This window comes from Pristiophorus japonicus, chromosome 15 (assembly GCF_044704955.1).
Source record: "Pristiophorus japonicus isolate sPriJap1 chromosome 15, sPriJap1.hap1, whole genome shotgun sequence".
NCBI lineage: Eukaryota > Metazoa > Chordata > Chondrichthyes > Pristiophoridae > Pristiophorus > Pristiophorus japonicus.
In genome coordinates this window covers 2,488,274-2,776,631 of record NC_091991.1, presented here as the reverse complement: position 1 = coordinate 2,776,631, position 288,358 = coordinate 2,488,274, and the positions used below count along the sequence as shown (strand labels likewise).

At 45.1% G+C, this 288,358-nt stretch overlaps 1 protein-coding gene across 4 annotated transcripts; it reads left to right on the top strand.

Annotated features, from left to right (window-relative positions):
- Positions 1–104,132: 104,132 nt before the first annotated feature.
- Positions 104,133–249,790, top strand: LOC139280566 (plasma membrane calcium-transporting ATPase 1-like). Of its 4 annotated transcripts, none has more exons than XM_070900071.1 (22): positions 104,133–104,690; positions 131,240–131,647; positions 165,862–166,059; positions 185,065–185,322; positions 187,156–187,281; positions 204,408–204,518; positions 210,585–210,623; positions 211,466–211,624; positions 214,625–214,839; positions 215,906–216,148; positions 216,778–217,019; positions 218,615–218,849; positions 231,104–231,283; positions 231,372–231,459; positions 233,908–234,014; positions 234,243–234,434; positions 237,041–237,254; positions 243,367–243,578; positions 243,684–243,791; positions 244,756–244,938; positions 245,284–245,440; positions 247,727–247,836. In XM_070900071.1, exons 2-22 carry the CDS (start codon positions 131,452–131,454, stop codon positions 247,750–247,752), a joined length of 3,489 nt encoding a protein of 1,162 aa, XP_070756172.1. In that variant the 5' UTR covers positions 104,133–104,690; positions 131,240–131,451; the 3' UTR covers positions 247,753–247,836. The 4 variants fall into 4 exon arrangements, with proteins under 4 accessions (XP_070756172.1, XP_070756169.1, XP_070756171.1 ...); XM_070900068.1 differs by having other exon boundaries at positions 104,134–104,690; positions 245,284–245,370; positions 247,727–249,790; XM_070900069.1 differs by lacking the exon at positions 104,133–104,690 and adding an exon at positions 105,625–105,729 and having other exon boundaries at positions 245,284–245,370; positions 247,727–249,790.
- Positions 249,791–288,358: the final 38,568 nt, after the last annotated feature.

Here is a 288,358-nt window from a genome sequence, read left to right as displayed (position 1 = left end):
ACTAAATACATTCAAAAAGGAGTTAGATGTAGTCCTTACTACTAGAGGGATCAAGGGGTATGGTGAGAAAGCAGGAATGGGGTACTGAAGTTGCATGTTCAGCCATGAACTCATTGAATGGCGGTGCAGGCTCGAAGGGCCGAATGGCCTACTCCTGCACCTATTTTCTATGTTTCTATGTTTAGACCCTAGGATGTAGACCCTCGGAGGGAGAGAAAAGACAGCAAGAAGCTAAAGAAAAAATCAGGTCAACAGGAAGAGAGCATTGCCCACTCAGGCTACTGCAGGTCTTCAGACAGGATCCAATCAGTCAATGCTTTATTACCAACCTTCCCCAGCAATCAGAACAGTCCTTCCCACATCTGTCAATTCCCATGTCAAATAAAGCTTTCGCTCCACTGCTCTCGGTTGTGGAGAAGCACACACACAATGTAACCTCCATAACCTGAATCAGCCTCACGCCAAAACTGTTGGGACACCTCCCGCTGTTGGATAATGTAACTTTTATTAACCCTTGCTGTGCTCAGTATGTTTAGGCCCAAAGTTTGGCATATCTCATCTAAAAAGAAAAGAAAGACTTGCATTTATATAGCGCCTTTCATGACCGCCGGACATCTCAAAGTGCTTTACAGCCAATGAAGTACTTTTTGGAGTGCAGTCACTGTTGTAATGTGGGAAACGCGGCAGCCAATCTGCGCACAGCAAGCTCCCACACACAGCAATGTGATAATGAGAAGATAATCTGTTTTTGTTACGTTGATTGAGAGACAACTATTGGCCCCAGGACACCGAGGATAACTTCCCTGCTCTTCTTTGAAATAGTGCCGTGGGATCTTTTACGTCCACCTGAGAGAGCAGACGGTGCCTCGGTTTAACATCTTAGCCGAAAGACGGCACCTCTGACAGTGCAGCACTCCCTCAGTACTGCCCCTCCGACAGTGCAGCACTCCCTCAGTACTGCCCCTCCGACAGTGCAGCGCTCTCTCAGCACTGAACTGGAGTGGCAGCCTAGATTTCTGTGCTCAAGTCCCCACAACCTTCTGACTCTGAGGCGAGGGTGTTACCCAATGACATTGCACAATCTACTATCTACAACTACTTATATTTATATAGCACCTTTAATGTAGTGACACCTATGGGATCCTGGGCATCATAAATAGAGACATAGATTACAAAAGCAAGGAGGTTATTATGAACCTTTATGAAACACTGGTTAGGCCCCAGCTGGAGTATTGTGTCCAATTCTGGGCACCACACTTTAGGAAGGATGTGAAGACCTTAGAGAGGGAACAGAAAAGATTGATGAGAATGGTTCCAGGGATGAGGGACTTCAGTGATGTGGATAGACTGGAGAAGCTGGGGTTGTTCTCCTTGGAGCAGAGAAGGTTGAGAGGAGATTTGATCGAGGTTCAAAATCATGAGGAGTCTGGACAGAGTAGATCGAGAGAAACTGTTCCCATTGGCGGAAGGGTCAGGAACCAGAGGACACAGATTTAAGGCGATTGGCAGAAGAACCAAAGGCGACATGAGGGAAAACATTTTTACGCAGCGAGTGGTTAGGATCTGGAATGCGCTGCCTGAGAGGGTGATGGAGGCAGACTCAATCGTGGCTTTCAAAAGGGAATTGGATAAGTACCTGGAGAAAAAACATTGCAGGGTTACAGGGAAAGGCGGGGGAGGGGGACTGGCTGAGGGGCTCCTGCAGAGAGCCGGCACGGGTTCGACGGGCCGAATGGCCTCCTTCAGTGCTGTAGCGCAAGAGCGTGCAAGAAGAACAAAGAATTTCCTCCATGAGGAAGTGGAGAAACTAGTGACTGTCACTGAGGAGAAATGGCTGGAGCTGGATATCAGTAAGAGTAGTCCATCAAAAGTTTCACCCAAGGAAATGAGAAAAAGATGGAACCTAGTTGCAGAAGAATACTCCGCTTAGGTCAACACCGCAAGATCTGGAAGCCAGTGCAAGAAGAAATGGCAGGACGTTGGTCAAGTAGTGGGTGTAAGTAATATCTTCATCTTTAAATTGAATTGCAATAGAAAATGTGACCATCTGTATGTGTCCCACCGAACTGAAGCGCACCATGTCTAAAAATTAATATTTTCATCTTTGCAGAAGAAATTGGCCCATAACAAGAGGGAGAGAACTAGAACAGGAGGAGGTCCGTCAAATCTGCACCAACTGTCACTCCTGGAACAGAGGGTTGCTGCCTTGCTGAGTCGCACCGGCAGAAAAAGAATTAGCTCTGCACAAGCTGGACCCATACGCAAGGGTGAGGGCGAGTCATTAAAATGCATAGTCGCCCTTCAATACAACCTGCTGACTGGCCTGCTACATGTCAGACTACTCATACCACCCATCCTGCCCCCTCCTGTGCTGTTAACCATTTGACTGTTCTGTTATATTTTGTAGAAGATTGCAGAACCTTCCGAATGTACTAGGGGACAGTTGGTCTAGTGAGAAGGAGAAACTGAAGGATATCCTTATTAGGCGGGAAATTGTGTTAGGGAAACTGATGGGATTGAAGGCCGATAAATCCCCAGGGCCTGATAGTCTACATCCCAGAGTACTCAAGGAAGTGGCCCTAGAAATAGTGGATGCATTGGTGATCATTTTCCAACAATCTATCGACTCTGGATCAGTTCCTATGGACTGGAGGGTAGCTAATGTAAAACCACTTTTTAAAAAAGGAGGGAGAGAGAAAACGGGTAATTATAGACCGGTTAGCCTGACATCAGTAGTGGGGAAAACGATGGAATCAATCATTAAGGATGAAATAGCAGCAGCAGTGACAGGATCGGTCCAAGTCAGCATGGAATTATGAAAGGGAAATCATGCTTGATGAATCTTCTGGAATTTTTTGAGGATGTAACTAGCAGAGTGGACAAGGGAGAACCAGTGGATGTGGTATATTTGGACTTTCAAAAGGCTTTTGACAATGTCCCGCACAAGAGGTTGGTGTGCAAAATTAAAGCACATGGTATTGGGGGTAATATACTGATGTGGATAGAGAACTGGTTGGCAGACAGGAAGCAGAGAGTCGGGATAAATGGGTCCTTTTCAGAATGGCAGGCAGTGACTAGTGGAGTGCCGCAGGGCTCAGTGCTGTGACCCCAGCTATTTACAATATACATTAATGATTTAGATGAAGGAATAGAGTGGAATATCTCCAAGTTTGCAGATGACACTAAGCTGGGTGGCGGTGTGAGCTGTTAGGAGGACGCTAAGAGGCTGCAGGGTGACTTGGACAGGTTAGGTGAGTGGGCAAATACATGGCAGATGCAGTATAATGTGGATAAATGTGAGGTTATCCATTTTGGGGGCAAAAACACGAAGGCAGAATATTATCTGAATGGCGGCAGACTAGGAAAAGGGGAAGTGCAACGAGACCTGGGTGTCATGTTTCATCAGTCACTGACAGTGGGCACTCAGGTACAGCAGGCGGTGAAGAAGGCAAATGGTATGTTGGCCTTCATGGCTAGGGGATTTGAATATAGAAGCAGGGAGGTCTTAATGCAGCTGTACAGGGCCTTAGTGAGGCCTCACCTGGAATATTGTGTTAAGTTTTGGTCTCCTAGTCTGAGGAAGGACATTCTTGCTATTGAGGGAGTGCAGCGAAGGTTCACCAGACTGATTCCAGGGATGGCTGGGCTGACATATGAGGAGAGACTAGATCAACTGGGCCTTTATACACTGCAGTTTAGAAGAATGAGAGGGGATCTCATAGAAACGGGACTGGACAGGATAGATGCGGGAAGAATGTTCCCGATATTGGGGAAATCCAGAACCAGGGGACATAGTCTTAGGATAAGGGGTAGGCCATTTAGGACTGAGATGAGGAGAAACTTCTTCACTCAGAGAGTTGTTGACCTGTGGAATTCCCTGCCGCAGAGAGTTGTTGAGGCCAGTTCATTGGATATATTCAAGAGGGAGTTAGATATGGCCCCTACGGTTAAGGGGATCAAGGGGTATGGAGAGAAAGCAGGAAAGGGGTACTGAAGGAATGATCAGCCATGATCTTATTGAATGGCAGTGCAGGCTCGAAGGGCCGAATGGCCTACTCCTGCACCTATTTTCTATATTTCTGTGTTTCTAGGTTTCTAAGGCACTCCTCAAACACCCTGCACATTCACCAGAAGATCCAGATGCGTGCGCTCCAGACCAAGGCGGGTGGGGGGGGGAGGAGGGGTCCATAGAAATGTGTGCTAGGGAGAATACTGCCCGCGATATGGATCAGTCCGTAGTACAGGGCATCACACTGCCAGAAACCTCCATGAGATCCTCGGCAACATTCCATAGGTTCACACCTTCCGAGGTCGCGGGTCCCAGTGGAGGTCGTGAAATGCATCTTGGGACACCCAGTCCCCCACTGTCCCAGCCTGCGCCTCGCACTGGAGGGGAGCCATTAGGCAGACCCACGGCAAGGGGAAGGAGAAGCCGACCAGTCTCTCCTGAGAGGCAGCCCTCAGCAGAGGTAAATCGGGTTGTGTCACAAGATCACTCGTGGCGGCCGTCAGTGGGGTGCGTGATGAGGTAGCGACACTGTCGGGTGAAATCTCAGCACTGAGACAGGAAGTGGGCATTTCAGAGGGTGTCCAAATGATGGTAGATGCCATGAGGGAGCTAGCTTCTGCAATAAGGGCACAAAAGCCGGATACTCAAGTGCCACCCACACTTCAATCCACGTACCAGCCACTGTTCAAACCCAAGCCGGGCCCCCAACCCCCCCACCATCACCGACCCTATGAGGAAGTGCACTTTCCTCGAGACGTGGGTGAGGGATGGGTGCAGCCTTTCTTTGCTGTTGTCGTTGAAGTGCATTGTAAAATATCCAATAAAAGATATTTTGCATTAAAACTAAATCATCCTCCATTAGGACCACGCAACATTTAGGGACAACTGTAAAAAGTAAAAATCCCTCACCCCTACAGTCATGCGAGCTTGCCGCCCCTAGCCCTGGCGGGAGGTCTAGCCGGTGCATTCTGCAGTCGGCAAGGTCGAGAAGGACTGCTTTATTTTCAGTAGCTGATTTATCTTTCATTTATTTTGATGATGTTGTGCTGAAGATGTTGTAATGTTGTAACGGTCTTTAGTGTTTTAGAATCCTCTAACTCACCACCCGCTCCCCCCCCGACCCCCCCGCCCCCACCCCATCTCTGGCTACCTGCGCTGATTTCTTAAGGTTTTTCTGTGCCTACAAAAGTGGCCACATACACTAGCCTAAGTTAGTTTGGAGTACCTTTTAGCTTGCCAAATTTGCTTCTATGGCCAGTGGCTGGTCACACCCCCTTTTGGAGAGAACAAACTAAACTAGAAAAAAACCTAACTAACTGACTTACACTGGAGCAAGTTAAATGGGGAAATTTGCGATTTTTAAGTTACTCCAAAAAAAGCTACTTACTCCAAAAAAAACGGGGCAACTCCTGGGGAAATTTGAGCCCTATAATTCCAAGATATTTCAAGGGACTTCACAGGAATGTTATTAGACACAATGTGACACCTAGCCAATTAAGAAAATATTAGGACAGGTGACCAAAGCCTTGACCAATGAGGTAGGTTTTAAGGAGCGCCTGAAAGGAGGACAGAGTGGTAGAGAGGCGGAGCGTTTTAGGGAGGAAATTCCGGAACTTCGGGCCCAGGCAGCTGAAGGCACGGCTGCCAATGGTGGGGTGCATAGAAATCGTTGCTGCAAAACCGGCCAGAACTGGGGAAGCGCAGAGATCTCATGGAGTGGAGGGAGTTACAGAGATAGGGAGGGGGCGAGGCCACGGAGGGATTTGAAAACAAGGGTGAGAATTTTAAAATCGAGGTTTTGTCGGCCGGGAACCAGTGTAGGTCAGCGAGCACAGGGGGCGATGGGTGAACGAGACTTGGTGCAAGTTCGGACACGGGTGGCCGAGTTTTGGATGATCTCGAGTTTATAGAGGATGGAAGATGGGAGGCTGGCCAGGAGAACTTTGGGAACAGTATAGAGGTGACGAAAGCACAGATGTGGGTTCCTCATCAGATGGGCTGACCTACCTCGAATCTCGTGCTCCTTGTTCCCCAGTGGAAGGACACAATGAGGTGGATGGTTGCCTGTTAGGATGCAGGGCACCCTTCTGCTGGTTCCAAACATGAACCTACATAGTTTGTGCTGATGTGGTTCGCTGGGTGTTTCAGATTGATGATGCTACTGTACTCATTAAGTGGGCTGGGATGTGGCATTACGATGCAGTTGCGATGTAGGCTAATGCACCCACAACAAAAGCAAACCAAGCACAAGGGTTTATTTCTAGAGGGACAGAATTGAAAAGTAGAGAAGTTATGGTAAACCTGTATCGAACCTTGGTTAGACCACACTTGGGGAACTGTGCACAGTTCTGGTCACCATATTATAAAAAGCAGATCGAGGCACTGGAGAGGGTGCAAAAAGAATTTACAATGATGATGCCAGAACTGCGAAGGTATGCACATCAGGAAAGGATGAACAGGCTGGGTTTCGTTTCTCTTGAAAAGAGTGGCTGAGGGGTGACCTAATAGAGGTCTTTAAAATGATGAAAGGTTTTGATGGAGTGGATACAGAGAGAATGTTTCCACTTGTGGGGTAGAGCATAACTAGAGGCCATTAATATAAGATAGTCACAAAATCGGGAATTCAGGAGAAACTTCTTTACCCAGAGAGTGGTGAGAATGTGGAACTCGCTGCCACAAGGAGGGGTTGAGGTGAATAGTATCGATGCATTTAAGGGGAGGCTGGACAAACATATGGGGGAGAAGGGAAAAGAGGGTTATGCTGATAGATTTAGATGGGGAAAGACGGGAGGAGGCTCGAGTGGAGCATAAACGCCGGCATGGACTGGTTGGGCAGAATGGACGGTTTCTGTGCCGTATATCCCGTGTAATCCGATGTAATCACCCTGAGAGACATCTCCATTATCTGTGCCGCCAACACTTGACATTCTTCTGGCCTAGCATCAGTGCGGACTGCAGTGAGAGACGGAGCTGAAGCATTGCACTGTGGTTGTCTCAACCTGCTTCCCGAAGAAGTGAATCCACAGGAAGCAGACTGCTGTGAAGTGGGGCTCAAGGTCTCCAGCGCGCCAGTCAAAACATTCGTGAGAGAAGCTCAGGCAATTTCTCCAAGGTCGTCCCCAGCTCGATCTGACAGTCATGCAACTGTCGTGGAGGGTCGTAAATCTGTGGAATTCTCTGCCCCAGAGAGCTGTGGAAGCTGGGTCATTGAATATATTTAAGGCTGAGATAGACAGATTTTTGAACGATAAGGGAGTAAAGGATTATGGGGAGCGGGCAGGGAAGTGGAGCTGAGTCCATGATCAGACCTGCCATGATCGTATTGAAAGGCGGAGCAGGCTCGAGGGGCCATATGGTCTTATGTTCTTATATTCTTATGCAACACTAGACAGCTGTGGGTTGTCACACCATGGACTTCTCCTGACCACAGAGCCTGCATGTCACCAATTACATCACCAGCCCCTGTGTCACTTTAAACTATTGCCAGAACGCACTGAATGACAGTAAAGGGCATACACATGTAGAATGTCCTAAAGGGGCAGAGCCATTGAGTGCAGCCGAGGTGTGGTTCTGTCCCATCACAGAAGATTCAGCAAATGCTGAAGGCGATCAGCTGTTTCACCCAGATCACCGTTCAGCTCAGAGAAATAGCAAGTTACAAGTTTTTTGCAGAGTAATGTGTGCCTATCACAGTCACATGACCGACAAAGACAGTCCTTCCACTCCCCTCAGGATTTCCTGAGCATGACTTCCAACAACTGATCAAGAAAAATAAAATTACTGTTGTCTTTCCGCCAAATTGAACTTTTTAATATATATATTTGTGCGTTTTCTGTTGACCTCCTTTATTGAAAATGCAGCCGTGGCTTGGGATGCTCACAGTGCATGGGACATGTGACAGCTGAGGCTCTTTCGCTTGCAGTAATATCATCCGTGTTATTTGAGCCAGAGATGAGCTTACAACCACATATCCATGCCATTACTAAGACCGCCTATTTCCACCTCCGTAACATCGTTCAATTGGGCCGCTGCCTCAGCTCCCCTGCCCAGAAACCCTCATCCGTGCCTTTGTTACCTCCAGACTTGACTATTCCAACGCACTCCTGGCTGGCCTCCCACATACTACCCGACATAAACTAGAGGTGATCCAAAACTTGGCTGCCCGTGTCCTAACTCACACCGAGTCCCGTTCACCCATCACTCCCTGTGCTCACTGCCCCGTGTCCTAACTCACACCGAGTCCCATTCACCCATCACTCCCTGTGCTCACTGCCCCGTGTCCTAACTCACACCAAGTCCCACTCACCCATCACCCACTGCGATCACTGCCCCATGACCTAACTCGCACTGAGTCCCGCTCACCCATCACTCCCTGTGCTCACTGCCCTGTGTCCTAAGTTGCACCAAGTCCCGCTCATCCATCACCCCCTGTGCTCGTTGACCTACATTGGCTCCCGGTTAAGCAACGCCTCGATTTCAAAATTCTCATCCTTGTTTTCAAATCCCTCTATGACTTTGCCCCTCCCTATCTCTGTAACGACCTCCAGCCCACGACCCTCCGATATATCTGCGCTCCTCTAATTCTGCCCTCATAATCGTTCAACCATCGGTGGCCGTGCCTTCTGGTGCCTGGGCCCCAAGCTCTGGAACTCCCTCCCTAAACCTCTCCCCCTCTCTACCTCTCTTTCCTCCTTTAAGATGTTCCTTAAAACTGACCTCTTTGACCAAGCTTTTGACCATCTGCCCTAATTTCTCCTGATGAGACTCAGTGTCAAAGTTCATTTTGTAACGCTCCTGTGAAGCGCCTTGGGATGTTTTACTGTGTTAAAGTCGCTATATAAATACAAGTTATTGTTGTTGTGTCTTCTTCTTCCATAAGGTCGTAACAAATCAAATCAAAGGTCAGTATCCCAGTTTGATATCCAGGCCCAATCTCCCGGGGTAACAGCGTGGGTATCCCGCAGGCTGCCTGTGAATTCCCTCTGAGGGCAGTGCTCGATGATGTGCTCCAGGGTCTGATTAGCAGCTCCACAGGCACATGATGGGGCTGCTTCAATCTTCCACAATTGTTGTTGTGTTATAGAAACATTCAGAGCAGCATGGTTTGTTTCTGTCCTGTAAGTACACTGTAATACTAATTTGTAAAACTCTCGCCTCTGATTCAGAAGGTTATGGGTCCAAGTCCCACTCCAGCGACTCGAATGCAAAAAACCTAGGCTGACACTCTGAATAGAACATAGGCACATACAAGGGGTCCTTCTGTCCAGTCCCAGTGCCTGGGGAATATCTGGGTAGACTTTCCTGGTCCTGTGACTGGGCATAATGAGCACAGAAATCTAGGCTGACACTCCCAGTGCAGAGCTGAGGGAGTGCTGCACTGTCGGGGGTGCCGGCTTTCAGATGAGACGTTAAACTGAGGCCCTGTCTGCTCTCTCAGGTGGATGGAAAAGATGCCGTGGTACTATTTTGAAGAAGAGCAGGGGGAGTTATCCCTCAATCAACATCACTAAAACAGATTATCTGGCTTATTATGTTGCTGTTTGTGGGAGCTTGCTGTGCGCAAATTGGCTGCCGTGTTTCCTACATTACAACAGTGACTACACTCCAAAAAGTACTTCAAAGTGCTTTGGGAAGTCATGAAAGACGCTATATAAATGCAAGTCTTTCTTTTTCACCAGGTCAGGGTGTCCTAAAGCGCTTTACAGCCACTGAAGCACTTTTGTAGTGTAGTCACTGTTATAATGCAGGAAATTGCACCAAGGCTAAGCCTAAATTCTAGACTGGAATTTCACAGACATCAGTAAGTTGGTGTAAAAAAATAGCTGATAATTGAAATATTGCCCGTGGGATCCTTATCTGTAAAAGACTGATTAAATCTCATTCTGATGTTGCACATTTATTTTCCATCTGCTTTTGCTGACAGTTAACTGATACAAGAAGAATATTTCTTGCCAGCTTCTTGTATCAGATAACTGTCGACCAGCAGACTGTCCCATGCCAGCGATGTGCGAAAGTGAGTAGTGACTCCATCACGCTTCAGCAGTGTAGAAACATAGAAACATAGAAAATAGGTGCAGGAGTAGGCCATTTGGCCCTTCTAGCCTGCACCGCCATTTAATAAGATCATGGCTGATCATTCACCTCAGTACCCCTTTCCTGCTTTCTCTCCATACCCCTTGATCCCTTTAGCCGTAAGGGCCATATCTAACTCCCTCTTGAATATATCCAATGGACAGGCATCAACAACTCTCTGCGGTAGGGAATTCCACAAGTTAACAACTCTTGAGTGAAGAAATTTCTCCTCATCTCAGTCCTAAATGGCTTACCCCTTATCCTTAGACTATGTCCCCTGGTTCTGAACTTCCCCAACATCGGGAACATTATTGCTGCATCTAACCTGTCCAGTCCCGTCAGAATTTTATATGTTTCTATGAGATCCCCTCTCATCCTTCTAAACTCCAGTGAATAGAGGCACAGTCGATCCAGTCTCTCCTCATATGTCAGTCCTGCCATACCGGGAATCAGTCTGGTGAATGTTCGCTGCACTCCCTCCATAGCAAGAACGTCCTTCCTCAAATTAGGAGACCAAAACTGAACACAATATTCCAGGTGAGGCCTCACTAAGGCCCCGCACAACTGTAGTAAGACCTCCCTGCTCCTATATTTAAATCCCCTAGCTATGAAGGCCAACATACCATTTGCCTTCTTCACCGCCTGCTTTACCTGCATGCCAACTTTCAATGACACCCAGGTCTCGTTGCACCTCCCCTTTTCCTAATCTGCTGCCATTCAGGTAATATTCTGCCCTCGTGTTTTTGCCACCAAAGTGGATAACCTCACTTTTATCCACATTATACTGCATCTGCCACTCATTTGCCCACTCACCTAACCTGTCCAAGTCACCCTGCAGCCTTTTAGCGTCCTCCTCACAGCTCACACCGCCACCCAGCTTAGTGTCATCTGCAAACATGGAGATATTACACTCAATTCCCTCATCCAAATCATTGATATATATTGTAAATAGCTGGGGTCCCAGCACTGAGCCCTGCGGCACCCCACTAGTCACTTCCTGCCATTCTGAAAAGGACCTGTTTATCCCGACTCTCTGCTTCCTGTCTGCCAACCGGTTCTCTATCCATGTCAGTACATTACCCCCAATACCATGTGCTTTAATTTTGCACACCAATCTCTTGTGTGGGACCCTGTCAAAAGCCTTTTGAAAGTCCAAATACACCACATCCACTGGTTCTCCCTTGTCCACTCTACCAGTTACATCCTCAAAAAATTCGAGGAGATTTGTCAAGCAGGATTTCCCTTTCATAAATCCATGCTGACTTGGACCGATCCCGTCACTGCTTTCCAAATGTGTTGCTATTTCATCTTTAATAATTGATTCCAACATTTTCCCCACTACTGATGTCAGGCTAACCGGTCTATAATTACCCACCTTCTCGCTCCCTCCCTTCTTAAAAAGTGGAGTTACATTAGCTACCCTCCTGTCCATAGGAACTGATCCAGAGTCGATAGACTGTTGGAAAATGATCACCAATGTATCCACTATTTCTAGGGCTACTTCCTGAAGTACTCTGGGATGCAGACTATCAGGCCCCGGGGATTTATCGGCCTTCAATCCCATCAATTTCCCAAACACAATTTACCGCCTAATAAGGATATCCTTCAGTTCCTCCTTCTCACTAGACCCTCGGTCCATTAGTATTTCCGGAAGGTTATTTGTGTCTACGTTCGTGAAGATAGAACCAAAGTATTTGTTTAACTGGTCCGCCATTTCTTTGTTCCCCATTATAAATTCACCTGAATCTGACTGCAAGGGACCTACATTTGTCTTCACTAATCTTTTTCTCTTCACATATCTATAAAAGCTTTTGCAGTCAATTTTTATGCTCCCAGCAAGCTTCCTCTCATACTCTATTTCCCCCCTCCTAATTAAACCCTTTGTCCTCCTCTGCTGTATTATAAAATTCTCCCAGTCCTCAGGTTTCCTGCTTTTTCTGGCCAATTTATATGCCTCTTCCTTGGATTTAACACTATCCTTAATTTCCCTTGTTAGCCACGGTTGAGCCACCTTCCCCGTTTTATTTTTACTCCAGACAGGGATGTACAATTGTTGAAGTTCATCCATGTGATCTTTAAATGTTTGCCATTGCCTATCCACCGTCAACCCTTTAAGTATCACTCGCTAGTCTATTCTAGCCAATTCACATCTCATAGCATCGAAGTTACCTTTCCTTAAGTTCAGGACCCTAGTCTCTGAATTAACTGTGTCACTCTCCATCTTATTAAAGAATTCTACCATATTATGGTCACTCTTCCCCAAGGGGCCTCGCACAACAAGATTGCTAATTAGTCCCTTCTCATTACACATCACCCAGTCTAGGATGGCTAGCTCTCTAGTTGGTTCCTCGACACCCAGAAAACCAACCCTAATACACTCCAGGAAATCCTCCTCCACTGCATTGCTACCAGTTTGGTTAGCCCAATCAATATGTAGATTAAAGTCACCCATAATAACTGCTGTACCTTTATTGCACGCATCCCTAATTTCTTGTTTGATGTTGTCCTCAACCACACTACTACTGTTTGGTGGTCTGTACACAACTCCCACTAGTGTTTTCTGCCCTTTGGTATTCCGCAGCTCCACCCATACCGATTCCACATCATCCAGGCTAATGTCCCTCCTTACTATTGCATTAATTTCCTCTTTAACCAGCAATGCTCCCCCGCCTCCTTTGTAGGCAGGGCCCGCACTGGAAAGAATGCAAGGAATGTGTTGCAACTCACGATGGGGCTGCTTAACAGACATGTTCCCTCGACTGTAGCTCCGGAATTGATAGGATCGATGTTACAGGGACATTAGGAAACAGGAGTAGGCCATTCAGCCCCTCGGGACTTCAGCCCAAAGAAATCTAGGCTGACACTCCCAGTGCAGTGCTGAGGGAGTGCTGCACTGTCGGATTAGACATTAAAACTGAGTTCTGGCCTTTCAGGTGGATGTAAAAGATCCCATGGCACTATTTTGAAGAAGAGCAGGGGAGTTATCCCCAGTGTTCTGGCCAATATTTATCCCTCAATCAACATCACCAAAACAGATTATCAGGTCATTATCACATCGCTGTTTGTGGGAGCTTGCTGTGCGCAAATTGGTTGCTGCATTTCCCACGTTACAACAGTGACTACACTCCAAAATAATTTCATTGGCTGTATAGCTCTTTGAGACAACCGGTGGTCATGAAAGGTCGCAGCCAGGGGCCATGGGGCAGCACGAGCCAGCCCACACTGTGATACGTGCGCGTACAGGGTTCGTGCAGCAGAGCTGGTCTCCAGTCATCTTGGGTAATCCTTGCGATGGGAACAAGACCTAGCTCTGTCAAGCCCGTGTGGTGACTGGTGTGCAACGGTCACCATAGGTTAAAAAAATCCACGCACAGGCAACTTCCATCCTTCAACATGTAGTTCGAGTCCTTCATTGAAACACGTGTGAACTCATCCTTTTTTGGCGTGGAAGCAAGTTATCCTCATTTCGAGGGACCGCCGATGATAATGGTCATGAAAGGCGTTATATAAATGCAAGTCTTTCTTTCTTTTTCTTTTTTCGGGCCTGCTTCGCCATCCAATGAGATCACAGCTGATCTGTACCTCAACTCCATTTACCCGCCTTTGAAACATAGAAACATAGAAAATAGGTGCAGGAGTAGACCATTCGGCCCTTCGAGCCTGCACCGCCATTCAATATGATCATGGCTGATCATTCCCTCAGTACCCCATTCCTGCTTTCTCTCCATACCCCCTGATCCTGTTAGCCATAAGGGCCACATTTAACTCCCGTTTGAATATATCTAATGAACTGGCCTCAACAACTTCCTGTGGTAGATAATTCCACAGGTTCACCACTCTCTGGGTGAAGAAGTTTCTCCTCATCTCGGTCCTAAATGGCTTACCCCTTATCCTTAGACTGTGACCCCTGGTTCTGGACTTCCCCAACATCAGGAACATTCTTCCTGCATCGCACCTGTCCAATCCGATCAGAATTTTAAATGTTTCTTTGAGATTCCCTTTCATTCTTCTAAATTCCACTGAATATAAGCTTAGTCGATCCAGTCTTTCTTCATGTGTCAGTCCTGCCGTCACGGGAATCACTCTGGTGAACCTTCGCTGCACTCTCTCAATAGCAAGAATGTCCTTCCTCAGATTAGGAGACCAAAACTATACACAATATTCAAGGTGTGGCCTCAACAAGGCCCTGCAGTAAGACTTCCCTGCTCCTATACTCAAATCCTTTCGCTGTGAAGGCCAACATGCCATTTGCCTTCTTCACTGCCTGCTGTACCTGCATACCAACTTTCATAGAAACATAGAAAATAGGTGCAGGAGTAGGCCATTCGGCCCTTCGAGCCTGCACCACCATTCAATAAGATCATGGCTGATCATTCCCTCAGTACCCCTTTCCTGCTTTCTCTCCATATCCCTTAATCCCCTTAGCCGTAAGGGCCATATCTAACCCCCTCTTGAATATATCCAATGAACTGGCATCAACAACTCTCTGCGGTAGGTAATTTCACAGGTTAACAACTCTCTGAGTGAAGAAGTTTCTCCTCATCTCAGTCTTAAATGGCCTATCGCTTATTCTAAGACTGTGTCGCCTGGTTCTGGACTTCCCCAACATCGGGAACATTCCTCCCGCATCTAACCTGTCCTGTCCTGTCAGAATCTTGTATGTTTCTATGAGATCCCCTCTCATCCTTCTAAACTCCAATGTATAAAGGCCCAGTTGATCCAGTCTCGCCTCATATGTCAGTCCAGCCATCCTGGGAATCAGTCTGGTGAACCTTTGCTGCACTCCCTCAATAGCAAGAACATCCTTCCTCAGATTAGGAGACCAAAACTGAACACAATATTCCAAGTGAGGCCTCAACAAGGCCCTGTACAACTGCAGTTAAGACCTCCCTGCTCCTATATCAAATCCCCTAGCTATGAAGGCCAACATACCATTTGCCTTCTTCACCGCCTGCTGTACCTGCATGCCAACTTTCAATGACTGATGAACCATGACACCCAGGTCTTGTTGCACTTCCTCTTTTCCTAATCTGCCGCCATTCAGATAATATTCTGTCTTCGCGTTTTTGCCCCCAAAGTGGATAACCCCACATTTATCCACATTATACTGCATCTGCCATGCATGTGCCCACTCACCTAACCTGTACAAGTCACCCTGCAGCCTCTCAGCATCCCCCTCACAGCTCACACCGCCACCCAGTTTAGTGTCATCTGCAAACTTGCAGATATTACACTCAATTCCTTCATCTAAATCATTGATGTATATTGTAAATAGCTGGGGTCCCAGCACTGAGCCCTGCAGCACTCCACTAGTCACTGCCTGCCATTCTGAAAAGGACCCGTTTATCCCAACTCTCTGATTCCTGTCTGCCAACCAGTTCTCTATCCACGTCAGTACATTACTCCCAATACCATGTGTTTTAATTTTGCACACCATCTCTTGTGCAGGACCTTGTCAAAAGCTTTTTGAAAGTCCAAATACACCACATCCACCGGTTCTCCCATGTCCATTCTACAAGTTCCATCCTCACAAAATTCCAGATTTATCAAGCATGATTTCCCTTTCATAAATCCATGCTGACCTGGAACGATCCTGTCACTGCTTTCCAAATGCACTGCTATTTCATCCCTAATAATTGATTACAACATTTTCCCACTACTGATGTCAGGCTAACCGGTCTATAATTACCCACTTTCTCTCTCCCTCCCTTTTTTAAAAGTGGTGTTACATTAGCTACCCTCCAGTCCATAGGAACTGATCCAGATTCGATAGACTGTTGGAAAATGATCACCAATGTATCCACTATTTCTCGGGCCACTTCCTTAAGTACTCTGGGATGCAGACTATCAGGCCCCGGGGATTTATCGGCCTTCAATCCCCTAACACAATTTCCCTAACACAATTTCCCACCTAATAAGGATATCCTTCAGTTCCTCCTTCTCACTAGACGCTCGGTCCCCTAGTACTTCCGGAAGGTTATTTGTGTCTTCCTTCATGAAGACAGAACCAAAGTATTTGTGCAATTAGTCTGCCATTTCTTTGTTTCCCATTATAATTTCAATGACTGATGTACCATGACACCCAGGTCTCGTTGCACCTCCCCTTTTCCTAATCTGTCACCATTCAGGTAATATTCTGCCTTCCTGTTTTTGTCACCAAAGTGAATAACCTCACATTTAGCTACATTATACTGTATCTGCCATGCATTTGCCCACTCACCTAACCTGTCCAAGTCACTCTGCAGCCTCTTAGCATCCTCCTCACAGCTCACACTGCCACCCAGCTTAGTGTCATCTGCAAACTTGTAGATATTACATTCAATTCCTTTGTCCAAATCATTAATCTATACAGTACATAGCTGGGGTTCCAGCACTGAGCCCTGCGGTACCCCACTAGTCACTGCCTGCCATTCTGAAAAGGACCCGTTTATTCCCACTCTTTGCTCCCTGTCTGCCAACCAGTTCTCTATCCACGTCAATACATTACCCCCAATACCATGTGCTTTCATTTTGCACAATAATCTCTTGTGTGGAACCTTTTCAAAAGCCTTTTGAAAGTCCAAATATACCACATCCACTGGTACTCCCTTGCCCACTCTACTGGTTCCTCAAAAAATTCTAGAAATTTGTCAAGCATGATTTCCCTTTCATAAAACCATGCTGACTTGGACCGATCCTGTCACTGCTTTCCAAATGTGCTGTGATTAAATCTTTAATAATTGATTCCAACATTTTCCTCACTACCGATGTCAGGCTAACCAGTCTATAATTCTCTGTTTTCTCTCTCCCTCCTTTTTTAAAAAATGGGGTTACATTAGCTACCCTCCAATCCATAGGAACTGATCCAGAGTCGATAGAATGTTGGAAAATGACCACCAATGCATCCACTATTTCTAGGGCCACTTCCTTAAGTATTCTGGGATGCAGACAATCAGGCCCTGGGGATTTATCGGCCTTCAGTCCCATCAATTTCCCTAACACAATTTCCCGCCTAATAAGGATTTCCTTCAGTTCCTCCTTCTCACTAGACCCTCGGTTCCCTAGTATTTCCAGAAGGTTATTTGTGTCTTCCTTAGTAAACCAAAGTTCAATTGGTCTGCCATTTCTTTGTTCCCCATTATAAATTTACCTGATTCTGACTGCAAGGGACCTACATTTGTCTTCACTAATCTTTTTCTCTTCACATATCTATAGAAGCTTTTGCAATCAGTTTTTATGTTTCCAGCAAGCATACTCTCATCCTTTATTTTCCCCCTCCAAATTAAACCCTTAGTTCTCCTCTGCTGAATTCTAAATTTCTCCCAGTTCTCAGGTTTGCTGCTTTTTCTGGCCAATTTATATGCCTCTTCCTTGGATTTAACACTATCCCTAATTTCCCTTGTTAGCCACGGTTGAGCCACCTTCCCTGTTTTATTTTTACACCAGACAGGGATGTACAATTGTTGAAGTTCATCCATGAGATCTTTAAATGTCTGCATTGCCTAACCACCATCAACCCTTAAAGTATCATTCTCCAGTCTATCCTAGCCAATTCACATCTCATACCATTGAAGTTACTTTTCTTTAAGTTCAGGACCCTAGTCTCTGAATTAACTTTGTCACTCTCCATCTTATTAAAGAATTCTATCATATTATGGTCACTCATCCCCAAGGGGCCTCGCACAACAAGATTGCTAATTAGTCCTTTCTCATTACACAACACCCAGTCGAGGATGGCCAGCCCTCTAGTTGGTTCATAGAAACATAGAAAATAGGTGCAGGAGTAGGCCATTCGGCCCTTTGAGCCGTCACCGTCATTCAATGAGTTCATGGCTGAACATGCAACTTCAGTACCCCATTCCTGCTTTCTCACCATACCCCTTGATCCCCCTAGTAGTAAGGACTACATCTAACTCCTTTTTGAATATATTTAGTGAATTGGCCTCAACAACTTTCTGTGGTAGAGAATTCCACAGGTTCACCACTCTCTGGGTGAAGAAGTTTCTCCTCATCTCGGTCCTAAATGGCTTACCCCTTATCCTTAGACTGTGACCCCTGGTTCTGGACTTCCCCAACATTGGGAACATTCTTCCTGCATCTACCTGTCTAAACCCGTCAGAATTTTAAAAGTTTCTATGAGATCCCCTCTTATTCTTCTGAACTCCAGTGAATACAAGCCCAGTTGATCCAGTCTTTCTTCATATGTCAGTCCCGCCATCCCGGGAATCAGTCTGGTGAACCTTTGCTGCACTCCCTCAATAGCAAGAATGTCCTTCCTCAAGTTAGGAGACCAAAACTGTACACAATACTCCAGGTGTGGCCTCACCAAGGCCCTGTACAACTGTAGTAACACCTCCCTGCCCCTGTACTCAAATCCTCTCGCTATGAAGGCCAACATGCCATTTGCCTTCTTAACCGCCTGCTGTACCTGCATGCCAACCTTCAATAACTGATGTACCATGACACCCAGATCTCGTTGCACCTCCCCTTTTCCTAATCTGTCACCATTCAGATAATAGTCTGTCTCTCTGTTTAACCTCTCATTTATCCACATTATACTTCATCTGCCATGCATTTGCCCACTCACCTAACCTATCCAAGTCACTCTGCAGCCTCATAGCATCCTCCTCGCAGCTCACACTGCCACCCAACTTAGTGTCATCCGCAAATTTGGAGATACTACATTTAATCCCCTCATCTAAATCATTAATGTACAATGTAAACAGCTGGGGCCCCAGCACAGAACCTTGCGGTACCCCACTAGTCACTGCCTGCCATTCTGAAAAGTCCCCATTTACTCCTACTCTTTGCTTCCTGTCTGACAACCAGTTCTCAATCCACATCAGCACACTACCCCCAATTCTATGTGCTTTAACTTTGCACATTAATCTCTTGTGTGGGACCTTGTCGAAAGCCTTCTGAAAGTCCAAATATACCACATCAACTGGTTCTCCCTTGTCCACTCTACTGGAAACATCCTCAAAAAATTCCAGAAGATTTGTCAAGTATGATTTCCCTTTCACAAATCCATGCCCGACTTGGACCTATCATGTCACCTCTTTCCATATTGATCTAGAAAACCTCCCTTATACACTCCAGGAAATCCTCCTCCACCGTATTGCTACCAGTTTGGTTATCCCAATCTAAATGTCGATTAAAGTCGCCCATGATAACTGCTGTACCTTTATTGCACGCATTCCTAATTTCCTGTTTGATGCTGCCCCCAACCTCACTAGTAGTGTTTGGTGGTCTGTACACAACTCCCACTAGCATTTTCTGCCCTTTGGTGTTCCGCCACTCTATCCATATAGATTCCACATCATCCAAGCTAATGTCCTTTCTTACTATTGCATTAATCTCCTCTTTAACCAGCAACGCTACCCCACCTCCTTTTCCTTTCTGTCTATCCTTTCTAAATATTGAATACCCCTGGATGTTGAGTTCTCAGCTTTGGTCTCCCTGGAGCATGTCTCCGTAATCTCAATTACATCATATCCGTTAACAGCTTTCAGGCTTGTTTTTTAACATTCTTTTTCCTTTTAGAATTATGTTGTAATGTGGCCCTTTTTGCTTTTTGCCTTTGGTTTCTCTGCCCTCCACTTTTCCTTATCTCCTTTCTACCTTTTGCTTCTTCCCCCATTTTACTTCCCTCTGTCTCCCTGCATAGATTCCCATCCCCCTGCCATATTAGTTTAAACCCTCCCCAACAGCACTAGCAAAGACTCCCCCTGGGACATCAGGTCTGGTCCTTTCCAGGTGCAGACCGTCCGGTTTGTACTGGTCCCACTTCCCCCAGAACTGGTTCCAATGTCCCAGAAATTTGAATCCCTCCCTCTTGCACCATTCCTCAAGCCACGTATTCATCTTAACTATCCTGCTGTTTCTACTCTGACTAGCACGTGGCACTGGTAGCAATCCTGAGATTACTACCTTTGAGGTCCTACTTTTTAATTTAACACCTAGCTCCCTAAATTCAGCTTGTAGGACCTCATCCCATTTTTTACCTATATCGTTGGTACCTATATGCACCACGACAACTGGCAGTTCACCCTCCCCTTCCAGAATGTCCTGCAGCTGCTCCGAGACATCCTTGACCCTTGCACCAGGGAGACAACATATCATCCTGCTGTCTCGATTGCGGCCGCAGAAACACCTATCTACTCCCCTTACAATAGAATCCCCTACCACTATAGCTCTCCCACTCTTTTTCCTGCCCTCCTGTGCAGCAGAGCCACCCACAGTGCCATTAACTTGGCTGCTGCTGCCCTCCCCTGATGAGCCATCTCCCCCAACAGCGTCCAAAGCGGTATATCTGTTTTGGAGGGAGATGACCACAGGGGACTCCTGCACTACCTTCCTACTCCTGCTCTGCCTGATGGTCACCCATCTCCTATCTGCCTTTGTAACCTTTACCTACGGTGTGACCAACTCACAAAATGTGCTATTCATGACATCCTCAGCATCGCGGATGCTCCAGAGTAAATCCATGTGCAACTCCAGTGCCACAATTCAATTTTCTTTTCAAAAGGGGGCGTTACCAGCCACTTGTGCTTGCTTTGCAATTTTAGGCAGCGTTACTCCAAACTAACTTAGAACGGAGTAAGTGTCGACTTTTGTACGCTCAGAAAAACCTTGCGTACACATTAGAAATTAGGCGCAGGTAGCCAGAGACTGGGGTGGCAGGGGGGGAGGGGGAAGGGAAGTTAGAGGGAAGTTAGGGGATTTTCCAAAACATTAAACACTTCACTTTTAGCAATAAAGAGCCATCATCAATAATAAATTGTAAATAAATCAATAAATTAACCAATAAATCAATCAATAAATAAAAAATAAAATTGAAAAAAACTAAAAAATCAATCAATAAATCAATAACTGAAAAATTTAAAGTTTCTAATCACCTACTGCAGCACCTATCCATTCGGGAGCACTGGGAGCCCTCTAACAGCATACGCAGCCCTGCCGCCATGAGGTGTTTGGGCGGGTCGGCGAGGAGGCCTCGAGGTAAGGGCAGTGGCAACGAGGCGAGGCGAGGGACGGTGAGGCAGGCAGGCCACTCGGCCCAGGATAGGTGCAGCGAACATCACGACGTCCCTTCGGCCAGAGATACAGTCGCCCGGAGTCAGGATCCGCTGGGAGGGCCAGGAGCTACTGCGCACACACGCAGACTCCACTGCGCACACACGCAGACTCCACTGCGCACACACGCAGACTCCACTGCGCACACACGCAGACTCCACTGCGCACACACACAGCTGCCGACACTGTTTTCGGCGCAGGGCTGTAGCTCCGCCCCCGGTTGCTTGTGTTGCGCCGCGCTGACTGCTGAACACGGAGAATTGCGAGGTAAGTTTTAGGCACGCTTTTAATTCTACAAAATAGGCGGGCCTCTCGGAGGTGCACCATTCTGCGGGACAGACAAAACTTGGGCCCGATAAGTTAGACGTATAGAAGATGTTTCCACTTGTGGGCAAGAACAGAACTAGGGGCTGTAAATATAAATCCAATGGGGAATTCAGGAGAAGATCAGAGAGTGGTTAGAATGTGGAACTCGTTGCCACAAGGAGTAGTTGAGGCGACTATCATAGATGCATTTAAGGGGAAGCTCAATAAACACAAGAGAAAAAAGATTAAGGGTGATATGGTGATGGGGAGCGATGAAGAGGGGTGGGAGGGGGCTGGTGTGGAGCATAACCCCCGGCACGGACCCACTGGGCGGAAGGGCCTGTTTCTGTGCTGTCAGTTCAATGTTATGAATGGCCGGAAGAAGGAGACGTTTACTCTCGTCCTGTCGACCGTGTGATGTTGAAGACCCGCCATTTCCCTGTGAGGTTGACGTGTCCCGAGGTCTTCTCTTGTTCTCCCACTTGTCAGGCTCTGTGGAAAATGTGATGACAGGTTCAGGGCCCTGCGTAAAGTCTGCTCCGCTCTGTTAATGTTATGGTAATTCAACTTGTTCTGGAACATCTGCAATGTTATGGGAATGATAGAAGTGTTTAAAATTCTGAGAGGATGGGACAGGGCAGATGGAAACAGAGTGTTTCCAGTAGCGAGGGGAATTGGATCGAGAGGCCATTTCACAAGATTAAACGGAAGAGATTTAGGAGAGAGAGCAAGAGAAATAAATAAAGACTTGCATTTCTATAGCGCCTTTCACAACCACCAGATGTCCCAAAGCGCTTTACAGCCAAGGCAGTACGTTTCACACATTACAACAGTAGTCACAGCAAGCTCCCACACACAGCGATGTGATAATGACCAGATAATCTGTTTTAGTGATGTTGATTGAGGGATAAATATTGGCCCCAGGACACCGGGGATAACTTTCCTGCTCGTCTTCAAAATAGTGCCGTGGGATCTTTTACATCCACCTGAGGGGGCAGACGGGGCCTCGGTTTAACGTCTCATCTGAAAGACGGCACCTCCGACAGTGCAGCTCTCCACTGAAGTGCCAGCCTAGAATTTTATGCTTAATCTCTTGACGATGGCTTGACCCACAACCTTCTGACCCAGACCAGGTTCAGCGGCCCGAGATAAAACCATGGACTTTAGATCTTCAGTCTAAGGGTGTCCCAACCAGGCTACCATTGCAGATCCTGGGGAGCTTTGGATCTGGTGAATTATTTCACCAAAACAAACGGTTGAGCCACTACCTAAAGATTCTCACCTTTGCATTGTGCTCTAGGTCGGCCTGTCGTGTCTCTTGCTCCCAGCCGGTGGACGCTGCTTCTGCATTGGTTGTGAGCTGCGCCTGTGGCCTCTCGTGGCCACCTACAGCCCGAGAGTAAACGGGACCAGGATTCACCCAGGCTGGCTGCTGGTAAGGCCCAGTGCAAACCATTCCCGTTGCACAAGTCCCTCGCATCAGTTCCTGGTGCCTGTTGGCACTGCTCTTGCTGCAATATGAAAACAGCTTTGCACATCACAGTCATTGGAGTTCGTTCTTAGCCACAGAGTCATTGCAGCCAACCTCTGATTAGGCATTTTAGCTTCCCACCAGCGACATCTTAAGAGGGTGCTGATCAGAATTTGAAGCATTTGTTTCAATCACCCCCACCGGCTCATGGCTCAGTGGGAAGGCTGTAGGTTCAAGCCCCACTTTAGCACAAATTCTAGGCCGCACTGTCGGAGGTGCCATCTTTCAGATAAGCTGTTAAATCAAGGTCCTGTCTTCTTTCTCAGGTGGACATAAAAGATCCCATGGCACTATTTAGAAGAAAAGCAGGGGGATTGTCCCCGGTGTCCTGGCCAATATTTATTCCTCCATCACCAAAAACAGATGATCTGGTCATTATCACATTGCTGTTTGTGGGAGCTTGCTGTGCGCAAATTGGTTGCCGCGTTTCCCACATTACAATAATGAATACATTTAAATATTACTTAATTGGTTGTAAAGCACTTTGGGACGCCCTGAGGTCATGAAAGGCGCTATATAAATGCAAGTTCTTTCGTTCTTTCACGGTACCTTAATGCCGGCAAGTCAAAACATTACCCCTTCCCCTTTTATGCCTCAGTTATCACAAATTACATCTTCTGTAATCTTTTACAATCAGTATCCTTTGGTATCTATGGATTCAAGGTTGTCCAAAGTCTCGCTTTTATCTCCACGGAACAATAAGGAAATACTTTCTGCTGATTGATCCTGCTGTGAAAAATCTTCAAACGGGATATTTTTATTTCCCTTAATGCCGGAAAACAATGGCAGGGCTGGAGTTTTGGGAGTCTGAATATGGAAGGAAAAGCAAGGCCAGACACACAATTCAGAGGAGCTGTGAAAATTGGAGGAAGTGAGGCGTTGGCTTTGGCAGGAGAACATCGCCCCTCTCATCACTTGGCCTCTCTGCTGCCAGAGAATGATTGTAGCCAATACTTGGGTCACGAAATTTCATTTCGTCTGGTTCCTTAAGTCTATTAACTAAGAGTATAAATCTGCTATCAACTCAAAGAAAATTGCATTCATGCCAAAACATGTTCGAGGCTGTTTTATTGCACTTACTTCCATGTTACAGGCCGCGTTAGTGAATTGAGGAGGATTTACTATGATTGAAAGGCTGCACTGGAGGGAGCAGCATGCAGCAGTGTGGTCCCGGCCTGCAAGACCATCAGCAGGCCGGGGCCATCAGAGGGAGCAGCGTGTGGTGGCATACCACTGCAGGAGGGCGATGGCTGTGAAGCCAGGTCGCTGATTACAGTGTGGGCAGGTACAGCAGGAGGGGCGAAGGAGCAGCAAGAGTTTGTCGAAGGAAGTGATCGGGGCCCAGGAGAGGCGTCAGTTCGGGGCCCAGGAGAGGCGAGGGCCCAGGGGCAGCACGGGCCCAGCCCACACTGTGCGATATGTGTGCGCACTAGGTCCATGCAGCAGAGCAGGTCTCCAATCGTCCTGGTTAACCCTTGCCACTGGACCAAGACCTCGCTCTGTCAAGCCCGTGTGGTGGCTGGTGTGCAACGGTCACCAATTGTTAAAAAAAAATCCACGCACAGGCATCTTCCACCCTTGGGATGTAGTTCAGGATCCGGAATATTAGGTCCTTCATTGAAACACCTGGGAACTCATCCCTTTTTGGCATGGAAGCAAGTCATCCTCACTTACCTTGACTCATTTCTGTATCACTGCAGTGAGCTCAGCCAGCGTTTTCCCAGTCACCTTTCATGGAGAACTTTAAAAAAATATATATTTCTAACATTCAAGATTTTCTTTTGACACGACTGTTAAATTCCTCAAGTTCACTTTTAAGGACACAAGTCACGATTGGCACTGCAGCCAATCCAAACGAATACGTATCGCCCTCGTACCAAATTCCTATCTGAGCTATTCGAATACTGACAATGAAATATTCCAGCGAGGAATTGGGTACGAGCGAATTAAGTCAAGAGCAGCATAACTTCTGCCGTTTAGTTCCAACTTTATAAATCTTTTTGCATTGTGACCCACAGTTGGGCATAAATATCTGGCTGAACACATTGAGCTCCTTGTTCGCACGTAACAGAGGACACAGATTTGGAGGCGATGGGGAGAATTTTTTTTTACGCAGCGAGTTGTTGTGATCGGGAATGCGGTGGGAGCAACTTTCAAAAAGGAATTGGGTAAAGACTTGAAAAGGAAAGATTTGCAAGGCTATGGGGATAAGGGCAGGGAACTAGGTCTAACTGGATCGCTCTTTCAGAGAGCCGGCACAGGCACGATGGGCCGAATGGTCTCTTTCTGTGCTGTGTGATTCCCCGGGGTTGCTCATGGGACGCAAACGGTTTTACACCGGGGTGCAGCGCCGCTGACCGCTCCCGCTAAATTCCGCAGACGTTTAGCGCCAGCAGTAACTGGTAGCGCCCTGCTCCGCTGGCGATGACAACGTAATCACCGTGCGCAGTGACCCGTTTTCGACAGGGAGCAAAAATACGAGAGCGTCCCCTGAAACTGTGCCGGGCGATGGGAGCAGCAGGTTCAGGAGGCGAGTTCACTACACAGCCGGCTGCTCGCCGGGCTCGAGTTAAAGGGGACATGGCGTGCGTGGGGAAATAAATCGGTGTAGCACTGCACCCCACTCTCTGTGTTCCGCCCCACTCGTGCCCCAGCAAGGAGGTGGAGCACGTTTTTTTGCGCCCCACTTCCTCGTGGGGGCAATAACCCCAATACCGCGAGCGGGGCAGGGCCACCGCGCCTGGCGCAGAAACTCCCGCCTCACGGCTATTACCGTCCCCAAACGGGACGCGATGCAATTTCCCCCCTCCCCCCCGAAATGTATACTGTAATACACGGAATAACTCACTTTGACAAATTTGTTCTACATTTGCAATAGAAAGGTTAAGAAATCTCGACATGGAGTAAAAAGAAAGACTTGCATTTATATAGCGCCTTTCACATCCACCGAACGTCTCAAATCGCTTTACAACCAATGAAGTACTTTTTGGAGTGAAGTCACTGTTGTAATGTGGGAAACGCGGAGCCAATTTCCGCACAGCAAGCTCCCACACACAGCAATGTGATAATGACCAGATAATCTGTTTTAGTGATGTTGATTGAGGGATAAATATTGGCCCCAGGACACCGGGGTAACTCCCCTGCTCTTCTTCAAAATAGTGCTATTGGATCTTTTACATCCACCTGAGAGAGCAGACAGGACCTCAGTTTAACATCTCATCTGAAAGACAGCCCCTCTGACAGTGCTGCACTCCCTCAGCACTGCACTAGGAGTGTCAAGCCTGGATATTTGTGCTCAAGCCCTTGGAGCGGGACTTGAACCCACAACCTTCTGACTCAGAGGCAAGGGTGCTGCCCACTGAGCCACAGCTGACAAGTCAGCTTGCTGTTATTTTGCGATGAGGTGACAAGAAATGTCATCGACCTGAGACTTGCCTTAGTGTTTTGTACAGAGAGGCGAACTCGAGTATTCCACCAAATCTCGCAACTCGATCAGATCTACCAGAAACATTGTCAGTTGGCCTGAAACAAGATTTTCTTCCTCAGATTTAAAATGACAAGAGTCGCAAGATTATGAGAAATATTTTGCAGACCAGAACTTGGAGGCACTCTCGTTTTAACTGCAGTGGAATGTTCTTAAAAAGCTTTGCAATCTCCCGTGTGCTAATAATGATATAGGAATTCCAGTTGTTGTTACAATTTCAGCTTTTTAATATACTGTGTTTCTCTCTCTCAACGGGTTCACAGCAGTTCCTGCAAAGGGGCCCTGCTCCTTACAATCCAGTACATGTCCTTTCAATTGATAATCTGCCCACTTGACCCTGAGAAAGAAGAAAAGAAAGATTTGCCTTTATATAGCGCCTTTCACAATCTTAGTACGTCCCAAAGCGCTTTACAGTACTTTCTTGGAGTGTAATGTAGGAAATGTGGCAGTGAAGTTGTGCACAGCAAGCTCCCACAAACAGCAATGTGATAATGACCAGATAATCTGTTTTTTTATGTTGATTGAGGGATAAATATTGGCCCCAGGACACCGGGGATAACTCCCTGCTCTTCTTCAAAATAGTGCCATGGGATCTTTTACATCCACCTGAGAGAGCAAACGGGGCCTCGGTTTAACATCTCATCCGAAAGACGGCACCTCCGACAGTGCAGCACTCCCTCAGTACTGCACTGGGAGTGTCAGCCTAGATTTATGTGACTACCAATCATTTGTATTTACAGCTATTACTAGCTTAATGGTAATACCCTTACCTTGGGGTTTATGAATTGTGGGTTCAAACCTCACCTAAGGATGTAAATACATAATCTAAGCTACCAGTATAGATTTCAGAGAGAGTGCTGCATTACCAGATGTGTCCTCTTTCCAGTGAAATTTTAAATCTATTTGATAACGCTCCTGTGAAGCGTCTTGGGACATTTTACTACGTTAAAGGCGCTTATATAAATGCAAGTTGCTGTTGCTGTTGTAAACTGAGGCCTCACCAGCCTGTTCATGCAGCATTTGAAGATGTTCTCCTGATGTCCTTGACCAGCCCGTATCCCTTCACCACTTCGGATTAACTCGTCATTTATCTCATCCATGTAACTATTTGTACTGCACTTTTTTTGACAGACAGGGGACAAGCCCCGCCCCCTCCCAGCCCAAATCATTCCATCCACGTGGTGCCGAGAAGCAGGACCTGAGACTCCAACGCTCTCTCACTTCCCTCCCAGGCCGGTCTGGGGCTGAGTGGGAGAGAGAGACAGACTGCGGGGGAGAGAGAGAGAGAGAGACTGGGGGGAGAGAGAGAGCGAGAGAGAGACTGGGGGGAGAGAGAGAAAGAGAGACTGGGGGGAGAGAGAAAGAGAGAGAGACTGGGGGGAGAGAGAGAGAGAGACTGGGGGGAGAGAGAGAGAGGCTGGGGGGAGAGTCAGAGAGTGTGGGGAGAGAGAGGCTTGGGGGGGGGAGAGAGAGAGAGAGAGAGAGACTGAGGGTGGAGGGGGAGAGAGGCTGGGGGGGAGAGAGAGAGACTGGGGAGAGAGAGAGAGACTGGGTGGGGGAGAGAGAAAGAGACTGGGGGAAGAGAGAGAGTCTGGGGGAAGAGAGAGAGACTGGGGGGAGAAAGAGAGAGAGGCTGGGGGGAGAGTCAGAGAGTGTGGGGAGAGAGAGGCTTGGGGGGGGGGAGAGAGAGAGAGAGAGAGACTGAGGGTGGAGGGGGAAGAGAGGCTGGGGGGGGAGAGAGAGAGACTGGGAGAGAGAGAGAGAGACTGGGTGGGGGAGAGAGAGAGAGACTGGGGGAAGAGAGAGAGTCTGGGGGGAGAGAGAGAGACTGGGGGGAGAAAGAGAGAGAGGCTGGGGGGAGAGTCAGAGAGTGTGGGGAGAGAGAGGCTTGGGGGGGGGGAGAGAGAGAGAGAGAGACTGAGGGTGGAGGGGGAGAGAGGCTGGGGGGGGAGAGAGAGAGACTGGGAGAGAGAGAGAGACTGGGTGGGGGAGAGAGAGAGAGACTGGGGGAAGAGAGAGAGTCTGGGGGAGAGAGAGAGACTGGGGGGAGAAAGAGAGAGAGGCTGGGGGGAGAGAGAGAGGCTGGGGGGAGAGTGAGACACAGGTGGGGGGGTGAAACACAGGTGAGGGGGGGTGGATCGGAGGGGAGAGAGGGAACTCAGGGAAGACGGATCACGTTCCTCCAACCCCCCTACAAGGGATATCGTTGGAGTGGATGATATCCAGAAGTCACGACACTGTCACTATTCACTTCATACCCAATAAATCTGTTAACAATCCGCACACAATGCCCCGTCTATGGTGGGGTGGTGGAAGGGGAAGGATGCACTTGCGCTGGGGTAAGGCACTTTGGCTGGGGAGGGATGTATTTGGACTGGGGGAGACACTTTGGTTGGCCCTTGCTATCTTCTGGGGAGCTCTGTCCTCTGTCGCTTCAGGAAGTCAAAGTGGATCGAGTTACAATTTGCAAAGTCAGTGAGACCTTGGGATGGGCGGTTCCAGTTACACATTCCTGTGAAACTTCAGGGTGTGGCTTATCCTCCAAGGGGACCAATCATTGACAAAGGGTGGAGCATGGTGGCCATTTTGACAGTACAAGTAAGCGCGTCCTTATCTCATACACTGTATTAGGATCTTGCTATGTGCCAATTGGCTGCTGTGATGGGCTGCCTACAAAACAGCAGTGACTGCAAGTGTAATTCATTGTCTGTGAAGCACTTTTGGGACATCGTGAGGATGTGAAAATTGCATAATGCACTAACCATATGCTGTACTATGATAGCATCCTCTTCAGAACTGGTGCAATATCAAACTATGTATAATGTATGCACTGTGAGTATGCTCACAGGTTTGTAGAGTGTTGAGTGCACCAGGGTGTCCCTGGAGATGGAGCACGCGGTGTCCACCGGTACGCTCGCGGCCTTCCGTGAGAGGTGGGCACCGGAGGACTGGAGTGCATCATCACCCCCGGCAACCAAACTTTAATTTGATCTAAGTTTCTGTTAAAGTTTTATTTGGAAATTTGTGGGCTCCAGTGCCCTCGCCAAAAGGGGGCACTTGATTTAAAGTTCTACTTAAAATAGTTGTAGAGTTGTTGTGTTGTTTTATTGAGTCTTGTGAACGTCACGTGACTGGCTTAGCCAGTCACGTGATGTTCACAAGACTCAATAAAACCCCAGCCAGTTGGGTTCGGGGGATCCACGATGGGGCAGGTGGGTGTGAGCCTGATAGATGAACTGGTAATGTGTAGTGCGATTGTTAAACCTTTGCTAATAAACCAACTAGTTCTTAATAGCAATGTGTTCCTATGAATTCTTAAGCAAAGAACCCATGAAGCAAATACATTACTCTATGATCAGATATTTTATTGGCTAAAGCAACTAAGTTTCCATGAAATATGAAGCACAAATGATGAATAGAAGAATCAAAGATGAACTTAATGAGCCACGTTCACAAGGGGTTAAATTAACCTTTTCAATTATTTCCACAAAACCCCTGAAATTAGTTTGTCTACTTTGGTAAACAGTGTCCTTGTTGAAGCACTGTGTGTACGCTCTCTGTCCAACACATTCTTCCTGGTGTCGAGAACTTTGTCAACAGGCAGTCAGCCTTGAGACGGCCTTGATCCGTTTGGTGTCCGGGTTTGAGGTAAGGTGAACATCATCTCGGAACAACTCGGGATGGACAATAAATGAATCCTTGCCAGTGTTGTCCACATCCCAAAACAAATTTTAAAAAGCTTACATCTAATTAATGCGTTCAGCATTAAAAAAAAATCTCAAGGCACTTCATAAATGGAAATCAATAAAGGAATGGACACGGAGTGACAGAGGGAGAGATTAGATGGGGTGACCCGAAGCTTGGCTGACAAGCTTTCATTCTTTTGTATTCATCGAAATCAAACTATCCATTGAATAATTGTTAACTCAGCAGAAATTACACATGATCCAGTCAGCAAGAGCAGGTTATTATCTTAAGCATTTTAATCGCTCCACCTTTGGCAGCCGTGTCTTCAGTTGTCAAGGCCCCAAGCTCTGGACTTCACTCCCTAAGCCTCTTCACCCCGTGACCTCTCTGTCCCACTTCAGAATGTTCCTTAAAACCTATCTCTTTGACCAAGCATTTAGTCATCGACCCCAATATCTCCTTTTGTGACTCGATGTCAGTTTTTGTCTGATTACACTCCTGTGAAGCACCATGGGATGTTTTACTAAGTTAAAGGTGCTATATAAATACAAGTTGTTGTTGTTAAGTCAATATTACAGCATAACCCTCAGCACCATCTCCTGAGTACAACACGGGTTACTGTAGCATAGTGTTACATTACTGAACTAGTAATTCAGAGGCCTGGAGTAATAATCCAGGGATATGGGTTTAAATCTCACCATGGCAGCTGGGGGATTTAAATTCAGTTAATTAAAAGATAAATCTGGAATATAAAGATCGTACAGGTAGTGCGTCCGAAATCTGGAAACGCCTGGGCCGAGGCCGTGCAAGATTTCGGGTATTTCCGGATTTCGGAACGTCATTCCGACATCCCGAATCTGGAAATGCCTGGACCGAGGTAAGGGGGCAGTGGAGGTAAGGGGGAGGGTGGGGCCGGGCGGTGGGGCCGGGCGGTGGAGCCGGGCGGTGGGGCCGGGCGGTGGGGCCGGGCGGGGGAGCAAGGCGCTGGGGGGCAGTGGAGGTAAGGGGGAGGGTGGGCCGGGCGGTGGGACCGGGCGGTGGGGCCGGGCGGGGGAGCCAGGCGCTGGGGGGCAGTGGCGAGCCCAGATTTCGAAACATTTTCCGGATTCCGGGTGACCCCGCCACGGATCGGCCCGGTGTCTGGATTCCGGAACATTCCAAATTTCGGCACTGTGGATTTCGGACGCTCAACCTGTGTCAGTAATGGTGACCTTGAAACTACCGGATTGTCATTAGAAACCCATCTGGGTCACTAATGTCCTTCAGGGAAGGAAACCTGCCGTCCTTACCCGGTCTGGTCTATATGTGACTCCAGACTCACAGACATTGACTCTTAACTACCACTCGGTTGTACCAAACCTGTGACTGTGGGAGCACCTTTACCACACGGACTGCAGCAGTTCAAGAAGGCGTCTCACCACCACCTTCAGGGTGATTAGGGATGCTGGCTTTGCCAGTGACAAATAAATAAGAAATGCATTTACTTCTCTAAACCGCTGTTTAAATTTACACATGTCCTGACATATTGCTAGCTTAGAGTTTGGACAAAGAAGGTCAAGTCAATAGTATCATTATTAATAGAATCTATTACATCACTGCAAACATTTGCGTTTTCAGTAAACCCTTCCCTCTGCACACCCTCGTTTAATTGGCTAGATCTGGGTTCCATTTTAGATTTAATAGCACCATAGCATGAAATATTTTCAACATTTCCAAGTTACCTGATTAGATTACAATAGAATCTGTTGCATGAATCACTCCCATCTGTAATAACCCATATAGACCCACGATACATAAAGTGCCAGTCTCACTCCTGCTCCCGGATATCACTCTCTGAAAGTTGGGCCAGTAATACAGGCAGCAGGCTCCAACATCTGTGAGAAGGCAACAGTTAAGGTCTGTACCTTCCGAGATCTCTGCGCTCCTCCAATTCTGCCTCCTTGAGCATGCTCGTTCTTCATCGCTCCATTATTGGAGGCCGTGCCTTCAGCTATAGAAACATAGAAACATAGAAAATAGGTGCAGGAGTAGACCATTCGGCCCTTCGAGCCTGCACCGCCATTCAATGAGTTCATGGCTGAATATGCAACTTCAGTACCCCATTCCTGCTTTCTCGCCATACCCCTTGATCCCCCTAGTAGTTAGGACTACATCTAACTCCTTTTTGAATATATTTAGTGAATTGGCCTCAACAACTTTCTGTGGTCGAGAATTCCACAGGTTCACCACTCTCTGGGTGAAGAAGTTTCTCCTCATCTCGGTCCGAAATGGCTTACCCCTTATCCTTAGACTGTGACCCCTGGTTCTGGACTTCACCAACATTGGGAACATTCTTCCTGCATCTAACCTGTCGAAACACATCAGAATTTTAAACGTTTCTATGAGATCCCCTCTCATTCTTCTGAACTCCAGTGAATACAAGCCCAGTTGATCCAGTCTTTCTTGATATGTCAGTCCCGCCATCCCGGGAATCAGTCTAGTGAACCTTCGCTGCACTCCCTCAATAGCAAGAATGTCCTTCCTCAAGTTAGGAGACCAAAACTGTACTCCAGGTGTGGCCTCAACAAGGCCCTGTACAACTGTAGTAACACCTCCCTGCTCCTGCACTCAAATCCCCTCGCTAAGAAGGCCCCAAGCTCTGGAATTCCTTCCCGAATCCTTGCCAACTCTCCCTCCTCCTTTAAGATGCTCCTTAAAACCGACCTATTTGACCCAGCTTTTTGTTGATCTGTCCTAATACCTGTTCCTGAGGCCCGGAGTCACATTTGCCTCATTACGCTCCTGTGAAGCACTTTGGGATTTGTTACTACATTAAAGGTGCTATAGAAGGTCTTGTTGTTAAAGTTTGCTTGATGCAGGATGAGTAACTGACATTCATGGATATAAAAGCAATTATTATGCCAGTAGATATTTACATAATCCAGTCATTAAGAGCACATTAGTATCCCTGAGATTTAAGACCCTTCAATTCTGCCGTATTCTATGCAAGAAAAACAGATTTCAAAATATACACCGTATGTTTCAAGTGTGCGCTGAAATGACTATTTCATCCAATGTGTGCATTTAAAGAAGGGTTCCGACCCACAGCATTGGTGTTTTAAAGCCCCACCTATTCCCACCCCCAGAAATAGAATAAGCAGATTAGATTACAGCTCCAAAAGTCACTTCTGGCAACAAGACTAAACTGACTTGCAGTGCAGTGTAAGAGAACACAGGAAGTGGTTTTTAGAATGGAGTTACTGTCGATTCGATGATAAACTTGCCTGTGGTAAATGTTGCATTCTGCCCCCACTTACAGCAGTATCAATCTGTGGCCCGAGGAAGGAACATGCTTATAAAAATAATCAAGGTGTAAATCAAGACATGGACTATTGGGTAAATCACAGGAGGGCGACATGCCTTGCTTACCAGGAGCACATATGTGGAAATGGCCGATGTTCTATCCACAAGCTTCTAATCGTTAAAACGGGCAGTTTTCCCAACATCTGCTTCTGGCAGGCAAAGATCGGAACCCAGAACTTACATTTGTCGTATTTACCTTAATATGTATGCAAATAACCTCCCTTAAGAACAAATCTACATCTTGCGATGCAAATTAAATCACAAATACAGCCTTCTGGCCTCAACATTGAGGTTAACAATTTCAGAGCATAAGCAGCCCTCCCTCCCATTTTGTCTCAGGACAACAGGTCAGGCAGCATCTGTGGAGAGAAACAGAGTTAATGTTTCAGGTCTGAGACCCTTCGTCAGAATGGGAAACGTTCGAGATGTAACGGATTCTTAAGCAGCGGCAGTGAACGGGGGAGGGGAGGAAAGAACAAAAGGGAAGGTCTGTGATAGGGTGCAAGGCAGGAGACATTAGAGAGACAAACGGGATGATGGGCCGATTTGAGATGGTAATGGGACAAGTTGGGAAACAAAAGATCAGTTTAGATCAGGTGTGAATGGGGAATCATCACCACAGACCTGAAACACTAACTCTGTCTCTCTCTCCACAGATGCTGCCTGACCCGCTGAGATTTCCAGCATTTTCTGTTTTTATTTCAGATTTCCAGCGTCTGTAGTATTTTGCTTTTGCTGTACATTCTGTTTGCCTTTTTGTCTGTTTGCCAGAAGTTAATTTACGATGGCAAAGTGCATTTACTTTCGGTGAATCTCTCTGATTCCTGCGAGTTGCTAATGGGAAACTGACTGCAGAAGCAACAATGGATGCACAGTGCACTGACCTAAATAACATCTGAATAATTCTGCCTTACAAAGGCGTGCTTGTCAATACATTCCCAAATTTGGCCAAAGACAGTGTTCACATAAAATTGTGACTACTTTATATTTTGTATTTTCACTTTGTATTTCTCTCCATTTTTCAGCACAAATCTTAAGGTCACAGCATCAGATACAGCCAATACCAGCTACCAATTGCAATATCTTGATTTTATATCTGACTGCATCGGTTTATATCTATATCTTTTGTTTTGAGAGCAGGAGTCATTAATAAGGAACAGTTTTAAAAAGTGCCTAACAAACGAGTCACTCAAAGTAAACTGTGTCTGACAAACTAAACGTTCTGTGTGGTTGCTTTCCGATCCGTACTTGTGACATAAAACTTTCCACAGAACTTTGGCCCTTAAACAAAACAAATATTTGTTATTTTATGAGCTTTAATTGTGTGGAAGGTTATACAACAGAGCTGCTGCAGTGATATCCTCTAAAGGGGTGGTATTCTCCTGGCAATGCAACGTTGCAAGTTGACATGTTACATTTAGCTGTCACATAAGAAAAGGCCATTTGGCCAATCACACCTGTTGTGTCCACAAACTGTGTACAATCTCAGCTATCACAGACTCTTGCTGATTGATTTAATGAGCCTCTTCTATAAGTGTCAGCTGTGGCTCAGTGGGCAGCACACTTGCCTCTGAGTCAGAAGGTCCATGGGTTCAAGTCCCACTCCAGAGACCAGAGCACGAACAATCTAGGCTGACACTCCCAGTGCAGTGCTGAGGGAGCGCTGCACTGTTGGAGGTGCTGTCTTTCAGATGAGACGTTAAACCAAGGCCCCTGACTGCTCTTGCAAATGGATGTAAAAAAAAATCCCATGGTGCTATTTCAAAAAAGAGCAGCGGAGTTATCCCAGGTGCCTTGGCCAATATTTATCCCTCAAAAAACAGATTATCTGGTTACTATCACATTGCTGTTTGTGGGACCTTACTTGTGTGCAAATTGACTGCTGTGTTTCTTACATTGCAACAGTGACTACATTCCAAAAGTGCTTTGAGATGTCTGGTGGTCATGAAAGGTGCTATATAAATCCAAGTCTTTCTTTCTTCTGTCATTTAATCTCTCCTGCCCTCCACCCTAACATAGACCTTTCCTGCCCTGGCTTGGCAAGCTGACCCCTGGTAACACACTGACATGGAGGATGTGACTTCAAACCTGACTCCAGTACATCATCTCAACTGAAACAGCAAAGAAAAACTTACATTTATATAGTGCCTTTCACAACCTCAGGACATCCCAGAGCGCTTTACAGCCAATGAAGTACTTTTGAAGTGTAGTCACTGTTGTAATGTAGGAAACCAATTTGCGCACAGCAAGATCCCACAAACAGCACTGTGATAATTGCCAGATAATTTATTCTAGGTGGTGGTTGAGGGATAAATATTGGCCGGGACACCAGGAAGAACTCCCCTGCTCGTTCTAGAAATAGTGCCGTGGGATCTTTTATGTCTGCCTGAGAGAGCAGACGGGGCCTGGTTTTAACTTTTCATCCAAAAGATGACTATCAACCTAAATTTGAAAGTTAGGTGATGTAATGTATTTACTTCAGGGGTTCTTTGCTTAAGAATTCATAGCAACACATTGCTATTAAAAACTAGTTGGTTTATTAACAAAGGTTTAACAATCACACGACACATTACCAGTTCATCCACCAGGCTCACAACCACCTGCCTGACTGGCTAAGCCACTCCCAACTCAATCGCTCTACAAACCTGTGAGCATCTCCAGCCTTCATCCCTCAGATGAAATGTTAAATTGCTGCCATGTTTTGACATTTTTTTTTAACCTACCTGACCCAGAAGGGATTTTTGATTAATTTAGATTATAGTGGGGGAGGAGCATTGTCAAGGGGAGGAGGTAATTTTAACCTCTGGCAACAGTGTGAAATGGGCAATATTGAATTGGCCACTGGCCATACATCTCTCCCGATTGTCTTCATCAGAAAGGGAAATTGGGAGAGGTTCATAACGGATGGCTCATCCAACATCATCCGTTGTCCACTCTCGTCTAAAGTTCGAATGACCCCCAATCAATGGTGATAAAAACTGGCCATGAAGACCAGCAAACCAGATAATGTAGGTCTGCCTGATGTGGGCGATCTAATCATGTATGTTGGCATTATTGTATGATCAAAATTGTCCAGTGTTGCACACATTGAGGAAATCCTCCCGGAATATTTTTACGTCTATAGCCCCCAGTTTTTGTATTTGTATCCTCTAATCTTATTTGGTGTGTCTTCAGTGTTCCCGAGTACATGAACTGAAGCTGCTGGTTTGGGGATAATTCCAAACATCCAAATTGGCCTTCCTGTTGGCAGAATTTGTTGGTTTGAGCAGAATCAGTTGCCAGCAAGTATCCAAGAATGTATGAGCAATTGTAAAGAAGCGGTGTGTGAGACGGGAGAATGAAGACCCAGAGCAGAACACCAGCTAAAGAGTGACAGGCCATAAAGAAGGATATCCTAATAGCATGAGGGAGGTAGATTAGAGGATACAAATACAAAAACTGGGGGTTAGAGACTCAGAAATATTGTGGGAGGATTTCCTCTCTTCATCTGTGAGGTCTATTTTGTGATTAGGGAAGTTGACATATGAACATGTGATGCAGTTTTCTTTTGTGGCTGCCTTCATAGAATGAAAGAATCTTACAGCACAAGACAGGAGGCGGCCATTCGGCCCATCATGTCTGTGCCGGCTCTGTGAGGACCTAAGCAATTAGTCCCATTTCTTTTCTCCATAGTCCTGCAACTTTTCTTTTTCAAGTATTTACCCAAGTCCCCTTGTGAAGCTTACTATTGAATCTGCTTCCAGCGCCCTTTCAGACAGTGAGTTTCAGATCATTGCAACTCGCTGCATTAAAAATAAATCTTATCTCCCCTCTGCCCCTCCCCCTCGCTAATCATCCCAAATCCTGGAATTGTATGCTTACCTCCAACCTCCTCCCCAGTTGACGTTGCCAGCCCCTTATCCCATGCTTTCTCACCACCTTGTACGCTCAAATGGGTCAACATCTCCGCTAAAAGAGTAGACAGAGAAATGCGGCACCAACATGTTAGGCATTCATCCACTGATGTATCCAACGGTGAATCAAGGCTCTGCTGTTGAATGTAAGGGGGATGTAATGTATTTGCTTCATGGGTCCTTTGCTTAAGAATTCATAGCAACACATTGCTATCAATAAGTAGTTGGGTTATTTACAAAGGTTTAACAATCACACTACACATCATCCACCAGGCTCACACCCACATGCCTCATCGTGGATCCCCCAAACCCAACTGACTGGGGTTTTATTGAGTCTCGTGAACATCACGTGACTGGCTAAACCACTCAACAGTGCAACAGCTTGACAAACCTGTGAGCATACATTACAGTGGAGATCGCTGATCGTGGATTCATGCCTTGGGACTCGTTAATACTCATTAATTAGTTTCACATGGTCTGTTGGAAACATCATCATCACATCATTCATTTCAATGAGTGCTTCATAGGCAAGCCATCTGCTTTGTTTAGAAGCAATGGAATTAATTGCTCTGACAATGTTTTCCCCCCTTTGAAAATAGAGGACCACTTTTATTACTGTAGTCAGGTTACCAGTCAGATTTATGACAAAGGATGGAATTGATAAAGGCAAAAAGATTTAAATCAGAACTGTAAAGGAAGTGAGATTTGAGGCAGGAAGGAGAACAAAGGGTTTGTAGGAATTTTGTGAAACAGATGATACGAGATGGCAGAATGGAAAATCCATGACCCTGCCTCTGGACGGCCCTCGCTAGGTCAGAATCCCCAGCCAGGTCGGGAGGCCAGGATGAGTCTCTAGTGACGTGCGTGCTCACCCAGATTGTGCCAGTAGGCTTTGGCGGGGTCAGCGGCAGAAGTCATCAGCGCAAATGCCAAGATGGATGGCCCTCAGGTTTTTGGACCCTGATGGATAATCGTGTTAGCCAAGCCTAATCACAGCTGATTATTCATGACATTACAGTGTAAATCACTTCATTGGCTGTAAAGCCCTTTCGAGTAGTCTGGTGATTGTGAAAGGCGCTATATAAATGCAAGTATTTCTCCCTTTCTTTTTATTAACCGAGTCTAGTCTGTTCACATATTACATTTGAAAGTATATGCTAAAGAAGTATTTTATGAAATCAGTCTGCGTAATAGTAAATGACTAAGATACAGTCTTGCCAATGGCACATACTGGTAAATGTCACACTTATTTTGGGTGATTATTTTTTCTTGTTGAAGTATTTATCGAATTCTCTTTTGAAGGTTACTATTGAATCTGTATCAACCAACATGTCAAATATTAAGTCACACTTTAGGCAGTGGTCTGACTCACTGTGAGCAATGCCATGGGAGGTCTGCTAGTATACATAAAAGTCTGACGTCTAGCCCAAGTCTGTCACACTCCAGGTGTCACACTGCTGACATCACACTGATGCAAAAACAATCTTTCGAGAAAAGAAAGAAAGCCAGTGGACTAAATGGCTTCGTTCTGCGCTGTGATAATCTGTGATTCTGTGAATGGTCATTGCTAATTGACCTGAGCAATTCACAAGTACCTATTCCCGAGGGAGCACTTGTCCTCAAAGGAGATTTTTCTGCTTAAAATCAATGCGATGTTCCAGACCCCGGATTGTCATTGAGCAATGCCACTGGAGGTCTGCTAGTAATAAAAACATAATGGTGTAGGAATTTGGTCATCCGTCGCTGGGGCGGCTCGCCGGGACGTTCGGTGCCGGTATCGAGCCGAACCGCCCGGGAGAGGCGAGCCGCGTTCAACACCTCTGCTTGCGACACCGGCTCGATTTTCGGGTGATGCCCGACCTTTAGCGCTCCGTAGCGCCCCCTGCTGGGAACGCCTGCGGCCTCAGTGAGGTAAGCAACGCCCGCTTTATATGGTGGTGGCGTGAGCTATGTATTGGGAATGTTTTTGGTGGGCTTTTTTCAGTTTATTTTTCCTCCCCAGGTCTCTGTTATGGTGCTCTGAGGCCGGCTGTTTAGCTCAGGATTTTCCCTTGCTCAGCCGGCCTAGTGCCCTAAAAGCCTCCCTTAGCACCTCCTCCAAACTCTGAGCCCAGCCGATGAATTTTGTGGCGGCAAATGCAAACCATACCTCCCCTGCTCTTCTTCAAATAGTGGGATCTTTTTAGTCCACCTGAGAGGGCAGACGGGGCCTCGGTTTAATGTCTCATCTGAAAGACAGCACCTCCGACAGTGCAGCACTCCCTCAGCACTGCACTGGAGTGTCAGCCTAAATTCATAAATTAGGATATTATTGCTTTTTAAACAAAACACGCCCAAATGAACATACTACTTCTGAAAAATTATTCCTTGAGTATTAACTAAAAGAGATGACTACGGAAAATAAGTAAAACCCACCTTCAGTGATCAATAAACACCATTCCTGGGCAGGGTAGAGGTAAATGATTTACTAAGGCTCATCGGAGGAAGAAATGAGAAACAGACATCAGAGGACGAGGTCAAGACCCTGGAAGCGGCTCGTTGACAAGAACAATTTCCAAACCCTAGATAGTTAATAAGATAATTCAAGGAGAGCTGAGAGCATGCAAATTGTACACGCTCTGTTGAAAGCAGTGAGCCTAATGGGTTCGACATCCTCATCCTGCTTCATACTTTCCATGTTCCCAATAGAGCTGTCAGGCTTCTTAACCCCACACTCCGGGCTCCACCTCGCTAACCTCGCCCTAAACACTTCAGCCACTTCCTTCATAATCTCTTTCCTTCTCTCGCTTGGGTCTGAGCTCCCACCCCTGCGCTCTCCCCACCACCCACAATCTTGAAGAACTTTAGGACATTACATCATCACAGGCAGTCCCTCGGAATCGAGGAAGACTTGCTTCCACTCTAAAAATGAGTCCTTCGGTGGCTGAACAGTCCAATACGAGAACCACAGTCTCTGTCACAGGTGGGACAGACAGTGGTTGAGGGAAGGGGAGGGTGGGACTGGTTTGCCGTACGTTCCTTCCGCTGCCTGCGCTTGGTTTCTGCACGCTCTCGGCGACGAGACTCGAGGTGCTCAGCGCCCTCCCGATGCTCCTCCTCCACTTAGGGCGGTCTTTGGCCAGGGACTCCCAGGTGTTGGTGGGGATGTTGCACTTTATCAGGGAGACTTTGAGGGTGTCCTTGTAACGTTTCCTTTGGCTCACTTGCCGTGAAGGAGTTCCGAATAGAGTGCTTGCTTTGGGAGCCTCGTGTCTGGCATGTGAAAGATGTAGCCTGCCCAGCGGAGCTGATCAAGTGTGATCAGTGCTTCACTGCTGGGGTTATATAAGTGGTTGTTGTTATTGCTGTTGTTATAAACAGGAAACGGCAACATTACCCTGAAAAGAAAGTGATGTGGGAGCCTTAAGTCCTACAGCATTCTGTACTGTTCACTCCCTGTGACACTATTTTTATTTAGGGAGGCTTACACTGCGTTCTCTGAAACTCAGGGTGAGAGAACCTGAGGGAGGGAGGGGGTCAGTAGGAATATGTGTGTGTGTGTGTGTGTGTGAGTGTGTGTGTGTGTGTGTGTGTGAGTGTGTGTGAGTGAGTGTGAGTGCCTGCGTGTGTGTGAGTGTGTGTGAGTGCGTGTGAGTGCATGTGTGTGTGTGAGTGCGTGTGAGTGTGTGTGAGTGCGTGTGTGTGTGTGTGAGTGCCTGCGTGTGTGTGAGTATGTGTGTGTGTGTGAGTGCGTGTGAGTGAGTGTGAGTGCCTGCGTGTGTGAGAGTGTGTGTGAGTGCGTGTGAGTGCGTGTGTGTGTGTGAGTGCGTGTGAGTGTGTGTGAGTGCGTGTGTGTGTGTGTGAGTGCCTGCGTGTGTGTGAGTGCGTGTGAGTGCGTGTGAGTGTGTGTGAGTGCGTGTGAGTACCTGCGTGTGTGTGAGTGTGTGTGTGTGAGTGTGTGTGTGTGTGTGTGTGAGTGCGTGTGTGTGAGTGCGTGTGAGTGCCTGCGTGTGTGTGTGTGTGTGTGAGTGCGTGTGAGTGTGTGTGTATGTGTGTGAGTGCCTGCGTGTGTGTGAGTGTGTGTGTGTGTGAGTGTGTGAGTGCGTGTGTGTGAGTGCGTGTGTGTGTGTGTGAGTGCGTGTGAGTGCCTGCGTGTGTGTGAGTGTGTGTATGTGTGAGTGTGTGTGTATGTGTGTGAGTGCCTGCGTGTGTGTGAGTGTGTGTGTGTGTGAGTGTGTGAGTGCGTGTGTGTGAGTGCGTGTGTGTGAGTGCGTGTGAGTGCCTGCGTGTGTGTGAGTGTGTATATGTGTGAGTGTGTGTGTGTGTGAGTGCATGTGTGTGAGTGCGTGTGTGTGTGTGTGTGAGTGCGTGTGAGTGCCTGCGTGTGTGTGTGTGTGCGTGTGAGTGCGTGTGTGTGTGTGTGAGTGCCTGCCTGTGTGTGAGTGTGTGTATGTGTGAGTGTGTGTGTGTGTGTGTGTGAGTGCATGTGTGTGAGTGCGTGTGTGTGTGTGTGAGTGCGTGTGAGTGCCTGCGTGTGTGTGTGTGTGTGTGAGTGCGTGTGTGTGTGTGTGTGAGTGCATGTGTGTGAGTGCGTGTGTGTGTGTGTGAGTGCGTGTGAGTGCCTGTGTGTGTGTGTGTGCGTGTGAGTGCTTGTGAGTGCCTGTGTGTGTGTGTGTGCGTGTGAGTGCTTGTGTGTGTGTGTGAGTGCCTGCGTGTGTGTGAGTGTGTGTGTGTGCTAGGCCCATGCAGCAGAGCCTGGTCTGCAATCGCCTTGGACCCCCTTGCCATTGGACCAAGACCTTGCTCAGCTAAGCCCGTGTGGTGGCTGGTGTGCAACGGCCGCCCCACGTTAAAAGAATTCATGCACAGGCATCTTCCACCCTTTAACATGAAGTTCGGGACCTGGAACATCAGGATCCTCATGGACAACCCCAACTTGCACTGATCTCATCAGTCACCTGAGAACTCATGTTAGTGTGGAAGCAAGTCATCCTCGACTCCGAGGGACTGCCTAAGAAGAAGATTCTTATTTAAGCAGTTTGACCGTTGTCACTGAGCAAACAGGAGCACTTAATGCAGAAATGTGCGGCTGATTCCACTTCAAGGACAGAGCTCCGCTAGACGGGATGAGGACAGGAATACAACACTATAAGGTCAGCGGCGGTGCATCACAAAGTTATGTCTTGTGAGCCTTTCCAGGGTAATTTTGCAATTATGGAAATTTTGTATCAGAAAAGATTTTGTTTTTCTGAAAGCAGAGAGCAAACATCAAAAGCAACAATGAAGCCCTGTTAGGACATTAGTATTTTTTGGTGACGACCGCTCTTCAAACAGAGCTTCACTGTGCTATGTTCCACAAGACAGATGTCTCAGTGTTAAAACATACTGTGTTAGAAATGTTCCACTGTTCCCAAACATCAGGGAAAAAGAGTTTAATTTACTCCTGCGGAGGCTGTTAGAAAGTTTGGGGGACATTTTGGGGGGAGAAAAATGCCCAACTGATTCCAAGTATTGACATATTTTAAGCGAGTTTTCCTAACATTCGTACAATGCTCCTGTAGAGGTTCTCAAATCTGGTAATGATATTCAATAATAATACACAACATTATATTGTTTCCTTCCAATTTAATCCACTCCTTCCTCACATTAAAAGATGGTTCGTCGCTTGGGTTCAGTTCGACAGTTTGACTTCGAGGGCCAAGCTGATCAAGGTGTGTAAAATATTCAAAGGATGCAATAGTGTAGATACAGAGAAACTAGTTCCTCTCTGCCTCAGCTTGTTCATTCTTTCCTGATAGTTATAACCTCTCAGGTCCATAGGGGCGGATTTTCGGGTCCTCGGCGCTCCGTTTGTCACCCCGGAGCGGCAGCAATGGCGGGGGTGAGGTGTTCTGGGCGGGTGGCCAGCCTCCAGTGCCCCGCGGCGATCCTCGGGTCCGGTTTAGCAGCGGTGCCGAGCAGCACGAGAAGAGCTGTGCCCGATGTGCAACGCCCCGGTTACAACACCGGCGCGAGTTTTGACTCTCGCCCCGCAGCGCACCCCGCACTGACCGCCTGGGAAATCGGGGTGGGCCAACGGAGAGGTCAGTAATGGATTCCTAAGGTAAGTGTAATTGTTTTTTCTTTGAACTTTTTTGGGGGGATTATGTTTTTGTGATGTGGGCAATGTTTTGGGAATGTTTTTGTGGCGTTTTTTTTTTCTCCCCAGGCATCTCTGGGAGTGCTCCCGGCCCGGCTCGTTAGCTCGGGATCTTCCCATGCTAACGCCCCAGAGAGGTGTACAACCCTCCCTTTGTGCTGCGTCCCCTGACTCAGGGCCCAGCTGCCCAATGTTACTGACTGAGGCACAAACTTTACCACCGCGCCGCCATTACCGCCCGCAGCCATTACCGCCATTACCACCCGCCGCCATTACCGCCATTACCGCCCGCAGCCATTACCGCCATTACCGCCCGCCGCCATTACCGCCATTACCACCCGCCGCCATTACCGCCATTACCGCCCGCAGCCATTACCGCCATTACCGCCCGCAGCCATTACCGCCATTACCGCCCGCAGCCATTACCGCCATTACCGCCCGCCGCCATTACCGCCCGCAGCCATTACTGCTATTACCGCCCGCAGCCATTACCGCCATTACCGCCCGCAGCCATTACCGCCATTACCGCCCGCAGCCATTACCGCCATTACCGCCCGCCGCCATTACCGCCCGCAGCCATTACTGCTATTACCGCCCGCAGCCATTACCGCCATTACCGCCCGCAGCCATTACCGCTATTACCGCCCGCAGCCATTACCGCCATTACCGCCCGCCGCCATTACCGCCCGCAGCCATTACTGCTATTACCGCCCGCAGCCATTACCGCCATTACCGCCCGCAACCATTACCGCCATTACCGCCCGCAACCATTACCGCCATTACCGCCCACAGCCATTACAGCCATTACCGCCCGCAGCCATTACCGCCATTACCGCCCGCAACCATTACCGCCATTACCGCCCGCAACCATTACCGCCATTACCGCCCACAGCCATTACAGGCATTACCGCCCGCAGCCATTACCGCCATTACCGCCCGCAGCCATTACCGCCATTACCGCCCGCAGCCATTACCGCCCGCAGCCATTACCGCCATTACCGCCCGCAACCATTACCGCCATTACTGCCCGCAGCCATTACCGCCATTACCGCCCGCAGCCATTACTGCTATTACCGCCCGCAGCCATTACCGCCCGCAGCCATTACTGCTATTACCGCCCGCAACCATTACCGCCATTACCGCCCACAGCCATTACCGCCATTACTGCCCGCAGCCATTACCGCCATTACCGCCCGCAGCCATTACTGCTATTACCGCCCGCCGCCATTACCGCCCGCAGCCATTACTGCTATTACCGCCCGCAACCATTACCGCCATTACCGCCCGCAACCATTACCGCCATTACCGCCCACAGCCATTACAGCCATTACCGCCCGCAGCCATTACCGCCATTACCGCCCGCAGCCATTACCGCCATTACCGCCCGCAGCCATTACCGCCATTACCGCCCGCAGCCATTACCGCCCGCAGCCATTACCGCCATTTCCGCCCGCAACCATTACCGCCATTACTGCCCGCAGCCATTACCGCCATTACCGCCCGCAGCCATTACCACCCGCAGCCATTACCGCCATTACCGCCCGCAGCCATTACCGCCCGCAGCCATTACCGCCATTACCGCCCGCAGCCATTACCGCCATTACCGCCCGCAGCCATTGCCGCCATTACCGCCCGCAGCCATTACCGCCATTACCGCCCGCAGCCATTACCGCCCGCAGCCATTACCGCCATTACCGCCCGCAGCCATTGCCGCCATTACCGCCCGCAGCCATTACCGCCATTACCGCCCGCAGCCATTACCGCCATTACCACCCGCCGCCATTACCGCTATTACCGCCCGCAACCATTACCGCCATTACCGCCCGCAGCCATTACCGCCATTACCGCCCGCAGCCATTACCGCCATTACCGCCCGCAGCCATTACCGCCCGCAGCCATTACCGCCATTACCGCCCGCAGCCATTACCGCCCGTAGCCATTACCGCCCGCAACCATTACCGCCCGCAGCCATTACCGCCATTACTGCCCGCAGCCATTACCGCCCGCAGCCATTACCGCTATTACTGCCCGCAGCCATTACCGCCCGCAGCCATTACCGCCATTACCGCCCGCCGCCATTACCGCCATTACTGCCCACAGCCATTACCGCTATTACTGCCCGCAGCCATTACCGCCCGCAGCCATTACCGCCATTACCGCCCGCAGCCATTACCGCCATTACCGCCCGCAGCCATTACCGCCATTACCGCCCGCAGCCATTACCGCTATTACTGCCCGCAGCCATTACCGCCCGCAGCCATTACCGCTATTACTGCCCGCAGCCATTACCGCCCGCAGCCATTACCGCCATTACCGCCCGCAGCCATTACCGCCATTACCGCCCGCAGCCATTACCGCCATTACCGCCCGCAGCCATTACCGCTATTACTGCCCGCAGCCATTACCGCCCGCCGCCATTACCGCCATTACTGCCCGCAGCCATTACCGCCCGCAGCCATTACCGCCATTACTGCCCGCAGCCATTACCGCCCGCAGCCATTACCGCCATTACTGCCCGCAGCCATTACCGCCCGCAGCCATTACCGCCATTACCGCCCGCCGCCATTACCGCCATTACCGCCCGCAGCCATTACCGCCCGCAGCCATTACCGCCATTACCGCCCGCAACCATTACCGCCATTACTGCCCGCAGCCATTACCGCCATTACCGCCCGCAGCCATTACCGCCCGCAGCCATTACCGCCATTACCGCCCGCAGCCATTACCGCCCGCAGCCATTACCGCCATTACCGCCCGCAGCCATTACCGCCATTACCGCCCGCAGCCATTGCCGCCATTACCGCCCGCAGCCATTACCGCCATTACCGCCCGCAGCCATTACCGCCCGCAGCCATTACCGCCATTACCGCCCGCAGCCATTGCCGCCATTACCGCCCGCAGCCATTACCGCCATTACCGCCCGCAGCCATTACCGCCATTACCACCCGCCGCCATTACCGCTATTACCGCCCGCAACCATTACCGCCATTACCGCCCGCAGCCATTACCGCCATTACCGCCCGCAGCCATTACCGCCATTACCGCCCGCAGCCATTACCGCCCGCAGCCATTACCGCCATTACCGCCCGCAGCCATTACCGCCCGTAGCCATTACCGCCCGCAACCATTACCGCCCGCAGCCATTACCGCCATTACTGCCCGCAGCCATTACCGCCCGCAGCCATTACCGCTATTACTGCCCGCAGCCATTACCGCCCGCAGCCATTACCGCCATTACCGCCCGCCGCCATTACCGCCATTACTGCCCGCAGCCATTACCGCTATTACTGCCCGCAGCCATTACCGCCCGCAGCCATTACCGCCATTACCGCCCGCAGCCATTACCGCCATTACCGCCCGCAGCCATTACCGCCATTACCGCCCGCAGCCATTACCGCTATTACTGCCCGCAGCCATTACCGCCCGCAGCCATTACCGCTATTACTGCCCGCAGCCATTACCGCCCGCAGCCATTACCGCCATTACCGCCCGCAGCCATTACCGCCATTACCGCCCGCAGCCATTACCGCCATTACCGCCCGCAGCCATTACCGCTATTACTGCCCGCAGCCATTACCGCCCGCCGCCATTACCGCCATTACTGCCCGCAGCCATTACCGCCCGCAGCCATTACCGCCATTACTGCCCGCAGCCATTACCGCCCGCAGCCATTACCGCCATTACTGCCCGCAGCCATTACCGCCCGCAGCCATTATCGCCCCGAAATCATCAAAGCCGAAAATCCAGCCCTCAGTGTTTAAAACAAACTTTAGTCCATATTTAAATAAACTTCAAGTCCACTCTTTGAGGCCACTGAACATCAAGTACTGCTCTCTGCTGACACGGTGTTCTGACACTCTGTTCCCAGGTCACTGTTGACCTGTGGCACATGACGGCAAGTTGTGGTGACTCATGCCTCTGTGGAGGAGTCCTCACAACACAACCAAGATCAACGACATGTTCATGTGTGCTTCATTACAAGTAGCCAAGCAGGCCCCCCATCCCCCCTGTCCCCAGCTCCAGACTGCCAATATTGCAGGCAAGTCAACCTGAGCATGCTGTTCCACGCAGGGCACTAGAGCAATGCAGTCAGGAGCTTATTACATCATCGGGGCCTCGAAAATCCATTGCTGTAATGTACGCACCTGTGCTCACGTTAGTAGACCAAGGTGGCTATTAGCGGGTTTAGGCAGCGGGAGGTCGAGGGGGTCGTTCAGCCCGACCGCCTGTCTCCCTTCCGTGGCTATGTTCGCGCCAGGGTGTCCCTGGAGATGGAGCACGCGGTGTCCACCAGTACGCTCGTGGCCTTCCGCAAGAGGTGGGCACCGGAGGGACTGGAGTGCATCATTTCAACAGGGAACAAAATTTTAATTGAACTTGATTCCCTTTAATGTTTATTAGCTAATTTGTGGATTTCCGTACCCTTACAAAAGGGGGCACTTGATTTAAAGTTATACCAAAATAGTTGTAAAGCTGTTGCATTGCGAACGGCTTAGCCAGTCACATGATGTTCACAAGACTCAATAAAACCCCAGCCAGTTGGTAGATGAACCGGTAATGTGTAGTGTGATTGTTAAATCTTTGCTAATAAACCAACTAGTTCTCAATATCAATGTGTTGCTCTGAATTCTTCAACAAAGAACCCATGAAGCAAATACATTACATCGCCCTATCCTCATCTCCCTTAATTCCCCAACTTTATCACAACTTTATGATTAGAGGTGAGAGTGCTACCACTGAACCACATTGAGCTAGTCTTACAAAGGAGCCTCCAATCGGTGATGGTCATTGAAGTTGTCGATTATGCAATCAATATTTTAAATAAAAATCACCAGAATCGGTTTTAGTGAATTCTAAATCTTATTTCGGGTGACACCTTTGAACAAGCGATTTCGACAGCAATGGATTGTCAAGCACTGTTAGTATTGAGCCTTCCTTTTATTACTGAGACTTCCTTTTGGCTTACTCCTGCTGCAACTTCCCGCTGACCATGGTGGCTTCTTGGGGAGGGGGTGTCGGTGGCAGAGTTCCTGTCCACCCCAACACATGGCCATCATCATAAGGGGAGTGAGGGGGCCACGGGGAATCCCGACGTCAGGTGTTACTGTGTCCAAGGCCCTAATTGGGACCCAACGATTGGATATGCCTGGTTAGAACTGCACCTCACAGGGGAAAGTGGGATAGTGACCTGAAACCACAAAGAAACATTTAAAACAAAACGACTTCAAAGCAGCCCCCTTCCAAAGTGGTCCATGTGTGCGGGAATGGAGGCTGAGGGCACAGCTTATGGTTGTTTACATGCCCCCCTCCCTCTCACCCGTCATCCCTAGCCCCCACCAAAACCCTGGATTGGTCCTTGTGTGCTGTTCATCAGTTGGGCACCATAGATGTACCACTGATGTTGGGTGAGCCCACCACTGGGTGGCAAAGTAGAGATCCTCACCCTGATGCTGGAAAGTCTACCAGCGCCCCCCAAGGGCGCATCTCAGCATAAGCACCAGCGAAGGCACTTAGAGCCGAGACGTACATACCCCATCACAAATTTTTGCAGTCCGAAACTTGGAAGCTGGCACTGATGATCACGGGTCCAGACTACCTAGATGCCTATAATTTACAGCACAGAAACAGGCCATTCGGACCAATTGGTACATGCCGGTGTTTAAGCTGCACGCGAGCCTCCTCTCACCCTATCAACATATCCTTCTAATCCTTTATCCCTCATGTGCTTATCTAGATTCTCCTTAAATGCATCTATGCTATTCGTCTCAATTAGTCTACGTGGCAACGAGTTCCACATTCTCACCAGTATCCAGGGAAAGATGTTTCTCCTGAATTCCTTATTGGATTTATTTGTGACTATCTTACATTCATGGCCTCCAATTTTGAACTCCCCCCCCCCCCCCCCCAACAAGTGGAAACATCTTCTCAATATCATCATCATAGGCAGTCCCTCGGAATCGAGGAAGACTTGCTTCCACTCTTAAAATGAGTCCTTAGGTGACTGAACAGTCCAATACGAGGGCCACAGTCTCTGTCACAGGTGGGACAGACAGTGGTTGAGGGAAAGTGTGGGTGGGACTTGTCATGTATCTCACATTACTGTATATAACTGTATCTTACCATGCTATACATGACTGTAACTGGATATGACCTGTAACAATAAGCATACCTTACCACCAGGGGTGCACTTGCAGGAGACACTCCATACCTGTCCCACTGAGGTATATAAAGAGAGGTCTCAGGCAAGTGCAGCACTGGAGAGCTGGAATTAAAGGTGCAGGTCCTGAGTGACCTTGACTTCAACATGTGTCTCGTGTAAGTCAGTACATTAGAGTCAGGACTTAACAGTGGCGATGAGTTACGGGATCACAGAATCCACAGAATGGCTACCAACAGCTCAGATGAGAAATACAATGCTGGAGACAATTGGGATGACTTTATAGAAAGGCTCCAGCAAAACTTTGTGACCAAAGACTGGCTGGGCGACGATAAGGCAGACAAGAGAAGAGCCCATCTCTTGACCAGCTGTGGCTCGAAAACATGCGCTTTAATGAAAGACCTGCTGGCACCCGAGAAATCAGCAAGCAAGTCGTTTGAGGAGTTGAGCACACTGGTGAGAGACCACCTGAAGTCAGCGAGCAGCCTACACATGGCCAGACACAGGTTCTACAACTACAGATGCTGTGTGGGCCAGAGCATACCCGACTTCGTGGCGGAACTTCGGAGGCTGGCTAGTTCATGTGAGTTCCCCGATGAACTAAGGAGAGAAGTATTGAGAGACTTTTTTATTGAAGGAATAGGCCACGCAGGCATATTCCAAAAGCTTATAGAGACTAAGAACTTGACTCTAGAGGCAGCAGCACTAGTCGCACAGACGTTCTTGGCAGGCGAAGAAGAAACGAGGCTGATCTATACTTCGGGTACGACAACCAACGAGGCATCGGAACAAGGGGTTCACATTGTGAAACAAACCGCTATCCCCACACACAGACAAAGGCAGGAGAGCAGCCTTCAACAGCAGGCAATGGCGCCAGAAGCCATCAAAATCAAGGGCCACATGAACGGCCGATCACACCTCATCAACCCACAATACGAGCAATCAACAACAGATTGAGAGAAGCTCAAGGGAGATCAGCCAGACACAGCTCATCCTTCGGAAACAATGGAAACGGTCTGTGTTGGAGATGTGGGGGAAGGCACTCAACCAGGGTGTGTCAATTTCAGCATGCCGTTTGCAGAAACTGCAACTACACAGGGCATCTGGCTCGCATGTGCAGAAAAAGAGCAGCTCGGATGGTATATGAATCGGAAGGGTCGGAAAGCGGACCAGTAGACAGTTGGAACAGTGCACGGGATGCCGAGGTACAGTGGGTCAACACGATCAATGTCCACTGTTCTTGCACCAAGACGCCTCCAATTATGATGAGGGTTCTACTCAACGGGATACCCGTCAACATGGAACTGGATACGGGGGCCAGTCAATCCCTCATGAGTGTTCAACAATTTGAACAGCTGTGGCCGCACAAAAGCAACAGACCAAAATTCACAAAGATCGACACCAAACTAAGGACCTATACTAAAGAAATTGTCCCAGTCCTTGGCAGCGCCATGCTCTCAGTCACACACACAAAGGGATGGTGAACCGACTTTCCCTGTGGATTGTCCCCAGGGATCTCCCAGCCCTGTTGGGGAGAAGCTGGCTAGCAGAACTTAATTGGAAATGGGATGATGTTCACACCATGTCATCAGAGGAACGGACCTCCTGCTCACTGGTTCTAAGCCGTTTTGAACATCTCTTTCAGCCAGGTGTGGGCACCTTCAAAGGGGCTAAAGTTAGAATTAACATCACACAGGATGCCAGACCGGTCCATCACAAGGCTAGAGCTGTGCCTTATGTGATGAGGGAAAAGATTGAACACGAACTGGACCGGCTTCTACGGGAAGGCATAATTTCTCCCGTGGAATTCAGCGACTGGGCAAGCCCCATCGTCCCCGTCATGAAGCCTGATGGATCCGTGCGAATCTGTGGGGATTACAAGTCTACCATAAACAGAGTCTCCCTACAGGACCAATACCCGCTGCCCAGAGCGGAGAACCTATTTGCCACGTTGGCTGGAGGAAAGCTTTTCTCTAAACTTGACTTCACATCTGCGTATATGACGCAAGAACTGACCGAAGAGTCTAAGCTACTCACCACCATCAACACACATCGAGGCCTTTTTATGTACAATCGATGCCCATTCGGCATCAGGTCAGCAGCTGCTATATTCCAGCGCAACATGGAAAGTCTGCTCAAGTCCATCCCGGGGACGGTTGTGTTTCAAGATGACATATTCATCACGGGCAGGGACACCGACTCTCATCTCTGCAATCTTGAGGAAGTACTAAATTGATTGGATCAGGTAGGCCTAAGAGATAAGAAATCCAAGTGTCTGTTTCTCGCCCTGAGGTTGAATTTTTGGGCAAAAGGATTGCCGCTGATGGAATCCGCCCAACTGAATCCAAAACCGAAGCGATTCGCCTGGCACCCAGGCCCCGGAATGTCTCGGAACTGCGCGCCTTTCTCGGGCTACTCAATTACTTTGGGAACTTTATGCAGAACTTGAGCACGCTGCTGGAGCCTCTCCACATGCTACTCAGAAAGGGGTGCGATTGGTTTTGGGGGGACGCCCAAGAACGCGCCTTCAATAAGGCACACAACCTTCTATGTTCCAACAGTGTTTTAGCCTTTTTTGACCCAGGTAAAAAGTTAGTCCTTACGTACGGGGTCGGGTGCGTTTTACAGCATGTCAATGATGCGGGTAAATTGCAGCCCGTTGCTTATGCCTCCAGGTCACTTTCGCGGGCGGAGCGCGGGTACGGTATGGTTGAGAAGGAGGCGCTCGCGTGCATGTACGGTGTCAAAAAGATGCACCAATACCTTTTCGGGGCCAAGTTTGCATTAGAAACCGACCACAAACCCCTCACGTTCCTACTATCCGAGTGCAAGGCAATCAACACCAACACCTCGGCGCGCATTCAGCGGTGGGCACTCATGCTGGCGGCTTACACAATAAGGCACAGACCAGGCACAGACAACTGTGCCGACGCGCTTAGCAGGCTACCCCTGGTGACCACAGAAGGGTCCGATGAACAGGACTGTGAGATGGTCATGGCAATCAATGTCTTTGAATCCACAGGTTCGCCCTTGAATCCACAGGTTCGCCCATGACGGCTCGCCAAATCAGAGCCTGGACGGCCAGCGACCCCATCTCTAGTTAAAAGATGCATTTTAACTGGTGACTGGGCAGAGACTCGCGATGCCTGCCCCGAGGAGGTCAAACCCTTCCATAGGCACATGCATGAACTCTCACTACAGGCAGACTGCCTGATGTGGGGCAGCCGAGTAGTTATGCCCTTACGAGACAGGGAGGCGTTTGTCCAGGAACTCCATCGCGAGCACCCGGGGATCGTCCTTATGAAAGCCATAGCCAGATCTCATGTCTGGTGGCCTGGCATTGACATGGACTTGGAGCTCTGCGTCCGACGGTGCACCATTTGTGTCCAATTCAGTAATGCCCCAGGGAGCCCCCCCTAAGCCCCTGGCCCTAGCCCACCAAACCGTGGTCGCGGGTGCATGTAGACTATGCGGGCCCATTCATGGGCAAAATGTTCCTCGTAGTCGTTGATGCATTTTCAAAATGGATCGAGTGCACCATTTTAAACTCGAGCACCACCTCCACCATTGTGGAGAGCCTTAGAACTATGTTTGCAACGCACGGCATTCCTGACATATTGGTCAGTGATAATGGTCCGTGCTTCACCAGCGCAGAATTTCACGATTTTATAGTTGACCACGGTATAAATCACGTTAAGACGGCACCGTTCAAGCCGGCCTCCAATGGCCAGGCGGAGCGAGCAGTGCAGATCATTAAACAAGGCATGCTCAGAATCCAAGGTCCCATGCTGCAGAGCCGCCTGTCGCGACTGCTGCTGGCATACAGATCTCGTCCGCATTCATTGATTGGGGTCCCCCCTGCACAACTATTGATGAAACGAACCTTAAAGACCAGGCTCTTGTTAATCCTCCCAGACATGCATGAAATTGTTGAGGCTAAGCATCAAAATCTAACTGAGCACCATGACCGAAATTCGAGGGGGAGGTGGAATGAGATAGGGGACAAAGTGTTTGTGCTAAACTATGGCCGGGGTCCCAAATGGTTTGTAGGGACAGTAACAGACAAAGAGGGAAACAGGCTACTGGTTGTACAAATGGACAATGGCCAAACCTGCCGGAGGCATGTAGACCAAGTAAAAAGTAGATTCACTGATAACACTGAAGAACCAGAGGCAGACTACAATGTGGAACTCACACCACACCTGGTGGACAGACAGGTGGAACAACCTGAGGAAAGGACAGTCTCAACAGACAGCCCAGGCGAGTTACCAGCAATCACACCGAACGAAACAGACAGCCCAGGCGAGATACCAGCAATCACACCGAACGAAAAACAAGGCAATCAACTGAACCACAAGTAAGACGCTCCACGCGAGAGCGCAGACCACCTGAAAGACTGAATCTATAAAAGCAATAAGACATTGGGGGAGGGTGATGTCATGTATCTTACATTACTGTATATAACTGTATCTTACCATGCTATACATGACTGTAACTGGATATGACCTGTAACAATAAGCATACCTTACCACCAGGGGTGCACTTGCAGGAGACACTCCATACCTGTCCCACTGAGATATATAAAGAGAGGTCTCAGGCAAGTGCAGCACTGGAGAGCTGGAATTAAAGGTGCAGGTCCTGAGTGACCTTGACTTCAACATGTGTCTCGTGTAAGTCAGTACATTAGAGTCAGGACTTAACAGGACTGGTTTGCCGTACGCTCCTTCCGCTGCCTGCGCTTGATTTCTGCATGCTCTCGACGATGAGACTCGAAGTGCTCAGCGCCCTCCCGGATGCACTTCCTCCACTTAGGGCGGTCTTTGGCCAGGGACTCCCAGGTGTCAGTGGGGATGTTGCACTTTATCAGGGAGGCTTTGAGGGTGTCCTTGTAACGTTTCCTCTGCCCACCTGGGGCTTGCTTGCCATGAAGGAGTTCCGAGTAGAGCGCTTGCTTTGGGAGTATTGTGTCAGGCATACGGACATTGTGGTCCGCCCAATGGAGCTGATCGAGTGTGGTTAGTGCTTCGATGCTGGGGATGTTGGCCTGGTCGAGGACGCTAATGTTGGTGCGTCTGTCCTCCCAGGGGATTTGAAGGATCTACTCGATCGAATCCTTCTACAAAAGCAAGATGCTGCTGATGCTGAAAATCTGAAATAAAAACAGAAAATGCTGGAGATACTCAGCGGGTCAGGCAGCATCTGTGGAGAGAGAAACAGAGTTAACGTTTCATGTCGATGACCTTTCGTCAGATCGAACTCCTTCAGAATTTTAAAGATCTCTATCAGGTCACCTCTCAGTCTAGACCATAAGGATTAGGAACAGGAGTCGGTCCCTCGAGCCTGCCCCACCATTCAATAAGATCACGGCTGATCTTCAAACTCAACTCTACTCACTGCCCAACCCCCATGTCCCTTATAGAAAGACTTGCATTTATATAGCGCCTTTCACAACCATCGGATGTCTCAAAGCGCGTTACGGCCGATGGAGTGCAGTCACTGTTGTAATGTAGGAAACACAGCAGACAATTTGCACACAGCAAGCTCCCACACACAGCAATGTGATAATGACCAGATAATCTGTTTTATTTGTTATGTTGATTGAGGGATAAATATTGGCCAGGACACTGGGGATAACTCCCCTGTTCTTCTTCAAAATAGTGCCACGGGATCTTCTACATCCACCTGAGAGAGCAGGCGGGGCCTCGGTTTAACGTCTCATCCGAAAGACAGCACCAGGAATGTCAACCTAGCTTTTTTTTTGTGTTAAAGTCTCTGGAGTGGGACTTGAACCCACAACCTTCTGACCCAGAGGCGAGGGAGCTACCCACTGAGCCACGGCTGGCACTGAGCCGCAGGTCTGGCAGGATCGATCGGTGAAGTAGGCGAAGTGGTGCATGCGGGAGCCACCAGCATATATCCACCACCTGCGGAGTTGACTGAAGAAACTCTTGTCGAATTAACAACAACAAAAAAAGACGCAGACAATTCTGAAGGTCCTTTTCAGTTTGGGAGTCAGGAATTGTCCTCTTGCGCATATGACTATGTATTTTTTTCTCTCGTAGATCAGTTGCCATAACAACAGAGTGCAGCCGGAGGCACGTGTAACCAGTGCAGATGTCTCACAATTTCAAACCTTGTGGTTGCTGGCTCCACAGTTACCGAGGCTTTTTATTGCAGCTCCCCTCCATCACAAATCAAAGCACCCTTTCCCAGTTACATTAATGCTGCTGACATTATTGAAGATATCTGTTCAAAAAAAATCAAATATATATTCCATCTCACAGAACAAGGCTGCAATCAGTGGCTCTTTCTTTTAACATGAAGCTGGGAGAGAAAAGAGTGGAAAATGTTATTGCAAGTTCAGCTTTTATTTTCTGATTGCCTCCTGTCCGTGACATATTGTTCTACCTTGGAGCACCAGGGGGAACATTTTGTCAGCAGTTGCCTCATTGATTTGGTCAGCGTGTGTCTTGCTGCCTCCACGTTTGCCTCAGAGTCACGATTGCTGCGTCATTGCCCTGGTGGTGAAAAGCTGCGGCAATGGCTGAAGTTTCGGGGGCAGGGCTGGGACTGTGCCTGAACCCTGTGCTGTCAAACGACGCACTCCACAGACATTCCTTTCACACCAGCACCCGTCATTTCAGGATGGGTTCGCTATCTCCTAATGGATCAATGCAGCTCAAACTCGGTGAATCTCAAACTGGCTTCAATCCCACTCAAGAATCAGCCTCTTTATATAAACTCCAGACAAAAAACATCCATTTTCACATTTTGTGCTTCGTTGGAAACAAAAAAAACATGACAAAGGCAAAATAGTGCGCTTTGCTCAAATATAAATGAAGAAGCTTCCAAAAGGTTTTGTGGTCAAGAGCTGAAATTCACCTTGTTTAATAATTGGGAAGGAACATTCTTTAAGGGAACAGTAGCATGATAGGAGAGGCGAGGGCCCAGGGGCAGCACGGGCCCAGGAGAGGCGAGGGCCCAGGGGCAGCACGGGCCCAGGAGAGGCGAGGGCCCAGGGGCAGCACGGACCCAGGAGAGGCGAGGGCCCAGGGGCAGCACGGGCCCAGGAGAGGCGAGGGCCCAGGGGCAGCACGGGCCCAGCCCACACTGCGATATGTGTGAGCACTAGGTCCGTGCAGCAGAGCTGGTCTCCAGTCGTCCTGGTTAACCCTTGCCCCTGGACCAAGGCCTCGCTCTGTCAAGCCCCGTGTGGTGGCTGGTGTACAACGGTCACCCCACGTTAAAAACAATCCACGCACAGGCATCTTCCACCCTTTCAACTGGAGTTCAGGACTGGAATATCGGGGTCCTTCATTGAAACATCTGTGAACTCATATGGAAGCAAGTCATCCTCGTTCGAGGGACCGCCAATGATGATGTTAGTGGACAAGTAATCCAAAGACCTGAACTAGTAACCTAGAGGCATGAGTCTAAATGCCACCGCAGCAGCTAGGCAACTTAAGTTCAGTTAATTAATTAAATTTAGAATTTTAAAAAGCTAGTATCAATAATCATGAAATTACTGGCCTGTTATGCCATTCAACAGAGATGTTAAACTAAAGACCCATCTGCCCACTCAGGTGAATGTAAAAAATCCCATGGCCACTCATCATCATCACAGGCAGTCCCTCGGAATCAAGGAAGACTTGCTTCCACTCCCAAAGTGAGTTCTTTGGTGGCTGAACAGTCCAATATGAGAGCCACAGACTCTGTCACAGGTGGGACAGACATTCGTCGAGGGAAGGGGAGGGTGGAACTGGTTTGTCGCACGCTCCTTCCGCTGCCTGCGCCTGACCTCTTCATGCTCTCAGCGTTGAGACTCGAGATGCTCAGCGCCCTCCCGGATGCACTTTCTCCACCTCGGGCGGTCTTCGGCCAGGGTCTCCCAGGTGTCAGTGGTGATGTCGCACTTTACCAGGGAGACTTTGAGGGTGTCCTTGTAACATTTCCGCTGCCCACCTTTGGCTTGTTTGTCATGAAGGAGCTCCGCATAGAGCACTTGCTTTGGGAGTCTCGTGTCTGGCATGTGGACAATGTGGCCTGCCCAGCGGAGCTGATCGAGTGTGGTCAGTGCTTCAATACTGGGGATGTTAGCCTGGTCGAGGACACTGATGTTGGTGCACCTGTCCTCCCAGGGGATTTGTAGGATCTTGCGGAGACATCGTTGGTGATATATCTCCAGCGACTTGAGGTGCCTTCTATACATCGTCCATGCCTATTTGAAGATGAACAGGGAAGTTCTCCCCAGTATCCTGGCCAATATTTGTTCTTCAACCTGCTGTTTTGTAGGTCTAGAGTCTGTCGTTGGAAAATGGCAGTGTGAACACTGGGAGCCAGCTCATTGACGATGGTCTGAGCTAAAATATGCACCAGCATAAAGGTGCCTTCACAAGGTACAGTGGCCAGACACTGGTCTTTCACCTGCTTTAAATACCACCTAGACTAGCAGCAGGAATGTCTCCTCTGTCTGCTGGGTGTAAGAGTCATGTGTGAAATGAGTTGATCAGTTTCAATCCACTTTCCATTGGGCTTGAGCAGAACTGAGGGAGTGCTGCATTGTCGAAGGTGCCTTCTTTCGGGTGAGACGTTAAACTCGAGGCCCCGTCTGCTCTCTCAGGTGGATGTAAAAGATCTGATGGCACTATTTTGAAGAAGAGCAGGGAAGATATCCCCGGTGTCCTGAGGCTGATATTTATCCCTCAATCAACTAAAAAAAAACAGATTATGTGGGTCATTATCACATTGCTGTGTGTGGGAGCTTGCTGTGCGCAAATTGGCTGCCATGATTCCTACATTAGAAACATAGAAACATAGAAAATATGTGCAGGAGTAGGCCATTCGGTCCTTCTAGACTGCACCGCCATTCAATGAGTTCATGGCTGAACATGCAACTTCAGTACCCCATTCCTGCTTTCTCACCATACCCCTTGATCCCCCTAGTAGTAAGGACTTCATCTAACTCCTTTTTGAATATATTTAGTGAATTGGCCTCAACAACTTTCTGTGGTAGAGAATTCCACAGGTTCACCACTCTCTGGGTGAAGAAATTCCTCCTCATCTCGGTCCTAAATGGCTTCCCCCTTATCCTTAGACTGTGTCCCCTGGTTCTGGACTTCCCCAACATTGGGAACATTCTTCCTGCATCTAACCTGTCTAACCCCGTCAGATTTTTAAACGTTTCTATGAGGTCCCCTCTCATTCTTCTGAACTCCAGTGAATACAAGCCCAGTTGATCCAGTCTTTCTTGATAGGTCAGTCCCGCCATCCCGGGAATCAGTCTGGTGAACCTTCGCTGCACTCCCTCAATAGCAAGAATGTCCTTCCTCAGGTTAGGAGACCAAAACTGTACACAATACTCCAGGTGTGGCCTCACCAAGGCCCTGTACAATTGTAGCAACACCTCCCTGCCCTTGTGCTCAAATCCCCTCGCTATGAAGGCCAACATGCCATTTGCTTTCTTAACCTCCTGCTGTACCTGCATGCCAACCTTCAATGACTGATGTACCATGACACCAAGGTCTCTTTGCACCTGCCCTTTTCCTAATCTGTCACCATTCAGATAATAGTCTGTCTCTCTGTTTTTACCACCAAAGTGGATAACCTCACATTTATCCACATTATACTTCATCTGCCATGCATTTGCCCACTCACCTAACCTATCCAAGTCGCTCTGCAGCCTCATAGAATCCTCCTTGCAGCTCACACTGCCACCCAACTTAGTGTCATCCGCAAATTTGGAGATACTACATTTAATCCCCTCGTCTAAATCATTAATGTACAATGTAAACAGCTGGGGCCCCAGCACAGAACCTTGCGGTACCCCACTAGTCACTGCCTGCCATTCTGAAAAGTCCCCATTTACTCCTACTCTTTGCTTCCTGTCTGACAACCAGTTCTCAATCCATGTCAGCACACTACCCCCAATCTCATGTGCTTTAACTTTGCACATTAATCTCTTGTGTGGGATCTTGTCGAAAGCCTTCTGAAAGTCCAAATATACCACATCAACTGGTTCTCCCTTGTCCACTCTACTGGAAACATCCTCAAAAAATTCCAGAAGATTTGTCAAGCATGATTTCCCTTTCACAAATCCATGCTGACTTGGACCTATCATATTACCTCTTTCCAAATGCACTGCTATGACATCCTTAATAATTGATTCCATCATTTTACCCACTACCGATGTCAGGCTGACCGGTCTGTAATTCCCTGTTTTCTCTCTCCCTCCTTTTTTAAAAAGTGGGGTTACATTGGCTACCCTCCACTCCATAGGAACTGATCCAGAGTCAATGGAATGTTGGAAAATGACTGTCAATGCACCCACTATTTCCAAGGCCACCTCCTTAAGTACTCTGGGATGCAGTCCATCAGGCCCTGGGGATTTATCGGCCTTCAATCCCATCAATTTCCCTAACACAATTTCCCGACTAATAAGGATTTCCCTCAGTTCCTCCTCCTTACTAGACCCTCCGACCCCTTTTATATCCAGAAGGTTGTTTGTGTCCTCCTCAGTGAATACCGAACCAAAGTACTTGTTCAATTGGTCCGCCATTTCTTTGTTCCCCGTTATGACTTCCCCTGATTCTGACTGCAGGGGACCTACGTTTGTCTTTACTAACCTTTTTCTCTTGACATTTCTATAGAAACTTTTGCAATCCGTCTTAATGTTCCCTGCAAGCTTCTTCTCGTACTCCATTTTCCCTGCCCTAATCAAACCCTTTGTCCTCCTCTGCTGAGTTCTAAATTTCTCCCAGTCCCCGGGTTATAAATATTGGCCCCAGGGAGAACTCCCCTGCTCTTCTTTGAAATAGTGCCGTGGGATTTTTTACATCCACCTGAGAGAGCAGACAGGGCCTCGGTTTAACGTCTCATCTGAAAGACGGCCCCTCTGACAGTGCAGCACTCCCTCAGCACTGCACTGGGAGCGACAGCCTGGATTTTGGTGTTCAAGTTCCTTGGAGTGGGATTTGAACCCACAACCTTCTGACTCAGAAGCAGTGACTACACTCCAAAAAAGTACTTCATTGGCTGTAAAGCGCTTTGGGACATCATGAAAGGCGCTATATAAATGCAACTCCATTCTTTCCTTGTTAGGGCTGGTGCCTGCAGAGCAAATCCCGTCTGGTTCAATGATGTCCTTTAGGGAAGGAAATCTGCCGCCCTTACCCGGTCTGGCCGATATGTGACTCCAGACCCACAGCAATGTGGTTGACTCTTAACTGCCCCTCTGAAATGGACCAGCGACACACCCAGGTGTTCAAGGGCATTAGGGATGGGCAATAAATGCCGGCCTTGTCAGCGACGCCCACATCCTGCGAATGAATGTTTAAAGTCCTGCATCCACTGAGCTCATTCATGCCTCCCTGCACGCTTTCCTCAGTCTCTCTCTCTCACACACACACGTTTATGCTACACCGCAGCGTGGTAACTGAGCTGCTCACAACTGACCACAATGTACTAAATATTGCTCTCCGCATAAACTTCAAGTAATACAGTAATCATTGTTTGAGCTGGGCTTGCTCAAATCAGAGATTCTGTTTGAAGTCTTTGAAGAGAGATAATCAGGCCAGCTAGCTTCCGCAGGTGCCGATTAAAATAAATCAGGAACTATATAAGAAGACAAAAGCAAAACACTGTGGATGCTGGAAATCTGAAATAAAAACAGAACATGCTAGAAATACTCAGCAGGTCAGACAGCATCTGTGGACAGATCACAGGCAGTATCACACACCTTCCCTTTCATGTCAGTGTCTGTGGCTCAGTGGGTAGCACTTGCACCTCTAGATCAAAAGGTTGTGGGTTCAAGTCCAACTCCAGGGACTTAAGTGCAAAAATCTAGGCTGACACTCCCAGTGCAGTGTTGAGGGGGTGCTGCACTATATCTGGAATTATATAGGCCAGTGGTGCTGCACTGATGGATTATGATGTCTTTTGGATGAGACATTACACTAAGGCCCCGTCTGCTCTCTCAGGTGGGTGTAAAAGATCCCATGGCACTATTTTGAGGAAGAGCAGGGGAGTTATCCCCAGTGTCCTGACCAATATTTATCCCTCAACCAACATCACAAAAACACATGATCTGGTTATTATCACATTGCTGTTTGTGGGAGCTTGCTGTGTGCAAATTGGCTGCTGCATTTCCCACATTATTGAATATTGTGTGCAGTTTTGGTCTCCTAACCTGAGGAAGGACATTCTTGCTATTGAGGGAGTGCAGCGAAGGTTCACCAGACTGATTCCCAGGATGGTAGGACTGACATATGAAGAAAGACTGGATTGACTAGGCTTATATTCACTGGAATTTAAAAGAAGGAGAAGGGATCTCATAGAAACATATAAAATTCTGACGGGTTTAGACAGGTTAGATGCAGGAAGAATGTTCCCCATGTTGGGGGAGTCCAGAACCAGGGGTCACAGTCTAAGGATAAGGGGTAAGTCATCTAGGACCGAGATGAGGAGAAACTTTTTCACCCAGAGAGTGGTGAACCTGTGGAATTCTCTACCACAGAAAGTTGTTGAGGCCAGTTTGTTGGATATATTCAAAAGGGAGTTAGATGTGGTCCTTGCGGCTAAAGGGATCAGGTGGTACGGAGAGAAAGCAGGAATGGGGTACTGAAGTTGCATGATCAGCCATGATCATATTGAATGGTGGTGCAGGCTCGAAGGGCCGAATGGCCTGCTCCTGCACCTATTTTCTATTACAACAGTGACTATACTTCATTGGCTGTAAAGTGCTTTAAGATAGTTGGTGGTCGTGAAAGGCGCTATATAAATCCAAATCGTTCTTTCGTCCTCTTCCCCCCATCCCCTGCCTCGGCACTTGCTTAAAATCTGTTACATCTCTAACTTTTTTCAGTTCTGTCGAAAGCTCATCAACCTGAAACGATAACTCTGTTTCTCTCTCCACAGGTGCTGCCTGACCCGCTGAGTGTCTCCAGCATTTCCTGTGACTATATAAGAACATCGCTTATACAGTAGCTCAGCACCGCAAGGTTTATTATTTTCTATTACTTCTGGAGCTAACTAAACTGTGTTATTGTAAAAATATATACGCTGTGTTACTATTACCTTGTATGTTTACTGTTTAATAAATTGGTTTAACGGTTATTCAAAGTCCAGCGCAGTGCTAATTTACAACTTCTGAAGGCGACGATCACGTGAGGAAACCAGAAGGTGAGATAGATTGAAGAGGGCCTGCTGTTCATTCCTTGGGCCACAAATGTATCTGAGCAAATGAAAACAATCTCTGGAACAAACGACCCACGGCTTACCTGAAGACCAGACGGCAAAAACGTAACATAGACTGTCTCCCAGTTTAACTTGAGTGTGTTTCAGAGCCAGCTTCGGACTGGACGTCTGAGTTTTACTGCCACTTTGTGCGCCCATGCACATTCAAAGCGAATTAGCAGCCAGGAATTCCCGAACACCCATCTCATCCATTTGAGATTTTGCCATCCGCTCTGTGCTTCTAAAAACCCACCAGCTCCTGCACTTTCAACTTTCCCCTCTCTGCGTTTCTCCAAAATCCTGCCCACTCCCTGAGATTCCCCTTGTCTGCTCTCAAACTTCAGAGTAGACAAAGGGTCTAATTAGGAGGGGGAAAATAAAGTATAAGAGGAAGCTTGCAGAGAACACAAAAACTGACTGCAAAACCTTCTATAGATATGTGAAGAGAAAAAGATTAGAGAAGACAAACGTAGGTCCTTTGCAGTCAGAATCAGGTGAATTTATAATGGGGAACAAAGAAATGGCAGACCAATTGAACAAATACTTTGGATCTGTCTTCACTAAGGAAGACACAAATAACCTTCCGTAAATACTAGGGATTCGAGGGTGTAGCGAAAAGGAGGAACGGAAGGAAATCTTTATTAGTCAGGAAATTGTGTTAGGGAAATTGATGGGATTGAAGGCCGATAAATACCCAGGGTCTGATAGGCTGCATCCCAGAGTACTTAAGGAAGTGGCCCTAGAAATAGTGGATGCATTGGTGATCATTTTCCAACAATCTATCGACTCTGGATCAGTTCCTATGGACTGGAGGGTAGCTAATGTAACACCACTTTTTTAAAAAGGAGGAAGAGAGAAAACGGGGAATTATAGACCGGTTAGCCTGACATCAGTAGTGGAGAAAATGTTGGAATCAATTATTAAAGATGAAATAGCAGGGCATTTGGAAAGCAGTGACAGGATCGATCCAAGTCAGCATGGATTTATGAAAGATAAATCATAGAAACATAGAAACATAGAAAATAGGTGCAGGAGTAGGCCATTCGGCCCTTCGAGCCTGCACCACCATTCAATAAGATCATGGCTGATCATTCACCTCAGTACCCCTTTCCTGCTTTCTCTCCATACCCTTTGATCCCTTTAGCTGTAAGGGCCACATCTAACTCCCTCTTGAATATATCCAATGAACTGGCATCAACAACTCTCTGCGGTAGGGAATTCCACAGGTTAACAACTCTCTGAGTGAAGAGGTTTTTCATCTCAGTCCTAAATGGCTTACCCCTTATCCTTAGACTATGTCCCCTGGTTGACTTCCCCAACATCGGGAACATTCTTCCTGCTTCTAACCTGTCCAGTCCCGTCAGAATTTTATATGTTTCTATGAGATCCCCTCTCATCCTTCTAAACTCCAGTGAATACAGGCCCAGTCGATCCAGTCTCTCCTCATATGTCAGTCCTGCCATCCCGGGAATCAGTCTGGTGAACCCTCGCTGCACTCCCTCAACAACAAGAATGTCCTTCCTCAGAATAGGAGAACAAAATTGAACACAATATTCTAGGTGAGGCCTCACTAAGGCCCTGTACAACTGCAGTAAGACCTCCCTGCTCATGCTTGGCAAATCTTCTAGAATTTTATGAGGATGTAACTAGTAGAGTGGACAAGGGAGAACCAGTGGATGTGGTGTATTTGGACTTTCAAAAGGCTTTTGACGAGGTCTCACACAAGAGATTAGTGTGTAAAATTAAAGCACATGTTATTGGGGGTAATGTATTGACGTGGATAGAGAACTGGTTGGCAGACAGGAAGCAGAGAGTCGGAATAAGCGGGTCCTTTTCAGAATGACGGGCAGTGACCAGTAGGGTGCCGCAGGGTTCAGTGCTGGGACCCCAGCTATTTACAATACACATCAATGATTTAGATGAAGGAATTGAATGTAATATCTACAAGTTTGCAGATGACACTAAGCTGGGTGGTGGTGTGAGCTGTGAGGAGGATGCTAAGAGACTGCAGGGTAACTTGGACAGATTAGGTGAGTGGGCAAATGCATGGCAGATACAGTATAATGTGGATAAATGTGAGGTTATCCACTTTGGTAGCAAAAACAGGAAGACAGAATATTATCTGAATGGTGACAGATTAGGAAAAGGGGAGGTGCAACGAGACCTGGGTGTCATGGTACATCAGTCATTGAAGTTTGGCATGCAGGTACAGCAGGCGGTGAAGAAAGCAAATGGCATGTTGGCCTTCATAGCGAGGGGATTTGAATATAGGAGCAGGGAGGTCTTACTGCATTTGTACAGAGCCTTGGTGAGGCCACACCTGGAATATTGTGTTGAGTTTTGGTCCCCTAATCTGAGGAAGGACGTTCTTGATTTTGAGGGAGTGCAGCGAAGGTTCACCAGATTGATTCCTGGAATGGCAGGACTGACATATGAGGAGCGACTGGATCAACTGGGCTTGTATCCACTGGAGTTTAGAAGAATGAGAGGGGATCTCATAGAAACATATAAAATTCTGACGGGATTGGACAGGTTAAAGGCAGGAAGAATGTTCCCATTGCTGGGGATTTCCAAAACCAGGGGTCACAGTCTAAGAATAAGGGGTAAGCCATTTAGGACCGAGATGAGGAGAAACTTCTTCACTCAGAGAGTGGTTAACCTGTGGGATTCTCTACCGCAGAAAGATGTTGAGGCCAGTTCATTAGATATATTCAAAAGGGAGTTAGATATGGCCTTTACGGCCAAAGGGATCAAGGGGTATGGAGAGAATGCAGGAAAGGGGTACTGAGGTTGAATGATCAGCCATGATCTTATTGAATGGCGGTGCAGGCTCGAAGGGCCTGTTTCTTTGTTTCCAGTTCGTTCCCTCGTGTAATGTGTTTGCTTCATGGGTGAAGAATTCATAGCAACACATTGCTATTAAGAACTAGTTGGTTTATTAGCAAAGGTTTAACAATCACACTAAACATTACAGTTCATCCACCAGGCTCACAACCACCTGCCTCATCGTGGATCCCCAACTGGCTGGGGTTTTATTGAGTCACGTGAACATCACGTGACTGGCTAAGCCACTCCCAACTCAACAGCTCTACAACTATTTTAGTTGCAATACTTTAAACAAGTACCCCTTAATTAAAGCGGTGGCGGGGGCACACACCAAAACCTTTTCAGGTGCCCCCTTGTATTTTTTGGTTTTTTTTCCGAGGGCACCAACACACAAATTATACACGTGCTCCCCAACAGCTGCACAAATCTGCGACCATCCTCACAGGTACACACATTACACCAAGCATTCAATAACTCTGAGGCCACCCCATCTACTTCTTCAACTCCTCCACCATTCGTGGCCGTGCCTTCAGTGCCTAAGCTTTGGAAATTCCTCCCTAAATCTCTCTGTCCCACTCTACCTCTCTCTCTCTCCTCCTTTAAAACGCTCTTTAAAACCTACCTCTTTGAACAAACTTTTGATCATCTGCCCTAATATCTCCTTATGTGGTTCGGTGTCAAATTTTTATTTGATAATGCTCCTGTGAAGGGTCTTGGGATGTTTCACTAAGTTAAAGGCGCTATATAAATACACGTTGTTTCTCTTGTTTCACCAGCTCCCCTTCCATGCTTCTGAAATCCACTTTGTGTGTTTGAAATTCCCCTCCTGCTCTATCGCTAACCCTCTATCTTCAGTTTCCACTGAGCCATGGCTGACACTAGTAAGTCAAATCCTACCTTTCCCCATCCAGCCTTGGCCACTTTCCAATTCCCCACCCTGCCCCCTAAAGACTGTTAATACCATTCCCACTAAAGTTGCTGTCACACCCCACACATCCCTGTTCTCACCAAAAGACAGGGCGGATGAGAATTTAGGCAGTCTCGTAACCCTCTCAGTTCAGCTAAGGACTGCACCACTTATGGATCACAACCACATGATTGTACTGAATAATAACAGAAGAATTAGCAGCAGGAGTAGGCCATACAGCCCCTCGAGCCTGCTCCGCCATTCAATAAGTTCATAGCTAATCTTCGACCTCAACTCCACTTTCCTGCCCGATCCCCATATCCCTTGATTCGCCGAGAGTCTAAAAATTTATCGATCTCAGCCTTGAAAATACTCAATGACTGAACATCCACAGCTCTTTGGGGTAGAGAATTCCAAAGATGCACAACCCTCTGAGTGAAGAAATTCCTGCTCATCTCAGTCTTATCCTGAGACTGTGACCCCTGGTTCTAGACACTCCAGCCAGGAGGAAGCAACCTCTCAGCATCTACCCTGTCAATCCCCCTCAGAATCTAATATGTTTCAAACAGATCTCCTCTCATCTTCTAAACTCCAGAGAGTATAGGCCCAATCTACTCAAACTCTCCTCATAGGACAACCCTCTCATCCCAGGGATCAATCGAGTGAACCTTCGTTGCACAGCCTCCAAGGCAAGTATATCCTTCCTCAGATAGGGAGACCAAAACTGTGTGCAGTACTCCAGCTGTGATCTCACTAAAACCCTATACAATTGTAGCAAGACTTCCTTACTCATGTGCTCCGACACCCTTGCAATAAAGGCCAACATGCCATTTGCAATCCTAATTGCGTGCTGTATCTGCATGCTAACTCTCTGTGTTTTTCATGTTCGAGGGCACCTAAATATTTCTGAACACCAATAATTAATCGTTTCTCACCATTTAAAAAATATTCTGTTTTTCTATTCTTCCGACCAAAGTGAATAACCTCACATTTCCCCACATTATACCCCATCTGCCACCTTATTGCCCACTCACTTATTCTGTCTGTATCCCTTTCAGGACCACTCAGTTGTCTCACTGCCTTCTCAGGGCAACTAGGGATGGAACACCCACAACCATCTGAATGGGGTACAGCCTTACTCCGCAACTACAAGATGCATTTTTATTATGCATTTGATGCAAAGCAATGTCCCAATGCAGTCACAAATAAGGACAACAGAAGAGCTAAGGGCTAATAATTTCCAGGGCTTTCAGCCGTGGCTCAGTGGGCAGCACTCTCACCTCTGAGTCAGAAGGTTCTGGATTCATGTCCCACTCCAGAGACTTGAGCACAAAAATCTAAGCTGACACTCAAGTGCAGTGCTGAGGGAGTGCTGCGCTGTCAGAGATGCTGTCTTTTGGATGAGATGTTAAATGAACCTCTCAGGAGGATGTAAAAGATCCCATGGAATTATTTTGAGCGGGGGAGTTATCCCCGGTGTCCTGGCCAATATTTGTCCCTCAACCAACATCACTAAAATAGATTATCTGGCCACTATCACATTGTTGTTTGTGGGAGCTTGCTGTGCACAAATTGGCTGCCGAGTTTCCCACATTGCAACAGTGTCTACACTTCAAAAAGTACTTCATTGGCTACAAAGCATTTTGAGACATCCTGAATCATGAAAGGTGCTATATAAATGCATAGCTATCAATCAAGCCTGTTTCAAAGAAATAAGGAACCATCTAGATTATGGCACCATGTGAAGCACAGTGATTCACAACTAATATGCAGGCCTTGCATAACTAGAAAGTGCTAAATGCTGGAGACAATGTAGTATCTGCCCCTTTATCTGTGTTAGTTTGCCTGACCTGCTAGCACTCTTGTCTCTTGACCAGACGTTAAACCGCGGCCCTGTCTGCTCTCTCAAGTGGGCACTATTTCGAAGAGAAGGGGAGTTATCCCTGGTGTCCTCACTAATATTTATCCCTCATTAAACATCACTAAAAAAACCACGCTATCCAGTCATTATCCAACATTGCTGTGTGTGGGAGCTTGCTGTGCGCAAATTGGCTGCCGCGTTTCCCACATTACAACAGTGACTACACTCCAAAAAGTATTTCATTGGCTGCAAAGCGTTTTGGGATATCCGGTGGTCGCGAAAGGCGCTATATAAATGCAAGTCTTTCTTTCTATTGCCAGAACAAACAATCTCACATGCTTCCTTACACAGAGCCTGACCTCGTTTCTCAGCTGGTGATCTCAAGAGGGAAGACAGTCTCTATTTTACCCCGAATTAGTTCCACATTATTCACAATTCCCTCTATATAATTAAAGCTACACAAGAATACATTACATAATACCTCAATTTTTATCATTTCCAGCAGGTTTGGGCTTAGCTATTGTCTCAATTATAGCTTACAATACGAGGAGGGAATCAAAACACGTTATATAAATGTTTTATATATATATGTGTGTGTGTGAGTTTTCTTCTTTCCCCTATTTCTTTTTAAGTGGTGCTCATCTACAATTATCTGTAATTAGTTTTATATCTAACTTTTCATATCTTCTTCTCTCGCCTGTATCTAATTTGCATTAATTACTTCACTGTGGCCAGGATGATGTTGCTATTTTAAGTAGTGCCACCCGGCCAGCAACTATTTAATTTTGTCGTATGATCTGATACAACCTTTGTGTGAAAATAATGCATTCAAATAATCCATAGCTGCATTCAAATGGGAGAAATCAATCACAGGAACAGGAGTAGGCCATTCAGCCCCTCGAGCCTGTTCTGCCATTCAACTGGATCATGCGACCTAACTCCATATACCCGCTGTAAGAAACGGCGGAAACATCGAGAGCATCACGCAAACATTTTGGACTGTAAGTTTTGGACATTGCTTTTCCATGTGTTCTGTTACTGCAGAAGAGCAGACAGCGGACTGGGATAGGCCCAGATGTGTTCCACAGGGGAGGGGTCAGTGGCTGAAATCGCAGGAAGACGGATGATGGAGGACCCTTCGTAATGTAATGGGAATCCATCAGTGAGAGATCAGGTAAACTGGTCGGTGCTCAAGCCATCGAAATGACTGGGAGCCTGGAGCGCGGGGACCTCAGGACAAAAGAAGCCATCTGGCCACCCAGACTCGTTGGAGCCTTAATCCCCAGGAACAGCCCAGTAACAAAGGCACAGGCCGAAGATGTGATTCGTTGCTCTTTAGTTGGACTGCCTCAGGCAAAGAACTGGGTTTTGGTGCAAGAATTCAGAAGTATTTTTCAGGTATAAGAGACGGCAGTTTGAAGCCATCTCTCTCTCTCTCCTCTTCTACACTTGTTTGCTTTGTTCAACGCACTCAAGGACCAAGCACTTCGTCTGGGACAGAGAGAAGAAACCACCGCATGAGCAAAGAGAGCCGCGCTCATCGGGAGAAGCAGCGAGTAAGCCAGAGGGGTAACAAGTGAGCATTATCCCAGCCGACACATCCTTAAAGACCACCACATGTTGTGAAGGGGTGGCGTGTGTCCCAACCAAGCCTTAGGGGTTTAGTGGGGAGGTTTCTGCGCTGATCATAGGCGTACGCAGTCTGTTGGACAGATTCAGTGGTGCCCTATTGATCCAAGCAGGAGTGTTTTAGTCATGGGTACTTCGTGATAGGGGCCTGTTCAGACGGGCAAGTGTTGTGTGTTGTACTGTGTTGTTTCACACCACCAGGGTGTGTTTTACTGGGTGCAGGTGTGTGCTTTTACTTGAATAAAAGCATTGTGATGGTTGAGACCGAAAGATCTGTCTATAACTGTGTATTCTGTTCACCACTGTAATTCCCGGGTCTAGAACTGTTTTAAGCGGGAGGATTCGAAACCACCAAGGGCAAAACCACTTACAGCACCTTTGTTTCATATCCAGTAATACCCTTACAACAAAATTCTAGCGATCTCAGTCTTGAAAATTTCAAGTGACCTAGTAGAGAGTTCCAGAGTTAAAGTGTGAAAATTGCTTCCTGATTTCATTTGTTAATGCCATAGGTCTAATTTTAAAGAAAGACTTGCATTTATATCGCACCTTTCATGTCCACCGGACATCTCAAAGCGCTTTACAGCCAATGAAGTACTTTTGGAGTGTAGTCACTGTTGTAATGTAGCAGCCAATTTGCACACAGCAAGCTCCCACACACAGCAATGTGATAATGACCAGATAATATGTTTTATTTGTTATATTGATTGAGGGAAAAATATTGGCCAGGACACCAGGGATATCTCCCCTATTCTTCGTTGAAATAGTGTCTGGGGATCTTTTACATCCACCTGAGAGAGCAGATGGGGGCCTCGGTTTAACGTCTCATCTGAAAGACAGCACCTCCAACAGTGCAGCACTCCCTCAGCACTGCACTGCAGTGTCAGCCTAGATTTTTTTGTGCTCATGTCCCTGGAATGGGACTTAAACCCACAGCCTTCTGACTCAGAAGTGAGGGTGCTGCCCACTGAGCCACAGCTGACACTCTAAGGGCCACTCTAAGCCCTCTTGTTATGGATTCCCTCCCTCCCCCCACCAACAGAGGAAATTGTTTCTGTGTATCTACACTATCGAACCCCTTTATCATTTTAAGCACTCTGATTAGATCGCCCCTCAATCTTCTATACTCGACGGAATACAATCCAAGTTTGTACAACCTGTTAAAGCAATCAAAAGCAGCTTAAACAAAAATGACTATAAACAATTAGGGGTTTGTTTTCTGACTGTCGCAGTCCCCATATAGAAATCAAAGCCAAAAAAACTTGGACTTTCCTGAGTTAAACAAATAAAACAAGGAGCATGATTACGATGCAATCGAAAAATTGATTGATATAAATATGTCAATAAATGTCGATTTTTGAACACACTTGAACACATCTGCCTTAATTTCTTCTTTTGTGGCTCAGTGTCAAATTTATCTGTTTTGTTTTGTAACACCGTTGTGGAGCGCCTTGGGACGTTTTACTACGTTAAAGCGTTATATAAATACAAGTTATTATTATTAGTTATCATTGGTCAGAGTTAGAATGCCCATGACCATGCAGAGTTCCCAGTATGGGGGTGAATTTCCCACCTGAAGCTCCCAGTGAGAAACTAACTTAAAAATGTGCGAAAATGTGACCGGTCCTCCCAGCACGTATTAGTTCATACTGGGAGTACACAGTCGGACAATATCCCCGATCATGTTGGGTTATTTTGGTGGTGAACCCGTATATGTACAATTACTGCAAGCCTGCACTTTCAGCAGTGAGTCAGACACAGCTGTACTGGAATGACACAGGCTTTGTCGGCAGCAAACCCCAGAAAACTAAAGTCATGCTACAATCTTTTTGCTGCACAGTAAGGTATATTTAAAATAGTTGTTAATGTCTCCCATGTTTTCAGACGGACCTTTAATCACAAATCTTTAACTTATGCTCCATTACACATAAACCTGCTGTGATTTATGGGATTATACTTTCCAACCAACACTGATCCCCGACAATCACTTAAATCATTTGTATTAGATCCTTCTCTGTGCTTGTTACACACTGGCGTTAATGCGTTTGCAATAAACATGTTAACAACAGCATTAAAAAGCACAGAGAAGGATTTAATTCATTGCATTGAGTGTTTATACAGGAGTAAGATTGACACAACCTATTCCCCTGTATAAGGAATCACTACTCTCTTCTGTGATGCAATTAAGGAGCCGTTTGAACATTGTAAGCATATTTGATTTTTATAAACTACCTATAATTTTGACTGTATTTTGAGGAAAATGTTCATAAATCTTTCTTGTAATTTTTGTTATTAGTTCACGGGATGTGGGCATCGCTGGCAAGGCCGGCATTTATTGCCCACCCCTAACTGCCCCTTGAGAAGGTGGTGGTGAGCCGCCTTCTTGAACCGCTGCAGTCCGTGTGGTGAAGGTGCTCCCACAGTGCTGTTAGGGAGGGAGTTCCAGGATTTTTACCCAGTTTTTAACCACCTACAATCTTTGTACTCACCACACCTTCCAATATGAAACTAAACATTACAACAGTGACTCCAAAAAGTACTTCATTGGCTGTAAAGCGCTTTGAGACATCCGGTGGTCATGAAAGGCGCTATATAAATGCAAGTCTTTCTTTCTTTCTTAAACACGTGTTCATGTACTCCTAATGGTCCAAGAGTTGTCTTCACAAAGCAGCGTATTATGTTACCCAATGAACAATGTGCAACAGAAGGGTGCCAGTCACTCAGTCGAAGGTAGTGAGTGATGACCTTCATTGCCACGGTTAGTGTAATACAGTGTAATACGGTGAGCTGTTCCGACTGAATCTTCTTTGACCAGACAGCGTACCTCAGTCACAACTTCCCTGCGGAACCTGAGCCTACGTGTGCACTGAGACATCATCATGTCTCTGTTGAAGTAAAGAAGAAACAATTTTGAAATACCTTTGAAGCACAGTCATTATTACTTAGGCATCCCGCTGCTTAGATTGGTGCCTGGGGTGAGTCATGCAACCCCCTGTACTTGTTAAAAAGAAAGACTTGCATTTATATAGCGTCTTTCACATCTTATAGGACGCCCCAAAGTGGTTTATAGCCAATGAAATACTTTTGAAGTGTAGTCACGGCTGCAATGCAGGAAACGCGGCAACCAAATTTTGCCAGGAAATATTGGCCAGGAAACCGGGGAAAACTTCCCTGCTCTTCTTTAAAATGTATTCATTCACAGGATGTGGGCATCACTGATAACACCAGCATTTATTGCCCATCCATAATTACCCTTAACTGAGTGGCTTTCTAGGCCATTTAAGAGGGCAGTTAAGAGTCAACCACATTGCTGTGTGTCTGGAATCACATTTAGGCCAGACCAGGTAAGGACACAGCTCTCCTTAAGGAGATTAGTGATCCAGTTGTTTTGTTTACATGTTGTTCACATGCCTGACACAAGACTCCCAAAGCAAGCGCTCTACTCGGAACTCCTACACGGCAAGCGAGCCAAAGGTGGGCAGAGGAAACGTTTCAAGAACACCCTCAAAGCCTCCTTGATAAAGTGCAACATCCCCACTGACACCTGGGAGTCCCTGGCCAAAGACCGCCCTTAGTGGAGGAAGTGCATCCGGGAGAGTGCTGAGCTCCTCAAGTCTCATTGCCGAGAGCGTGCAGAAACCAAGCGCAGGCAGCAAACCAGACTCCCCACCCACCCTTGTCCTCAACCACTGTGACAGAGACTGTAATTCCCATATTGGACTGTTCAGTCACCGAAGGACTCAGTTTTAGAGTGAAAGCAAGTCTTCCTTGATTTCGAGGGACTGCCTATGATGATGATGTAGGTCTGGAGTCAGATTTAGACTAGACCGGGTAAGGACACAGCTTCCCTTAAGGAGATTAGTGAACCAGTTGTTTTTTTTTAAACATGGTTTACAGTAGTTTCATGGTTATCATTTTATTTCAGATTTATTTATTGAATTTAAATTTCCCAACTGCCATGGTGGGATTTAAACTCACGTCTCTGGATCAAGCCTCAGGATTACTAGTCCAGTAACGTAACCACTATGCTACCCTTCCCTTAGTATCATGTCATGCGATGTTTCATCTCCACCTGAGAGAGCAGACGGGGGCCTCGGTTTAACGTCTCATCCAAAAGACGGCACCTCCGACAGCGCGGTGCTCCCTCAGTACTGCCCCTCCGACAGTGCAGCACTCCCTCAGTACTGCCCCTCCGACAGTGCGGTGCTCCATCAGCACTGCCCATCCGACAGTGCAGCGCTCCCTCAGTACTGCCCCTCCGACAGTGCAGCACTCCCTCAGTACTGCCCCTCCGACAGTGCGGCACTCCCTCCGACAGTGCGGCACTCCCTCAGTACTGCCCCTCCGACAGTGCAGCACTCCCACAGTACTGCCCCTCCGACAGCGCGGTGCTCCCTCAGTACTGCCCCTCCGGCAGTGCGGCGCTCCCTCAGCACTGCCCCTCCGACAGTGCGGTGCTCCCTCAGTACTGCCCCTCCGACAGTGCAGCACTCCCTCAGTACTGCCCCTCCGACAGTGCGGCACTCCCTCAGCACTGCCCCTCCGACAGTGCAGCACTCCCTCAGTACTGCCCCTCCGACAGCGCGGTGCTCCCTCAGTACTGCCCCTCCGGCAGTGCAGCGCTCCCTCAGCACTGCCCCTCCGACAGTGCAGCACTCCCCCTCCGACAGTGCAGCACTCCCTCAGTACTGCCCCTCCGACAGCGCGGTGCTCCCTCAGCACTGCCCCTCCGACAGTGCAGCACTCCCTCAGCACTGCCCCTCTGACAGTGCGGCGCTCCATCAGCACTGTCCCTCTGACAGTGCGGCACTCCCTCAGCACTGCCCCTCCGACAGTGCGGCACTCCCTCAGTACTGCCCCTTCGTCAGCGCGGTGCTCCCTCAGTACTGCCCCTCCGACAGTACGGCGCTCCCTCAGTACTGCCCCTCCGACAGTGCGGCGCTCCATCAATTATTAAGGATGTCATAGCAGTGCATCTGGAAAATGGTGACATGATAGGTCCAAGTCAGCATGGATTTGTGAAAGGGAAATCATGCTTGACAAATCTTCTGGAATTTTTTGAGGATGTTTCCAGTAAAGTGGACAAAGGAGAACCAGTTGATGTGGTATATTTGGACTTTCAGAAGGCTTTCGACAAGGTCCCACACAAGAGATTAATGTGCAAAGTTAAAGCACATGGGATTGGGGGTAGTGTGCTGACGTGGATTGAGAACTGGTTGTCAGACAGGAAGCAAAGAGTAGGAGTAAACGGGTACTTTTCAGAATGGCAGGCAGTGACTAGTGGAGTGCCGCAAGGTTCTGTGCTGGGGCCCCAGCTGTTTACATTGTACATTAATGATTTAGACGAGGGGATTAAATGCAGTATCTCCAAATTTGCGGATGATACTAAGTTGGGTGGCAGTGTGAGCTGCGAGGAGGATGCTATTAGGCTGCAGAGTGACTTGGATAGGTTAGGTGAGTGGGCAAATGCATGGCAGATGAAGTATAATGTGGATAAATGTGAGGTTATCCACTTTGGTGGTAAAAACAGAGAGACAGACTATTATCTGAATGGTGACAGATTAGGAAAAGGGAAGGTGCAACGAGATCTGGGTGTCATGGTACATCAGTCATTGAAGGTTAGCATGCAGGTACTGCAGGCGGTTAAGAAAGCAAATAGCATGTTGGCCTTCATAGCGAGGGGATTTGAATACAGGGGCAGGGAGGTGTTGCTACAGTTGTACAGGGCCTTGGTGAGGCCACACCTGGAGTATTGTGTACAGTTTTGGTCTCCTAACTTGAGGAAGGACATTCTTGCTATTGAGGGAGTGCAGCGAAGGTTCACCAGACTGATTCCCGGGATGGCGGGACTGACCTATCAAGAAAGATTGGATCAACTGGGCTTGTATTCACTGGAGTTCAGAAGAATGAGAGGGGACCTCATAGAAACGTTTAAAATTCTGACGGGTTTAGACAGGTTAGATGCAGAAAGAATGTTCCCAATGTTGGGGAAGTCCAGAACCAGGGGTCACAGTCTGAGGATAAGGGGTAAGCCATTTAGGACCGAGATGAGGAGAAACTTCTTCACCCAGAGAGTGGTGAACCTGTGGAATTCTCTACCACAGAAAGTAGTTGAGGCCAATTCACTAAATATATTCAAAAGGGAGTTAGATGAAGTCCTTACTACTCGGGGGATCAAGGGTTATGGCGAGAAAGCAGGAAGGGGGTACTGAAGTTTCATGTTCAGCCATGAACTCATTGAATGGCGGTGCAGGCTAGAAGGGCTGAATGGCCTGCTCCTGCACCTATTTTCTATGTTTCTATGTTTCTATCAGCATTGCACTGGAGTGTCAGCCTGGAATTTTGTACTCGCGTCTCTGGAGCTGTGCCCCGCCTGCCCACTGTACTATTCACTTCTGTCGTTCCTGTCGTGATACTCTGAAATCTTAGTCCTCGTTAAGATCACGAGCTCTCAGGTCAGAGCTAGAGTTCAACATTCTCTTTTCAAGTGTTTTTCCTTCCTGCAAACTTTTGCAGGAGATTTTGATGAAAAGCGTTCCCAAGTGTAAAAAGTTGCTTTTTCTCTCGCTTTTGAATAAGTTGTGTAAACCCATTGTTGGATAGGAGCGATCTTCAAGTAGTGCTAAATACGGACATAGTCCATTGATGCTTTCGACCAAAGTTGTACCCCGTGTCCCTTTTGTCTATTTTTTCACTAAAATTATCAGAGGAAAATACGGTCCTATAATGACCGCACAGACCAACTGATATCAATGAGACTGAACCTCTTGCACTGTCCGAACAGCATTGCGAATAGCAAGAGGTCAGAGCGGACTTTTAACCCAGCAGGAATCTCACTCTGCAGCAGCTGTGTAAATGAAATGATGCGGCCTCAAAACGATCAGGTCTGAGCTGATCACTGGGCCATCGAGTCATTTATTAACAACTGAAGTAGGACCAAAACCTGAATAGTACATGTATAGTTAATTGTTCCATAAGGCCAGCAGATCAAGCATGTTGACTTTACATCACATCACGTTGAGGTCAGCCACACACGGTTTATGTTTAGCAGCTGACTGGAAAAAAAATGTTCCAGAGCCTTAACCACAAATGCAACATCACTGGCGTTTTGTCTACTTGGGAGTTTTCAGCACAAGCTGGAAACTTTGGGTTACCGTTCTAATTTAGGATATTTTAAGCACAAAGAGCATTAAGGAACTTTCTTAAACATGTAAGCTGAGCCTCCTTGAAAGGCTAAACAGAAGGTTTAAAGGAATATCATTCTCATTGTAGGGCAGCCAAAGTTCCATTTCATTCTCGGTATCAATAAAAAAGACATGCATATAGATACTTCCTTTCAACAACATTTATATAGCATCTTTCATCACCTCAGGACGTCTCAAAGCACTTAGCAGCCAATCAAGTACTTTTTGAAGTGTAGTTACTGTTATAATGTAGGAAATATGGCCGCCAATTTGTAACTTTTTTAGTGATGTTGCTTGAGGGATAAATATTAGCTGGAACACCAGGGAGTGCTTCTCTGCACTTGTTTGAAATAGTGCCATACATCCAGCAGAAAAAGCAGACACGGGCTTCGGTTTAACTTCTCATCCAAAACATGCCGCCCCCAACAGCGCAGTGCTGGAGTACTGTACTGTAGTGTCCACCTCTATTGACTGGGATTTGAACCCACAGCCCTCTGACACACAGGCAGGAGTGCTACTAACTGAGGCAGGACTAAGACATTGCGGTGTCTTCCTTCAACTTCAATTATCCATGAGGTTAGGAGTTTTTTTCAGTACATGGTGTGGTTTAACTTGGAGCTGATATAAGAACATAAGAATTAGGAACAGGAGTAGGCCAATTAGCCCCTCGAGCCTGCTCTGCCATTCAACAAGATCATGGCTGATCTGGCCGTGGACTCAGCTCCACTTACCTGCCCGCTCCCCATAACCCTTAATTCCCTTATTGGTTAAAAATCTATCTATCTGTGAGCTAGCCTCAACTGCTTCCCTGGGCAAAGAATTCCACAGATTCACAACCCTCTGGTAGAAGAAATTCCTTCTCAACTCCGTTTTAAATTGGCTCCCCCGTATTTTGAGGCTGTGCCCCCTAGTTCTAGTCTCCCCGACCAGTGGAAACAATCTCTCTGCCTCTATCTTGTCTATCCCTTTCATTATTTTAAATGTTTCGATAAGATCACCCCTCATCCTTCTGAACTCCAACGAGTAAAGACCCAGTCTACTCAATCTATCATCATAAGGTAACTCCCTCATCTCCGCAATCAGCCTCGTGAATCGTCTCTGTACCCCCTCCAAAGCTAGTATATCCTTCCTTAAGTAAGGTGACCAAAACTGCACGCAGTACTCCAGGTGCGGCCTCACCAATACCCTGTACAGTTGCAGCAGGACCTCCCTGCTTTTGTACTCCATCCCTCTCGCAATGAAGGCCAACATTCCATTCGCCTTCCTGATTACCTGCTGCACCTGCAAACTAACTTTTTGGGATTCATGCACAAGGACCCCCAGGTCCCTCTGCACCGCAACATGTTGTAATTTCTTCCCATTCAAATAATATTCCCTTTTACTGTTTTTTTTTCAAGGTGGATGACCTCACATTTTCCGACATTGTATTCCATCTGCCAAACCTTAGCCCATTCGCTTAACCTATCTAAATCTCTTTGCAGCCTCTCTGTGTCCTCTACACAACCCGCTTTCCCACTAATCTTTGTGTCATCTGCAAATTTTGTTACACTACACTCTGTCCCCTCTTCCAGGTCATCTATGTATATTGTAAACAGTTGTGGTCCCAGCACCGATCCCTGTGGCACACCACTAACCACCGATTTCCAACCCGAAAAGGACCCATTTATCCCGACTCTCTGCTTTCTGTTCGCCAGCCAATTCTCCATCCATGCTAATACATTTCTTCTGACTCCGCGTACCTTTATCTTCTGCAGTAACTTTTTGTGTGGCACCTTATCGAATGCCTTTTGGAAATCTAAATACACCACATCCATCGGTGCACCTCTATCCACCATGCTCATTATATCCTCAAAGAATTCCAGTAAATTAGTTAAACATGATTTCATCTTCATGAATCCATGTTGCGTCTGCTTGATTGCACTATTCCTATCTAGATGTCCCGCTATTTCTTCCTTAATGATAGCTTCAAGCACTTTCCCCACTACAGATGTTAAACTAACCGGCCTACAGTTACCTGCCTTTTGTCTGCCCCCTTTTTTAAACAGAGGCGTTACATTAGTTGCTTTCCAATCCGCTGGTACCTCCCCAGAGTCCAGAGAATTTTGGTAGATTATAACGAATGCATCTGTTATAACTTCCGCCATCTCTTTTAATACCCTGGGATGCATTTCATCAGGACCAGGGGACTTGTCTACCTTGAGATCCATTAGCCTGTCCAGCACTACCCCCCTAGTGATAGTGATTGTCTCAAGGTCCTCCCTTCCCACATTCCCACGACCAGCAATTTTTGGCATGGTTTTTGTGTCTTCCACTGTGAAGACTGAAACAAAATAATTGTTTAAGGTCTCAGCCATTTCCACATCTCCCATTATTAAATCCCCCTTCTCATCTTCTAAGGGACCAACATTTACTTTAGTCACTCTTTTCCATTTTATATATCGGTAAAAGCTTTTACTATCTGTTTTTATGTTTTGCACAAGTTTACTTTCGTAATCTATCTTTCCTTTCTTTATTGCTTTCTTAGTCATTCTTTGCTGTCGTTTAAAATTATCCCAATCTTCTAGTTTCCCACTAACCTTGGCCACCTTATACGCATCGGTTTTTAATTTGATACTCTCCTTTATTTCCTTGGTTATCCATGGCTGGTTATCCCTTCTCTTACCACCCTTCATTTTCACTGGAATATATATAAAAGAGCTCCTTAAAAGTCTTCCACTGTTCCTCAATTGTGCCACCGTTTAGTCTGTGTTCCCAGTCTACTTCAGCCAACTCTGCCCTCATCCCACTGTAGTCCCCTTTGTTTAAGCAAAGTACGCTCGTTTGAGACACTACTTCCTCACCCTCAATCTGTATTACAAATTCAACCACACTGTGATCACTCATTCCGAGAGGATCTTTTACTAGGAGATCGTTTATTATTCCTGTCTCATTACACAGGACCAGATCTAAGATAGCTTGCTCCCTTGTAGGTTCTGTAACATACTGTTCTAAGAAACAATCCCGTATGCATTCTATGAATTCCTCCTCAAGGCTACCCTGTGCGATTTGATTTGACCAATCGATATGTAGGTTAAAATCCCTCATGATTACTGCCATTCCTTTTTCACATGCCTCCATTATTCCCTTGATTATTGCCCGCCCCACCGTGAAGCTATAAACTACGCCCACCAGTGACTTTTTCCCCTTACTATCTCTAATCTCCACCCACAATGATTCAACATTTTGTTCATTAGAGCCAATATCGTCTCTCACAACTGCCCTGATATCATCCTTTATTAACAGAGCTACCCACTTCCTTTCCCTTCTTGTCTATCTTTCCGAATTGTCAGATACCCCTGTATGTTTAATTCCCAGTCTTGGCCACCCTGCAACCACGTTTCTGTAATGGCCACCAAATCATACCCATTTGTAATGATTTGTGCCGTCAACTCATTTACTTTGTTTCGAATGCTGCATGAATTTAGGTAAAGTGTTTTAATACTAGTTTTTAAACCATGATTTTTAGTTTTGACCCCTCCTGTAGCCCCTTTATATTCATACATATTGTCCCTTCCTATCACGTTGTGGTTTACACTTACCCCAGTGCTACTCTGCTCTGTTGCCTCCTGCCTTTTGCATCCTTTCTTGGGGTTCTGTTCATCTGAGCTCTCACCCACTCTAACTAGCTCAGAGCCCTCTCCCGCACTATCAAAACCACCCGTGAGAACATTGGTCCCATCTCTGTTGAGGTGTAAACTGTCCGACTTGTGCAGGTCCCACCTACCCCAGAAGCAGTCCCAATTGTTCAGGAAACTAAAGACCTCCCTCCTACACCAATGCCCCAGCCACGTATTTATCTGACTAGCCTTCCTATTTCTACCCTCACTAGTACGTGGCACTGGCAGTAATCCCGAGATTACCACCTTTGAGGTCCTGGCTTTCAATCTTACTCCTAGCTCCCTAAACTCAGCTTTCAGGACCTCACCCCTCTTTCTACCTATGTCGTTGGTACCAATGTGGACCACAACCACTGGCTGTTCCCCTTCCCTCCCCAGAATGCCCTGCAATCGCTCAGTGACTTCATTGACCCTTGCACCAGGGAGGCAACACACTATCCTGATGTCACTTTTGCTGCCGCAGAAGCGCCTATCTGCTCCCCTAACTATTGGGTGATCTTATTGAAACGTATAAGATTCTGAGGGGGCTTGGCAGGGTAGATGCAGAGAGGATATTTCCCCTCATGGGGGAACCTAGAACTAGGGGGCATAGCTTCAGAATAAGGGGTCACCCATTTAAGATGGAGTTGAGGAGAAATTTCTTCTCTCAGAGGATCGTGAATCTTTGAAATTCTCTACCCCAGAGAGCTGTGGAGGCTGGGTCACTGAATATATTTAAGGTGGAGATCGACAGATTTTTGAGCGATAAGGGAATAAAGGGCTATGGGGAGCGGGCAGGGAAGTGGAGTTAATCCATGATCAGATCAGCCATGATCTTATTGAATGGTGGAGTAGGCTCGAGGGGCCGAACGATTGACTCCTGCTCCTATTTCTTATGTCCTTATGTGTGGTCCTTTGGTCACTTCTGACACGGTTTGCATGGCCAGCTGCCTGGGTAGCAGCAGCAGGCGCCGGGAGCTGATTGGTTGGCACTTGTTGTAATGGGACCACGGTGCACTCAAAAATATCATCCGCAAAAGGGGATCATGAGCTCGGAGGGGGATGAACCTGCTTCAGCATTTTGTAGATCATAGAATTTGAACCATAGAAATTTACAGCACGGAAGGAGGCCATTCGGCCCATCGTGTCCGTGCCGGCCCACAAAGAGCTAGCCGGCCTAATCCCATTTTCAGTTCTTGGTCCGTAGCTCTGTAGGTTACAGCACTGCAAGGGCACATCCAGGTACTTTTTAAATGTGGTGAGGGTTTCTGCCTCTACCACCCTTTCAGGCCGTGAGTTCCAGACCTCCACCACCCTCTGGGTGAAAAAATTTCCATTCAAATCCCCTCTAAACCTCCCCCCAATTACTTAAAATCTATGCCCCCTGGTTGTTGACCCAACAAGCGGAGAGACGAGATCCGGGGACCAGTGAGAGGAATCTGGGACACAGATTCACCACTGACACTTCTCGGACTCGCTGACGGAATCGCTCTGGCCCAACTAATGGGGTCACATAATGGAGATGGAGTAACTCTCCTTCCCTGAACCTCTCCGCTTCTTGCCGCCCCTTGTTGGCACTTCGTTCAAGGCTCTTCTGGCACCCGATTTATTCTCCTCAGACATTTTCAAACTCAATTTCAGACATGCAAATCTCTTCAGTTACCTTTATGTTCTGTTTTAAACAAGGCCGGCACACCAGATAATCTAAATTTTAGTGATTTCCATTGTAACACGATACAATGTACACATCGGAACAATGCCTCACACGGTGGAAAATCACATTCCTTTTCATGTGATAGGGGAATTTAGTGCATGAATAACTTGCCAAGTAATGGACCATTAGGACTCATTGTGTGATGGAAAAACTGACAGTTACAGAGAGGGATTAGTTCTCCTTGAGCAAAACAGTTCCATTTTGTACCTATTTTAGTTTTATGAACTTTTTGCTCAATGTGCACTTTTTTTTAAACAGTCTGCAAATCTAATTGTTCTGCTTCTTCCAGTTTCCCCACGTTGTTGCACATTACAATCTGAATGATATTCAGTGTTGAAAGCTTGTCACAATGGGGGGAATATTGTAGTCGGAGACTTCCTTCGGGTGAATGCCTCCCACCTGAAAAATTTTAACGAAAATACCTGGTGGTCCCGGAGGAACAGAGGATTGTGGTCGGAGGCCTAGTTTTGCAGTCCAGCGTTCAGAAACATGTCTTCCAGGTACGTATTCGTATCCTGGGATCATGTGGGCCTGGACAACCAATCAACATCTAGTATTCTCATTGATAATAATGGGAACTCCATTTCTATGAGCGCTCATTACCAACAATGAGAATAACCTCCCAAAAAACACAGAAATACAACTCAATAAATAAAAAAAACATCTCACGTATTTAAAATTAATTGAAATTGAATGCAATTAAATGTTTTAGGAAAAAAATGTTTTTTGAATGTATTTTAACAGGGTTAAAAATAAACTTTCCTTATCGACAGGGTTTTTAATTTAAAAATTAGGGATTAAATTTAATTTTTCTGTGTTTTAAAACTCTTACACTGGTAAAGATAGGCTATACGCCTGTTGTTATCAGGCGTAAGGGTTTGAAGAACATTCGCTGGGCAAATAGCCTAATCTCTGCTCTGTGGATGTCCTTCTCCTGCGGATGCGTGCAATCTGTCAAAAGGCGGTTCTCGCGCCGAGAATCAGCATTTGCGAAGCCGCTTCGATGTGCGCACATACCCGGCGAGGACGCAATTTTCGCCCCATTATGAGAACAAGAGCAATCATGAAAAAGTTCAAAAGCTGAGTGTAAATATGGCTCAGTTGGTCGTGCTCTTGGCTCTGAATCATGATTGTAGTTTCACACTCCAGGCTCATACTTGAGCACGTATTCTAGGCTGATACTTCAGTGCATTACTGGGGAAGTGCTGCACTGTGAGAGGTGCTGTCTACTGAGGTTTTAAACAAAAGGCCCCATCTGCCTGTTCAGGTAAACAAGGAATCTGTGCCCTAGAAATTGGCCCTCACCATGAAATGAGCAGTGTTAGTGCCAAAGGATGTTAAGCTGCGCCACCTGAAAATGGTCTTGGTAGCACGCAAAATTCGTGCTCAGTCTTCATTAACAGGATAATGGTCATGATTTCAGCTGGCAGTAGAGCGCCAGGTGCCGTTTCTTCACCAGATCATGGCAGTAACAGGTGGCGTTAAATACCTGAATTTTTAGCCCCTGGAATCATACAGCATAGAAAGAGGCTATTTGGCCCATCGTGCTTGTGCCAGTTCTTTGAAAGATGCCCACATCCCGAGAATGAATAACGAAAGTGTCCTTTCTTATACTTGAGAGTATTTCTGCTGCTTCTTAAAATTAAACAAACCGCTCGAGCAATGCGTAAAGCAATCAGATATGCTATATAATATTGCATATCCAGTTGATACCCCATTTGGTTTTTTTTTAAATTAGTGACTCACTATAGAGAAATAATTTACTTTCGAATTATTATTCTCTTGGATTTCAACAACCTCAGGGTTGCATTCTTGAAGATAACATCAGTGCTGCCAACAGATAGCAATTCAATTATAAACATTGAACGCAAGGGGGAAAATAGGCTCCGTCAGACTGGAAAAGTTTGATAAATGGGAAGAGCTGAAATCAGTGAACCAAATTATAAGACAACAAAACACTTTCACGAGTGGAAACATACCCCAGTTGATATTCAATAACAACTATTCCACTATCCTTTGCCCACAAATTGTACGTATACTGTATTTTTTCCCCAAAAATGGTTTCACTTGCACAGACAATTCATCATCATCATCATCATAGGCAGTCCCTCGGAATCGAGGAAGACTTGCTTCCACTCCTAAAGTGAGTCCTTGGTGGCTGAACAGTCCAATGTGAGAGCCACAGACCCTGTCACACATGGAACAGACATTCGTCAGGGGAAGGAGTGGGTGGGACTGGTTTGCCGCACGCTCCTTCCACTGCCTGCGCCTGACATCTACATGCTCGCAGCGTTGAGACTCGAAGAGCTCAACGCGCTCTCGGATGCACTTTCTCCACCTAGAGCGGTCTTCGGCCAGGGACTGCAAGGTGTCAGCGGTGATGTTGCACTTTACCAGGGAGGCTTTGAGGGTGCCCTTGTAACGTTTCCGCTGCCCACCTTTGGTTCGTTTGCCGTGAAGGAGCTCCGCGTAGAGCAATTGCTTAAGCAACAGACAATTTAATTAGCTACTGGAAAAGAAAGACTTGCATTTATATAGCACCTTTCACGACCACCGCTGACACCTGTCCCAAAGCGCTTTACAGCTAATGGAGTACTTTTTGAAGCATAGACACTGTTGTAATGTGGGAAACGCGGCAGCCAAATTTACACACAGCAAGCTCCCACAAACAGCAATGTGATAACGACTAGATAATCTGTTTTAGTGATGTTGATTAAGAGCTAAATATTTTCTAGCACACCAGGGATAATTTCCCTGCTCTTCTTCAAAATAGTGCCAGTGGGATCTTTTACATCCACCTGAGAGAACAGACGGGGCCTCGGTTTAACACCTCATCTGAAAGACGGCACCTCCAACAGTGCAAGATTCCCTCAGTATAGCACTGGGAATGTCAGCCTAGATTTTTGTGCTCAGTTCTCTGGAGTGGGACTTGAACCCACAACCTTCTGAGTAAAAGGAGAGAGTGCTGCTCACTGAGTCACAGTTGATATGCAATTAAAGCTATTTCCATGTGAAGCATTATCCCATTAATTACTTAAACAGAAAAGCTGTATACCATTTCTTACAGGGCTTGACAGAGTAGATGCAGGGAGGATGTTTCCTCTGGCTGGGGAGTCTAGAACCAGAGGTCACAGTCTCAGAATAAGGGGTTGGCCATTTAGGATTGAGTTGAAGAGGAATTTCTTCACTCAGAGGGTGGTGAATCTTTGGAATTCTCTACCCCAGAGGGCTGTGGAGGCTTGGTCATTGAGTATATTCAAGACAGAGATCGATAGATATTTGGATATGGGGATAGTGCAGGCAAGTGGAGTTGAGGTAGAAGATCAGCCATGATCTTATTGAATGGCGGAGCAGGCTTGAGGGGCCGAATGGCCTACTCCTGCTCCTATTTCTTATGTTCTTATGTTCTCACAGAATGCGAGTTTTAATTATTTGCATTGGATAGATCAACAGTTGTGTTTAGTATACAATTTCAGCCATGACTCTGTGTAACAGAGGCTGTAAAGTGATGGTAAGGAACTTGCACATTGCAAATATTGGCCACACTGATCAATGTCCCTACACATTAAGTTAGTTCCAAGATCTAATAAGGAAAGTTCAAGTTGTATATCAGAGGACTTTCCATTCGGGCCATTATTTTTCTTAGTTTCCATCTTGGCTTAAAACTGATCCCGAAATAACATCAAATATTTTCATTCGATTAGGCCTTCCAAATTTTCATGTCATGGTCGATATGCCTCCAGTGATCAGCAAACGTTGTAGCCACAGGCATGTGAATGTGATTGGCATAATTTCAACCCAGCTCCATGAAATGTTCCAGCCCTACAATCAACATATACTTCATCTAAGATACTAATTTACCATAAAGATTAAATTAATAATTAAAATATGTAACTATCATTATAAGCTAGTTATTGAAATTCACTACCAAGAATAAATCTCAAATGTGTATGTTTTACCCCAACCTTTTTAATGAATAAAAATCACCATTTAGCAACTTTGCCCTGTTTTTGTATCTCACTGAAGTCGAACATACGAACAATGACAGACAGATAAAGACCCTCTGGCCCATCCAGCCTGTCCCACACAATGGTGATACACACTCCACCCACCCAAAATCATGTGATCTCCTGGGAGAGGCAAAAAACAGATAAAAATCTGGGAAATTCCTCTCCGACCCATCTAGGCGATCAAAACTAGTCCAGGAGATCACTCTGATCATGAATTCCCTGCAGAACCTACCTTCTGTAAGAGATGATCTGCGCCCCAGCCAGAAACAGGGGCAGCTCTCGCTTGAAGGAATTCAGCGATTCACCATCCACCGCACGAGACGGCAGCCTGTTCCAGAGGCCCACTATTCTCCTGCTCCTGAACCACCTCCTGACAAGTCAGTGTAGTTTTCAGGGGATACGAGGGGTGAGTATTAGTTTGTGTTCAATAGGGTTTTTAAAAAAAATCTATTTCTATCTAGGTAAAAACATGTTAGAATTTTGAAAGGGCAGGGTAATGGGATTTGAGTAGATAATATCAGTTGAAGAGTCAGCAATGGGCTGAATGGCTTCCCTTTGTGTTGTCATTTCTATGGTTAAAAAGTAACATTACTCCAACCAAACGAATGAAATTAGATTGTGCTGCAAACATCAGCTTTATGCTGAAAAGCTTCTTGTCAACAGGGCTAGGCAACAGGAAAGGAGAATTGTACAGGGTCATAAAACACTCCCAGCTTCTAGGATTTCCTCCAACTTATGTTATAAATAGAACATATGCCATCCACGCCACTGGTAGCTTGGTGAGTGAATTGAACGGTGTGTTGCTGAAACACCCAGGCCAGAAGGTCCTATGTTTAGTTGGCAGTCGATGCTGAGCTAACTCAATGCTGATGTCACATTACTAGCTGCTGGTGTTCCTACCAATACCATCGTAATACTTCACATAGAATAAACCTTTACACTTAGAATATGTTTGCAGCGCCAACAGGTCGATGCTAAGAGACTGTTTCCCCGGGCTGGAGAGTCTAGAACAGGGGGGTCACAGGATAAGGGGTCGGCCATTTAGGACTGAGATGAGGAGGAAGTTCTTCATTCGGAGGGTTGTGAATCTTTAGAATGCTCTGCCCCAGATGGATGTGGATGCTCAGTTGTTGAATATATTCAAGACAGAAATCGATACATTTTTGGACTCTAGGCGAATCAAAGAATATAAGGATAGGACGGGAAAGTGGAGTTGAGATCAAAGGTCACCCATGATCTTATTGAATGGCGGAGCAGGCTTATGGGGCCGTGTGGTCTACTCCTAATTATTAAGCTCCTATGTTTGGCGATGTAAGGCAGCATGCCATTTGTTTTGTTGTTTGATGCCTCACATTGTTTGAATGCAGTGAATGAGTTAAAAGAAACATCGCATTTGTCTCACATTGGCATCCTGGTAGTGAATTTTCAAAGCAACTGGTTAGTTATCAGTTAAATTATTGGACTCTATTACAGACCAGTGATTGACAGGTGCACGTGCAGCTTAGAAACAAGTTCTGAAAGGAAGCAACAGTGGAGGAATTTCAAGACACTGCAATGTATTCACAATTATTTTGTGCAGATGTGTTTAGAAATGCAGACTGAATGGAAAGGGGGGGAACAGATCACAGATCGGTTTATTCTCCAAGATAAAGCAACACGCCACTGAAGAACTGGAATGCTTAGAACCGTGTGTGTGGCCCGAGGAGCAATGGAATAACTAAGCACAAACTGTGGAATTGTGGGTTGTCTGGCTATGTAAAACTGTCTAGAGGTCTGGAGATTGAAGATTGGAAATAGATAAGTGCGATTAATATGAAATATTTACCCATCAACTCGAAATTCATTTTAAAACCAGATACACGAGTTGAAAAAGTCATCACATTAGCAGGGCTCTGGGGAGAAGTTCTTTAAAGCACCTTTTATATCTGACTAAGTGCTGTGCTGGTGTTTGCAACTCCCGATGCTCAGGTCTGGCCCAGCAGGCAGTAAACCTGCTGGACTCTCTAAAGCCAGTACCTTAGAACATTCACCTTGCTAGTCTTTCCACGAGCTGATCTCAGCCAATTCAGCAAGTTTAAAGCTCCGATGAAGGTTCCACGTCTGAAAACTTCCTAACCCGCTGCTCTCTTTAAAGAGGCTTGTAGCCCTCAAGGTGATCCAAAACTCAGCTGCCCGTGCCCTAACACGCACCAAGTCCCGCTCACCCATCACCCCTGTGCTCGCTGACCTACATTGGCTCGATTTCAAAATTCTCATCCTTATTTTCAAATCCCTCCATGGCCTCGTCCCCTCCCTATCTCTGCAATTTCTTCCAGCCCCACAATCCCCCCGAGATGTCTGCGCTCCTCTAATTGAGCATCTCTGATTATAACCATTGGTGGCCGTGCCTTCTGTTGCCTAGGGAGGGAGCAGCGTGCGGCGGCCCAGCCGGGAAATCGGTGCGGTCCGGGCCTGCAAGTCCATCTGCAGGCCGGGGCCATTAGAGGGAGCAGCGTGCGGTGGCATACCACGGCAGGGGGCAGCTTGTGCTGCTAAAGGAGGGCGATGGCTGACTGCAGTACGGGCAGGTACAGCAGGAGCGGCGAGGTCGGGGCGAAGGAGCGGCAAGAGTTCATAGAGGGATGTGATCAGGGCCCAGGAGAGGCAAGAGTTCGGGGCCTAGAAGAGGCGAGGACCCATGGGCAGCACAGGCCAGCCCACACTGTGCGATATGTGTACGCACTAGGTCCGTGCAGCAGAGCTGGTCTCCAGTCATCCTGGTTAACCCTTGCCACTGGACCAAGACCTAGCTCTGTCAAGCCCGTGTGGTGGCTGGTGTACAACGGTCACCACAGGCATCTTCCACCCTTCAGGATGTAGTTTGGGATCTGGAATATTAGGTCCTTCATTGAAACACCTGTGAACTCATCCCTTTTCGGCATGGAAGCAAGTCATCCTCGCTTCGAGGGATTGCCTATGATGATGATGACAACGATGAGGTCCCAAGCTCTGGAATTCCCTGCCTAAATCTCTCTGCCTCTCTACCTCTCTTTCCGCCTTCAAGACGCTCCTTAAAACCTGTCTCTTTGACCAAGCTTTTGTTCACCAGCTCTAATTTCTCCTTATGCGGCTCGGTGTAATATTTTTATCTCATAATACTCCTGTGAAGTGCCTTGGGACATTTCACTATGTCAAAGGCGCTATATAAATATAAATTGATGTTGTCTATTCCCAGATTTTGGTTTTACTTCAGATTCCCGACCTTGGCTCAGTGCTCATTCTCTCATCTCTGAGTGAGAAAGTCATGGGCTCAAGCCCCTCTCCAGAGACTTAAGCACATAATGAAGGCTGACAGCTCAGTGCAGTACTGAAGGAGAAGCCATCTTTCACATGAAGGCCTATCAATTCTCTAGGTAGATGGAGTCAGATATGGTCCTTACGGTTAAGGGGATCAAGGGGTATGGAGAGAAAGCAGGAAAGGGGTACTGAGGGAATGATCAGCCATGATCTTATTGAATGGTGGTGCAGGCTCGAAGGGCCGAATGGCCTACTCCTGCACCTATTTTCTATGTTTCTATGTAAAAGATCCTTTCCTGATATTTAAAGAGCAGGGGAGCTCTCCCAGTGTTCTGTCCAAAATTGATCTCTCAAGTATCATCACGACAACAGATTAAATGGTCATATATAGAGAATCATAAAACAGCACAGCACAGAAGGAGGCCATTCGGCCCATCGAATCTGCGCCGGCTCTTTCGAAGAGCAATCCAGTTAGTCCCCCTCCCCCACTCTTTCCCCACAACTAGCAGTTTTTTCTCCTTCAAGTAATTAGCCAGTAGAATGCGACTATTGAATCTGTATCCACCACCCTATCAGGCGGTGTATTCCAAATCCTATACTCGATCTAAAGCCTTCATGATTTCAAACACCTCTATCAAATCTCCTTAGCCTTCTCTGCTCTTTGTGGGATCTTTCTGTGTGAAAGTCGGTTACTGCATTTCCTTTGCCCCACCATTGGCAGCTGTGCCTTCAGTTGTGTAGGCCGTAAGCTCTGAGAAATCTTATCGATTTCAAAATTCTCATCCTTATTTTCAAATCCTTCCGTGGCCTCACCCCTCCCTATCTTTAACCTACCCCAGTCCCACAATAACCCCCCACCTCCTCCGACATGTCTGCGCTCCTCTAAATTCTGCCCTCCTGAGCATCCCTGATTATAATCGTTCAATCACCGGTGGCCGTGCCTTCTGTTGCCTGGGCCCCAAGCTCTGGAATTCCCTCCCTAAATCTCTCCACCTCTCTACCTCTCTACCTCTCTCTCCTCCTCCTACACGCTCCTTAAACACAAGTTGTTGTTGTTGTTAGAATTACCTTCTGATTTACTATTGGGAGTCTGCGGCTCACTTGTTTCAGTTCATCTTATATTTTCTAACCAATTTGTTTCATCAGCCAAGGCTCTGTGGGCAGCACCCTCTCCTCTGTGTCAGAAGGTTGTGGGTTCAAGTCCCACTCTAGAGACTTGAGCAAAAAATCTGAAGCTGCTGGTGCAGTACTGAGGGAGTGCTGCACTGCCAGAGGTGCTGTCTTTCAAATGAGATGTTAAACTAAGGTCTGCTCTCTCAGGTGGACGTAAAAATTTAACATAAGAATTAGGAACAGGAGTAGGCCATCGAGACCCTCGAGCCTGCTCCGCCATTCAATAACATCATGGCTGATCTGGCCGTGGACTCAGCTCCACTTACCCGCCCTCTCCCCGTAACCCTTAATTCCCTTATTGGTTAAAAATCTATCTATCTGTGACTTGTATACATTCAATGAGCTAGCCTCAACTGCTTCCTTGGGCAGAGAATTCCACAGATTCACAACCCTCTGGGAGAAGAAATTCCTTCTCAACTCGGTTTTAAATTGGCTCCCCCGTATTTTGAGGCTGTGTCCCCTAGTTCTAGTCTCCTCGACCAGTGGAAACAACCTCTCTGCCTCTATCTTGTCTATCTCGTTCATTATTTTAAATGTTTCTATAAGATCACCCCTCATCCTTCTGAACTCCAACAAGTAAAGACCCAGTCTACTCAATCTATCATCATAAGGTAACCCCCTCATCTCCGGAATCAGCCTCGTGAATCGTCTCTGTACCCCCTCCAAAGCCAGTATATCCTTCTTTAAGAAAGGTGACCAAAACTGCACGCAGTACTCCAGGTGCGGCCTCACCAATACCCTGTACAGTTGCAGCAGGACCTCCCTGCTTTTGTACTCCATCCCTCTCGCAATGAAGGCCAACATTCCATTCGCCTTCCTGATTACCTGCTGCACCTGCAAACTAACTTTTTGGGATTCATGCACAAGGACCCCCAGGTCCCTCTGCACCGCAGCATGTTGTAATTTCTCCCCATTCAAATAATATTCCCTTTTACTGTTTTTTTTCCCAAGGTGGATGACCTCACACTTTCCGACATTGTATTCCATCTGTCAAACCTTAGCCCATTCGCTTAACCTATCCAAATCTCTTTGCAGCCTCTCTGTGTCCTCTATACAACCCGCTTTCCCACTAATCTTTGTGTCATCTGCAAATTTTGTTACACTACACTCTGTCCCCTCTTCCAGGTCATCTATATATATTGTAAACAGTTGTGGTCCCAGCACCGATCCCTATGGCACACCACTAACCACCGATTTCCAACCCGAAAAGGACCCATTTATCCCGACTCTCTGCTTTCTGTTCGCCAGCCAATTCTCTATCCATGCTAATACATTTCCTCTGACTCCACGTACCTTTATCTTCTGCAGTAACCTTTTGTGTGGCACCTTATCGAATGCCTTTTGGAAATCTAAATACACCACATCCATCGGTACACCTCTATCCACCATGCTCATTATATCCTCAAAGAATTCCAGTAAATTAGTTAAACATGATTTCCCCTTCATGAATCCATGCTGCGTCTGCTTGATTGCACTATTCCTATCTAGATGTCCCGCTATTTCTTCCTTAGTGATAGTTTCAAGCATTTTCCCCACTACAGATGTTAAACTAACCGGCCTATAGTTACCTGTCTTTTGTCTGCCCCCTTTTTTAAACAAAGGCGTTACATTAGCTGCTTTCCAATCTGCTGGTACCTTCCCAGAGTCCAGAGAATTTTGGTAGATTATAACGAATGCATCTGCTATAACTTCCGCCATCTCTTTTAATACCCTAGGATGCATTTCATCAAGACCAGGGGACTTGTCTACCTTGAGATCCATTAGCCTGTCCAGCACTACACCCCTAGTGATAGTGATTGTCTCAAGGTCCTCCCTTCCCACATTCCTGTGACTATCAATTTTTGGCATGGTTTTTGTGTCTTCCACTGTGAAGACCGAAGCAAAATAATTGTTTAAAGTCTCAGCCATTTCCACATCTCCCATTATTAAATCCCCCTTCTCCTCTTCTAAGGGACCAACATTTACTTTAGTCACTCTTTTCCGTTTTATATATCGGTAAAAGCTTTTACTATCTGTTTTTATGTTTTGCGCAAGTTTACCTTCGTAATCTGTCTTTCCTTTCTTTATTGCTTTTTTAGTCATTCTTTGCTGTTGTTTAAAATTTTCCCAATCTTCTAGTTTCCCACTAACCTTGGCCACCTTATACGCATTGGTCTTTGATTTGATACTCTCCTTTATTTCCTTGGTTATCCACGGCTGATTATCCCTTCTCTTACTACCCTTCTTTTGCACTGGAATATATTTTTGTTGCGCACTATGAAAGAGTTCCTTAAAAGTCCTCCACTGTTCCTCAATTGTGCCACCGTTTAGTCTGTGTTTCCAGTCTACTTTAGCCAACTCTGCCCTCATCCCACTGTAGTCCCCTTTGTTTAAGCATAGTACACTCGTTTGAGACACTACTTCCTCACCCTCAATCTGTATTACAAATTCAACCATACTGTGATCACTCAGTCCGAGAGGATCTTTTACTAGGAGATCGTTTATTTTTCCTGTCTCATTACACAGGACCAGATCTAAGATAGCTTGCTCCCTTGTCGGTTCTGTAACATACTGTTCTAAGAAACAATCCCGTATGCATTCTATGAATTCCTCCTCCAGGCTACCCCGTGCGATTTGAGTTGACCAATCGATATGTAGGTTAAAATCCCCCATGACTACTGCCGTTCCTTTTTCACATGCCTCCATTATTCCCTTGATTATTGCCCGCCCCACCGTGAAGTTATTATTTGGGAGCCTATAAACTACGCCCACCAGTGACTTTTTCCCTTTACTATCTCTAATCTCCACCCACAAAGATTCAACATTTTGTTCATTAGAGCCAATATCGTCTCTCACAACTGCCCTGATATCATCCTTTATTAACAGAGCTACCCCACCTCCTTTCCCTTCTTGTCTATCTTTCCGAATCGTCAGATACCCCTGTATGTTTAATTCCCAGTCTTGGCCCCCTGCAACCATGTTTCTGTAATGGCCACCAAATCATACCCATTTGTAATGATTTGTGCTGTCAACTCATTTACTTTATTTCGAATGCTGCGTGCGTTTAGGTAGAGTGTTTTGATCCTAGTTTTTAAACCATGATTTCTAGTTTTGACCCCTCCTGCAGCCCCTTTATATTCAGTGGCCCTTTTTGTTTTATGCCTTGGGTTTCTCTGCCCTCCACTTTTACTCATCTCCTTTCTGTCTTTTGCTTTTGTCTCCTTTTTGTTTCCCTCTGTCTCCCTGCATTGGTTCCCATCCCCCTGCCATATTAGTTTAACTCCTCCCCAACAGCACGAGCAAACACTCCCCCGAGGACATTGGTTCCGGTCCTGCCCAGGTGCAGACTGTCCGGTTTGTACTTGTCCCACCTCCCCCAGAACCTGTTCCAATGCCCCAGGAATTTGAATCCCTCCCTGCTGCACCACTGCTCAAACCACATATTCATCTATGCTATCCTGCGATTCCTACTCTGTTTCCATGACACTATTTTGAAGAAGAGCAGGGGAGTTATCCCCGGTGTCCTGGGCCATTATTTAAGAACATAAGAAATAGGAGCAGGCGTCGGCCATTTGGCCCCTCGAGCCTGCTCCGCCATTCAATAAGATCATGGTTGATCTGATCATGGATTCAGCTCCACTTCCCTGCCTGCTCCCCATAACCCTCGAGTCCCTTATCGCTCAAAAATCTGTCTATCTCTGCCTTAAATTTATTCAATGACCCAGCCTCCACAGCTCTCTGGGGCAGAGAATTCCACAGATTTACAACCCTCTGAGAGAAGAAATTTCTCCTCCTCAGTTTTAAATAGGCGGCCCCTTATTCTGAGACTATGTCCCCTAGTTTTAGTTTCCCCTATGAATGGAAATATCCTCACTGCATCCACCTTCTTGAGCTCCCTCATTATCTTAAACATTTCAATAAGATCACCTCTCATTCTTCTGAACTCCAATGTGTATAGGCCCAACCTACTCAACCTATCTTCATAAGTCAACCCCCTCATCTCCAGAATCAACCTAGTGAACCTTCTCTGAAATGCCTCCAATGCAAGTATATCCTTCCTTAAATACGGACACCAAAACTGGACGCAGTACTCCAGGTGTGGCCTCACCAATACCCTGCACAGTTGTAGCAGGACCTCTCTGCTTTTATACTCTATCCCCCTTGCAACAAAAGCCAACATTCTATTTGCCTTCCTGATTAATTGCTGTACCTGCATACTAACTTTTTGTGTTTCATGCACAAGGGTCCCCAGGTCCCTGTGTACTGCAGCACCTTGCAATTTGTCTCCATTTAAATTATAATTTGCTTTTCTATTATTTCTGCCAAAGTGGATAACCTTACATTTTCCCACATTATACTCCATCAGCTAAATGTTTGCCCACTCACTTAGCCTGTGTATATCCCTTTGCAGATTTTTTGTGTCCTCCTCACAATTTGCTTTCCCACCCATCTTTGTATCATCAGCAAACTTGGCTACATTACACTCGGTCCCTTCATCCAAGTCATTAATATAGATTGTAAATAGTTGAGGACCCAGCGCCGATCCCTGCGGCACTCCACTAGTCACTGTTTGCCAACCGGAAAATGACCCATTTATCCCGACTCCTTTTTCTGTTAGTTAGCCAATTCTCTATCCATGCTAATATATTACCCCCAACCCTGTAAACTTTTATCTTGTGCAGTAACCTCTTATGTGGCACCTTATCGAATTTATCCCTCAATCAACCTCACTAAAACAGATTATCCGGTCATTATCACTTTGCTGTTTGCGGGAGCTTGCTGTTCGCAAGTTGGTTTCCGACATTACAACAGTGACTACACTTCAAAAAGTACTTAATTGGCTGTAAAGCAATTTGGGACATCTGGTGGTCATGAAAGACGCTATATAAATGCAATTCTTTCTTTTTCTTTAGATTGTAGTTTTGCAAAGTATGATAGCTCTTCTGTTGTGTAATTGTCATCTTGTGATCTTCTAATTTTTGCTGTAGGAACTATTAACCCTGCCAGTTATGTTTGCAAATTTCACAACGTTGTCAGCAGGCTGTTGGGGAAAAGAAACATCTAAAGCAGTGTATGATGAAGAGGGATGGGAGGAGCCTCGTGTGGAGCATAAACACCGTCACGGACCCGTTTTGCCGAATGGTCCCGCTCTGTGATATACATTCTACGTACTTCTATTTAATTTCCAACCAAAGAGGTAGACTTTGTGGATGCATTTGAAGGCTGGTGAGTATAGAAAGCTTTATTCAATCTTTGATCTCCTCTTCATACTGACAATAGGAGTCAATAGTTGAGAAGTGTTCTGAATCACAAAAATGCATTGAATTATAAAAGTAAAACTTCCTTACAGTTTATATCAGGGTATTCTCATCCTTCTTTCAAATCCCTCCATGGCCTCGCCCCTCCCTATCTCTGTAATCTCCTCCAGCCCCACATCTCCCCCTCCCCCGCGATCTCTGTGCTCCTCTAATTCCCTCTTGAGCACCCCTGATTATAATCACTCAACCATTGGCGGCACCAAGCTCAGGAATTCCCTCCCTAAACCTCTCCACCTCTCTTTTTTCCTTTAACACGCTCCTTAAAACCTACCTCTTTCCTGCCCTAATTTGTTAACTCTGTCTTCACGAAGGAAGACACAAATAACCTTCCGGAAGTACTAGGGGATCAAGGGTCTAGTGAGAAGGAGGAACTGAAGGATATCCTTATTCGGCGGTAAATTGTGTTTGGGAAATTGATGGGATTGAAGGCCGATAAATCCCCGGGGCCTGATAGTCTGCATCCCAGAGTACTTCAGGAAGTAGCCCTAGAAATAGTGGATACATTGGTGATCATTTTCCAACAGTCTATCGACTCTGGATCAGTTCCTATGGACTGGAGGGCAGCTAATGTAACACCACTTTTTAAAAAGGGAGGGAGAGAGAAAGCGGGTAATTATAGACCGGTTAGCCTGACATCAGTAGTGGGAAAATGTTGTAATCAATTATTAGGATGAAATAGCAGCACATTTGGAAAGCAGTGATAGGATCGGTCCAAGTCAGCATGGATTTATGAAAGGGAAATCATGCTTGACAAATCTTCTGGAATTTTTTTGAGGATGTAACTAGTAAAGTGGACAAGGGAGAACCAGTGGATGTGGTGTATTTGGACTTTCAAAAGGCTTTTGACAAGGTCCCACACAAGAAATTGGTGTGCAAAATCAAAGCACATAGTATTGGGGGTAATATACTGACGTGGATAGAGAATTGGTTGGCAGACAGGAAGCAGAGAGTCGGGATAAACGGGTCCTTTTCAGAATGGCAGGCAGTGACGAGTGGAGTGCTGCAGGGCTCAGTGCTGGGACCCCAGCTCTTTACAATATACATCAATGATTTGGATGAAGGAATTGAGTGTAATATCTCCAAGTTTGCAAATGACACTAAACTGGGTGGCGGTGTGAGCTCTAAGGGGGACGCTAGGAGGCTGCACGGTGACTTGAACAGGTTAGATGAGTGGGTAAATACATGGCAGATGCAGTCTAATGTGGATAAATGTGAGGTTATCCACTTTGGGGGCAAAGACAGAATATTATCTGAATAGTGGCAGATTAGGAAAAGGGGAGGTGCAACGAGACTTGGGTGTCATGGTTCATCAGTCATTGAAAGTTGGCATACAGGTACAGCAGGCGGTGAAGACAAATGTTATGTTGGCCTTCATAGCTAGGGGATTTGAGTATAGGAGCAGGGAGGTCTTACTGCAGTTGTACAGGGCCTTGGTGAGGCCTCACCTGGAATATTGTGTTCAGTTTTGGTCTCCTAATCTGAGGAAGGACGTTCTTGCTATTGAGGGAGTGCAGCGAAGATTCACTAGACTGATTCCCGGGATGGCAGAACTGACTTATGAGGAGAGACTGGATCAACTGAGCCTTTATACATTGGAGTTTAGAAAGATGAGAGGGGATCTCATAGAAACGTCTAAGATTCTGACGGGACGGGACAGGTTAGATGCGGGTAGAATGTTCCCGATGTTGGGGAAGTCCAGAACCAGGGGACACAGTCTCAGGATAAGGGGTAGGCCATTTAGGACTGAGATGAGGAGAAACTTCTTCACTCAGAGAGTTGTTAACCTGTGGAATTCCCTCCGCAGAGAGTTGTTGATGCCAGTTCATTGGATATATTCAAGAGGGAGTTAGATATGGCCCTTATGGCTAAGGGGATCAAGGGGTATGGAGAGAAAGCAGGAAAAGGATACTGAGGGAATGATCAGCCATGATCTTATTGAATGGTGGTGCAGGTTTGAAGGACCAAATGGCCTACTCCTGCACCTATTTTCTATGTTTCTATGTCCTTGTGTGTGTGACTCGATGTCAAAAGTTATTTGAAAATGCTCCTGTGAGGTGCCTTGTGACGTTTTACTGTGTGAAAAGCGGTATATAAATACAAGTTGTTGTTATATTAGATTTGTCATCTAAGGTAAGAGGACCCTTCATTATACTTGCATAATTACAACAATGTTCTTGAATTCTTTCTTCATTCTGTGTTTCCCCCCAAATATCACTGCTGTCTGTTTGGTAGATTCAGTTACAGAGATCATCAAAAGCTATACAATAGAAAGATTATTTCTATGCATCGTTGTCATTTCAGTTGTATTGAAGACATAGTATTCTAATATTCAACAAGAAAACCTTGTGTAAAACAGAGAATAATTCACCACGGTTTTAGTAATATTGATTGTCTCACCACAACATTCCCTTCGCGTGGCCAAGACAGTTGGCATGCACTATGATCCTCAAATCCCAAGGTACTATGAAAGTGTTGCTCCTGTCTCTCTGTGGACATGCAATTTGTCTTTCACTCAACACATGGGTTGCCCGAGATTGACAAAATACTGTGCAGACAATGAAAGACTTGCACTTATATAGCGCTTTTCATGACCACCAGATGACTCAAAGCACTTTACAGTCAATTATGTAATTTTTGATGTGTAGTCACTGTTGTAATGTTGGAAATGCGGCAGCCAAATTGCACACAGCAAGCTCCCACAAACAGTAATGTGATAATGACCAGATAATCTCTTTTAGTGATGTTGATTGAGGGATAAATATTGGCCAGGACCCCAGGCATAATTCCCCTGCTCTTCTTCGAAATAGTACCATGGGCTCTTTTACGTCCACCTGAGAGAGTAGATGGGGCCTCGGTTTAACGTCTCTTCTGAAAAACGGCACCTCCGACAGTGCAGCACTCCCTCAGTACTGCCCCTCCGACAGTGCAGCATTCCCTCGGTAGTGCACTGGAGTGTCAGCCTAGAGTTATTTTTCCTTTAGACGATGAAATGCAACTTGACTTCAGTATACAACTGGACTGCCGAATAGAATTATGGATTTTTAGTTCATACAAGTATATATCACTCATGGTTAACATAACACTGAATGACAGGAAACATTTAGTTTTGTGTTTTTTTTAAGTTTAACTTAAAAAGCTATGATGTGTTATTAACTTTCATCATAACATTTGTTACCAGATATGAATATTTCAAATTTATATTGAAGACCAAATGGCATAACAAACTCACTGAAAATATATATTGTGAAATAAAAAAGAAACCGTTTTCCATTGTAAATTATATAATTGTTGTGCAAGAGATATTAAACACAAAGAATAACAATGACACTTCCTACTTTTAATTAGAAATAAGCGCATTTTAATTCTCGACAGCAGTATCAGTATGACACTCGGGGTATTGCACTCCCAACATATCCACCCACTGCCATTAACAACAACCTGTATTTATATAGCGCCTTTAATGTAGTGAAACGTTTCAAGGCGCTTCATGGGAGTATTATGTGATAAAAATTTGACACCGAGCCACATAAGTAGAAATTAGCGCAGGTGACAAAAAGCTTGGTCAAAGAGGTAGGTTTTAAGGAGCGTTTTGAAGGAGGAGAGGTCCAGAACTTGGGGCCCAGGCAACAGAAGGCACGGCCACCGATGGTTGAGTGATTATAATTAGGGATGCTCAAGAGGCCAGAATTAGAGGAGCGCAGATATCTCGGGGGGGGGGGGGTTTTGGAGCTGGAGGAGATTACAGAGATAGGGAGGGGCGAGGATTTTGAAATCGAGGCCGCTCAATTCTCTGCAATGCAGAATAATGACACTGCATTTTAAGTGGGGGGTTTACTCGATATCGTCAATGCATTTGAGCAAGTTAATAAACAGAGGGGGAGAAATTGGATTGTGTGCATTTGGGGCGCTAAGTTTTACCTGTTTGAAGATTTAGCGCCCGGCAAGATGGGCTGCAACATTGTGGGAAATTAGGCATTTTCCCCTCAGAAATGAAGAGATGGTATCTGAGGCGCAAATGGCCTCAGTGGGGTGCTGCAGGGGCGCTATTACAAGAGCTGCACCCAATTTCAGCTCACCTTCATTGTGATAATCGGCCTGCTGCTCAATCCAGTTCTTAAAGGGGATATCGTTTCAGGCAGCACCTGGTCATTTTCAGCATTGCTGAAGTTGACTGAGAACTGCAAGTAAGGTCTGTCATAGCCAGCAGAGACGGCGATCCCACTGGGGCCAACATGGTATCTTTACCCCTCGTCTCTTCCCACTTCCCCATTATACCAGGTGGCCTCATCACTTTCCAGCTCCTCATTCGGTTTGCCTTCCTTGCTCCATTCAGCCGGCCAAGGCATCCACCACCTACGGGACGAGCTGCAGCACTTGCTCCTCTAGGTCAGTAAGCTGGCGCAGTTCAGCTTCCCCCTCCCCCCCCCTGCCCCCAGTCCGCTGCTTCTCACCTTAATACGACTCTTGTGCCATTTATGCTTTCAGATAACCATGCGGTAGATGAGCAGCCTGTGCTCGAGTCAACCCAGTCTGCAGGGAGAAGAGGGGGACGAGGATGAGGAGGGGAGGGGAGGGGGGGGGGGAAAAGGGGAGCTAAGCACTGCATCACTGCTGCTCTCATCCACAGGCACCAGCTCAGATACTGGCACTACGCAGTCCTTAGAGGTTAGCTTAGCACAGGGGTCTGCACTGGGTGATGCACCGAGGCCTAGCGGGCTGAAGCATAGTCAAGGGGAAAGAGAACCTCGGGAGCCATCTCCCCAGAGAGCGGGTTCGCACACGAATTCCGCTGCACAGGACTCAGATGAGGACCCCGATGGGGAGGCGTTCACACAAAGGCTGACATGATAAGATGCCATGGCAAGGGTGTCAGAGAGCCTGTTGGAAGTGGTAAGGAGCATGGAGGAGTCCGCCTCCCAGACAATGGTGGGCTCCCAGAGGCCATGCAGATTCAGACCTCATGATGCATGTCATGGGTGATGTGGCAGCTTCCACTGCGGCATAGGCGGAAGCAACGCAACATCTTGATGCTGCAAGAGTCAATGGGTGCTCATATGGAAGCTCAGACTGCTCTCATGCAGCTTCAGCTGCTGCCATCGCCGCTGGGTCCACCAGTCAACCAGGTGTCACAGCAGCCCAGAATTCTGTGCTCTAGCGGATTGGTGGGAATGCTGAGGTGCTGCCCCGGGGGAGTGGCAGTGGGGCAGGAACCTGCCACTCCATCATTGCACTTGTTGCTGCCCGTCACCCAGCCAGCCCAGACTGCTACCACCCAGCCTGAAGTGTTGCAGTCTGCAGCCAGGCCTTACAGGCACAGAGCTGGTCAAGGGCATCTACAAGGCCATCTGTAGTCTCTGGCCCCGACACCAGCCATGCTGCAGCCACATTGGAGACACTATGTAGCATATTAGAATAGGTCAACAAGAAAGAGGCTATAAGGAAATGCACAAGGGCGATGAATAAATAGTTACACATTTTGGTTTTTGATAAATGTTGATTGGAATGTTTAACATTTGCTGATATCTCTCATTTCAGTCTTGGGGCTTTGGTATGGAAGGACAAATTGACATGGTGATGGGGACGTCCACAGGAACCGGGAAATGGGATGGAAAATAGCGGAAACGAGCTCTGATGAGACGGTCGCGGACCTCCCTTGCACAATCGCGATGGAGTAGCCTGCTTCCTCCATCGCAGCTGTTGCTGCTCCTTCTCCTGAGGTGCTGCAGCAATGGCTGCAATCTCATGATGGTCAGGTTATACAGCATGCAGCAGACTATGACGAACAGACCCGCTCAGGCAAGTACTGCAGGACTCCTCCTTATTGGTCAAGGCAGTGGAACTGTTGCTTCAGCACTCCGATGGTCTGCTCAATAATGTTCTTGGTGGCGGCATGGCGCTCATTGTACAAGTGCTGGAGAGGGGTGGTGGGGTTGCAGAGGGGAGTCATGAGCCAGGTGGATAGCTGATATCCTTTGTCTCCGAGCAGCCAGCCGGCATTCACGGTCAGTATTCTGCGTGTTTGGTTGCACATCAACTGGATATTCAGTGAGTAGTAGCCTTTATGGTTACGGAAGATCTCAGGCTTGTGATGCAGTGCCCTCAAAGCGATGTGGGTGCAGTCAATGGTACCCTGCACCATGGGGAAGCCCACTATCCTGGTAAAACCACATGCACGATCGTGCTACTTCTCTCTGCTCATGGGGAAAGAGATGTAGTCCCGCCTCCTTCTGTACAGAGCATCTGTGACCTCATGGATGGAGCAATGGATGGCAAACTGGGAGATGTTGGAGATGTCTCCTGTTACTCCCTGGAACGATCCATTGGTGTAGAAATTGAGCTCGATGGTGACCTTGACTGTCCCTGAGCCGTTCTCACCCTGGTGTGAGGCTCGAAGTCTGGTTGCAGCAGATGGCAGAGCTCTGTGACCACCTCCTTGCTGAAGCGTAGCCTTTGCACATTGCTCCTCAGTGAAATTGATGTAGGAGGAGAACTGTTGCCGGAATACCCTGGGAGAGTAAGATCTCCTGTTGCCAGTCCTGTGGCGCCTTCTTCCTCTGCCAACATGTTGATGTGGTTCTCCCCGTGCTGCTGCATGTATTTGTCCGTGCCTATCCCTTTGCCTCTCTGCCCCTCGTCCTGTGCCGTGCCCCATGGGCCTCTCCCTGTGGTGCTCTCTCTCTTTGTCGTTGCCTTTCTCTCGCCCCCTCTCCACGCCTTTCCCTCTGTAATCGGCAGTGCCTTTGTCTTGGTCGCAGCATCCTCTGGCCGTGATGTTGGAGCAGGAGTTGGGGTACCAGCACAGCCCCCATGAAGCCACAGAAATGGTTGAACTTCAAAACTGCCCTGATACAGGGGAAAAGGTCGGAGGCAGAAGACTCTTTGAGCTATATATAAAAAGAAAGGCTGCTGTCAGTCCACCAGCCAGTGTGCCTCCCTGTTGGGAAGCAGAATAAAGGCAATGGCCAACAGACAACAGCTTCCAAGATGGCGCCTTAACTATCGCTGCTGCATCCGGTTCCCGCCTGCAACTCGACAGCTGTCAATCACTCTGTGCCGGGCGCTCGAGGGCGTGGGCGGGGCTTGGCCGGCTGCCAATCAGTAGCTGCCGAACGCCTGGATGGGCGGGCGGGCGGGGCTTGGCCGTCCGTCAATCACTCTGCGCGCGGAGCGCTCGGGGAAGCGGGCGGGGCTTGGCCGTCCGTCAATCACTCCGCGCGCGGAGCGCTCGGGGAAGCGGGCGGGGCTTGGCCGTCCGTCAATCACTCTGGGCGGAGCGCTCGGGGAAGTGGGCGGGGCTTGGCCGTCCGTCAATCACTCTGGGCGCGGAGCGCTCGGGGAAGTGGGCGGGGCTTGGCCGTCCGTCAATCACTGCGCGCGGAGCGGAGGAGCGCTCGGGGCGGGGGGGGGGGGGGGGTTCTCGCGCTGCTGTCAATCACTCATGCGCCGAGAGCGCGCGCACGCGCGTGCGAAAAAGAAATCCAGGCGGCGGCGGGCGGCGGGCGGCGGTCGTGGACTGGGCGGGGCCAACAGTGAGGCCCACCCGCCGTCACGTCATGGAAACACTTACGTCAGACCGTTCTCCCGCCTCCTCCTCTCTCGGCCGGGAGCCAGCCTGCTGAGGCCCCGCCCCCTTTCCCCCATCACCGTGGAGATGGGGCGGGTTTTTTGACGTGGCGCTGAGCAGCGGGAGGGTGGGAGGAGCCCGGGGCGGGACCTTGCTGCCAATGGCAGGGCGGGCCTGCCAGTCACGTGACGCGGCGGGGGCAGCAAAGGCCGCCGCCGAGCGAGCGGGACAGAACGAGGTAGCGGCGGGTCGAGGAGCTTGCATTCACCTGTTGTCCATAGCGGCCGCTCTGCCCCTTCTCCCGCCCCACACACAGCACCCGCTCATTGAGCTGTTAGTCCCTCAGGGCAGCAGCTCCCTGCCTGGGTAAACCCCCTGCCCCTGCCCCGTGTGGCGGGCCTGACTGAACTTCCCCCCCCCCCCCCTCCCCGCTAGCATCGAGTGCGAGCACAGGGACCAGGTCTGTGAGGGGGAATGTGGCGCTGAGCCTTGCCCCTGGGGGGGTTTGCTGAGGAGGAGGAGGAGGGGGGACTGGAGGTCACAGGGGCAGGCACTAGCAATCCCCCCACTTACCCCCGGCCTGGGACACGGCGCAACTCTCGGGGCCTGGGCGGCCAGAGGCACAGGGGTTAACACAAAACTTCTTGTCGGGAGGGCTGCGAGATCTCCGCCAGACAGCCAGCTGCTGCTTCCTGCCGCTTTGTGTTTACAGGAGGATTTTCTTCACCAGGTAAGCCACAGACGGCTCGCTCGCTATTTTGTTTTTATATATATATATATAATTGAATCTTGCCCCCCTCCTGGATATTACCTCTCCGAGTTCTCGACCTCTGCATGCATCCTGCCACTTTTGCATGGAGCCAAATGTGTGTAAATGAAGTCTGAGCTTTGCAGATCCGAGCTAATCGGTTTGTGCTGTTTATTTAGAGTTGATGCTTGCAGGCGTCCACCCTGAGTGTTGTGCATGTAGATTGTATATGTCCCTATTAATTTCAGATGCAATGCTAGTTGTTCCTATTGATTTCAGGTGCAATGCTAGTTAAAGCCAATAGCTCTTTAACCTTGAATGAAATTGGTTCAACTTCAGCCACCCAACTCGCTCTCCGGCTGGTGTGTGTGTGTGTCTCTCTCTCTCTCTCTCTCTCTCCGTCTTGAGGGATCTAGTTCCACGGCCGCTGTGTTGGAAAGGGAACAACAGCGGAAGAATGGATGGGATTCCCCACCCCGGGCTCGCATGTCGCTTAATAAACCACTTTTGACTTGCATCTGGTAGATCACTTGTGGCAGCAACTTGCGCAAAAATGTTGCATTTACCATGAGCTTTCAAAGACTATAGTTTAAGCAGTCTGCGAACTGTATTGCAAAATCAGTCGATTTATGTAACCGAGGTGTATTTTAGGAAGGGCTCAGCGTGTGCTTGGGAAAGATAGCTGTGGGTTTCAACTTTGTTCATGTATTTTATTTGAAACAGTTTAGAGTCTAGTATATTGTGAATTCTCCACCAGTGGGGGTTGCCCCTATCGGACTGGCTTTAACTCCCCCCAACAAGTGGCAACACCCATATGATACCTGCGCTGGTTTCACATCCTCCTAATCATCCATCTTGTACCAGCGTCTGTAATTATATCCGTATTTATAAGACGTAAGTTCCTTCATGAATCATCCTCCAGGGCTGATGGCCCGCTGCTAGTTCAGTCCAAACGACTAAATGTTGCGTTGTGTAGTGGTGGTATTGAGTTCTATTGATCAGTAATCGATTTCGTCGTGTGGTAAGTAATTTACCGATATGATTTTCAGTATTGTTGCCCAGTTATTTGGATGTAATCAGAAATGACGGCACGGAGTTCAGTATCTTAAGATCCATTGTTTTTCTTATTAGTAAAGCGATATAACGGCCGATTGTAATCCGAAAGTGCAACCCTCCGGGTTCAGCAGGGACTGGAACAAGATTATTTTACAAAGGTTCGGGTATCTAGTTTCAAGTACGGTATTATGTAGAGCTGTTCTCTGGTACGGAAAATAAGTGCTGCTGAGCATATTGACATTTCCAGATACATTATAATTTAAGCCTTATTTGCTAAGAAGGATGTGCCATCTAGAGTGTTGCTAGCATTTTGTCATTTTCCGAATAAGTTGTAACAAATTGTAGCTTTCTGTGTAAATCGTGATAGTTTAAATTGGGAGATCAGCCTTGGGTTAATCATGAGGTGTCTGATGTGGGGAACTTTTAAGGGTGGGGGCATTGAATTTGGTGATGTTTGGATGACTCAAGCGTGCGACAGCTTCCGACTAGGTCGCCGGGCAATGCACCGAGTAGGTGTAAACACTTCATTTGCAGGTCCCATTTATTTATTTTAAAAGTTGAAAGCTAAAAGTGTACGGATTTTTGTTTCTATCCATGCCTGTATCGTGGCTTCCATACTAGAGGGTGAGCTAATTTTGAAAACTTAGTGAAAGGAGTCAAATGCAGACTTGCCAGACATATGCGATAAAATCTCGAGAAACGTAATTTTCACCAATTGAACACATGGTATTTAAAAAAAAAACTTGATGACATCAGAGCATCAGACAAGTTGGCCCCCAAGGGCGTCAACTTTTTTGGGATCAACCGGATTTTGCTAGTTCAAATTATTTTCCGTAATGCCATTGTTCCATGCCTTAAATAATGAGGGCCGCCCCTCTCCTGCCACAGTGTTGCGCCATCAATCACCTGAACGCATACAAGGACCATCTGGTCCAAATGAAATGTGTCCACTTGTGAATGCGAGCAACGTTGCATTAGTAAAATAGTGACGGTGAGTTTTTTTTTAAGTATTTGGTATCCAGAAGCATAGCCGTGCTGCCTAATATAATAGCTTGATCCATTTTCGTTTTCCCATGGTAGGGTAAACTTGCAGATTGATTTGTCATCCTAGACTCCGGGGAACTGCCTAAGAAGACTGTCGCTGACTGCTCGAACTGGTTTAAATTAACCGGTAGCCTATACAGACGCCATGTTTTTGGATTAATTATCATTCAATAAAATGGATGAGTAGCTTTTGAGGAGTCCTTTCATGGTACCAGCTATGTCTGAAGTCAACATTCTCTGGGCAAGATTGGTAGAGATATGTAGGAATGAACGATATCAACAGTTTGTAGATTAAACTAATTTTAATGACCTGCATATTTGTCGGTATAAAGTCTAAAGGTACAAGCTAAACTGATAACTGCAAAAATTCATAGGCTTTTTTTGGATTCTGAAACATTAATTATAACTAATTTTTCAGTCATGTTTTTAAAAAAAAAAAAATCTGGTATAAAAACTACCTATTTTCAACAAGTAATATGTTCAGCTATACATTTGCATCTGTTTAAACTTGCACTGATAAAATGGGATTTAAAAAAAAAACTGTTTCATGCATGGCCTGTTTTAATCCTATGCTCTACGGGTTCTCATTTTATACATTTGTGCAAGCCCACATTTTGATTTTGGGATAAGCGTATGGCAAATAGAACGTGTAGTGAAAGTGGCTGCATTTATCATTTTTGTCCACATATATTAAGCAAAACTCAACCATTGAGGTTTCTAAAAACTTGTGAAAAATGAGTTCAAGCATTCCCTGCATGGTGATGCATCCTGATAGCTGGTCTAAAATATGCTTGAATCAAGACTGCCATGACTAGTTGGACTAAGATTTCTAACTCAGCAGTTCAGTCCAAGCCATTGTATTGTATGCAACTAGTTATTGTAAAGCATGCTGTCTCCAGATGAAATTGTGCTGAAAAAGAAAAGGGGTTTGTGGAACATATGACTTGCTAAGCATCCTGTATTTGCAGTAAATTATATATTTCAGTTAAATTGTTGCTTTTGCTAGCTTGATTAGTATTTTAGCTGGCAGTGTGTGAATTTGTCACTGTCACTGGCAAAGTAGAATCGTATAAAATTCTGTTCCACCCTCAATTCTTGTAAAGAAATTAGATGAATTTCTTGAGTTGCATTTTTCTCCCACCAATGTGAATGGCACCTGGTTGTTGAATCTTGTTTTAATTTTGGTATATCAAAGATGTGTCCACACCTGTGCATGTTTTCAAATCTCTAAGCTAGTATTCAATATTGGGATGATTTAAGTTTTCAACTGTTAAGTTGTTAAATGATGTCATGGTGTGCAGGTTCTAGGGACTCCCATGTGTAGACATGAAATCCAGTTGTAGGGAGTGTTTTTTATTGGTGGTCTTGAATTTAAAAACTGCAGTACAGCATAGTTGATCAATGAACACATTATGGAAACAGTCCCATTGTTACAAGGGGAGGGTTCTTTTGTAGCTTGACCTTAAGAGGCAGGAGCATTTGCAAACTCAATACAAAGTACTAAACTGATTGTGTTGACTTGCCTTTAAAACGCTAGTTAATAAAGCTGCAGCACATTCAAATAAGTTCATGGGAGACTGAGTACTTGCTCCAAACTTGACCTGTTTATATGCAATACTTCAGTAGAAATGGAGACCTGATGAAGTGTCACTGACTTCTCTCCAGCCCTGCCTCTTGACTCTTGGCAGAAACTGCTACTTGAATGGATGTGAATTGCAATTTTTAAAATTTGAAGCGGGTGTTTAAACCTCCGTGCAGGGAAATGAATGTGGGGTAGTTTTCCTCAACTGGGGATGGTGAAGCAGCTTTTTGCATGTTTCATTCATCGAAGTGGGGAAAATGGAATAGAGTCTTTGCTTTCCACACTGGTGATATCGAGTGTTCCCAGGTCCAGAATGGGTCAGATTATTCAATTCCTAACAATATGCAATGGGTGTGATGGATTTGAAATGCAAATATGACCATTTTATGACTCTTACCAGCCAACCTTGTGGATTAAGTGAAACTGAATTAGTAAATGAGATGCAGGTACTGGATAAATTCAGTTTTGTTTGAAACTCTTATAGCTAACTAGTTTACTTCAAATTTTGGTGTAGGTTGGTAGTGAGTTTTATTTAACATACAGCTCTGGCGCAAACGTCACTGGAACTAATGTTGCTTTATCTCATTCTTCCCACCACTTGTGATGGAACTGTAACCACCAGTTCTTCACCTTGTGCTGTGGGGTCAACATAGTCACTAGATGTAACTCTTGCTTTGAAGGCATAAAGATATACTTGTATATTTCATAGTTTTCACTGTTAAAGTGAATTAACTTTTTTAAAACTGATCAAAACAGCACTATGATCTTGCATTTAACTCCTGTCTAGTCTACAATCTTCCCTGTTAAAGTGGATTACAATCAGTATTTGGTTTACTAATGCTGGATGTGAAAACTACAAGCACATTGGAATCTGAGTACTGTTTGGAAAGCATATACGTTAAAATGTTCGGTTCAACCAGAGCAGAGGGCTGTCGATTAAAGTGAAACTTAGTTGAGCTGTACACTTTAATATCCCCTGATTCCTTGTACTTACTTAAATATTCAAGCTTCATTGCAAGTGGGGAGAAAGGCTGGTCCAATTCAACCAGCCATTGCACACTCCTTTATCTCAATCAGGTTCAGTGATATTGATGTAATCGAATACTGGCTGCACTGATGCAGGAAAGAGCTCTGAAATTTAAACTTTTTTTTTACGTGAGTTGGAGTGCAATGTGGCCAATGCTGCTTGAAGCATTTGCAGGCAGAGTGATCACATTTAGATTTTTCATGCATGTCTTTGTACTCAAGTCTATCTAGCTGTTGCTACGGACAAATTCTCCAGTTATACTGGATGCTCGATAGTGGCAAAGTATTAAAACAAAAAACTTTGTAAATCGCAGTGCTGCTGACAAAGACAGGTCAGCTCTGACAGCAGCACTGTAGTATGAATGTTGGTGGTGGCTTTGGGGAGCAGTTATTCCTTGTGTTGGTGACTAGCAGATGCTGTCAGCAGTATTTGATGTCGCAGGCTGCCTTTTTTCTTTGGGTTTTCCACTGTGTGCTTGACTGCCCCCTCCCATTGCAACTGGTGCAATGAATTCTGGCATGAAATATAAATTTAATTCCGAGTCTTCGGAGACAAAAGGCATAATAGATCTCCAGTTAGTAATCCTGAAATATAAACTGACCGTAACATTTATCCTGTGGAGGAATGTCACTCCCTTTGGCCACTCTAGTTATAGTGTTGGGCCACCTTTGTCCTCCTTTCTGGAACACCTTCCTAAAATCTCTCTGCCTCCTTTTTTTATTTGCCCCAATTTAAAAGCTATCTCTAACCAAGCTTTCAATCACCTGTCTAACTTTGCTTCCATCTGCTTGTGAAATGTTGACAGAAGTTTCTTGGTGTTAATGGTGCAATGCAAGTCATCTGTTAAAGTGGAACAGTTGGCTGAGGCAGTAGTGCTGATGACAGTGAAATGTTGTACTAGCGTGAGGAAATTGAAAAGGAAAGACTTTCATTTCCATAGCGTCTTTCACAACTACTGGACGTCCCAAAGCACTTTACAGCCAATGAAGTACGTTTGAAGTGTGGTCATTGTAATGTAGAAAACACGGCAGCTAATTGCACATAGCAAGCTCTCTCAAACAGCAATGTGCTTATGACCAGATAATCTGTTTTTAGTGATTGAGGGATAAATATTGGCCAGGACATTGGCGATAGATAACTCCCCTGCTCTTAAAAATAATGGACTTTTAAGTCTACCTGAGAGGGCAGATGGGGCCTTGGTTTAATGTCTCATCTGAAAGATGGCACCTCAAACAGTACAACGCTCAGTACTGCACTGGAAGTGTCAGCTTAGACTTTTGTGCTCAAGTCTCTCCAGAGACTTGAACCCCCTACCTTCTGACCTGGGCAAGGGTGCTTATCCTCTGAGCCACAGCTAACGCTGAGATCAAATCTACCTTTGTGGTAATTGGAGAGGCACTTCTAATTGAAGGAAAGCATTCATCAGGAGTTTGTGTACTCCTAAGTGACGCACTCTAATACCAAGTGGGAAAGCCTCTGAATTTGCACAGAAACTGCACAGAATTTCTGTTGTATGCTGTTAAAGCTGCAGTCCACTTTCCATTTATAGTTAAAAGTGCAGAGCTGGAATTTTATTGCCTTTTATAACCATGACCTCATGGGTTTCCAGCCTCTAATGCGGATTAGATTGGACTGGCTACAAAAAGCGATTGTGACTGCAAGGAGAGTCCTCTATGTGTAGGTGGTGAGTCTTCATTTAAGTAATTCAAATGCAAGCTTGCCATCATTCAATTGGGCTATTTGGACATAAGCATTGATGTGCAAAAGAGCAGATGTTTTCAAGGTTTGACTAATCCAAACTATGCTTGCAAGCCAATTTAAATCAGCATACTTAGAAACAGTTTTTTGCCACTATCAGAAATATTCTAGTTTTACTGAAGGCGACCAGTGCGATCAGCTAGTTGGCTTTTTGGTTTGAGCTCTACTTCCCCTCAAACTCCGGTGCCTGTTGGGTGGTGCTAGGTTGCTGTTTTTGACTTCCCTCGCTGAAAACAATGGAAGTTGTTGCTCGAAGGAAAACTGGTCTCTAATTACAGCAAGTTGTGCGTAGGATTAAATTGGTTTTAAAATAAGAGGCATCTTCAGATACCTAACGTGCTGACACTGATGTTCAAAGTCACTGGAGTTGATGCGTGAAAGGGGTCATTGGAAGAAGCTTCTATATATTCCAAAAACGCTGCATATTTTGTATTTGCACTTGCCAACTTAAATGATCACTTCAGCTTTACTGGAGAAATTCTTGAAGGTTTTTTCGCCCCTTCCTTCCTTCCTTCCTTCCTTCCTTTCCTGAGTGAGTCATTCCATTATGATACAGTTCTGCAGCTGCTTTCTACCTTGCCCAAGAAGGAGTCATTCTTTCAATGTGGGTGCTTCAGTCAAGACATGTCAGTTACCTGATGGCCACACCCATGTTCTCTATGCTGGTGGGTGGAGTCACTGGATATTACTAAGCAGGAGCTCTGCCTGGTGTAGTATTACTACTTTTTCCAACGTTCCCCTAAAGTCCAGGAATAGAAGAATGCTCCCCACAGTACGACGGGGGAGTTGTACCTGGAGCTTTCGTGGTCTGGCTTTATGCCACATGTGATGCATTTTAGGAACTAAACCATAATAGGAGTCTGAAACTTGCTCGTCATCCAGGCTTTTGTTGCATTTGTAATGAAGGTATGTTTTAAGATGTGTTTTTACTTTCTGTATCTTTAGTGTTTTCCCAAGCGGAAGATCACTAACTGGAATCCCAGCTTGTCTTCTCTTGAGACCTGTTTTAGGTGACTTCTGATAGTTCTGCTGCAGTTGCATTGAATATGGATAGTCTGTGCTGAAGGACGATCTGACTGGAAGACGGCAGCACCATATAAAGGCAACGTTGGTGGCGGAGTGAAACTAAACACTTTCTGTCGAGTTGATTTTGTGTGCAGGGATCACAGTTGCAGAACTCATTTAGGATTTCAACATATTTCTGATATTGGCAAAAACAGCTGCAGTGTTGGCTTAGTGGGTCTGCTCGAAGTATCCTGTTTAAGAATCTCAATCTATTAGCAACTTTTAAATTTTGTTGGCTTTGTCAAACCATGGGAAAAATGACTAAATATTCTGGAGTAGAATTTATGAATTTTCAGAACTAAAGTTTTAATTCCTGTTTTTGATTTAGAAATTTTCCAGCAGTCTGAGCTTGGTTCCTTTTTGGTTGACCTATAAAGAACAACATTTTTAAAAATCTGCTTTCCCCCAAAGCTTTGTCAAAGCTTGAACATGCTAACCCTAACCCTAGTTCTGACGAAAGGTCATCAGCCTGAAACGTTGCCTCTTTCTCTCCATAGATGCTACCTGATCTGAGTATTGCCAGCATTTTCTGTTTATTAACCCTAACCCTTTGATAAAGAACAGTTTAAATAAAAATAAATAAAATTCAACTTCCCCCCCCCAATAGTTTTAACATTGACTTGGGTGAAGGTTTTGAATTTTCTGAGTGCACAGACCTCATGCAGATTATAATTATTGCAATACAGCTTCCATCTTGGAATTCTAACTAGTGTGAAATTGTGTTTTAAAATTGCCCATCAGAAACTGCAGTTCAGCACTGGTCGCGTTTGGCACATTGGTAGCCAATTTCTTTTTGCTCAAAAAGACTATTTTTAATAGCACAAAATGTAAGTGGATGAAGTGACTTGTTGCTCAACCACAAGTGCCTTTAGAGAGGAGTCATAAACCCGAATCTGCCGCTATGTTTGCTTCATCCTCTGTTCATTAATAATTGAAGTGGATCAGTCTATATCATATTATCTGAGCCGTCCACTGCTGTTTGTGGGCTTGACAACAGATGGAAGATTATTACACCAAAACCCTGATGTAGACACAACCAATTTTGATTAGTTTGAGTATGATGGCCAATATTCAGCAAATTTTCTTACTGGTGTGAAGCATGAGTCTTCGAACTTGAAGTTAAACTCCGATTAAATGTGTAGCATATTCCTGTTTAGAATTCTGCGGCACTAAATGTGTCTCCTGATAGTTTAGCACTTCAGGTACGTGTCGAGTTTCCTGCTTTTCCATTCATGTTTATTGTATGAAATGTATGACCTGCTTTTTCCCAGGCCAAGCGCATTAGAATCCTAACAAATGCTTGTTAGTTTTATGATTTTAGCATAGATCGACACTGGATTCTTCAAATCATTTGACAGAGGAAGTAGGAAAAAAAATCCTGATTGCACCCAAGTTGGTTAAAGTTGAGGCAGAGTAGAAGAGCTTTACTCTGGATAGTATAGAAATGATGTGGTAGTGCTTAATGCTGACTCTGGCCGACCAAAGTAAATATTTAATTTCCTTGCACTGCCACATTTCACCTTGAACACAACATATGAAAAGTTTTATTTGTACTGATATGTTTTCCTACTGGAGTAACGTAATTTTTTAAGCATACTACCATGTGCTGTGTGAACAATTGCATATTTGATTCTTTTCCAAGTTTTAAAAACTGAATTTTAACATTGTTCCTAATGGCTTGATATTTTTTTAAATCAACTTGTCAACCTATGAAATTTGCTGGAATCTTTTGATATATCTTGTGATATTGTCTGGTCTTGTCCTGCATAGAACATCAACGTGGGGGAAAAAATTTTGCATAACAAAAGCAATAACGATTTCAGTAAATATACAAATCTTTAAGGCCATCATTTCCCCTGTATATAGTACATTTGATATTTGCTTTCAATCCTTCACCCCCCCCCCCCCCCCAAAAAAAAACCCACACCAAATCTGCATTTACTTTTTTTTTAAACTGACAATCTGTGGTCAGCACAAGCTATTCAAGTTGGTATCCTGTACCTATACCTGCAAAACCTCAACTTGTGATGAATGGTGCATTGGTTTTAAGTATCTATTTTGTGCTGCTCCCCATATTATTTTGGGTGGGAGAGTGTAAGTTATAAACTGTTTACAGGTCAATTGCTGATCACAAAAACAAAAATGGGATGTTGCAAGTTCCCTCCTGCAGAAAGCTAGCAACATAACTTGGAGACTGGATGTTCAGAGTATAATGTCTTGTGGAGGGAAAGCTGTTTCAGGTGGTTCCATTTTACTTGTGTGGGTGGTTTTCCCATTCTAATTTGTCTTGACTTTTTGGGATAAAAATGCATAGCCTCTACAAACAGTGAGTTCCTAATGCATAAATGCACTTTTCAACTCTGTTTACTATCCAGATCCCCATCCAACAATTGACCAGCTGGGGTAGATTGTATTCAGAAGGAGGAACCTCAGAATTCAAAACTAACCCAGTCTTCCTCATTGCAGCCATTGCCCTCTGATGTAGGATGTGAAGTTCTTTGGGTGACCATCAAGTCAAATAAATATGTAGGGAGAAGGAGTTCTCTGTTAAGTGTTGGCACCACCTCCTTCACCTTTTTCTAGGGTAGTTAAAATGAAGTTAAGGCAGCTGTATACATTCCCCCCTCTTCGGGTAGTGCAGTGGGAACTTTTAATGTCGACATGAACATACAGTTGGGGCCTCGATTTAAATCTCATCCAAAAGACAGCACCTCTGCTAATGCAGCATTCCAGGTTTGCACTAGAGTGTCTGTTTGGATTTGTTTTAAAAGCTCCATGCTGTGCACACCATCCTGATCGATAGTGAGCTGACCTGGTGCAGTTTGCGTGACGGCGGAGGGGGGATGGTCCACAGAGCTTGGTCTTGGGAAAGAGGGGAAAGATTTATGAAATAGCTATGGATGTTGGTATTTGTGTGTCCTTGCACACCCTCCTCGCACCCCCCCACCAAATCCGTCTCCACCAATCAATTCAATCCCACTGTACTGGGCAAGGAACCTTCTTGGGGAATTGTAGCACTAGGGTTTTGCCTGTGGCTTGGTGATAACACTCTTGTCTGAAAGTTGTTCAAGCTCCATTGAATGCATAATCTAGGTTGACACTTTAATGTAATTTTAAGGAAGTACTGTATTGGCAATGCCATATTTCAGATGCGATGTTAAATTGAGATCCTGTCTGCCCCCTCAATTGGATGTAAAAGATCCCATGACACTATTTGGAGCAGAGGAGTGACCTAATCAATATTTCAATTTGAACCAAATCATAAACAAATTAGCCACTTATCTCATTGCTGTTTGTGGGACCTTGAGTGCAGATTGTCAGTCACATTTTCCTACAGTGACTACACTCAAAGTACGTCATTGGCTTTGAAGGGCTTTGGGATGCCCTGAAGTTGTGAAAGGCACTAAGCAGGGTTCATTTGCTTCTATTTGTGATTCTACTTCCTGTTCAGTTCTCTCTACAAAAATGTACTTCACCTTGTCCAAGCTTGATTACAAACATGGGGAAATCAGGGTTTGGGTTGTTGAACCAATGCAGGCAGTACTGGCTCTCTAACATCATCCATTTATACAGTACCTTTTTTAAATGAAGTATAATCAAGATCAGGTTGCTGAGGGATTAGGAGGGATGACCAATACGTTTCAGATGTGGTTTTTAAGAAGGATCATAGAAGATGGGGAATGTGGAGGGGTTTAGGAAGGGAATTCCAGAGCATAGAACCTAACCAGCTGAAGGTACAAGTGCCAATAGTCAATGTACTCTTGCACTCATTGCCCTCAGAACAAGGACCTGGCCTTCCTGACCAGTTGTAGCGTCGAACTCATTGCCTGCCTGCGCTGCCTGCTTTGTTTGCCTATTTTGTAGGCATGCCACAGGTATCCATGATGTCTTGCCAGCCATCCATTCCTGGGTTGACTCTGATGTAATGTCATTGCCAAATCAGTGGGCAGCTCCCAAAATATCACTAAATTGGGAAAGTCATAAATGAACATCAACTGTAGCTAGTATGCCATCTGTAGTTAGTTTGTCCAATGGGTTTTCCCCTTGCCCCAAGGATGTTCATCAGTTGAAGTGTTCACGCTGATCATTTCCAGCTGGGTGCTGTGACTTTTGGTCATCCCTGATCTCTGATTTTGAAGGTGACCTAGCCAGAGTGGGGTCTTGCTGGGAAGCAAAAGTACAGCATTGAAAATTTCTCCATTCGACCTTCCCTCTGATCAGATACATGGGCAGAGTGATGGCAGAGTTTGCAAAATGATCACTGATGACCAGTGAGCTTGTGCTCACTGAACACACTATTCCAAGATACCCAAGTCCAAACATTTGGAGTTCCCCCTCAAACATGTAGTGTCTTCCAGGTGTTGCTCTACTCAACACTGGCACTACCTTTGATTTCACCGGTAATGCCTCGCTAGAGAACTCATCCACAGGATAGAGAACAGTTAGGGCAAGTGGGTGCTGCTCAGTTTGGAGAAGGCTCAGAAGTGTGTACTCCAGTGCTGGTTCCACTTTTGCTCTATATGTAAATGATTTGGACTTGGGTGCAGGGAACACTGTCAACTTCAGTTTTTAAATGAGGTTTAGATGGTGATTAGAGAGCATTCCTTCTGGCTGGGAGTCTGTGATGTCATTCATTTAACACTGAAAAAAGAGCAGCAAGGAAAGATTACTTGCAGTTTGCTGGAGCATGGACAGCTTTGCCCTAGGGAGTGGTTGAGGGAGATTATTGCATCTTTTAAAGGAAAATTGAATAAATATTTGTAGTGGTGGATGATGCATGGCAATGGAGTGAGCTGGGCAGTGAGTTTTGCATTGATGTAGCAAAGAGCTCCCCCACACATGAAGTGATGGCTTTCTACTGCATGCTTCTAGTGTCAGCTGTGGCTCAGTGGGTAGCACCCTCGCCTGAGTTAGGTTGTGGATTCAGGTCGCACTCCAGGAACTTGAGCGCACAAATCTAGGCTGCCACTCCAGTGCATTGCTGAGGGTGTGCTGCACTGAAGGTGCTGTCTTTGGGATGAGATGCCCTGTCTGCCTGCTCAGGTGGATGTAAAAGATTCCATGGCACTATTTGAAAGAGCAGGTGAGTTATCATCTGGTGTCCTGGCTAATATTTCGTCATAGGTAGTCCCTCAAAATTGAGGAAGACTTACTTCCACTCTAAGTGAGTTCTTGGGTGATTGTACAATCCAATACGGGAATTAGTCTCAGGTGGGACGGACAGTCGTTTAGGGAAAGGGTGGGTGGGGAGTCTGGTTTGCCACGTGCTCCTTTTGCTGCCTGCTCCTTGTTTTCCACATGCTGTCTGTGATGAGACTCGGTGCTCAGCGCCCTCCCGGACGCTCTTCCTCCATTTAAGGCGGTCTTGGTTGTCGGTGGGAATGTTGCATTTTATCAGGGAGACTTTGAGGGTGTCCTTGAAACATTTCCTCTGCCCACCTGGGGCTTGCTTGCCATGCAAGAGTTCTGAGTAGAGCGCTTCTGCGAGTCTCCTGTCGGGCATACAAACAATGTGGCCTACCCAACGGAGCTGGTGAAGTGTGGTCAGTGCTTCGATGCTGGGGATATTGGCCTGAGCGAGAACACTGACATTGGTGTGTCTGTCCCTCAACATCACAAACAAATGATCAGGTCATTATCACATTGCTGTTTGTGGGAGCTTGCAGTGTGCAAATTGGCTGCTGCGTTTCCTACATTACTGCAACGGTGACTAGACTTCAATAAGCACTTCTTTGGCTGTAAAGTGCTTTGTCCCATGAGATCCAACTTGGAGCATCATTCTTCTGTACATTTCAGCTTGAGGCTGTCATAACCAAAATTTTAAGGTTACTAATCATCTCTGCTTGCATCAATGTACAAATTGTAATCTGCTTGGGTCAGTCCTATGAGCAGTTGTTCCATCAGTGCCTGGAATGCAGCTTCTCGACGACCTTTCAGGTCCATGCAGTTGGGTTTTGATAACTGTTCTCTTGTTTTCTCCTCACTGATCCTAACGGTCAGTGCAATAAGCCTTCAGTTATTTGGATTTAGTTCCTGTGATATATATGGGATACTTAAAATTATGTTGTCTGATTTCTTCCATTGCAGATGTAATTTACCTAGATTTTCAAAAGTCCTCCGATAAGGTACCCCATAATAGACTGAACAAGGTTTGTGAATGTGGAGTTGGGGGACAAGTTGCAGAATGAATTGCTGGCTTCAAAACAAAAAGCAGAGTTGGGGTAAAAGGTAGCCAGCCATTCACCGTAGCAGAAGGATCAGTGTTGGGATCACTGTTTATATAATCGATTTTAGACTTTGGAATCAAACATAATTTCAAAATTTGCAGATGACCTCAAATTGAGGGCGGTAGTCAGTACTGAGGAGGACTGCAACAAATTACAGGAGGAAATTAATATGCAGAATGGACATATAATTGGCAAATGAAGTTCCACACAATAGAGGTATTACATTTTGGTAGGAAGAATAGGGAAGTCACTTATTACTTGGAGATGTGAATCTAGGTGGAGTAGAGGGACAAAGGGATCTGAGTACAAATATGCAAATCATTAAAAGTTGCAACACAGGTTAGCAAGGGCATAAAAAAGCAAACCAAGCACTAGGGTTTATTTATGGAGGTATAGGATTGAAAATTAGGGAAGTTGATGCTAAATCTGTATCAAACCTTGGTTAGACCACATTTAGAGTACTGTGTACAGTTCTGGTCGCCATATGCAAAGGATAGAGGCACTGGAGAGGTGCAGAGAAGATTTACAAGGATGATACCAGAAATGCAAGGGTATACATATTAGGAAAGGATGAACAGGCTGGGGGTGTCTTTTTTTTTTTTCCCAAAGAAGGCTGAGGGGTGACCTAATAGAGATCTTTAAAATTCTGGAGGGTTTGGATAGTGGATACAGAGAGAATGTTTCCACTTGGGAAGAACATAACTAGAGGCCATCAATACAAGATAGTCACTGGGATCCAATAAGGAAGTGAGGAAAATTCTTTATGCACAGAGTGATGAGAATGTGGAACTTGCTACCATGGGGAGTGGTTGTGGTGAATATCGATGCGTTTAAGGGGAGACTAGACAAGCATATGAGGGAGAAGGGAATAAAGGGTTATGCTGAAATTTAGATGAGAAGACGGGAGGAGGCTCGAGTGGAGCATCAACGCCGGCATGAACTAGTTGGGCCGAATGGCCTGTTTCTGTGCCATATATCCGATGTAATATTGAAGGTTGCCATCTAGGCAAATAACATTGCAATTTATCACACTTTGACATTTGTACTTGAGTGTATTCAATTACACAAGTAGTCTTGGTGTTCCTTTCACAGGTTTGCTGTGGAAAATGTAACTGATATGGAATAAGGATTGCAGCATTAGGCCTGCCCCAGAACAGCAAATGGCATTTTCCATATCTAAACATTGTTGCTCATTGATGTGAAATATTAACACCAATTGTTAGGGATGATTGAAGTGGGATACTTGTGTTTTTATTGCATTGACTTGATTTGTAAATCATTCTTCTGCATTATATTCATGGTTCCTGCATCAAGCATGGGTGGCACCTCTCGGGGATGTGCTCTGTTCATTAGAATGGGGTTAAATTTCAGATTGGCTGCCATTGAATGCTGCATGTTTGCAGACTACTGACCTTTCAGATTACCAATAGCAATTATTTTAAGTCCAGATTTGTCAAATATTGATGACTCCCTTTGTGGTGCTAGTACATAACACAATAAATAGGAGTAGGCCATTGGGGCCCCTTGAGCCTGCTCCACCATTCATTAAGATCATGGCTGATCAGATCTTGGCCATAACTCCATTTCCCTGCCTGCTCCCCCATAACCCTTGACTCCCTTGGCAATGTATCTGATTTTGTTTAACTTGATTTCCTTCTCTTACAAATCAACTGCCTAATGTTGTCATAGGCGGTCCCTCGAAGCGAGGATGACTTGCTTCCACGCCAAAAAGGGATGAGTTCTCAGGTGTTTCAATGAAGGACCTAATATTCCGGATCCCGAACTACATCCTGCAGGGTGGAAGATGCCTGTGCGTGGATTTTTTTAACGTGTGGTGGCTGTTGCACACCAGCTTGACAGCGCACAGTCTTGGTCTAGTGGCAAGGATTTAAGACCAGCTCTGCTGCACGGACCTAGTGCACGCACATATCCGTATGGACTGGACTGTGCTCCCCCTGGGCCCCCTCCTCTTCTGAGCCCCAAACTGACTCCTCTCCTGGGCCCCGGTCACTTCCATCTACGGACTCTTGCCGCTCCTTCACCCCCCTCCTGCTGTGCCTGCCCGCACTGCAATCAGCGACCTGGCTTCGTAGTTGTCTCCCTCCTGCAGCAGCTGCTCCCTGTGGCGGTGGCCCTGGCCTGCTGATGGTCTAATGTACCACTTAGACTAGTCACATGTAAGCAGGCTGGGTTTGTTGAATCAGCTGTGTTTTACAACAATCCAGTAGCCTTCATGGTCGTTACTGGTGCTAAATTACCAATGATCAAATTCATTGAATTTGGTTTCACTGCTTGGCATGGCCTCTTGGTTGCTAGTTCGTGACCATAACCACTATACTACCATGCTCTGCATGTTGGTCAGATATAGAGTGCAGAGAAACTGTTCAGATGGTCTACTCCATGCTTTCAGCCACTCAATGCCATAGTGTCCTGAAACAGAAGGAGTAAGCTTTCCCCTGCTCTCCCTTCAGTAGCTGTGTGGGGGAGGGGTTGAGTTTTGGATGTGGGATTCCACCTTTCAAGAAGGAATAATTGAAATTCCACAAGCTTTATAATTGACGCTGTATCTTCTGACAGGATAAGGGGCAGTTGTAGTTTATGCTTGTGATGGGAGGTTTGCTAAATATGCAACTGGAAACTAGACTACTTTTTTGATTGTAGTTGTACTAAAAGTAACTGAAAGGTTACCCTTAAGTGAATGAGTTTATTTGCATCTTTTAGTTTGTGATTGCTCTTGCAAAACATTCATCCCCCTGGTGCAATACAGTCCAGTAGATCAGATTTGAGATCTCTTCTCTGCAGAACTAGGTGTTGGTGCTGCAGTTGTCCTTTATGTCCCCTTGTTTGGTGGAGGAAAAGGTAAATATTAGCCATGGGTGACTATATATGGTGGCTATTAAGGGAATGATTGGTGATGCTACTGATATAGCCATGTGATCCTAGCTTCAGAACCAGAGCAAGGTATGGAGATCTGCTAGAGCCATGGCTCAGTATAGGTTATTGGCTTCAGCAGCGGAGGCAAGGGAAAAATTTGGTGTTCTGATAATTGGAGATTTATATGTACTAGTAGATCTCCTCCTGTGCAGTGTTGGCCGTGTTCCTGCTACCACAGCATGATGGTTTGGTCATGGCTTTAATAATTTTCTGAAACATGATTGCCTGAATCAAGGTAAAAATGTTGCTCCTTGCTGTTTGCTGAATGAAAACTTTACATGCAAGTCAATTTGTGATTGAGGTTGTATGAAAGTTGTTTACATATTTCCCACAAGATTGGTTTATCATTCTTGCTAAAGCTATTGGTGTGGTATTGCCCTGAAGTTTTATTTAGCCTTCTCTCCGTTCTCTTCTCCCCCCAACCACCCCTCGTCTTCAGTGATCGATGTGTAGATGGGTGGCCAATGGCCACGACACAGGCCCATCTGGATGAGTCTGCATGCAGTGTCGGAATATCCGGATCGAAGCCTTGCTTGTCCAACTGTCAAATATCAAGTGCATCAAAAAAATTGTCAAACAATTAGCTCAATTTTTAAAGGCTTGAACTTTTATTAAATGTGAGTTGGATTATTTTTGATTTTATGTCCTTCCGTCTTGGTTCGTTGTAAACCTCCAGTTTGGTTGTCATTTTCTGTTGGTAGTTCCATAGGAGCAGGATGTAAAATACAGCTCCTATGATGCACCTATTACATGTAATTTGTCTGGGAGTTTGAAAAGGCCCGAGTATCACCTGAAGAGTGCCAAGAAGCCTTGAACAAAGGGCAGAAAGAAGCAGAGGAGGTCGAGGAAGGAGAGTTGCTCCATCTACAAAGTGATGAAGCAGGTCCTCCCCAACTCTGACATCTCCATGGTCATGAACCCCCTTTTGTAAATGATTTTGTAGCACATCAGGTGAGGCTGTCTGGCCCATTACAATAAGTCCCGCGCCATCAGCTTCCGGGAGATCCAGACTGCTGTGCGGCTGCTGCCTGGGGGAGCTGGCCAAACTAGGCGTGTTGGAAGGGACAAAGGTGGTGGCCAAGTACACCAGTTCCAAGTGTAATCACCATGTATGGGAAGAAATCCACGTGGCATTTGTTCACAGCAGAAAGCCCAGGTGAAACTTCAGATTGGCTTCAAATGCATAGCAGGCCTATGGGTGAAATTTGAGGTTTTCCAAAATTAAATAACCAATCTTGTGGTGGACACTAAATTGAGTGAAGATGCTGAACGTAATATTGCTTGGTTTCGTGGCCGTTCTGGCTTATAAAACGGCTGGGGGAAAAAATGAAGGATTTGGGTATTTTGCCGCTAGTTAATTCTTAGTTTTTTTGCTACATTGTCTGTTCATTCAGTTGTAAATTTGGCTCAAATAACCATTTGTTGTGTGAAGTTGCTGATCATTTCTTGTCATGTTGTTGGTGTGGGGCAATTTGGAGGCTTGCTACAGATGCAAACTTATTGCAAAACTTTCCCAGTTTCTCTAACATAATGGCATAAAGGAAGTTAACACCATCTTGTGGCCTTTGTGCCACCAAGCCATTTGAGTTCATGTTTTCATACTTGAGTATGAGCATAAATGAAACTGTTAGATGCAACCTAATATCTGGGTTCAGGTGTCTTAGTCAAACTGCAGCCGCAAAGCTTGAACAATTTGAGTATCAATTATTTATGACTTGTAATTCCATCTGACTATCAGTCCAGATTTTAATGCATTGACTAAAACGCAAAAGATTTGCTTTAAAATCTTCCATGCAAACAGTGATCATGTTGGGTTATAATTTTTTGCATCCTTTCACAGTTGAGATTCATAATTGTGTAGATAATTGTTGGCTGAGTGGAAAATAGACTTGATCAAACGATATGGAAATTATTTTTGTAACAAGTTCAAGTTTATTTTGACTTGGTTAGAGAACTGCTAGATGTTTAAGATGAGATGACATTTCTGCCAATGCAGGAAAAATTCCACTTTTAATTAGTTTTGTTCCTGATCTGCCAGTGATGCACACTGCATCTGTCTGGTTGCCCTTCCAGTTTTAACAATTTTAATTGTTTTTTTAAAAAAAAAAGCAACACTCCATGCTAATCTAAGGATGGCTGTTCACTCGTTGTTTCATGTTAAGATGCTTGGTATCATAATTCATACCTTTGATATCGTACGTTTGATAATTCCAAGTGATTAAATCCATCTTAGGATAACAACTCATCAGGCTTTGCACTGTAGCTTTGCTATTTTATTCCCATTTAAGTCTTAACGGAGCAGTTATTTAGATTCAGCATTGAACGGCATTGGTTTATATAACTTAATGGGCGATAGATTTTTCGGGCCTTGGATTGACTAATTAGATTAAGCAAGAGGCTTTCCTGAGATAATCATTTAGTGAGCCTTTTCCTGTAATGAAACAGTGGTGAGAATATGCAGGTGAAGGTCAAATCCTTTGCCGAGGAGGAGTAAAAGTATTCTTCCAGTAATCTTCAGTGAATAATTTGCTGCTGTATTGGGATTGTTTCTACTTTAGTGTACTGCTTTGACAGTGCTTGCATTTTTCATTGTCTTTTAAGAATCTAGATTGTGAATCAATCTTGTATTCAATTTTTCTCAACAAGCAACAAGATCTCCAGGCTTCTAATTGCAACATGCTTGGAATTCTTGCTGGATGTGTTGATACACTTTACACTTTGTTAGTACTATGTAACGTGTTACCTTGCATCGAGATACCATGTTTGCACTTGAACCTTAGTAGTGAAGGATAAATATAAATAACATTCCAGCCATGTAATCAAACCAATGCTATATTAAATTATATATTGAACTGTTTCCATTGAATGTTAATACTCAAAAGCACTTTCCATTCAGTGTTGCCTTCAGAGCAGTAGGGTTACATTTATTTAGCAAAGTGACACTAGTCTTTCCTTTCCCCTCCACACCAGAATAATCTTTGCACCTATCTGATTTGAACATGTTGCAACTAAGCTTTGTGCATTGCAGTTTTGGAGTGTTTAAACTAATATGGCAAGGGGATGGGAACCTATGCAGTGAGATAGGGCGAAGTAATATGGAGTCAAACAGATGGTAGAAAGATAACGAGCAATAGTGGAAGGCCGAGTAAACAAAGGCAAGAAACAAAGGGCCACACTAAATCATCATTCTAAAAGGACAAATGGTGTTTAAAAAAAACAAGCCTGAAGGCTTTGTGTCTTAATGCAAGGAGTATCTGTAATGAGGTGGATGAATTAACTTGCAAATAGATGTTAACAGATATGTGATTGGGATTACAGGGCTGAGAACTCAACATCCAAGGGTATTCAACATTCAGGATGGATAGAATAAAAGGAAAAGGAGGTGGGGTAGCATTGCTGGTTAAAGAGGAGATTAATGCAATAGTTAGGAAGGACATTAGCTTGGATGATGTGGAATCTATATGGGTAGAGCTGCAGAACACCAAAAGGCAAAAAACGTTAGTGGGAGTTGTGTACAGACCTCCAAACAGTAGTAGTGATGTTGGGGAGGGCATCAAACAGGAAATTAGGGGTGCATGCAATAAAGGTGTAGCAGTTATCATGGGTGACTTTAATATGCATATAAATTGGGCTAACCAAACGAAGCAATACGGTGGAGGAGGATTTCCTGGAGTGCATAAGGGATGGTTTTCTAGACCAATATGTCGAGGAACCAACTAGGGGGGGAGGCCATCTTAGACTGGGTGTTGTGTAATGAGAGAGGATTAATTAGCAATCTTGTTGTGCGAGGCCCCTTGGGGAAGAGTGACCATAATATGGTGGAATTCTACATTGGGATGGAGAATGAAAGTTAATTCAGAGACCATGGTCCAGAACTTAAAGAAGGGTAACTTTGAAGGTATGAGGCGTGAATTGGCTAGGATAGATTGGCGAATGATACTGAAGGGGTTGACTGTGGATGGGCAATGGCAGACATTTTAGAGATCGCATGGATGAACTAAACAATTGTACATCCCTGTCTGGTGTAAAAATAAAGGGAAGGTGGCTCAACTGTGGCTATCAAGGGAAATCGGGGATAGTATTAAAGCCAAGGAAGTGGCATACAAATTGGCCAGAAATAGTGCTGAACCCAGGGACTGGGAGAAATTTAGAACTCGGCAGAGGAGGACAAAGGGTTTGACTAGGGCAGGGAAAATAGAGTATGAGAGGAAGCTTGCAGGGAACATTAAGGCAGACTGCAAAAGTTTCTATAGATATGTAAAGAGAAAAAGGTTAGTAAAGACAAACGTAGGTCCCCTGCAGTCAGAATCAGGGGAAGTCATAACTGGGAACAAAGAAATGGCAGACCAATTGAACAAGTACTTTGGTTCGGTATTCATTGAGGACACAAACAACCTTCCAGATATGAGGTCAGAGGGTCTCAAGGAGGAGGAACTGAGGGAAATCCTTTAGTTGGGAAATTGTGTTGGGGAAATTGATGGGATTGAAGGCCGATAAATCCCCAGGACTTGATGGACTGCATCCTAGAGTACTTGAGGTGGCCTTGGAAATAGCGGATGCATTGACAGTCATTTTCCAACATTCCATAGACTCTGGATCAGTTCCTATGGAGTAGAGGGTAGCCAATGTAACCCCACTTTTTTTTTTAAAAAAAGAGGGAGAGAAAACGGAATTATAGACCGGTCAGCCTGACATCAGTAGTGGGTAAAATGATGGAATCAATTATTAAGGATGTCATAGCAGTGCATTTGGAAAGAGGTGACATGATGGTTCCAAGTCAGCATGGATTTGTGAAAGGGAAATCATGATTGACAAATCTTGAATTTTTTGAGGATGTTTCCAGTAGAGTGGACAAGGGAGAACCAGTTGATGTGGCGTATTTTGATTTTCAGAAGGCTTTCGACAAGGTCCCACACAAGAGATTAATGTGCAAAGTTAAAAGCACATGGGATTGGGAGTAGTGTGCTGACGTGGATTGAGAACTGGTTGTCAGACAGGAAGCAAAGAGTAGGAGTGAATGGGTACTTTTCAGAATAGCAGGCAGTGACTAGTGGGGTACCGCAAGGTTCTGTGCTGGGGCCCCAGCTGTTTACACTGCATTAATGATTTAGACGAGGGGATTAAATGTAGTATCTCCAAATTTGCGGATGACACTAAGTTGGGTGGCAGTGTGAGCTGCGAGGAGGAGATAGGTTAGGTGAGTGGGCAAATCATGGCACATGAAGTATAATGTGGATAAATGTGAGGTTATCCACTTTGGTGGTAAAAACAGAGATAGACTATTATCTGAATGGTGACAGATTAGGAAAAGGGGAGGTGCAACGAGATCTGGGTGTCATGGTACATCAGTCATTGAAGGTTGGCATACAGGTACAGCAGGTGGTTAAGAAAGCAAATGGCATGTTGGCCTTCATAGCGAGGGGATTTGAGTACAGGGGCAGGGAGGTGTTACTACAGTTGTACAGAGCCTTGGTGAGGCCACACCTGGAGTATTGTGTACAGTTTTGGTCTCCTAACTTGAGGGACATTCTTGCTATTGAGGCAGTGCAGCGAAGGTTCACCAGACTGATTCCCGGGATGGTGGGACTGACCTATCAAGAAAGACTGGATCAACTGGGCTTGTATTCACTGGAGTTCAGAAGAAATGAGGGGATCTCCTAAAAACGTTTAAAATTCTGATGGGTTTAGACAGGTTAGACAAGAATGTTCCCAATGTTGGAGGTCGAGAACCAGGGGTCACAGTCTAAGGATAAGGGGTAAGCCATTTAGGATCGAGATGAGGAGAAACTTCTTCACCCAGAGAGTGGTGAACCTGTGGAATTCTCTACCACAGGAAGTTGTTGAGGCCAATTTGCTAAATATATTCAAAGGAGTTAGATGTAGTCCTTCCTACTAGGGGATCAAGGGGTATGGCGAGAAAGTAGGAATGGGGTACAGAAGTTGCATGTTCAGCCATGAACTCATTGAATGCTCAAAGGGCCGAATGGCCTACTGCTGCACCTATTTTCTATGTTTCTATTCAACTTTGACCTTTTCTAAGGGTGATGTACTAGTTTCCTGTCGACACAATCAGTGTCGGCCTGAACATTTTCAAACCAGTAACTAGAACATTGTAACAGCTGTGGAGTTCAAAATAGTGCTTGACACCTTCCTCATGCAACTACCGGAGTTTATTTTAGTGAGCTGGTCTGCTGCAAAACACATCAGTCACGTCATAAATGTGATGTCACCATGTGTATCATTTCGGGTTTAAATAAGGCCATAAAAATGGCGTAACAGTTCTGAAAAGTGTGAAACATTATCTTTCACTCGTATAAATAGATGGAATATTGAATTTGTGATTTTGCAAAAGTCTACAAACTTTCATAACTGTTAACTTCTGCCTGTAGCAGCTATATGATTTATACAAAGCTGTGGTTTGCTGTTGCTGACCAGATAGCATTTCACTCCTTTTTAGATAAACCATGAACTAATTCTCCCCCCCCCCCCCCCCCCCCCCGCCCCTTCTCAATGTGACTCTGGATGCTAACTGAGCCTGGGAAGAGGCCTTTTTACATCTGTACTTCTCGAAGATTAATAAATTGAATGAAATGGATTTATGACATTCTCTCTGACAAATCTATTTGTGGAGGATTTCTGGCCTCGTCAGGTGAGATGTCAGTGCTTCAGGAGCTTTCTATTTCTGGTGCTCAGTGACAGCACCAGGCAGACTTGGGTCAAGTATAACCTGTCGCAGATGTAAATTCAAGCTCCTTCTGCTCTAAGTCGGGTGCCTTAATCCCATTCTTTGATCACCTCTTGCACGAGTGTCAGTTTTCTATTTTTGACCAGCTATATTTGTACTCAGCGATGGACAATTTGTAAATCGTTTTGCGCTATTATAATGCAGGATTTTTGTCCCATCCGTGCCGACTGGTTTCAAAATGAGATTGAATCGGCATACAGCATACTGATCTCGAGTGCTTCACGTGGAATTTGTGTCAATACTTAGCATGGTATATTTCTGCAGTGAATTTTTACACAAGATGTGCAGTTGGCACCCAAAACTAAGTCCGTAACTTAATCGGTTTAAATATGTTCATGAAGTCATTACGCTGTGCTTACTATATTTTAACTTCCTGAAGTTTGAGATCGGTAGCAGCAATAGCTGCTATGTGGAATTTATTTTTTATACTGTTTGTAATGGAATTTTATTTTTCTCCTGCTGGGTGACAACGTGACAGGACTAACTAGTTTATCCAGTGTCCATTTGCTGGTGCTTCATGGGGAATTAGTGTGTAGGTTTCTGGCATTGCAGCATACCTGACTTGAGTAAAGTTGGCAAATCTTCAATGTCTTGGACATATAAGTGCTGAATGTTAGAAGTATTTCTGTTTCTCATCGAATGGGGGTTGGGGGAACAATGGGTCCACAGACCGTCAAAAAGCAGGGCTTTAAACACTGATGTACACTGCCTTTTGTCCAATATTTGAGACTGGCTGGAAGTTAAAGAACTTGAAATGATCATCTGAAATTCTGGTGTTAAATGCAGGCACAATTTCAATACCTCCCTCTGGATTATTCTCCACTCAAGGCATTTATAAAATGCCGATTGTTCCTAAGTATACAGTCTGTTTTGCAACTATGTTCCCTCAAAGCCTCCCTGATTAAGTGCAACATCCCAAGTGGAGGAAGTGCATCTGGGAGGGCGCTGAGCACCTTGAGTCTCATCGCCGGGAGCATGCAGAAAACAAGCGCAGGCAGCGGAAGGAGTGTTCAGCAAACCTGTCCCACCCACCCTTTCCCTCAATGACTATCTGTCTCACCCGTGACCGGGACACTGGTTCCCGCATTGGATTGTTCAGTCACATAAGGACTCATTTTTAGAATGGAAGCAAGTCTTTCTCGATTCTGAGGGACTGTCTATGATCCCTTTAATCTGGTGTGGGTCTGGAGGTCCCACACAGCTGGCTCTCAGGCTTTTAAATGGAAAAATCTGCACATGCACAGGATTTTGAATAGGCCGCGCAGCCTGAAAAATTAGAGGGAACATTCTTGCGGAAGTCTCCCATCTTAAACAAGCCTGATGTATATTAGGCTGGAAAAATAAATGGATCTCTGTAGGATAAACATTTCCTAGGCTAGAGACAGACATCAAAACCTGTTGTTCACTGGTTACAGAATTTAAACTGTTTGTTTGAAGGGGTTGTATAATGTGTTTTGATGTCTGATTTGAACAGTGTTCCCTGCAGCTAAACCTTTCAAGAGCTCTCGATTAGACTTGTATGCTTGCTGTGCTGAGGGACCTATAGAAGCTGCTGCATCTAGGTTGAACCCCACCTACTACAAATTGTACTTCAAATTCTCTCAGCTTGTGGTAGTCCTTATTTTAATAAACGCCCTCTTATCAAATGGTCGCCCGAATGTCCCATATCTAAGCTGATTCAGTTAAATGTGCTTTGGCAGACCACTTCTGTTGGAAAAAATTGAAGCATCCCCTTGCTGTCTCATTTAAATGCCTTTGAATGGATGCTTATAGTGGGGTACTTGTCAACACATGGGTGGAACTGTGTGATAGCACAAGGCTATTCTAGTCTGCTGGACTTTACACCCTCTGATAAAGGCACCCCATCATGGACAGGCAGCTCCACATTGGTTGAAGTTGTGGTGCATGATAAAGGGTGTTCTGACTGTGTGGTCTCCAAGCACACATTAATACTCATTGGATAAGGACCAGGACAGGACACTCACTTGGGAAATCTGTGATGGGTTTCTGTTTTGCTTCTCTTCCCCCCTCCTGGCCACCCCCTTCCTCCCCATCAGAAAAATCTGAATGTTCAGATGACTTGAATGCTGTATATTACCAACAGTATTTCCTTGCAAGGTCATCTGATTTGACGACCAACATCTTTTCCAAACTTTCAACTGATAGCCCAGTTGTGACAAGTAGCTAAACTCCCAGCACATTCCCCAGCCTTTGCAAAGCTGCTGAGTTAATGGCACACTGCAACTGATCTTTCTTGTACCTCCTGTGGGAGCAGACTAATCAGGGCAGATCTCAAATTCCTGCTGAGGCTGGTGTTTGGGCCAAGGCCCTTGTAGAAAGTTACCCGAAGTACCAGCCTATACAAATTATTCAACAATTTGTCAATACTGTAAAAGCCTTCTAATGGGAACATGAGAAATTAAATGTTTCCTTTTATCATGTAAATTTAAACTAAAACTTCAAGTATATAATGGGCAGTTCTTTCGTACATGTACTGCTCTCCCTGGTGGCAGGGATGAGAGAATTGATTCAATTTGGCAGCAAGATCAGTACATTTAAGCTTGTTGAGTTGGATATTTGCACAAGGGTATTGTCGTCCCTCAAGCAGTCTGAATTTTCAGGCATCTGGGGGCTAATGTTCAAGCTTAAAGCTAAATATAGGTTCCCATGTATAATGTACCCATGTCCCATAATCAGGGAAAGCTGGATTCCCGTGTTTGACTCGAAGGAAGATTAATAAATCAGGATATTCCAGTTCATTCTGTAGGAATTCTGAGGTTGCTCAGTATTGACTGGATCATTTAATGATTGTGGTCCCATTGAATGTTCCCACTAGTTTTTTTGTGTGCACGGTCCCTTTACATTTTCTGCACGGCAGCACTTGTCTTTTCCAGCGGCAGCAGCTGGTGAGGGACTTGTGTGGGACCTCCTGATTGGTGCGCAGGCGCTTGGGGGAACATAGACCCCCATTATAATGCCATTTGTGCTAGAAGTCAAATGGAGACATCTATTGTATAAATATAGTTTTTTTTTTTTAAATCTAGCTTCTGTTTGTGTACAAATGTTAACTAAATTTAATACTTTCTTTTGTAGAGTTCTTGAACCAAAGGATTGCGTAGAAACAAGTGAACATGGAAACCAGTCACTGGTCAAATACTGGGTTTTTGAAGTAATCACGTTGGATGATATGCGTTTCCTTTACTGATCAACTGTTTTGGAGGAATTACAGTTCCTGAAGTCTGTAATTTGGCTGGATTATTGCAAAGTTTCTTTTGGCACCTCATTACATTTAAGGATTTTCAAACATGGGTGACATGAATAATGCAGTGAAGTACCTTCCAAGCAAAGCAACAGATCACCATGAAGGCTATTTTGGCGTCACACTTATGGAGCTCCGGGAACTTATGGAACTGCGATCTATAGATGCTGTACAGAAAATAGAAGAGTGTTACGGGGATGTCGAAGGGCTTTGTACAAGGTTGAAAACTTCACCTATAGAAGGTAAACTCTTGCACAATACCTTTTTTTGTTTCAAAGTATTCCCCAATATCCATGATCTCAAAATTGAAATGTAGATTACTGCATTTTATTGTGCATATTTAAAAAAAAAAAATCTAAATATAGTTGGAAACTTGCTCTGAGAATTACTGTTGCAGTATCTTGTGTTGCATTTTCAGGTCTCTACATGAGTTTTTGACTATACGATAAGTTATAGATGTGTTCTTTAAGATGCTATAGAGATAATTTTCCAGCTCTCTTCTCGGCGGGGATCATTATCATAGGCAGACATGCCTATTAAGATTCAGGTGTGTAGGTGCATGATTTTCTAATCATTTAAACGGTCAGCAAATAGTGTGCAGGACATGGCCAAATTTCTGAGTGTGCTTTGTACTTCCACCAGGGACCCTCACCCACAAGTCCTAAAATGACCCTTTCCATGGGCTGTATTTTCAATTGGCCATGTTTAATTTGTCCAACTCTGCAATTTTGTACATTGAGTGGGTCCCAGTAATATAGTCCAGTCAGTAGAAATTATTTTAGCAATGAAATAGAAACTGCTTTGTTCATCCATTGAGATTGTAATCAAATTTAAACCATTGGCTATTTTCAGGAATCATATTTAGAATTTTTTTTTAAAAGGAACAAAGTTTGCACCTTGGGCATCATAGTTGCATTGCTAGCTTGGTAATGTGTTGTGTATATTTTAACTTTCTCTGGATGCCAAGTGCTTCATTGGCTGTAAACATATAAACATAGAAAATAGGTGCAGGAGTAGGCCATTCGAGCCTGCATCACCATTCAATAAGATCATGGCTGATCATTCTCTCTTCCCTTTCCTGCTTTCTCTCCATACCGCTTGATCCCTTTAGCCGTAAGGGCCATATCTAACTCCCTCTTGAATATATCCAATGAACTAGCATCAACAACTCTCTGCGGTAAGGAATTCCACAGGTTAGCAACTGAGTGAAGTTTTTCCTCATCTCTGTCTTAAATGGCTTATCCTTTATCCTTAGACTGTCCCCTGGTTCTGGACTTCCCCCAACATCGGGAACATTCTTCCTACATCTAACCTGTCCAGTCCTGTCAGAATTTTATGTTTGAGATCACCTCATCCTTCTAAACTCGTGAATACAGGCCCAGTCGATCCAGTCTCTCGTCAGTCCAGCCATCCCAGGAATCAGTGAACCTTCGCTGCACACTCTCAATAGCAAGAATGTCCTTCCTCAGATTAGGATTCCATAACTGAACACAATATTCCAGGTGAGGCCTCACCAAGCCCCTGTACAACTGCAGTAAGACCTCCCTGCTCCTATACTCAAATCCCCTAGCTATGAAGGCCAACATACCATTTGCCTTCTTCACCGCCTGCTGTACCTGCATGCCAACTTTCACTGATGAACCATGACATCCAGGTCTCGTTGCACCTCCCCTTGTCCTAATCTGCCGTCATTCAGATAATCTACTTTTGTGTTTTTGCCCCAAGTGGATAACCTCTCATTTATCCACATTATACTGCATCTGCATGTTTGCCCACTCACCTGTCCAAGTCACCCTGCAGACTCTGTGTCCTCCTCACAGCTCACACTGCCACCCAGTTAAGTGTCATCTGCAAACTTGCAGATATTACACTCTATTCCTTCATCTAAATCATTGATGTATATTGTAAATAGCTGGGGTCCCAGTACTGACAGCCCTGCAGCACTCCACTAGTCACTGCCTGCCATTCTGAAAAGGACCCGTTTATCCCGACTCTCTGCTTCCTGTCTGCCAACCAGTTCTCTATCCATGTCAGTACATTACCCCCAATACCATGTGCTTTGATTTTGCACACCAATCTCTTGTGTGGGACCTTGTCAAAAGGCTTTTGAAAGTCCAAATACCACATCCACTGGTTCTCCCTTGTCCACTCCTTGTTACATCCTCACAATTCCAGAAGATATGTCCAGCATGATTTCCCTTTCATAAATCCATGCTGACTTGGACCGATCCTGTCACTGCTTTCCAAATGTGCTGTTATTTCATCTTTTAATAATTGATTCCAACATTTTCCCCACTAATGTAAGGCTAACTGGTCTATAATTACCTGTTATCTATCTATCCTTTTTTAAAAAAGTGGTATATTAGCTACCCTGCTTTGGGACATCCTCATATAGTGCCTTTCAAAACCCAAGTATTTAATATAACCAGTTAAATTAGGACACTGTGCTCTGCCGAGGTTGTGTATCACAATAGTGTCACTGGTGGTGCACTTGAGTAGAGGGTGGCTACTTCCCAGAAGGGAGCAACAACGTGGCAAAAATGTAGTTTCTGCATCTTTCATCCAGCTCCAGTGAGCCAGGCAGAAGGCTGGGTACCTCAGTGACACCAGAAAGTGGGTGGGGAATGGGCGAGAAGTTTGTTTTTGTTACTGTTCACTTAAACCTTTTAACTGAAATTGCTTGGTGATCCACTGCATCCATCACCCAATGAATATTGCTCCTGAAAATGGGTACTCATTGCGCAATGCTAAATTTTATAATGCTCACATTTCTATAGCGTGGCAAAACATTTTAAATAAATTATTCCACAGGCTTACGAGGTAGCCATTCTGCCGCAGCAACAGCTGTGAGGAGGAAATGGGATGAATGACCACTTAATCGGTTTGTGGAGTGTGGGAGTGATTGCTCACGAGGAGAGCCATCTGGTCCTCCTATAGTGTCATAGGATCTTCATCCATCTGAATTAGGAAACGGGAACTCCCTCTGTTCAGTGTCTCGCCCAAAGGAGAGCTCCTCTGTCATGACGACACTTCCTTGCTATTGCTCTTGAGCTCCTTTGCTGAAATCCTGGTGTGGGGCTTCAACCCATGTAATTACCCCATATGTTGTACCACCTTGTGTGTATTGTGTTTCCTAGTTCCAAATGATACCTGTAACCATTTGAAAATGCTAGTGGGAGTTGTGTACAGACCACCAAACAGTAGTAGTGAGGTTGGGGGACAGCATCAAACAAAGAAGGGATATGTACAATAAAGGTACAGCAGTTATCATGGGTGACTTTAATCTACATATTGATTGGGCTAACCAAACTGGTGGTAATGCGGTGGAGGAAGATTTCCTAGAGTGTATTAGGGACGGTTTTCTCGACCAATATGTCGAGGAACCAACTAGAGGGCTGGCCATTCTCGACTGGGTGATGTGTAATGAGAAGGGACTAATTAGCAATCTTGTTTGAGGCCCCTTGGGTAAGAGTGACCATAATATGGTAGAATTCTTTATTAAGATGGAGAGTGACAGTTAATTTGGAAACTAGGGTACTGAACTTAAGGAATGGTAACTTTGACGGTATGAGGCATGAATTGGCTAGAATAGACTGGCAACTGATACTTAAAGGGTTGACGGTGGATAGGCAATGGCAAACATTTAAAGATCACATGGATGAACTTCAGCAATTGTACATCCCTGTCTGGAGTAAAAATAAAACTGGGAAGGTGGCTCAACCGTGGCTAACAAGGGAAATTAAGGATAATGTTAAGACCAAGGAAGAGGCATATAAATTGGCTAGAAAAAGCAACAAACCTGAGGACTGGGAGAAATTTAGAGTTCAACAGGAAGACAAAGGGTTTAATTGAGGGGGAAAATAGAGTATGAGAGTAAGCTTGCAGGGAACATAAAAACTGACTGCAAAAGCTTCTATAAATATGTGAAGAGAAAAAGATTAGTGAAGACACATGTAGGTCCCTTGCAGTTGGATTTGGGTGAATTTATAATGGGGAACAAAGATGGCAGACCATTTGAACAAATACTTTGGTTCTGCCTACATGAAGGAAGACACATAATCTTTTGGATGTACTAGGACAGTGGGTCCAGTGAAAAGGAGGAACTGAAGGATATCCTTGGGTGGGAAATTGTTGGGATTGAAGGCTGATAAATCCCTGGGACCTGATAGTCTGCACCCCAGAGTACTTAAGGAAGTGGCCCTAGAAATAGTGGATGCATTGGTGATCATTTTCAAACAGTCTATTGACTCTGGATCAGTTCTTATGGACTGGAGAGTAGCTAATGTAACACCACTTTTTAAAAAAGGAGGGAGAGAAAACAGGTAATTATAAACCAGTTAGCCTGACATCAGTAGTGGGGAATATGTTGGAATCAATTAAGGATGAAATAGCAGCGCATTTGGAAAGCAGTGACCGGATCAGTCCAAGTCAGCATGGATTTATGAAGGGGAAATCATGCTTGACCAATCTTCTGGAATTGTGAGGATGTAACTAGAGTGGACAGGGAGAACCAGTGGATGTGGTGTATTTGGACTTTCAAAAGGCTTTTGACAAGGTCCCACACAAGAGATTGGTGTGCAAAATCAAAGCATGTGGTATTGGGGGTAATGTACAGACGTTGATAGAGAACTGGTTGGCAGACAGGAAGCAGTCAGGATAAACTGGTCCTTTTCAGAATGGTAGGCAGTGACTAGTGGAGTGCTGCAGGGGCTCAGTGCTGGGACCCCAGCTCTTTACAATATACATTAACGATTTAGATGAAGGAATGGAGTGTAATATCTCCAAGTTTGCAGATGACACTAAACTGGGTGGTGGTGAGATGTGAGGAGGATGCTAAGAGGCTGCAGGGTGACTTGGACAGGTTAGGTGAGTGGGCAAATGCATGGCAGATGCAGTATAATGTGGGGTTATCCATTTTGGTGGCATAAACACGAAGGCAGAATATTATCTGAATGGCAGCAGATTAGGAACAGGAGGTGCAACGAGACCTGGATGTCATGGTTCATCAGTCACAAAGTTGGCATGCAGGTACAGCAGGCAGTGAAGGCAAATAGCATGTTGGCCTTCATAGCTAGGGGATTTGAGTATAGGAGCTGGGAGGTCTTACTGCAGTTGTACAGTGCCTTGGTGAGGCCTCACCTGAATATTGTGTTCAGTTTTGATCTCCTAATCTGAGGAAGGGTGTTCTTGCTATTGAGGGAGTGCAGCAAATGTTCACCAGACTGATTCCAGTGGTGGCTGGACTGACATGAGACTGGATCAACTGGGCCTTTATTCACAAGTTTAGAAGGATGAGGGGATCTCGTAGAAATTCTGACTGGACTGGACAGGTTAGATGTGGGAAGAGTGTTCCTGATGTTGGGGAAGTCTTGAACTAGGGGACATAGTCTTAGGATAAGGGGTAGGACATTTAGGACCGAAGAGGAGAAATTTCTTCACTGAGTTGTTAACCTGTGGAATTCCCTGCTGCAGAGAGTTGTTGCCAGTTCATTGGATATATTCAAGAGGGAGTTATATATGGCCCTTACAGCAAAAGAGATCAAGGGGTATGGAGAGAAAGCAGGAAAGGGGTACTGAGGGAATGATCAGCCATGATCTTGAATGGTGGTGCAGGCTTGAAGGGCCGAATGGCCTACTCCACCTATTTTCTATGTTTCTATGTTTTTAATCCATTAAAGCCATTGAACATCTGGTAGGATCAGTCAATGGAAAACTGAAAAGTTACAAATCAATAGCAGAGGGAGGCCATTTGGCCTATCGGGTTTGCGCCGGCTCTTTCGAAGAGCGATCTTCCAGTTAGTCACACTCTCCCGCTCTTTCCCTATAACCCTGCAATTTTTTCTCTGTTTATCCAATTCTCCTTTTGAAGGCTGCTATTGAAGCTGTGTCTGCCACCCTATCGGGCAGTGCATTCCAAATCCTAAACACTTGTTGCGTAAAGTTTTTCCCTCATGCTGGTTCTTTTGCCAAACGCCTTAAATCTGTGCCCTCTAGTTATGGACCATCATAGGCGGTCCCTTGAAATGCAGATGACTTGCTTCCAAGCTAATGAAAGAACTACATCTTGCAAGGTGGAAGATGCCTATGCGTGGATCGACAGAGCTAGGTCTTGGTCTGGTGGCAAGGGTTACCCAAGACGACTGGAGACCTGCTCTGCTGCACGGACCTAGTGCGCGCACACATCGCAGTGTGGGCTGGCCTGTGCTGCCACTGGTCCCAAACTCACACCTCCCCTGGGCCCTGATCACGTCCCTCTACAGTCTCTCGCCACTCTTTCGCCCTGACCTCTCCGCTCCTGCTGTATCTGCCCACGCTCCAATCACCGAGCTGGACCTAATGATGTCACTCTTCGCTGCCGCCGTCCTCCTGCACGAGCTCATGCTGCTCCAGTGAGGACCGCTCTGAACGATGCCCCGTGGAGAAGGCAGATCTTGCAGAAGAGGATGCCATTGACAAACGACACGGCGGAGAGCTTCACCACAGTCAGGCTGACCAGAAACTTAAACTTTTTCTTTCACCAAGAAAGCCATCCAGAAATCAACACTTCAAGGAGACAAACCTTGTGGAGTGGCATTTGCCAGTGAAAATATTAACAGGGCAATTTTAAATAGTCCATTTAGTTTACATTGGCAACTGTTTCATGATTTTAAACACTTATCAAATCTCCGCTTGGCCTTCTCTTCTGAGAACCACCCCAGTTTCTCTCATCTCCATGTAAATAACCCCTCGTCCCGAGAACCATTCTAGTAAATCTCTTCTATACCCCTCCCCCAAAAAGACTTCACGCCTTAGTGTGATGCCCAAAATTAGAGACAATACGCCAGCTGGGGCCAAATTAGTGTTTTATATAAATTTAGCACAACTTCCAGGTATTTGTTCTCTCTGCCTCTTTATAAAGCCCAGAAAAAAATTGTACTGGGAGAATGGTGTAAGAGTTCAGAATGTTGCAATTCTCTAGTTGGAGGATGGTCCAAGGGCCATTTAAAAAAAATGAATTAGAATGACTGGATTCTGGGAACAAGTGTTTAAAGCAAAATGTTAGGTACTAAAATGGTACACTACTCCTGCCTGTGATGAGAGCAAGCACAGGGGTGAGGAGGGATGCAAACTAGACTAAAACTGATGGCTTAGAAGGAATAAGTCGTGACAAATTAAAAGGAGGAAAAAGGCACGAGGTGATTCAACTGTGGCCTTGAGGAAATTTTAATTCTGCAAAGTGGCGATGCAAAAGTGAGTTTAGAAATGGACAGTCGTAGGACTTGAGACTGAAAGCTGAGGGGCAATGATTAAAGGTCTTGCTGTTCAAAGTATTTAAGGACATAATCCATGAAAGGAAGATAATTGCTTAATCCAGTACTTGGCATTATTCAAAAATAAGCAGTTGCATACTCGTGTATGTGGGAGCTGAATTCACTGCGATGAGATCACCGAAGTCCTCTAAAGGAGTTGAAGTTTCAGTAGATAAATAACTTGGCTCAACAGCTGGGCTCCGCCAGCTTTACTTGTCATCACTCGGCATTCAACCAAACCATCACCGGACAGGGAAAAAGATCAAAGTTGATTGCAGTTCTATCCAACCATGTTTTTTTTGTGTTTTTGTGAATTAAATCCCCTTGCTTCCTTTTTCATAACATATGTAACATAAGAAATAGGAGCAGGAGTTGGCCATTCGGCCCCTCGAGCCTGCTCCACCATTCAATAAGATCATAGCTGATCTGATCTTTGCCTCAACTCTACTTCCCTGCCCTCTCTCCTCTTTCTTCCCCCCCCCCCCCCACACATAACCCTCGACTCCCTTATCACTCAAAAATCTGTCTATTGCCACCTTTAAATATATTCAATGACCCAGTCTCCCCAGTTCTCTGGGATAGAGAATTCCAAAGATTCACAACCCTCATAAGAAATTCTTCATTTCCATGTTAAATCTGTGACCCCTTCTGAAACTATGCCCCCTAGTTCTAGATTTCCCCACGAGGGTAAACATCCTCTCCATCTTATCCTGTTGAGCCCCTCAGAATCTTACACGTTTCAATAAGATCACCTCATTCCTTTAAACACCAATGAGTATAGGCCCAACCTTTCTTCATATGACAACCCCTTCATCTCAGGAATCAACCTAGTGAACCTTCTCTGAACTGCCTCCAAAGCAAGTATATCCCTCCTTAAATAAATGAGACCAAAACTGTATGCAGCACTTTAGGTGTGGTTTCACCCACATCCTGTACAGTTGGAGCAGGACTTCTCTACTTTTATACTCCATCAATAAAGGCCAACATGCCATTTGCCTTTGTAATTGCTTGCTGCACTTGCATGCTAACTTTGTTTCATGTACAAGGACCCCCCAGGTCCCTCTACTGCAGCATTTTGTAATCTCCAAATTTAAATTTGCTTTTTTATTTTTCCTACCAAAGTGGATAATCTCACATTTTCCCACTTTATACTCCACCTGCCAGATTTTTGCCCACTCACACAGCCTTACTATATCCCTTTGCAGATTCTGTGTCCTTTTCACAACTTGCTTTCCCACTAACAGGGCCCTGAGCCCCCCACTAACAAATAATTGGCAAGTGACTGCTTCAGGTTGCCTTCAGTTCAGCTCCTCCGCTGGTGGTTGAAACTCTTAACTCTAATTTTGGGCTCTGCGGGTTGCTTCCCTTGAAGAGGCACCTGGCCTCTGCTTGATTTTTGGTACAGTAACATGGCTTAATGTCAGTGGTGCAGTAAATCTGGCCTATGCCTGCTATGATGCCACAGAACTGTACTCCATGCAGCCATTGCATCATCCTTTCATTGTTAAACAGTTAAAGAATTTTTGGGTACGAGACATCAAATAATTGGTCGATTCATTTGTTTACTCCTGGCACTGTTTCACAAACTAATCAATAATAATTATTTATATAATCGAGCGGAAATTAGTTCATTGAAACCAAGAATAAGAGTAATTACATTTTCAATACAATGTTTTAGATTTGGACTTCAATGAGTTTCATGTGGGTTCATTGAGTTGAATGAAGGTTAAAGATCTTGATTGATTCCAAATTAGCATGTATCACTAAACTGAAGTGCATTGGAGTATCTGTGCTGCCCCTTTGCTCAGCATGGTCTGCTCCAGCAGATACGTTCAGTGACTGAGAATTGCATTTATATAGTGCCTTTCACAACCACTGGACATCTCACAGGGCTTTACAGCCAATGACATACAGTATAGTCACTATTGTAATGTAAGGAAGAATTTCAACTTTAGTTTCTCAAAGGCAGTTAAACTAGCTGAGATTGGGAAGAAGCAAAATACTGCAGATGCTGGCAATCTGAAATCTACAAGTCAGGCAGCATCTGTGAAGAGAAAGTAACATTTCAGGTTAATGACCTTTCTTCAGAACTCCGTTTTTCTCTCCAGATTTTCTGAGATTGGGATGTCTTGCTTTCCTGTATAAGACTAAACCAGAGAATTGACTCTTAAAATTTAGGGTTTCCTTAGAGTTTATTCTATGTGGTTACTGGACTAACTGGTTTAAACCTGCCCCCTCCTATTTCTCATCTACATGCTGACCCTTGGAGACATCATCCAAAACACAGCGTCAGTTTCCACATGGACGCTGATGACTCTCAGCTCTACCTCTCTACCACTTCTCTCGACCCCTCCTCGGTCTCTAAACTGCCAGACTGCTTGTCCGACATCCAGTTCTGGATGAGCAGAAATTGTCTCGTTAAATATTGGGAAGACTGAAGCCATTGTTTTAGGACTCTGTTCCCTAGCCACTGACTCCATATCTCTTGGGCTGAACCATACTGTTTCCAACCTTGGTATCATATTGACCCTGAAATGAGCTTCTGGCCACATGCCTACAGCATAACTAAGACCATCTATTTCTACCTCCATAACCTTGCCTGTCTCTGCCTCAGCTCATCTGCAACTGATACTCATCCATGTCTTCATTACCTCTAGACTTAACTCTTCCAATGCACTCCTGACTGGCCTCCCACCTTTTAACTATGCAAACTTAGTTATCCAAAACTTGGCTGCCCCATGTCCTAACTTGCAGAGTCCTGTTCACCCACCACCCCTGTGCTTGCTGACCTACATTGGCTCCTGGTTAAGCAAAATCTGGATTTCTACACCTCTCCCCATCTCTCAACTCCTTCAGCCCCACAACCCCCAGGATATTTGTGCTCTAATTCTGCCCTCGTGAGCATCCCTGATAACTGCTCAACCATTGGCTGTGCCTTTTGTTGCCTTGGCCCCAAGCTCGAATTGCCTCTCTACACCTTTTAAGATGCTCCTTAAAACCTACATCTGACCAAGCTTTTGGTCATCTGCCCTCATTTCTCCTTGTGTGGCTCAGTGTCAAATTTTCTGTTTTGTAGTATTCCTGTGAAGTGGCTTGGGATGTTTCACTGTTAAAGGTGCTATATGAATACAAGTTGCATAGGATCTGTTGCTGTGATGTGTGTTGCAGAACAAATTACTATTTTTAAAGCATAATGTGCTGCAGCAGAAGTCAGCAATGGTCTGGCACTAAATAGTTATATTCAAGACTGAATATAGATTAAAGCAAATCCAGTGAGATAATCAAATGTTGGGTGACTCTGGATAAGCCAACAGTTAAACAGGAATTTGTTTTGATGGCAGCACTGACCTTTAACCTCTGACAGATATTCCCCTGCCGATTCATGTAGGTGATTTCTCATCACTTGGATCTGCTCAGAAACTGGCATCTTTCATGCCTCCTGAACCTAAATTGCACTGCTTGAATAGCAAAATAAGTGGAAATTTGCTGGCTGTCCTGCCCAGATAATTGCCTGCCCTACTAATGGTCAGTGTTCATGAGCTATTCCCCTTCACCCTGCAATCATAGATATTTCATACCATGTGAGTAGGGGATGAGTGTGCACTTGAAGAAATATTGCTTAGTGTAGTTCTGAATAAGTATCATAACTGGTGTTTTCCCAGCCTTAGTTTAGCCTCCTTTTTGGGTAAGCTGTGTGAAAATCCTCCTGCCATCAGTTGTGTACATGCTGGAGCAGAAGATGCTGAGCCAATAAACTTTTAAGGCCCTGCTGCTGTTCATCATTAAAGCAACATCAACATGAGTTGGCTATCATCAAAATGTGAGAAAAACCTACTGGGTTGTCGTGCCATATAGGAATTGTTTCCCCTCCAGGGGTGTGTGTATATAGCCATGAGTTGCACAAGGAAAATTGTTGTGCATAATTACCCATTTCATTTTGTGATGTGAATTTTCACAGCTGTCGATGGCTGGTTTCATAGGTTTAATTGGAAAGTAGCTGATACATACACACGTACATGGGTTTGGTCCCCAGTTTATCTGATCTTGGTTGAGGTGGTGGCTGGGTTTGCTGCAGTTCCCCTCAGCACTCCTAGGCCAGGGTTCCTGGCTATCTAGCAACCCTTGCTTCCCATGGATATAGAGAGTGCAGGATTGTGATTGGCTGCAAGACCTCACTGGTCAAAAACACTGCCAAGGTTTAGCTTTCAATATTGGCCAATTTTGGAACTGGAGGGTAGCCAGCTGTCTGGAACCCATACCCAACAAAGATGGGAGGGGTAAGAATTGTACCCCTCCAGGTCGGGAGTGGTGAATGTTAAAGAAAAACATTCGAGAAAAGCTTTAAAGATACAACAGCTGGGATTTTTAAAATCTTAGTCCGTACCAAATTGGATTGTGGTTTTGGAATGAGTTGTATTGCTTATCAGGATACATGCCTGGTATCATGTATCTTTTCTCGTAACTAGTATCTATATGGTGTGTTTGTACAGGTGACTTCTGTCCATGTGGACACAAACTAGGTCAGTCTCAGAATAAGGGGTGGCCATTTAAGAATATGAGGGATTTCTTCATGCAAATTGTTGGTGATCTTTGGAAATCTCTAACTCAGAAGGCTGTTCAAGACCAAGATCAATAGATTTTTGGGCACTAAGGTCATCCAGTAATCATAAAAATTTACAGCACGGAAGGAGGCCATTTCGGCCCATTGTGACCTGAGCCATTCAGCCTAATCCCACTTTCCAGCTCTTGGTCCGTAGTCCTGTAGGATACAGCACTTCAAGTGCACATCCAAGTACTTTTTTAAAATGTGGTGAGTGTTTCTGCCTCTACCACCCTTTCAACCAGTGAGTTCCAGACCCCACCACCCTCTAGATGAAGACATTTCCCCTCCGATCCACTCTAAACCTCTTACCAATTACTTTAAATCTATGCATCCTGGTTGTTGACCCCTCTGCTAAGGGAAATGGGTGCTACCTATCCACTCTATCTAGGCCCCTCATTATTTTATACATCTCAATAAGGTCTCCCCTCAGCCTCCTCTTTTCCAAAGAAAACAACCCTAGCCTCTCCAATCTTCACAGCTAAAATTGTCCAATCTAGGCAACATCCTTGTAAATCTCCTCTATCCTCTAGTGCAATCACATCTTTCCTGTAATATGGTGACCAGAACTGCATGCTGTACTCTAGCTGTGGTCTGTTTTATACAGTTCAAGCATAACCTCCCTGCTCTTGTATTCTATGCCTCAGCTAATAAAGGCAAGTATCCTGTATGCTGCCTTAACCACCTTATCTACCTGTCCTGCTACCTTCAAGGATCTGTGGACATGCACTCCAAGGTCCCTTTTGTTCCTCTGCACTTCTGTCATATCATTTAATGTATATTCCCTTGCCTTGTTGGCCCTCCCCAAATGAATTACCTCTCCTCGAGTGAATTCCATTTGCCACTGTTCTGCCCACTGCAGTCTAGTTTTTTTTCTTCATCAACCACACAGCCAATTTTTGTATCATCTGCAAATCTCTTAATCATACCCCCTATATTCAAGTCTAAATCATTGATATATGCCACAAAAAGCAAGGGACCTAGTACTGAGCCCTGCAGAACCCCACTGAAAATGGCCTTCCCCATTGACCATTACCCTTTGCTTCCTGCCTCTGAGCCAATTTTGGATCCAACATGCCACTTTGTCTTGGTTCCCATGGGCACTTACTTTTGTGACCAGTCTGCCATGTGGGACCTTATCAAAAGCGTTGCTACAATTCATATGCACCATGTCAAATGCACTGCCCTCATTGACTCTCGTAAGAACATAACGTAAGGAGGAGCAGGAACATTTTGTATCTGTCTTTATGGTAGGGGACACTAACAATATTCTGACAATGGATAGTCTAGGGGCTATGGGGTGGGGGGTGGAACTAATCACAATCACTAAAGAGGTGGTACTCAGTAAGATAATAGAACTAAAGGCAGATAAATCCCCTGGACCTGATGACTTGCATCCTAGGGTCTTAAGAGAAGTAGTGGCAGGAATTTTGGATGCATTGGTTGTAATTTACCAAAATTCCCTGGATTCTGGGGAGGTACCAGCAGATTGGAAAACTGCAAATGTAGCTCCCCTATTTTTTTTAAAAAAGGAGGCAGACAAAAAGCAGGAAACTATAGACCAGTTAGCCTAATATCTGTGGTTGGGAAAATGCTGGAGTCCATTATTAAAGGAGCAGTAGCAGGACATTTGGAAAAGCAAAATTTGGTCAGGCAGAGTCAGCATGGATTTATGAAGGGGAAGTAATGTTTGACAAATTTGCTGGAGTTCTTTGAGGATGTGATGAATAGGGTGGATAAAGGGGAACCAGTGGATGTGGTGTATTTAGACTTTCAGAAAGCATTTGACAAGGTGCCAAACAAAAGGTTATTGTACAAGATAAAAGTTCATGGGGTTGGGGGTAATATATTAGCATGGATAGAGGATTGGCTAACAAAATGGGATAAGTGGTTCATTTATCTGGTTGGCAACCAGTAACTGGTGGGGTCCTGCAGGGACCTGTGCTGGGACCCCAACTATTTACAATCTAACGACTTGGAAGAAGGGACAGAGTGTAACTTAGCCAAGTTTGCTGATGATACATAGATGAGAGGAAAAGCAATGTGTGAGGACACACAAATCTGCAAAAGGACATACAGGCTAAGAGTGGGCAAAAATTTGGCAGATGGAGTATAATGTTGGAAAGTGAGGTCATGCACTTTGGCAGAAAAAAAATCAAAGAGCAAGTTTGTGCATGAAACACAAGGATAGTATGCAGGTACAGCAAGTGATGAGGAAGGCCAATGCTATCTTGGCCTTTATTGCAAAGGGATGGAGTATAAAAGCAGGGAAGTCTTGCTACAGTTATACAGGGTATTGGTGAGGCCACACCTGGAATACTGCATACAGTTTTGGTTTCCATATTTACAAAAGGGTATACTTTGGAGGCAGTTCAGAGAAGGTTCACTAGGTTGATTCTGAGGATGAGGGGGTTGACTTATGAGGAAAGGTTGAGTAGGTTGGACCTCTACTCATTGGAATTCAGAAGAATGAGAGGTGATCTTATCAAAACATATCAGATTATGAGGGGGCTTGACAAGGTGGATGCAGAGAGGATGTTACCACTGGTGGGGGAGACTAGAACTAGAGGGCACGATCTTAGAATAATGGGCCGCCCATTTAAAACACATGAGGAGAAATTTCTTAGGGTTGTAAATCTGTGGAATTCGCTACCTGAGAGTTGTGGAAGTTGGGACATTGAATAAATTTTAAGACACAAATAGACAGTTTCTTAAACAATAAGGGGTTATGGGGAGTGGGTGGGGAAGTGGAGCTGAGGCCATGATTAGATCAGCCATGATCTTATTGAATGGCGCATGCTCGAAGGGCCGTATGACCTATTCCTGTTCCTATTATGTTTTGTTATGAGTAAGCTATTTGGCCCCTCAAACCTGCTCTGCCATTCAATAAGATCATGGCTGGTCTGATCCTGGCCTCCACTCCACTTCCCTGCCTGCTCCCCATAACCCTTCATTCCCTTATCATTCAAAAATCTGAATTTCCACCTTGACTTCCACAGCTCTCTGGGGTAGATAATTCCAAACATCCATGACTGAGGAAATTCCTCCTCCATTTCTGTTTTTAAATGGGTGGTCCCTTATTAAACTATGTCCTAGTTTTAGATTCCCCCATGAAGGGAAACATCCTCTCTGCATCTACCCTGTCAAGACCCCTCAATTTTATGTTTCAATAAGATCACCTCATTCATCTAAACGCCAAGGAGTGTAGACCCAACCTGTTCAACCTTTCTTTATATGACAACCCCTTCATCTCTGGAATCAACCTCGTAAACCACCTCTGAACTGCCTCCAATGCAAGTGTATCCTTAAATACAGAGACCAAAACTGTTTGCAATACTCCAGGGGAGATCTTACCAACACCCTGTACAGTTGGAAGAGGACTTCCCTACTTTTATACTCCAGCCCCTTTGCCCTAACCCTGATTACTTGCTGTACCTGCATGCACTCCTTGTTACCACCTCAACAAATTCAATCAAGTTAGTCTGACATGACCTTCCCTTAATAAATCCATGCTGACTGTCCTTGATTACTGATTCAAAAGATTTAACCTGTCCCTCAGAATTTTTTCCAATTTTCTCACCACTGAGGCTAGGCTGACTGGCCTGTAATTACTCGGTCTACCTCTTTCTCCCCTTTTAAACAATGGTGACTTCTGTGCATGTTTGTACAGGCGATGCCTGTTCATGTGGACTGAAACTCTGGTCAGAGTCTCAATAAGGCTCAGCCATTTCGGATGAGATTTTTTCAAATTGTTGTGAATCTTTGGAATTCTCTACCCCAGAAGGCTGTGCTCAGTCGTTGAGTATATTCATGACCAACATCAATAGATTTTTGGGCACGAGGAGAAGTGATCTGGGGATAGTGCAAGAAAGTAGAGTTGATGATCCTTGATATTGAATGACCTACTCCTGCTCCTCGTTATGTTCTTATGGAAAAGTCCATCAGATTTTTTTTTCCTGTCCTTGTTGAATTGCTAAACATTGTTAGTATTCACTAAAGCATGTTTTCTGCTCTTTCCTTTTAGGTGGCTGATGCTGGCTTTTGGAAGTTAAGACATTAACATAGAAAATAGGTGCAAGAGTAGGCCATTCAGCCCTTTGAGCCTGCACCACCATTCAATAAGATCATGGCTGATCATTCCTTCAGTACCCCTTTCCTGCTTTCTCTCCATATCCCTTGATCCCTTTAGCTGTAAGGGCCATATCTAACTCCCTCTTGAAAATATCCAATGAACTGGCATCAACAACTCTCTGCGGCAGGGAATTCCACAGGTTAACAACTCTGAAGAAGTTTCTCCTCATCTCAGTCCTAAACGGCCTACTCCTTCTAAGACTGTCCCCTGGTTCTGGACTACCCCAACATCGGGAACATTTTTCCCGCATTTAGCCTGTCCAGTCCGGTCAGAATCTTATGTTTCTGAGATCCCCTCTCATCCTTCTAAACTCGTGTATAAAGGCCCAGTTGATCCAGTTTCTCCTCATATGTCAGTCCAGCCATCCCTGGAATCAGTCTGGTGAACCTTTGCTGCACTCCCTCAATAGCAAGAATGTCCTTCCTCAGATTAGGAGACCAAAACTGAACACAATATTCCAGGTGGGGCCTCACCAAGGCCCTGTTCAACTGCAGCAAGACTTCCCTGCTCCTATACACCAATCCCCTTGCTATGAAGGCCAACATACCATTTGCCGCCTGCTGTACCTGCATGCCAACTTTCAATGATGAAACATGGCACCCAGGTCTCATTGCACCTCCCCTTTTCCTAATCTGCCGCCATTCAGATGATATTCTGCCTTCGTGTTTTTGCCCCCAAAGTGGATAACCTCACATTTATCCACATTATACTGCATCTGCCATGCATTTGCCCACTCGCCTAACCTGTCCAAGTCACCCTGCAGCCTCTTGGCATCCTCCACCGCTCACCCAGTTTAGTGTCATCTGCAAACTTGGAGATATTACACTCAATTCCTTCAACTAAATCATTGATGTATATTGGAAAGAGCTAGGGTCCCAGCACTGAGCCCTGCGGCACTCCCTTAGTCACTGCCTGCCATTCTGAAAAGGACCCTTTAATCCCGACACTCTGCTTCCTGTCTGCCAACCAGTTCTCTATCCATGTCAGTACATTGCCCCCAATACCATGTGCTTTTATTTTGCACATCAATCTCCTGTGTGAAAGTCCAAATACACCACATCCACTGGTTCTCCCTTGTCCACTCTACTAATTGCATCCTCACAAAATTCCAGAAGATTTGTCCAGCATGATTTCCCTTTCATAAATCCATGCTGACTTGGACCTATCCTATCTCTGCCCTCCAAATGTGTTTCTATTTCATCCTTAATGATTGATTCCAACATGTTCCCCACCACTGATGTCAGGCTAACCAGTCTATAATTACCTGCTTTCTCTCCCTCCTTTTTAAAAAAAAAAAGTGGTGTTACATTAGCTACTCTCCAGTCCATAGGAACTGATCTAGAGTCGCTAGACTGTTGGAAAATTATCACTAATGCATCCACTATTTCTAGGAGCACTTCCTTAAGTACTCTGGGATATAGACTATCAGGCCCCGTGGAATTATCGGCCTTCAATTGCGTCCATTTCCCTAACATAATTTCCTGCCTAATAAGGATATCCTTCAGTTCCTCCTCCTCACTAGACCCTTGGTCCCCTAGTACATCCAGAAGGTTATTTGTGTCTTCCTTTGTGAAGACAGAACTAAAGTACGTGTTCAATTGGTCTGCCATTTCTTTGTTCCCCATTATAAATTCACCTGAATCCAACAGCAAGGGATCTATGTTTGTCTTCACTGATCTTTTTCTCTTCACATATCTATAGAAGCTTTTGCAGTCAGTTTTTGTTTCTGGCAAGCTTCCTCTCATACTCCTATTTTCCTCCCTCTTAATTAAACCCATTGTCCTCCCCACAGTTTAAACATTTACTGCTTTAAAGAATACACTAAAGCTACAGTATCTGTTGCAGTTTCTGACTGGTGTCATGAGTTTTCCACAAGTTTTTGCTTCCGCTAATGTTTGGATTCTGTATTTTTTGTCTCATTCGCATGAATCGGTCCTGACGGAGATCCTTGTGCGTGCGGGCACTAAATGAAGTTTGCTTGCTCGTTCCACATTGGGCCATGGGGGGTCAGAATAAGTGAAAAAGAAACTTGCATTTATATAGCACCTTTTCACAACCTCAGCACGGCAGCCAATTTGTGCACAGCAAACTCCCACAAACTGCAACATAACTAGATCTGTTTTAGTAATGATGGATCAATATTGTCCAGAACACCAGGGATAAATCCCCTGCTCTTCAACATAGTACCATGGGATCTTTTATGTCTGAGAGCAGACAGTTTAACATCTCATCTGATAGATGGTGCCTCTGAGAGTGCGGCATTCCCTCAGTACTGCACTAGAATGTCAGCCTAGATTTTTGTGCTCCAGTCTCTGGAGTGGGACTTGAACCCACAACCTGCTGACTCACTGGCACGAGTGCTACCCACTGAGTGAGGGGTCTATTTGACAATTCTGGTTGTTTTTGAATATAATTGCAAACACCCATTGTTTTCTGCACTAGAACATTATAGTCTATTAGTTTGTTACACTGAACTTCAAGAAATTTCAAAAGTCTTATTGAAGCACCTTTCTGTAATGGTACTTTTTTCTTATTCCTTCCTGGGATGTGGGTGTTGCTGGCATTTATTGCCCTTGAGAAGGTGGTGGTGAGCTGCTGCCTTGAACCGCTGCAGTCTGTGTGGTGAAGGTGCTCCCACAGTGCTGTTAGGGAGGGAGTTCCAGGATTTTGACCCTGCAATGATGGAGGAACGGTGATATATTTCCAAATCAGGATGGTATGTAACTTGGAGGTGGTGTTCCCATGCGCCTGCTGCCCTTTTCCTTCTAGGTGGTCGAGGTCACTGGTTTGGAAGGTGCTGCTGAAGAAAACTTGGCGAGTTGTTGCAGTGCATCTTGTAGACGGTGTACCTGTGGTGGAGGGAGTGAATGTTGAAGGTGGTGGATGGGGTGCCAATTAAGTGGACTGCCTTGTCCTGGATGGTGTCTAACTTCCGAGTGTTGGAGCTGCACTCATCCAGGCAAGTGGAGAGTATTCCATCGCACTTCTGCCTTGTAGATGGTGGAAAGGTTTTGGGGGAATCAGTGAGACACTTGCTGCAGAATACCCAGCCTCTGACCTCTTGCTGCAGTATTTGTGGCTGATGCAGTTAGGTTTTGGTCAATGATGGACCCCCACCACCCTTCCAGGATGTTGATGGAGGGGGTTCTGGTGATTGTAATACTATTGAATATCAAAAGGTGGTGGTTAGACTCTCTTGTTGGAGATGGTCATTGTCTGGCACTTGTGTTGGCATGAATGTTACATGCTTCAGCTGATAAGTGGCAAGTATGTCATCCAGGTTTTGCATATGGGCATGGACTGCTCCATTATCTGAAGAGTTGGGACTGGAACTGAACATACTGCAATTATCAACAAACATCCCCACTCCTGACCTTGTGATGGAGAGAAGGTCATTGATGAAGCAGCTGGAGATGGTTGGGCCTAGGACACTACCCTGAGGGATTCCTGCAGCGATGTCCTGGGGCTGTGATTGACCTCCAACCACTACAACCATCTTCCTTTGTGCTGGGTATGACTCCAGCTGGTGGAAAGCTTGCCCCCTGATTCCCATTGACTTCAGTTTTACTATGCTCCTTGATGCCACACTGTCAAATGCTGCCTTGATCTTGAACAGTCATTTTCACCTCACCACTGGAATTCAGCTCTTGCCCACATCGTTTTGCAATAGCTGTAGCAATGTGGCTCATCCTCAATTAGCTTTTTAAACCTCTGCCCCGCTAAAGTATTGTGGAGTGGTGGATCAGAAAGATTGGAACTTTTTACCACTACCTTTTTGCTACCTTTTTTAAATGTATGTGTTTGCCTTCCCCTCCTGAAAGCATTGACTCTTTCTGGGATATTGTTCCAGATTTCCAGGACCATCAGCTAAGGCCCCATTTCTCCCCCTCTCTCTCTTTTCCCCCCCTCTTCTTTCTCTTCGCACCCCCCCCCCCCCAACCCTCAAACGGTGAGTAGTCTGCTTGTTACTGATCATTCGATTTGAAAGCTCAGTACCATGTGAGATTAAGCACCAGTCTCTGCCAGTAATGATCAAGTTGCATTCAAGTGACTGGATTGTCATTTCGGAGTGCGAAGGATGCCAGTCTCTGCTCACCTGAGTGACGGTGGTGTGACTGAGCCATCACATGTCAGTGTAGGAGCCAGTTTTGCTCAAATTCTGGGAATAACTCATGAGCGATAAACTGTTTAAAAATCATTCTGGGCGAGTAGTTCAGTGAAAATACTTTTGGTGAATTTCTTTTGGATGAATTTTTTAAAATAGTGTACCAAATTTTCCACAAAGTTGGTAAGATACTTGTTTTGTTGGGTGGAACTGGAAATCACAACTGCACCCATCAGCTGTGACTCAGTGGGCAGCACACTTGCCTCTGAGTCAGAAGGCCATGGGTTCAAATCCCACTTGAGAGACTTGAGCGCACAAATCTAGGCTGACACTGCAGCGCTGAGGGAGCAGCGCTGCACTGTCGGAGATGCCGTCCTTCTGATGAGACATTAAACAGAGGCCTCGTCCGCACGCTGACGGCATAAAAGATCCCATGGCCCTATTTCGAAGAGGAGCCGGGGTGTTCTCCCTGGTGCCCTGGCCAATATTTATCCCTCAATCAACATCACCAAAAATGAGGTTATCTGGCCATTATCACATTGCACTTTGTGGGAGCTTGTGGCAAATTGGCTGCCGCGTTGCCCACATTACAACATTTGACTACACTTCAAAAAAAATACTTCAGTGACCGTAAAGTGCTTCAGAGCGTCCTGAGGTCATGAAAGGTGCTATATAAATGCAAGTTTTTCTTTCTTTTACTTAATTGTTGATCTAATCACTTAAATGTTGCTGTGCCTTGATTGATGCGATGTTAAACATTTATATACAAACTGTAAAACTTCATTTGTGAAACTTTTTTGTGAAACTCTCTCTTCCCTGGCCCCAAAACCCCCTCAGAAGGCATTGAACTTTGGCAGGCTATGGCTTTGAGTGCTGGAAGCAACTGGCACTTTGCCCAAGTGGCCATTATTATTACAAGCCTCTGGTGAGTGACAGACAGTTCTCGTGTAGTGACACATCACAGCTGAACTAGATTCTACCATTGCCCCATGCACACACTCACACTTGCACATTCCTGCTGGATAGTGGTGAGTTGGAACTAGAGCAGAATGATTTTCCATGCTCAGTCACAGACACCCTGACTGATCAGCTAAGAGTACTTTTCTGTTTTGTACAGCTCAGTTACTCCATTCCATAAACTTGCTCAGCAATTTGGAGTGTTAGCACATTCGAATAAAGCTTGTGCCTTAGGACATTCATTTTCAAACTAGATCTTGCCTCAACACTTCCCCCAACAAAAGAACGTTGACTAGTATATATCCTTATCTTTAGATTCATTGGAAACGTCTGTTTGGAAAGGTTTATAACCAGGCAGTGCTTTTAAAGTTTTAGAACCGTTCATAAATATTGCATGTGCTCACAGAATCCTGCTGACATTTGTCATATTTTGCTGGATACTGTTGCGTTTTACTATCTTATATCCTGATGGTCATCAAGCATTAATCTCAAGATCTGCTTAGATATACAAGTTTTGGAAAACTTTGAGTCTTGATTAGAAAAAAAATTGGATCTAGTCAAGCATGTGGATTGTTACAAGAATTTAAATACAATTCCCTTCAATCATTCAGGCCTTCTCTAAGGATGTTGTTTTTCAAAATGGGCAATTAGATGTTGTGTAATAGGCTTTGAGTCATCAAGGCATGCCAGATTAGCTGAGATGCTGGCTGTTTCGGGCTCTTAGCTGGGTCTTTAAGTGCACCGGCTGAGTTTTTTGCAGCACTGCTTCTGCTGTCCCCTCTGCTTTGGGGCTATGTTAATGTCGATGATTGATCAGATTAGACGGTGGTCCATCCAGCAGTCATCAGCTCCTGTCATGGCGCGGGTGATGCGCACAAACTTGTGATCCCTGGCTCGGATGATGACAGTCAAGCAGGTGCCAGTGTTTGGAGCGAGGGAGTTGCCACAATACCTTGTATTTGTCCTCCTGGCAGAACAGGGTGTTGGTGATGAGTTCATGTTCTAGACATTGTCAGGAGTAGGGTACTGCTGGAGTTGGCTTTCCCTACACCCTCTCTGCCAATCACGCCTGCCCAAAGGGCTGTGTCTTTGCTGACCGTCATTAAAGTCACCCAGGAGGATCAATTTGTTGCCTGTAGGGACTTGGTACAGGGATGGCTTGAGGTTGGAATAAAAACCCTCTTTAGCCTTATCTGTTGCATCGAGTGTTGGGGTGTACGCACTATTGACTGGCACATTGGTTCCGGAATAGGGTAAGACGAAGAGTCATGAGGCGTTCGTTAACCCTGCAGGGGGAGTCTTTGAGGCAGTCGACCAGCTCATTTTGACTAAGCTGACTCCATGAAGGCGGTGTTCCTCCTCTGGTTTTCCTTTCCAGAAAAAGGTGTAACCTCCACCTTGTTCTTTGAGCCGGCCTTCCCCCTGCCCACCGGGTCTCACTTAGGGCGGCGATGTCGATGTCAAAACGTCGTAAGTTCCCGGGCAACTATGGCGGTGCGGCGTTATGGCCTGTTGCTATTGGAATTGTCCATGAGGGTCCTGACGTTCCAGGTCCCGAACTTCATATTAACGAAGTGGAAACAGGGAAACATAGAAAATAGGTGGAGGGATAGGCCATTTGGCCCTTCGAGCCTGCACCACCATTCAATATGATCACGGCTGATCATGCAACTTCAGTACCCCATTCCTGCTTTCTCTCCATACCCCCTGATCCCTTTAGCCGTAAGGGCCACATCTAACTCCCTTTTGAATATATCTAACGAACTGGCCTCAACTTTCTGTGGTAGAGAATTCCACAGGTTCACAATTCTGAGTGAAGTTTCTCCTCCTCTAGGTCCTAAATGGCTTACCTCTTATCCTTAGACTGTGACCCCTGGTTCTGGGCTTCCCCAACATTGGGAACATTCTTCCTGCATCTAACCTGTCCAAGCCCGTCAGAATTTTATGTTTGAGATTCCCTCTCGTTCATCTAAATTCCAGTGAGTATAAGCCTAGTCGATCCAGTCTTATGTCAGTCCTGCCATCCCGGGAATCAGTCTGGAAGATGCCTGTGTGTGACTTTTTAACCTGGGGTGGTCGTTGCACACCGACTACCACACGGGCTTAGCTGAGCAAGGTCTTGGTCCAGTGGCAAGAGAGTCCAAGATGACACAAGACCAGGCACTGCTGTATAATCCTAAATGCCATGGGCGAGGTGTTGGCCACAGGCTCGGCGCCAAGTAGCGCCATTGGTAGGTGGCCTGAGGCTTGGTTGGGGGGCAGGCATTAGGAAGGTCAGCTGTCCAACATAGTTCCAAAGGATGTTGGCAAACCTTTGAGGGCATGCGAAACAGAGTAGGACGCTCCATAGACTCTCGGTTGACACTGTCAAAGGCTTTTTGTAAGATTGAAAAAGGCCGTGTATAAGGGCTGGCGCTGCTCCCTGCATTTTTCCTGCAGCTGTCACGCTGCAAAGATCATGTTTGTTGCCCTGTAAGGGACGAAATCTGCACTAAGATTCCGGGAGGAGCTCCTTGGCCACGGAGAAGACGGTTGAGGAGAACTCTAGCGACAACTTTTTCAGTGGCTGATAACTGGGAGATTCCCCTGTAGTTGCTGCAGTCCGACTTGTTCCCTTTTTTAAAGATGGTTACGATCACTGCATCTGAGATCTCCTGGCATGCTCTCCTCTCCAGATGAGGTCATGCATCTGCGTCAAATGCATCTGCGTCAAGTGCCTCTACGCCATACTTTAGCACCTCAGCAGGGATTCCATCCGCACGCGTAGCCTTGTTGTTCTTGAGCTGTTTTATGGCTTTTCCTACCTCGTGCAACATTGAGGTTTCACTGAGGTGGTGGTGGGTTACATGCTGCAGGATGGAGTCGAGAACAGTCGAGTCAAAGGCAGAGTCTCGATTGAGGAGATCTTCGAAGTGAGCCCTGCAGCTTTGGTGTCCTTGAGTGTTTCCCTATTCTTGACCAGGAGTGGGTGGGGCCTTGGGAGTTTGGACCATAGGTGGCCTTGACTGCAATGAAGAATCCTCGCATATCGTGGCTATCGGCCAGTTGTAAATCCTGTGCTTTCTCCATCCACCCTGTTTTTTGGGTCCCGGGTTTTTTGTTGTACCTGCGCCTTGAGCCGTTTAACGTTGCTTTGCTGCTCCCGAGTTGGATTGTTGCTTGAGGCTCAAATGCTCTGCGCTTGCAATCTATTGGTTCTTGGATCTCCTGATCATTTTCATCAAGCCAGTCCTGGTGTTTTCTGGTTGTGACCAAATGGCTCTTCACAGACACTGGTTATAGAGGCCTGGAGGGCAGACCAAGCACTGGGAGGACAGGCGCACCAACATTACTGTCCTCGTCCAGGCTAACATCCCCCAGCATTGACCACTCTATCAGCTTTGCTGGGCAGGCCACATAGTTCGCATGCCAGACACGAGACTCCCTAAGCAAATGTTTTATGCAGAGCTCCTTCACAGCAACCAAGCCAAAGGTGGGCAGAGGAAACATTACAAAGGCTCCCTGGTGAACCGCCACCGCCACCTGAGTCCCTGGCCGAAGACTGCACTAGGTGGCAAGTGCATCCGGGAGGGCGTTGAGCTCTTCAAATCTCAACACAGAGCGTGAAGAGGTCAGGCGCAGTCAGCGGAAGGACCGTGTGGCAAACCAGCCCCACCCACCTCTTCCCTCGACGAATGTCTGTCCCACCTGTGACCGAGCCTGTGGATCTCGTATTGGATTGTTCTGCCACCAAAGAGCTCACTTCAGGAGTGGAAGCAAGTCTTCCTCGATTCCGAGGGACTGCCTATGATTAGGTAGTTGCACATTGAACAGTCTGCTTTAGGAAACACTTGCAGAGCTTCCCTGTTGCATTACACTGCTGTATCTGCAGCAGACATGCTTCAAATACTAGTGTAGATCTCCTGTGACATTGCAACAAAGGTTCACTAGATTGATCCCTGGGATGAGGGCTGTCCTATGAGAGATTGAGTAGATTGGGCTTGTACTCGAGTTTAGAAGAATGAGAGGTGACCCCATTGAAACATACAAGACACTGAGGGGGGGTTGACAGGTGCTGAGATTGTCTCTCCTGGCTGGAGAGTCTAGAACTAGGGGGTATTGTTTGAGTTATTATGGAAACAGTTTGCAAATTGTTTCAAAAAAGTCACTGTTGTCTGATGGGTGATTTTAATTTTTCTGGCATTCAGTGGCATGTTGGTTAAAAGGATAGTATGCAGGTACAGCAAGTGATCAGGAAGGCTAATGGCATCTTGGCCTTTTATTGCAAAGGGGATGGAGTATAAAAGCAGGGAAGTCTTGCTGCAGCTATACAGGGTATTGGTGAGGCTACACCTGGAATACTGCGTGCCGTTTTGGTCTCCATATTTACGAAAGGATATACTTGTTTTGGAGGCAGTTCAAAGAAGGCTCACTCGGTTGATTTTGGGGATGAGGGGATTGACTTGTGAGGAAAGGTTGGGCCTCTACTCATTGGAATTCAGAAGAATGAGGGGATCTTACTGAAATGTAAGATTGAGGGGGCTTAACAAGATAGATGCAGAGAGGATGTTTCCACTGATGGGGACTAGAACTAGAGGGCATGGTCTTAGAATAAGGGGCTATCCATTTAAAACAGATGAGAAATTTCTTGAGGGTTGTAAATCTCTGAAATTCGCTGCCTCAGAGCTGTGGAAACTAAGACATTGAATAAATTTAAGACAAATACAGTTTCTTAAATGATATGGGGAGCAGGCGGGGAAGTGGAGTTGAGTCCATGATCGGATCAGCCATGATTGTATTGAATGGCGGAGCAGGCTCGAGTGGCCGTAGGGCCGACTCCTGCTCCAACCTGCTGTTGAGAAATGCAGCTGAAAAATGTGTCAAATATACAAGACTGTTTCCTGACTCAACATGTTAATGGTGTAACTCTGAATAATCATCGTTTGGATCTGGGTTTAGTAGGGAGCCTGACCTCGTATCGGGCCATCATGTGGGGGAATATCTGGTCAACAGTGACCACAGCATTATGCTTCCAATTGGCTGGAACTCAAGGTACTGAAAATCTGCAACTCGACCAGATTTCAGAAGGGCAAATGTCACCAAAATGGCAGATGATTTTAAAAACTGGTAAATTGGCTAACCCTCCTGGATGTGATGAGACTGATGTTGAATATAAAAAAGTTTTTAAGAACAAGATTTAAAAATGTGGAAAATGTATCCAAAGTCAAAAGAAGGAAATGTGGTAAGAAAAAGCCACTGGCTGGTTATGTACATAGACAAATAAGATGTAAATGGAAATGTTTCTATAAGTTAGACATTTAATACTCAACTACAACAATAACAACTTGCATTTATATAGCACCTTTAACATAGTGAACGTCCCAAGGCACTTCACAGGAATATTGAGACACAAAATTTGACACTGAACCACATGAGGAGAAATTAGGGCAGGTGACCAAAAGCATGGCCAAAAAGGTAGGTTTTAAGGGGGTGTCTTGAAGGAGGAAAGAGGTTTAGGCAGAGAATTCCAGAGCTTAGGACCTAGGTACCAGAAGGCATGGCCACCAATGGTTGAGCGATTTTATAATCAGGGATGCTTGAGGGCATAATTAGAGGGGGAGGTGCGGGGGCTGGAGGAGATTACAGAAATAGGGTGGGGCAAGACCATAGAGCGAATTTAAAAATCAGGATGAGAATTTTGAAATCTAAGCGTTACTTAACAAAGCCAATCTAGGTCAGTGAGCACAGGAGTGATGGGTGAGCGGTTTGGACATGGGAGCAGAGTTTTGGATCACCTCTAGTTAATGTAGGGTAGAATTTGGGAGGCCAGCCAGGACTGCTTTGGAATAGTGAAGTCTAGAGGTAACAAAGGCACGGATGAGCTGAGGCAAGGGTTGAGGCTGACTATATTAGAGGTGGAGATAGGTGGTCTTAGTTATGCTGCAGATATGTGGTCGAAAGCTCATTTCAGGATCAAATATGACCAAGTTTGCGAACTGTCTGGTTTAACCTCAGACAGAAGTTGGAAACTAGAGTGGAGTGCAAGGAACAAAATAAAATGAAGGCTGCTATTAGATCAGCAGAAAAGCTAAAAGGAAAAAATGATTGCAGACAAATGTGGAAGTAATAGGAATATTTTTTCAGTTATGTGAAGTCAGACTACATTGGGCCATTGAACAATGTTCAAGTACGGGTTGCAAAGGACTCACTGGGTATGGCAGAAATATTAAATGAGTACTTTGCATCGGTTTTCATACTTGAAGATAGTCGACTATCAATGTAATGTTACTAACAAAACTAGTAACATAGATGAACATATTGTTTTAGAAAGAATTAAGAACTTGAAAATAGAGCAGCCGGGCCGGATGATATCCACCTGAGGGGTCCTCTGCGATTGGACATGTGCTGTGCAAGCCCCGAACCTGTTTTTAATAACTCACTGCACTCTGGAATGGCCTGGTCGAGGACGCTAACGTCCCACAACCATGGTCTGTCCCAGCTGTGACAGGGACTAGCTGTCTTATTGGACTGTTCAGTCACATAAGAACTCATATATTTTTAGAGTGGAAGGAAGTCTTCCTCGATTCCGAGGTACTGCCTATGATGAGGCACTCTGGAATGGTTCCTATGTCCATTTTTATTTTAAAGTGACACAGACCCAGATAAGCCCATTAGTTTATCAGTAATGGGTAAAATGTTGAAGTAATTTGGGATGCAATATATGAAGGGGGGGGGGGGGGGGGGGGGAGAGAGAGAAGAGGAGATGATCTGATTGAGGTTTATGATGAAGAAAATAGATTGTGTTCCAGCTGACAGTTTTTCAGTAGGACCAGGGGTCACAAATGTAAGTTTATATACTAGGTTAGCTGTCGAGAGGTGGCTCTGTTCCCAGAATATAGTGGGCCTCTGGAACAAGCTGCCGTCTCGTGCGGTGGATGGTGAATCGCTGAATTCCTTAAAGCGAGAGTTGGAGCTGTTTTTGGCTGGGGCAGAGATCACCTCTGACAGAAGGTAGGTACTGCAGGGAATTCAGGGCCAGAGTGACAAGAACATAAGAAATAGGAGCAGGAGTCGGCCATTTGACCCCTCAACCCTGCTCCGCCATTCAATAAGATCATGGCTGATCTGATCATGGACTCTGCTCCACTTTCCTGCCCGCTCCCCATAACCCTTTATTCCCTTGTCGCTCAAAAATATGTCTCTCCACCTTAAATATATTCAGTGACCCAGCCTCCACGAGTGATCTCTTGGACTAGTTTCGATCGCCTAGATGGGTCAGAGGAATTTCCCAGATTTATATTCCCCCAAATTGGCCTGGGTTTTTAATCTTTTGCCTATCCCAGGAGATCACGTGGTTGTGGATGGGTGGAGTGTATATCAATTGTACAAGGTATTGCAATTGTGTGGTTCAGGCTCAATGGACCAGATGTATTTTTATCTGTCATTATTCTCATGTTTGTGGTTTCAGGATAAGGGTTTGGCCATTTAGGACTGATGAATGTTATCACTCTGGTGAATCTCTGGAATTCTCTACCTCAAAGGGCTGTGGATGCTGAATTGTTGAGTATATTTAAGGCTGAGATCGATAGATGTTTGGACTCTGGGACTCAGGATATGGGGATCAGGCAAGAGTTGAGATTGAAAATCAGCCATAATCTTTCGAGGGGCAATATGACCTATTCAATTCTTATGTTCATGTTCTTGTATACTCATGGATTTATGGGAAATAAGAATACATAGTGACTCTCTTACTAATAAGTGTGTATCCCTTACGCAGTTACAAATATTTGCTCAACATGTTCCTGTTGTACACATGTCTGATCACACACAAATGCACAAATAAATCTCTGCATCCTTCTGGTGCAGGTTAGGTAACTAGGAATGGAATGGATGAGCATTATCAATATCAAGTTAGATTATATTACATAACCAGATAAAACATCACATTTAATTGTTATAAATGTATCTAATAAGGCAGTGTTGCAGACATGCAGAATTTTAATATCCAGATAGTGTTGAAGCTTTAGCGCCACTGATGGTGCCTTCTGCACAGTTTTGCAATACACGTTATCATGCTTGTATACAAAGCATGCATCATCTGTTGTCATGGCAGCACTGATCCTTCTAAAAAGCTTACATCTAAATTGGTTCAAAAACGACACTAGTTTATTTCTCTCTGCTAGGTGACTTCGGTGCTGACTCAGTCTTGTACTGGAAAGCAAGGCTTCCCTTTGTCGAAGGTTACCCAAAGCATGGAAATCACTGACTTCTTGGTTCAGCGCTGACTTAATTACTCAATTAGAACATATAACGTCTTAAACTTGCATTCAACGTTAAGTATTTAACCTATATTCAGCCAATTTAAGTTCTGCCTAATGTGGTATTGAACATGCCCATACCAGATTTTTTTGTTTAAACACTAGTTCCTGCCAGTTATATTTCACCTGTGCCTTCTCCAACCACATGCTGCTTGAGTGTAAATTATGTACATCAGGGAATAGAGACTTGAGCACAAAAACTAGACTGCACTGTTGGATGTTAAACCAAGGCCCCGTCTGCCCTCAGGTGGACATAAAGGATCCCATGGCACTATTTTGTTGAAGAGCAGGGGAGTTATCTCCAGTATCCTGGCCGATATTTATCTGTCAACATCCGATTATCTGGTCATTATAACATTGCTGTGTGTGGGAGCTTGCTGTGTGCAAATTGCCTGCCATGTTTCCCACTTTATAACAGTGACTACACTCTGGCTGTACTTTGGCTGTAAAGTGCTTTGGGACGTCCTGAGGTTGTGAAAGATGCTATATGGATAGACGTCTTGCTTTTTTTCCTTCAGGGAATTAATAAGTTCTTCCACTTGCAGTGATTCCCCTCCCCTCATTTTTATTTAAAATCTTCTACATTCAGGATGCTATCCAGTATAACTACCCATTAGATGTAATGATTTATGTATACTCATTTTGGAAACTTGCTTTACAATAAAAAAAACTTAAATTAAAGAAATACATGTTAAAATGTTTACTGTTCTAAGCATGACATAGCCAACCCCTGTTTAATTTGCACATTAAAGTCGGATATGCTGCTCTCAGAAAATCAGTCATTTGGAACTCTTGCCTTTGGCAAGAATAAATGATGGGGTGAATTTTTCACTCACCTTGGGGAAATGCTGCTAATGTGGTGTTGGCTAGATCCTGATTCTTTGAAAGAAGTACCATTTTGGTTGTGGACAGTGTTTTGGTATTCTGCTTAGAACCAAAATTTTCAGTCCAAACATTTGTTTTCTAGAAGCAAAACGTGGGTTAAGAATTTTTTTAGAAGTTAAATTAATTGTGCCAGAACCCTCTTTTATACAGTGGAACATCCTGGGAGGAAGGTGCGCAGGGAGTCAGTGTTGTCACTCTGGTATTAAAGCATAATGCTTCATGACATTTTCATACTATGTTCACTGGAGCCAGTACAACAGCCGATTCTGTCCCTTCCCAGCTTCGGTTGTGTCTGCAGACAGCTTTGTAATTGATGTGAAATGTCAAAGGCTGCTGGTCTGTCAGTGATGGGAGCAATTTAGCTTAAATTGAGTATTGTTCAAGTGGGACTGGCTTAAATTGTGTTTTTAAATAAAGCATATTGCTACAAAACATGAACTAATACTTATAGTGGGTTATTTACAAAGCAACAGGAATAGTTAACCTAGTTTGATTTGGAGCATGTTTTGAATCCGTTTTGGTAGACTATATTTGTATGGGAGGTCAAATTAAATGTGTGTGGTCTATCAATGTTAAATCTTGTGCCTTCAGTACTAGTATATTGTAATGTGATCGGTCCATACTAATCATGTGGCACTGCCATCAATCCGATCCATTGGACAGTCTTCATACTTTTTAAATTTATAGAAATGTTTAAAGTAATTTCTTTCCATCTCCTGTGCTGCCCACTCTTGCCTTTTGCAGTCTGGAGCAAAGCGTGGTGGAATGAAGGCTCTGGGGACCTTTATCGGCAGTGTGGACAGCAGCACATGGCCTGGGGGGGGGGGGGGCAGCGGGGCCTCTGGTCCAAAATCGTTTAACCTCTACAGAAAAGCCCTCGCTGGCATCCATTTTCTGCTTTACCCGGTGTTGCCTGGAGCTGCTATCGGAAGTTATGAGCTCTTGTCTAGACACTGGTTTCAGAAGCATGTCCGTAACCCTGAAATGGCTGCAGTTGAGATGTGTATCCAATACATTGACACTTGAAAGTACAACAGAGAATGATTTACAATAAAGCATTAATTTCAGCTTTATGCAACAAAAGTTGTTCAATTTGTATATTTGATTAGAGGTGAAAATCACTGATTTTTGTGAGTTTTACGGGGGTCTGTTTCCCACCATTAGAAGGGTTGCCCAGCGGTGGTGGTATGATCCCCATCAGTACATTGCTTGTACGCGGAGGCTGTTGACATTTTCTATAATGAAATGACTGGTTCAGATCCCGCCTCTGATAACCAAATGCTGAATTGGGAGAGGCTGTTTGATCTCTGCTACTGATCCTTGATCTTCAAAACAAGTTATTTCTTAACTGGTTTGGGATCTGTGCTGTTCCTACTTGCCTCTTGGCCATCCTATTCTGTTTTGTTTTTGTATGTTGTCACAATCATTGCTGCCATTTCTGTCTGATATGAAAGATGGGTCAGCTACAAAGCCCAGATCCTACCATAATGCAGGTGCTGATGAACCAGCAATAGGGTTTGTGGTGGTTTCATTTGCCCTTCACTGTAATATTTGCTGTTGTATAATGTGGGTGGCCTGATGCCAGAGAAAGTTGGCTAGAATCTCCTGAGTCCCAGTTAACTGGGAGTCTGCTGTATAAAAAGGTGAAGAGAAATGGGTCAGCCAGGATCTGAAAAAAGATGGGGTTTATAAATGTTTGAATGCAGATGCTTACTATTTTATGACACTTGTTCTGTAGGACTTTGTACTTATATTCTGAATGAGTTATGCTTGAATTGGGGGTTACATAGAAACATAGAAAATAGATGCAGGAGTAGGCCATTCGGCCCTTTGAGCCTGCACCACCATTCAATAAGATCATGGATGATCATTCCCTCAGTACCCCTTTCCTGCTTTCTCTCCATACCCCTTGATCCCCTTAGCCGTAAGGGCCATATCTAACTCCCTCTTGAATATATCCAATGAACTGGCATCAACAACTCTCTGCGGCAGGGAATTCCACAGGTTAACAACTCTCAATGAAGTTTCTCCATCTCAGTCCTAAATGACCTACCCCTTATCCTAAGACTTTGTCTCTTGCTGTGCATTTGTATATTCTGCACCAAGCAGGGTTTCTGAAGATGCACATTTTTTTATACAGAGCTATTATGCCAGATTTTGTCAATTCTTGGAAAAGAGAATTTCCATTTGGTTGGGAGCTTTGCTTGGATTGTTGCTCTTCAGTTCCTATCATGCCCTTTAACTGTTACTTTAAACATTCTTGTGTAGAACCAAAAATTAATTCTGAAATAAAAACAGAAAATGCTGGAAACACTCAGCGGGTTAGGCAGCATCTGTGGAGGGAGAAACCATTGACATTTTGGGTCGATGACCTTTTGTCAGAAGTAAATTCTGAAAACCTATTCCAACAATACACAGGAATAAACATTAAATGATACGAACTGAAAAGTGTAGAAGAACAAAAGGACCTTGGAGTGCATGTCCACAGATCCCTGAAGGAGCAGGCCAAGTAGATAAGGTGGTTAAGAAGACATACAGAATGCTTGCCATTATAAGTCAAGGCATGGAATAAAAGAGCAAGGAGGTTATGCTTGCACTGTATAAAACACTGGTTAGGCTGCAGTTGGAGTTGTGTGTGCAGTTCTGGTCACCACATTATAGGAAAGTTGTGATTGCACTGGAAACGGTGCAGAGGAGATTTACAAGAATATTGCCTGGATTGGAGAATTTTGGCTGAGGAACAATTGGAGATGCTGGGTCTGTTTTCTTTGGAACAGAAGAGGCTAAGGGGAGACCTGATTGAGGTGTATAAAATTGAGGGGCCTGGATAGAGTGGATAGGAAGGACCTGTTTCCCTTTGCAGAGTAGGCATAGATTTAAACATCGTGAGCCGCCCCGACCTGTGAGGACACTGCAGGTGAAGGCTATAAATAGAGCTGGAACGTCGGTGAAGATGCGGCGTATGAGGGTACAGGCCACAAGAGCCCAGGGGCAGCATGGGCCAGCCTACACTGATATGTGAGCGCATGAGGTCCGTGCAGCAGAGCAGGTCTCCAGTCGTCCTGGTTAACCCTTGCCACCGGATAAAGGCCTAGCCCTGTTGAGCCCGTGTGGTGGCTGGTGTGCAACGGTCACCCCACATTTTTTTTTAAAATCCATGCACAGGCATTTTCCACCCTTCAATTGGAGTTCAGGACTGGAACATCAGGTCCTTCGTTGAAACTTCTGTGAACTCTTGTGGAAGCAAGTCATCCTCGTTCGAGGGATCGCCTATGAATGATAGATTTAAAGTAATTTGGGGGGAGGTTTAGAGGAGATATAAGGGGATATTTCTTCACCCAGAGGGTGGTGGGGGTCTGGAACTCTGCCTGAAAGGGTAGTAGAGACAGAAACCCTTACCACATTTAAAAGAGAGATGATTGTGTGCTTGAAGTGCTGTAACTTACAGGGTTGTGGGATTAAGCTGGATAGCTGTTGGTCAACTGGCATGGCCACGATGTGCCAAAATGGCCGCCTTCCGTGCTGTAAATTTCTATGATTCTGAACAATGAAGCCCCATCCAGAGCCTGATGTGTTGCCATGTAGCATAATGGTCTCTCTACTGTGTGGGTTGTTGTGCGGTCAGAATTTGACCATGTGTACATAATCATAGTCAGTCTCGGAGTCGAGGATGACTTGCTCCCACTCGGTGAGTTCTCAGGTGACTGAGGAGTCCAATGCAGGATCTATAATCACTCAGGTGGGGCAGTGGTTGAAGGAAAAGGTGGGTGGGGAGCTTTGGTTGATGCACACCTTCCGCTGTCTGCGCTTGGTTTCTGCTTGTTCTCTGCGATGAGACGGTGTTCAGCGCCCTCCCGGATGCTCTTCCTCCATTTTGGGTGGTCATGGGCCAGGGATTTCCAGATGTCGGTGGAGCTGTTGCACTTTATCAAGGAGGCTTTGAGGGTGTTCTTGAAGTGCTTCCTCTGCCCACCTGGAGCTCGCTTGCGATGTCGAATCTCCCCATGTGGCAGTTGCTTTGGGAGTCTTGTGTACAAAGAAGTATCAAACACATGGTTTTTTGAATTTTTATTGATATTTTGGTGACTATTAATGGGGAGGAGGATAATTGTGGCTTTAAATTTAGTGTGCTTGCTACAGTAGGATGTCTGAAACCGCATCAAAATAATTAAACTTTCCTTCTGTCCACAGGTTTATCTGGCAATCCTGCGGATATCGAAAGAAGGCATCAGGTTTTCGGGGAAAATTCTATCCCTCCCAAAAAAGCAAAGACTTTTCTTCAGTTAGTATGGGAAGCACTACAAGATGTTACCCTAATTATTTTAGAACTTGCAGCTATAATATCGCTAGGCCTTTCTTTCTATAGGCCTCCAGGAGGAGAAAATGAAGGCAAGTATGATAGTAATGGAAATGTTGTTAATACCAAGTTATTTGTTGTTGCTCTGGAAGGAAATATGCAGGTACCAGAAGGAAATATGGTGCAGACATAAAATTTCTGGATAAGCTGAACCGTTCACTTCTTTGCAATGCACTTTGTGTTCCATGTGCTAAAAGCAGAAATTGAAAAATGCAGATCTGAAGGCAATTGGAAACATGGAAACATAGAAAATAGGAGCAGTAGTAGGCCATTCGGCCCTTCGAGTCTGCACCACCATTCAATATGACCATGGCTGATCCTCTATCTCAACACCATATTTCTGCTTTTCCCCATACCCATTGATGCCTTTTATTGCGAGAAATCTATCTCCCCCTCAAATATATTCAGTGACTTGGCTTCCACAGGTTCACCACCCTCAGTGAAAATGTTTCTCCTCTCGGTCCTAAATTTCCTACCCCATTTCCTCAGAATTGTGATCCCCTTGTTCTAGACTTCCCAGCCAGGGGAAACATCCTGCCTGCATCCAGTCTGTCCAACCCAGTCAGAATTTTATACGTTTCAATGAGATTCCCTCTCATTCATCTAAACGCTAGTGAATACAGGCCTAGTCAACCCAATCTCTAATACGACTGTCCTGCCATCCCAGGAATCAGTCTGGTGAACCTTCGCTGCACTCCCTCTGGCAAGTATATCTTTCCTTGGGTAAGGAGACCAAAATTGCACACAATACTCCAGGTGCAGTCTCACCAAGGCCCTGTATAACTAGTAAGACATCCTTGCTCCTGTACTCTCATCCTCTTTCAATAAAGGCTAATATACCATTTGCTTTCCTAACTGCTTGCTGCACCTGCATGTTTGCTTTCAATGACTGGTGTACAAGAACACCCAGGTCCCTCTGTACATCGACACTTCCCAAGCCATCATCATTTAAATAATACTGTCGTTTTTCCAACCAAAGTGGATAACTTCACAATTATCCACATTGTACTGCATCTGCCATGTGCTTGCCCACTCACTCAACCTATCTAAATCGCCTCGCAGTGTCTTTGCATCCTCCTCACAGCTCTCAATCCTACCTAGTTTTGTGTCAGCAAACTTGGAAATAATTCATTTGGTTCCCTCATCCAAATCATATATATATATATGTGTGAATAGCTGGGGCCCAAGCACTGATCCCTGTGGTACCCCACTAGTCATTGCCCGCCGCCCTGAAAAAGACCCGTTTATTCCTATTGTTTTCTGTCAGTTAACCAATTTTCAATCCATGCCAATACATTTAAGTGGTACTGAGGTGAATGATCAGCCATGATATTGAATGGTGGTGAGGCTTGAAGAGCTGAATGGCCTACTCCTGCACCTATTTTCTATGTTTTGATTATCCTCAATCCTATGTGCTTTAATTTTTCTCACTCACCTCTTATGTGGGACTTTATCAAAGGCCTTCTGAAAATCCAAATGCACTACATCCACTGATTTTCCCTTATCTATTAGTTACATCCTCAAACTCCAGTAGGTTTGTCAAACATGATTTTACTTTCATAAATCCATGTTGACTTTGCTTAATCCTGTTATTTAAGTGTGCCGTTATCATATCCTTTTATAATAGACGCCAGCATTTTCCCTACTACTGATAGGCTAACCAGTCTGTAGTTGCCTGTATTTTCTCCTTTTTTTAAAATAGTAGGGTTACATTTGCCACCCTCCAAATCTGCAGGAACTGCTCCATAATCTCTAATTTTGGAAGATGCATCCACTATTTCCATGGCTACCTCTATTAGTACTCTGGGATGCAGATCATCAGGCCCTGGGGATTTATCTGCCTTCAGTCCCATTAGTTTCTTACTAAGTATCATTTCCTTTATTCCTCTTGCTCACTGGACTCTTGGTTCCCTAGCATTTCTGGGATATTATTTGTGTCCTCTTCCATGAAGTCAGAACCAAAAGTATTTAATTCTGCCATTTCCTTATTCTCCATTACAAATTCTCCTGTTTGTCTGTAAAGGACCTACGTTTGTCTTCACTAATTTTTTTTCTTTTTACGTACTTGTAGAAACTTTTGCTGTCAGTTTTAATGTTCCTTACAAGCTTACACTCGTACTCTCTCTTTCCCCTCTTAATCAATCTCTTGGTCCTTTTTTGCTGAATTCTAAACTGCTCCCATTCCTCAGGCTTGCTACTTTTTCTGGCAACTTTGTATAACTCCTCTTTGGATCTAATACTACCGTTAATTTCTTTTGTTAGCCATGATTGGGCCACTTTTCCTTATGTTTTTATGCCAGAAAGGAATGTATAACTGTTGCAATTCATGCATTTGTTCCTTAAATGTTAGACATTGCCTATCCACCGTCATGCTTTTTAATAAATCTTCCCAATCTATCAGAGCCAATTTATTCCTCAAACCTTCGTAGTTTCCTTTGTTGAGATTTAGGATCCTAGTTTCGGAGTGGACTATTTCACTTTGAATTTCTTAAGAAATTCAATCATATGGTCACTAAAGAACCCTGCACAACAAGACTGTTAATTAACCCCTTCTCATTACACAATACCCAATCTAGGATAGCCTGTTCCCTAGTAGGCTCCTTAACATACTGGTCTAAAAAACCATCTCGTACACACTCCAGGAATTCATCTGCCACAGTATTATTACTAATTTGGTTTGGCCAATCTATATGTAGATTAAAGTTACCTACATGCATCTCATTTCCTGTTTGATGCCATCCCCTACACTACCATTACTATTTGGAGGCCTATAGACAACTCCCACCAATGTTTTCTGCCCCTTAGTGCTCCTTCAGTCCACCCAGACTGATTCTACATCTTGATTTTGAGTCAGTATCCTTTCTCTCTGTTGCTCTGCTTTCATCCCTTACTAACAATGCCACACCACCCCCTCTTTTTTTGTCCTTCCTAAATATCGAATATCCTTGGTTAGTCAGTTCCCAACCCTGGTCACCCTGCAACCATGTCTCTGTAATTGCAACTATATCGTACCCGTTTACATCTTTGTGCTGTTAATTTGTCTACCTTATTACAGATGCTTCGTGCATTCAGATTGCCAGTTATCAGTCAACCACTCTCAGCATCTCTGCTGTGTACTGTTCTAGGTGATGCTTTCAATTACCAACATTTACAATACAAGGTTTACACAAGAACATAAATAGGAGCAAGAGTAGGCCATACGGCCCCTTGAGCCTGCTCTGCCATTTAATAAGATCATGGCTGATCTGAACATGGACTTGGCTCCACATCCCTGCCTGCTCCCCATACATAACCCCTTATCCCCTTATCGTTTGAAAAAATTTAAGACATACAGTTTCTTAATGTCCCAGCTTCCACAGATTAACAATCCTGAGAAGACATTTCTCCATCTGTTTTTAAATGGGCAGCCCCTTATTCTAAGATCATGCCCTCTAGTTCTAGCCTCCATCAGTGGAAACCTGCTCTCTGCATCCATTTTGTCAAGTCCCCTCAATCTTATACATTTCGATAAGATCACCTCTCATTCTTCTTTCCAATGAATAGAGGCCCAACCTACTCAACCTTTCCACATTAGTCAACCCCCTCATCCCCAGAATCAGCCTAGTGAATCTTCTCTGAACTGCCTCCAAAGCAAGTATATCCTTTTGTAAATATGGAAACCAAAACTGCACGTGGTATTCCAGGTGTGGCCTCACCAATACCTTATATAGCTGTAGCATGACTTCCCTGCTTTTATACTCTATCCCCTTTGCTATAAAGGCCAAGCTACCATTGGCCTTCCTGATCACTTGCTGTACCTGTATACTATCCTTTTGTGTTTCATGCACAAGTACCCCCAGGTCCTGCTGTACTGAGGCACTTTGCAATCTCTCTCCATTTAAATAATAACTTGCTCTGATTTTTTTTTCTGCCAAAGTGCATGACCTCTCACTTTCCAACATTATACTCCATCTGCCAAATTTTTGCCCACTCACTTAGTCTGTCCTTTTGCTGATTTTTATTTTTGTCCTCTTCACAATGCTTTTCCTCCCATTTTTGTATCGTCTGCAAACTTGGCTACGTTACACTCTGTCCCTTCAAAATCGTTTATATAGATTGTAAATAGTTGGGGTCCCAGCACTGATCCCTGTGGCACCCCACTAGTTACTGGTTGCCAACCAGAGAATGAACCATTTATCCCGACTTTCTATTTTCTGTTAGCCAATCCCCTCCATGCTAATATTACCCCCAACCCCGTGAACTTTTTTGTGCAGTAACCTTTTATGTGGAACCTTATCAAATGCCTTCTGGAAGTCCAAATACACCACATCCACTGGTTCCCCTTTATCCACCCTGTTCGTTACATCCTCAAACCTCCAGCAAATTTGTCAAACATGGCTTCACTTTCATAAATCCATGCTGACTCTGCCTGACCGAATTTTGCTTTTCCCAACCACAGATGTTAGGCTAACTGGTCTATAGTTTCCTGCTTTTTGTCTGCCTCTGTTTTTTAAATAGGGGTGTTGCATTTGCAGTTTCCCAATCTGCTGGGACCTCCCCAGAATCCATTGAATTTTGGTAAGTTACAACCAATGCATCCACAATCCCTGCCGCTACTTCTCTCAAGACCCTAAGCAGTTTATAACTGCTACTAGCGCAGAACGGGTGGAGAACTGGATTTGAGAAACATTAACCATTATTGTTACTATGCTTCATTGCTGACTTGTAACACGTTCCCCAATTGCAAACTGGTTCTGTTGCAGATGGTATTAAAGTTGCATTAATAGTCATTGGGAGCCATCTAGCATCTAAAGTGTTTAAACGAGAATGTTTGTCTTGTAATACATATGCTAACTAGAGGCCATCAATGTAAGATAGTCAAGAAATCAAATGGAAAATTCAGAAGAAACCTCTTTAGAAACATAGAAAATAGGTGCGGGAGTAGGCCATTCGGCCCTTTGAATGGCGGTGCAGGCTCGATGAGTTCATGGCTGAACATGCAACTTCAGTACCCCATTCCTGCTTTCTCGCCATACCCCTTGATCCCCCTAGTAGTAAGGACTACATCTAACACCTTTTTTGAATATATTTAGTGAATTGGCCTCAACAACTTTCTGTGGTAGAGAATTCCACAGGTTCACCATTTGAATGGTGAGAATGTGGAACTCGCTGCCACAAGGAGTGGTTGAAGCAAATTTGTATAGATGCATTTAAGGGGAGGCTAGACAAGCATGAGGGAAAAGGGAATAGAGTGTTATGTGGATAGATTTAGATGAGGAAAGACTGGAGGAGGCTCCAGTGGAGCAATGGACTGGTTGGACTCTGGTCTGTTTCTGTGCCATATATCCTATGTAATTATCTGTAGTGGCAATTATGTTAATACATTGGAGTCCAAGAGGGCAGGTAGAAGTTTTGGCTATATCCAGATTTCCTCCTATTAGGCTAAATGCACTTGCTTACCAATACCATATGTGTCTCCAAACATGGCCCAATATCCGTGCTGGTCCTGTATTGATCAGCATGTTGCCGATCTTCACTAATTAGTGAATTTAAGTTTTTATCCAATCTCTGACTCTGACCTCAACCACAAAGTATGCAGTGAGTTTGGTTAGTGCTCAGGTTCTGTTGTGGTCCAATTCTTTTGTTTTGAGAGGAAAGAGGTGCATAGAAAATAGGTGCAGGAGTAGGCCATTCGGCCCTTCTAGCCTGCACCGCCATTCAATGAATTCATGGCTGAACATTCAACTTCAGTACCCCATTCCTGCTTTCTCGCCATACCCCTTGATCCCCCTAGTAGTAAGGACCTCATCTAACTCCTTTTTGAATATATTTAGTGAATTAGCCTCAACAACTTTGTGGTAGAGAATTCCACAGGTTCACCACTCTCTGGGTGAAGAAGTTCCTCCGCATCTCGGTCCTAAATGGCTTACCCCTTATCCTTAGATTGTGACCTCTGGTTCTGGACTTCCCCAACATTGGGAACATTCTTCCTGCATCTAACCTGTCTAACCCTGTCAGAATTTTAAATGTTTCTATGAGGTCCCCTCTCATTCTTCTGAACTCCAGTGAATACAAGCCCAGTTGATCCAGTCTTTCTTGATAGGTCAGTCCCGCCATCCTGGGAATCAGTCTGGTGAACCTTCGCTGCACTCCCTCAATAGCAAGAATGTCCTTCCTCAGGTTAGGAGACCAAAACTGTACACAATACTCCAGGTGTGGCCTCACCAAGGCCCTGTACAACTGTAGCAACACCTCCCTGCCCCTGTACTCCAATCCCCTTGCTATGAAGGCCAACATGCCATTTGCTTTCTTAACCGCCTGCTGCACCTGCATGCCAACCTTCAATGACTGATGTACCATGACACCCAGGTCTCTTTGCACCTCCCCTTTTCCTAATCTGTCACCATTCAGATAATAGTCTGTCTCTCTGTTTTTACCACCAAAGTGGATAACCTCACATTTATCCACATTATACTTCATCTGCCATGCATTTGCCCGCTCACCTAACCTATCCAAGTCGCACTGCAGCCTCAGCATCCTCCTCGCAGCTCACACTGCCACCCAACTTAGTGTCATCCGCAAATTTGGAGATACTACATTTAATCCCCTCATCTAAATCATTAATGTACAGTGTAAACAGCTGGGGCCCCAGCACAGAACCTTGTGGTACCCCACTAGTCACTGCCTGCCATTCTGAAAAGTACCCATTTACTCCTACTCTTTGCTTCCTGTCTGACAACCAGTTCTCAATCCATGTCAGTACACTATCCCCAATCCCATGTGCTCTAACTTTGCACATCAATCTCTTGTGTGGGACCTTGTTAAACGCCTTCTGAAAGTCCAAATATACCACATCAACTGGTTCTCCCTTATCCACTCTACTGGAAACATCCTCAAAAAATTCCAGAAGATTTGTCAAGTATGATTTCCCTTTCACAAATCCATGCTGACTTGGACCTATCATGTCACCTCTTTCCAAATGCACTGCTATGACATCCTTAATAATTGATTCCATCATTTTACCCACTACCGATGTCTGGCTGACCGGTCTATAATTCCCTGTTTTTTCTCTCCCTCCTTTTTTAAAAAGTGGGGTTACATTGGCTACCCTCCACTCCATAGGAACTGATCCAGAGTCAATGGAATGTTGGAAAATGACTGTCAACGCATCCACTATTTCCAAGGCCACCTCCTTTAAGTACTCTGGGATGCAGTCCATCAGGCCCTGGGGATTTATCGGCCTTCAATCCCATCAATTTCCCCAACACAATTTCCTGGCTAATAAGGATTTCCCTCAGTTCCTCCTCCTTACTAGACCCCCCGACCCCTTTTATAACTGGAAGGTTGTTCGTGTCCTCCTTCGTGAATACCGAACCAAAGTACTTGTTCAATTGGTCCGCCATTTCTTTGTTCCCCGTTATGACTTCCCCTGATTCTGACTGCAGGGGACCTACGTTTGTCTTTACTAACCTTTTTCTCTTTACATATCTATAGAAACTTTTGCAATCTGTCTTAATGTTCCCTGCAAGCTGCTTCTCATACTCCATTTTCCCTGCCCTAATCAAACCCTTTGTCCTCCTCTGCTGAGTTTGAAATTTCTCCCAGTCCCCAGGTTCGCTGCTATTTCTGGTCAATTTGTATGCCACTTCCTTGGCTTTAATACTATCCCTGATTTCCCTTGATAGCCACGGTTGAGCCACCTTCTCTTTTTTTTAAATTTTTATGCCAGACAGGAATGTACAATTGTTGTAGTTTATCCATGCGGTCTCTAAATGTCTGCCATTGCCCATCCACAGTCAACCCCTTAAGTATCATTTGCCAATCCATCCCAGCCAATTCACGCCTCATACCTTCAAAGTTAGCCTTCTTTAAGTTCTGGACCATGGTCTCTGAATTAACTGTTTCATTCTCCATCCCAATGCAGAATTCCACCATATTATGGTCACTCTTCCCCAAGGGGCCTCGCACAACGAGATTGCTAATTAATCCTCTCTCATTACATAACACCCAGTCTAAGATGGCCTCCCCCCTAGTTGGTTCCTCGACATATTGGTCTAAAAAACCATCCCTTATGCACTCCAGAAAATCCTCCTCCACTGTATTGCTTCCAGTTTGGTTAGCCCAATCTATGTGCATATTAAAGTCACCCATTATAACTGCTGCACCTTTATTGCACGCACCCCTAATTTCATGTTTGATGCCCTCCCCAACATCACTACTACTGTTTGGAGGTCTGTACACAACTCCCACTAACGTTTTTTGCCCTTTGGTGTTCTGCAGCTCTACCCATATAGATTCCACATCATCCAAGCTAATGTCCTTCCTAACTATTGCCTTAATCTCCTCCTTAACCAGCAATGCTACCCCACCTCCTTTTCCTTTTATTCTATCCTTCCTGAATGTTGAATACCCTGGATGTTGAGTTCCCAGCCCTGATCATCCTGGAGCCACGTCTCCGTAATCCCAATCACATCATATTTGTTAACATCTATTTGCACAGTTAATTCATCCACCTTATTGCGGATACTCCTTGCATTAAGACACAAAGCCTTTAGGCTTGTTTTTTTAACACCCTCTGTCCTTTTAGAATTTTGCTGTACAATGGCCCTTTTTGTTCTTTGCCTTGGGTTTCTCTGCCCTCCACTTTTCCTCATCTCCTTTCTGTCTTTTGTTTTTGCCTCCTTTTTGTTTCCCTCTATCTCCCTGCATTGGTTCCCATTCCCCTGCCATATTAGTTTAACTCCTCCCCAACAGCACTAGCAAACACTCCCCCGAGGACATTGGTTCCAATTCTGCCCAGGTGCAGACCGTCCGGATTGTACTGATCCCACCTACACCAGAACCGGTTCCAATGCCCCAGGAATTTGAATCCCTCCCTGCTGCACCATTGCTCAAGCCACGTATTCATCTGAGCTATCCTGCGATTCCTACTCTGACTAGCACGTGGCACTGATAGCAATCCCGAGATTACTACTTTTGAGGTCCTACTTTTTAATTTAGCTCCTAGCTCCTTAAATTCATTTCGTAGGAACTCATCCCTTTTTTTTACCTATGTCATTGGTACCAACGTGCACCACGACAACTGGCTGTTCTCCCTCCCTTTTTAGAATGTCCTGCACCCGCTCCGAGACATCCTTGACCCTTGCACCAGGGAGGCAACATACCATCCTGGAGTCTCGGTTGCGGCCACAGAAACGCCTATCTATTCCCCTTACAATTGAATCCCCTATCACTATCGCTCGCCCACTCTTTTTCCTGCCCTCCTGTGCAACAGAGCCAGCCACGGTGCCATGAACTTGGCTGCTGCTGCCCGCTCCTGATGAGTCATCCCCCTCAACAGCACTCAAAGCAGTGTATCTGTTTTGCAGTGGGATGACCACAGGGGACCCCTGCACTACCTTCCTTGCACTACTCTTCCTGCTGGTCTTCCATTCCCTCGCTGGCTGTGGACCCTTCTCCTGCGGTAAGACCAACTCGCTACACGTGATACTCACGTCATTCTCAGCATCGTGGATGCTCCAGAGTGAATCCACCTTCAGCTCCAACTCCGCAACGCGGACCGTCAGTAGCCGGAGGTGGGGACACTTCCCGCACGTCGTCGTCAGGGACACTGGTGTTGTCCCCGTGTTCCCACATGGTACAGGAGGAGCATATCACGTGACAGAGCTGTCCTGCCATGACTTAACCCTTAGATACACTTAAATTGCCGACGACAATGTTAAAAGTTACTGACAAAGAAAAAGAAAAACTACTCACCAATCAGCAGCCAATCACTTACCACGTTGGCTGTGACGTCACCTTTTGATTTCTTTCTACTTCTTTTTTGACTTCTCTCAGCTGGAGCTGCACAAGTACGCCTCTCTCGACGCTCCCCGGACTGCTGAGTCTTTTATAGGCCACTGCCTCTCTCGACTCCTGCCTCTCTCCAAGTGCAAGAACTAGAGTAGTAGTAATGTGGGATTTCAATTATCCTGATGTAGACCAGGATAGTAACAGTGTAAAGGGCAGAGAGGGGGAAGAATTTCTGAAGTGTTCAGGAGAAATTTCTTGATCAGTACGTTTGCGGCTCTGGATCTGGTTCTGGGGAATGAGGTGGAGCAAGTGTCACTAGGGTAATATTTAGGGAACTGTGATATCATACAAGGTTTAGATGAGCTATGGAAAAGGACAAGGAGCAATCTAAAGTAAAAATACTTAATTGGAGGAAGGCAAATTTCAGTGGGCTGAGAATGGATCTCTCGGGTAAATTGGAATCTAGGATTGGCAGACAAAATTGTAATCGAACAATGGGCTGCCTTTAAAGAGGAGATGGTCCGGGTACAGTCGAGGTATATTCCCACGAGGAGGAAAGGTAGGGCAACTAACACCAGAGCTCCCTTGATGACGAAAGAGCTAGAGTAAGATGAAACAGAGAGTGCGTATGACAGATGTCATAGAAACATAGAAAATAGGTGCAGGCGTAGGCCATTCGGCCCTTCGAGCCTGCACCACCATTCAATAAGGTCATGGCTGATCACTCCTTCAGTACCCCTTTCCTGCTTTCTCTCCATACTCCTTGATCCCTTTAGCCGTAAGGGCCATATCTAACTTCCTCTTGAATATATCCAACGAACTGGCACCAACAACTCTCTGCGGCAGGGAATTCCACAGGTTAACAACTCTCTGAATGAAGAAGTTTCTCCATCACAGTCTTGAATGGCCTGTCCCTTATCCTAAGAGTGTCCCCTGGTTCTGGTCTTCCCCAACATCGGGAACATTCTTCATCTAACCTGTCCAGCCCCATCAGAGTCTTGTATGTTTCTGAGATCCCCTCTCATCCTTCTAAACTCCTGTGTATAAAGGCCCAGTTGATCCAGTCTCTCCTCATATGTCAATCCAGCCATCCCTGGAATCAGTCTGGTGAACCTTTGCTGCACTCCCTCAATAGCAAGAACATCCTTCCTCAGATTAGGAGACCAAAACTGAACACAATATTCACCAAGGCCCTGTACAACTGCAGTAAGACTTCCCTGCTCCTATACTCAAATCCCCTAGCTATGAAGGCCAACATACCATTTGCCTTCACTGCCTGCTGTACCTGCATGCCAACTTTCAATGACTGAACCATGACACCCAGGTCTCGCTGCACCTTCCCTTTTCCTAATCTGCTGCCATTCAGATAAAATTCTGCCTTCGTGTTTTTACCCCCAAAGTGGATAACCTCACATTTATTCACATTATACTGCATCTGTCATGTATTTGCCCACTCGCCTAAACTGTCCAAGTCACCCTACAGCCTCTTGGAGTCCTCCTCACAGCTCACACCGCCACCCAGTTTAGGTCATCTGCAAACTTGGAGATATTACTCTCGATTCCATCCTCTAGATCATTTATATTGTAAAGAACTGGGGTCCCAGCACTGAGCCCTGTGGCACGCCACTAGTCACTGCCTGCCATTCTGAAAAGGACCCATTTATTCCTGTCTGCCAACCAGTTCTCGATCCATGTCAGTACATTGCCCCCAATACCATGTGCTTTGATTTTGCACACCAATCTCGTGTGGGACCTTGTCAAAAGCCTTTTGAAAGTCCAAATACACCACATCCACTGGTTCTCCCTTGTCCAGTCTACTAGTTCCATCCTCACAAAATTCCAGAAGATTTGTCAAGCATGATTTCCCTTTCATAAATCCATGCTGACTTGGACCAATCCTGTCACTGCTTTCCAAATGCGTTGCTATTTCATAATTGATTCCAACATTTTCCCCACTGTCAGGCTAACCGGTCTATAATTACCCGTTTTCTCTCCCTCCTTTTTTAAGTGTTACATTAGCTACCCTCCAGTCCATAGGGACTGATCCAGAGTCAATAGTGTTGGAAAATGATCACCAACACATCCACTATTTCTAGGGGGACTTCTTTAAGTACTCTGGGATGTAGACTATCCGGCCCCAGGGATTTATCAGCCTTCAATCCCATCCATTTCCCTAACACAATTTCCTGCCTAATAAGGATATCCTTCAGTTCCTCAGTCCCCTAGTACATCCAGAAGGTTATTTGTGTCTTCCTCCGTGAAGACAGAACCAAAGTATTTGTTCAATTGGTCTGATATTTCTTTGTTCCCCATTATAAATTCACCTGAATCTGACTGCAAGGGACCTATGTTTGGCTTCACTAATCTTTTCTCTTCACATCTATAGAAGCTTTTGCAGTCAGTTTTTGTGTTTCCGGCAAGCTTCCTCTCGTACTCTCTTCCCCCTCTTAATTAAACCCTTTGTCTTCTGCTGAATTCTAAATTTCTTCCAGTCCTCAGGTTTGCTGCTTTTTCTGGCTGATTTATATGCCTCTTCCTTGGATTTAACACTATCCTTAATTTCGCTTGTTAGCCATGGTTGAGCCACCTTCCCTGTTATTTTTACTCCAGACAGGGATGTACAATTGTTGAAGTTCATCCATGTGATCTTTAAAGGTTTGCCATTGCCTATCCACAGTCAACCCTTTAAGTATCAGTTGGCAGTCTAATCTCGCCAATTCGCGTGTCATACTGTCAGTTACCTTTCCTTAAGTTCTGGACCCTAGTTTCTGAATTAACTTTGTCACTCCATCCTAATAAAGAATTCTACCATGTTATGGACACTCTTCCCCAAGGGGCCTCAACAAGATTGCTAATTTAGTCCCTTCTCATTGCACATCACCCAGTCTAGGATGGCCAACTCTCTGGTTGGTTCCTTGACATTGGTCTAGAAAACCATCCCTAATACACTCCAGGAAATCCTCCTCCACCGCATTGCTACCAGTTGGGTTAGCCCAATCAATATGTAGATTAAAGTCGGCCTTGATAACTGCTGTACCTTGCACACATCCCTTATTTCTTGTTTGATGCTGTCCCCAACCTCACTACTACTATTGTTGGCCTGTACACAACTCCCACTAATGTCTTCTGCCCTTTGGTATTCTGTAGCTCCACTCATACAGATTCCACATCATCCAAGCTAATGTCCTTCCTTACAATTGCATTAATTTCTTCTTTAATCCTGCCTCCTTTTCATTGCTGTCTATCCTTCCTAAATGTTGAATACACCTGGATGTTGAGTTCCCAGCCCTGGTCACCCTGGAGCCATGTCTCTGTGATGCCAATCACATCATATCCATTAACTGCTGACTGTGCAGTTAATTCGTCCACCTTATTCCAAATATTCCTCGCATTGAGGCACAGAGCCTTCAGGCTTGTCTTTTTAACACACTGCCCCTTTAGAATTTTGCTGTAATGTGGCCCTTTTTGTTTTTTGCCTTGGGTTTCTCTGCCCTCCACTCTTACTATTCTCCTTTCTATCGTTTGCTTCTGACTCCATTTTATTTCCCTCTGTCTCCCTGCATAGGTTCCCATCTATTAGTTTAACTCTTCCCCAATAGCACTAGCAAACACTCCCCTGAGGACATTGGTTCCGGTCCTGCCCAGGTGCAGACTGTCCGGTTTGTACTGGTCCCACCTACCCCAGAACCAGTTCCAATATCCCAGGAATTTGAATCCCTCCCTTCTGCACCACTGCTCAAGCCACGTATTCATCTGAGCTATCCTGCGATTCCTATTCTTGACTAGCACGTGGCACTGGTGGCAATCCCGAGATTACTACTTTTGAGGTCCTACTTTTTAATTGAACTCCTAGCTCCCTAAATTTGTCTCGTAGGACCTCATCCTGTTTTTTTACCTATATTGTTGGTACCTATATGCACCACGACAACTAGCTGTTCACCCTCCCTTTTCAGAATGTCCTGCATCCGCTCCATGACATCCTTGACCCTTGCACCAGGGAGGCAACATACCATCCTGGAGTCTTGGTTGCGGCCGCAGAAACGCCTATCTATTCCCCTTACAATTGAATCCCCTATCACTATCGCACTCCCACTCTTTTTCCTGCCCTCCTGTGCAGCAGAGTCAGCCACGTTGCCATGAACTTGGCTGCTGCTGCTCTCCCCTGATGAGTCATCCCCCTCAAAAGTACCCAAAGCGGTGAATCTGTTTTGCAGGGGACCCCTGCACTACCTTCCTTGCACTACTTTTCCTGTTGGTCTTCCATTCCCTATCTGACTGTGTACCCTTTACCTGCGGTAAGACCAACTAGCTAAATGTGCTGCTCACGTCATTCCCAACATCGTGCATGCTCCAGAGTGCATCCACCCGCTGCTCCAGTGCCGCAATGCGGTCCGTCAGGAGCTGGAGGCGGATCCACTTCCCGTACACTTAGTCATCAGGGACACCAGGAGCGTCTGACTTCCCACAAAGTACAGGAGGAGCACAACATGTGTCCGAGCTCTCCTACCATGACTTAACCCTTGGATTAATCTAATTGGGCAACAACAATGATGGTTACTTTATTTATAAAGAAAAGGAAAAACTACTTGCCAATCACTTCCCCCTTGGCTGTGACGTCACCTTGCGATTTCTTTCTACTTTTCTGCCTCCCTGCTGCAGCTGCGCCAGTAAGCCTCTCTCGAACCGACCCCGGAACTCCCGCCTCTCCTTGACTCTCCTCTGCTGACTCTGGGCCTTTTGTAGGCCTCTGAACAAGGTCTTGGTCCAGTGGCAAGGGGATCCAAGACAACTGGAGAGCAGGCACAACTGGATGGGCTAAATTGCCTACAGCAAAGTGTTGGCTGCATGCTCAGTGCAGAGGAGCACCATTGATGATAGAGGGCCTGAGCTTGGTTGGGGGGCAGGCATTAGGAAGGTCATTTTCAAAGTTATTTTAAGAGTGGACCATGGACAGGCTGTTAAACTGTCTGTTGTGACCAGCTTTCCTTCTGTTTAAAAATAGCCTCCTGTAGCCCAGTGACACAAAGAGCCCATTAAACTCCACCAATGTCCTTTGGTCTGGTGAGGTCTCCTTTTGTGAAACATTGGCTGTTGTTAAAGCTTCTCATTCTGACTCGCTCAGTGAGAAACGAGCTGCAGAACTGCCAACACCGTCAGCTTTAAGGAGATGTTTCCCTTTGGAGATGAGTGCCCTTTGAGTTTGACTACATTGATAAAGTAACAATGCTGCTTTGCCCTGTGACAATAACCGATTAAATACCGTATTACAGGGACTCACTGCCCTGGATGGTTGAAGTGGACCATGTGCTATAATATAATTTTCTGTCCTGTCAGATTTGGACATCTTGTAGATCCATCTCTCAAAAAGTTGCGGGAACTCAATTCTCAGATGGATTCCACAGTTTGTAACAAGTGCTCACAGGTGGAGAATCGGGCTGAATATAAAATAAGGGGGGGTGGGGGGGGAAGTGAAAATGAGGGGCAAAGAGTGTGAGAATTGATTGGCAGCTAACAAAGGGGAATTCAACAATCTGCTATAGGCATATAAATAATAAACAAGTAGGAAAGAAGAGGGATGGGACCGATTGGGACTAAAAAGGAGATTATGCATAGAGGCAGAAGGCATGGCTGTGGTACAATGAGTACTTTGGCAGCATCTTCCTTGCTGAAGACAAATGCAAAGTCAGTGAAAGAGAAGATAGTGGAGATACTGTATGAGAAAAATTGATAGAGGTACTAGAAAGGTTGTCTGTACTTAGAAACATAGAAAATAGGTGCAGGAGTAGGCCATTTGGCCCTTCGAGCCTGCACCGCCATTCAACGAGTTCATGGCTGAACATGCAACTTCAGTACCCCATTCCTGCTTTCTCGCCATACCCCTTGATCCCCCTAGTAGTAAGGACTACACCTAACTCCTTTTTGAATATATTTAGTGAATTGGCCTCAACTTCCTGTGGTAGAGAATTGCACAGGTTCACCACTTTCTGGGTGAAGAAGTTTCTCCTTATCTCGGTCCTAAATGGCTTACCCCTTATCCTTAGACTGTGACCCCTGGTTCTGGACTTCCCCAACATTGGGAACATTCTTCCTGCATCTAACCTGTCTAAACCTGTCAGAATCTTGTACGTTTGAGATCCCCTCTCATTCTTCTGAACTCCAGTGAATACAAGCCCAGTTGATCCAGTCTTTCTTGATAGGTCAGTCCCATCATCCTGGGAATCAGTGGTGAACCTTCACTGCACTCCCTCAATAGCAAGAATGTCCTTCAAGTTAGGAGACCAAAACTGTACACAATACTCCAGATGTGGCCTCAACAAGGCCCTGTACAACTGTAGTAACACCTCCCTGCCCCTGTACTCAAATCCCCTCGCTATGAAGGCCAACATGCCATTTGCTTTCTTAACTGCCTGCTGTACCTGCATGCCAACCTTCAATGACTGATGTACCATGACACCCAGGTCTCTTTGCACCTCCCCTTTTCCTAATCTGTCACCAGATAATAGTCTCTGTTTTTACCACCAAAGTGGATAACCTCACATTTATCCACATTTATACTTCATCTGCCATGTATTTGCCCACTCACCTAACCTATCCAAGTCATTCTGCAGCCTCATAGCATCCTCCTCGCAGCTCGCACTACCACCCAACTTAGTGTCATCTGCAAATTTGGAGATACTACATTTAATCCCCTCGTCTAAATCATTAATGTACAATGTAAACAGCTGGGGCCCCAGCACAGAATCTTGTGGTACCCCACTAGTCACTGCCTGCCATTCTGAAAAGTACCCATTGACTCCTACTCTTTGCTTCCTGTCTGCCAACCAGTTCTCAATCCATGTCAACACACTACCCCAATCCCATGTGCTTTAACTTTGCACATTAATCTCGTGTGGGACCTTGTCGAAAGCCTTCTGAAAGTCCAAATACACCATCAACTGGTTCTCCCTTGTCCACGCTACTGGAAACATCCTCAAAAAATTCCAGCAGATTTGTCGAGCATGATTTCCCTTTCACAAATCCATGCTGACTTGGACCTATCATGTCACCTCTTTCCAAATGCGCTGCTATGACATCCTTAATAATTGATTCTGTCATTTTACCCACTACCGATGTCAGGCTGACCAGTCTATAATTCTGTTTTCTCTCCCTCCTTTTTTGAAAAGTGGGGTTACATTGGCTACCCTCCACTCCACAGGAACTGATCCAGAGTCTATGGAATGTTGGAAAATGACTCAATGCATCCGCTATTTCCAAGGCCACCTCCTTAAGTACTCTGGGATTTATCGGCCTTCAATCCCATCAATTTCTCCAACACAATTTCCTGACTAATAAGGATTTCCCTCAGTTCCTCCTCCTTACTAGACCCTCTGACCCCTTTTATATCCGGAAGGTTGTTTGTGTCCTCCTTAGTGAATATCGAACCAAAGTACTTGTTCAATTGGTCTGTCATTTCTTTGTTCCCTGTTATGACTTTCCTTGATTCTGACTGCAGGGGACCTACGTTTGGCTTTACTAACCTTTTCTCTTTACATTTCTATAGAAGCTTTTGCAATCCGTTTTAATGTTCCCTGCAAGCTTCCTCTCGTACTCTATTTTCCCTGCCCTAATCAAACCCTTTGTCCTCCTCTGCTAAGTTCTAAATTTCTCCCAGTCGCTGGGTTTGCTGCTATTTCTGGCCAATTTGTATGTCACTTCCTTGGCTTTAATACTATCCCTGATTTCCCTTGATAGCCACGGTTGAGCCACCTTCCCTTTATTTTTTAACGCCAGACAGGGATGTACAACTTAATGTTGATAAGTCACGTGGACCAGATGGGATGCATCCTAGGATACTGAGGGAAATTAAGGAGGAAATAATGGAGGCACTGACCATAATTTTCCAATCCTCCGATATGGGGGTGGTGCCAGAGGATTGGAGAATTGCAAGTATTACACCCTTGTTCAAAAAGGTGCAAGGATAAACCCAGCAACTCCAGGCCAGTTTAACCTTGGTAATGGGGAAGCTTTTGGAAACTCTAATCTGGGACAACTTGACAAGTGTGGATTAATTAAGGAAAGCCAGCACTGATTTGTTAAAGGCAAATCATGTTTAACTAATTTGAGTTTTTTTGATGAGGTAACAGAGGGTTGATTAGGGCAATGCGGTTGATGTGGTGTATATGGACTTCCAAAAGGCGTTTGATAAAGTGCCACATAATAGGCTTATCAGCACAGTTGAAGCCTATGGAATAAAAGGGACAGTGGCAGCATGGAGACGGAATTGGCTCAGTGACAGAAAACAGTAGTGGCGAACGGTTGTTTTTCGGACTGGAGGAAGGTAATACAGTGGTGGTCCCCGGGGCTCGGTACTGGGACCACTGCTTTTGATGTAGATTAATGACTTGGACTTGGGTGTACAGGGCACAATTTCAAAATTTACAGATGAGGCAAAACTTGGAAGTATAGTGAATAGGGAAAGACTTCAAGAACATAGAATGGTGAAATGGGTGGACATGTGGTTGATGAAAATAAACCAAGAAAAGTGCGAAGTGAAGCATTTTGGTAGGAAGAGGGTAAAATCCTAAAGGGTCCATGAACAGAGCTCTTGGGGTATATGTGCACAAATCGTTGAAGGTGGCAGGGTAGGTTGAGAAAGCAGTTTTGTAAAAAAAAAAGGCTGCCATGACCAGAAAAGATTCTGAAGATTGAAGTGAATCCTCATTAATTGGGCCACTCGCAGTCAGCATTGACCTTGCCTACATTATTCAACAGTGTTGGTCACCAAGGAAACTGGTTTTCTACTCAACATGATTTGTACATACTATGTGTTGCTGTCCAAGTGCCAATCTCAAGTTTACGTGGTGCTAATGCAGTTCGATCTGATTTTTCTCACACTTGTCATACTCATGAGATGTCTGCACTCCTCTAATTCTGCCCTCTTGAGCGTCCCTGATTATCACTCAGCCATTGGTGGTGCTGCCTTCTGTTGCTTAGTCCCCAAGCTCTGGAACGCCCTGCCTAAACCTCTCCTCCCCTCTACCCATCCTCCTTCAAGGTGCTCCTTAGAACCTACCTCTTTGACTAACCTGTGCTAATTTCTACTTATGTGGCTGTCAAATTTTTATATCATAATACCCCTGTGAAGTTCCTTTGGACGTTTCACTGTTAAAGGTGCTATATAAATAAAAGTTGTTGTGAAACCGTACCATATTGACGTGAGCTAATATGCAAGTGAAGTCTATGCCGTTCCCTCTGCTCTTTCTAATACTCTGTTCTTGGTTCTGCAGCGTGCACTGTAGTTAAAGTTGTCTTTGAAGATGAAGGGGAATCAGAAGCTGGTTGGATCGAAGGAGTTGCTATTCTTGTTTCGGTTATCTGTGTGGTGCTAGTTACAGCTTTCAATGACTGGAGTAAAGAGAGACAATTCAGAGGCCTACAAAACCGAATTGAACAAGAGCAGAAATTCATAGTGATAAGAGGCGGCCAGGTTATCCAGATTCCTGTGGCGGAGTTGGTGGTCGGCGACATTGCACAAGTTAAATATGGTATTTAAAATGTTGTATTTTTATAACTTTTCTGTAAACTGTTATATAAACTTGAATTTAACTTGAAAGATTGCATGCCGTGTGTATACTTGAATTATTTTAACTAGAGTTTTGTTTGTATTAAAGTTCTTCTTTCACCCTCCACTTACAAAATAGGGTAATTACTGTCACCCTGTGGGGTGGGTGGGAAGAACATTGGGGGTTAAATTGGTAGGAGGATCTTGTTTATGCTGCCCATCAGCTGCAAATTGATGCTCCAGCTCTGGATCTAAGTCAGGTACAGGAATAATCGCTGATATTGGTGTATACATGCATCACTGGTCCAGACAATTTGACTTGCATGGCCAGACAAGATGTGTGATCTCTAGGCCTCGTATAGCCTCCAGCATCAGACATGTGGGCTTGTACTCTGGCTTCTAGTCGAGCTCTAGTGATTTGATCAGAGCAGCCGGGTTGGTGCTCATGTAACTTAATTTCATCCCCATCAGTATAGTCTCCGGCACAGACTCCAGCTGCTGTCCCTGCTCTGGAATTAGGTTGGATCCAAGTGCCCCCGCTTGCTAAATATGGCTTACAAGCGACCCATGCCCCAGGAGGATTTAGTGACCCATATGCATATGCCAGATTGCCTAGATAGTGGGATCCAGGAACATCCTAAGTGCCACAGGCTGCATTGTTATCCAGGTTTCAGAGGAATTTCTTTAACATGGCTATCCCTGTCTCATTGGAGCTACAGTAAAAATTCCAAGAGCTTGGAAAAGTTGAGGGTTTCTGTCTGGATACTTTACACCCCCCCCCCCCAAAAGCATGGGAGGTGTCTGATTGTAAACCTCTGACTGGAAGAATATTCACACAGTTCATTCTTTGCCAGAACACTGGAGATCTGCTAGCCATAGTTAACCTGAAGGTTGGGTATTTTCACGTCTGAATCATGTGCTCACAAAGATGCACTATAGACAGCTCAAGATGGTGGACACTGGCGCCAACAATGTAGGTCCTCCAAACCCCACTGTTTTACACATTGACTTATATGGAGATTGGATGAATGGATTATTTTACATCTTTTGGTGTAATCAGTACAAAAGCTCCTTCCTGACTCGCCCTTCAGTCTTTTTGCTAGTTTAGTTTTTTGTGCTCTTCAACAATTAGTCATAGCAAAAATTGTGGCCTTTAATGGTGCTTTACGGGATAATCACTTGACTGCTTACGGCAATAAAGAATGCTGTCGCAAATGATTTTCCTCTGCAGGGTGACAGCAAATCTTATTTGCTGAAGTTATCTATCAATGAGGAAAATATGGTAAATAATTGAACTACAAGAACTTAAATAGGAGCAGGTCATATGCCCCCTCAAACCTGCTCCACCATTCAATAATATCATGGCTGATCTTTGACCTCAACTCTACTTTCCCACTCTATTTCCGAACCCCTTGATTTCCCCTAGAGCCCAAAAATCTATTGATCTCAGCCTTGGATATACTCAATGATTCAGCAACCAGTCATTTGAGGTAGAGAATTCCAAAGATTCACAACCCTCTGAGTGAAGAAATTCCTCCATCTCGGTCTTAAATGGCCGACCCCTTATCCTAAGACTATGCTCTCTAGTTCTAGACTCTCCAGCCAGGGGAAACAACTTCTCAGCACCTACCCTGTCAATCCCCTCAGAATCTTAATGTTTCAATGAGAGCATCTCTTACTCGAGAGTATAGGCCCAATCTACTCAATCTCTTGTAGGACAACCCTATCATTCCAGGAGCTATTTTAACATGAATATTGCTGAATTATGCTTCATGGCTGTGATTGTCTAAGATGTTTGTGGCTTCCTGGTTTTTAGGTGACCTCCTACCTACTGATGGTGTGCTTATTCATGGAAATGATCTAAAGATTGATGAAAGCTCGCTGACTGGGGAGTCTGACCATGTGAAGAAACGCCTAGACAGAGACCCACTGCTATTGTCTGGTAAGACTATAGCGCAATAGGGGAGGGCAAAAAAAATCAACACTCGTTAGCATAGGCTACAAGGGTTGAAACTAGCCAATTCATTCTCCAGTCTGAAATGTAAGGAGTTAAGTCTGAATCAGTCTACAGAACTGCTTTCTGAAGGAAAGGAGAAGGCTGAGTGAGTCTCTGAATCTCAGCCCTGTGGAGCAAAGTTGGGGGAGAGCAGTGAACCTCGATGGGCAAAATTGTTTTCAGCCAGTCATGGTTGGGTATTAAACCATGCTGGCTCTCCAAAAAAAAAAAAATTAATGATGGAGAAAGAAAAGGTGAAGGGTTGGCATAGTGAATTAAGGAAACTATTCCAGCAGTCAATAGATACAATTATTGAAGGTGATCGGACTGCACGTTTCTGGATTTAGTTGAGAAATAAGTTCTTGAACATTGGGTAACTTAGACTGCTGAATAGAAATGGAGAATGAGAAGTTTGCAGAAGTAACAGGGTTGTAATGATTGGAGCTCTGCACAAAGGTTGCCTGGTATAATGGTGGCCAACATGCATTCATGACTTAAGTCAGTATGTTACAATTCCAAGAAGGAAAGATGCAGCACTGAACCTGGGAAATGGGCTGGCAAAGGTGGGGGTTAGAGGTAAAAGTTTCATGGTCTGATTAGATTTGGGGGGTGGGAGGGAGTAAAAAGATGTATTGGAAAATAGCAAAGTGAAACTAGTCAGGATAAGTGAGTGGGCAAAAATTTGACAGATGGAGTATAATGTTGGAAAGTGTGAGGTCATGCACTTTGACAGAAAAAAAAAATCAAAGAGCAAGTTATTATTTAAATGGAGAAAGATTGCAAAGTGCTGCAGTACAGCAGGACCTGGGGGTACTTGTGCATGAAACACAAGGATAGTATGCAGGTACAGCAAGTGTTCAGGAAGGCCAATGGTATCTTCCCCTTTATTGCAAAGGGGATGGAGTATAAAAGCAGGGAAGTCTTGCTACAGCTATATAAGGTATTGGTGAGGCCACACCTGGAATACTACGTGCAGTTTTGGTTTCCATATTTACAAAAGGATATACTTGCTTTGGAGGCAGTAGAGAAGGTTCACTCGGTTGATTCCAGGGATGAGGAGGTTGACTTAAGAGAGGTTGAGTAGGTTGGGCCTCTACTCATTGGAATTCAGAAGAATGAGAGGTGATCTTATCGAAACGTGTAAGATTGAGGGGGCTCGACGAGGTGGATGCAGAGAGGATGTTACCACTGATGGGGGAGACTAGAACTAGAGGGCATGGTCTTAGAATAAGGGGCTGCCCATTTAAAACAGATGAGAAATTTCTTCATGTTTGTAAATCTGGAATTCTCTGCCTCAGAGCTGAGGAAACTGGGACATTAAGAAACTGTCGTTTCTGTCTTAAATTTATTCAAACGATAAGGGGTTATGGGGAGTGGGCAGGGAAGTGGAGCTGAGTCTATGATCGTATTAAATGGCGGAGCAGGCTCAAGGGGCCGTATGGCCTACTCCTGTTCCTATTATGTTCTTATTGGATGGAAATGTTGGCCGATTAAATCAGGAGACCAGCGATGTGGAAATTCTTTAAAATGAGTAACATGCAAACCACTCCAACCAGGTGTTTTGAAGCCAGAGTGCCCTGGACGACTAAGCGTTGAGGTCAAAACTGAAGTGCACGAAGGAGTCTTGAGAAATTCAAGCTAGTAATACAGAAAAACAGCAGGCAAAAATCCATAAACTGCAGAAAAGAAGCAAAGGGAGATTAGAAGGGTTAAGAGTATGAAAAGCCAACTTGCAAGCTATTGGAAGATTGCAGAATATTGTGACATTGTTGGGATGTTCTCATTTCTTCAGATGCGTTCTGGGATTTTGTGAATATGTACTGGTATTCAGTTGCTAAATGTGGTGCAGTATTTCTAAAGCTGCAGTATTTAATTTTCTAGTGCCCATAGATGGGCACAATTTTTTCAGTGCATTCCCCATCTCAATATTGGTTATATGATTTCCCCCCCCCCCCCCCCACTCACCTTCCTCTGCGTCCCCTCAGCTGTTCACCGAAGTGCCCCTTGTTGCGCCAGTTCGCAGAGGAATCCTGACCTGCGTCCCTTCCACGAGTATCCAACTCTGCTGCAGAAGTTCTCCACCTTGTAAAAGCTCGCGGCAGTGTTGGATTCTCCAACCACAGCAGAAGAAAGGAGTGAATACCTGCATCAAGGGGCGAAATGAGGCCGCAGACTCTTTTTTTTTTGGAGATGGGTAGAAAAAGCAAGTACTCCAATTTTGCCATGGTGTTGGTAATAGCGCAAACTTTTTACAAAACCGACCATCTTCACAAGAAGCAGATAGTCACAACTTGTGGAGTCACTGTGGGATAAAGGAAAGGCAGAGGTACTTAAATATTTCACCATTATTTAGAGCAGGGCGAAGGTAGGATTGCTGAAGTACCGGAGGAGGAAGGGAGGATTACTAATTACATTACAAGGAAACTTTTGAGGGTTAATGGTTCTTCATGTGGTCATCCCAGGCTCCAATGATCTCCACCACACAATACAGAGGCAGTTTAGTGATGAAATAGCAGAGATACTAATTTTCCAAAATTCCTTGGAACAGGAATTTTACCAAAGGACTGGAAGGTGACGAACATTCCACCCCTGTTCAAAAAAAGGAGAAAGGGATAAGCCAGGTAATTATAGACCAGTGAGTCTCCAACAACAGTAAGAAAACTTAAGGATTACATTGAACTCCTAGAAAGGTATGGGCTAATCCGAGGCAGTCAATAGATATGTAAAGGACAGACGTGATTGATAAATACAAGAAAATTGTGGAATATATAGCCAGATCACACTGGATGTGATCTATTTGGACTTTCATGAAGATTAGGGCCCATGATATTTGAAGGTTGGCTGAAGGATAGAAAGCAGATCGGAGTAAATGGATGTTTCTTGAGTTGACGCTGTGTGCTCCAAGATACAAATAGTAGGTTGCCCCAGGGATCTGTGCTGAGATTTCTAGTTCCTCTATGCATAAATGAATTTGGACAGGAGCAGAGAAGGACTCATCACAATTTGCTATAGACACCGTAAGGGAGAGCTGGCAAACTAAGAAAGAATGTAGATAATTGTAGGAGAACCAGCCCATTTTACCCAATTGAAAGGAAAGTTTGAGTGCACCAAAGGTTAAATATTTTGTGAAAGAATTCTGCTTGTCCTAAAGATGGGTGGAGGACCTAGTGGTTAGACTGACTAGATTTTTTCAACTTCATGTGAATTGTCGCAGGTCAAATGACAACTGTGGTGGAGCAGTCAAGTGGCCTAGCTCCAGTTAATCAGCCTTTGATCTGAGGTTTGGAAAAGTGATCTCTCTCCTGCAGATAGATGTCAAGAGGGCCTGATCCCCTGCACACCCAATAGAAATGTAGCTGATAACTGCCTAGGTTATCCCTAACCACTTAATTCCTTTTCTACCCATATCCTCCAGCATTCCAGAACCATCTATGGTAAAAACGTTTGCCCAGCTCCTCCTCGATTCTGTTTCTAACTCTCCCTCCTACCTGCCATAACATTTCACTGCCTTCTAATCTGTTCCCTTATCTCCCTCTGCCCTTGTTCCCACCAAATTGCTCACTATTTCCCCAGTACAGTCCCTATTTTTGTGCCCGAGTCAGGGACTGTGAACTGGAACATACATGGCACCTACCTACTCCTGTAATTCTTAACCAGATTTGGCTCCACCATGTCCAGCCTTGGTGTCTACAATCAAACCATCATCTGGAGGACAAAGACAACCTTGGGGCCATCTGATTCATGACTAACTGCTTCCTCAACCCTCACCCCAAATACTAAGTGCAAAAGAAACTCCTGGAATTATTTATTTCTAAGATTTGCATAGCCGCCTCTACCAATTCCTCCTCTCCTCTCCTCCCTTCTGTCCTCTGCTCCTGACCTTCCCTACCTATTCCAGCCTTGATTCCCATTATTCTGCAGTTTCTCTCCCAACACCTTCTCCAAGATTGTTGCATCTATGTGACCCACCTCCTTTTTTACTTCCTCCATCACTTCACTTCCCCTTCTGGCATCATGTCTCCTGAGGTGCCATGTCTCTTCTATTCAATAGCCCTGTCATTCACCTTAAACACACCCCCTTCCATCCACCCGTGCTCTCCAGCGTCCACCACATGTCTAACACTGCCTTTCCTTGCTAAGCTCCAAGAGTCTCGCTGCCTCTGAATTCCATTTTCATCTGTGAATCCCTCCAGTCTGACTTCCATCCTTGCAGCACTGAGATGGCTCTGGCTAAAATCCTGAATGGTTTCCTTTGTAACTGGAATAAAAACACAAAATGCTGGAAATCTCAGCGGTCAGGCAGCATCTGTGGAGAGAAAGTTTCGGGTCGACGACCCTTCGTCCGAGCTGGTGAGTGTCTGGAAAGAACGGATTCTTAAGCATTTAAGGGAGAGCTGAAAGAACAAAAGGGAAGGTCTGTGATAGGTTAGAAGACAGGAGAGATTAGAGACAAAAAGGATGATGGCTCAAATTAAATTCTCGCCTTTTTTCTCCTCGTCTTTAATGGCAGCTGGTCATTATCCTGCCATTCACACCCTATCTTGACTAAGGTTTTTCTAACTCCTGCCATTGTCATTTGAATTTGGCCCATCATCCCTCTTGTCTCTCATCTCTCCTGTCTTCCATCCTATCACAGACCTTCCCTTTTGTTCTTCCCCCTCCCCCTTTTAGTGCTGGTTAAGAATCCATTCTTTCCGAACACTCTCCAGTTCTGACAAAGGGTCATCGACCCGAAACGTTAACTCTGCTTCCTCTCCACAGACGCTGCCTGACCCGCTGAGTATTTACATCATTCTATGTTTTTATTCCAGATTCCAGCATCTGCAGTATTTTGCTTTTGTATGCTTGTAACTGACCATGCTGTGTCGGCCCTTATCCTCATCCCTGGTATAATATTTAATATGGTCAACCACGATGCTGAGAATGACGTGAGTAGCACTTTTAGTGAGTTGGTCGTACCGCAGGTAAAGGGTCCACAGCCAGAGGGAATGGAAGACCAGCAGGAAGAGCAGTGCAAGGAAGGTAGTGCAGGGGTCCCCTGCGGTCACCCCCCTGCAAAACAGATACACCACTTTGGGTACTGTTGAGGGGGATGACTCATCAGGAGAGCAGCAACAGCCAAGTTCATGGCACCATGGCTGACTCTGCTGCACAGGAGGGCAGGAAAAAGAGTGGGAGAGCGATAGGGGATTCAATTGTAAGGGGAATAGATGGGCGTTTATGCGGCCACAACCGAGACTCCAGGATGGTATGTTGCCTTCCTGGTGCAAGAGTCAAGGATGTCTTGGAGCAAGTGCAGGACATTCTGAAGGGTGAACAGCCAGTTGTGGTGCATATAGGTACCAATGACATAGGTAAAAAAACGGGATGAGGTCCTACGAGACGAATTTAGGGAGCTAGGAGTTAAATTTAAAAAGTAGGACCTCAAAAGTTGTAATCTCAGAATTGCTACCAGTGCTATGTGCTAGTCAGAGTAGGAATTGCAGGATAGCTCAGATGAATACGTGGCTTGAGGAGTGGTGCAGAAGGGAGGGATTCATATTTCTGGGACTTTGGAACCGGTTCTGGGGGGAGGTGGGACCAGTACAAACGGGACGGTCTGCACCTGGGCAGGACCGGAACCAATGTCCTAGGGGGAGTGTTTGCTAGTGCTGTTGGGGAGGAGTTAAACTAATATGGCAGGGGGATGGGAACCTATGAATGGAGACAGAAGCAAACGATAGAAAGGAGAATAGTAAAAGTAGAGGGCAGAGAAACCCAAGGCAAAAAGGGCCACATTACAGCAAAATTCTAAAGGGGCAAAATGTGTTAAGACAAGCCTGAAGGCACTGTGCTTCAATGTGAGGAGTATTTGGAATAAGGTGGATGAATTAACTGCGCAGGTAGCAGTTAATGGATATGATGCGATTGGCATCACGGAGACATGGCTCCAGGGTGACCAAGGCTGGGAACTCAACACCCAGAGGTATTCAGCATTTGGAAAGGATAGACAGAAAGGAAAAGGAGGCGGGGTGGTGTTGCTGGTTAAAGAGGAAATCCATGCAATTGTAAGGAAGGACATTAGCCTGGATGATGTGACATTGGTATGGGTGGAACTGTGGAATTCCAAAGGGCAGAAAACACGAGTGGGAGTTTTGTATAGAGCACCAAATAGTAGTGAGGTTGGAGACAGCATCAAACAAGAAATCAGTCAGTCGAGGAGGCAGGAGCTCAGCAGCGGGAGTCCAGGGTCAGCGATAGGCCGATAAAGGCGAGCTTGTGCAGCTACAGGGAGAAGGCAAAAAAGTAGAAAGAAACACAAAGGTGACGTCACAGCCAAGGGGGTAAGTGATTGGCTGGATTGGTGAGTAGTTTTTCTTTTTTCTCCTATAACAGTGAGTAAACTTTAGCATTGTTGCCAATTTAAGTGTATCTAAGGGTTAAGTCATGGCAGGGGAGCTCGGTCACGTGATATGCTCCTCCTGTACCATCTGAGAACTCTGACGCTTCCGGTGTCCCTGACGATTACGTGTGTGGGAAGTGTATCCGCCTCCAGCTCCTGACGGACCGCGTTGCGGAATTGGAGCTGAGGGTGGATTCACTCTGGAGCATCCACGATGCTGAGAACGACGTGAGTAGCACATGTAGCGAGTTGGTCTTGCCGCAGGAGAAGGGTCGACAGCCAGCTAGGGAATGGAAGACCAGCAGGAAGAGTAGTGCAGGGGTCCCCTGTGGTCATCCCCTTTCAAAACAGATACACTGCTTTGAGTGCTGTTGAGGGGAATGACTCATCAGGGGAGGGCAGCAGCAGCCAAGTTCATGGCACCGTGGCTGACTCTGTTGCACAGGAGGGCAGGAAAAAGAATGGGAGAGTGATAGGGGATTCAATTGTGAGGGGAATTGATAGGCGTTTCTGCGGCCGCAACCGAGACTCCAGGATGGTATGTTGCCTCCCTGGTGCAAGGGTCAAGGATGTCTCGGAGCGGGTGCAGGACATTCTAAAAAGGGAGGGTGAACAGCCAGTTGTCGTGGTGCACATTGGTACGAACGACATAGGTAAAAAAAGGGATGAGGTCCTACAAAATGAATTTATGAAGCTAGGAGCTAAATTAAAAAGTAGGACCTCAAAAGTAGTAATCTCGGGATTGCTACCAGTGCCACGTGCTAGTCAAGAGTAGGAATCGCAGGATAGCGCAGATGAATACGTGGCTTGAGCAGTGGTGCAGCAAGGAGGGATTCAAATTCCTGGGGCATTGGAACCGGTTCTGGGGGAGGTGGGACCAGTACAAACCGGACGGTCTTCACCTGGGCAGGACCGGAACCAATGTCCTAGGGGGAGTGTTTGCTAGTGCTGTTGGGGAGGAGTTAATATGGCAGGGGGATGGGAACCAATGCAGGAAGACAGGGAAACAAAGACAAAAGCAAAAGACAAAGGAGATGAGGAAAAGTGGAGGGCAGAGACACCCAAGGCAAAGAACAAAAAGGGCCACTGTACAGCAAAATTCTAAAAGGACAAAGGGTGTTAAAAAAACAAGCCTGAAGGCTTTGTGTCTTAATGCAAGGAGTATCCGTGATAAGGTGGATGAATTAACTGTGCAAATAGATGTTAACAAATATGATGTGATTGGGATTACGGAGACGTGGCTCCAGGATGATCAGGGCTGGGAACTCAACATCCAGGGGTATTCAACATTCAGGAAGGATAGAATAAAAGGAAAAGGAGGTGGGGTAGCATTGCTGGTTAAAGAGGAGATTAATGCAATAGTTCGGAAGGACATTAGCTTGGATGATGTGGAATCTATATGGGTAGAGCTGCAGAACATCAAAGGGCAAAAAATGTTAGTGGGAGTTGTGTACAGACCTCCAAACAGTAGTAGTGATGTTGGGGAGGGCATCAAACAGGAAGTTAGGGGTGCATGCAATAAAGGTGCAGCAGTTATAATGGGTGACTTTAATATGCACATAGATTGGGCTAGCCAAACTGGAAGCAATACGGTGGAGGAGGATTTCCTGGAGTGCATAAGGGATGGTTTTCTAGACCAATATGTTGAGGAACCAACTAGGGGGGAGGCCATCTTAGACTGGGTGTTGTGTAATGAGAGAGGATTAATTAGCAATCTCGTGCGAGGCCCCTTGGGGAAGAGTGACCATAATATGGTGGAATTCTGCATTAGGATGGAGAATGAAACAGTTAATTCAGAGACCATGGTCCAGAACTTAAAGAAGGGTAACTTTGAAGGTATGAGGCGTGAATTGGCTAGGATAGATTGGCGAATGATACTGAAGGGGTTGACTGTGGATGGGCAATGGCAGACATTTATAGAGACCACATGGATGAACTACAACAATTATACATTCCTGTCTGGCGTAAAAATAAAAAAGGGAAGGTGGCTCAACCGTGGCTATCAAGGGAAATCAGGGATAGTATTAAAGCCAAGGAAGTGGCATACAAATTGGCCAGAAATAGCAGCGAACTTGGGGACTGGGAGAAATTTAGAACTCAGCAGAGGAGGACAAAGGGTTTGATTAGGGCAGGGAAAATGGAGTACGAGAAGAAGCTTGCAGGGAACATTAAGACGGATTGCAAAAGTTTCTCTCATATGTAAAAAGAAAAAGGTTAGTAAAGACAAACGTAGATCCCCTGCAGTCAGAATCAGGGGGAGTCATAATGGGGAACAAAGAAATGGCAGACCAATTGAACAAGTACTTTAGTTCGGTATTCACTAAGGAGGACACAACAACCTTCCGGATATAAAAGGGGTCAGAGGGTCGAGTAAGGAGGAGGAACTGGGGGAAATCCTTATTAGTCGGGAAATTGATGGGATTGAAGGCCGATAAATCCCCAGGGCCTGATGGACTGCATCCCAGAGTACTTGAGGAGGTGGCCTTGGAAATAGCGGATGCATTGACAGTCATTTTCCAACATTCCATTGACTCTGGATCAGTTCTTATCGAGTGGAGGGTAGCCAATGTAACCCCACTTTTTAAAAAAAGATGGGAGAGAAAACGGAATTATAGACCGGTCAGCCTGACATCAGTAGTGGGTAAAATGATGGAATCAATTAGTAAGGATGTCATAGCAGTGCATTTGGAAAGAGGTGACATGATAGGTCCAAGTCAGCATGGATTTGTGAAAGGAAATCATGCTTGACAAATCTTCTGGAATTTTTTGAGGATGTTTCCAGTAGAGTGGACAAGGGAGAACCAGTTGATGTGGTGCATTTGGACTTTCAGAAGGCTTTCGACAAGGTCCCACACAAGAGATTAATGTGCAAAGTTAAAGCACATGGGATTGGGATTAGTGTGCTGACATGGATTTGAGAACTGGTTGTCAGACAGGAAGCAAAGAGTAGGAGTAAATGGGTACTTTTCAGAATGGCAGGCCGTGACTAGTGGGTACCGCAAGGTTCTGTGCTGGGGCCCCAGCTGTTTACACTGTACATTAATGATTTAGATGAGGGTATTAACTGTAGTATCTCCAAATTTGCGGATGACACTAAGTTGGGTGGTAGTGTGAGCTGCGAGGAGGATGCTATGAGGCTGCAGAGTGACTTGGATAGGTTAGGTGAGTGGGCAAATACATGGCAGATGAAGTATAATGTGGATAAATGTGAGGTTATCCACTTTGGTGGTAAAAACAGAGACTATTATCTGAATGGTGACAGATTAGGAAAAGGGGAGGTGCAACGAGACCTGGGTGTCATGGTACATCAGTCATTGAAGGTTGGCATGCAGGTACAGCAGGCGGTTAAGAAAGCAAATGGCACGTTGGCCTTCATAGCGAGGGGATTTGAGTACAGGGGCAGGGAGGTGTTGCTACAGTTGTACAGGGCCTTGGTGAGGCCACACCTGGAGTATTGGTCTCGTAACTTGAGGAAGGACATTCTTGCTATTGAGTGCAGCGAAGGTTCACCAGACTGATTCCCGGGATGGCGGGACTGACCTATCAAGAAAGACTGGATCAACTGGGCTTGTATTCACTGGAGTTCAGAAGAATGAGAGGGGACCTCATAGAAACTTTTAAAATTCTGATGGGTTTAGACAGGTTAGATGCAGGAAGAATGTTCTCAATGTTGGGGAAGTCCAGAACCAGGGATCACAGTCTTAAGGATAAGGGGTAAGCCATTTAGGACCGAGATGAGGAGAAACTTCTTCACCCAGAGAGTGGTGACCCTGTGGAATTCTCTACCACAAAAAGTTGTTGAGGCCAATTCACTAAATATATTCAAAAGGGAGTTAGATGAAGTCCTTACTACTAGGGGGATCAAGGGGTATGGTGAGAAAGCAGGAAGGGGGTACTGAAGTTGCATGTTCAGCCATGAACTCATTGAATGGCGGTGCAGGCTAGAAGGGCCGAATGGTCTACTGCACCTATTTTCTATGTTTCTAAATGAGGGATGTGTGCAAAAAAGGTACAGCAGTAATCATGGGTGACTTTAATCTACATATTGGGCTAACCTAGCTGGTAGCAATGTGGTGGAGGAGAATTTCCTGGAGTGTATTAGGGATGGTTTTCTGGTCCAATACATCGAGGAACCAACCAGGGAGCTGGCCATCTTGGACTGGGTATTGTGTAATGAGAAGGAACTAATTAGCAATCTTGTTGTGAGGCTCCTTGGGGAAATTCTTTATTAAGATGGACACAGTTAATTTGGAAACTAGGGTCCTGAATTTAAGGAAAGGCAACTTTGATGGTATGAGGTGTGAATTGGCTAGAATAGACTGGCAGAGGATACTTAAAGGGTTGATGGTGGATAAGCAATGGCAAACATTTAAAGATCACATGGATGAACTTCAGCATTTGTACATCCCTGTCTGGAGTAAAAATAAAACTGGGAAGGTGGCTCAACCATGGCTAACAAGGAAAATTAAGGATTGTGTTAAAGCCAAGGAAGAGGCATATAAATTGTTTAAAAAAAAAGCAACAAACCTGAGGACTGGGAAAAATTTAGAATTCAACAGAGGAGGACTAAGGGTTTAATTAAGAGGGGGAAAATTGAGTATGAAAGGAAGCTTGCAGGGAACATAAATGGACTGCAAAAGCTTCTACAGATGTGAAGAGAAAAAGATTAAAGTCAAATGTAGGTCCCTTGCAGTTGGATTTAGGTGAATTTATAATGGGGAACAAATAAATGACCGACCAATTGAACCAATACTTTGGTTCTGACTTCACGAAAGAAGATACAAATAACCTCCTGAATGTACTAGGACAGTGAGAAGGAAGAACTGAAGGATATCCTAATTGGGTGGGAAATTGTGTTGGGGAAATTGATGGGATTAAAGGCTGATAGTCTGCATCCCAGAGTACTTAAGGAAGTGGCCCTAGAAATAGTGGATGCATTGGTGATCATTTTCCAACAGTATATTGACTGGATCAGTTCCTATGGACTGGAGGGTAGCTAATGTAACACCACTTTAAAAAAGGAGGGAGAGAAAACAGGTAATTATAGACCGGTTAGCCTGACATCAGTAGTGGGGAAAATGTTGGAATCAATCATTAAGGATGAAATAGCGCATTTGGAAAGCAGTGACAGGATCGGACCAAGTCAGCATGGATTTATGAAAGGGAAATCATGCTTGATGAATCTTCTGGAATTTTTTGAGGATGTAACTAGCAGAGTGGACAAGACAGGAAGCAGAGAGTCGGGATAAACGGGTCCTTTTCAGAATGGCAGTCAGTGACTAGTGGGGTGCTGCAGGGCTCAGTGCTGGGACCCCAGCTCTTTACAGTATACATTAACAATTTGGATGAAGGAATAGCGTGTAATATCCAAGTTTGTGGATGACACTAAACTGGGTGGCGGTGTGAGGAGGATGCTAAGAGGCTGCAGGGTGACTTGTACAGGGTAGGTGAGTGGGCAAATGCATAGCAGATGCAGTATAATGTGTATAATTGAGGTTATCCATTTTGGGGGCAAAAACACGAAGGCAGAATATTATCTGAATCCGGCAGATTAGGAAAAGGGGAGGTGCATTGAAATCTGCCTGTCATGGTTCATCAGTCACAAAGTGTGCACGCAGGTACAGCTGGCAGTAAAGAAGGCAAATGGTATGTTGGCCTTCCATAGCTAGGGGATTTGAATATAGGAGCAGGGAAGTCTTAATACAGTTGTACAGGGCCTTGGTGAGACCTCACCTGGAATATTGTTCAGTTTTGGTCTCCTAATCTGAGGAAGGATGTTCTTGCTGTTAAGGGAGTTCAGTGAAGGTTCACCAGACTCATTCCAGGGATGACTGGGCTGTCATGAGGAGCGACTGGATCAACTGGGCCTTTATTCACGAGTTTAGAAGGATAAGGGATCTCAGAAACATATAATTCTGACGGGTCTGGACAGGTTAGATGTGGGAAGAATGTTCCCGATGTTGGAAGTTCAGAACCAGGGGACACAGTCTTAGGATAAGGGGTAGGCCATTTAGGATGAGATGAGGAGAAACTTCTTCACTGAGATGTTAACCTGTGGAATTCCCTGCTGCAGAGAGTTGATGCCAGTTCATTGGATATATTCAAGAGGGAGTTAGATATGGCCCTTATGGTTAAGGGGATCAAGGGGTAAGGAGAGGGGTACTGAAGGAATGATCAGCCATGATATTGAATGGCGGTGCAGGCTCGAAGGGCTGAATGAACTACTCCACCTATTTTCTGTTTCTACTCCATCTTTCTCGATCACGTTTTGGTTGTCCAGCTCCCATGAAGTTCCTTTGTGCGGTTAATCTCCTGCCTAGCCAGAGTACCTCGGCAATGGCTTCTCTAGCACCTGCACTGTCATCTTCTAGCTTTGGGCCTCTCTCTCCTTATCCTCAGACCTGCTGCTCTTGCATCATCTGCAGGCACAGGGTCAGCTTCTGCCTCTACTTATTATTCACTTCGCTTGACAACTTGGCCAATCTGCTTTAGATTGCCTGTCTGATATTAAGTGGATGAGTGACCACTTCAACTGAATATTGGGAAGAATTAAGTTGTTTCTTGACCCTTGATAGAAACTCCACTCCTCGCCACTAACTCATCTTCCCCGACCCCATGCTCAGATCCCTCTGCCTTGGTTGCTTCTCTCCAGAACAAACCCATCATTTTGATCAACCTTTCACTCACTAACCTCTCCCTCCATGGCTTCATAGAATGATAGAAATTTACAGCACGAAAAGAGGCCATTTCAGCCCATGGTGTGTCTGCACCGGCCGACCAAGAGCTATCCAGCCCAATCCCACTTTCCAGCTCTCTATCTGTAGCCCTGTAGGTTACGGCACTTCAAGTGCACATACCAATTCTTTTTAAATATTCTGCCTCTACCATCCTTTCAGGAGTTCAAGACCCCCACCACCCTCTGGGTGAAGACATTTCTCTCCGGATCTCCTCTAAATCTGCCCCTGAACACTTTAAATCTACGCGCCCTGACTGTTGACCCCTCTGCAAAGGGGAACAGGTCCTTCCTATCCACTCTCTCTCCAGGCCCCTCATAATTTTATACACCTCTAAGGTTTCCCCTCAGCCTCCTGTTCGAAAGAAAACAGACCCAGCATCTCCAATCTTTCCTCACTGCCAAAATTCTCCAATTCAGGCAATATTGTAAATCTCCCCTGCACCCTTTCCAGTGCAATCACATCTTTCCTGTAATGTGACCAGAACTGCACGCAGTACTCCAGCTGTGGTCTAACCAGTGTCTTATACAGTTCAAGCATAACCTCCCTGCTCTTGTATTCCATGCCTCGACTAATAAAGGCAAGTATTCCATATGCCACCTTATCTACCTGGCCTGCTACCTTCAGGGATCTGTGGGCCTGCATTCCCAGGTCCCTTTGTTCCTCTACACTTCTCAGTGTGGTATCATTTAATGTGTATTCCCTCGCCTTGTTCGCCCTCCCCAAATGCATTACCTCACACTTATCCGGATTGAATTCCATTTGCCACTGTTCTGCCCACCTGACCAGTTCATTGATGTCTTCCTGCAGTCCGCAGCTTTCTTCAACCACACAGCCGATTTTAGTGTCATCTGCTTCGTATCAACTTCCATTGTGAGGCGCGTCGGGTGCTTTGTACATTAAAGCTGCTAATAAATGCTAATGTGCTGTTTCGGAGTTAATTGTAGAGAGATTGAGGTGGTTAGACTGCAGGTACTGGATTTCTCTTGATGCCCTATTTCATGACTCTTCCTTTTGGCCGTGCAGATTTAAACTGATAAGACGTAGGGCTCAGGTATTCATTAAGTGGGCAGTAATTCACAAGCATAGTTTATGGTCTAGTATAATGCAGGCTTTTGCTGGTGTATCTACAGGTCTGCACATTTCCAAGAAAATGAAAATCCACTCCGTCAATATAAATTATTTATATTTTTCTGTTGCATCTTCCAGACAAAGAATTCATATTTTGGACATTAGCTTGCAATTACGACCGTGCATGCAAGTTGATAAAGCAATTAAAAAGGCAAACCCTATCAGGAGTTTTATCAATAATATAGAAGCCAAGAGTAAAAGAGAAATGTTGGTTAAGCCACAGAGCACTGTGGGATTGGGTTCGAATTATAGAAAGGATATTAAAGCCGCAGTATAACGTGTCAATTTACCAATGTTGGGATACTGTAATTATGAGACTTGAAAGATTGGGATTATTTCCACTGGAGCAGAGGGGGCTGAGGATATTTAACTTTATAAAAAAAAAAAAAAAAATTGTAGTGTTGTGATATTGAATAGGGGAAGTCTGATTCCTTGCTTCAGTTGGTGACTAGGTATCAACAATTTAAAATACTGAGTGGAGAGATTAGGAGTACTGTCTTTTTGCAGAGGGCTGCATGAGCATGGACTGCTTTGCCACAAAGTGGTCAAGGTCAAGATGATTGCATTTTGAAGGGGGAATCCGGATACGTGTTGGAAGCAGAGGATGGATGATGCAATGGTATGGGTATAACACCAGGCAGTGAGCTTAGTTTTGGATTGCTCGCACCAAGCGCCAGCACAGACACGATGGGCCAAATGATCATCCCTGTTCTGTAAAAGTCTATATGGATTTGGAGGTGCTTTTTACACAAGCTGTAGGCAAAAAATAACCCAGAAAAGGGATACTGTTTTTGCATTTCAGAACTGAATCCATCCTTGATATAAGTACATGAGAATATTAAAGGTGAAACAATGGCCTTTCAACCCATTGATGGCCGTCCATTCCGAGCTCCATCTTACCCAGTCAACATCCATTTAAATTTTGAACGACCCAAATGTCTTTCCTCCACTAGAATATTAAATTGGTAGATTATTCCAAATGTTTAGCAACCTTTGAGCAAATGCATTTTTAGATCTGTTCTAAATATACTTTTCATTTATATAAATGTACTGCTTTTGTCCCACTGGGCTGTCATCTTGAATTAAATGTCTGGGTTCACTTACTTTATACAGCTCCATGAGGTCATGCCTTCACCCTTTCTCTAAACTGTACAGCTTGAATGTCTGTAATCTTGTAGCTCATTCGTTTTACACTTTATTTTTGCTGTTTTGTTCTCCCTGTAAGGGAATAAAGGGTTATGGGGAGCGGGCAGGGAAGTGGAGCTGAGTCTGTGATCAGATCAGCCATGATCTTATTAAATGGTGGAGTAGGCTTGGAGAGGCCAGGTGGCCTACTCCTGCTCATATTTCTTGTTATATAATGTAAGCATGCTCTTTTTGAAGTGTGATTAGAAGTTTACACAGTGTTCGCCAAGTGTGGTCTGTCCAGTGCATTCTAATGCCTCCATCAGACTTCTATACCATGGCATGTTGGAAATCTTCTATAGCCCAACTTTCCAATTGCACTTTAAAATGTGGCTGCACATTTGATGTTGACTGTCATTGCAGAGTCCTTTTCGAAGTTTACTAACTCTATTCCATTCACTGTATATGGTTCATGTTTTATCTTGCAATATGCATATGTGCCTTTACCAGCATTAAAGTTGTCTGCTCATTTACGTAACTGGTCTGAATTGTTCTGTCAAACAGATACTGCACCCTGTATTCCTCCTGCACTCTAGTCTATAAAACTGCTGGTTTCTCCATCCAGGTCATTGTGTACATAAGAACATATGAAATAGGAACAGGAGTCGGCTATTTGGCTCCTCGAGCCTGCTCTGCCATTCAATAAGATCGTGGCTGATCTGATCTTGGGCTCAGCTCCACTTCCCTGCCCGCTCCCCATAACCCTTCACTCCCTTATCACTCAAAAATCTGTATCTCCACCTTAAATATATTCAATGATCCAGCTCCACAGCTCTGAGGCAGAGAATTTCAAAGATTTACAACTCAGAAGAAATTCCTCCTCATCTCGGTTCTAAATGGGCGACTCCTTATTCTGAAACTATGCCTCCTAGTTCTACATTCCCCCACGAGGGGAAAAATCCTCTCTGCAGCCACCTTGTCGAGCCCCCTCATTATCTTGTGTTTCAATAAGATCACTTCTCATTCTTCTAAACTCCAATGAGTATAGGCGCAACATTTCTTAAGTCAACCCCTTCATCTTGGGAATCAACCTAGTGAACCTTCTTTGAACTGACTCCAATGCAAGTATATCCTTCCTTAAATGAGACCAAAACTGCACGCAGTACTCCAGATGTGGCCTCACCAATACCCTGTACAGTTGTTGCAGGACTACTCTGCTTTTATACTCCATCCCCCTTGCAATAAAGGGCAACATTCCATTTGCCTTCCTGATTACTTGCTGTACCTGCATACTCACTTTGTTTCATGCACAAGGCCTCCTAGGTCCCTCTATATTGCAGCATTTTGTAATCTTTCCATTTAAATTTGCTTTTTTATTTTTCCTACAAAAGTGGATAACTTCACTTTCCCATATTGTACTCCATCTGCCAAATGTTTGTCCACTTAGTCTGTCAATTATCCTGTTGCAAATTATTTGTATCCTCCTCAACTTTCCCACCCAGCTTTGTATCATCAGCAAACTTGGTTACATTACACTCGGTCCCTTCATCCAAGTCATTAATATAGATTGTATGTGTACACAAACATGGACCCCTAAGTTCATGCTTAACAGCTGTGTTTAGTATACAGTACTGAAATAGACATTGTATGAAGCAATGTTTTACATTTGTAGTAATGTGCTCTAACGGGTCTACTTACAGGTACCCATGTAATGGAAGGTTCTGGAAGAATGTTGGTAACGGCTGTTGGTGTAAACTCTCAAACTGGAATCATCTTCACCTTGCTGGGGTCTGAAGAGGAAGGGAAGAAAAGTAAGCATACGGCTAAATGTTCCTAAAGTCTCATTGGGCAGTTGTTTGAGATGGTACCTTGAAATGGTGGCAGTATTTCAAACGTTAATAATCTACGACGTGAGCAAATAATTCAGTCTCATCTTTTGGACAAGACGTTAAATGTAGATGTTAAACTCGGGCCCTAGCTTATGCAAGGTGCTTTCTGAATACAGTTTTCCTTTCCTTGATGACTATTGCTTATTATTTGTGCTGAGGGAGTTCTGCTTTTCATCTTGGAACTCCAAAATACTTATCCTACCAACCAGGATTCTGCATTGTGGCTGCCCTGCACAAATTAGGAGTAAGGTCGTGTAATTGCAGTGCAGGTTGAACCTCTGGTCCGGGAACATCGGTGGTTCGGCATTAGTTTGTGGAACTGCCGCTTGCCTGGGCCTGGGCTCGGTGCTCACTGTTAAGCACTCCCATGACGCTCAGCGTCTCTCTCTACTTCCTCATTGTGGGACTTGGTGGTGCAGTGAAGGGGCGTCAGACCCAAGACAGGCAAAGAAATGACCAATCAACATTCCCCATCTCTCCTCCCTCACTCTGATCACCAGCGCTGATTCTCCCCCTGGTTTGGAAAATTCTCTGGTTTGGCACCAGTCAGGTCCTGAGGGTGCCAGAGGTTCAACCTGTATAATTTTTTTTGATTGTCAGCTGAGTGAAGTACTTTAAACATGCTAACAAAATAATTAAAACTCCCACTAAATAAATTGGCCAAATGTTTGCCCGTGATTTAATTATTTAAAAAAAATTCCTAATGACAACCTTTTATGGTGACCATGCCTGTGATGCTTTTGTCCAGAATATGTTCAGTGACCTGTGCAATGTTGAGTGTAGCACTGGTTTGAGTTTGTAATCTGAGCTACCAATAAATCGAGTTTTTGCTTGAGCACATACACTCCTTTTTTAGGGTACATGAATGGTGCTTGGTAAGAGCCCAGGAGTATGCTTGGGGTACTGCTGGACTTCGCCAATGTCAGTGCATGCTGGTAAACTTCCCAATATTTCTGTCCAATCTTCATCCCTCATCCAGCACCTAATAGATGAGCTGGTCATTACCTCATTGCTGCTTATGGGATCTTGCTGTGTGAAAATTGGCTGCAGCGTTTCCTACACCACAACAGCTGCTACTGTCAGCTGCGGCTCTGTTGGTAACCCACTCGCCTGAATCAAGGTTGTGGGTTCAAGTCCCTTTCCAGATCATAAAAATCCAAGCTGACACTTCAGTGCAGTGCTGCATTGTTGGAGATGCCATCTTTCGGATGAGACGTTAAATCGAGGCCCCGTCTGTGTGCTCGGGTGGACTTAAAAGATCCCATGGCACTATTTCGAGGAAGAGCAGGGGAGTTATCCCTGGTGTCCTGGCCAATGTATATCAATCAATATCACCAGAACAGATTATCTGATCATTATCACATTGCTATTTGTGGGAGCTTGTGCAAATCGGCTGCCGCATTTCCTACATTACAACAGTGACTACACTTTAGGACATCCGGTTGTCATGAAAGGCTCGATATAAATGCAAGTGTTTTTCTTTCACCACTAATCCAGTTAAGACTGCCCTACCTGTTGAGGCATTGAAGGGCTGTTTGTGATTGAATTGGGTAAAATCCTATCACCCCCCGCCCCCCTCCCAATTCCGTGTGATGAGTCTACCCCTTGATGATTGACATTGTTCAGGGTGCTTGTAATGATTCAGTCAAGAATGCTTCCTTTTTAAAATATGTCCTGACTCAGCTCCTTATTTGCAACCTTTATTTTGACATTGTGAAGAAGAAAAAATACTTGCATTTGTATAGCACTTAACACACCAAACTATCTTAAGTATATCAGTTATTTGCAGTGATTATTTTGTAGGCAAATGAGGTAGCCATTCTATGCCAGCAACATGTGTCAAATGGCAGTCAGATGAATGACCAGTTAATCTGATTGGTTGGTTGAGGGAGATGTGTTGGCCACCACACTGGGAGACTCCCTACTCTCCTGAATTGTACTACAGGACGTTTGTATCCATCTGCACACATAGGTAGCACCTTTTTGTTTTGATCTCGTATGATGGGTGACACTCTTCCTGCAGCACTCCCCAAGTACTGCACCAGAATGTCAGCCTAAATTAGGATTTCAAGTCTTGTGGCATGTGAACCCACAACTTGCTGAGGCAGAAGTGCTCCCAACTGGGCCAAGCTAATTGTGCTCTAAGGTGACACATGTTCGTGCTGAGGAATAGAACACTTTCCATATCTTGCACCAAATAGCAGCACCTCAATGGTCAGGAATAGCACAATTTAGATGCAGATTAAAGGTCCCAACGATGTGTCTTGGCTCTAACCTCACCAATGCAATAGGACAGCTCGTTTAATGTTTCCTACACCAGCTGCCTTGTGGCCTAAGCTTATCAAATTAGGAATCATTGCACTTGACTTTTTATTTGCATTCTGGGTCAATGCCCTTTAGTGCTCTGGATCTATACCTGCTTGGAACTGGATTGAGGATGTTCAGACTTGTTCATGTAGCCAGTATTATAACTAATGACTTAGCAGACTTTTATCCTATCTTTCTGGGCTGAGTATGGACCCCACTCCGAGAGGGAAGGCCAATGACTCAGTCACTGAATTCTTGCACGAGCCTTTCTTTAGCAAGCACGCAACTAGTAATAGGGTCCTGTTGGTTTCCTGTATCAGGCTTCCCAATGTTAGCCTGCAAAATATAGTGGCTTAGAATTTCCTCTCCACAGAAATGTTATGTCAATCTTGCTGAAGTGAACTTGTAGACTAGTCCAAAAAATGTTCAGTGAGCTGGACTGAGCAGTTTGGTTAAGTGTAATGCGGGCCTCAGATTTTTAAAAATTAAAATAATTAGCATCAAACTCCCCAAGTCTGAGGTTTGGGCTGAGCTACACCCCTATATATGGGTGTAAAGCAAATTACTGGCGTAATGCAGGAAACTCAAGTCCCCCTCTCGCACGGGGCGGAGCTATCTCTGAAGGTTTCAGCGGAAGAGCCACAGACGATCGGAATTTTGTGCATACTGATCCGGTGTAAACTAGTTACCCGTAAATTTCCTCGCAAACACAAGATGCCGTAGTTATGCTGAAAAGTTCCAGGAAATTCTGGTCAATTTTCTTGCTGAGTTTCATTGGAAACATCATCTGCATTGGTACTGATCCTTCAACACACATCCCAACAAAGCAGCGATGCAGAGCTGGCGTAAGTCATTCGCATTTATCTTTGACGTGAGGCCATCTCGTTGTAGTATTATAGAATTTTGCAACAGCAGGTCCATTTGGACCACTGCCTGCTCTGGCTTTCAAGCACTTAGTACCATTACCATATCCTTTTATTTTTTTTCTTCAAATATTTATATGCTTCCTTTTAAAAGTTTATGGATTCAGTTAGGCTTATTCAGGAAGAGCCAAACCCCATCTTCCATGGAATTTGTACATTTCCCAGTTATATGCAAAAACCTTGCTGCTTCCAGCTTTTATGCTTCAGTATCACGGAGCTCATCTAAACAATTGGTACCAATATCTCCTTGCAGTGTATTAATTGAATCCCCATGTTGCAACCTCCAGCTATCTTTGGAAAGGGCCTCTATTCTGAGCATGTTGCTTTGGAGCCGTCCGATTGCACATCGACTCCACCAGCATGTGCCAACCTGCACTTTCAATATCTACCAAGCAGCTCGGATGACTTGCAATAGCTGAGTTCTGGGTTTTTCATAGTTGCATAGACTGCTTTCTACCAACTACACTTAAGATCAAGATGGGGGCAAAAACATGAAGGCAGAATATTATCTGAATGGTGGCAGATTAGGAAAAGGGGAGGTGCAACGAGATCTGGGTGTCATGGTTCATCAGTCATTGAAAGTTGGCATACATGTACAGCAGGTGGTGAAGGCAAATGGTATGTTTGCCTTCATAGCTAGGAGATTTGAGTATAGGAGCAAGGAGGTCTTACTGCAGTTGTACAGGGCCTTGGTGAAACCTCACCTGGAATATTCAGTTTTGGTCTCCTAATCTGGGGAAGGGCGTTGTTGCTATTGAGGGAGTGCAGCGAAGGTTCACCAGACTGATTCCAGGGATGGCAGGACTGACACATGAGGAGAGACTGGATCAACTGGGCCTTTATACACTGGATTTTAGAAGGATGAGGGGGGATCTCATAGAAACGTGTAAGATTTTGACGGGACTGGACAGGTTAGATGCGGGAAGAATGTTCCCGATGTTGGGAAAGTCCAGAACCAGGGGACACAGTCTTAGGATAAGGGGTAGGACATTTAGGACTGAAACTTCTTCACTGAGTTGTGAACTTGTGGAATTCCCTACTGCAGAGAGTTGTTGATGCCAGTTCATTGGATATATTCAAGAGGGAGTTAGATATGGCCCTTACTGCTAAAGGGATCAAGGGGTATGGAGAGAAAGCAGGAAAGGGGTACTGAGGTGAATGATCAGCCATGATATTGAATGGTGGTGCAGGCTCGAAGGGCCAAATGACCTCCTGCACCTATTTTCTATGTTCCTGTTTCTATGCCATTGTCCAAACCTGGCATCATCCATCTTCGGAAGGATATCAGGTTTGCTCCCCTACAAGTCATTTTTTGGGGAGTGGTCCCTTTGAGCAGGTTAGGACTAGTTTTATCAGGCTTTTTGTCCCTTTACAATTGAGCATGCTACTGATTCTAGTTGGTCCCTGATTATTCCTTTTTGTTTTGCTGTTGTCACAAGATTCTCTTCAATGAACAACTGTCGGGTGACAGCCATATTGCTAGATTGGGTTCTATTTAGATTTCTGTTGACTGTCTTGAGGCAAAAATACCAGAACAATCATGAGAGAATGACAATCTTGGGAAGAGACATATATCTAATATCGAAACAGGCCGTCCACCAACTAAAACTGTGCTTCGCATTGCTAGAGTCCTTGAAATCCTGTTGAAGGTCATTCAGTGCTGTCCACTATCTGGAAATTTGATTGGTTCAGATCTATTTTGGCTCCAGATAACCCTGCTAGCAAGTGCCCTGACAGGTGGTCATCATAGGCAGTCCCTTGAAACGAGGATGACTTGCTTCCACGCTGAAAAGGGATGAGTTCCCAGGTGTTTCAATGAAGGACCTAATATTCTGGATCCTGCACTACATCCTGAAGGGTGGAAGATACCTGTGTGGATTTTTTTAACGTGTGGTGGCTGTTGCACACCAGCCACCACATGAGCTTGACAGAGCTAGATCTTGGTCCAGTGGCGAGAATTAACAAAGACAACTGGAGACCAGCTCTGCTGCACGGAACTAGTGCGTACACACATCGCAGTGTGGGCTGGCCCGTGCTGCCCCGAGCCCTCGCATCTTCTGTGCCCCAAACTCTCTGGCCTCCTGGGCCCTGATCACATCCCTCTACGAACTCTTGCTGCTCCTTTGCCCCAACCTCACCGCTCCTGCTGTACCTGCCCGTACTGCAATCAGCCGTCTCCCTCCTGCAGCGGCACGCGCTGCTCCCTGCCATGGTATGTCGCCGCACACTGCTCCCTCTAATGGCCCCGGCCTGCTGATGGTCTTGCAGGCTGGGACCGCCCCGATTTCCAGGCCAGGTCGCCGCATGCTTCTCCCCCTCATGGCCCTGACCTGCTGAACCATGTGCAATAACTGAGTGCCCAGCTTTCTTCACCGTGAGACAACAAGTGGCGGGTAGGGCAGTACTGGCTGGACAAGTCAGCAGTCTTATCAAGCTGTGCAGTTTGAGCTGGTTTAAACTTTTATGTAAGCTTTTAGTACAGGAATGCTAAATCATTTAGCCTTGTTACCTCTATCTTGATTTTGTTACTTCCTGGACCTCCAATATGTTAAGATTTTAAATACTTTCATCATGAATCAACCTCACACTGAAGGTGTGAATCCTTTTGCAAGGAGTGCACAATCACACCTAACTTTGAGGAACAGTAACATGTGCTCAGTATCTGCAAAAATCAATTCCCATGACACTTAAATGACTCATGGGGTATGTAAATGTATAAATTGAGTTAATCTAATTGCTTAACTGCTCTTTTCTTTAGATAAAAAGCAAGATGGAGCTGTAGAAAATCGAAACAAAGGTAAACATGAAACACTAAGAAGCCTTGGTCTGATCTACGGTACTGTTTACTGAGCCTTCAGAACCTTTTAAAATGCACCTGGAAACCATTCCTGATCTATGTTTTATTTATAAACTAATGTCGAATGTTCCATTTATAAAGGTTATTGGAGTAAACTGTCCATGTGCAGAAAGCTGTACCGTGGGCATTTGAGAAAGATACTGTCCTTGGTAGTTCAAATGTTGTGGTTACATTGGGAAATTGAAATATAGTGCTGAAATTTCATAGCCCCCATTCCTGTTAATTTGGACACTCCCACAAGATGAATGTTCCCAAATAAGCCTTCCCTAGTTCTGAATTGTAACCTTGGCATAGTTCCAAATTGAGTTCTTGACACAGTTCCTCCTATGTTAACAACTGCACCATTGAAGCCTCATTGAACAAGGAAGCTTACACTTGTCACTTGGGATTAGTTAGTGATTTGCAATCCCCTCTAGATCTTTTGCCTATTTTAAATATCTGGTTGTTGACCCACTCGCCAGAGGGAATCATTTTTATCTTATTTACTCTATCCAAACCTCATCATTTTAAACCTCTATTTGGTCACCTCTTAACCGTCTCTGTTCCAAGGGGAACAGTCCTAACTTTTCCAACTTCTCATAACTAAAATCCCTCATCCCTAGTGAACCTCTAGCCTTTCTAAGTTTATTGCTGCCCCTCGCCCTCCTAGCCAACATTGCCTAAGTTGGCAATCAGTAAAATAGTTTTCTGTGGCTAGCCAGTAATTAGAAATTCCAGGCCCTTTTAGCCTTGAGAATCAGATTGTGCTTTCAAATTATGACCATGCTGCTTGCATTTTTCAGCTAAAGCACAAGATGGGGCAGCTATGGAAATGCAGCCATTGAAAAGTGACGAAGCAGCTGATGACGGAAGTGAGAAAAAGAAGTCAAACATCCCCAAAAAAGAAAAGTCTGTACTCCAAGGAAAGCTCACCAAATTGGCAGTTCAGATTGGAAAAGCAGGTATGAAAATTAAATTATTTTTCATTAATACTAAAATTTTTCCTTAATCTTGATCTCTGAATGTTTGTACAGAATTACATGGATGTGATATCGGTACTTGTGGTTCCAGCCTGTTTCATGGTATTTAATGGGCCTGTGAAATACGTCCCCACACGCACTCTGGAAAAACGTGTTTTTGATTTTTAGTCCAAGAACATGCCTGAGCCTAGTGATGGATATAGTTTTAATTTCAAATTCAGTTTGAAATTAATTGTTTTTGCTGAACATATCTAGTAATTTTTAAGCGGAGTGGAATTGGGAGTTCAACTATGAACAATGAATATTGATAAAATAATTGGTTGTGGCAAATGGTGACTATTAATCTGACAAAATATCCTAGCACCTGAACCCACCCATTAGTTTTGGATTCCTTGGCATAATTTGTTAACTGGCCTGTTTTCCACTTTTGAAGTTTGTTTCCTTGCCGCCGCAGTGTGTGTCGAGACTTGGGGCCCAAGTTTCCACATGATTTGCGCCTGATTTTTAGGAGCAACTGGTGGAGAACGGACTATCTTAGAAATCGCAATTCTCCACTTTTTTTTTCTGCAGTTCTAGTCAGTTAGAACAGTTTCACTTTGGAACAGAATTTTTTCTTCAAAAGGGGGCGTGTCCGGCCACTGATGCCTGATTTCAAAGTTTCCACAGTGAAAACGTACTCCAAACTAACTTAGAATGGAGCAAGTGAAGATTTTTGTAGAACTGAAAAAACCTTGTCTGCACTAAAAAATCAGGGGGGAGGGAGTGCGGGCCCGACTGACCGACCGCAGCAGGGGCGGAGGCAGCCGTTCCAGACGGCGGAGAGGGAAGGCCGTCAGGAAACGGTTGCCTCAACTTTCTGAGGCTTCCTGCAGCCTTCTCACTGCTGCAAGAAGCCTCAGAGCTGATCATGGAAGGGCAATGTGCTTTTATTAAAAAATGTTCAAAAATTAAACAGCTACAAAGAACTACAAAAATGGCCGAGTGCCAATGTTTCCTTCACACTGTGCGTGCGCGAACGCTCCAACGTGCACACGCAGGGTTGCCTGCACGAAAAAAACTAATTTAAATGGTACCCGCCCCCTCCCACTTACAAAATCGGCACGAATGGTAGGCTCCGCCCCCCTGGGCGCCGCGTCGAGCTGCAGGGCGCTCCAGAATCGCGCGGTTTTTTTTCCGGCGCGAAAAACGGACGCCCAGCTCGGAGGGGCGCCCGTTTTGTAGCGTGTGGAAACTTGGGGCCCTGGTGTCTAACTATTCAGCTGCGCAAGCACTGACCAGTATGTAACCATTTGAAAAGGATGCAAAGACTGTAACCAGCTTCAGTAATTCTCCAGATCCAGCTCGAGACTGGAGGACCTGACACTATCCCCACAGCCCTCAGTGGTGTGCAGAATACAGCAGCTCACAGTTTAGCGTGCAGCCCTGTATTATGCCACACTCATAATGAACAGGTCAGCTGTGTATAAATCTCGATGTGCTGGCACTGGAGACTTTTCAAGCGCATTAGTCCTGCTCCCTGAGGACCTATTCAGCATCCTCCTCCGCAGCATTTGGACATTTGTTAATTTTGCATCGTCTTGAGGCACAGTTCTGGCAAATAGTACACGTGTCTGTCCTTATTTTGATAAAACTATTGAATACTCTTGCATAAATTTTGCTGCAATGTTTCTAACTGTAGGTAATTCATATTCTCATTTATTTGGTTCTGACTCGCCAGGTATGAGCTATGGTCTGTGCAGTACCTTGAGTACCATTTTTACACACAATTCAAGAGATTATAAAGGATGCTGAGTAATGTAGACACATGAGGCTCAATTTTCCCCAAGCCCATTTTCTGGCGTATTGCCAGAGTTGTGCTGCTTATTTAGGTCAAGAAATTCGCGAAAAACTTGTCCAAAGTTTCCCTGATGTTTGTGCTGTAATGTGGAGCCACGCAGCTTGGCCAGTCGCTTCGGGGGTGGAGCCTGCGGTCTGCTGGAAAAAGGAGCCGGGCCTTCTGTTCATGCAGGGGGGGGGAACTGACGTTCTTGATGTCGCTGAAATGGCCGTACGTGCGCAGTAGAGCTCTCCGGTCCCCGAGTGAGGTGCCTTCCTGGTCATAGAAACATAGAAAATAGGTGCATGAGTAGGCCCTTCGAGGCTGCACCACCATTGAATAAGATCATGGCTGATCATTCTACTCAGTACCCATTTCCTGCTTTCTCTCCATACTCCCCGATCCCCCTAGCCGCAAGGACCACATCTAATTCCCTCTAACGCCACACAAGTGCCAGGCAATGACTATCTAAAATAATCGAGAGTCTAACCATCGACCCTTGACATTCAGCGGCATTACTATCGCTGAATACTCCACCATAAACATCCTGGGGGTCACCAATGACCAGAAACTTAACTGGACCAGCCACATAAATACTGTGTCTGCTGTGGCCCACGAGTGAGTGCCAGTCAGTGCGCTCCCTCCCCTGCCGCGACTCTCCGGCCCACTGGTGCGTGCCTTCTCGGTCCGTTCCGCTGTTCCCCTGAGTGCCGGTCAGTGCACTCCCTCCCCACCGAGCCTCTCTGGTCCCGAGAGAGCCGGTCCAGGTCCGCTCCACTTCCCGCCCTTAGCCCAGGCCGAATGGCCTCCGATTTCCTTACCTGCGCCGATTTCTTTAGCTCTCCAAGGGTTTCTCGAGAGGTCACATACGCTGGCCTAAGTAGAAATGGAGTAACTATCAGCTAGCCAAAGTTCCCTAAATGGCCAGAATTGGCATAGGTGGCTGGTAACGCCCCCTTTTGAGAAAAAAAAACTTACCTTAAAAAAAAAAGTAACTAAATGAGTTACGCTGGTGCAAATTGATTGGGGAAATGGGATTTTTAAGTTGGGTCAGGAAAAAAACCTGCAAATACTAGGGAAAATTGAGCCCATAGTATTTTGCGTTCCATCAAGTGTTGCCTCTAATTTCCACATTGTAATGCTATTGATCTATTTTTCTTCCATAGGATTGGTGATGTCTGCTGTTACAGTTATCATTCTTGTTCTGTACTTTGTAATTAATACATTTTGGGTCCAGCAACGTCCTTGGCTGACTGAATGTACACCAATTTACATCCAGTATTTAGTTAAATTCTTCATCATTGGTGTTACTGTCCTGGTTGTGGCCGTTCCAGAGGGTCTTCCACTTGCTGTTACAATCTCGTTGGCTTATTCTGTAAAGGTAAGCTATAATAGAAACTCCATAACTGAAACCTTGCTGAATTTAAACTTTCATGTGTAGCTAACCACAGTTTTCCTCCTCTTACCCTCCCTCCCTGTGTAATGCTGTGACTCTTATTTATATATTCCATATGCAGCAGCTGCTGTCCAGTAGTTGTAGTGCGAGCCTTGTGATTCTACACCAGGAATGACTGACTATTGATCCACAAGGATAAAACAGCCACGCCCAATTTCTGTTCTAACCCAACGTCAATGCGCATTTGCTTCGAGTTGGGCCATTGCATGGTCATCAGATCTGATCAGTATGATGTGATCAACACTTTGATACAAAGTCATTCTGTAATTTGTGAGAAATCTTGTCTTCCTGCCAGTCAAATCTGACTGACTCTTGTGTGTTGGAACATTCAGTTTGGGCAAGCTTGGAATCATCTGCATTTTGATATCTTAGGAAATGCAGCTTTGTGTCCCATTGGTGATGCAATCAGCACCAGTAAATGGGGGAAATAAATTAGAATCCCAGCAGGATTATGGGCAGTGTAATTTACTCCTTGGAAAATTGTTCTGTCAAAATATGGCGCTAGTTTGACAACTACTTTTATTTATATAGCACCTTTAACGTAGTAAAACTTCCCAAGGCGCTTCACAGCAGTGTTATAAGACACATGCAAATTTACACCGAGCCACATTACATCTTGGTCAGAGAAATAGGTTTTAAGAAGCGTCTTAAAAGAGGAAAGAGAGGCGGCGAGGTTTAGGGAGGGAGTTCCAGAGCTTGGGGCCCAGGCAGCTGAAGGTACGATCACTGATGGTTGAGCGATTATAATCAGAGCTGCTCAAGAGGGCAGAATTTGAGGAATGTAGACATCTCGTGGGATTAAGGGGCTGAAAGAGATTAGAGATTAGAGATAGGGAGGGGCGAGGCCCTGGAGGGATTTGTAAACCAGGATGAGAATTTTGAAATCGAGGTGTTGCTTAATGGGGAGTCAATGGTTTTAAATGGGTTGTATCACATAGTGTGTACGTTCTTGCACAATGCTACTAATAAACACACATCTTTCCAACTGCAGAAAATGATGAAAGATAATAACTTGGTCAGACATCTGGATGCTTGTGAAACAATGGGCAATGCAACAGCTATATGTTCGGACAAGACTGGAACACTCACAATGAACAGAATGACTGTGGTTCAAGCATATTGTGGCGACCAGTACTACAAGATAATTCCAGATCCAGACACACTTCCTGAGAATGTTTTGGACAAACTTATTGCAGGAATAGCTGTGAACTCTGCTTACACTACCAAGATACTGGTATGTTGGGATTCTTGTGCATTGTTTCATCCTTGAAGTGTATGATATCAATTATTCAGCATTAATGAGTCATAAAGGCTCTTGCATAAGGGGCATGTAATGTATTGCATATATTCTGAGGATTTTGTATTTGGGTTTTAAATTGTTTTACTCCTTTTGGATAGCTGGAATTAGAGTATATTAGTTGAGTAAATTACAAGGCAGTGATCCAGTTGCAAATGCCCCCAACTCAGGGTGCTACTAATCTTTGGAATTCTCTACCCCAGAGGGCTGTGGAGGCTCAGTTGTCGAGTATATTCAGGACTGATTGATTTTTTTTTTGAATATTAAGGGAATCGAGGGATATGAGGAAAGTGGAGTTGAAGTAGATCAGCCATGATATTGAATGGTGGAGCAGGTTCGTGGAGCTGAATGGCCTAGTCCTGCTCCTAATTATGTTCTTGTGTAATCCCAGAGCAAACCTTGAATAGCTTGTTAGAAATTTAAATTGCATTGTGTTGACTGCCTTAAATGCATATTCTTGTTTTTTGACATTTGTTTGTGTTGCAACGCTGAAGCTTTATACTCTAACTTGATTTGGATAAAATCCTGTAAGATTGAGTACATATATCATTGATCTAACTTCACAGCCTCCTGAGAAAGAAGGTGGCTTGCCCCGTCATGTTGGCAATAAGACAGAATGTGCCTTGTTGGGATTTGTGTTGCAATTGAAGAGAGACTACCAGGCAATTCGAAATGAAATTCCAGAAGAGAAACTGTTCAAAGTCTATACCTTCAACTCTGCGCGAAAATCTATGAGCACAGTGCTGAAGAACCCTGATGGTAGCTTTCAAATGTTCAGCAAGGGCGCCTCTGAGATTGTTCTGAAAAAGTAAGTATAACATGGTATTGGAACACGTGGTATACATGCGATAATATTGGTGGCTTTTTGGAGGGAGCGAGCTTGAGTAGGGCACTGATCATGATCCAGCGGATACATTAAACTGTGTTGGTCTTCCAACTAGTGACCCTCGCACTAGGGCTTCCACTAGAGTTGGCTTGGGGAAGGGGATTGTGTCCATCATTGAGCCTTTCTGACAAAACACTCGGCAGGTCAGGCAGTATTTGTGAAGAGAGAAAGAGTTAACGTTTTAGGTCGATGAAGGTCGTGATGTCATGTGCGCATGCACTGTTCCAGTGGGGGGTGGGACAGCATTAAGGCTCCATCCTCTTCCCCTTCTCCCCCCCCCCCCCCCCCTTCCCCATGTGGTGTGCACGCAGAAGGATGCAGAAAACCCCATGCAAATAATCCCATTGAGATCTGAATGGGGAAAACTCATTGGACGCCACCTTGCCGATATTTTACAAACTGAAATGGCTGCACTTTTTTGTGGTGTGGAGAAGGAAAGCCCAAGGCATCTTGCTCTGCAAGCAAAACTAATTCAATTTCAGTTTGCCCTTTCTGTTGAACCTTCCAAGGAAATGACTCTTGGGGGATGTTGAGGTACTGGAAGTTTAAGAAATGACAGTAAAACCTCAGTCATTATAATTTACCCCCACCTTAGTGTGTATCCCCTATGGGTACTTGAGTTTTTTGCTCTCAAATACTTGCATGTTCTTGTGTTCAAGAGCTGGGCAGAGATAAGTTGATGGTCTCCATGGCCCAGTATGACTGCTGTCTCTCCAAAGAACTTCCCCCTTCATCTGTATCACAAGCATCCAGCCCACTATGCTCCTTCCACACCCGAACTATGGCCACATTTTTGCCCCACCTCCAGGATTGCTAATTAATCCCGAATCATACACAGACCTCAGCACCTGGATCCCCAAGCTCCTAAATTCAACATTTTTTTTTGTTTCCTCCAGCTTCTCCCACCATGCGTGTCCCCCTCTCCCCAACTGCCTGTGTTGCAGCACCTTTGCAACTGCCTCATCTCTCTCGCCCTTTCCCATTCTGATCCAAACTGGTATAAGTTGCCACCCATCTTGCTGTGTTAGTTAAGTATTGATTGGAGCAGAAAGAAACATTTGAGACACGAGTGCGAGGAGTTGGGGAGGAGAGACTTGAAAGAGAAACTGTATGGGGTGGGGGAGGGGGAGGAAGAGTGAACGAGGTGAATTCAACCAGAGAGGGAGACATACGGATTGCAAAAAAACAGCTACTGGAAGAGAATGTTTGTTCCTGAACAATTCTACATATCAACTATATGCATCATGCTTTGGTCATTTTTAAATGTATCTTCCAACTGAACATGAGCACGGGGAGAGATTTGCTTGTGGGTCCTGCTGATTTACAATGTGCACATGATCATTTCCACACTTCACTTTCAACTCAAATGTTGTAAATCTGTATAATGTGTTGCAAATGTCAGTATGTAAACATATAGCTAATGCACAAATGGGAATTGGAACTTTACGTGCATCTCAGTTGGTTCTGATTAAAACATTTTAAACAAAGTTGCCATAAAATATAAACTCTTTTGCCAGGTGTTCTAAAATTTTCAATGCAAAGGGCGAAATCAAAGATTTGAAGCCGCGAGACCGTGAGGATTTAATAAAGAAAGTAATTGAACCAATGGCCTCCGAGGGACTGCGTACCATCTGCTTGGCGTTCCGAGAATTTGAAGTGAATTGTGAAGTGGAGTGGGATGATGAAAATAATGTACTGGCTGACCTCACTTGTGTTGCTGTAGTCGGAATTGAAGATCCGGTGAGATCAGAGGTAAGTAAACAGTAACTGTGTGCATTTAATCTCATTGCAATGGTGGCATTGGAGTTCTGCTCAGTGTCTGTTTTGAGCCCTCATCATATCCTACATTGAGAATTTATATCTGCACTACGGAAAAATTTTACCATTTACATAGTGCCCTGCGCCTTATTTCGGAATCTGAAAGTCATCTGATTTAAATACAAGATTAAAACTACTTGGCTGTAATTTGACTTGGCGCCATCATGCTCCGTCGTTTGTCTTGCTTGTGTTCAACTTAGTCAGAGAGAAGCACAGACATGATTCACTGTGGTGAAGGGCTGTAGGTGCAGTGTGCATCATATGAACCATTGATCCATATTGGGTGCACTTGCTAAATATTTATAAGAAGCTGGTTGTAAGAATGGTGAAACACAAACATTACTTTCTGTCTCTTTAAAAATTCTGTAACTGAGGATGTGTGAAAGAACTCGCATTTATCTAATGCTTTTCATGTTCTGGAATGTTGCAAAGCCCTTTACAGCCCAGTAATTAATTTGGGAAGTATAGCCACTGTTATGTTCGTAAATATGGCAGCCAGCTTGCACATGGCATATGTTGTCTGTCAATTTTCTTCATTGGTTGTCTGCTTCTCTGCTTTCCATTTGGTTATTATCCACCTTGCTCATTGCTGATGCAGTACAAAATCCCCCTCAAATTTCAGTCTTTCCAATCATATCACAATGCAATGTATATAGATTAGAGAGCTACGAGTCCTGTTTTGAGAAATTGCCACAAATCTGTTCGGATTATTTATTTGGTTTTCTAAAGTTGTTCCTGGATGCAATATGGGCAGCATGTGGGGCTCTAGGTGCCTGAGCTAATTGAAGGCTTCTAAATTTTAATCGTGTTCCGATGTTGGGCAAATTAATTTTGAAGTGCACGTCCTGTTTTGCAGGGAAATGTATTTAGAAAGTCAATGCCAGATCTGTCGGAAGTAATTAATTATTTCTCTGATATAGCTGCTTTTAAATTCAGAGCAGCAATAGACGTATAGGGCCCAAGTTTCCACCCTCTGTAAAAACGGCGCACCTCCATAAGGTGCGCAGACTTTCTTGAATAAAAAGGGTGCCTAAAACTTTGATTCTGGACATCTTCGGCCTCGGCGTGGCGCAGCACAAGGTCGGGGGCGGAGTCAGGTTCCGGAGCTGAAAGCCATATCGGGACCTTTACACGTGCGCTAGTATGTGCGTGCCTGTGCAGTAGCTCCTTGCAGCCCGAATCTCTGCAGGCTGTGTGGGAAGGGCTCAAAGAACGCCATCTCTTGTCCTAGCCAAATGGGCTCCCTGGGCATTGACTATCTGGACTCTGGCTTCCCTCCTGTTCAGCTCCACCTCCCTCCCTCCCTCCCTCCCTCCTGTTCAGCTCCCCCTCCTTTCCTCCCTCCTGTTCAGCTCCCTCCCCGTTCAGCTCTCATCCTCTTTCTCCCCCCTGCCCCCTGTTGACACAGACACTAGGGGGGGCCCCATCCCAGCATGCTGTTGGAGGGGCTCCCGGTACTGCAATAGATGAGTAGAAACTTAATTTTTTATTTTTTTTGGATTGATTTATTGATTTGTCATTTATTATTGATGGCTCTTTGTAAAAGTGAAGTGTTTAATGTTTGTAAACTTCCCTCTTCTCTTTCCCCCCCCCCCCCCCCCCCCCCCCCCCCATCTCGTTCTCTATGCCTGATTTCTAAGTGTAGGCAAGATTTTTCTGTGTACAAAAATCTACACTTGCTCCATTCTAAGTTAGTTTGGAGTAAGTTTTTGCTGCCTAAACTTGCAGAACAGGTGTAAGTGGCTGGACACGCCCCCTTTGGGGGGAAAAAAAAACTCTTATAAAATGGAACTATTCTAACTCACTAGAACTGGAGCAAACTAAATGCCAAGAATTGCGATTTCTAAGTTGCTCCAAAAAAATAGGACCAACTCAGTCCGAAACTTGAGCCCATAGTTGCCTTAAATCTTTTTATTGACCTAATTTTGCATTTGTTCCCTCCAACATATTTGCTGATGCGCTACCCTGTTGAAGTGCAGTTGAATTTATTTATCTGAGTTCTGAAAGAAACTCTTCAGATTGATATTCCAAGTTCACATTGGTGATTAACACTGTTATGGGACCCGAGATCAGTGAATCGTTAAAAACATTAAATGCCTTTCAAAAATTCAATTCCATTTAACAGGAAACTTTACGGCCAGCACTGTGTCCACAAGATTATTTTTGCATTAGCTAAATAAATTGGCAAAACTCAGTACAAAGATCTTTACTGAAGGGAAATCGATCTTGGAGCAATAAATCTGGCTGCTGCCAAGTCACCAGGGCCGATCAAAGTCATGTTAATCCTGCAAATTGGACGTCGAATTGATTTTCTAGGGGGTTGTCACTGATTGTGGAATTGTCACTGATTCAGTGAGATTTGTGGTGGAGAGGGTCCCAGAAGATTTTGGCATGGAGTACATAAAGGCCTGGCTCGTGCAATAATATCCTAGAAATAGTAATGGTGTGCTGTAGAATGGCAAGTTTGCTACAAATTCTCGTGCTATTTCTCCAGTTGGGAGAATTTGATGAGGTGCCCTGAATTTAAAATCCTCAGTGATGGGGAGGGGTTCAGAGAAATGTGTTAACTCAGCGGGTTATAAAACCATAGAATGCGTTGCCAACCAGTGATTGAGGCAGAGACCATTGCTACTTTTATCCAAAATAGGATAAATATTTGAAATACTTGAAACCGAGAAAAATACAGGGCATGGAGCGAGCAGGACAGTGGGGTTAGTTTTGGATTGTACTAGGAAGGAGCTGGCACAGACATGATTGACCAAATGGTTTCCTTCTGTACTGTAAACTTCCATGGTTCTAAAATGTCTGCTCAATGGTACATAGTAAACATGTTGCTAATCCAGGCTTTCCTCACTTTGTACAGTGTACACAGTCGGCTAAGCCTCTCGTGGGAAAGACCCCACTTTAGTATGGAAGTTCACTACTTGAACAAGTTTGACTACAACTCCCAAAACAGCTTTGGGTTTGAGAATTTGGTGAATACCAAAAGGAAGGAAAGACTTGGATTTATATAGTGCCTTTCATGACCACCGGACATCTCAAAGCACTTAAGGTGCAATAAGTGTCCATCTGGACCATGGTAAACGTTCTCCCAGACCATGAATGGACAATTCCACAGGAGGTTGAATTATATTGAAAGATTTGTTTAAATTGAATCTACTTTCACTATTTCACAAATTCATGAAACCATCTAGAATACTAATGGAGGATTTGTAGTTTTTAGTTCTTCTTTCCTAAATGTGGAAACTACTGTTGCATTTGGAGACCTGTTCACATTTTTAGAGCAGTATAAAGTGGCTGCAGATTTAAATATTACATTTATTGTCAGCTATAAAGCTTTTTAGCCAAGACTGTTATCACTTGCTAAGTAAATACCTGTACTCTTCCTTTGGAAATTTGTGCACTTGACAAACTGTGGATTTAATTGTGGACGGTATGAGGAATTATGGAGTGGATATCTGTTTTGAGTTGCTCCTTATGAAAATGGTTGAGCTAAGGACATATACTGAGAAACCTTGGCAGCTCTTGGGCTGTGACGATTGGCCTTTAATAGCCATTGCCATCTCCTTGGGTCTCTGGTTATACTTGCAGCCACAGGAGGGTTTTCCCATTGATTCCAATTTTGCTCGGTCACTTTGGTCCCATTCATGAAATGCTGTGTTGTGTTGAAAGAAGCTACAATCGTCTTTCCTCTGGCATTCAGCTCTGTGTCTCAATCAAGGCTATGATGGGGTCTGGAGCTGTCTGAGCCAGTTATTGGTGAGTAGGTGGAGCTTTATGGCACTTTTGAGGGCTCCTTCCATCACTTTACTGAGGAGAAGCTGATCGGCCATTTGTCCTGCTTTTTGTGGATAGGATATTCCTGGGCAATTTTCCACGGTGAAAGATACCAATGCCACAGCTGCACTGGAATAGCTTGGCTACTTGTCTTCACTAAAACTGGGATGTTACAAATTCCTCTGCTGTGTCCATTGAATACTATCATGTGGACTGAACTGAATTGGCAGGACATTATTATGGGGACCTTGGGTGGAGGCAGAGTAGCATTGTCACCTAAAGTTGCTCTCTTGCAGCATGTGGCTAGCTTCTGTAAAATAGCAATCATCATGTCATCCTGTTACAGCATTGCCCAAGATGTTGCTCTGGCAATGCTGACTGGCTTGCCTAAAGTAAGTAAACATGAACCTGAATTAAAGAAAGACTTGCATTTATACAGCGCCTTTCACATCCACTGGATGTCCCAAAGTGCTTTACGGCCAATGAAGTGCTTTTGTGTAATCACTGTTGTAATGTACAGATGAATCATCCTTTCCTAAATGCAGAATAGAGCCATAACGGACTTGACATTTCTAGTGTGCCTCCAGTGTTTGCATCTCACCTAGGAATTCGGGTCCCATAGCATTCTGGGACAAGATTGTTACAGACCTGAAATTTTATAGGTCAGGCCATTTCTCCTCCGATATGGATAGCCATTAGAATTGTTTGGGAGTACAAATTAAGCAGTTGCAGTGTCCTTGGCTTTGTAGGATTCCTACAAATTAAAACCTGTTGAACAAAACAAGAAAGTTCCCATGTTACTTTATATGCAGAAAGTCTGCAGACTGCTTGTCTAGGGGAAGGAATATGCACAGGACACACTTCAGATGCAAACCATTTCTTATCTGACACCTCATTCTGATTTGTATTGTTGGGTAAGTGCAGATAAAGATGTCTGAGATTGGCAAGCTATTGTCACTAGATGCTCTTCCAACAGGAGAGGGCATTGCTGTTTATAGTGCGTCTGGCTGAAGAATTTGGATTTCTGAGCAAACCTCAGAATTGCCTTTTAATGTTTTTTGACAAACCAGTTTAAAGCTACACAATGAGACTTGCATTTATATAGTGCCTTTCATGACCTCTGGACGTCCCAAAGTGCTTTTCAGCCAATTAAGTATTTTTGAAATGTCACTCCATGTAAATGTGGCAGTCAATTTTACACAGCAAGCTCCACTAACAGCAATGTGATGAACAGGTAAGCTATTTTTATGTTGATTAAGGGATAAATATTGGCCACGACACACAGCTTCAAGAAACATCATAGATTGGGCAGGCATCATTCCCAACAGGTGCAGTGTCAGATCAGTTGTACATCTGGCAACATGGATTCAAACTCCATGCAACTTGATCAGATTTGCAAATGATATTAAACTGGGTGGGGTGGGGGGGGCGGGGGGGGGGAGGAGGAGAAGAGTTGCATTCATTCTGAGGCAGCCAACATGAGCTGGATAAATTGTGTAAGTGGGCACAACTGTGTCAGATGAAATTCTATACAGACAAGCATAAAGTGTTGCATATTGGAAGGAAACACGCTATGAATGGTATCGAATAGCAAGCAGTGATGGGAGATCATGGGATGTTGGGTCCAGCGTGTCTCATGTCCAGTCACTTTAGAGCAGCAATTCAAGTAAATAGCATGCTGATCCATATCGCCAGATCAATCGAGTACTAGTTTGAGGATGATGTACTTCAACTTGTATTTATATAGCGCCTTTAATGTAGTAAAATGTCCCATGGTGCTTATTTCAGAGTGTAATCACAGAAAATGTGACCCAACCAAAGACGACGGCATTAGGTCAGGTAACCAAACATTTGGTCAAAGATGTAGGTTTTCATTAGCATCTTGAGGGAGAGAAAGGTAGAGGTTTTTGGAGAGAATTTGAGTTTCGGGCATTGTCCAGTTTTGATCAAACATTCCTGTGAACTACCTCCAGAGCTGCAGTGATGAGGCTCAGAGCAGTGACGTATAAGAAAAGGCTGGCGAAAGTTGGTAATTTCTGTTATGAAACAAGACTATTAAGAGGAGCCTTGAGAGCTTTACTAACTAGTATGGAGAAGGTAAATTTGGGACACAACTTCAGATTGAACTGTGATTGCAGGGCAAGAGTGCACAGGTTTAAACCGAGGCAAATTTAGGACTGATGTCGGAGCTGTTCTCAACAAATCAGCACGCAGGTAGTGGAGGCATTTGGGATCATGCTGTGATTGGAGAAAGGAGAAATGCTACAGGTGTTTCTCGATGGATGTGCTAAGATCAGCCAAAGGACCTGCTGCCCCCACTCAAATCAAATCACAACAAAAATGTTACTAAGAACATAAATAGGAGCAGGCCATTTGGCCCCTCGAGCCTGCTCCAGCATTAATAAAAAATGATTACTCTGAAACCAAATGGTCCAGATAGGGTAAATGAAAGAACCAGGAAATTAGCATCACTCAATGCTATCACCAATCCTGATAATCCACTGAAAATGGAATAATAAACCTGGTTGGAATTTGGGGTAATAAAAGCTAACAGCTGCAGCCTATTGCCTTCAATATATAGGGTTCCTGAAATGTAGTTGAGCAGGCTTTGTAGGACAGTGCACAGATTGAGTTGGTGGACAACAAGTTTGGGAGGTTGATGGCCATTCTAATGGCTGCAGTAAAATCTTCATCTCTCAGCCATACAGAAGTCCCAGGTTTGAGGTCTGGTCTCTGCTGAGTTAGCCAATAGTCAGAGGCGAGAAACGTGACCACAGCATCCCTTTTTATAAGGGAAGGGGGAATTGGCTCTGCATTCCCACATACTTCTCAGCATCCAACAAATGCTGCCTGATTTCACTTGTACATTCACTTGCTATTTTTATCAGTGCTACTTTACTGCCTTTCCCTGAGGTAATAATTTAGGATTACCTCCTCTCTAGCATTAGATACTTTGAGTCTCCCTTTTTAAAGGCCCCACTTCTAGACTGTAAAGTTGAAATTTCAATTGGATTTGCTGTGTTGTGCCACCTTATCTTTCGGGACTTTTGAGATTCTCACTTTGATTTTTTTCTCTTCTGCCCAAGAGCACATCTTTCAACCAAATTCAGTGTATATTTAAACTATCTGCCTCTTACTGCGCACCACCTCACGCGCACACTCAATGTTTCAGCATAAAAATGGGCAGTGATTTTTCTCAACATGAGTCACCGTGTCTGATCTTGCAACCATGATCTCTCCCAAAGAGATGGCGCACACCATTTGCCCTTCTAGATGGCCTTGTGATGTGCGTGGCAGGCCCATGCTGTTTTGGAATGCAGGGTTTGAACATTCCCACCTACAGCTGCTTTTGAAGACGAACTGTCTAAAGTAACTTGTTTTGTCCCGGATCTGAATTGATTTTTTTATTTTTAAAAGGTGGAAGATGAGCACTTTATATCCTAAAAAATTCTTACTGGGCAGCAAAACCGGAGAGTCTGTGTACTGAATATCAAAGACTAAGATTTAATTAATTGGGACAATCATTTTAAGTGTTGCTTTACTTCAAATTTCTATTTCCTTAGCTTGTTTTAAACATTAAATTGTGACCGGACAAATGTTTTGATAGGTTTTATAGGTTGAGGGAAGTAGAGGAAACATTACTAAAGCTATATTGAAACAACTGATTTCTCGCACTGTTCTGGAAAACATTAAATACACACTTTTATATTGACTAAATGAGTTTTCCTTTTTTTTTAAACTCGGTCCTTGAGTGCCGTAGATTACCAAAGTCAAAAGGTATAAGCATTTTGCTAAATTAACAAGAATAACCCTATACTACAAAGCAACAGAAGCACTTGCCCAACAGTTTCATCAGATCAGTGAAGCTCGTGGCTGCAGCTGCTGAACCGGGGGTCAGTCCACAGCTACAAATTCCTGTCGTGCTGATTTTTGTAGATGGGGAAATCCCCTGCATCTGTCACATGAGTGAAGTCCCCCAGCAACTGTCCTGCAATTTTCAGCATGTTTAGTCACACTGAATCACTTGTGTCGCTCATCCCCTTCACCCTGCGGATCAATCTTTCTCTCCCTATTTCAGCATGAGGTATTGATTAAAGCTGAAGTCTTAACTTGCCAATCTGTCCAATGCATTGTCAAGTCTGACCATAATTTCTGTGGGCCCGTTTTCTGCTATTCTGGCGATTATCCTAGCATTATAATGAGATGAATTGCTTCACTGCATTGGACATTGACGTGCCTACTATTTACTCATCAAGTCTCCTTGTGCTAATTCTGTCCCATTCATTTGTATATTTGAGTCACATTTTAGACAGTGGTACGTTAATTTCCACTGATCAGTATTAAATTTCAACGACTTGTGCGACTGCATGGCTGAATCCATCTTGTTTAGCTCTTATTGGTATTGCCAAATTTGATAAGTGTACAGTTTGGGCAATTTTTGCAGATTAAAAGCAGTCTGTATTGTACAAACTTGTTGTTTTTTAAACTAGCTTCTTGATTAGTCTTCAATCAAGGATTCATGTGCTTTTTACTTTGATTTGAATTTATCTGGAAAGTTTTGAAAGCCCAAATAGGCATTTGTTGCCAATCCTTCATTACCCCGAGGGGTTGGTAGTGGGCCTTGAACTGAAGCAGTGCGATACAACGGAGTGGTTCAAAGTCAACCATGTTGATGTGAAATGGAATCACATGGGCTATTTATTTTTCCCCTAAAGGACCTTAATGAATCGGTTAGATTTTCACAATATTCTGCCAACTTCATTTTTTTTACTGCCAGATTTATTTTTAAACTGAATTCAAATTCTCATCAGTATGTGGGATTTAAACTCTTCTCTGGATTACTAGACCGGTAATCAGTAGTTGTCATGGGGAATGTTGATAGTTTTTTTTTTAAGTACACAGGAGAATGTGGCCATGAGAATAGATAGATTGGAGGACATGAGCAAAGGGTAGGGATAAAAGGAAGTTTCTCAATGGGAAGACATGTGTTACTCCGCGGGAGTTGGAGTTCGAGCAGAGAAGTGTAGTTTTAATGGTAAGATTTTAAACAGAACAGTGAAGCAGAGGGACTTTGTGCAGATAAATGTCATAAGGGCAAACTACATTCTTGGTTTTGTACCTAGAGGCACAGGCTACAAACCCAAAGACGTAGTGTTGAAGATCTTGAGCTGCAGTTTGTGATGTGAAAGAAAGAACTTGAGTTTCTATAGCACTTTTCCTTTGGGGCGTCCAAAGTGCTTTACAGCCAATTGAGTACTTTTGAAGTGTAGTCACTCTTGTAATGTAGGAAATGCAACAGCCAATTTGCACACAAGCTCCCACAAACATCAATGTGATAATGACCAGATAATCTGTTTTATCGATGGTTGAGCGATAAATATTGGTCAGGACACCAAGGGGGAGGAACTCTTTTTAAAATAGTGCCATGGGATCTTTCACCTGAGACGGCAGGTGGAGCCTCTGTTAAACATCCCATCAAAAAGTCTGGAGCATTCCCTCACCACTGCACTGAAGTGTCGGCCTGGATTATGTACTCTAGTATCTAGAGTGGGACTTGAACCCACATCCATCTGACTCCAGCAGAAGTGCTATCAACTGACCCATGGCAGGCATCTGTGTAAAGTGTGCAGTTTTGGATGCCCCATTATATATTTATAGGAATGATATAAAAGCAATGAAGACACAGCATAGGTTCACTGGGATGTTACAGGGTTGAGGACTCCATTATGGAGAGATGTGAAGTTGGGGCTTCCCTGTCACAAAAGTTGAGACGGTTAAAGAGTGAACTAATGAGAAGCCTTCAAGATTATGGGAGTTAAGATGTCAATAGTGGTGGTTTCTTCCACTATAAGCCGGTGGATGGGGTACTGATCAAGTGGACTGCTTTGTTCTCTCTGGTGTTGAACTTTAGGTGTTGCAGCTGTGCCCATCCAGGCAAATGGAAAGTATTCCATCATAGTCCAGACATGTGCCTTGTAGGTGGTGGAGAGGTTTTGGAGATGAGCCACTTGCTGCAGAATACCCAGCCTCTGACCTGGCTGATGTCATTGAGTTTCTGGTCAAGGATGACCCCAGGCTGTTGGGGGATTTGGTGATGGTAATGCATTTAATGTCCAGGGTGATGGTCATTGCCTGGCACTTGTATGGAGCAAATATTTCTTGCTGCTTATGGATAAATACTTGAAGGGGGAAAAAGTGCAGGTGAGTGGGACTGACTGCATCGCTCTTCAAAAGAACCGAGCAGACTCTGAACTGAATGGACGCCACCTGTGCTGTACCATTCTGTGCTCCTCCTCCACTTGGGGCGGTCTTTGGCCAGGGACTCTCAGATGTCGGAGATGGAGAAGAGCATCCGGGAAGGTGCTGAACAACCTCGAGTCTCGTCGTCGCGAGCGTGCAGAAAACAAGCGCAAGCAGCGTGCGGCAAACCTGTCCCACCCACCATTTCCTTCAACCACTGTCTGTCCCACCTGTGACAAAGACTGTAATTCCTGTATTGGACTGTTCAGTCACCTGAGAACTCACTTTGAGTGGAAGCAAGTCTTCCTTGATTCCGAGGGACTGCCTATGATGATGACCATTCTATGATTCAGTCCAAGCCTGTTGCCCTGGTCTTACTGCATGGACTGTTTTATTATGAGGAATAACACATGGAACTGAACACTGCCAATCATCCACTGGTTAGGGAGATGGTGCTAAGAGGCATAAATGTAAGATAATGGGGAATGTTAGAGAATTAAATCTCTCTATGGGATGGTTGAAATGTGGATCATATCACAGATCTTTGCTAAAATAGTCCATAAATACTTTTTAATAGGGAATTAGTTGCTTGGAAAAAGTAATGAGCAATATGGGAAATGAGATTAAACAGTGGCTCATGTCAATGGTGCAGATTCATTGGTTGTAGCGCTGTGTGTTGTAACATTCTATGATTATCGAGTGTCCTCAATGGTCGTCTTCACATATTGTCTGCAGTCAATAGTTGTGCAATTCTGATTTTCTAAAGCAAGTCTTGTACATTCATGTGAAACGTTGGGGAGGGGGAAAATATGTGTGCCAGTGCTTGGATCTGGATGTGGAGTGGTGAACCTGACAAGGATAGCAATGCCATTGACCACAGCAAATGTAGTCATTGAAATCATCCACTAAATACTTTGGATTGCTGCTTATCCTGGTGTATTGTGGGGTGGCAGTCAAACCATTCCTTCACTATAAACACAAACTTCCAAACTGCTGGCAATGGTGCAATAATTGAGGAAAAGTACCCAAACATCCAATTGCATTTAGATGTGGATTTTTTAAAAACTTTCTCCCCATTTGTGTTGCTCTGAAGATATATACAGTTAATGGACTAGGAAAGGGCTTGTATTTCTATAGTGCATTTTGCAACTTCAAGACAAAAAGTGCTTCAGTCAATTATCTTGAAGTGTTCACGCACAGCAAGGTCACCGAAACAGCAATGACCTGCGTGACCAGTTGATCTGTTTTGATGGTGTTTGAGGGATAAATGTTGGCCAGGAGAACTTCCTTGCACTCTATACTGCCACGGGATCTTCCGTCCACAGCAACAGTTTAATGTATCTAATCTGAAAGACTGTACCTCTTAAAGCGGAGAAGGCTAAGAGGAGATTTGATAGGTGTTTGAAATCATGTAGGGTTTAGATAGAAAGAATAAAGAAAAACTTTGCAATGGCCAAAGGGTGGATAACCAGGGGCACAGATTGAAGGTGATTGAAAGAGGCAGATGTGACGAGGGGAAAACAAATTTCCTCTTTCAAATATTTATCGAATTTCCTTTAAATCTCCATCACCCGAGGATTTGGAATGCACTGCTAGATGAGTGGTGATACAGATTTTAAAGGAAATTCGATAAATATTTGAGGAAAAAAATTGCAAGGATATGGGAGGAGGAAGAGAAGGAGAGAGCAAGAGAGAGAAAGCGGGAAAGTGCAACTAACTTGATCTTCGGAAGAGCCGGTGCAGACTCTGGGCCTCTGTCCTCTGTCCTCCAATACTCTGGCCAATGCAGTGGAGTGAGTACTGTACCAAGTGTCACCCTGGATTATGTGTCATGGCCCTGGAATGGAATTTGAGCTAAGCTGACATGAGTAAATTGATGGAAGTTTATATTCAAAGAACACAACATATTTTCCCAGAGAGCTGTGGAGGCTGGGTCATTGATTATATTTAAGGTGGAGATGCAGTTATTTTGAACGATAAGTGAGTCGAGGGTTATGGGGAGTGGGCAGGGAAGTGGAGCTGAGGCCAAGATCAGATCAGCCATGATCTTGAATGCTCGAGGGGCCAAATGGCCGACGACTCCTATTATGTTAACAATACTGCAGTTGCACCCCAAGCTGAAATTGCATGACGATCTAACGTGGTGAAATGGTTTGCCCCTCTGCCTGCAGGTTCCAGATGCCATTAAGAAATGCCAGCGTGCTGGTATCACCGTGCGTATGGTCACTGGTGACAACATTAACACGGCTCGTGCCATCGCTACTAAATGTGGCATTTTACAGGCTGGTGATGACTTTTTATGTTTGGAGGGTAAACAATTCAACAAACGCATTCGCAATTCAAAAGGAGAGGTATGCTAACTTAAACTGAAAAGCACGAAGTGTGAATTTTTCACTTGGTATTGAATATTGTGAAACAGCAGATATTTAATCTTTTCAGATTGAGCAAGAACGCATAGACCGGATCTGGCCCCGCCTCAGAGTCCTTGCAAGATCTTCGCCCACTGATAAACACACTTTAGTCAAAGGTAAAATAAAGATAAGTTTTAATTATTTTCCTACAGTTCTAATTTCCAACAGATGAACATTCGCTGGTTCTGAATTAAGACATTTCAGATTCTCACCACCTGGGATAGCCTGTGCGGTCAGCATTTCCACCAGCGCCTGCTCCATAACTTGTTCTCAATTGCCAGGAGGGTCCCCTTGCAACAACAACTTGTATTTATATAGGGCCTCAATGTAGAAAAAATGTCCCGTGGCAGTTCACTGAAGAATCAGCCACAAATCACTGCCTAGCCCCGGGAGCAGGTGTGACTAAAAGCTTGGTCAGTTTTTGTTTTTGTTTTGAAGGAGCAGAGGTGTGGAGAGACGAAGATATTTAGGAAGGGATTTCCAGAACTTGGAGCCTAGATGACGGAAGGCATGACCGTCAATGGTCTGAGGTTCTGTCATGGGATGAAGTTGACTTGTAGACATGATAGTCAGCTTTGGAGCATCTATAAACCAATGTCCAGTTGTGGATGGTGAGTGAGTCGAAGGGCAGATTATCAATGGACGCACTGCTGGAGGTTGTCCAGTGGGAAATAGCTAAGCAAGCTTGGTGAGTCGATCGTGATCCAGCAGTAGATGATCCAGGGGACAGTCGTGGCCAGCAGAGGGAGTGAAACCAGGAGACAGTGGTGAAAAGTAAATACACAGCATCAGTAATCGGAAACTAGTTTGAGGGACAGCTGTTGAAAAGTCTGGAGCGCACACAATTGGGGGTCGGAGTTTGAGGAGCCAGTCCCAACGAATGGGTGATGGAGTTCTGTAGAATGAATGGTGTTAGCAAGTGCAAAGCATAGGTCGTTTGGCAGCAATAGAGAAGGGTGGGAACTAGCAGGAAGAGATCAGAGCTAGCTTAGCATAGTGAAAAATTCCCAGCACTGCAGGGGAAACAATGCAGGAGCAGACCACTCCTCGTAAAGAGGCAGGCCAGCAGAAAATAGTCTCTAGAAAATAAGTTGTTCCCCCCCCCCACTACATTGTTAGTGGGGTTGGGCATAGTTCTCTTTTCTTGTGTAAAAGATTCTTGTGTACTCTGTTCTTGAGAAAGTAATTTACTGAGCTTCTACACAAGTAAACTGTACAGATTTAGAGATAACTGTACAAAGCTAGAAGGATATTCTTTGAAGCTACAAGCCAAATTATCTAGCTGTGAATTTTTGGACAAGACTGCCACCTAGTGCAAAATATAGGCTGTAGAAAATTTCGGGAGAATGTAGAAGACTTTGAGATGTGTTGAAGAGTAGTAATGCAACCAGCAGGGAAGATGTAGAGCTGTTGAAAGTGCAATTTTGACATTTTCACTCGTGGACTTTATGGCTGATTTTTGTCCACGTGGCTTCCAACATATTGAATGGTGGGAATGGCTAAGTGTCATTAATGTTCTGTCATATCCCCTATCTGCTTTTTCTAATGAGTGCTTTTCCATTTCTGGTGCACTCTTTTCACAATTTCTTCATAAATACTTGAAACTAAAAAATTTGCAGAGCTATGGGGAAAGAGGAAATGAGCTGGGACTAATTAGACAGCTCTCTCAAAGCCAGCATGAGGGGCCTCCTGTGCTGCATCGTTCTGTGATTCTCTTCACAGCCTTTTAAGAGAACTCACAAAGTTAGGAAAGCCCCACCTCCTAACTAACTTTCGTTTTCTCAGTGGGAGGAAATAAATGCCAGGGATTCATTGAATATACTTAAGCTGGAGAAAGACAGATTTTTGAACGATAAGGGAGTTGGGGGTTATGGGGAGCAGACGGGGAAGTGGAGTTGAAGCCATGATATTGAATGGCGGAGCAGGCTCGAGCGGCCAAATGGCTGACTCCTGCTCCTATTATGATTATTAGCACAGTCAGACTGCTGGCTGTACATGCAGAAGATCCTGGAACAGGATGTCACAGGCTGGACAAGCTGAATGACTCCCACTGTACATTTTTATTATTAGCATTCTTACTTTCTCTGTTCTTCCCCCTCCATCTCAAATAGACTTATCCAAGCATAGCAGCTTTGTTGGCTTGTAAATAGCTACAGAAAGTAGGATGGTTTTTCTTGGTTCTATTATTCTTAAAACTGCAGCTCATTTTTTGAAACTTTCCGGTCTGACTGAAGTTGGAAGAGTATATTAATCAGCTGCACTTTGTGGTGACTAAATGGGGGCATATTGTCACGAAACCAGAGCCCGTCCATCTTTCCAGGTTTGCTCAGTAGTTTTAATGAAAATTGTCTAATTCCTATAAAAGTTCACACACGGGTACCTTGCAAAACTGTGGAGTTTGGTGGGTAGAGAGAGAAATATTGTGAACCGGAACTATCGCGTGTTGCATTTCACTGGAATATTTGTCTGGAGTAGTGCTAAGATCAATGAATAGACTGATTTCAAACATTTTCACAAGTTGCATACCTAAAAATATTTCACTCGTGTTGTATTTTCACTTCAAGGCATTATTGATAGCACAGTGTTGGAACGAAGGCAAGTGGTAGCAGTTACTGGTGATGGCACTAATGATGGCCCAGCACTGAAGAAAGCTGATGTTGGATTTGCCATGGTATGTTCTGAAGCTAATTGTGTATTGAATTTCTAAATGGATTATGTTGCAATCTGGTTTTTGTCTTTACCGTTTAGATTTGCTAGCCGTAGTTTAAATAGCTTCATTAAAATATCCAACTTTATACATCTCACCTGAAATTAAAATTCCATAGAACTGTATATGCAATTGAGTGCTATTAATCCCAAGATGCAATGGTTACTTTATCTGTTTCGCCTTCCCTCCCAGGGTATTGCTGGAACAGATGTGGCCAAAGAAGCCTCGGATATTATCCTAACCGATGATAACTTCACGAGCATTGTTAAAGCAGTTATGTGGGGCAGAAATGTGTATGACAGTATCTCAAAGTTTCTCCAGTTCCAGCTTACTGTCAATGTTGTGGCAGTGATTGTGGCATTCACTGGTGCTTGTATTACACAGGTATGTGGACTTTTGTGTCTTTCAACATAGATTTTGATATGTCTCCATGGCAGTCTATACCGAACTGTAGATTCTGAAAACTGTACAAGTGATTAACAATCCATGAATTAATAGTGCATTCATTTGGTACTGGTTAGACTAGTAAATACCACCACTAAGTGATAGCTAGAAGGCATAGGAGCTTTGCTGAGTAAGTGGTCATGTGCCACACAGCTCAGACAGGCAGTGAATCTATTCCTTGGTCTCTGCTAATGTTTTAATGACATGAGCAAGCTGTTTGCATGTCCGGGTGGCCTGGGCTAGCTTTTCTCCGCAAGGAAATGCTACGCTACTTAGTTGAAATGGAAACTCCTCGTCTTGGGAATTTCAACCACAGCCCCAGGTTGTATCACTTCATAAATATGAATGCTCCCATTTTGTAAACACAGCCACTTGTGTTCAAAAATTGCATTTTGCAGTGTTCTGATTTGCAATATAAAACGATGTTCCATTAATAATGCTACTCATTAAAGGGATAACTTTTTATTTCTGTAATATAAACTATTTCAATTCAAAATAAATTTGCAGCCAATTCTCTTTGGCCTCTTGTCCCTTTTCTCCATTATCTTGACCATTTTCTATTTTTTATTTAACTTTTCTTATCTATTTTTAAGCCCTTTTCTATCGTTAAATATTTAACGCCTTATACTGCCCCAAAATCTGCGCTCTTTGCCCATTGTTTAAAAGCCACTCGAACAAATGTTACAACCAGATTGATCTTCGACTTTAAGCAGTCTAATCTAGGAAGTTGATCCGGTAAGCTACGGTTCTAATTCTATGAGCAATCGTCTACCCAGAATAGTAAACTATGTTCAAAGTTAGTGTTTCCTTTCAAAGTCCTTTGTTAATATAGGCTGTAAACATTAAGATTATACTTCTCATTTTGGATGACGAGACCAGTATAGGCTGAACAAAATAAAATCCTAAACATTTACAGCTTGGAAGGCTATTCATCCCATTATGTCTTGAGCCAGCTCTTTACTCCGCAGTCCAATTCTCATCTCACTGCCCTGCTCTCCAGCCCTGTATCATCTGATTTAAATGTTTAGCTCCTTTTCCCTTAAAATATACAGTAATCCCTGTCTCAACCACTTCCTGGCAAAATCTTCCAGCAATTCTCTGCCAAAATAAATTTCTCCTAACTCCCCCCTCTGACTATTTTGAATTGAGCCTTCGTCACTGACTACCCAACTGGAGGAGAGAAAATATTGCCTTCTGCCGATCAAAACTTTAAACTTTTAAAATCAGTTTTGTCCCATTGTCTTGGAGTCTCGCAACTACAGTTTCTAATACTTGGTATCATCCTAATGAATCTTTGTACACACTCTAGGTGTACAAGGCCAATTCTATAATGGCTTTTGCAAAAGCATGATATCCTGATGGGAATATTGCTTTAATTCCATTGATACTCTGCTAATCTTTCTCAATAGTGAATTTAAATGCTTCTAGTGTAAACATTTAACACCAGACCACGCACATGCATATTAACTTTTGCAACCTATTTGTCTGAGCGTGTTCCCGGGGATCAGTTTAAGAGCTGGCTTATGGCTACATTCAGATTGACCGTTTAAAGGTTCCTTGTCCAGAGAGTGAACTGGTTCTGGGCATTGTGCGTGCACTTGTGTATTTCTGGCCTTTGACTATTGGGCAAAATCTGAAATGCCACTGGAATGGATCAGCAATCGCTTGACCTGGTCAGAGGATAAAAACTTTCCTCACTCACCCTTGATTCTCCCCTCTGTATTTCTAGCTTTTGAGGGAGGCCAATGATGATGTAGAGGGCTCATGAATTTGCTGTTTAAGATAGTGTATCCACTCTTTGGCCCATCTCAATCACTGCTTTGATAGCCTTGGGATCTGCAAATGGAGTGAAGGAACGGGACCCACCAGCACTAAAGACCTTCTGGGGCATTTTTACATGATTAATTGTATCTTGCGTTACTGTATAGCAAGAAATCTAGTTAGGCCGATCATTTAGTTTGCTCAACAGCCACTTCTTTAATCAGTCATTCACCAAACTTAATGCTGCCAAAAACACCATTTTGCAGGTTAACTGGTGAAGTTTCCCCCTTTTCTGTTTCCAGTGCTTTATCTGAATTTTGGATATACATGGTTAGTTGAAATCGAAGCGGCCTCTGCATGCTACAATGATCACTCACTCCATCTGGTCCTAGAGATGGGGGCGGGTGCAGATGGGACTCTGGGGGCGAAGGAGTGATTGTGTTCTCATTGAAGAATCTCATTTTGCATCACATTTAACAACGTTTTGATACCCAAATCCCTTTTGCTGTATACATCCTTGTGGTATGTTGCACTTCTCATTGAAGAATTAAAGCTGTACAGGATAACCTGGCGTTCCTGTGAGTTTGCTGACAGATTATTCGTAGTGATAGGAACTAAATTGTTCACTTTCTGAGATTAGCTCTCAGCAGTTTTAATGCAGAACTGCGAAATGCTCGAGGCAATGTATGTTTAAAAAAAAAAATAGTTGCTTCTCAGCACTCTTTACCTAATGTGAATTAAACTGGTTCAAGTATGCTTTTAAAACGTTTTAATGTTTTTTTTAGGATTCCCCTTTGAAGGCTGTGCAGATGCTTTGGGTGAATCTGATCATGGACACATTTGCATCGCTTGCTTTGGCCACTGAACCGCCCACAGAAGCACTGCTGCTGCGGAAACCTTATGGCAGAAATAAACCCCTCGTCTCTCGTACCATGATGAAGAATATCTTGGGTCATGCCGTCTACCAACTTGTTATTATTTTTACACTCTTGTTTGCCGGTAAGCAGAGGATTTAAAACCATATTGGCTTTGTTTTTAATGAACCGTTAAATGTCAGTGTTGACTGATTTACACTTAACTGAAGGAGACTTGGGGTTTTGGTTCGAAAAATATTTTTGTTTGGAATTGCAAATAAAACAATCTGTTTTCACTTAGCTTAGATGTCAAGTATAAACTAAGCTTTTTAAAAATCAGTACCTTAATTGCTTTTGCTAAGATATAAATGCCTGGTTGGTGCTGAGATGGGACTAAAAGCTGACATCCCCCTGGGCCTGATGGCTTTCACCTGAGGGTTCTAAGATGGCTGCAGAGATTGGTTTTGATCTTCCAGATCCTGCACCTGGGCAGGACCGGAACCAATGTCCTGGGGGGAGTGTTTGCTAGTGCTGTTGGGGAGGGGTTAAATTAATATGGCAGGGGGGTGGGAACCTTTGCAGAAAGACAGAGGGAAGTAGAAATGGGGGTCGAAGGAAAGTAAAAGTGGAGGGCAGAGAAACCCAAGGCAAAAATCTCAAAGGGCCACATTACAGCAAAATTCTAAAGGGACAAAGTGTTAAGACAAGCCTGAAAGCTCTGTGCCTCAATGCAAGGAGTATTTGTAATAAGGTGGACAATTTAACTGCACAGGCAGCTATTAACGAATTATATAATTGGGATTACGGAGACATGGCTCCAGGGTGACCAAGGCTGGGAACTCAACATCCAGGGGTATTCAACATTCAGGAAGGATAGACAGAAAGGAAAAGGAGGTGGGGTAGTGTTGCTGGTTCAAGAGGAAATTAACGCAAAAGTAAGGAAGGACATTAGCTTGGATGATCTGGAATCGGAATGGGTAGAGCTGCGGAATACCAAAGGACAGAAAACGCTAGTGGAGTTGTGTAAAGACCACCAAACAGTAGTAGTGAGGTTGGGGACAGCATCAATCAAGAAATTGGAGATGTGTGCAATAAAGTTACAGCAGTTATTATGGGCGACTTTAATCTACATATAGATTGGGCTAACCAAACTGGTAGCAATACGGTGGAGAAGGATTTCCTGGAGTGTATTAGGGATGGTTTTCTACACCAATATATTGAGGAACCAACTAGAAGGCTGGCCATCCTAGACTGATGTGTAATGAGAAAGGACTAATTAGCAATCTTGTGCGAGGCCCCTTGGGGAAGAGTGACCATAATATGGTAGAATTCTTTATTAAGATGGAGGGTGACAGTTAATTCAGAGACTAGGGTTCTGAACTTAAGGAAAGGTAACTTCGATGGTATGAGATGTGAATTGGCTAGAATAGACTGGCGAATGATACTTAAAGGGTTGACGGTGGATAAGCAATGGCAAACATTTAAAGATCACATGGATGAACTTCAACAATTGTACATCCCTGTCTGGAGTAAAAATAAAACTGGGAAGGTGGCTCAACCGTGGCTAACAAGGGAAATTAAGGATAGTGTTAAATCCAAGGAAGAGGCATATAAATTGGCCAGAAAAAGCAGCAAACCTGAACTGGGAGAAATTTAGAATTCAGCAGAGCAGGACAAAGGAGGGGGAAAATAGAGAGTATGAGAGGAAGCTTGCTGGGAACATTAAAAACTGATTGCAAAAGCTTCTATAGATATGTGAAGGGAAAAAGATTAGTGAAGACAAATGTAGCTTTTATGTTCTAAACCCTTCTGCTGAATTCTAAATGTCTCCCAGTCCCCTGGTTGGCTGCTTTTTCTGGACAATTTATATGCAGTCAGAATCGGGTGAATTTATAATGGGGAACAAAGAAATGGCAGACCAATTGAACAAATACTTCGGTTCTGTCTTCACGAAGGAAGACACAAATAATCTTCCGGAAATACTAGGGGTCTGAGGGTCTAGCGAGAAGGAGGAACTGAAGGATATCCTTATTAGTCAGGAAATTGTGTTGAGGAAATTGATGGGATTGAAGGCCAATAAATCCCCAGGGCCTGATGGTCTGCATCCCAGAGTACTTAAATAGTGGATGCATTGGTGATCATTTTCCAACAGTCTATCTGCTCTGGATCAGTTCCTATGGACTGGAGGGTAGCTAATGTACCACTTTTTATTTTAAAAAGAGTGAGAAAACGGGGATCAATGACCGCTTAGCCTGACATCAGTAGTGGAGAAAATGTTGGAATCAAGTATTAAATATGAAAAAGCAGCACATATGGAAAGCAGTGACAGGATCGGTCCAAGTCAGCATGGATTTATGAAGGGGAAATCATGCTTGACACATCTAGAATTTTTTGAGGATGTAACTAGTAGAGTAGACAAGGGAGAACCAGTGATGTGGTGTATTTGGACTTTCAAAAGGCTTTTGACGAGGTCCCACACGAGATTGATGTGCAAACTTAAAGCACATGGTATTGGGGGTAATATATTGGGGATAATATACTGACGTGGATAGAGAACTGGTTGGCAGACAGGAAGCAGAGTCAGGATAAACAGTCCTTTTCAGAATGGCAGGCAGTGACAGGCTCCGAGCTGAAACCCCAGCTATTCACAATGTACATTAATTTAGATGAAGGAATTTAGTGCAATATTTTGCAAAAGTTTGCAGATGACACTAAGCTGAGTGGCGCTGTGAGGAGGCTGCAGGGTGACTTTGACAGGTTAGGTGAGTGGGCAAATGCATGGCAGATGCAGTATAATGTGGATAAATGTGAGGTTATCCACTTTGGTGGCAAAAGCATGCAGGCAGAATATTATCAATGGTGGCAGATTAGGAAAAGGGGAGGTGCAATGAGACCTGGGTGTCATGGTACATCAGTCATTGAAAGTTGGCATGCAGGTTCAGCAGGCAGTGAAGGCAAATGGCATAAGAACATAAGAATTAGGAACAGGAGTAGGCCATCTAGCCCCTCGAGCCTGCTCCGCCATTCAACAAGATCATGGCTGATCTGGCCGTGGATTCAGCTCCACTTACCCGCCCGCTCCCCGTAACCCTTAATTCCCTATAACCTTTAATTCCCTTATTGGTTAAAAATCTATCTCTCTGTGACTTGAATACATTCAATGAGCTAGCCTCATCTGCTTTCCCTGGGCAGAGAATTCCACAGATTCACAACCCTCTGGGAGAAGAAATTCCTTCTCAACTAGGTTTTAAATTGGCTCCCCTGTATTTTGAGGCTGTGCCCCCTAGTTCTAGTCTCCCCAATCAGTGGAAACAACCTCTCTGCCTCTATCTTGTCTATCCCTTTCATTATTTTTAATGTTTCTATAAGATCACCCCTCATCCTTCTGAACTCAGATTGAGTAGACTGGGTCTTTACTCGATCATCAGGTAACCCCCTCATCTCTGGAATCAGCCTAGTGAATCGTCTCTCTACCCCCTCCAAAGCTAGTATATCCTTCCTTAAGTAAGGTGACCAAAACTGCACGCAGTACTCCAGGTGTGGCCTCACCAATACCCTGTACAGTTGCAGTAGGACCTCCCTGCTTTTGTACTCCATCCCTCACAATGAAGGCCAACATTCCATTCGCCTTCCTGATTACCTGCAAACTAACTTTTTGGGATTCATGCACAAGGACCCCCAGGTCCCTCTGCACCTCAGCATGTTGTAATTTCTCCCCATTCAAATAATATTCCCTTTTACTGTTTTGTTTTTTTTTCCCCCCAAAGTGGATGACCTCACATTTTACGACATTGTATTCCATCTGCCAAACCTTAGCCCATTCGCTTAACCTATCTAAATCTCTTTGCATGTTGGCCTACATAGCTAGGAGATTTGAGTATAGGAGCAGGGAGGTCTTACTGCAGTTGTACAGAGCCTTGGTAAGGCCTCACCTGGAATATTGTGTTCAGTCTGAGGAAGGACATTCTTGCTATTGAGGGAGTGCAGCGAAGGTTCACCAGACTGATTCCCGGATGGTCGGACTGACATATGAGGAGAGACTGGATCGACTGGGCCTGCATTCACTAGAGTTTAGAAGAATGAGAGGGGATCTCATAGAAACATAAAATTCTGACGGGACTGGACAGGTTAGATGCGGGATGAATGTTCCCGATGTTGGGCAAGTCCAGAACCAGGGGTCAAAGTGTAAGGATAAAGGGTAAGCCATTTAGGACTGAGATGAGGGGAACTTCAGAGTTGTTGATCTGTGGAATTGTCTACCGCAGAGTTGTTGATGCCAGTTCGTTAGATATATTCAAGAGGGAGTTACATATGGCCCTTTCGACTAAAGGGATCAAGGGGTATGGTGAGAAAGCAGGAAAGGGGTACTGAGCTGAATGATCAGCCATGAACTCATTGAATGGCGGTGCAGGCTCGAAGGGCCGAATGGCCTATTCCTGCACCTATTTTCTATGTTTGTTTCTATTTCCCTAGATTCTAGACCGGTCCCATAAGGTGGCAAATGTAGCCCCGCTACTCAAGAAAGGAGGGAGAGAGAAAACGGGGAACTCTAGGCCAGTTAGCCTAACATCAATAGTAAGGAAATTGCTACGAGATATTATTAGGCATTTGGTAAGACGGCACTTAAACTCTGCCTACATCATGATTTTCTAAGGGAAATTGTTTGATAAATCTTAGTATTACAAGGGTGTAACTAGCAGGGTAGATGATGGGGAACCTGTGGATGTAGTATATTTAGATTTTCAAAATAGTGCCACACAGGTTGCACAAGATTAGTGCTCATAGGATTGGGGTAATACATTAGCATGGATTGAGGGTTGGTTAACGGACAGAAAACAGCAGGAATAAGCAGGTTAATTTCGGGCTGGTGGTGTGCTGAAAGGATCAGTGCTGGGGCCTCAGTTATTTACGATAAGTTATTTACAATCAATGAATTGGATGAGGGGACCATGTATAAAATATCCAAGTTTGCTGACTATACAAAGCTAGGTGGGAAAATAAGCTGGGAGTAGGACGCAGAGAGGCTGCAAAAGGATATTGACATGTTAAGTGAGTGGGCAAGAAGGTGGCAGATGGAGTATAATTTGGGGTAATGTGAAATTATCCACTTGGTGGGAAGAATAGAAAAGTAGAATATTTTTTTTATACAAGGAGAGACGAGGAAATGTTGGTACGCAGGGGGATTTAGGTGTCCTTGTACACATCAGTTAACGTGCAGGTATAGTAAGCAATTGGGAAGGAAAATAGTATGTTGGCCTTTATTGCAAGGGGATTGGTGTATGAGTAAGCAAGTCTTCCTCCAATTATAGGGCCCTGGTGAGACCACACCTGGAGAACTGTGCACAGTTTGGGTCTCCTTACCTAAGGAAGGATATATTTGCCTTGGAGGTGGTGCAATAAAGATTCACTGGATTGATTCTGGGATAAGAAGGCTCTCATGAGGACAGAGTAGAATGGGCCTATATTCTCTGGAGTTTAGAAGAATGAGAGGTGATCTCCTTGAACCATATAAAATCCTTAGAGGGCGTAACTGCTTAGTTGGGCAGTTTCCCTTAGCTGCAGAGTTTAGAACTGGAGGGTTATAGTCTGGGGTTAAGGGGTCAGCCATTTAGGACTGATGATAAATGTCTTCACTCAGAGGGTGGTGAATCTTTGGAATCCTGTACCCCAGAGAGCTGTGGATGCTCAGTCGTTGAGTATATTCAAGACTGAGGTCAATAGATTTTTGGGCACTAGGGGAATCAAGGATGAGGATTCTGTGGAAAAGTGGAGTTGAGGTAGATGATCAGTCCTGATCTTACTGAATAGCAGAGCAGGCTCAAGGGGCTGTTTGGCCTACTCCTGAGATCCAGTGCCATAATTTCAGCATACTTTGAATCCACATAGATTGAGGGCCCACTCCATTTACACTAGCTTAGGGAGCTTTTTAAAAAAAAAAAATTCTGCTGAAATGCCCAAGTTTCTTGTGCATGTACCGTTTTAAACTGTATGTAGCATGATTAACAATGGTAGATTGAATGACCATCATTCTATTCGATAAGTGCAAATGGGAAGTAGCTCAAAGGTGTGTAAATTTTGCAGATGACAGCAAAATGGGAATAATGAATGATTAACAGTGTGCACAAATTCAGGAGGATTAACACTCAATTATTGTGTGCTTGGAGTTCTGCAAATAGTGACATTTCCTGATCATTATATACTGGAGTAATCCGGTCTTGGAAAAACATTTCAAATGTAACTTTTTATACTTGATTCAGGTGAAATAATATTTGATGTTGATAATGGACGAAATGCTCCTCTTCATGCACCCCCTTCAGAACACTACACAATTGTATTTAATACATTTGTTATGATGCAGTTATTTAATGAAGTGAATGCTCGCAAAATTCATGGTGAAAGGAACGTTTTTGATGGAATTTTCAACAATTTAATATTTTGTACCATTGTATTTGGAACATTTCTCATACAGGTAAGTGACCATTTTGACAAGCTAGTCCTTGATGTAGCAGTTTCCTTTCAATGTTGCACTGGGTTTTTTTGGTTGCAATACATTTTAAATCCATTGTTTTTCCAGATTGTCATTATTCAATTTGGTGGGAAGCCATTTAGCTGTACTAAGCTAACAGCTGATCAGTGGTTATGGTGTATTTTTCTGGGAATGGGAACACTACTCTGGGGCCAGGTAAGCATTTTAGTTTTGGAAAACTTGTTTACTTTAACCTTGCATTTAGAATAGGAAGAGAGATTTTTGCAGAGGAATACAAACTTTGTTTTCAACATAACCAAGTTACCAGTGGGAAAATAGCATGTATTTTTATAACATCTGTGATATCATGGTGACAGTCAGCCATACAACATTCCCTGTCCTTATCCTGCTTTTCGTCAAAGCAAAACCGAGTAGTCGAGGTGTGTGTTGGCCTGATTCAGTAGATTGTGCTGCTGCACTGAGCTTTGCTCTTGAGTCTTAATTGCACTAAGCCTAGCTCGGGTCACTTTACAAGGTCTGGACTCTAATTTATGGATTTTTCTTGCTCTGGTGTTCTGTAGCTAATTCCTTCAATGTTGGATAACCCTAGCATTGGTTAAGTGATTTAACCATTAAAGATTGTGATGCCCACCAAATTAACCGCCATTTGTGAGTGGAGCTTGGAACAAACACTGCCAAACTTTGTTATAAGTTGTCTCCGGGAAATGACTATGTATTTAAAAACTGCCAAGTTTGTAATGGATGTACTGTACAATCGATTTAGTGTTCAGTACTTTCTGAAGTTTTAGCTGAACAAAATAGCATGAATTCTAATTACATGTTTGATTACATGCAAATCTCCAGATTTAAAATCTGACCATTCGTCTGGGTAAACAAATCTTCAAATAGAATAATGAAACTGAAGAGGATAATGGGAGAGGTGGAAATAGACAATTTTGATGTTTATAATGTGAAACATTAGTTTTTTGGGATGTTCAAATTTGCAGATGGTGGATATACTAATGATTTAAAATAGACACTGCAAATTAAATAAATTAGCTTTTAAGACTTGTAGGATTTTCTGAATAAACTATTTTGAATTTCTACACCATGTAAAGGTTGAGTTGTAAAGTTTAAGTGAAATTCAGTAGTCCACTTGAAACAAGTGTCTCTGTTACAGGTCATTGCTTCAATTCCAACAAGCCGCTTAAAGTTCCTCAAAGAAGCTGGTCTTGGCACACAAAAGGAAGAGATTCCGGAGGAAGAGTTGGAAGAGGATATTGAAGAAATTGACCATGCAGAGAGAGAATTGCGCCATGGTCAGATCTTGTGGTTCAGAGGTCTGAACAGAATACAGACTCAGGTATAAATGCAGTATTTAACCACCCTTTTTTAATATTGGAAGAGGCCTCTGCCACGACTGCCCCAGACTACTTTGCTTTTTATTAACTGTAACTCTACTGCTATTCTGTAAACTCTTGCCTTTTAATTATAATTTCTGCTCTTGTGTATTCTAGATCGGATGGTTCTCTCTCTCTCCCCTCTCTCTCTCTCCTCTCTCTCTCTCTCTCTCTCTCTCCCCCTCTCTCTCTCTCTCTCTCTCCTCTCTCTCTCTCTCTCTCTCTCTCTCTCTCTCTCTCTCTCTCTCTCTCTCTCTCTCTCTCTCTCTCTCGATGAACAAGCTGTCACAGTCTCTGGTTCCTTGCAGATGGATGTAGTGAATGCTTTCCAGACTGGAACTTCCTTTCAGGGAGCTCTAAGGCGGCAACCTTCCATCGCCAGCCAGCACCATGATGTAACAAATGTTTCTACCCCTACACATGTAGTGTTTACTGCTGCCACTACTACTACTACTACTGTGGGGTGTGAGTTTATTTCTTAGTGCATGAAATTAACATTTCCTGAACCACATGCCTAACCTTTCTCATTTTCTCCCTTAGTACCCTCCAAACCTCATTGTTTCAGTCTGTTCATGCAGCCTTTCTTAAAACGTGGTCACCAAGTCTTCAGGTTTTATTTTTTTTTTTGAGGGCTAGAGAAGTCGTGAAACTTGCAACAAAAACAAACCTATGAAGGCTGAGCCTGTACCTGCCAAATTTCTTTATAATTAGGTTTCTTAGTTCAGATTAAGATTCAAAAGAGCCTGTGGAAATGTTTGAGTATACGCTCATATTTAGAGATTCTTCCTTCCTTCTCTGCAATGTACAAAGTACCATTTTTTTGACATCCATAATACATTGTTTTACTTGACATTAACTTTACCGGTTTTCATCTCGAGCTAAATTGCATCTGATTCAGAAAGCTGGACTGTGGATGGTGCATGCTTTCTCTTTCTAGGTCTACACCTTTCTGTTACAGCAGCAAGAGGGCTATCTGATCTCGTGAGCATCTTTTCATAGCATTTAACGTGTCTGTGAAACTCTGTTCCTGTAGTTTCTTTCCTTATACCTTATGTGCCTGAGTTATTAAACCACATGAGCATTATAGTGAAAAATACTGCACAAACCAACAAAACATAGATCAAAGTGATGCCATCATGCATTATACACATTTTTGGATCTATAGTACTTCAGAATTTCAAAGCTAAATCAGATTGACCATATTTTTGGATTGCATTGACCTTTTAAGGTGTCGGGCTGCATGTGTTTCTTCTGACCTAGCTTTGTTTGTATTACAATATTCCATTATTGTGTATCAGTCGAATATTGTGTCCCAGGTAGAAGCAAACTATATGTTGAATGGAATTGTGCTTGCCGTGTAATTGTCAAGCATCCTGAGTCCTGCAATGTAGTCTGGCTGGTGATTCTTTCATTTCCTAAATGTGTATTGTCAATTATTCAGTGCTTAATGTTGGACATGTTTGAGGCTGCTCTGTAGATCACTTGCCAACAGAAAGTGTCAATCCCGGTCTGAAATGTGCCATTTGTGTTGACTTACCTGGGACTGGGATTGGAATCCAGAATCCATCCTGGCTGTGAGGTTTCGGAAATGAATTTGTGTAGTTTCGAACTAGTTCCTTGTGTATCTGAGCACAATGAAAATTGGCAATCTTGGGGCGCAGTGGGGGGAGGAGCACAAAAGAAATGGGGAATGTCTCATTAGTGCAGTAGCAGATACTATGAAAAGGTTAAGAGGCAGTGTCCGGAAAGAGCAGAGCAAAGCTCATCATCCGTACCAGCAGCCCTCCCTTTGCTCAAGTTCTATGCTTGATGGAATAATCCTGGCTTTTCACATGTTTGACAATGCTTATATAAATTTATTTGAATTGCAGGTTAATGCAATCATTGTTTCTCCTACGTTGCCCATTTTGAATATACTTTCTCTAGTCTCCTGGCCCGGTAGGTGATAATCCCACTAGGATGAGGACAGGAATAGCAGAGGGTGACTATTGGTGGCCTTTTCAAGGAAAACATAACTGCATTACAAGTGCTATATAAATGGGAATTGGTCATTCTGCTTTCTGCAGCAGTACATCAGAATTCAAATAGCAAATCTGGTGCAAAAATGAGAACACTGAATCATATATTGTGCATGAAATGTCTCTCCTATTAAGTCGGTGTGTGTATCTATCGGTCTCCCCGCCCCCCAGACCCCCACCTTACAATTAATACCATGTTGGACTGCTTTACATATTGTGCAGATGGGATTGGGCATATACTTGAACATTTACACAGGTCACTACATAGGGTTTTTGCATGTCTTGTTTTAATGCTATGTTTATCTTAGGCTTGGCTTTTTATCCATAGTCAGTGCCATCCTAATCCCATGCATGAGGTGATCCTGTTTTGTAGCTCTTGTTTTGCATTTTTATAATCTTGATCTCCAAGAAAGTGAGGTACACGAATGTTTGGAGCTGGTAAGTATTGATGCATTGACTGCTGCTTTGTTTGTATTTTATGGTACATCGGCTTAAATGCTTACACCAAGGTGACATGCTTTGTTTCTAAATTTATTTACCGTTCTAAAATGTCTTACAAGTTTTTTTCCAGTTCCTCAAGCTTCCACTGCATTCTGCACGATACCGATTTCACGTGTGTTGCTATGTAACTGTGGATTTCAACTCACAATACAGCTTAATCATGCCTTAACATTATCAGATCCATCCATGTCACTTTGTCCAACAACTGACACCGTGCCTATTTTTCTTACAGCTCCGAGTGGTGAATGCATTCCGTAGTTCCTTGTATGAAGGATTAGAGAAACCAGAATCTCGCAGCTCGATCCACAACTTTATGACCCATCCAGAATTTACAATAGAAGATTCAGACACTCACATCCCTCTTATTGATGAAAGTGATGCTGAAGAAGAAGCACCGACAAAAATTGATTCCTCGCCTAGATCATCTCTCAATGAAAACAACAACGCTGTTGACAGTGGGATCCATCTTACAACCGACACAACAAGCAAGTCTGCTACCTCTTCAACCCCAGGAAGCCCGCTGCATAGTCTGGAAACGTGTCTCTAGTGCAAGCAGAATGTTAACACACTAGGTCTAGTGAGCTACAAGAAGGAAAAAATTGGGTCCTTTTACACTGTGTGATTGACAAGATATTCTTGTCTTGGACTTCAGCTGAAGACACACCAAGAATGTAGATACTTTAAGCTTTCTGCCAGACTAAGGGTGCTTTTGGAACTCAAATGACACACAAACCTGGTATCAAAATGACTTGCTTTGAGGATTCGTTCTGTTACAGAGGATGAAAAATCAACTTTAAGAATTGTCCTGAGCAGTGTGTTAGCTGAACATTTAGTTTTTCTTGATTTCTGGATGGTGTTTTTTGGCCCTGGCTCATTGATACTTTAATTTCTGCTACTTGGCTGTTAATATTTTGAATTATTTATGTTCTAAATGATGCAGTTCTGTTTACAAGGTTTGTAGATACTTCTGTTTGTAGGTAGGCTTCCTGACCCATGATGGAGAGAAACGAATCCTTCAAATACTACTGTATTTTCAGGAAAAGGGTGTTTCTATTGAAACTGTACTAAATATGCCTGTGATTTACTTTGTTAAATATTGTAGATAAAAAGCTAATACTTGTAGCCAAATAGATAACACTACTAAAAATGCTGAAGTATTGTAACAGTACTTTCCCAGTGAAGCCCCAAAATATTTACACGGATTTTTCAAATGATTGTTTCAGAATCTAGTTTCTCAGGTTTCTGGGAAATGAACTGCATAAAGATTTTTTTCCTCACGGCTAAGTAAAGGGTGAAAAGTTAAGTGGAAGAATACATCCATGTATAATGAGATGCTTCAGAGTATTTGTCAACTCATCAAATGGATTAAATCAAATGCATCATAACTGAAGTCTATCTGTTTGTCCTTAGATATTGGCGTAGACTTGGTCAGATGTGAGAGAATTGTTTTTTTCCTCTAGGAAAATTTTAGGCTTTTTTTCTTTCAGCATAAGGGCTGTTGGAATTTTTGAAAATCTATTGATATGTAGTGTACTTTGTTTCCTTGACACTTAATGGTTTAAATAAGCGTCTCCCTCTATTTAGCCAATTGTGCTTTTCTTCTGCCTTTTTGGGTATACGAGAAAATCTGGAAAAACACCACACTGCATCATGTACTTGATTTCAAAGTGGAAACAGTATATCATGGTTTTAACTGAAGAGGCTGGGGTATCATGCAGGCTTGATGTATGCTACTGAACCATTCAGTGTGCAATGGTACATTTCTGATCAACTCAAACTTTCTGGAATGATTTGGGGTGGGGTGAGATGATTTGCAAGGATTCGTAACACATTGCGGCATACCTTGGGCAGGGAAACTCTGTTCTAAACTGCTTGTGTTGCAGTACAGTCATTGTTTCTACACCTGCCTGTAGATTACTGTAAATAGAGATGGTGAACTCTCCATCTGCTCGATATTAAGCTTTCACAAGACCTCCTAAAATTGAGTACAATTTTTTGAGATGTAATACATCTGTTATAGAAAAGGGTTCTATTTTTATCTTAACATTTGGGAGTGGCGAACTTGAGCATCACAAACTGTACAGCTGGATATTCTGTTGAATTGTAAATTTCCCATTTCCCATGTGTCGAAAGTACTTTTGTAGCTTTGAAAAATAATTGGAACATCTAGGGGATAAAGTCCAGTGGACTAGGCTTTGTCCATTTTGACCAGTCGTCATAATTTCTATATATTACTAATGCCAGCTGAGTGTCAATTTTGGAACCAAATTATTAAATGTTTAAAAAAAAAACACAACTAATGCATGTCAGATTTTCCTTGTGTCAGGTGTGTTTTAATTTAACTTGTACCAAAAGTGTGTGTGTGTGGCATATTGTACTGTAATGGCAATCTTTGGATAAATGATCACAGGAATAATTTGCTTTCATAAATAGCAGTTTCTGGAATGGAAATCCATATTGCCCTTGGACAGTTTTCCTGAAAATATTATCCTTGTATAATATATATTCCTGGAACTATCTGATAGCTGGATATATAGCTAATATTGAGTTCAATCAAGATTCAATTATCTGTTGCAACATTTGTGCAAGTCGTATCTAAAAAGCTGCTTGCCTTGTGCTGAGATGTTGGGTGTTGAGTATTGTACAACTATCTTCAAAAAAAAGTGCCCGTTAGTTGACTAACTTGCACCAAGTCCTGTTCACCCATCACTCCTGTGTGCTCACTGACCTACACTGGCTCCTGGTCTGGCTACGCCTCTTAAAATTCTCATCCTTATATTCCAATCCCTCCATGGCCTCGCCCTTGCTCCTCTCTCTAATGTCCTCCAGCCTGACAACTCTCCAAGATCTCTCTGCTTCTCCAATTCTGGCCTCTTGTGCATCCCTGATTTTCATCGCTGTGCTGTTGGCACCCGCTCCAGGCCCCAAGCTCTGGAATTCCCTCCCTAAACCTTGGCCTCTAGCGCTCTCCTTGTTTAAGTTGCTCCTTAAAACCTACCTCAGACTAAGCTTTTGGTCTTGTGACTTTATTTTTCTGACGTGGTGTCAAATTTTGTCTGATCATGCTCCTGCGAAACACTGGGATGTTTTTACTACATTAAAGGCGCTATAGAAATGCAAGTTTGTTGCCTTTTGGTTGCTCGGGTAGTGTCTGATTTGATACAAACTCATTTCTCAATCATTTTAAAATCTGTTTCTTGATCTGTCACATGACCAAACTGTACACCTCTTGTACCATCCATACTGTCTCTTATCCACTAACTCAGCTGCACAACTTCACTGTGCTCATTGCTAAGCTAGTTGTACTGATCAGTTTACTCAGTAAAACTGGAATGCAATTGGTTTGAAATTTCCAATAACTTATATATCCTTGAATGTGATTAATTGACACGGTAAGGTATATGGCAGACATGCATGGGAAAACTATGCAATGCTTAACTTGGATTTTAAAATTTTCCCTGGATAAATTCAGAATGAAGTTATTGTATACTACAGACAAGAGTTCGCTCAGGATAGACTGTCCCATCCTTTCCAGATATCTCATTTTTATTGGGTACGTGGTCCTCTGCATGTGCTAATTAGAGATCATTCACTGGTTCTAATATTGGCCTATCCAAAATAAAAGTTTGGTTTTAATTTATTAAGCTGTCAGCTGATTTTGAAACTAGGAATCTGTCCTAATTCAGAACAATTGTACAAATTCTTAACGTTGTACAAAAGCAGTGTAATGCAATATGGATGCACTCAGTGCTATATAGGCAAAAATAGTAACTTGCATACTTCAAAATCCCACAAAGCAAAATGAATTGTCAGAGAACCAGTTGATGCAGAGGGGAATGTTGGCCCACTTCATGACCCAGGAATATGACAATTTAAAATGGTTCCATGATCAATTGTACCATAAAAATCAAAACATTGATGCATGTGGTTATAACTTGATATGGAAATATGAGAACGTGTGGTACATTCCTGTCTGGCGTAAAAATAAAAAAGGGAAGGTGGCTCAACCATGGCTATCTAGGGAAATCGGGGATAGTATTAAAGCCAAGGAAATGGCATACAAATTGGCCAGAAATAGCAGCGAACCTGGGGACTGGGAGAAATTTAGAACTCAGCAGAGGAGGACAAAGGGTTTGATTAGGGCAGGGAAAATGGAGTACGAGAAGAAGCTTGCAGGGAACATTAAGGCGGATTGCAAAAGTTTCTATAGGTATGTAAAGAGAAAAAGGTTAGTAAAGACAAACGTAGGTCCCCTGCAGTCAGAATCAGGGGAAGTCATAACGGGGAACAAAGAAATGGCAGACCAATTGAACAAGTACTTTGGTTCAGTATTCACTAAGGAGGACACAAACAACCTTCCGGATATAAAAGTGGTCAGAGGGTCTATTGAGGAGGAACTGAGGGAAATCTTTATTAGTCGGGAAATTGTGTTGGGGAAATTGATGGGATTGAAGGCCGATAAATCCCCAGGGCCTGATGGACTGCATCCCAGAGTACTTAAGGAGGTGGCCTTGGAAATAGCGGATGCATTGACAGTCATTTTCCAACATTCCATTGACTCTGGATCAGTTCCTATCGAGTGGAGGGTAGCCAATGTAACCCCACTTTTTAAAAAAGGAGGGAGAGAGAAAGGGAATTATAGACCGGTCAGCCTGACCTCAGTAGTGGGTAAAATGATGGAATCAATTATTAAGGATGTCATAGCAGCGCATTTGGAAAATGGTGACATGATAGGTCCAAGTCAGCATGGATTTGTGAAAGGGAGATCATGCTTGACAAATCTTCTGGAATTTTTTGAGGATGTTTCCAATAAAGTGGACAAAGGAGTACCAGTTGATGTGGTATATTTGGACTTTCAGAAGGCTTTCGACAAGGTCCCACACAGGAGATTAATGTGCAAAGTTAAAGCACATGAGATTGGGGGTAGTGTGCTGACGTGGATTGAGAACTGGTTGTCAGACAGGAAGCAAAGAGTAGGAGTAAATGGGTACTTTTCGGAATGGCAGGCAGTGACTAGTGGGGTACCGCAGGGTTCTGTGCTGGGGCCCCAGCTGTTTACATTGTACATTAATGATTTAGACGAGGGGATTAAATGTAGTATCTCCAAATTTGCGGATGACACTAAGTTGGGTGGCAGTATGAGCTGCGAGGAGGATGCTATGAGGCTACAGAGTGACTTGGATAGGTTAGGTGAGTGGGCAAATGCGTGGCAGATGAAGTATAATGTGGATAAATGTGAGGTTATCCACTTTGGTGGTAAAAACAGAGACAGACTATTATCTGAACGGTGACAGATTAGGAAAAGGGAAGGTGCAACGAGACCTGGGTGTCATGGTACATCAGTCATTGAAGGTTGGCATGCAGGTACAGCAGGCGGTTAAGAAAGCAAATGGCATGTTGGCCTTCATAGCGAGGGGATTTGAGTACAGGGGCAGGGAGGTGTTGCTACAGTTGTACAGGGCCTTGGTGAGGCCACACCTGGAGTATTGTGTACAGTTTTGGTCTCCTAACTTGAGGAAGGACATTCTTGCTATTGAGAGAGTGCAGCGAAGATTCACCAGACTGATTCCCGGGATGGTGGGACTGACCTATCAAGAAAGACTGGATCAACTGGGCTTGTATTCACTGGAGTTCAGAAGAATGAGAGGAGATCTCATAGAAACGTTTAAAATTCTGACGGGTTTAGACAGGTTAGATGCAGGAAGAATGTTCCCAATGTTGGGGAAGTCCAGAACCAGGGGTCACAGTCTAAGGATAAGGGGTAAGCCATTTCGGACCGAGATAAGGAGAAACTTCTTCACCCAGAGAGTGGTGAACCTGTGGAATTCTCTGCCACAGGAAGTAGTTGAGGCCAATTCACTAAATATATTCAAAAGGGAGTTAGATGAAGTCCTTACTACTCGGGGGATCAAGGGGTATGGCGTGAAAGCAGGAAGTGGGTACTGAAGTTTCATGTTCAGCCATGAACTCATTGAATGGCGGTGCAGGCTCGAAGGGCTGAATGGCGTGCTCCTGCACCTATTTTCTATGTTTCTATGTCCAATCCAGCATCTTTAATTTTCTATCTCAAAAGCTTCAATTATTGGTGAAAACCGCAACAATAGATTATATAGGAATATATATCTCAACTTACTGGTCATGTTCAGAAGACTACTTAGCAACAGGAAACAACTCTTAATTGCCTGTTCAGGTAATTGTCAGGAGATAGAGACTGGAGAAGCTACACCAGTACAAGTTATAGACCCAGCGCCAGTGTCTCCTACTTTAATCAGTGGTGGTTTTGGGAAACACCTGATTGTTCTGACAGCACAATTTAAATATGGTTCCTGCTTCACCTTTGACAGACCAGACCCTCTGTAGTAAAAAGTTAGCTGTATGAAGTTTATATTTTTATTCTTTACAGCAGTAAGAGGTCATTTTCTTTGGGAGTAAAACACTGGTTGGGGTGTGGAAGGAGTTAGTTTCTGAAGGTACATTCCAAAACATTTTAAACCAGACACTGCCACACTCTGGAATTGAGATGGTGTTTGTGATGCTAAGCATAGTGTTACATGCAGTGTGTGGGCTATCTTGGATGTGCAATGTATTGAGTATTTGCTTGTATAAAGTGCTAATTGTCATTTAAGAAACTAAATGCCAGGTTCAAAGACTAACGAGCTACATTGCACATATGCAAAGAGGAAAATTATCTAGGAGATACTTTCCATGATGTCATGATCAAGATGGAGGGAGACAAAACAGCAAAGAGTAACACCTGGGTGGCAGGCTCGAGGGTATATGAACAATGACTCCAACTTGCTGAAAGTACAGCGAGGGCACTGGGACCCTTGAACAGTGCATCTCTACCAATGAGATTTAAGGATTGAGAAAGAAACACAAATGACAAGTGAAGGGAATAAGGTGAGCTGAAGCCAAATCGGGTAGAGAGAGAAAGGGAAATATTGGATTGAGGAAGAAGAAAAGAGGCACCAATTTTTTTTAAATCTGAAGAATAATTACCTAAAGAAATGAGACGGCACCGTTTCAATTATTCCCTTTCTGGGCCAGAGGTTGGTGACTGTCATTAACAATTCATGTTAAAAGGGTACTTGCATTATCAGACTTGACTTTCTGTGGTGTATTTAATGGGCAATTAATGTGGCAATCCAGTTACGTCTTAAATAAAGGGGCAGCTAAGAAAACATGCTGTTTGTGCAGAATGTGCGATAATTCACCAAGTTCTGGAGATTTGCAAATTAAGGCATATCACTTAATCCTCTCAACTTGCTGGCTGAAAGGACATGCTAGACAAAAAACGGACCACGGTCCATCTAGTTTACTTCTGCCATTCTGATGCACGGTACAATTATAATGGAGTTGTTCGATCATAGCAGTCAATCTGTTAGTTTACAATGGGACCCAGACATGACTCAAGGAAAACTTGCTGCAGTGGAGAGCTCTGGGAACGGAGGTCCGAAGTTATGTCAATGTTCAATCCCCTACCCTCAACACTCTTGCTACCTCTTGACTCACCATTGATGGCAAAGTCTTCAGGGACCAGGATTCTATGAAATTCCCTCATTTTTCCAACCCCTCCTTTAAACCATCTCAAAACTCATTTCTTTGAACAAACTTTGTTCAGCTTTGCGTCCGCATCCGTTTATCTTGCACCACTGAAGTATCTTGGGACATTGTGCGATATAAACGCACGTTGTGATCAAATTATTGGTCCTTTTGAAGAATAATGGCTACTTGTCATTTTGTCTTTGTCAGCAAGATTGAGACCTTCCGTTCAGCTGCCTCTTGCTCCCCCCAACAAAACCTCCATACCCTCACCCTGAACCAGTGTCTCTCTCCCAGCGCTCTCCATGCCATCTCTGAGCCGCAACCGAGACTCCAGAATGGTATGTTGCCTCCCTGGTGCAAGGGCCAAGGATGTCTCGGAGCGGGTGCAGGACATTCTAAAAAGGGAGGGTGAACAGCCAGTTGTCGTGGTGCACATTGGTACCAACGACAGGTTTAAAAAAAAAAGGGATGAGGTCCTACGAAACGAATTTAAGGAGCTAGGAGCTAAATTAAAAAGTAGGACTTCAAAAGTAGTAATCTCGGGATTGCTACCAGTGCCATGTGATAGTCAGAGTAGGAATCTCAGGATAGCGCAGATGAATACGTGGCTTGAGCAGTGGTGCAGCAGGGAGGGATTCAAATTCCTGGAGCATTGGAACCGGTTCTGTGGGAGGTAGGACCAGTACAAACCGGAAGGTCTGCACCTGGGCAGGACCAGACCAATGTCCTAGGGGGAGTGTTTGCTAGTGCTGTTGGGGAGCAGTTAAACTAATATGGCAGGGGGATGGGAACCAATGCAGGGAGACAGAGGGAAATAAAAAGGAGGCAAAAGCAAAAGACACAAAGGAGATGAGGAAAAGTGGAGGGCAGAGAAACCCAAGGCAAAGAACAAAAAGGGCCATTGTACAGCAAAATTCTAAAAGGACAAAGTGTGTTAAAACAAGCCTGAAGGCTTTGTCTTAATGCAAGGAGTATCCGCAATAAGGTGGATGAATTAACTGTGCAAATAAATGTTAACAAATATGATGTGATTGGGATTACGGAGACATGGCTCCAGGATGATCAGGGGTATTCAACATTCAGGAAAGATAGAATAAAAGGAAAAGGAGGTGGGGTAGCATTGCTGGTTAAGAAGGAAATTAAGGCAATAGTTCGGAAGGACATTAGCTTGGATGATGTGGAATCTATATGGGTAGAGCTGCAGAACACCAAAGGGCAAAAAACGTTAGTGGGAGTTGTGTACAGACCTCCAAACAGTAGTAGTGATGTTGGGGAGGGCATCAAACAGGAAATTAGGGGTGCATGCAATAAAAGTGCAGCAGTTATAATGGGTGACTTTAATATGCACATAGATTGGGTTAACCAAACTGGAAGCAATACGGTGGAGGAGGATTTCCTGGAGTGCATAAGGGATGGTTTTTTAGACCAATATGTCGAGGAACCAACTAGGGGGGAGGCCATCTTAGACTGGGTGTTGTGTAATGAGAGAGGATTAATTAGCAATCTCGTTGTGGGAGGCCCCTTGGGGAAGAGTGACCATAATATGGTGGAATTCTACATTAGGATGGAGAATGAAACAGTTAATTCAGAGACCATGGTCCAGAACTTAAAGAAGGGTAACTTTGAAGGTATGAGGCGTGAATTGGCTAGGATAGATTGGCGAATGATACTGAAGGGGTTGACTGTGGATGGGCAATGGCAGACATTTAGAGACTGCATGGATGAACTACAACAATTGTACATTCCTGTCTGGCGTAAAAATAAAAAAGGGAAGGTGGCTCAACTGTGGCTATCGAGGGAAATCAGGGATAATATTGAAGCCAAGGAATTGGCATACAAATTGGCCAGAAATAGCAGCGAACCTGGGGACTGGGAGAAATTTAGAACTCAGCAGAGGAGGACAAAGGGTTTGATTAGGGCAGGGAAAATGGAGTACGAGACGAAGCTTGCAGGGAACATTAAGACAGATTGCAAAAGTTTCTATAGATATGTAAAGAGAAAAAGGTTAGTAAAGACAAACGTAGGTCCCCTGCAGTCAGAATCAGGGGAAGTCATAACGGGGAACAAAGAAATGGCAGGCCAATTGAACAAGTACTTTGGTTCAGTATTCACTAAGGAGGACACAAACAACCTTCCGGATATAAAAGGGGTCGGAGGGTCTAGTAAGGAGGAGGAACTGAGGGAAATCCTTATTAATCTGGAAATTGTGTTGGGGAAATTGATGGGATTGAAGGCCGATAAATCCCCAGGGCCTGATGGACTGCATCCCAGAGTACTTAAGGAGGTGGCCTTGGAAATAGTGGATGCATTGACAGTCATTTTCCAACATTCCATTGACTCTGGCTACCCTCCACTCCATAGGAACTGATCCAATGTAACCCCACTTTTTAAAAAAAGGAGGGAGAGAGATAACGGAATTATAGACCGGTCAGCCTAACATCGGTAGTGGCTAAAATGATGGAATCAATTATTAAGGATGTCATAGCAGTGCATTTGGAAAGAGATGACATGATGGGTCCAAGTCAGCATGGATTTGTGAAAGGGAAATCATGCTTGACAAATCTTCTGGAATTTTTTGAGGATGTTTCCAGTAGAGTGGACAAGGGAGAACCAGTTGATGTGGTATATTTGGATTTTCAGAAGGCTTTCGACAAGGTCCCACACAAGAGATTAATGTGCAAAGTTAAAGCACATGGGTTTGGGGGTAGTGTGCTGACGTGGATTGAGAACTGGTTGGTAGACAGGAAGCAAAGAGTAGGAGTAAATGGGGACTTTTCAGAATGGCAGGCAGTGACTAGTGGGGTACCGCAAGGTTCTGTGCTGGGGCCCCAGCTGTTTACATTGTACATTAATGATTTAGACGAGGGGATTAAATGTAGTATCTCCAAATTTGCAGATGACACTAAGTTGGGTGGCAGTGTGAGCTGCGAGGAGGATTCTATGAGGCTGCAGAGCGACTTGGATAGGTTAGGTGAGTGGGCAAATGCATAGCAGGTGAAGTATAATGTGGATAAATGTGAGGTTATCCACTTTGGTGGTAAAAACAGAGAGACAGACTATTATCTGAATGGTGACAAATTAGGAAAAGGGGAGGTGCAAAGAGACCTGGGTGTCATGGTACATCAGTCATTGAAGGTTGGCATGCAGGTACAGCAGGCAGTTAAGAAAGCAAATGGCATGTTGGCCTTCATAGCGAGGGGATTTGAGTACAGGGGCAGGGAGGTGTTACTACAGTTGTACAGGGCCTTGGTGAGGCCACACCTGGAGTATTGTGTACAGTTTTGGTCTCCTAACCTGAGGAAGGACATTCTTGCTATTGAGGGAATGCAGCGAAGGTTCACCAGACTGATTCCCGGGATGGCGGGACTGACCTATCAAGAAAGACTGGATCAACTGGGCTTGTATCCACTGGCGTTCAGAAGAATGAGGGGACCTCATAGAAATGTTTAAAATTCTGACGGGTTTAGACAGGTTAGATGCAGGAAGAATGTTCCCAATGTTGTGGAAGTCCAGAACCAGGGGTCACAGTCTAAGGATAAGGGGTAAGCCATTTAGGACCGAGATGAGGGGGAATTTCTTCACCGAGAGAGTGGTGAACCTGTGGAATTCTCTGCCACAGAAAGTTGTTGAGGTCAATTCACTAAATATATTCAAAAAGGAGTTAGATGAAGTCCTTACTACTCGGGGGATCAAGGGGTATGGTGAGAAAGCAGGAATGGGGTACTGAAGTTGCATGTTCAGCCATGAACTCATTGAATGGCGGTGCAGGCTAGAAGGGCCGAATGGCCTACTCCTGCACCTATTTTCTATGTTTTATCTTGACCACCTTCCTTGATCCCATTCCAACTAAACTGCTGATTACACACACTCCCTTCCTGGCCCCATGCTAGCTGACGTTAAGTGATTCCTTCTCTGGTACTGTTGGCATCTCCCTCAAAAGTCCAACTCTTGACCTCTATTTTTGCAAACTACCATTCCATCTCAGCCTTTTTATCTCACAAGTTCTTGACCATGTTGCCGCTGCCTCCTAAATCCTGCCCATCTTTCCGCAACTCGTTCGAAATCTCAACGTTTCTGCCCCTGTCATAGCACTCACACAATACATCCTGAACTGTGGTGCACACTATCCCTCCTGGTCCTCTCTGCAGCCTATGGCACGCTTAGCCATGCTATCCTCTTCATTGTCCAGGCTGCCCTTGCTTGGTTCCACTCTTCCTACCCCTGCACCATTGCCTCGAGTCCCCCCAAGTATCTATCCTTGGCCTCTTCCTCATCTATATGCTGTCAAGTAATTGCTGTATTTGCACTGTAAAATCTAATTAAACTTGGTACAAAAGTTAGGGCTCCTATTCCATGGCTTAAGTACCCAGGTCAATGGGGTCATTTGTTGATATTTGGCCTTCCGCTTTGCAATCAGTTAGCAATTAATAATTGTTCTGCTCATGTATCTTGGCTTTATATGGCAAGTTAAACTAGAAATCCTGAAAGGAAGCAAATCCTTCATCGAGGAAAAAAAATGCTTCATGGAATAAAACTAACTGATCGAGCTGAAGGAACACAGATGGGGAAGTGGTTTAATGGCAGTGACTGTCACTGGTTGAGTATGTGGGCTGGTAACTGGCTGGCAAAGCAAATGTTTCAGACCAGGCGAGAGGAAGTCCATCCAATTGGATTTGTTGTAAATTGCTATAAAATGAGAACTTTCGCATGTCAGCAACAGCCATCGATTCCTGAATTTAAAACAATCTTCCTCTGGGCAGGAAGTGGTCTGGCTCATGGTTCTGCATCATGTTCCATGGGCAAAAAAACTTAGTGACACATTTTCCTACCTGTAATTGTGATTATTTAAATAAAGTTTATTTAATCAGCTTTGCTAACCATTCAAATCCTTCCATTCCATTGGTTAAGGAGATAGATTATTGGCCACATCAAGGTCCCAAATTTCCTGAATCACGGCATTCAGCCTGAGATACCCCGCCCACAACATTCTGGGCCAATAGCAACTGTTGGTTTTTGTAAAGTCCTTACTCTACAGCATGAAACCACACTAGGCACCTTCTGGGGACAAGGTCACTCTGTGACCTGAACTCTATTCACAGGACGCAAGACAGTGACCTTGTGTGGGACCTCCCTTTTTATACCTGAGTGATCAGGTAAGGAGTGTCTCCCACAAGTTCACCCCTTGTGGTCAAGGTGTGCATCTAGGTTGTGTATATACAGTAATACAGTGGTACATTGTGGGGGAGGTGATGTCGTGTATGTAACCACAAAGTCTTATTGGGATCACAGGTTTGGTCTTTCAGGTGGTCTACGCTCCCTCGTGGAGCGCCGCAGTTGGGGCTCTGGTTGTTGGACACTGACCTGAGTGTCTGTGACCTGTGGTGATTCCGGCCTGTCCGGGCTGACCGCAGGGACTGTGCATTCTCCTGATTGCTCTTGGTGCTCGTTCACTGGCGGTGTTGTGAGCTCCATCTCATGGTCTTCTTCAGGTTCCTCCGTGTCCATGCTGAACCTTTTTTGTAACTTGGTCCAGATGCTTATGACATATCTGACCATTGTTGAGTTTTACCACGATGACTCTATTACCTCTTTGTCAATTACAGTGCCCTCAAGCCATTTGGGCCCCATGGTGTGATTGAGGATGAATACAAGATCATTTATTTCTATACATCGCCCCCTCGCATTACAGTCATGGTACTCGTTTTGTGACTTGCGCTTGCCCTCAACTATATTGGCCAGGACTGGGTGAATGAGGGACAACCGAGTTTTGAGCGTCCGTTTCATTAGTAGCTCTGCGGGCGGGACCCCCGTGAGCGAGTGCGGTCGGGATCTTTGGCCAGCAGGAGGCGCAATAGGCGGCATTGTAGGGAGGGCCCTTGAATCCTGAGCATACCTTGCTTGATGATTTGGACTGCACGTTCCGTCTGGCCATTGGAGGCCTGCTTGAACGGTGCAGTCCTAACGTGGTTGATGCCATTGCCCGAAATAAACTCTGGGAATTCGTAGCTTGTGAAACATGGGCCATCATCACTAACCAGGATGTCTGGCAAGCCATGGGTTGCAAAGATCGCAGGTAGGCTTTCCACGTTGGTGGATCACTTGCATGAATTCAGAATGATGCACTCCATCCATTTCGAGTACGCATCTACCATAATAAGGAACATCTTACCCATGAACGGGCCTGCGTAGTCAACATGAATGCGTGACCATGGCCTGGTGGGCCAGGGCTATGGGCTGTGCGGGGCCTCCCTGGGGCCATTATCCATCTGGGTACACGTCGTGCACCTGCGAACAGTGTTCCAGGTCTGAATCAATTCCAGGCCACCAAACGTGTGACCGGGCAATGGCCTTCATCAGCACGATGCCTGGGTGCTCACTGTGGAGTTCCCTGATAAAGGCCTCCCTGCCCTTCTGGGGCATAACTACCCAGCTGCCCCATAGTAAGCAGTCGGCTTGGATGGAGAGTTCATCCATCCGCCTGTAGAACGGGCTGACCTCCTCAGGGCATGCCCCGTGTGCGGGCCTCCAATCCCCAGTCAGGACACATTTCTTAATCAGGGATAGGAGAGGAAACAGATTTTGTGACAAAGGCATCGACAGCCATGACCATCTCGGCGCTTTGCTCCGCTGCCCCCTCTGGTGGCCAGTGGAAGCCTGCTGAGTGCGTCAGCACAGTTTTCAGTGTCGGGCCGGTGCCGTATGGTGTAGTCATAAGCAGCCAACGTGAGAGCCTATCGCTGTATGCGAGCTGATGCGTTGGCATTGATAGCCTTGCTGTCTGACAACAGGGATGTTAATGGCTTGTGGTCCATCTCCAATTCAAACTTCCTACCAAAGAGGTACTGATGCATTTTTTTACACCATAGACACATGCGAGCGCTTCCTTCTCGACGATCCCATATCCCCGTTCTGCTTGAGAGGGCGACCTGGAGGCATAAGCCACAGGTTGTAGTTGACCCTCAGCATTGCCCTGCTGCAACACACACCCAACCCCATAGGACGATGCATCACATGTCAGAACCAAGTTTTTACAGGGGTCGTACAGGGTCAACAACTTGTTTGGGCGCAAAACCTACTTTGTTCAATCAAAATGCCGTTCCTGACAGTTCCCCCAAAACCAATCACAACCCTTACCCAGGAGCACGTGTAGCGGCTCCAACAACATGCTCAAGTTTGGCAGAAAGTTCCCGAAATAGTTCAACAGTCCCAGGAATGAATGCAGCTCCGATGTGTTACCGGGCCTGGGTGCTCGTCAAATCGCCTCTGTTTTGGATTCGGTGGGCCGAATCCCATCTGCAGCAACCCTCCTGCCCAGAAACTCAACCTCAGGAGCTAAGAACACACATTTAGACTTTTTGAGTCGCAGGCCTACCCGGTCCAGTCGGCGTAGCACCTCTCCAGGTTGTGGAGGTGTTCCTCGGTGTCTCGACCAGTGATGAGGATGTCGTCCTGGAATACGATCATTCCAGGAATGGATTTAAGCAGGCTTTCCATGTTCCGTTGAAAAATCGTGGCCGCTGATCGAATGCCAAACGGGCACCTGTTATAAACGAACAGTCCCTTGTGCGTGGTGATGGTGGTCAGTCGTTTGGATTCGTCGGCCAGTTCCTGGGTCATATAGGCTGAAGTGAGGTCCAACTTGGTGAACAGCTTGCCGCCTGCCAGCGTGGCGAAAAGGTCCTCTGCACTTGGGAGCGGGTATTGATCTTGTAGGGACACCCGATTGATGATGGCCTTGTACATAAGAATTTGGAACAGGAGTAGGCCATCTAGCCCCTCGAGCCTGCTCCACCATTCAACAAGATCATGGCTGATCTGGCCGTGGACTCAGCTCCACTTACCCGCCCGCTCCCCGTAACCCTTAATTCCCTTATTGGTTAAAAATCTCTCTATCTGTGACTTGAATACATTCAATGAGCTAGCCTCAACTGCTTCCTTGGGCAGAGAATTCCACAGATTCACAACCCTCTGGGAGAAGAAATTCCTTCTCAACTCAGTTTTAAATTGGCTCCCCTGTATTTTGAGGCTGTGCCCCCTAGTTCTAGTCTTCCTGACCAGTGGAAACAACCTCTCTGCTCTATCTTGTCTATCCCGTTCATTATTTTAAATGTTTCTATAAGATCACCCCTCATCCTTCTGAACTCCAACGAGTAAAGACGCAGTCTACTCAATCTATCATCATAAGGTAACCCCCTCATCTCCGGAATCAGCCTCGTGAATCGTCTCTGTACCCCCTCCAAAGCTAGTATATCCTTCCTTAAGTAAGGTGACCAAAACTGAACGCAGTACTCCAGGTGCGGCCTCACCAATACCCTGTACAGTTGCAGCAGGACCTCCCTACTTTTGTATCCATCCCTCTCGCAATGAAGGCCAACATTCCATTCGCCTTCCTGATTACCTGCTGCACCTGCAAACTAACTTTTTGGGATTCATGCACAAGGACCCCCAGGTCCCTCTGCACCGCAGCATGTTGTAATTTCTCCCCATTCAAATAATATTCCCTTTTATTGTTTTTTTTCCCAAGATGGATGACCTCACACTTTCCGACATTGTATTCCATCTGCCAAACCTTAGCCCATTCGCTTAACCTATCCAAATCTCTTTGCAGCCTCTCTGTGTCCTCTACACAACCCGCTTTCCCACTAATCTTTTGTGTCATCTGCAAATTTTGTTACACTACACTCTGTCCCCTCTTCCAGGTCATCTATGTATATTGTAAACAGTTGTGGTCCCAGCACCGATCCCTGTGGCACACCACTAACCACCGATTTCCAACCCGAAAAGGACCTATTTACCCCGACTCTCTGCTTTCTGTTCGCCAGCCAATTCTCTATCCATGCTAATACATTTCCTCTGACTCCACGTACCTTTATCTTCTGCAGTAACCTTTTGTGTGGCACTTTATCGAATGCCTTTTGGAAATCTAAATACACCACATCCATCGGTGCACCTCTATCCACCATGCTCATTATATCCTCAAAGAATTCCAGTAAATTAGTTAAACATGATTTCCCCTTCATGACTCCATGTTGCGTCTGCTTGATTGCCCTATTCCTATCTAGATGTCCCGCTATTTCTTCCTTAATGATAGTTTCAAGCACTTTCCCCACTACAGATGTTAAACTAACCGGCCTATAGTTACCTGCCTTTTGTCTGCCCCCTTTTTTAAGCAGTGGCGTTACATTAGCTGCTTTCCAATCCGCTGGTACCTCCCCAGAGTCCAGAGAATTTTGGTAGATTACAACGAATGCATCTGCTATAATTTCCGCCATCTCTTTTAATACCCTGGGATGCATTTCATCAGGACCAGGAGACTTGTCTACCTTGAGATCCATTAGCCTGTCCAGCACTACCCCCCTAGTGATAGTGATTGTCTCAAGGTCCTCCCTTCCCACATTCCCGTGACCAGCAATTTTTGGCATGGTTCTTGTGTCGTCCACTGTGAAGACCGAAGCAAAATAATTGTTTAAGGTCTCTGCCATTTCCACATTTCCCATTATTAAATCCCCCTTCTCATCTTCTAAGGGACCAACATTTACTTTAGTCACTCTTTTCCGTTGTATATATCGGTAAAAGCTTTTACTATCTGTTTTTATGTTTTGCGCAAGTTTACTTTCGTAATCTATCTTTCCTTTCTTTATTGCTTTCTTAGTCATTCTTTGCTGTCGTTTAAAATTTTCCCAATCTTCTATTTTCCCACTAACCTTGGCCACCTTATACGTATTGGTTTTTAATTTGATACTCTCCTTTATTTCCTTGGTTATCCACGGCTGGTTATCCTTCTGTAGTCGCCACAGAGCCTGACAGAGACATCCGCTTTTAGTACAGGAATGATGGGGCTCGCCCAGTCACTGAATTCGGCAGGTGAGATGATGCCCTCTCTCATCAGCCGGTCCAGTTCGCTCTCGATCTTTTCCCGCACCACATACGGCACCGCTCTGGTTTTGTGGTGCACTCGCCTGGCATCCGGGGTGATGTGTATCACTACTTTAGTGCCTTTAAAAGTCCCGACGCCAGGTTGGAATAGTGAATCGAATTGTTGTCGGACTTGTGAGCACGAACTTCGCTCCACAGATGACATTGCGTGAACATCCCCCCCATTTCCAGTTCATCTCGGCTAACCAGCTCCTCCCCAACAGTGCGGGACCATTGCCCGGGACAATCCAGGGTGGCAGCTGGTTCACCGATCCATTGTGTGTGACAGCCAACATTGCACTGCCTAGCACCGGAATGATTTATTTTATGTAAGTCCGTAATTGTGTGTCAACACGTGCTAATTTGGGTCTACTAGCTTTAAGTGGCCATAGCTTCTCAAATTGCTGAACGCCCATGAATGACTGGCTGGTCCCAGTGTCCAGCTCCATGCGTACAGGGATACCATTTAATAAAACCCTCATCATCATTGGTGACGTTTTGGTGTATGAACTGTGAATATTCGCCACATGGACCCGCTGAACCTCGGCGTCCATCGATTTGCCCCAAAGGTCATCCTACCTCAAAGAACCCTCTTCTGGTCCATCCGCCTCATATATTAGTCTGGTTGCAGGCTTCCTGCACATTTGAGCTAAGTGGCCACTGAGATTGCAGTTCCTGCAGACAAACCGTTGAAATCGGCAAGATCTAGCTGAGTGTTTTCCCCCACACCTCCAGCATGAGTTAAAATTTCCATTGTTGGGAACAACGGGGCTGTGGCCAGGCATTCTGCATTGACTGTCCCTTTGACTGCTCTTAAGTACCCTATTAGTGAGTGTCAATGGCCCCATCCTGGGCCGCATTGTCCACTATGATGGCATGAATGTCCGTTCAGCCTGCCATTGTCTCTGTTGAAGTTCTGCTCTGGGGTCTTTTGCTTCGGACTGCCCCTGCCTGCCTGCGGGGCTCTGAGTCGCATTAATGATGTTGACTCCCTGATCCATCGCCGCGTTAGAGGCAGAATTGCGCGCGTATATTATTTTCGTCTCTTCCTCCCCCGCCATGAAAGTTTGAGCTATCAACGCCGCCGCTTCCAAGGTCAAATCCTTGGTCTCAATTAATTTGCGGAAGATTCCCGCATGACCGATGCCCTTGATAAAGGCATCTGTGAACTTACAGAGGCTGGCCAAACGCCGGAGGTCCGCTACGAAGTCCGGTATGCTCTGTCCTTCATGACGTCGGTGGGTGTAGAATCTGTGTCGGGTGTATGTATGCTACTCGCCGGTTTGAGGTGCTCCCTGATCAATTTGCTAAGTTCTTCAAAGATTTTGTCCGCCGACTTTTCGGGTGCTAGTAAGTCCTTCATGAGCGCGTACGTCTTTGGCCCGCAGCTGGTCAAAAGATGAGCCCTTCGCTTGTCGGCCGCTGCATCCCCCAGACATTCTTTCATAACGAAGCTTTGCTGAAGCCTCTCGACAAAATCGCCCCAGTCTTCCCCAACACAGTACCGTTCCTCTGTGCTACCGGTGGCCATTCTCGTGGGTCGTGAATTCTCATTTCTCGTCGCCAATGTAAAGTCCTTACTCTACAGCATGAAACCACACGAGGCACCTTCTGGGGACAAGGTCACTCTGTGACCTTAACTCTTTATTCACAGGACTCCAAAGACGATGACCCTGCGTGGGACCTCCCTTTTTATACCTGAGTGATCAGGTAAGGAGTGTCTCCCACAAGTTCACCCTTTGTGGTCAAGGTGTGCCTCTAGGTTGAGTGTATACAGTAATACAGTGATGTTACATTGTGGTTACATACATGATAGTTTTGACGTGGCACTATGTCACCCTAAAAATCCCCAGAGCCTTGTGCCACTCTTGACTGATCATAAATATAATTTCCACATTTCAAGAGAGAGTTAGATATGGTCCTTACGGTTAAGGGGATCAAGGGGTATGGAGAGAAAGCAGGAAAGGGGTACTGAGGGAATGATCAGCCATGAACTCATTGAATGGTGGTGCAGGCTCGAAGGGCCGAATGGCCGACTCCTCCACCTATTTTCCATGTTTCTGTTTCACTAATGTTGCCAATTTTGGAACAAAGTACTTTGGGAACCTGTTAATTCTGTGCACCACAACTATTTACAATTTAAACTACTCACCTGGGCTTTGATACATCGACATGTGCGTATCCCCAACCAATCAAGAACAGACATAGCTGCAGACAGGATGCTACCTGGGTTAGGTGCGAGTTTTCAGGTCGACAAAGTCTTTCATACTCGGGAGACTCAACAACAACTTGCATTTACATAGCGCCTTTAACGTAGTAAAACGTCCCAAGATGCTTCACAGGAGTGTTAGAAAACAAAACAAATACATTTGACACCAAGCACACAAGAAATTACAGCAAATGACCAAAAGCTTGGTCAAAGAGGTAGGTTTTAAGGAGTGTCTTAAATGAGGAAAGAGAAGCAGAGGTTTAGTGAGGGAGTTCCAGAGCTTAGGACCTTGGCAGATAAAGGCACGGCCAACAATGGTTGAGCAGTTATAATCAGGGATGTTCAAGAGGGTGGAATTTGAGGAATGCAGACATCTCGGTAGGGGATTAATGAGGGTTTCAGCAGGAGATGAGCTGAGGCAGTGCAGTGGTGGCCAATGTTATGGAGGTGGAAATAGGTGGTTTTAGTTACGCCGCAGATATGTCCCTAGGTTGCTAACAGTCTGGCTCGCCCTCAGATAGATGCTAGGGAGAGGGATGGAGTCAGTGGCCAGGGAACGCAGTTTGTGGCGGGGATCAAAGACAATGGCTTCAGTCTTTCCGATATTTAATTAGAGAAATGTTGTGCTCATCCCATACTGGATGTCAGACAAACAGTCTGACAATTTAGAGACCATGGAGGGGTTGAGAGAGGTAGACGAAGAACAAATATTTTGTATCAGTCTTCACGGTAGAAGACACTTAAAAATATACCAATAATGGATAATCAAGGGGCTATAGGGAGGGAGGAACTTAATACAATCACTAACACTGAAGAAGTAGTATTTGTAAAATAATGGGATTAAAGGCAGACAAGTACCCTGGACCTGATGCCTTGCATCCTAGGGTCTTAAAAGAAGTGGATGCACTGGTTGTAATCTACCAAAATTCCATGGATTCTGGGGAGGTCCCAGCAGATTGGAAAACCGCAAATGTAACGCCCCTATTTAAAAGAAAGCAGGAAACTATAGACCAGTTAGCCTAATATCTGTTGTTGGGAAAATGCTGGAGTCCATTATTAAGGAAGCAGTAGCAGGACTTTTGGAAAAGCATAATTCAAGCAGAGTCAGCATGGGTTTATGAAAGGGAAATCATGTTTGACAAATTTTCTGGAGTTCTTTGAGGATGTAATGAGCAGGGTGGATACAGGGGAACCAGTGGATGTGGTGTATTTGGATTTCCAGAAGGCATTCAATAAGGTGCCACATAAAAGGTTATTGCACAAGATAAAAGTTCACAGGATAATATATTAGCATGGATAGAGGATTGTCTAACTAACAGAAAACAGAGAGCCGGGATAAATGGGTCATTTTCCAGTTAACAAACAGTAACTAGTGGTGTCATGGATCTAGACATGTTGCTGCCTGTACTATTACATATGATGTGCCACCAGAGGACACTACTACTTGTACACCAGCTGTATGATCACGAAGGTGTGCCACCAGAGGGCACTGCAGTGGGAGACTTGTAGGTTACCTGTACCGGTGGGCCAGGCCTAGTATAAAAGGCAGGCCACCATGTGTGATCCTCACTCTGGAGTTATATTAAATGGACTAAGGTCACTACAGTTCAAGTGCAATACAGTGCCTCGTGGAGTCATTATCAGAGATCCAAAGACATAACAATTGGCGACGAGACTACGGACTTTCACGAGAAAATGGCTAACTTTGGTACGTTGTAGCAGTTCGCCGATGGTGATGATTGGGAAGCCTTTATGGAGAGGCTCGGCCATTTCTTCACAGCAAACGACCTGGCAGGAAACGACCCGGTCACACTGGCTGATAAGTGCAGAGCTATCCTGCTAACCAGTTGTGGGCCCACTGTCTATGGCCTCGTCAGGGACTTGCTGGCACCAGCAAAGATAACGACCAAGACGTACGAGGAGCTTGTAACCCTGATCCAAAACAACTCAAGTCCAAAGAGAGCATCCTCACACCGATTTTATACCCACTGACGGCCCGAAGGCCAGGGAATCGCGAAGTATGCTGCAGACCTCAGGAGGCTGGCGGCACCATGTGATTTCGGCGACCACCTCACCGAAGCGCTGCGAGATATTTTTGTCATTGGAATCGGCCACGAGGGCCTTCTTCACAGGCTATCTGCGGATACCAGTCACACTGCAGAAGGCCATCACCATGAGTCAGGCATTTATGATCCCGACCTGCGGCTCTAGGTGGATGACTCATCCTCAGGACTCAAACCCGACAAGTACTGTGCACAGAATGGCGCCTTTTAGAGGCTGTACTATAGAACGTGAATCTCCTCAGGGGAGAGAGAACAGGCCCCCGAGTCCCTTAACACAGAGTCCGCCGAGGGGGGCTAACCGAGTAGCACCATGCTGGCGTTGTGGGAGGAATCACAGGGCTCACCAGTGCCGCTTTAAAGACTATGTGTGTAAATGCTGCAGCACAAAGGGCCACCTCCAGCGAATGTGCAAAAGAAATATGACTCACTGTGTTGATGAAGAGTCTGCAGATGACCATGAATCCAGCGTGGATTATGAAGCGATAGTCAGAGAGGCAGCTCAGCCCCACGATGTGTACGAAATGTTTACCTGCACCACAGAATGTTCCCCTTTAAGGATGGAAGTCGAGATAAACGGTGTTCCAGTCTTCATGGAAGTAGACACGGGGGCGAGCCAGTCAGTAATGAATCAAAAAGCCTTTGAGAGGCTATGGGAAAATCAAGCAACAACCCAAATTGGTCCCGGTTCAGACAAAGCTGCGCACCTACACCAATGAACTTATCCCAGTCGTTGGTAGTACGGAGGTAAAGGTACTCCATGATGGCGCAGTGCACAAGTTACTCCTGTGGATTGTTGCAGGTGACGGACCAACGCTACTCGGAAGAAGGTGGATGAAGAAGTTCCATTGGAGCTGGGAAGATTTCACCCCTCCAGCGATCGACATCCCCTGTGCTCAGAGGCAAAGCAAGCCTCCACCTGAGGTTGGACCCAGCACCAGAGAGCAGACCAGCACAGCACCCGAGGCACAGACCGCTCAGCACGACTGCATGGAGATAATCCAGCTTCCCAGCTTCGGTGGCAGAACCCGGGGAGAAGGGGATCACCGCAGTCGACATCGTGGATGGAGGAAAGATGGCGCCCAAACCACGAAGTGACCCGCTGAAGAAAAAGATGGCGGCAGCCAGATCACGAGGTGCAGCGCTGATGGAGCAACACGTGGCACCAAACGGAGAGGAGGATTGGGGTAAAGTTAGCAAGGCTCTCTTAAAGGAGGCCTGCAATCCACCACACTTAAAGGGACAGTTCCACATTCTCAATCAATGTAATAGCAACTGTGAGTTAAATGTAAAGCTTGCAATTGATGATCAGAGTTTTATACACGTAATAAGCAAAGAAAAGTTTGCGATTGTGATCGGAGCTACAGTTGATCTACATGAAACATTGCGCGATGTAAGATTTCAACTGTATTCTGATTATGTAGTGGCCAAACACCCATCGGGAGCACATGGGTCCAGTGGGCTACCCAACGCTGTAGCCTGCGTCCCTGGGACCAGAGTGATGCATTACGGAGTGTGGCCACAAGCAGCCAATATAGAGAAGTTGCAGAGCAAGAGATCTCAGGAGGGCAACGGCACCGATATCGATACCCTGCCACCTCTCAGGCACCCGATGGCACCAACCACCACGAGCCTCAAAGAGCAAACCGCGCTAAGGCGCAGCCCCCAGACCCTATCGCCACTAAGGCTACACCTGGGAACAAAGGTCACCTGCAACGGTCCTCCCAAATGGGACCAGGACCAGCTAGGATCCCAATCCAAATAACAGCCAGGCAAACGAGTCAGCAGTTCCCTGTGCACTACCAGACAACTGCCCTCGGGGAGCAGCAGCGACCCTGGACGCAAGGAGAGGACAAGGAGGTCACAGGCACCTGTGGACCTGTCCGACGCTCGGAGCAACGGCAAAGGCCCCGAGAGCAGGCAACTTGAGCCAACCGGGTTCCCACTGCCAGCACTGGGCACCGCACCGCCACCAGACTACCTGGACACCACCCAGCAGTTCTGGAACTAGGTTGGCCTCACGCACCTGTGCTGACCCCAGCACTGACTCCAAGTATGACTCCAAATAATATTCACTTTTACTGTTTTTTGAATGGGGAGAAATTACAACATGCACCGGTGCAGAGGGACCTGGGGGTCCTTGTGCATGAATCCCAAAAAGTTAGTTTGCCGGTGCAGCAGGTAATCAGGAAGGCGAATGCAATGTTGGCTTTCATTGCGAGAGGGATGGAGTACAAAAGCAGGGAGGTCCTGCTGCAACTGTACAGGGTATTGGTGAGGCCGCACCTGGAGTACTGCGTGCAGTTTTGGTCACCTTACTTAAGGAAGGATATACTAGCTTTGGAGGGGGTACAGAGACGATTCACTCGGCTGATTCCGGAGATGAGGGGGTTACCTTATGATGATAGATTGAGTAGACTGGGTCTTTACTCGTTGGAGTTCAGAAGGATTAGGGGTGATCTTATAGAAACATTTAAAATAATGAAAGGGATAGACAAGATAGAGGCAGAGAGGTTGTTTCCACTGGTCGGGGAGACTAGAACTAGGGGGCACAGCCTCAAAATACGGGGGAGCTAATTTAAAACCGAGTTGAGAAGGAATTTCTTCTCCCAGAGGGTTGTGAATCTGTGGAATTCTCTGCCCAAGGAAGCAGTTGAGGCTAGCTCATTGAATGTATTCAAATCACAGATAGATAGATTTTTAACCAATAAGGGAATTAAGGGTTATGGGGAGCGGGCGGGTAAGTGGAGCTGAGTCCACGGCCAGATCAGCCATGATCTTATTGAATGGTGGAGCAGGCTCGAGGGGCTAGATGGCCTACTCCTGTTCCTAATTCTTATGTTCTTCGTTTCTGACACCTTGGTTAGGTTTGTCCAATTTGCACTATTAACCATTCTGCCATTTCTGATTCATTAAAGGGGACGGATCTTTGGGGAATACCCCCTCCGGAGCGAACAGGTCCATGGGAACATATCCAACAGTCAGACAAGTTTCTTTCTTGAGCATACTTATGACTCAGTGCCATAAAAACATTTTCCTGTAGTTCCCTTTGTTCGTGTTTCCGAACCCCTGGTTCTGTCAATGACACAAGGCACAACCCTGTTGAGCACAGCATTATCAGTCCCCATAGTCCATACAGTTCCATATTCATCCTTCTTGTCGGGTGCCCTTTTGCAATGGGACGCATGGATCCATGTTGGTCTTTCTTTTATCTTGATTGCAGTATTAGTTGTCAGCAAGACCTGCTATGGTCCTTCAAATCTTGGTTGTAGGCTGCTTTTTCTTTTAAAAATTTTGATGTAAACGAAATGTCCAGGTTCCAGATTATGACACTTCCCTTCTGCTGGCTCGACTTGGGCTTCTTTTACCTGTGAATGAAAGCTGGAAATGCATTTGGTTAGTGCAATACAATAATTCAACATATTTTCTTCCATTTTATGGATGGCCATTTGTTTTGCAATAAGCAGTGCAGTAAAAGGTAGTCGTTGGGGACGTCCCATAACTATCTCATGCGGTGACAGGCCTGTTGTTCTGTTGGTTGCAGATCGCATTACCATCAAGGCTAAGGGCAGCAGTTCTACCCATTTTAGTCCAATGTCATTACATAATTTTGCCAGCTTGTTTTTAAGCATTCCATTATATCTTTCAACAAGTCCAGCTGACTGTGGATGATAACTGCAATGAAAACGTTGGTTGATCTGTAATGTTTTACACATTTCCCATGAAATGTGACCCATTATCACTAGAAAGCTTAGCAGGGATTCCGAAGCGCAGTACGATTTCTTTTAACAAACATTTAGCAACAGTAGTGGCATCGGCCTTTTTACATGGAAAGGCTTCAATCCATCTAGAGAACACATCTACAATAACTAATACATACTTAAATCCCACACACATAGGTAATTCAATAAAATCCATTTGTAAATGTACAAAAGGCTCCATTGGATTTGGGTGGGAGGCAGATTCTACTTTTTCTGTCTTACCTGGATTCATTGTCTGACAGGTAACACAATTTTCACAGATTTGTTTTGTAATTGCCGAAATACCTGGTGCATACCAAGTTGCCAAAATATAATCTGCCAATCCCCCTTTGCCAGCATGTGTGAATGTATGAACACATCGGGCAATCCATGGAAGTAAGGATTTGGGCACCACGCGGCCGTCATGGTAAACCCATATCCCATCTGAATTTTTTATAACATTGATCCTTTGTCCAGGTCAACACCTCCTCCGTACTGGCTTGCGACTGAAAGGCCAGCACATCATTAATAGTAGGTGGTGGATCTGAGCAATTATTTTTCCTTAGTGGGACCAATGACAAATGTATTATTTGTATTTATTGTTGGATTACAAAATGTCAAATATTGTAATACTGTTGGTTTTTTTTTAAATTGGACTTCTCATTTATGCTTATAGTGATTCACAGATCACAGAATGCAAAGTACTTGCTTTATAATTGTGTGCCCAACTTCTGTTTTAGAAGCTGAACATCAAAAACTCCAATCTTTTGCTCTGTAACTTCGATTTTATGATAGTGTCTCATAAATTACAATCTTTTAAGCAACAGCTTCTGACGCAGTAGTTGTGTAATTTTATTTAAAAAAAGACTTCCAAACCCAAGATTTTTCCAATACACCCAAAATGTTTATCAAGGAGAATCACCTGAAATATCTCAAAATCCCAATTCAAATATTGTACTGCCAATCTTTTATTTAAAAATCTTCTTACTGAGCTAGAAGCTTTCACGTCAAGGTTTTACATAAGAGAAAATGGGAGCGTATTCCCCCAGCCTGCAGCCTTCAGAGACCTATGCAGGCTTTAAAAAAAAAAGGCATTACAACTTCCCATCCCCGTTCTTTATCTCATTCCTAGACTAAATGTAATCAATGATTCCGTGTCTTCTTTCGACAAGTGAGCGTGTCAAATAGACTCTCCTTCTTTTTAAACCGGGACCATGTATTTTTTATCTTTTGCTCAACAAACCTATCCTTTGTGCATTTCCTAGCTCCGTAACTTATCATCCGAATAAATCCACGCCTGCGTTTCTAACTTAAAATGTAATTCAATAAGGTTCACTTTCTTAAACTTCCCACATACAGGACAACACTACGAAGGGTTAAAAAAACCTTCATTCTGTTTGAAAAAGTGGGTGGAGCTAAAACAGCAGACAGCTCCACCACCTTCCCAAACAGGCTTTCAGACACATGAAAAATTCCGCAGTCAAAATCACAGAAGCACTCTCATTCAAAGACAGACATTCACAAAAGTCTCTCTCTTCATTAAACAAAGCTTATTGTTTGGCTAGCTCTATTTTTGGATCCATACATCACTATCAGGTTTTTCTTTTCTTATATGTTGATTTACTTCCTCTGTTAATTTTACGTGGGCTCGAAGAATCAGAACACAGGCCTCTTTTTTTTTTATGACTTTCTTTTTTTTTAAACCATGCTCTACTTGGGACTCTGTCTATAAGGCACTCCTTTAGATATGTTATTCTCTCTAAATTAAATGAACTATCGGGTGGAAATGGCCTGTTTTCATCCTTGGTCCATTTTACCCATTTTTTTAGGTGATCAATTGAAGACTGACCACAATTCTGGAGCATAAAATAAGCTGGTGTGCCCTTTGGTGGTGTTTTACTTGCTCCGGCACCCATTCTGGATGATTTAAGATTTTTCAGTTTCTGATCTCACAATTCTTTCGGTCAACAAGTTCTCTACGCCCACTTCTCCTAGCCGTTACGTGGCCTAAACAGGCTCTTCATTCGGGCTCAGTCTGGGTGTGAGAGATTTATATTGACACGAACCAATCATAGTTGATCAATCAGTCACTGTTTCCTTTCTTAATCAATCCTTGTTTTTCCGAATCACAATTTTCCCTAATGACTCTTCCTGTTTCATTAATTGCAATATCGCACAAAAGTACTGAACACAACAGTATAACAAGGACAACTAAAACAAACAACATCCACGCGGGTATACAAATCATAGCCTTAAACTCTATCTAAACATATAGTCAATTCTCAGTCTGCGTTGTACACCACTACAGACTGAGTCCTTAACTTATCTAAAATGGTCCTATCGCTCAAGGACCCTGATCCTATCGCTCAAGGACCCTGATCCTATCGCACAAGGACCCTGTCCCTTCTAAGGCAGTCCTATCGCAAAAGGAACTTTCCTTTAGGGACTTGTATTATCCTACCAAACAAGGATAATTCCCTTTATAGTCCTATCACACAAGGATTCTGATCCTATCGCACAAGGATCATCGATCGATAGCGCTCTTTTTACCTTATACCAATGAAGATCTCCTCGGGCTGCTTCCAGATCGGATATTTTCAGGATCAGATCCCTTCTGCCTACAAGCTGAGAAGGAAATGATTATAAAAATAACTTTAGCTCTTAAATGTCGAGTCTCATAGATCGCAGTACCTCCACTGTGGACAACAGATTACATATGCGATTCAACAGTAAAGAGACCCTTGTGAGCAAAAGGCTCACCTTATTCTGGCCAGTTAAGCCCTTCACTGAAGAGGCACTATGTCAGCATCTGTTCACTCACAGACTAGAGGGTAAGCGATCTCGGTGGAACCTCCAAGAAGTAACCGTCGAAATCATGGCTCTCAATTTAACTAAAAAATATGAAATTCTGACACAAACAGCTCCTGTAGATGTCCCTTTAATAGTTTTACTTGCTGCAAGGAAAAGCCTTGCTAAGTCAAAGGCTCAGCGAAGGCTTCTACAGTGGTACGAAATCACATTATCTTTATACAGAAGAACAAACAAAGAAATTATGGTTCCATCACGTGTATCAGTTCTGCCCTTGCGGTCAGCAAATACAGATAAGGAGTTCTTTAATCACTTAATTAACTTTACATCCTTGTTTTAGTCTATATCTATACAACCTTTATCTAGTCCTTTCTGAGGTTTAGCATAGCAACAGTTATTAGTAGGGAGTATAATTCTAACAGGACATTCTTTCTGTTAGGGAAGGTAAACTCAATGTTCCCTCACTCACACAGATGGCTCCTGCTTTTCTAAATTAGTCAGCTATCAATCAAGGTTCGCATGTTTATGCAGAAACAGGCTGTCTGCTGCAGGGGCTTCTGGGAGAACTGAGCTTCCATTTTGTTTTATTACAAAAGGGTACATTTAACAGGAAATGTAACTTCTAAAAGTAAATTTCCAAGGTGGATAGAGTATAAAAGCAGAGAAGTCCTGCTACAACTGTAAAGGGTATTGGTGAGGCCACACCTAGAGTACGGAGTACAGTTTTGGTCTCCGTATTTAAGGAAGGATATACTTGCATTGGAGGCTGTTCAGACAAGGTTCACTAGGTTGATTCTGGAGATGAGGGGGTTGACTTATGAAGATAGGTTGAGTAGGTTGGGTCTATATTCATTGGAGTTCAGAAGAATGAGAGGTGATCTTATCGAAACATAAGATAATGAGGGGGCTTGACAAGGTGGATGCAGAGAGGATATTTCCACTTATAGGGGAAACTAAAACTAGGGGACAAAATCTCAGAATAAGGGGCCGCCCATTTAAAACTGAGATGAGGAGGAATTTCTTCTCTGAGGGTTGTAAATCTATGGAATTCTCTGCCCCAGAGAGCTGTGGAGGCTGGGTCATTGAATATATTTAACGTGGAGGTCGACAGATTTTTGAGCGATAAGGAAATAAAAGGATATGGGAAGTGGGCGGGGAAGTGGAGCTAAGTCCATGGTCAGATCAGCCATGATCTTATTAAATAGCGGAGCAGGCTCAAGGGGCAAATGGCCGACTCCTGCTCCTATTTCTTATGAGCTGGGTGTCGTCAGCGTACATGTGGAAATTGACGCCGTGTTTTTGGATGATGTCGCCAAGGGACAGCATATAGATGAGAAATAGGAGGAGGCCAAGTATAGATCCACGGGGGACACCAGATGTAACCATCCGGGAGTGGGAAGAGAAGACACTGCAGGTGATTCTCTGGCTACAATTAGACAGATAAGAATGGAACCAGGCAAGTGCAGTCCCACCCAGTTGGAAGATGGTGGAGAGGCGTTGGGGGAGGATGCAGTGGTCAACTGTGTCAAAGGCTGCAGACAGGTCGAGGAGCAATAGTTTACCTTTGTAACAGTCATAAAAGATGTCATTTGTGACTTTGATGAGAGCCATTTTGGTAGTGTGTCAGGGGCGGAAACCGGATTGAAGGGCTCCAAACGTGGAGTTCAGACAGGTTCAGATTCCAACAGACAGTTGAAAGACACATTAGGACAGGTGACAAGCTGGAGAGACTGATGGGTTTAGGAAGGGACTTGCAGAGCTTGGGGCCGAGATAGATGACGGCACGGCCGCCAATGGTGGGGCAAAGGAAATGGGGGATGTACAAGAGGCCAAAGTTTGAGGATCGCAGAGTTTCCAGAGGGTGGTAGGGCTCGAAGGTTAGCAATGGGGAGGGGACGAGGCCATGGAGGGATTCCCAGGGCCAACATTTATCCGTCAATCAATGTCACCTTAAAAACACATTGGCCCTGAAATTCCGGTTTGGCCTTCCCACGGGCATTTTAGAGAAAAAATACGCACCTACCTTAAGCTGGTGCCCACGTTGGACCTTCCAATGGTGTGGTCTCCTTTGACTGCGATTCGCAGCGCATACACGTCGATGCGTGCACAGGCTTCGAGCTGGAGTCACATGGCTCCTAAACTCCTATTGCTATGATCGTGATAGACCCAAAACACAGCCCCAAACACCCAAAACAGTAATAAAAAATAATTACACTACGTTCATTTACATTAAAGTTATTAATGTCTTTAAAAAAAAAAATTCCCGTTTTTTTAAAATAAACTTACTGTTGTGGGGAGGGTTTTTAATGATAAAATATGTTTTAATAACTTTATTTTTATGTTTTTGTGTTTTTTAAGACACTTGCACCTGTTAAAGTAGGCTATGCGCCTGCTTTTTCAGGCGCAAGATTTTTGAGGACATTTGTAAGCGTAAATATTGTAAATTTCCACTCACAAGTGTCCTCGCTCCCGATCTGGCTATGATTGTCAAGCCAGAAACTTGACGGATCGGAAATGCTGGTTTCCAGCGCATGCGCATTGCCCACTGGAAACCGGCATTTCTGATGCCTTCCTGGGTCCGTAGGAACTCCATACAGACCCAGGGAGGCCGGAATTTCAGCGCCATTATCTGAGCATTATCACATTGCTGGTTCTGGGAGCTTGCTGTGCGTACATTAGCTGCTGAGTTTCCCACATTACAACAGTGACTATGCTTCAAAAGCATTTCATTGGAAGTAAAGCGCTTTGGGATGTCCTGAGGTCATGAAAGGTGCTATATAAATGCAAGTCTTCTCATTTTTGTTAAATTCAGGTCGGCCAGAAGACAATGTACACTCGCACAATAATGCTATCTCAGTCGAGTGTTTGCACTCTCAAATATTGTGAATGCTAGAATCTGAAATAAAAACAGAAACTGTTGGAAACACTCAGCGGGTCAGGCAGCATCTGTGGGGAGAGAAACAGAGTTAACGTTTCGGTTTGATGACCTTCCGTCAAAACTGATAAAAGTTAGAGATGCAACAGGTTTTAAACAAGTGCAGAAGCAGGGAAAGGGGGAAGGGAGGAAAGAACAAAAGGGAAGGTCTGTGATAGGGTGGGAGGCGGGAGAGATTAAATGATGAAAAAGGTGTGATTGTACAATGCAAAAGGAGATGGTAATGGGACAAGTGAAGAAACAAAAGATGGGTCTAGAGGAGGTGTAAATGGGAATAGCAGAATCACCAGCAATAGCTGCCGTCTGCAAAACACGAGGGCAGAGGTTATGATCTGTATCTCCAGCATTTACTGATTTTATTTCTGCTTCATACGTGGAGGCTAGATAGGCCTGAGGGAGGGAGAAGGGAATAGAGGGTTATAAAAGAAAGACTTGCATTTATATAGCGACTTTCACAACCACCAGACACCCCAAAGCGGTTTACAGCCAATGACTTACTATTGAAGTGCAGTCACTGTTGTAATGTAGGAAACATGGCAGCCAATTTGTGCTCCGACAGTGCAGCACTCCCTCAGTAGTGCACTGGAGCATCAGCCATGATAGTTGTGCTCAAGTCTCTGGAGTGGGGTTCGTACCCACAACCTTCTGACTCAGAGGTGAGAGAGTGCTATCCACTGAGCCACTGTAGGCTATAGTAAGGTGAGGAAAGACAGGAGTAGGCTCGAGTGGAGCATACACACTGGCATAGACTGGTTGGGTTGGATGGCCTGCTTTTGTGCTGTATATCATAAGAACATAAGAAATAGGAGCAGGCATAGGCCACCAGGCCCCTTGAGCCTGCTCCGCTATTCAATAAGATCATGGCTGATCTGATCTTGACCTCAACTCCACTTCCCTGCCCGCTCCCCATAACTCTTGACTCCCTTATCATACAAAAATCTGTCTATCTCCACCTTAAATATATTCAATGACCCAGCCTCCACAGCTCTCTGGGGCAAAGAATTCCAAAGATTCACAACTCTTTGAGAGAAGAAATTCCTCATTTCTGTTTTAAAAGGACGACCCCTTATTCTGAAATTAAGTCCCCTAGTTCTAGATTCCCCCATGAGGGGAAACATCCTCTCTGCATCTACCCTGCCAAGTTCCCTCAGAATCGTATCTGGTTTTTGCCTTTCCCAGGAGATCACATGGCTGATTGGGGTGGAGTGTAGAATGTTTCAGTATAAGGGGTGTTGTAGTTGTGTGAGGCGGGCTGGTTGGACTGGATGCTCTTTGCCTTTCCGTCATTATTCATAGGTTTATATGTACCCTTTAGGGCTGCTGACCAAAGGCTGTGCGGCTCTTTGTCGGCCGGCGTGGACATGATGGGCCGGAATGGCCTCCTTCTGCACTGTAAATTTCTATGTTTCTATGTTTCAATAAGATCACCTCTCATTCTTCTAAACTGCAAGGAGTATAGGCCCAACCTTTCTTCATATGACAATCTCTTCATCTCAGGAATCAACCTCGTGAACCTTCTCTGAACTGCCTCCAATGCAACTATTCCTTCCTTAGATAAGGAGACCAAAACTGTACGCAGTACTCTAGGTGTGGCCTCACCAATGCCTTGTACAGTTGGAGCAGGACTTCCCTACTTTTATATTCCATCCCCCTTGCAATAAAGCCCAACATTCCATTTGTCTTCCTGATTACTTGCTGTACCTGCATACTAACTTTTTGCGTTTCATGTACAAGAACCTCCAGATCCCTCTGAACTGCAGCATTTTGTAATGACTCCCCATTTTCTTTTCTTCTACATATTTTCTTCTATGTAAAAGAATATAGACCTAGTCTATTCACTCTTTCCTCATAGGACAATCCCCCCATCCCAGGAATCAGACTGGTGAGCCTTCGTTGCACTCCCTCAATGGCAAGTATATCCTTCCTTAGGTAAGGAGACCAAAACTGTACACAATACTCCAGGTGTGGTCTCACCAGGGCCCTATATAATTGCAGTAAGATGTCTTTACTTTTATACTCAAATCCTCTTGTAATAAAGGCCAAATTTGAAATCGTTCCATACGTGAGGAGATATTAGGGACAGGCGACCAAAAGCTTGGTCAAAGAGGTCGGCTTTTCAAGGTGCAGGAGAGAGAAAGAGGTGGAGAGGTTGAGGGAGGGAATTCCAGAGCTTGGGGCTCAGGTGGCTGAAGGCACGGCCGCCAGTGGTGGAGCGATGGAAATCGGGGGGATGCGCAAGAGGCCAGAATTGGAGGAGCGCAGAGGTCTCGGAGGCGATATATGCTTTTCTTCCCACTCCCTCATCGTTACCTCTGGTGTTCCTCAAGGATCTGTTCTTGGTCCCCTCTTATTTCTCATCTGTCTCTTGGCGATATTTTCGAAAACACGGAGTCAGTTTCCACATGTACGCAGACGACACCCAGCTCTACCTCTTCACCACTTTTGTCAACCCCTGCTTGGTATCTAAATTGTCAGATTGCTTGTCCGACATCCAGTACTGGATGTGCAGAAATTTTCTTCAATTAAATATTGGGACGACCGAAGCCATTATCTTTGGTACCCGCCACAAACTGCGTTCCCTAACCACTGACTCCATCCCTTTCTCTATCCTCAATCGGAGGGTGAACAAGACTGTTCGCAACTTAGGTCTCATATTTGACCCTGAAATGAGTTTCCAGCTACCTATCCGCGGCGTAACTAAACCCGCCTTTTTCCACCTCTGTAACATTGCCCTTCTCCGCCTCTTCCTCAGTTCTTCTGCTGCTGAAACTCTCATCCATGCCTTTGTTACCTCGAGACTGGACTACTCCAACTCACTCCTGGCTGGCCTTCCACATTCCACACCATAAATTTGAAGTCATCCAAAACTCAGCAGTCCGTGTCCTAATCTGCACCAAGTCAAGATCACCCATCAACCCTGTGCTCACTGACCTACATTGGCTCCCAGTTAAACAACGCCTCGATTTCAAAATTCTCATCCTTGCCTCACAATCCCACAAGATGTCTGCGCTCCTCAAATTCTGGCTTTTTGAACATCCCTCATTATAATCGCTCAACCATCGGTGGCCGTGCCTTCAGCTGCCTGGGCCCTAATCTCTGGAACTCCCTCCCTAAACCTCCACGCCTCTCTACCTCTCTTTCCTCCTTTAAGATGTTCGTTAAAATCTACCTCGTTAAACAAGCTTTTGATCATTTCTTCTGCGGCTCGATGTCAAATTTATCTGTTTGTCTGTAACACTGCTGTGAAGCACCTTGGGACATTATACTATGTTAAAGGCGCTATATAAATAAAAGTTATTATTATTTAAATAATAATTTGCTTTTTTATCTCTCCTACTATAGTGGATAACCTCACATTTTCCCACATTATAGTCAATCTGCCAAATTTTTGTCCACTCACTGAGCCTATCTATATCCCTTTGTAGATTCTTTGCGTCTTCCTCGCAACTTGCTTTCCCACCTATCTTTGTATCATCAGCAAATTTGGCTATATTACACTCGGTCCCTTCATTCAAGTCATTAATATAAATTGTAAATAGTTGAGGCCCCAGCACTGATCCCTATGGCACCCCACTAGTTAATTTGCCAACCTGAAAATGACCCATTTATCCAGAATCTCTGTTTTCTATTAGTTAGCCAATCCTCTATCCACATTAATATATTACCCCCAACCCTATGAGCTCTTATCTTGTGCAGTAACCTTTTGTGTGGCACCTTATCAAATGCTTTTTGGAAATCCAAATATACATCAACTGGTTCTCCTTTATTCACTCTGCTCGTTACATCCTCTAAGAGTGCGAGCCATGCTGACTCTGCTTGACTGCATTATGATTTTCTAAATGTCCTGCTACTATTTCCTTAATGATGGACTCCAGTATTTTCCCAATGACAGATGTTAGGCTAACTGGTCGATAGTTTCCTACTTTCTATCTCCCTCCTTTCTTAACTAGGGGCGTTACATTTGCGGTTTTCCAGTCCACTGGGACCTCTCCAGAATTTGGAGAATTTTGATGGATGCATTGGTTGTAATCTACTATCTCTGCAGCCACTTCTTTTAAGACTCTGTGATGCATGCCATCAGGTCCAGGGGACTTATCCACCTTTAGTCCCATTAGTTTGCCGAGTACTTTATCTCTAGCGATAGTGATTGTTTTAAGTTCCCGGCCCCCCCCCCGCCCCCCTCCCCTGCAATAGCTCCTTGATTATCAATTATTGGGATGTTTTTAGTGTCCTCTACCGTGAGGACCGATACAAAATACTTATTCAAAGTCTCTGCCATTTCCCTGTTTCCCATTATTAATTCTCCAGTTCCATCCTCTAAGAGACCAACGTTTACTTTAGCTACTTGTTTCCTTTTTATATAACTGTAGAAGCTCTTACTGTCTGTTTTTATATTTCTTGCTCGTTCACTCTCATATGCTATCTTCTCTGTCTTTATCATTTTTTTAGTCATCCTTTACTGGTTTCTAAAAATTTCCCAATCCTCTGGCCTTCTACTGTCCTTCGCAAAATTGTATGCCTTTGTTTCCAATTTGATACCACTTTACTTCCTTAGTTAGCCACGGATGGTTCATCCTTCTCTTAGAATCTTTATTTCTCACTGGAATAAAACTTTGCTGAGAGTTAGGAAATATCTCCTTAAATGTTTGCCACTGCGTTTCTAGAATCTTACCCGTTAATATATTTTCCCAGTCCACTTTAACCAACTCTGCCTTCATACCTTTGTAATTACCTTTATTTAAGTTCAGGACACTAGTTCGAGACCCAGCTTTCTCACCCTCAAACTGAATTTGAATATCCTGTGTAATCCTACAACATTGTAGACAATGTAGATGTAGACTCAACGTAGACCCAATCCACGTCCGGACCGGGGTCAAGCAGGGCTGCGCCATCACGCCAATTCTCTTCTCGATCTTCCTCGCTGCAATGCTCCATCTCACACTCAGCAAGCTCCTCACTGGAGTGGAACTAAACTACAGAACCAGTGGGAACCTGTTCAACCTTCAATGTCTCCAGGCCAGATCCAAGACCACCCCATCCTCTGTCGTCGAGCTACAGTACGCGGACGACCCTTGCATCTGCGCACACTCTGAGGCTCAACTCCAAGTCATTGTCAACATCTTCACTGAGGCGTACGAAAACATGGGCCTTACACTAAACATCCGTAAGACAAAGGTCCTCCACCACCTTGACTCCGCCACATAGCACTGACCCCAGTCATCAAGATCCACGGCACGGTCCTAGAAAACGTGGACCACTTTCCATACTTTGGGAGCCTATTATCAGCAAGGGCAGACATCGCCTCCAGTGCACCAGCGCAGACTTCGGCCGCCTGAGAGAGTTTTCAAAGATCAGGCCCTCAAATCTGGCACCAAGCTCATGGTCTACAGGGCTGCAGTGATACCCGCCCTCCTGTGTGGCTCAGAGACATGGACCATATACAGTAGACACCTCAAATTGCTGGAGAAATACCACCAACGATGTCTGCGCAAGATCCTGCAAATCCCATAGGAGGACAGACGCACCAACATTAGTGTCCTCGATCAGGCCAACAACCCCAGCATTGAAGCACTGACCACACTCGACCAGCTCCGTTGGGCGGGCAACATTGTTCGCATGCCTGACACAAGATTCCCAAAGCAAGCGCTCTACTCGGAACTCCTACACGGCAAGCGAGCCCCAGGTGGGCAGAGGAAACATTTCAAGGACACCCTCAAAGCCTCCTTGATAAAATGCAACATCCTCACTGACACCTGGGAGTCCCTGGCCAAAGATGGAGGAAGAGCATCCAGGAAGGTGCTGAGCACCTCGAGTCTCGTTGCCGAGAGCATGCAGAAAACAAGCACAGGCAGCAGAAGGAGCGTGCGGCAAACCAGACTCCCTACCCACCCTTTCCTTCAACCACTGTCTGCCCCACCTGTGACAGAGACTGCCATTTCCGTATTGGACTGTTCAGTCACCTGAGAACTCACTTTTAGAGTGGAAGCAAGTCTTCCTCGATTTCGAGGGACTGCTTAGGATGATATGAATGCATTAAATTACAAAGGGATATAGATAAATTAAGTGAATGGGCATAACTGTGGCAAATGGATTGCAATGTAAGCCAATGTGAGGTCATCCACTTTGAACCTAAAAAGGACAGAACAGGGTACTTTCTAAATGGTGAAACGCTAAAAACAGTGGCGGTCCAAAGAGACGAGGTGGTTCAGGTACATGGATCATTAAAATGTCATGAACAGGTACAGGAAATAATCAAAGAGACTAATAGAATGCTGGCGTTTATTTCTCGAGGACTAGAGTACAAGGGGGTAGAAGTTGTGCTGCAGCTATATCTGGAGCACTGTGGGCCGTTCTGGGCACCACGCCTTAGGGAGGATTACCAGAATGATATCTGGACTTCAAGTGTTACATTAGGAGGATTGATTACACAAACTAGGGGTGTATTCCCTAGAATTTAGAAGGTTAAGGGGTGATCTGATCGAAGTTTTCAACATATTAAGGGGAATAGATAGGGTAGGTAGAGAGAAACTATTTCTGGCTATTCTAGGACTAAGGGACATAGTCTAAAAATTAGAGCCAGGCCAGGAAATTAGGAAACACTTCTACAAAGATTGGTAGAAGTTTGGAATGCTCTTCCACAAACGGCAATTGATGCGAGATCAGTTGTTCATTTTACATCGGAGATTGGTAGCTTTTTTCTTAACCACACGTATTAAGGGATTTAAAAAAAATATTTGTTCATAGAACATGAGCATCACCAGCAAGGCCAGCATTTATTGCCCATCCCTAATTTCCCTCAAGAAGGTGGTGGTGAGCCGCCTTCATGAATACAACTGCGTTACTTGCTAAGCCATTTTAAAGGGCAGTTAAGAGTCAAACACATTGAAGTGGGTCTGGAGTCACATATAGGTCAAATGGGATAAGGACAGCAGATTTCCTTCCCTAGGACATTAGTGAACCAGATGGGTTATTGTGACAATTGGGTAGTTTCATGGTCACCATTTTTTATTCCAAATAGAACTTAAATTCCCCAACTGCCTTGGTGGGATTTGAACGCCTGTCCCTGGTTCATTAGTCGAAGCCCCTGGATTACTCGTCCTGTAACATAACCACGATGCTATCGTACCTGGTTATGTTACTTTACCTGATATGGGGCAAAGGTGGGTATATGGAGTTCGGTCACAGATCAGCCATGATTTCATTGAATGGTGAAACAGGTTCGAGAGGCTGAATGGCCCACTATGCTCCTGTGTTCCTATTCTTGTGTTTGTGTTCCTTTGTTCCTATGTAATCCTGTGCTCTCCTGTTCCTGTGTAATCCCATGTCCCTGTGTAATCCCATGTCCCTACACTCCTGTGTTTCTAAGCTACTGTGTTTATGTTCCTATATAACCCTATGCTCCCCTGTTCCTGTGCTCCTGTGCTCCCCTGTTCCTATTCCTTCTTCTTAGGCAGTCCCCTGGAGTCGAGGATGACTTGCTTCCACACTAAAATGAGTTCTAAGGTGACTGATGAGACCAATGTGGGATCTACAATCTGTCATAGGTGGGGCAGGTGGTGGTTGGAGGGATGGGTGGGCTGCTTGATTCATTGTATGTTCTTTCCGCTGTTTGTGCTTGGCTTCCGCATGCTCCTGGTGACGAGACTGGAGGTGTCCGGCACCTTTTCGGATGATTCTACTCACTTTGAGCGATCTTGGGCCAGGGATTCCTAAGCGTCGGTGGGGATGTTACATTTTTTCAAGGAGGCTTTGAGGATGTCCTTGAAGCATTTTCTCTGCCCTCCTGGGACTCGTTTGCCGTGGTGGAGCTTGGAGTAGAGCGCTTGTTTTAGAAACATAGAAAATAGGTGCAGGAGTAGGCCATTTGGCCCTTCGAGCCTGCACCACCATTCAATATGATCATGGCTGATCATTCACCTCAATACCCCTTTCCTGCTTTCTCTCCATACCCTTTGATCCCTTTAGCCGTAAGGTCCACATCTAGCATCGGCCATGCGGGCAATGTGGCCCGTCTATCGGAGCTGATCGAGCGTGGTCAATGCCTCGATGCTGGGGATGTTGGCCTGAGCGAGGACACTGACGTTGGTGCGACTATCCTGCCAATGGATTTGCAGGATTTTGCGGAGGCAACGTTGGTGGTACTTCTCCAGTGGTTTGAGGTGCCAACTGTACATAGTCCATGTCTCTGAAGCATATAGGAGGGTGGGTATCACTATTGCTCTGTAGACCATGATCTTGGTGCCCGGTTTGAGATCCTGATCTTTGAACAGTCTTTTCCTCAGGCAGCCGAAGGCTGCACTGGTGCTCTGAAGGCGGTGTTGGACTTCATCATCGATGTCGGTCCTTGCTCCTGTTTCTATGTAATCCTGTGTGTGTGTTCCTGTGAAATCCCAGGTCTTGCTGTGCAGGCACGGATAATCCATGGCTGCTCTCCAATCCCAGCACTACTCGCGCCGGTGCAGGCGCTCTTCGAAACCCGGCGGGTGGGAGGACCCAGGAGCGGGAGGAAGAAAGGGAGGGCCCGATGGGAGCCGGGGGCGGGGAGGAGAGGGGGGGGAGGAGGAGAGGGGGGGGAGGAGGAGAGGGGGGCCCGGAGCGGGGAGGAGGAGAGGGAGGGCCCCGGGGGGAGCCAGGAGGAGGAGAGGGAGGGCCCCGGGAGGGGAGAGGGAGGGTCCCGGGGGGAGCCAGGAGCGGGGAGGAGGAGAGGGAGGGCCCCGGGGGGGAGCCAGGAGCGGGGAGGGCCGGGGGGGGGGGGGGGGGGAGAGGGAGGGCCCCGGGGGGAGCCGGGAGGAGGAGAGGGAGGGCCCTGGGGGGGAGGAGAGGGAGGGCCCCGGGGGGAGCCAGGAGAGGGAGGGCCCGGGGGGAGGAGGAAGGGCCCCGGGGGGAGCAGGGAGGAGGAGAGGGAGAGCCCCAGGGGGAGCCGGGAGGAGGAAAGGGAGGGCCCCGGGAGGAGGAGAGGGAGGGCCCTGGGAGGAGGAGAGGGAGGGAGGGAGGGGAGGGGAGGGGGGAGGGAGGGGAGGGGAGGGGGGAGGGAGGGAGAGGAGAGGGAGGGAGGGGAGAGGGAGGGAGGGGAGAGGGAGGGAGGGGAGAGGAGAGGGAGGGAGGGGAGAGGGAGGGAGGGGAGAGGGAGAGGGAGGGAGGGGAGAGGGAGGGAGGGGAGAGAGAGAGGGGAGGGAAAGAGAGAGGGGGGAGGGAGGGGGGAGGGAGGGGGGGAGGGAGGGAGGGGAGAGAGGGAGGGAGGGGAGAGAGGGAGGGAGGGGAGAGAGGGAGGGAGGGGAGAGAGGGAGGGAGGGGAGAGAGGGAGGAGAGGGGAGAGAGGAGAGGGAGGGAGGGAGAGGGAGAGGGAGGGGAGAGGGAGGGGGAGGGAGGGGGGAGGGAGGGGGAGAGAGGGAGGGGAGAGAGGGAGGGGGGAGGGAGGGGAGAGAGGGGGATAGAGAGAGGAGAGAGAGAGAGAGAGAGGCGAGGGAGGGAGGGAGGAAGGCGAGGGAGGGGAGAGGGGAGAGAGGAGAGGGATGGAGGGGAGAGAGGAGAGGGAGGGAGGGGAGAGAGGAGAGGGGAGAGAGGGAGGGGAGGGAGGGAAGGGGAGAGAGGGAGGGGAGGGAGGGAAGGGGAGGGAGAGAGAGAGGCGAGAGGGGAGGGGAGAGAGGAGAGG

Excerpts from the sequence above, each read along its gene's own strand:
- LOC139280566 (XM_070900068.1), top strand. The coding sequence starts at position 131,452 with ATGGGTGACATGAATAATGCAGTGAAGTACCTTCCAAGCAAAGCAACA. Across the intron at positions 204,519-210,584 it reads TGAAGAGGAAGGGAAGAAAA|ATAAAAAGCAAGATGGAGCT; the intron begins GTAAGCATACGG and ends TCTTTTCTTTAG. Across the intron at positions 245,371-247,726 it reads TCGCCAGCCAGCACCATGAT|CTCCGAGTGGTGAATGCATT; the intron begins GTAACAAATGTT and ends TTTTTCTTACAG.